Source organism: Cydia fagiglandana, chromosome 2, assembly GCF_963556715.1.
Source record: "Cydia fagiglandana chromosome 2, ilCydFagi1.1, whole genome shotgun sequence".
Taxonomy (NCBI): Eukaryota; Metazoa; Arthropoda; class Insecta; order Lepidoptera; family Tortricidae; genus Cydia; species Cydia fagiglandana.
Genome location: NC_085933.1, coordinates 7,919,141 through 8,166,149, shown reverse-complemented (window position 1 = coordinate 8,166,149; position 247,009 = coordinate 7,919,141). Strand labels below are relative to the sequence as shown.

General features: G+C 37.7%; 9 protein-coding genes across 18 annotated transcripts; 5 read left to right on the top strand and 4 right to left on the bottom strand.

Annotated features, from left to right (window-relative positions):
• Positions 1 to 6,563: 6,563 nt before the first annotated feature.
• Positions 6,564 to 8,126, bottom strand: LOC134679601 (protein N-lysine methyltransferase METTL21D-like). 2 transcript variants are annotated; one of them, XM_063538553.1, is made up of 3 exons: positions 7,910 to 8,126; positions 7,442 to 7,637; positions 6,564 to 7,204 (listed from the first exon to the last, which is right to left on the bottom strand). In XM_063538553.1, exons 1-3 carry the CDS (start codon positions 7,939 to 7,941, stop codon positions 6,974 to 6,976), a joined length of 459 nt encoding a protein of 152 aa, XP_063394623.1. In that variant the 5' UTR covers positions 7,942 to 8,126; the 3' UTR covers positions 6,564 to 6,973. The 2 variants fall into 2 exon arrangements, with proteins under 2 accessions (XP_063394623.1, XP_063394622.1); XM_063538552.1 differs by having other exon boundaries at positions 7,716 to 8,125.
• A 156-nt stretch (positions 8,127 to 8,282) lies between these two features.
• Positions 8,283 to 28,878, top strand: LOC134675101 (ATPase H(+)-transporting accessory protein 2). The gene is made up of 8 exons (XM_063533267.1): positions 8,283 to 8,419; positions 8,497 to 8,627; positions 8,847 to 8,945; positions 9,417 to 9,560; positions 14,490 to 14,624; positions 14,725 to 14,854; positions 15,258 to 15,409; positions 28,163 to 28,878. Exons 1-8 carry the CDS (start codon positions 8,368 to 8,370, stop codon positions 28,337 to 28,339), a joined length of 1,020 nt encoding a protein of 339 aa, XP_063389337.1. The 5' UTR covers positions 8,283 to 8,367; the 3' UTR covers positions 28,340 to 28,878.
• Positions 28,879 to 31,715: 2,837 nt separating this feature from the next.
• LOC134675041 (LIM and senescent cell antigen-like-containing domain protein 1) lies at positions 31,716 to 37,327 on the bottom strand. 2 transcript variants are annotated; one of them, XM_063533189.1, is made up of 9 exons: positions 37,173 to 37,327; positions 36,992 to 37,056; positions 35,477 to 35,590; positions 35,026 to 35,138; positions 34,547 to 34,739; positions 33,741 to 33,882; positions 33,179 to 33,295; positions 32,407 to 32,548; positions 31,716 to 31,941 (listed from the first exon to the last, which is right to left on the bottom strand). In XM_063533189.1, the coding sequence occupies exons 2-9, from the start codon at positions 36,997 to 36,999 to the stop codon at positions 31,751 to 31,753; spliced, it is 1,020 nt and encodes a 339-aa protein (XP_063389259.1). In that variant the 5' UTR covers positions 37,000 to 37,056; positions 37,173 to 37,327; the 3' UTR covers positions 31,716 to 31,750. The 2 variants fall into 2 exon arrangements, with proteins under 2 accessions (XP_063389259.1, XP_063389264.1); XM_063533194.1 differs by lacking the exon at positions 36,992 to 37,056.
• Positions 37,328 to 39,534: 2,207 nt separating this feature from the next.
• Positions 39,535 to 41,392, top strand: LOC134672467 (DNA polymerase delta subunit 3). The gene is made up of 2 exons (XM_063530397.1): positions 39,535 to 39,573; positions 39,791 to 41,392. Exons 1-2 carry the CDS (start codon positions 39,535 to 39,537, stop codon positions 41,321 to 41,323), a joined length of 1,572 nt encoding a protein of 523 aa, XP_063386467.1. The 3' UTR covers positions 41,324 to 41,392.
• Positions 41,393 to 42,019: 627 nt separating this feature from the next.
• LOC134675031 (TAF5-like RNA polymerase II p300/CBP-associated factor-associated factor 65 kDa subunit 5L) lies at positions 42,020 to 48,107 on the bottom strand. The gene is made up of 12 exons (XM_063533181.1): positions 47,934 to 48,107; positions 47,698 to 47,852; positions 47,230 to 47,604; positions 46,888 to 47,035; positions 46,732 to 46,801; positions 46,288 to 46,426; positions 45,734 to 45,916; positions 45,092 to 45,244; positions 44,219 to 44,366; positions 43,688 to 43,856; positions 42,691 to 42,922; positions 42,020 to 42,181 (listed from the first exon to the last, which is right to left on the bottom strand). Exons 1-12 carry the CDS (start codon positions 48,009 to 48,011, stop codon positions 42,070 to 42,072), a joined length of 1,962 nt encoding a protein of 653 aa, XP_063389251.1. The 5' UTR covers positions 48,012 to 48,107; the 3' UTR covers positions 42,020 to 42,069.
• A 772-nt stretch (positions 48,108 to 48,879) lies between these two features.
• On the top strand, positions 48,880 to 81,251 carry LOC134675021 (RING finger protein 17-like). The gene is made up of 22 exons (XM_063533174.1): positions 48,880 to 49,138; positions 51,647 to 51,888; positions 52,004 to 52,085; positions 52,164 to 52,295; positions 52,963 to 53,117; positions 53,208 to 53,288; positions 53,377 to 53,649; positions 54,081 to 54,172; positions 54,289 to 54,452; positions 59,895 to 60,074; positions 64,269 to 64,346; positions 64,547 to 64,699; positions 65,187 to 65,331; positions 65,829 to 65,963; positions 66,252 to 66,405; positions 67,120 to 67,248; positions 67,488 to 67,584; positions 70,737 to 70,933; positions 76,319 to 76,539; positions 77,303 to 78,077; positions 78,622 to 78,893; positions 79,563 to 81,251. The coding sequence occupies exons 1-22, from the start codon at positions 49,081 to 49,083 to the stop codon at positions 80,917 to 80,919; spliced, it is 5,172 nt and encodes a 1,723-aa protein (XP_063389244.1). The 5' UTR covers positions 48,880 to 49,080; the 3' UTR covers positions 80,920 to 81,251.
• Positions 81,252 to 85,167: 3,916 nt separating this feature from the next.
• On the top strand, positions 85,168 to 121,218 carry LOC134675003 (uncharacterized). Its single transcript, XM_063533152.1, has 4 exons — positions 85,168 to 85,610; positions 86,746 to 86,919; positions 116,062 to 116,172; positions 120,926 to 121,218. The coding sequence occupies exons 1-4, from the start codon at positions 85,547 to 85,549 to the stop codon at positions 121,156 to 121,158; spliced, it is 582 nt and encodes a 193-aa protein (XP_063389222.1). The 5' UTR covers positions 85,168 to 85,546; the 3' UTR covers positions 121,159 to 121,218.
• A 5,676-nt stretch (positions 121,219 to 126,894) lies between these two features.
• On the top strand, positions 126,895 to 162,164 carry LOC134675012 (uncharacterized). Its single transcript, XM_063533164.1, has 5 exons — positions 126,895 to 127,076; positions 156,378 to 157,871; positions 158,266 to 158,450; positions 159,429 to 159,643; positions 161,294 to 162,164. Exons 1-5 carry the CDS (start codon positions 127,049 to 127,051, stop codon positions 161,520 to 161,522), a joined length of 2,151 nt encoding a protein of 716 aa, XP_063389234.1. The 5' UTR covers positions 126,895 to 127,048; the 3' UTR covers positions 161,523 to 162,164.
• Positions 162,165 to 162,591: 427 nt separating this feature from the next.
• Positions 162,592 to 242,927, bottom strand: LOC134675054 (sex determination protein fruitless-like). Of its 8 annotated transcripts, none has more exons than XM_063533255.1 (10): positions 242,810 to 242,926; positions 199,794 to 199,822; positions 199,094 to 199,194; positions 180,608 to 180,756; positions 175,693 to 175,830; positions 175,502 to 175,603; positions 174,693 to 174,902; positions 173,800 to 173,991; positions 171,776 to 171,896; positions 162,592 to 164,751 (listed from the first exon to the last, which is right to left on the bottom strand). In XM_063533255.1, the coding sequence occupies exons 3-10, from the start codon at positions 199,110 to 199,112 to the stop codon at positions 164,498 to 164,500; spliced, it is 1,185 nt and encodes a 394-aa protein (XP_063389325.1). In that variant the 5' UTR covers positions 199,113 to 199,194; positions 199,794 to 199,822; positions 242,810 to 242,926; the 3' UTR covers positions 162,592 to 164,497. The 8 variants fall into 8 exon arrangements, with proteins under 8 accessions (XP_063389325.1, XP_063389292.1, XP_063389275.1 ...); XM_063533222.1 differs by lacking the exon at positions 162,592 to 164,751 and adding an exon at positions 165,525 to 169,028 and having other exon boundaries at positions 173,800 to 173,979; positions 242,810 to 242,927; XM_063533205.1 differs by lacking the exon at positions 162,592 to 164,751 and adding an exon at positions 165,525 to 169,028.
• Between the last annotated feature and the right edge of the window lie 4,082 nt (positions 242,928 to 247,009).

The window sequence follows — 247,009 nt, the reverse complement described above, 5'->3', positions numbered from 1 at the left end:
GACCGCTAAAGTGGCTTAATTTCTGTAAACTATTCATAGACATTGCTTAATTCTGAATATTCAGTGTGTAAATTATAAGGAATCAGATACTTAATTCGAAACCCTAGCTCATCGCATAGGTGCTTTTAACCGAAATACAAATTTATGTACTTATTTCGTGATTTTACATTATTTGCTGTGGGAAACCAGGGGGTTCCCGACCATTTGCCGGGCGCCTGTGGCCCCAAACCCAACAGCGCAGAGGCCCTTTAAGAGGGACCTATTTTATCCAATGCTAGAATCAACGCTTTGTCGAATCTATTAGATATTTAGGTATACTTATCCTCCTTATGAACTAAGGATAATTGTTACTTGTTTATATTTCAATAATAGCAAGATTGTAAATTATTTTATATTCTGAAATATAATATTACTTAATTTGGGCCAGTGTACTTTTGTATACTATATCTCTGGCCTACTACCTACTATATAGGTTAGTCTAATAACATCCCGCCTACTGGGAGGCAATATACAGAGTTCATGGATATATATTCACGATATCGCTAAGTGTGTGGATCTAGTTTTCCGACACTTGACTGCATGAAATTATTGTGTACATTTTTTACAGGTCTCGAGCAAGAAGGGTACCTATATATAGGTTGAGGTCCTTAACTTGTGGATTTGGTAATAGGAGCAAGACACAAACGGGGTGTAAATTAATTGATCCACCATGTTTCAAGAGATTCATGTGCATTGATGCCTTCAAGTTACACTGTACAGACAGACTATATAACTCTTTTGCAGAGTTTTGCCAACATATTATAATAAATGACTGCATTTGTTTGGGTGTACTTGTTCCACGACAAAAACATATTTATATATATTACAATGTATTTTTGAAAAGTACTCGCCTTTCAAAATAGCTTCGCCTTTTCGCAAGGCTTGCTGCTGTTTCACATTGTGCAAAGCAAACAGTATCGCAATGCTATAATTTTGTATAAATTGAGAACTAGAGGGTCATGCCCTAGACGTGTCGCCCAGAAGTTATACTAGAATCGTTCGTGCAAACCATTAAGTCACTGTTTATTAAAAACCTTATGACTGGGTACCTTACATTCCACGGTGGGTACATTTGTTAAACGTATAGTATCAAACTATGACGAATAATGATAAGTGAATTAAGTGATAACAATATTTGGTCCGTGCATAGAAGCACGTGCCTTTGAGATTAGTGCATGGGTAGTTTAAAATAAACTTAATCTGTGCATAGGAGCACTTACGATCAAGGTGGTTCGAATCCTCAAGGTTCACAAGGCAGACATAAGGATGTAAAATAAATCATTCATAAACGCCCCGTTAGGTCAGTTTTGTATATTTTTATTTCCAACATGCTTGTGCAGGACAATTTTCCTATATACCATGCCAGTCAGGGATATAATAATTAAATAGGTACCTAACCTTGGTTATGTCGTGTACCTACACAGGTAGGTACTCGTAAAAATGTTAACTGAAAGACTAGTGCTCTCGAGGCAAATATAATTTATATTAATTTCTAGTCTGTCATAGCAGGCATAGACTTCAAAGGTTTTTAGATATTCATAGGGCCGCTAAACGGAACCCTTTGTACACCTTGAGCAGGCTGTTTGTGCTCTTGTAATTTTATTTTCACACCATGAGTGATATTAAACATAGCTTATTTCAGAATTGAACCGTAAGCTATGTTGTGTCGTGAGCTTAAGTGAGCCTGATTTAATTAGAGTCCACAGATTATCTGGACCTTGGAGGATTGACCACACCTTATTCTAAATATCAATATTCTGTCTGGGCTTATGGTCGAATTTAGGTGACTAAATCTCTTAGTATTATCTATGCCACCAACGTTATGAGGCTTAGCGTCTCTAGACCACAATTTTATATTAGGGTGCAAAGATTTTTTCATCTTTAAAATAAAAATGAGTCGAGATAGGCCTGGAATCTTAGGTTATTTCATATCTATTATATTATAATTTTAGAAATGTTAATTATTCCAATTTTGAGTTTAGCCAATAGGGTGTCCGGGACCCTTAAAATAGATTGGTAAACAATAATGAAACCTCGAATAACGAAGCCTATTTCGACTGATTTTTACCCAGAACATTATTTTGTTAGAACCCTTTTCACTTGTCCTTTGTCCAAAAGGAGGTATTTACATATTCATCTTTGTTATATTTTTATGATTGTGGCCTACTCGCTCGCCTGTGTTATGACCATATCATTTAATTTCTGACATGCCTTGCGCAGGCTTATATATAGGTTGTAATATCATCATCAGTGACTTGACATCAGTTTGTGAATGAATCAAAGATTCTTTGGCACACCTTATGCAGGTGGAAACATGGCAGCCTTGCGCAGGCTTAAATAGGTACACAACATATTGGTTTCATCACAAATAACTTGACGTTAGTTTGTGACTGAATAAAAGATTCTCTTAGGCACACCTTACGCAGGTGGAACCATAACAGACATAGCTTAAGAATATCATTCAAATGAAGTTTATGTTTATGGGTAATATTCCCTTAAGTAGTTGCGAGTTCTTCGCTCGACAAGGGGAAAGGATTTACTTTAATAGGCACTTTTAGAAAGTGTCATTCACGGTGACGAGATTTGCCATAACTAAACTTTAACTCTACAGTTAGCGAATATAATTTGAAATTATGAAGCAAACCATGCGTCTTCGCCAATGAATCAATCTAAACATTCCCATATCGTTAATGCCCTTTCAAGTCACAGGCTTCCGATTTTACTTAAAACGTTTACAAGTGTAGGTACTATTTATGTAGGTAGGTAGGTAGGCTTAAAGAACCGTCTTGTATGTACCTATAGTTACATATAGAATGAATAATCAAGTTATTCAAATCCAAAATAATACAAGCACATATAGCAACTACATGCAAGAGTTCTTTTAAGCTGTTAGTACCTGTTATTTATTTAAAGAGATACCTATCTACCTACATTTTAACCTTTTTTTTTTTTTTTTTTTTCAATATCCTTAGATCTAGTTGGAGAGATATAAATTGATAGGGAGTGAAATACTTAAGGATTTCCATGTCATTCTTGCGCAGAGCCATGCTAATATCTCTCTTTATCTAGTCAGACTTAAGTTTACGTACTGCCGAAGTACTCACTTTCCACAAAAATAAATGCAATTCTTGCGATGTAGGTTTGTTCGTTACCTTGTGTCCCTCAGAGCGGAAATAGAAGCCCCGCGAAGCGGGGCTTCGTCGACTCCTAAGCGGGTATACATTATTTATCAGCAAGTTTATTACCAAAAAATTCATTTTGCAATATTATATTTATCCCGGAACGGGATAAACCGACAAGTTGCTGATAGATACTTGGACAGATAAACCCTACACGTCTATAAGCTTCTACCTTAATACGTAGGTTCTACGTAACACGTATTAACTATCCGATCCTTTCGTATTCGAAAACACAAATCACTTGAAAACTGAAGGGTATGCCTCCACACATCACCATTTAAGTGTTATACCTAATTTCAACAGTTATTATAGACACACAAAGATTTAAAGTAATAAGTAATAAGACTCAGAAGAGACTTAATGTAGGTATAATATTAATTAAATTTTAATGGTGACAAGTGCACGCTTTACCATCTCGATGTGTTTTCTACCATTATGTGTTTTAGTATTTTCATTAGCATAGCCACGGTGCGCGCAGGCAGCCTTTGAAAACTTACACATTACTATTCCGGATCGTTTTTATTTGCTAGATAGTTTAACGGACACTAAATTTAAATATTTATTTCGAACGGCAAAAGCCGTTAGAAACTGTTTTTCAATATAGTCAGCTAAACTGGGGTACAATTCAAAAACTCACCAGCAGTTTAGCTTCACGACCTTCCAGATGGAAAAACAGCAAGCCAATGAGTTGGAAATTTGTTTTTGCGACAACCGCCAAAAAGCAAACTGCTGTGTGGTGGGAGTGTGGGAGAGAGAGGGACGTATATGCTAGAAAAGGACAATACGACCGACAACAGGGTTGCCATTCTCAATATTATTATTAGGTTCCGAATAGCGGTACAGTTGTTTAATGTAATATTGCCATCTTTATAAAAAAAAAAGAAATAGTAACACATCATAGACCAATCATAGACACCAAGGGCCCAACCTTTTCTGTTCTCTTTCACGACGCAGCAACTAGTATCATTTCTCTCACCTCGCTCTTTTAAAATGCCGTTTGTCAAAAAAGGACAACCATACTGTTGACAAGACGGACTTCAAATCAAGTGTTGCCTTTCTTGATGCGCCCACCCTGTGTATGTGTGCGTAAAAGCGTATATGTGTGCTCTTTTAGGGATGTGAAAAGTCGATTTTAATCATGTTATATATCGATAAACGCTACACAGCGGAACGAAATAGCGATTAATTGAAGCTTCAATATCTTCGTTAAACATAAACATTATTGAAATGCTAATGGATAATGAATATATTATAATATAATAATATAATTCAATTATTGCGGAACACCTATTTTAGGAGGTATTTATGTATTTTAATTAAATATCTGAACTTTGCCTTGGTTCCCTGCTGGGGCGTGACTATAAAATTGTGATCTGATAACCACAATAAAGAATAAAAGCGTTTTTGGTCATTTTAGGTATCGTTAAGCCTTTGAAGTTAAATTAAAATTGCAAGAAATGTCGATAGTTTATCGATATGACTTTATCGACATGGCTACAGCAACGTGGGCCGCATTGTTAATCGTACACTAAACAAAAGTGGCAACAGTGACAGCTCGCTGAGACTACGTCTTTATATATTATAAGTCTATGATAGACACTATTATCTTTGACGAGCATGAATCTATACATAGACATAATATATATATAGACGTAGTCTCAGCGAGCTGTCACTGTTGCCACTTTTGTTTAGTGTACGATTAACAATGAGGCCCACGTTGCTGTAGCCATGTCGATAAAGTCATATCGATAAACTATCGACATTTCTTGCAATTTTAATTTTACTTCAAAGGCTTAACGATACCTAAAATGACCAAAAACGCTTTTATTCTTTAATGTGGTTATCAGATCACAATTTTATAGTCACGCCCCAGCAGGGAACCAAGGGAAAGTTCAGATATTTAATTAAAATACATAAATACCTCCTAAAATAGGTGTTCCGCAATAATTGAATTATATTATTATATTATAATATATTCATTATCCATTAGCATTTCAATAATGTTTATGTTTAACGAAGATATTGAAGCTTCAATTAATCGCTATTTCGTTCCGCTGTGTAGCGTTTATCGATATATAACATGATTAAAATCGACTTTTCACATCCCTAAAAGAGCACACATATACGCTTTTATGCACACATACACAGGGTGGGCGCATCAAGAAAGGCAACACTTGATTTGAAGTCCGCCTTGTCAACAGTATGGTTGTCCTTTTTTGACAAACGGCATTTTAAAAGAGCGAGGTGAGAGAAATGATACTAGTTGCTGCGTCGTGAAAGAGAACAGAAAAGGTTGGGCCCTTGAATCTATAGTTTGTCAAAGACCTGTCTCATTATTTAATCATAGGCAGAGAGAATCATACTATCTTTGTCTTAGACTAGTACCTAAAAGAAAAGGATGAGTGATGAATTGGTGTTCTTGCATCCGCACCTCATTTTATCGGTAATATAGGTCGTTATCGGCGAGCCAAATTGGCGTTTGCGTCCGCACGTCCTGATTCGATCGGGCAATTTAATCAGATTGGTGAAAAATTGACTAGTCTGGGTACGCCTTAATTTTCTGATCAAATCGATCGATTTGATTATCCCGTCTAGACTGGCCTTGTGATATCCATAGATGTGATATCTCGTGCGGAGTGTGTAGCGAGCTTGAGGGCCTACCGCGAACCACGTTCGACGTGTTCCCTCCCTGTCACACTTACGTACTAATTTACAAGTGCGACAGAGAGGCAAATGTCGTCACATTAAAAAACATATAATTAAAAAAAATGCTCCCAAATGCGAATACTTACTATTATAGCGTCACAAATTGGTGTTCTTGCGCTAGCGTCCATATATATAGTTGGTCAAGCAGATTTAGTCAGTAGAAAAAGGCGGCAAATTTGAAAAATGTAGGCGCGAAGGGATATCGACTCATAGAAAATTTGAATTTCGCGCCTTTTTTAACTGACAAGATTTGCTTGACCATCTATAGCTGGTCAAGCTAATCTTGTCAATAAAAAAAGGCGCGAAATTCAAATTGTCTATGGGAAGATATCCCTTCGCGCCTACATTTTTCAAATTTGCCGCCTTTTTCTACTGACAAGATCTGCTTGATCAAGTATAATTTTATTGCCGCATTCAGCGTCGGCTCTGTTTCACGAAATATCAGCACTTTTTTCTAGAAATTTTAACTATAGCCGGTCAAACAACATTGTCAGTGGATAAAGGCGTGAAATTCAAATTTTCTATGGGATTGCAACCAATCGCGCCTTCATTTTTTTAAATTTGCCGATTGTTTCTTACCGAGAGAAATGGCAGTGTGGTTAAATAAATTTTACTTATCAATTACATGAAAACAAAAAGAAGGCAACAAGGCAGAAACTTTATTAAATTTGTACATTTGAGGTAATTGATTATTAAATAGTAAACACAACACAGTCAAAATAAATATGCATTCACTAAAAACCCTAGAAAAAACTTTTTATATAAGTAATTAATAAAATAGACCTATTAAAAAGTATAATACAAAAAAAGCCTAACAATAATAATTTAAATGCATGGTAGGTAGGTAATCTACTAATAATTCCTGCTATACCTAGGTAAAGACACAATCTATGAATTTATGTAGATAGAAGTTTATTATTATTCATTTAAACTAGAAAAAGATTTGAGCTATTGGAAATGCTTCATGATACTTATATCTTAAAATAAACAAATTTATTGTCATAGACTGAATGCGCTTATTACTTATAATTATACTTACACCTAAGAAATCATTTCTTTGTAATTTTAAAGAGTAAAATATCTGGGCTTCTATAATTTTTGTGTTGTTCTTCTTCAGGTATCTGTTCCACATTAAAGATGTCATTAAGTTTTTCAAAAAACTTTTTCCATAACCTCTTTTGTATTTCAGAATCTCGAAGCTCTTGAGTCAAATACATTGTGGGTTTCTTTGTCAAGGTGTTGGTGAAGCATTGTAAGGTCTGTACCAGAGGATCTATTGCCTGTAATAAAACACAAACATTTTAAGCCTGCCATATGCAAAAAAAATGACCTGATTCAAGCAAATTATGAACATAACTGTTTTGAATGATTCACGGTTAGTTTCACAAGACTTACATCAACCGGGATACAATAGGTAATCATGGACAATATCCCGGTCCATATAAGCCTTATGAACTGTTTCACTGAATGCCGGAATGTAAAAAAACGATAATATTAAATCCAACCAACAAGTCTACCTCTTCATAATAAACACAGTCTGCGAGTACAATCATATCAAATTCTTCTTTAAGTATTTGGGATGTACTGTCACCCCACACCAAAGACTCTGCTATGGCATACCCTCCCATACTGGAAATTTTTGACTTATTTTCATTTATGTTCATTCGCAGCAACGGCAGTGCTTCAGGTAAATCTGTAAGAGTCACTTGGGCGCTAAAAACAAAATTAATTTAATTAACTAAGTAAGAGTCTAATTGGATTCCGACTAAGTTAATTATATTTGGTAATTACCCTAGAGTTGCAGCTGTTAGACCAACAACCCCTAAACCTGACCCAAGTTCTAATACTCTAATGCCACTTAAGAACTCAGGTTTATTCTGGCACATTGTTTCGAGATACTTTGCTAAAACTAAAGATGCATCCCATACAACACAATTCACATCTCCTTCAATTTTTTGATAAATTTTTAGGGTTTTTAAGCACACCTCAATATCAATTTCACGAGGAAACAGGTCATTTGATTGAAAACTTGATCTTCTGTGAGACATTTCTAAAAATATGTCCGATATTACTTTAGAATTTTGTAAATAATTTGAAAACTCTGCTTTATTTATTACCAAAATAAACAATGACGCAAAACGCACAAAATCAAACTCTCCAATAAAAAAATTGATGTAAGTAAAGACTAAAGATAAGATCAGATGACACTGATAATAATGACAATTCTTATGACAGTAATGACATGACAATTCTTATGACAGTAATGACATGACAATGACAGCTACGACGACTATTCGAGTTATAAAAAGAAAAGCTATCTCACTTTACTGTTGCACCAACATAATAAAAACAGTTGAATATAGTCACACGTTATGTGTCTGGCAAGACCTAAATCATATGACAGTCTGCCCATTGTAGAGGAAAGATTTTTCAGTCGATAAAAATGGCTGTGAAAATGGTCGTTTTCTGGTGTTCCCTTGTCCTCTTTATAGTCGGTGAGTAAAGAAAACTAAATTTTCATTTAAGGTATTTGTTGTTATATTACGTTTGTTTATAATTATTCTGATTTCAGGCTCTAATGCCGCTGGGGAATTCGACGTGATTCACAGCCCTAAATCCCTAAGCTTTTTTGGATCCAGTAAGATACCTGAAAGTCTCTTGAAAGAAGTGTTTTCCGCTGCTTTAGGACTATCGGTTGAAGAGGTAGGTAATCATCTTTACGAAACGTATAGTTAACCCACCCTAAAGGCCAACCCAAACCAAAAGGCTGTTTGGAAGAGGTCGCTCTTTAGACATAAGGGCGCCTGGTTGTTACCTAATTATATTTGTCTTTTTAATTTCTGTTAACCATTTACATTTTCCTGGTGCTAAATATGTGGTATAGTTACTTAATAAACATGAATTCCCCGTGCTCTTTTTCAGGGTACTGAATGGGATGGCATGACCATTCTTGATCCATTCACTTTACCTGAAGCTGTAGTAGAAGTGTATGTAGATGGAGTTCCCAGCCTCGGAGAGACTGTAAGTGTTTTTTTGTTATATTCTTACACTGCTAGACCTTGACCCTTAAATGCATTATGCAGGAACTACCCTACAGAACTATGTATCATATTCTCATTTTATTTTTAATGTGATCAATTGAACCATTAATCAGTTGTTATCCCTTTGGTACAGAACGCTCCAATGTGTACACCTAGATTTTATTTACCTAAAATTTATATCTGATTTATTCTGTAAATTCAAGACAGACATTGTTTTTAGTGTACTCTGGTAAATTGACATCTATGTGTACACATGTTATTTGTTATTTTCCACATGCAAAATGCAAATAAATATACAAAATTGTTAAGTAATTGAATTGTACCTTGTAAACTTTAGCATAAAATAAAGGCCATTATTAATTTGTTATTGACAATATTCATATTAGATCTAATCCAAGTCCATAGTTTACATTTGTTGTTAAGTATTAATTTTTAATTTATTAAATTCTAGATTGAGAGTAAATCAAATGCCTTCCCGTTGACTGTGGACGAATATGAACCAGATACTTTTGAAGCAGTTCGGCACAGGATTCAGCAGCGCTACAGCAATGGACGCAGTAGGCTCCTCAAGATCAAGCTTACTGATGTGAATCAGGTTTGTATCTAAACACTATCCCCCTTATTCATAAAACTTTACGGGCCTGATTTAGTTAAATTATGTTTTATCCCTTTCTTACAAATACATAAGTCAAAATGACAGATAAGGACAAACGATTATTAGCTAATTGAGGTTTATAGTGCGTTTATGAATAAGAGGGTATATATCCACAAATTTTAATCTAGTTAATTTGTGAAGTGGGTCTAATTTCATTTGTTGTATAATATTGTGATTTGTTAGAAAATTAATGCTGTTTTGTATTAGTTATTTAAGAAAGGTAATAATGATATTCTCAACTGTCGATCATATGCATGTTATAAAGCAACTTATAGAGAAATGCCAAGAATACGGAAAGGCTTTGTACATTGCATTTGTGGACTATAGCAAAGCATTCGATTCAATCAACCATGGTTCGCTTTGGAAAGCTCTAATCCGGCAAGGAGTGCCAAAAAAATACATACGCTTGATTAAAAACATATATTCGAATAGCACAGCACAAATAAAATTAGAAACACTTGGCGAAGAGTTTCCAATAGCTAGGGGGGTAAGACAAGGAGACCCATTGTCACCTAAACTATTCTCTGCCTTACTGGAGGATATATTCAGAGACCTTCAATGGATACACTTGGCATAAATATCAACGGCTGGACACTTAACCACTTGAGGTTTGCTGACGATTTAGTCCTGGTAACTGACAACGCTCAGACGCTCCAACACATGCTGCAACAGCTGACAGAGGCAAGCAGAATAGTCGGACTTACCATAAATAAATCAAAAACGAACATAATGACAAACAGAGAAGAAAGGCCCATAATCGAACGAGCGAGCGAAGCGAAGCGAAGTTCTTACATTCGACTTGGATCAAGCGGCTGGCTAGCGGCACGTCCCGGCATTTCGATGTTTTTAAGCTGAAATGTCAGAAGATAGTTTGATACTCAAGAACTTAAGTAAATTTGTTCTAATTTAAATGAAATTGGGTAAACGTGTAGTTGAGGGCATTATATTTTAGTCATTAAATTTTGAGCAGGCTCGAAAAAGAGGTTATTGAGCTAGAAGAGCTTAAAATGCTAAAAAGCCATTTGTGAGGGGTCTAGCTATTCTGGCTGGTCATTTTTATTGAAAGAAAATATGTATGGTATGGTCGAGTTTGGTAATGAAAGTGCTCGGTTTGTTACACATTTATAATATTGTCTTTTTAATTTTAGATTTTTTTCAAAAATGAAGTCTATTTTGGAATCCAAGATGGCGGCCATGCACTATGTCATAAAAGTCGTCATGGATGTCGTTTTATAGGCTTTAGGGGGCGCAGATTTCGAAAATGATAACCATTTTGGATTCCAAAATGGCGACCATATACTATGTCATAAAAGTCGTCATGGATGTCGTATTTATAGGTTTTGGGGGCGCTGATTTCGAAAACGATGACCATTTTGGAATCCAAGATGGCGGCCATGCACTATGTCATAAAAATCGTCATGGATGTCGTTTTTTAGGTTTTGGGGGGCGCAGATTTCGAAAATGATGATTATTTTGAAATCCAACATGGCGGCCATCATGCACTATGTCATAAAAATCGTCATGGGTGTCGTCTTATAGGTTTTAGGGGGCAAAGATTTCGAAAACGATGACCATTTCGAATTTCAAAATGGCGGCCATGCACTGTGTCATAAAAGTCGTAATGGATGTCGTTTTATATGTTTTTGGGGGCGCAGATTTCAGAAATGATGACCATTTTGGATTCCAAAATGGCGGCCATGCACTATGTCATAAAAGTCGTCATGGATGTCGTTTTATAGGTTTTAGGGGGCGCAGATTTCGAAAATGATGACTATTTTGGAATCCAACATGGCGGCCATGCACCATGTCATAAAAGTCGTCATGGATGTCGTTTTATAGGTTTTAGGGGGCCCCGATTTCGAAAATGATGACCATTTTGGATTCCAACTTGGCGGCCATACACTATGTCATAAAAGTCGTCATGGATGTCGTTTTATAGGTTTTGGTGGGGCGAAGATTTCGGAAATGATGTCTATTTCGGATTCCAAAATGGCGGCCATGCACTATGTTATAAAAGTCGTCATATATGTCGTTTTATAGGTTTTAGGGGGCGCAGATTTAGAAAATGATGACCATTTTGGAATCCAACATGGCGGCCATGCACTATGTCATAAAAGTCGTCATGGATGTCGTTTTATAGGTTTTAGGGGGCCCCGATTTCGAAAATGATGACCATTTTGGATTCCAACTTGGCGGCCATACACTATGTCATAAAAGTCGTCATGGATGTCGTTTTATAGGTTTTGGGGGGGCGAAGATTTCGGAAATGATGACTATTTCGGATTCCAAAATGGCGGCCATGCACTATGTTATAAAAGTCGTCATATATGTCGTTTTATAGGTTTTAGGGGGCGCAGATTTAGAAAATGATGACCATTTTGGAATCCAACATGGCGGCCATGCACTATGTCATAAAAGTCGTCTAGGATGTCGTTTTATAGGTTTTAGGGGGCCCCGATTTCGAAAATGATGACCTTGTTGAATTACAAAATGGCGGCCATGCACTATGTGATAAAAGTCGTCATGGATGTCGTTTTATAGGTTTTGGGGGGCGCAGATTTCGAAAATGATGACCATTTTGGATTGCAAAATGGCGGCCATGCACGATGTCATAAAAGTCGTTTTTTAGGTTTTAGGGGGCACAGATTTCGAAAATGATGACCATATTGGATTCCAAAATGGCGGCCATGCACTATATCATAAAAGTCGTCATGGATGTCGTTTTATAGGTTTTGGGGGGCGCAGATTTCGAAAATAATGATTACTTTGGAATCCAAGATGGCGGCCATGCACTATGTCATAAAAGTCGTCATGGATATCGTTTTATATGTTTTAGGGGGCGCAGATTTCGAAAATGATGACTATTTTGGAATCCAAGATGGCGCCCATGCACTATGTCATAAAAGTCGTCATGGATGTCGCTTTGTAGGTTGTAGGGGGCCCTGATTTCGAAAATGATGGTCATTTTGGAATCCATAATGCAGTCATCATGGATGTCGTTATATTGGTCATGATCGTCATTTTCGAAATCTGTACACCTGTTTCAAATAAGGTATAGGTAGATCCATCCTAGTAAGTCAACAACATCTATATCTACTATCGAATTGTACTTTTGATAGTAGTAGTACGAAATGTAATCTGAAAGGAGTCAAATAATATATTCCTGTAATGAGGAATCTACATTGATTCCAATTACTAGTAATTGTAGTATTCGAAAATTAATTCCTGATTCCTCAAATGGATAGTACTTCGGTATGGTAAGATTACAAAGTAATCTGGGAATCGGTAATCAGATTACAAAGTAATTTTAAGTAATCGTGGAATCAGGAATCAATTACGAAATGCCCATCTCGGACTAAGTAGCACTGCATTCAATTGATCTTTTTGGGGAACCGCGAGTTCACAGTTCGGGGCGAACTACTAGTAGTAGATAATGAAAATATCGAATATGTACAGAACTATACTTATCTAGGACAAATTATATCATTCAGAGACCAGACAACTTTAGAAATAGAGAGAAGAGTATCAAGTGCTTGGAAAAGATTCTGGTCGCTTAAGGAGATACTTAAAAGTAATCACTTTCCAATGTCAGCTAAGAAAAAAGTTTTCAACTTGTGTATCCTCCCATGTATAACCTATGGCTGCCAAACTTGGGCACTGACTCAGAAACATCTCCAAAAGCTTAGAACCTGCCAAAGAGGAATAGAAAGAAGTATGATGAACATCACATTAAAAGATCGTAAAAGAGCAGATGAAATAAGAGCAAAAACGAAAATAGAAGACGTAATCAAGAAAGTAAGAAAGTTAAAATGGCAATGGACAGGCCATATGACACGGGATAGTAAGGAAAAATGGACCAAAATAATGACAGACTGGCAACCACGAGACGGTAACAGAAAAAGAGGTAGACCAATTAAAAGATGGATGGATGACATCAAGTCGATAGGGGGCGCCACCTGGACCAGAAAAGCCATTGATAGAAAGGAATGGAAGCAGCTGGGAGAGGCCTATGTGTCAGATGACACGCTGAACACTAATCCGGTGAATACGATGTGTTAGTTTTTAAGTAAATTTGTTTATATATTTTTTGTAATACTGTTTTAGTTTTTGGCAATAAAAGGCTATTATGATTATGAATAATGATAAACAATTGTGAGAGTTTGTTTGAAAATATATTATACAAATTTATATAACATGGCTGCTATGATCATTTATTTAAAATACTATAGAAATATTTGAAATTAATGGCTATGATATTAAAGAGTTCCAGCAAATTATAAAATAAATAAAATAAAATAAAATAGCCTTTTATTTCTTGCAATTATGACATTTTAGAATAGTTTTTAAAGTTAATATTTAGCAAGAACCCCGTCTTCGCAGGTGAAGGCCTCCTCCAGAGTTTTCCACTCATCTCTATCTTGAGCTATTTGCATCCAGTTTTGACCAGCGATATTTTTTATTTCGTCTTCCCATCTAGTCACAGGTTTTCCTATACCCCGTTTTCCTAGTGGCCCTTTCCATGACGTCACATTTTTTGTCCAACGCTGGTCCGGTATCCGTGATACATGTCCCGCCCACTTCCATTTCAGTTGTTTGGCGTGTCTAAGCGCGTCTTTGGCCTTTGTTAAGTTTCTTATCTTTGTATGTCTTATTTTTTGGATTTTTTTGATGCCGACCATACTACGCCTCCACTCCAGCAAATTATAAGTAGTTAATTGTACAGTTATTATAAATGGCCAATTTGGATTGAGGAAACTGTTTTTTTTAAATGGTTTGAACTTTACTATAACATCATTAACATGTAAGTATATAATATTCATAGTCATATTTCAATGTAAGTTTTTGACTCTATCATTTTTATTTTTTCAGTTGTCATCAGGGGTGTTCGCAGACGTCAAAGTACCCAAGGTTCTCAAGCTGTCCCTGAGCCACTTGAAATACTCAGTGGAAGAAGACAGTGCTTTCCTAAATGAGCTTGCAGCATTGAAGGCTATCACTGAAAAGGTACTTTGGTACTTATACTATGGTGACCTTATATATGGGGGATTTTTGGAGTTAGAGTGTAAATCGCCTAAAACTCTTAATGAAATATTTTTATTTACAGATTAATTCCGGTATCGTCTCAGGAGACAACATCGTCGATTTTTACAACTTCCGCTTCCAATCGCTGCACGACTTGTCCGACTTCCACGGCCCCAACTCTTTACAAGTCAAGGAAGCCAAAAAGCTTTTAGGTAAGGTTTACAGCCTTTACTATGCATTTTATTTTAAGAACTACATGGGTAATACGTTTTTGGCAAAAATTTCATTTTTTTTTATCGCTGACTGTACTTTTCTTACGACAGACAACTAATACTCATCGAGACAATTCTAAAAACCCCTAACACAAATAGGTTGCGTTGTTTCATCACAGAGTTCCTATGGCCACCTCCCGTCTCCATCATCAGATCGGCTCGATGGTACCATAATATTGCATTGTCATCCGTTTTATACATGCATGCAAAATTTCAGCTCAATCGGAAACCGGGAAGCGGATCAAATTTAACTTGCAAGATTTGATTACCGAACGACAGACAACGGGACAGGTGAAACTAAATAAAAGCATGTAAAAAAGCATTTCGGTGTGTTTCTGTTAAGGGTCGGCTATCTCGGAGCTGAGCTCGGCGTTCGCGAAGGCGTACGACGGCGCGGTGCTGGTGGCGGCCGTGGCCACCGACGTCGCGCACACGCGCCGCACCGTGCGCGCCGCCGCCGCGCCCGGCGCGCCCGCGCAGCAACAGCGCTCGCTGGTATGTCCAACACTACACACGTTTAAAAAAATGGCTGTCTGTAAAGTCGGTTTACGGACGATAATTTTGCGTGATAACGTCATAAGAAAACATTACCATTACATTACGAAAATTTACGATGGAGATCCGTTCACAACGTTACCATGGAGATTTGTCCACCACGTGACACTTTTTCGTGCATGCTACCGGTGTTCATCGATTTATAAGACGTTATCACGTCAAAAAAGTTAACTAAACACAATGTACCAATAATTAAAGTTTCGCCAAACTGTAAAACTGTTTGTTAGCGTTGCGCTCCAACTAAAATAACGATAGTGCCTTGGTACCATATATCGACAATACAGCTGTTGGCCTGTCCAACAATAAACCCTATTTCGACGCAATAAGCGAGTTCGCGCTAAACGGATCGACACTTCCCATACAACCATTTCCAGTCGCCGTTACGACGCGGTGTAGACACATCTTGTGTCGACACCGTCTGTTTCGGTCACAATTCCAGTCGCAGAGTCGTCGCCGTGTCGACACAGTTACCAGAAATGGGGAAGGGTCGACACATGACACAAAGTGACATAAAGTGTGGTCGCCGTGTGCACACATTGTTACTAGTTTGCGACTACTTTATGCCAAAATCATTCGTTCATTCGTTCATTTTGTTCCTGTCAAATGGAAACTGTCAGATGGAAAAATAGTTAAATAAAAATAAGTGACATTAATACGCCATCTCTAAAACGGATTACAAGACGTAATTATATATTGTTTGCATTTATATTACAATAGGACTTAAATTATTATGGGGAATTAAACTGCTCGAGTGATTTGATAAACTAAGTGTAATATAATCAACGCGCCACCACATTGTTTTAGTTTAGCCGGAAATGAAATTGTTTACTTCTCAGTGCCTGTGTTCATAAATATATTATTATTACTTAAATAACAGAAATAACGCTTTACATACTACGAAACTTGTTAATTATGATGTATACATATGGTTTAAGGCTGAGAAATATTGCAGTCACAAAGTAGTCGCAAATGTTTCGACTTTGTGTCGACTCTGTGTAGACACATGACACGCGCTGTCAAAAGTAATAACAAAGTTACTGGATTTGCAAAATGGCTCCTTGTGTTCATTTGTTTTCAGATATTCTCAAAGTGTAAAAATGCCGTGGTCAGAGATGGGACTTAATAGATTAACAACTGTTTATTCGACTAATTAATGGAATAAAAAAAGTTAATCCTCAAATTTTAATCGCGATTAGTTTAGTCGACCTAACATAGATTTAAATTGAATTAATCTGAATATTAATCGAATAAATTATCGATTAAATCTCGGTTGGAAGTTGACAGGGGGCCATTTTTGTACGTAAAAATAATAGAAATGTCTTGCATGCAGATGGTAGCCAAACACTGTCATAAAAGTCGAGATGGGTCGGATGGGGTAGGTGGGATGGATGGGATGGGTCGGGATGGGTGGGGCTAAAAGTCGTCATGGATGTCGTTTTATAGGTTTTAGGGGGCCCCGATTTAGAAAATGATGACCATTTTGAAATCCAGAATGGCGGCCATGCACTATGTCATAAAAGTCGTCATGGGTGTCGTTTATAGGTTTTGGGGGCCGCAGATTTAGAAAATGATGACCATTTTGGATTCCAAAATGGTGGCCATGCACTATGTCATAAAAGTCGTCATGGGTGTCGTTTTATAGGTTTTAGGGGGCGCAGATTTCGAAAACGATGACCATTTTGGATTCCAAGATGGCGGCCATGCACTATGTCATAAAAGTCGTCATGGATGTCGTTTTATAGGTTTTAGGGGGCCCCGCTTTCGAAAATGATGACCATTTTGGAATCCAGAATGGCGGCCATGCACTATGTCATAAAAGTCGTCATGGGTGTCGTTTTATAGGTTTTAGGAGGCGCAGATTTCGAAAACGATGACCATTTTGGATTCCAAGATGGCGGCCATGCACTATGTCATAAAAGTCGTCATGGATGTCGTTTTATAGGTTTTAGGGGGCCCCGCTTTCGAAAATGATGACCATTTTGGAATCCAGAATGGCGGCCATGCATATGTCATAAAAGTCGTCATGGGTATCGTTTTATAGGTTTTGGGGGGCGCAGATTTAGAAAATGATGACCATTTTGGATTCCAAAATGGCGGCCATGCAATATGTCATAAAAGTCGTCATGGATGTCGTTTTATAGGTTTTAGGGGACGCAGATTTAGAAAATGATGGCCATTTTGGAATCCAAAATAGCGGCCATGCACTATGTCATAAAAGTTGTCATGGGTGTCGTTTTATAGGTTTTAGGAGGCCCTGATTTCGAAAATGATGACCATTTTGGAATCCAAAATGGCGGCCATGCACTATGTCATAAAAGTTGTCATGGGTGTCGTTTTATAGGTTTTAGGGGCCCTAATTTCGAAAATGATAACCATTTTGGAATCCAAAATGGCGGCCATGCAGTATGTCATAAAAGTCGTCATGGCTGTCGTTTTATAGGTTTTAGGGAGCGCAGATTTCGAAAATAATAACTATTTTGGAACAAATGAAGCAGTGGTGGCCGAGTAGATATGACGTCTGACTTTTAATCCGGAGGTCGGGGGTTCAAATCCTGGCTCGTACCAATGAGTTTTTCGGAACTTATGTACGAAATATCATTTGATATTTACCACTAGCTTTTCGGTGAAGGAAAACATCGTGAGGAAACCTGCATACATCTGCGAAGAAATTCAAAGGTGTATGTGAAGTCCCCAATCCGCAGTGGGCTAGCGTGGGGACTATATAGCCCAAGCCCTCTCGCGCATGAGAGGAGGCCTGTGCTCAGCAGTGGGACGTATATAGGCTGAAATGATGATGATGATGAACTATTTTGGAATCCAAGATGGCGGCCATGCACTATGTTAAAAGTCGACATGGATGTCGTTTTATTGGTCATGGTCATCATTTTCGAAATCTGCTCTTCCTAACACCTATAAATCAACATCTATGTCGGCTTATATGACAAAGTGCGCGGCAGACATCTTGGAATCCAAAATGGTCATCATTTTCGAATTCTGCACTCCCTAAAACCTATAAAACGATATCCATGACGACTTTTATGACAAAGTGCACGGCACACATCTTGGATTCCAAACTGGTCATCATTTTCGAAATCGGCATTTCCTAAAACCTATAAGACGATATTCATGATTACTTTTATGACAAAATACGTAGCCGCCATCTTGGATTATAAAATGATCATCGTTTTCGAATTCTGCACTCCCTAAAACCTATAAATGGACATCCGTGACGACGCAAGTTATCTTTATTTTCAGATCTAACAAATTGCTACAGAATACAAAGGACAAAAAAAGAAGCGAGGAGGTAATGAAACAAGCAAAAATACAGATGATTCATCGATAGACTAGACAAAAATATTCAAAATCGTTCTCCTTCTTGATGCGACTGGCAAATCATATTACTTTTTGGCAACCGGGTTTTTTAACCTAATCAGACCCTGCTGAATCCGAATTTGCCGGTTGCTCGATCGAAATCTTGACCGGAAGTGAGATATTTGACATTAAAGGTCCCTTTTTTTGGTTTTTCGTAAATAACTCTTAAACGGTGGCGCATAGCAAAAAATGTTCTATTACATAAGTAATCTACATAAAATTGCCTACAAGAAAGATTCAGTACAATTTTTCGCTAGGATCAATATTCAAAGAGATTTCAACGCGGGAAATTTAATTATAATCACTTCTAAGGTCCCGTTTTTTAGGTTTTCGTAAATAACTCATAAACGGTGACAATATCAAAAAATGTTGTGAGACTTAAATAATCTACACAAAATTTTGAATAAGAAAGATTCAGTACACTTTTCGCAGGGATCAATATTTAAAAAGATAATAAAGAGGGAAAGTTAATTATGATAAATTCTAAGGTTCCTTGTTTTTATTTTTTCGTTAATAATTTGAAAAGTATGACTCATAGCAAAAAAAATCTTATACATAAATAATAGACGTAAAATTTCCTACAAGAAACATTTAGAACACTTTTCGCTAGGATCAATATTTAAAAAGGCAAAGCAGCGGGTAAGTTAATTATAATCATATTTAAAGTCCCTTTTTAGTTTTTTGTAAATAACTCGTAAACGGTGTCCCATAGCAAAATAGGTTTTTAAGAACAAATTATCTACATAAAATTTCCTCCAAAAAACATCTAGAACACTTTTCTCTAGGATCAATATTACAAGCGATATTAAAGGAAGAAAGTTAATTACAATCAGTTCACAGGTCACTTTTTTTTAGTTTTTCGTAAATAACTCGTAAACGGTGGCCCGTTGCAAAACAATATTCTACATAAATACTAAACATAAAATTGTCCACAAAAAAGGTTCTGTACACTTTTTCGCTACGATCAATATTTAAAGAGGTATTAAAGGGGGTAAGTTAATTATATTCAATTTCCAGGTCCCTATTTTTAGGTTTTCGTCTATATAGGTAAAGAACTATTTTATTTTATTTTATTTTAAAAATGTAGACCCAGTATTTTTGGAGATAAAGGCCAGACCATCACCCCGATGGTAATTTTTTGTATTTTAATGTTTTATTTTGGGGGGAGGGGCTTTATCTCCGAAACTATTGGGTCTTAAATTTTGAAAAAATATACAGAATAGAACCTCTATATGACAGGAAAACCTATTAGAATTATGCAGTCAAGCGCGAGTCGGGCATTACTTAGTTTTTGAACCGATCCCGACGGGTTTTTTAAAGGCAATCACTCGCGTTTCACATATACAAAACACATTGTTAAAAATTGGGTAATGCACGGAACCCTTGCAACGCGAGTCCGACTCGCGCTTGGCCGGCTTATTTTCATTTTGAGGTACAGAACCCTAAAAAGAGAAAAGTGTTCCATATGTTTTTCGTAGAAAATTTTATATCGATTATTTATTTACAAGAACATTAAGAACTTATTTTGCTATGAGCCTTATTTTACGAGTCATTTACGAAAACCTAAAAATGGACCTGAAAATTGATTATAATTAACTTACCCCCTTTAATACCTCTTTGAATATTGATCGTAGCGAAAAAGTGTACAGAACCTTTTTTGTGGACAATTTTATGTTTAGTATTTATGTAGAATATTGTTTTGCAACGGGCCACCGTTTACGAGTTATTTACGAAACTCTAAAAAAAAGTGACCTGTGAACTGATTGTAATTAACTTTCTTCCTATAATATCGCTTGAAATATTGATCCTAGAGAAAAGTGTTCTAGATGTTTTTTGGAGGAAATTTTATGTAGATAATTTGTTCTTAAAAACCTATTTTGTTATGGGACACCGTTTACGAGTTATTTACAAAAAACTAAAAAGGGACTTTAAAATTGATTATAATTAACTTACCCGCTGCTTTGTCTTTTTAAATATTGATCCTAGCGAAAAGTGTTCTAAATATTTCTTGTAGGAAATTTTACGTTTATTATTTATGTATAAGATTTTTTTTGCTATGAGTCATACTTTTCAAATTATTAACGAAAAAATAAAAACAAGGAACCTTAGAATTTATTATAATTAACTTTCCCTCTTTATTATCTTTTTAAATATTGATCCCTGCGAAAAGTGTACTGAATCTTTTTTATTTACAATTTTGTGTAGATTATTAAAGTCTAACAACATTTTTTGATATTGACCACCGTTTATGAGTTATTTACGAAAACCTAAAAAACGGGACCTTAGAAGTGATTATAATTAAATTTCCCGCGTTGAAATCTCTTTGAATATTGATCCTAGCGAAAAATTGTACCGAATGTTTCTTGTAGGTAATTTTATGCAGATTACTTATGTAATAGAACATTTTTTGCTATGCGCCACCGTTTAAGAGTTATTTACGAAAAACGAAAAAAAGGGACCTTTAATGTCAAACGTTTTTATGAAAAATATGACCAGTCTACGACGCAATTGGATGCTTCTTAAATTGTGTCCTGATTTTTTTGTCATAAAAGTTTTTATTTTTCACATATTACTCTCACAAGTTCCGTGACATTTCGACCTTGTAATTTTTTAAGTAAATGTTTTTGTTTATCTATGAGGATCTCACTAGAATAATATAATCAAGGTATGTTTATATTTGATGATTGAAATAGTAATGCAAAAAATAAAATATATTTGTGTCTTATATTCCTGCCGAAGACTTTTATTTTTCCTTTTCCTTCTACACAAGTTTGGCCAAGTAATAAGAATTTAGGGCTCTCAATTTTATTTTGACTTCTACAACAGTAAAGCTACGAGGCCATGTTTGGTATCGTTTTCGTATAATTCGCAGTACCAAATTTAGTTATGGTATCACATTGACACCATTCCAAAGTAAAAACATATAAACTTATTAAACTACTTTCTTTTAAACTCCTCTTCACGCTTAAACTGCTGAACAGTTTTAATTTAAATTTAGTACACATATATTTTGAGTCCCGAGACAGGACATAATAAGCTATCTCAAAAATCATCCTTTAAAGGTGTGAAATGAGGTGTAGGGGGGAATTCAGAATTGACTTCTTGAAGTTAATACTGTTTAAGTTTAGGTTTGAAGTCATGTTTTTTTATCATTTTTAACTAAATCAAAGATGTAGACCATCCCAAATTTAATATAAATCGGTTCAGCGGTTATCGATTTCCCGTACAAATTTCCACGCCACTTTTCACACCTTCAAAAGATGATTTTGCTTATAAGATCTATCCTATGTCCTGTTCCGGGACGCAAACTATTTCTATACCAAACTTCAACGAAATCGGTTCAGCGGTTAAGCGTCAAGAGGAGTTTAAAAAAAAACCGGCCTAATGCAAGTCGGACTCGCGTATTAAGGGTTCCGTACATTAAGTCCGACTCGCGCTTGACTGCACATTTCTAATAGGTTTTCCTGTCATCTATAGGTAAAGAACTATTTTGTGTATTCAGACGGACAGACATACAGACGCACGAGTGATCCTATAAGGATTCCGTTTTTTGCTTTTGAGGTACGGAACCCTAAAAAGATTTTTTTTAATTTTGTGGAATGGTGTCAATGTGACACCTTAAATGGATTCAGCAACCCAGATTTATACGAAAACGATACCATACACGGCCTAGCACCTTCACTGATTTAGATATATCAAGATAAAATTGAGAGCCTAGCTAAATAAACTTTCAAGAGCGGATATCTCAAAAACTATTCAACATATCGAAAAAATTTACGGAATAAACTTGTAACAAATTAAATTAACTTTCATTTTGTATAAGTGGCCATGTCGCTAAGATGCATAGTTTCCGAGATATAATCGAAAAACCGGAAAATGGGACCTTCAAAGCCCCCTCTCTTCCCCCCGCTCAAGGGCTACGGCCGGGGAATTTTGATATGTTCACCTCCTAACTTGTCCAAACCAAGTTACGGAGTCAAAAATTGTGTTCCGAGCATTTCCCTCTACAACTTTTTGGAGCATATTCGTTGGTTGACCTAAGTAGCTTATTGCATTTCTTTAAAAACTTTTCTGTAAAAGGTAGGTAGGTAGGTAAAAGGTTGACGGGTGTTGGGTGTTTATCAAGGCCTGTTCACTTCCTAAGAAAGTTATGTCCCCAAATAATTGCGCATGTGTGCGCCTGAAGCTTCTATGTGTGCGTTGGCCTCTGAGAAAAAGTTGCGATTAATAAAAATAAAACCATTTTTCTACAGCAACATTGCTCCCAACTCTGATTTAAATTATCACGAATTTTATACATAATTAATCATAAAACGGGACTTAAAACGCTTAAAACTTAATTACACGCGATTAAGTTTCATAATGAATATTTGCTTCCAAAATGTCTTTATCAATGTTCATAAAATATATGGAGGGTAGGTACGTCTACCCACCATGATAAAAAAATATATTTGTCAATGACTCTGTCCAACTGCTGTGGTTAAAGTTCATAACGAACATTTTATTTATTAAATCTTTAAATAATAAATACAACGTAGCGGTACAACCACTTAAGACTGTAAGTCTGTACCTACATAGATTACAGCAATGCACAATTGCACATAGAAAATGTGCTAAATGCGGAGCAACGGCTGTTGAAGCCGCCAGAGTGAAATTTATACAGCTTTAGTGGGTTCAGAAGGAACCGAGTCATAACGCATCTGGAAAGCGTATTAATTAACCGTGAAGAAATGTATGAATACAAGTTAGAAATCTGTGTAAAATACCGTGTGTAAAGTGTAGTGTATCTGTGTGTAAAGTGTAATAGGTAGGCATGCCTAATGTTATTTGTATAATACTGAAAACTTTGTGAATGCGCTTTATTAATGTCTATTTTTATTAAGTTGTCAGGGTTTAATTTTCAGTGTATATTTCTATATGTAAAACATAATACAATGTTATAAACATAAATATGCATTTTATTTAAATCAATAGATAATACCACAAACAAGGGGTAATATTTGCATCTTTCATATATTTCGTGATATGAAGATAACAAATATGTTTATCAACATAATTACTATATACCTATAATACCAATACCCGCCAGGCTAAACCGGTTGTTAACTTTAGTTCCATTGGTACACATCGAGGGCGCCAGTAGTATAAACGTATAAACGGTTGGGGACATTTTTTTGTATGGAGTTACCGTTCTTCTCCTAGTGAGTATTATATTCTTTGGTGTTTATATAGTTTTGGTCGATTATTATCATTTGCATCGCCCATGATGACTTACTAGAATTACGAGCACACGAGACACTAATAGTAGTTTGACAAACCTTGGTTTTCAAGAGCTATTTTATACTGACCTTTGCTGTCACAAATTTGCTGTCAGATTTAGTCGCAAACCGCACGCAAAGTGCACACAAATGTGTCGACACCTTGTTACGGAAAAGTGTACACACGGCGACGACACTTTGTTTCGAAACAATTCTAGACACATTGTGTGGACTCTGTTACGACACATCTGACATTTAGTTACCACTTTGATGATTCTGCGACTGGAATGGTTATATGGGTTGTTATACCTACGATTAAATAAGATATTTGAGTCAAAGAGCTACAAGCGTCCAAACGAAGCAATCTAGATAGCTTAACTTTACTCACTCATGCACTGTTAGTGTTTGAAAATGGAGACCTAGGCTCTCCGAAACATGTCGCGCGAGTGACTAAAAAATTGAGTGAAACCGTAAAATCTTCCGGTATTATTTTTGCGCGAGGGAAACGTTTTTTTTTTTAGAGGGGAAATGCTTTACGCATACCACCCGGCGCGGGGACGGGCCAGGATGGTTATGTGGGACTCCCTGTTGTGGGCTAATGAGACCCCAGGTTTACCCACTAAAACCCCTCTGTTGCCGCCTCGCTGCTATATGGCGAGGTCCCAGGAACGCCGAAGTACTCTTCCGCAACCTCGCCAGCGTATACGTTTGGCCTAGGCCAAGCATATTAAAAAAAACAGAAACAAAATATTTAACCCGCGCGCCGCAGCTTAATAATTATTACTCTTATTAAAAGGTGGCAAATATATTTTGGTTATTGATGTGTAATAGAAACTTGCAAGACAAAAGAGAGGCATCCGTGATGGTGAAGAAGGTGCCCCTCCGGCCCCCCCTGAACCTGAAGCCGGGGTCGCCGAGGCACAAGGCGAAGGCGCAGCGCCACCGGAAGAGCCTATAAAGCCGGATGCCGCTAGTGTTAGTGAAACACCGTTTAGGCCGCGGACTTGATGCAAGTGGTACGACGCCATATTTGTCGTTTCATGTGAGAATTTCTGTTTTTAACCTCCGACGCAAAAGACGTCAATATGTTTGACGCTGTCTGTCTGTGGCATCGTAGCTCTCTTACAGAATGGCCGACTTTAATGCCGTGATTTTGCGTTAAAGCACTGGCTGTGTGTTATCCAACCTCGACACTGGCGGAATCATCAAGCCCTGATGGAGCCATAATACACAAAAATTGATTGATTTTGCGTTAAAGCTAGTTTTCTTGAAATTGTACCAGCAGTTTGAAGAGATTCAGCTCTTTTCCAAATAATGTAATGTAAGGCATTATTGGCATATGTAAACAGGATTTTGTTGCCGTAGGGTTGCCGTGGGAGTTTTTTTATTTAGTAGTTGTCCCCATGATTTTTTTACGTTGTTGACAATGACAAAGAATCTTTAAAGAGTGGGATAGTCCTGAACAGATTCCCAAGATCCTTGCTGAATCTATTACTTTTTTATTAGGACTATAAAAAGATATCGTAGAAAAACAGAAACTTCTCAAGTCCAACCACAAGTATAGCGTCGTGACACTGTGCAGCGGTCAGTTCTATAGTCGAAGTATCGTAAGAATTTATTTTTGACAGTTTGTGAATTTACCCATATAAGACTATAAGGCTATCACTTAATGGCCTCTTACGCTTAGTCGGTAGTAACCCTGCCTACGAAGCTGGAGTTTCTGGGTTCGAATCCCGGTAAGGGCACTTATATTTGTGTGTTGATTACCAACATTTCCTCCTGAGTTTATGGATGTTATCTATGGATAAGTCACCGTAAAATTGTAAACACTCGTCAGTTTATAATCTCGCTAGTTAAATTATTAGTGTCCGACCGAAGGTTCGGTTTCGGTTTCGGCCAGTTTCGGCCAAAAAATCATGTTTCGGCCGTAGTTTCGGTTTCGGCCAAAATACGGCCGAACCTTTCGGCCGGGCCGAAACTTACGAAATGGTACTTCGGACAAAGACCAAAAGTTGGGGAATAAGTAGGACAACAATATTAATATCTAGGTACATATACTAATTCATGTATAGGTGGTATAGGTACATAATTTAATTGGTTTATTATAAAACATAATTCCACTAGTGAGGGCGCCACGCCACTGGACGGTCGACTCAGTCTTAAGAGGCTGTCAATACCTATAACGCGCACACTGTCTAATTGTATCGGAGTGAATGAGATAGCACTGTCGCACGTAGCCGTTGGCCGAGTATCCGCTCGGCCCGAGTCGAACGATGTCTTTTTCGCTCTTATTCAATCACTTATTCAGTCATTTTCCTATCTACCTCTAATGACAAATTTTAAGCGAGGCTAAAGGTTACGCTCAACTAGTGCTGCAAAGTTGATTTTCTCAATAGTTAATATTTTGCGAGGTCAGACAGCTGACTATTGATTAAAACGAAGAAAAAACCCTTAAAAGTGCCCCCAGTACAGTTTTTCATACGAATGCTCAACCTTAGCCTCACTTTTTACCTCAATTTACCATTGGTTTGTGTTCCACATGTTCTCTACTTCAGCTTAGCCTTTGGCCTCGCTGCGCCATGCTCAGCCTGCGGTCTCGTTTTTTAATACAATGGACATTGGTTGGAGTCTGTGCTCAACTACTTATTTTGAAGCCTGAAGCACGGCTTTGACTTCGCCTCACTGGGGCACTTCGGACTTTTAGGCCCAGGTGAAGATCGGTACCCGGCCTTGCGATATTATTAACAAAAAATTTCGCGCTCGCTGCGCTCGCGTTTTTGGTTGACCCTGTATCTACATGTTAGCTTGACTGGTGAATGAATAGAGTTACACCAAGAAAATTCTGCAATGATTTTGATAGCACACGCAGTGCAACTAGTGCAAATGTTATTTATACGTCTTATTTCATAGAAGTTTTGACGTTTAAAATAACACTTGCATTGCGTGTGTTATCAAAATCGTTGCAGAATTATCTTGGTCTAACTCTAGTAATTTTCTTAAAAAACTGCTTAAGTAACATAAATTTCAAGGACATTGGGTGTTGAAAGCCCCATAATATGTGTGTAAAAGCGGTTTTATGACATTTTTTCAACGATTCTAACAAGTCTACAAAAGTTTCGGTTTCGGTTTCGGCCGAAACTAGAGCCAAAGCCGAACATTCGGTTTCGGTTTCGGCAAAAAAACATGTTTCGGTCGGACACTATAAATTATAAACTGTCGGCAGTTAGATTACAAACTAACCTAGTCTAAGTTAGATTATAAACTAACAGGTGCACAATCTTACGGTGTCAGATATATATCGTCGCCCAGTATCCATAGTACACCTTCGCTTAGTTTAGGGCTAGGTTGATCTGTGTAAAATTGTCCACAATATAAGGATCAATTCATAGCCATCAAAAATCTAATAAAAATCTATTCTTACGGCACTCCGACTAGGTATAGCCCGGTGTAGAGTCGCGAAATTATTAACCTAAGGAATTCGTCATAGAAATTTACTTCTTCTGTTATTGACAGAAGGTTTTAATTACATTGATGATTTTCTTGGGTTGGACTCTTTTCCCTAATTGCGTCTGGTAGTAGTTAGGATAGAGTACCTAGTTAAGTGATTCTCTTTAGATATTATATAAACATATTGGTATTTAGGATTTTATAGATTGCGATAATTTTACAGTTGGATAATAGTATGGGTGTAGTCTCCTAGAAGTAGCTATATAAATAGACTATATCTAGAATCAGTTGTTTAGGTAGGTTTATATACATGATAATAATTGATAATGGTCAAATTAATTATTGGGTTTTTATGCCGGTAAGATTTATTACAGATATTTTCTTTATTTGTGCCTAAAAATAACTGCATTCTCGTTGCGGGGAGGTTTTGGGATTATACTGAGCAACTTTTATTATGGGATGAACCCCGAAAACAGAAATGCAGTTATTTTTTAGCCACCGTGTATGTATATCATCATTAATTATCACCTAGTACCTACCCACAACACTAGCCTTATTGAGCTTACTGTGAGACTAGGTTGATGTAAAATTGTCCAATATTTATATACTATTTCAGAGTACTGAAGACAGCTACTCCGAAGACTACTCTGCCATCTTCAACATAATTCTGTGGTTCGGCCTCGTGTTCGCCTTCTCCCTGGTGGCCATCGTGTACGCCATCATGGACATGGACCCCGGCAGGGACTCCATCATCTACCGCATGACTAGCACCAGAATGAAGAAGGATAATTAGATCCTTACATACATCTTGTTGTTAGTTCGTGTATTGTGAACTTACTGTTATTAACCGCCGAAAAGAATTCATAATATTGTAACTCTGGTAATTTATTTAAAGCGTCATCTAGTGTTGAATGTCAAGGCGGTTAAAAGGTTAATGAAATCTGCCACACAAATTTTGTTACTCAACTTATATATGCAGTTCTACGATCATAAAAGGGTTAAGTTCCTACCAACACACTTGATCCTTGTTGCTGAAATGTTCTTGTTTCTTAACAAATAATTGTTATTTGTACAAAATAAGTATAACTTAGAGTTATATTAGAGTTAAAAGTAAAAACTTGAAAGGAATTTTATTTATTTGCGAATAGTTGTAAATATAAATCCTAATTGTTTTCGTGCTATATTTATTGGAATTTGACGTTGTATTTGTCGTATTATGATTTGTTAGGTACCTCTCTTAATTTTTTTTTCAAACAGTATTAAATTTACACATGAAACTTGTTGCTGCGTTTGTCCTTGTTCGTGAAATAAATATATACATTCCTCCTAAAATGGTATTTTTCTTTTCAAAACGTGGTTATTCCTTAATAGTTTTGTTAGTCTACTTAAGTGATATCCAGAATAGGCTACTTTCCTACTAGTCAAATCAGCTTCTTTTTTAGAACTGTCTAAACGATTTGCTAATATGGAATTTATATGAAAACGAATGTAGAGACGTCACGATCAACTCACGTACTTTTTATATTTCAATCCAAGTTATTAAATAGAAATTGTGCTTAAAAATAACTGACGTCTATGTTTTTCTAATAATTAACTGGTGCTTTATTTCGTTCACAATGTGAAATCATTTATTTTAAGTAGAGGAAACATCCCTATTATAATGAATGAAAATAACAGGTCACTGATGTCAAATATCCATGCATTTTACAATACTTGATTCTGGCTCAGTTAATGAATAATATCGTATTAAAATTAGCCTATGATTGGGTTAGTTATAAAATCTATGAAAAAGCAGTATTGATTAAATTTGCAGCTTGGGACCTATTATAGTATAGGGGTTTGGTTTAAGGAAGATGTATGTAAAAAATTGATTACGTAATACAAATTTGAAATGATCTGTATATATAACGCGAGTGATAACTTGATAAGAACGAACCGCCTCGCGAGGAAGATGCTGCGCAGCTCGGTCGGTGGAGACGTAAACCCCGCTTCGGAAATATGGTTTGCGGTAGGTCCTCTGACTAATTAAGTTGCTTTGTGTATTGCTTTGTTAATTAGCTACTGGCAAAAAGAACCTCTTATTATGTCCTCCTTATGGCGAAGAAATAAATAAAACAGCCTGAATTGTTAATATAAAATTTTAATTCATTGATAATACAATGATGATTAGGCACTTATTATAATAATATAAAAAATCTTAAGTAAGCAATTCATATATGTCGGATTAAACATTTGGTAGCACAAATAAATTATATTTAATATTAATAAAAACATTGCATAAAGGCACTTTTTCGTTTAGTAGTCAACTCATAATAAGAAAATTATGTGGAACACTTTTTACTACTTCTTAAGGCACATAGTTTTATTAATACTACCCCATTTAGGGGTTGAAATTAACAAGGTAGTTGGAATGGCTGTCACTGATCATGCCTTTAGCTCAATATATTACACCTAATGGGCGTTAGCATGTCAAGCACTGGTACGTACACCTTATACACAGACAAAACATCCTCCAGACTGAGCATAGTCGCGCTACCACCTCTGCCACGTATACGGTAATTTTACTCCATGTTCGAGTCGAAAGTGTCTTTGTGTGACGTCTGTGTCTTTGAACGGTCCAATCACGGCACGGGACTTCGCTCACCTCGTCCCGCGCACCCCCGCATTTTTGGCATCATCGGTTGCATGAAATAATTGCTCTAAACTCGGTCTAGAGGATTTCATGACCTTATATAAAATATTTTTTGCAATTTTGAATTTGGAACATTCTTTTATTCCTTTATAGTTCAAAACTCGATTTTAATTTGTTCTTTTTAAAGAAACTCGGGACTTAGGAGGCTAAGGGCCAGTTGCACCAACCACATTTAACGGACTGACTAACGTCAATCAGCAGTGTAGTATGAAACTTCCCATACAATAAAATTAAGTGAACGCTTTAATGGTGACAAACGGTAACGGTTTGGTGCATCCGACCCTAAAATAAATTGATTTATTAACATTTTGGTAAAATTGCCTGACAATAACTTTTCAAGATTCCCATAAGCTTATTACAATATTACATGCGACCTAGTTTTTACTTACATTACATGATGGTCCAAAAATTCCAAATTAACTTACATTAGGCTTTACTTAGCATTGACATTACAAAATTATTAATATTTAAAAATACTACCAACCATTATTTGGTTAAAGTTAAAACTATGTTGTTAATAAATAAAAAGATTCATTGTGGTTTACGAGCATAAACATCAAACATTTAGAACATGGTACGCTTAGGCACTGGTCCCACCGCGAGCTAGTAAGCTATGAGCTATCGGCTATAAACACGAACAAAAGATAAGCACTCCCGTGTAAATAAAAGAGACACGGCGATATTTATAGTTACTCGCCCAGCGGTGAGCTATAAATATCGCCGTGTCTCTTTTATTTACACGGGAGTGCTTATCTTTTGTTCGTGTTTATAGCCGATAGCTCATAGCTTACTAGCTCGCGGTGGGACCAGTGCCTTAATACAACATTACAACATTTAAAGGCGCGCCTTATTTCATGGACCGCTTTATTGATTTATACGTAGGTCACTACAGTAACTGTAAATAGATGGTGTAAACAGACACGTTTAAAACATTTATTAATACTATTTATTAACACAACTGAGAACGTGAATAAGTTACTTCATTAATGACACAAATAAAATACCTAACAATACAGAATTTTAGGTTTTAACCTTTTCACCGCCACAAAAGTATTACAGCAACAATTGAAATTTAATCTCATACACTCCCTACAGGGGTTATAGGTGTAATAAAAAAGAAGGAATAAGTGACCATTTTGTGTACAAGTGTGTCCTTCATGTGTTCAAGGATGATTAATAATTTCTGCAAATAATCTATCTAGCCCCAAACTATGTTGACACATTAGATAGACGACTGCAAACCACATGACGATAACAAATAATATCTGAAAGTCTGATCACACAAACCTCCTTACTTTGAGAACTCCTGGGATAAACTATAATTTAAAATTATACATATGTGAGTGAGGGTAGGTCAGTGTGTTTAGAGAGTGGTGACATGGGTGTCTAGCGGCGCGGCGTGTAGTTTTCGCTGCGACTATCATCTGCAAAGTTGATTGCGGCCAATGACGAAATATTATACATATGTGAGTAAGTCAGTGTGTTTACTTTAGATAGTGGTGAGATGGGTGTCTAGCGGCGCGGCGTGTAGTGGTGCGCGCGGCGCAGACGGCGGCGCAGCTCCTGCGGGAGCTTCTCGTAGCAGCGGCGGCACGCGGGCCGCTCGTCGTACTCGTAGAACTTGCTGCGCGTGCTCAGCGGCGCGTCGCACACGGCGCACGCGAAGTGGTGCACGCACCACGCCTTGTTCAGCGCCGTGAATACTGGGGACAGAGGCACTAGTGAGCCTACGCTGCACATGTACACTCAGAATCGATTTAGGGCCAGTTGCACCAACCACATTTGACAGACTGATCAACGTCAGCCGGTGCGCGCCGGCGATTTACTATGAAACTTTCCGTACATAAAATTTAGCAAACTCTTTAACGATACGAACAGTTTGGTGCAACCGACCCGTAGTGACGGCCATAATGATATGGCAGAGCCATACATACCCATGTTAACACATTTGAAAATAAGGTGACTGGTTTAGAATGCCTCAAGGTAAAGCTTAAATTAATTTTCGGTCGAACATGATTTTTGCCTATGCCGAAACTGAGACCCCGTCGAACACTAACAAAAATACAGTTTCGTCGCGGCGCGGCTGAAACGTTCAGCAATTTTTTGATTAAAACCGAACCTTCGGCTGGGCCTGAACTACGCTGATAAATAAATAATAAATGACTGACCATCTCCGGCGATGACCTGGTTGCAGACGTAGCACAGATTGCCGAACAGCTGGTGGTAGTGCTGCTCGCAGTACGCGAGGCCCTTCTTCTCGTAGTGCCGGTGCCCGTGGAACGGCTTCTCGCATTTAGCGCACACGAAATGCTGAAATCATTACGTCGGCGTCATATAACATATAATATATGTATAACATATAAGTCTGTAAGGTATTTGTAATATGGGCCTTGTTGACTGATTTAAATAAATATAAATAAAGTAGGGGGTGAATTAACTTTTTTGTGTTGTTATTCTGTCCCGTTGTCTATGGGACATTACGGTTCGTTAGAAGAAATGTTGAATCTTTTATTTTCTCTTTGTGCATTTTATTTCTTATATGTGTTAAAATTTTGTTATTGTAGAATATGTATTTCTATGAATAAATAGAACAGTATATATTCAGTTTAGTTAGTTTTTTTTTCAAAGTAGTTAGGATATAATATATGTGTGCTTAAAATCTTGTAACTTTGAACCCATTCTCGTTATCTAATTGAATTGAAATTTAGCATCTCCAATTCTGATGACAATGCAATACGCTAAGATGGATTTGATGATGCAGGCCAAAGGAACTTTGGGATAAAAAAAACGCAAAGATGTTGAGTTTAGGCTCATTAAGTCATTATAAAGGTCTCGAAGAGTAGGTACTCGATAGGCATGTAAAGGAGAGGAAGTTAAGTCAGCAATAAAAGATTGTATACCGAATAATAAACAATTTTCAGTTATTTTTTAGTAACATACCTCAACATGCCAATGTTTCCCGAGGGCGGTGACGATCCTTTCCTCGATGGGGCGGCGGCATGCGCCGCAAATCGGGATGCCCATCTTGTCGTGGCAGCGAAGGCAGAACAGGTTGTTCTGGAACAAATAGAAGTAATAATCTCACCAATTTACAGCAGGACTTGGGCCTATTGATAATATTGTCTATTACATTAATGTTTTTGTTCGGGTCGAATTAATCAGCTTGAATTAAATATTTCCAATCATCCAGTTGCCAAATGGCTTAAAAGTGCATTGTTAACCAGCCCGTTACCGGTGGACATAAAGGTGGTGCCCATTTTACACTTCGTCACTCCTGAACAAGTTTATACTGTGGCATTAGGGGCCACGTAGTTATACATGAATAGTGCCCTAGCATTAAGGTATGCAGCTTCCAAACCGGAGGTTTTGGCCTTGCTGATATCGTAAGTAAAGCGTAAAAATAACCGCGTAATAAATGTTGTTGCAAAAAGCGAATTTTGAACTTCTTTGTAATGCAACTGGGAAAACGCTAACATATTAGATAAAGTAGTGAACTACTAACCACATCGTTGGCCGCGTAGCCCGGGCGGTTCTTGACCTCGCGCGCCGTGTGGTCGAGCTCGACCCCGCACGTGGCGCACGTGAAGTGGTACCCGTGCCACACCTCGCCGCGGTAACGCAGCGGCTCGCCGTCGATCACACCACTGTTGGAATAAACGATTCTATGTTATTTTTACTAATACTAAGTGAAAGAAAGAATATAAAACACTGTGTTACATTTTGGTGCCGTGACCAGGACACTTATCTTATTTTATTGTTATCGGAGGCCCTTGGTGACACACTTCGACCCATAGGGATCTTTTGTGCAATTACCCCCTAGAGAAGATTCGTCAACTACTCAAGAGCTTTTCCATGTGTCGGATGATGGAGCTCATGGGTAGTGTTTTAAAGTCCTTGGTTCCAGATATCCTGCTCCAAAGTTCTTCATTCTTTGTCTGGCGAGGGCGTGACATTAAGTGTTTTACTGTCTCTTCTTCTTCGCCATACATACGACAATCGGTGTTGTCAGAGTGTTCCTTCTTGGCCAGAATTCCTTTGACCCCGTAATGGCCAGTAAACACCCCCATTATGATTTGGAGTTGTGACCAGGACACTTAGAGCCATAGCTACCGATTCTTACGGCTTCCGGTTCCACTATTTGAAAAATAGCCGATGGACAAGTTGTAGGTAATTTATCCTGTTTTATGTTAATAATGTAAACAAAAGTGTGTGTGTGTGTGTGTGTGCAAGTGAGAGAGGGAGAGAAACAGAGTGTGTGTGTGGTTGTAGTTGTAGTGTTTTGGGGGGATTGGTGGGTTGTCAACTTACTGGCACTTGTGGCACATGTAGTTCTGCAAGCCGTCGGCCTTGATGCGCGCGTTGCAGGCGTGGCACAGCGCGCGGCCCGCGTGCTTGATGAAGCCGGCGTCCGCCAGCTCCGTGCTGCACTCCGCGCAGCGGAAGCAGGCCGGGTGCCAGTTGGCGTTCATTGCCTTGATCACTCGTCCGATCACGAACTCGCCTGTTCAATTATTTTAAAGATTTCTTCAAAAAATTATAAATAAAATTAAATATCAGACAGATTAACCAACAGAAAATAAATGAGATATTGTTATAAATTGAAAGAGATACCTACAGAGTTCTATCGAGTAAAAAATATTATTGAGAAGGCATAGCATAGAGCTATATAAATTAAAGTAACTTTACATGATAAAAAGTATAGGTGTGATTTATACGACAATGCTGGATTTGAGTGTAATAAGGATAATTGTAGGTAATTAAAAGGCAACAAATGCCTGTTCACTTACCGCATTTGCCGCAGCACGGGGCAAAAAGCACCTGAAAGTCTTGTTCGCAGTATTTACGGCCCTCAAACTCGTAAAACACTCCATCAGGGAACATCCGGAAGCATTGGGCACATCTAAAATAATATCAACAAATAAATTGACTTCCACTACTCAACAAGTTTGCCATTTTCCACAAACATTCCTTGGAAATCCATTACGCTGTATGTATACATAAAACTTGAACACGCATAGGCTATTTAAAGATGCAACCATTATAATTTTATAAAGCTAATGCTATGCTAATGCTTTTTTTACATAATTGTAACAATGATAAATTGGCATTCTTTAACATGCGTTAGAAAGAACTCTTTAACATGGTGTTATACCACTAGAAACCCTTGGTAAACTATTATGTTTCATAACTGCTGTGTTATAGCACCTTTATTCTCAGAAGTTGGGATTAAATACATACACAAAACAGTTTGTATGCCAGAGTTCTCCATTGGAGTTGACGATCTTCTCGTTGGGCTCAAACCCATCGCCGCAACGAGTGCAGTACATATTCTCCAGTGACATAGTTGCAATTCTGTAAAAACAAATGTGTTACTAGTAAAGTACTTAGGGATACTTGTGAATAAAAATTAAGGGAACAGTAGGCCTAGCACATGATTGGCACGACAGTATCATGTGGCGAGATAGACTACCCATCTTTATCTATGTTAATTAAAGAGGGACGGGTAGTCTTATCTCGCCGCGAGATACTTTCATGCGCGATAATCATGTGCTCGCCTGGCTGTCTAAACAAAATTCGGAACATCAATTTTATGCAGTTATTCATGGTGATGAATGATGTAATGATAAAGTAGAGCTAATGTTACTTGTTGCTCAGAAATAGAGCATAAAACATTACACAAGTAGTCATTTAACAAAAAAAAAGTGTCCATAGGTAAAACTGGTTGTACATGATTAGCTATATTTTTTAGTAACTGCTAATTTTCCAGTATTAACAGCCTTAAATGTTTTCTATGCCTCCCTTTTGCGTGCACGACCACAGATAAGATATTCACTTGATTTTTGACAACCCTAAATAGCCGAAAGGGATAGAGCCATATATTAGAAAGGGCCAGCATGATTCAACCCTGAACAGCTGTCAAACTTCGTTTTTGTAGGAAGTTTCCTTTCTGTACGGTAGTACTATTAATTATTCTGTGGAACTGTGGGAAAACAATGTGTAGCTTCAATATTAGCATTAAATAAAAAATACAACAGATCATGCACAATGAACAACCACAATTGAGGAGACTCTTCTAATTTATCATTTATTATTTGAGCAGAGTTTAATATATGGAATAGCCATAATAATAATTTAATGAAAATAGCATAAATACATTGGTATCTGGGATAAAAAAGTATTAATGTTGGTTAATAGAAATATAGCATTTCCTATAATATTAACTTAAGTTTTGTTTTTTGCACAAGGTGTCTACAAGAGTTGTTTGTACAAGGTTATCAAAAAACAATAAGTTACCATGAGCTGGAAGACTAAATTATTTTAATTTTCTGGATATTAATACTTTCTGATGGATTTATTTATATGACCACCAAGATGACCTAAGACTTAAGTACAGTTACTCACATCCCCTCAAGAGGAAAACATGCTACAAAATTCCTGTATGTATGTATTAGGGAAAACCAATTAAAACATTAGGTAAGTACTCTTAATGTAGCTATATATAAATGTTAAATAGTCTAAATTGATGGATGTGGAATGTTATTTTCTTAGTTAGTTGTAGTAAGTAATGAAAGTAAAAAACAACTGAAGTTATTATCTAAATAATTAAGAACAATTCAATGGATATCTTTCTTTTTTTTAAATTAATGATCATGTGTAGGTTGTATGGCCTTACGCTAACTATTAGCAGTGCTAATGAGATGTCAGTGCTAGTTAGCATTATAAACCACTCCCACATAAGCAGGTGGTTCTTACCCTGGCATTTTAAACCTCTTATTGTTCACTAAAAACAAAATTAAAGATGTCGCTGGCTAATTTCTCTGCAGAAAAAAAGAACTGTTTTCATAATTAGGTCTCAATTAAGCATATATCATGGAAAACTAAACAAACTCCCTAAATGATGTAATGCAAACAAAAATAGAACACTTGTACTCACTGAATGAAATTGTTACAGATGAGATGAGAAGGCGGTAAACTAACACCTGATAAACGTGTTTCCAGATATACTAACTTTCAGTAAAGTTAATTGAACGTACATAAATTATAAATAACAAGAACTTATCAATAAATTCCTAAGAAACTAGTCTAGCCATACGTGTGAACAGCCCATCGACACCCCATACTTTGATAATTTAAGAACGTACTTGTTACCAACATTGAGGCATAGAAATAATCTTATCGAATTAAAATGACTGCTGTTGCATTTTGGTGGCACATACCATACTTGCTTTTAACATAGACGTATTATACTTACTTTTCTTTAGGTTGGTATGATTGGTAGTAAAGTAAAACGTCAAACGTCATTTGAATTGTCGTGAACGTGTTAATACGTGGTTATTTTTTATTGTAATTTTGGTAAAATAACTTTAGCTGTTATTTAAATGGGGGCCAAATCTTTAAGGAAATGTGAAGTTTGTAGTGGGTGTGTAAGAAGACTAACTACTGACGTATTTTTGGCCAGATTTCCACTTGATCCGAACAGGTCGGTAAACTGATGTTTGTGTGCAATATTTTAATTTTTTACTTTGAGTCGTTAACAGTTACTTATTTAATTAGTTTGAATTAGTTTTAGTCGTGTACAATCCATGATTAAAACGAAAATATTTTGTGCATAAAGTATTTTTAAATAAAAAACTAAGTAACCTATGACACGAATAGTGTACGACCAATTTATCGATAATCTCTTTATTTCAGATGTCGATTATGGGCAAAGCTGAGGAAAAGGAAATGAGGATTTGGCGTATTTATTTACCTATTCAAAAGCTGAATGGAAGCAAGTTTATTTGTGGAAATCATTCTCCATCCAGTGCCTTCAATAAAAAGGGACCAGATTAAAAAAGAAAACGCGCGAATTCAGCATATTGTAATATGCCTACTTGAATAATAAACTATGTTATTTTTATCATGTAAAATATAATTGTTTATATAATGTTCTTTTATTTTATTAATCCACGTGATTCTCAAAATGTACTGTTACAGTAGTACAGTAGGTAAATACAGCAGCACGTATCGCACATTTATCGATATCGATAAACAGTAGGTACTGGAAGTGTCGAGCCCTAGCGTTGTTTTTTTTGTGTTGGTAGTATTGTGTGTGGTATTTTTTTTAACAATTATGGACTGGATGCGAGATCTTTAAGCCTGTATTTGGTGTGTTAGCATATGTACGTTCATAATTCGGTTCAACGATTGTTCGAGAGTGCCGACTCTTAAAACGGAGTGATTATATGCTCTTTGCGTGTGAAGGCCAAGATGACACAGAATGTAGCGATTCAGAATGACACATTTCACTAATATTGCCATATAGGAAAAAAAATAATAGGACGTGAATAATAGACGGCCATCCAATACCCGGCCAAACAAAACACGGAGGGAAAAGTCCGTCCGTTCTTGTGTTTTAACCTGTCCTGTCCCACGGCTGAAATCTGAGCCACAAAAGGTTAGTGACTTTTCATACAAAAAAAATGTTGTTTGTATGAAAGGTCACTAACCTTTGTGGCTCAGATTTGAGTCGTGGGACAGGACAGGTTAAAGTTCCAGAGGACTTACTGCCAACCACCTGCCAACATTAAACATCTGCCTTACTGTCACTCTTAAGGCCCCTGTACACAATGGCCCATAGATATAAGAATATATACAGATGCCTTCCAAGCGAGCTGTCAGTGGGACCACTTTTTGTTTAGTGTACGATTAACAAAGCGACCCACTTTGCTGTAGCCATGTCGATAAAGTCATATCGATAAACTATCGACATTTCTTGCAATTTTAATTTTACTTCAAAGGTTTAACTATACCTAAAATGAACAAAAACGCTTTGTTTCTTTACTGTGGTTATCAGATCACAATTTTATAGTCACGCCCCACGAGAGAACCAAGGGAAAGTTCAGATATTTAATTAAAATACATAAATACCTACTAAAATAGGTGGTCCGCAATAATTGAATTATTTTATTACATTATAATATATTCATTATCCATTAGCATTTCAATTATGTTTATGTTTAACGAAGACATTGAAGCTTCAATTAATCGCTATTTCGTTCCGCTGTGTAGCGTTTATCGATATATAACATGATTAAAATCGACTTTTCACATCCCTAAAAGAGCACACATATACGTTTTTACGCACACATGCACAACCTGGGTCGCCTAAAAAGGGGCCACTTGGATTTGAAGTCCATCTTGTCAACAGTATAGTTGTCCTTTTTTGACAAGTGGCATTTTAAAAGAGCGAGGAGAGAGAAATGATACTAGTTGCTGCGCCGTCAAATAGAACAATAAAGGTAGGGGCCTTGACAATGGCCCAGCGCGGGCCATTCTGGGGGACGCATTTATGCGTTAGAGGGAGCAAGTGATATTGCTATCTCATTCTACCGCAAGGCTGCGTCCCTTGGACTGGCCGGCGCTGGCCCATTGTGTACAGAGGCCTTAATGTATTTGAGTGATAAAGAGGCAGATAATATTTCTGTTAGATTATTAATAAAATCGCTTTCGAAATAAAAACAAATCGTACATTCTATGGCCGTTCATTAAAAGAATATTAATTTTTGACAGTTACAGGCTGTCAGCGGTTTGACATTTCATGGCGACAACGAAGAAACGCAGAAATCGCGGGTTTTTAAGGGAAATATTGTAAAAATGGCTGATGAAAAGTACTTATCGCATTTAAGTACATTAAAAGAAATAATATTGGACGAAGAAAGGTTGGTTACATATGTATCTATTAGCAAAGAATTCTGTATACATGTGAATGAAAGCAAATCTCTGTTGAATAAAGTGGCAGCGGAAATTAGGAAAAATCACCCAGAAACGATGCTTAATATTACATATATTGTATCTGGATTAACAAATGATAACAAAGCTCAAACGAGCGTTTGTCCTGAAAATGAAGTACCAGATTATCGGAAGGGGCTGAAGTTAGTTTTCTTTGAGCACATATACAGTATTAACAAGGGTAAACCTTCTGTAGACAAAGTAGCGTTCATGGCGATAACTACATTTGAAGATTACCAATTGTGCTCGGGCTTGCTAAAGAATAATGTATGTTCCAAATTGACATTAGATGAAATAAGTAGATTGAAGTCATCCAGCCAAGTGGCAGTAGCTGAGCAAAAAGTGATTAAACCACCTCCAAAGAAAATTAAAGAGGAATACGTGAAAGACAAAGTTATGAATGGTGATGCCAAGAAAGCAGAGATAAAATCTGAACCATCTGTAAAACAAGAAAAAATGACACCACAGAAGAATGTGTCACCACAAAAAAATAATACAACAACAAGCAAGCAGAAGCCTGATGTCAAGAATACTCATAAAACTCAAAAAGGAATAGCTGGGTTCTTCAGCCGGTCTGACAGTGCTCCAGCAAAGAAATCAACAAAAGAGACCAAGAATAATGAACCTGATATTAAAATAAAATCAGAAGCAGATGCCAAGGAAAATGATGAACAAATGGATGTAGATATTGATGACAAGGTACCAGAAATAAAGACAACTGATGATAAACCTGTCATCAGTAATGGTGTAAAAACAAAGACTGAGGATATTACTGTTAAAAATAAAAATAAATCTAAGAGCAGTAACAAGTTTTTGACCCAAATAAAAAAGAATGCAAAGGTTGATAAAAAGCGTAAAAGAGTCTTACATATTTCAGACAGTGAGAGTGATGAAGAGAAAAATGATCCATTTGTTGATGATGAAGACATGCTTGATAAAAAAATTGATGTAGAATCTGAAGATGAGATACCTCCAACACCGGCTGTTAATACCATCAAAGTGGCATCCAATATGTTAAATCCTAGGAAGAAAAGAAAGATAGTTAACAAAACATACACTGATGAGGATGGATACATATTAACTAAGAAAGAGGAAGTTTATGAGAGTCTGTCGGAAAATGAGGACACAGACATGAAGGAAAATGTAGAAAAAGAAAAAGTAAATAATGAAGCAGCTAATGAAAAGAAAGCATTAGTTAAGATTGAAGTCTCTCCAACTAATAAGAAAAGTGGCCCAAAAAATAGCAAAAAGAAGATATCTCCTCCTCAGAAAGGGAAACAAGCTACACTTATGAACTTCTTCAAAAAAGCTTGATTCACATTGTAAATCATGGGTTTTGAAAATAATGTGTTATGAAAAATCTTTTGTTCTCTATACTTGAATCTGTTCCAATAAACTTTTATTTACTAAATTTTTGATCATTCTAATAAGAACTCATATCAATCCTTTATTGCCCACTGCTGAGCATAGGCCTCAGTATTTCTTCTACTTCTAGTACACCACTTGTCCCGGCCCCTAGCTAATCTCATCCATGCGATATATATAGCCTGTATAAAGCAGTTTTTAAAAATGTGGATCCATCCGAATTAGAAAATTAACAGAATCACCATTTTAAAAATGGTGCAGGCCCCACACATATTTATTGATTATAACTTGTTTACTATAGAAATAAATAAGTCAATATTTTTGGGGACTATCTTACATAAATCGACCTAGCCCTAAGCATAGCTTATATATATATATATATTTTAGTACTAGGAGACAAATAAATAAGTACATACATACAACTCAGGAAAAAATCGGGATTTTATTCAGATCCTTCAGCTTCATTGATTGTAACTATTGAGACTGTTGTTGTTGTTGTGTAATTTAAACAATTTTGTACTTGTTAGTGTAAATTAAGTGGGTGTATGCTACAGAACATTATTAAACCAGGGCTAATTGTACAACAACCAATATGATGAATATTGAATAAGATTAAAATTAAACATTATAAAATGAAACAATTCATTTTGTTTTCATAAGTAGTGTATGTTAAGTATCAGAATACAAATATATTTTTATCTTTTAGCTCCTATAGCTACCACCCATTCCGGGTGAACTTGCAAATCAACAAGATATGAACATTTAGTGTTGTATGTTGATGTTAGGACATCCTGGCTGGGGACTTGTCTGAAACAAAAAACAATAAGTAAGTATGTATATTAATGACGATATTGAACGAGGTAGCGCGGGACGTCGCGCATCGCAGCTCCGGACGGAGATGCGGAGAAAACTCGGACGTTGGTGCGTTGTCTCCGCATGCGAGTCCACTGCTCCGCGTCTCGCAACGAGACGCGGCGGCAGCGTGACAACCGCCTGACAGCGGTTCAGGGTCGAATCATGCTGTCCCTTTCTACTATATGGCTCTATCCCTTTTGGCTATTTAGAGTTGTCAAAATTCTAGCCATTATCTTATTTGTAGTCGTGCACGCAAAGGGACGTCAAGTTATGTCAACCCTAATAATTGCTCGGAGCAATGCTGAGCCGAACGGAGCCGAGTTTGCCCGAAGGGAAGAGTTTCGTACCCCTGCCGATAGCTCATATAAATTTAGTGATCGTTTAAACGGTAACTGTCGGGTCTAGTTGATCCTAAGAGCTATTTGCAAAATAAAATAAGTGGAAATAAAGTATTAACATACTTATTTTTACTGTGATTATCCCAAACAATTTTGACAACGCCATCCATTCCAGCAGAGCACAGCAGTGAGTTTTCAGCGGATGGATCGTTAGGGTCTGCGCACACCCTATGCGTCAGACTAGGCTTGCCGATCGCCGACCAATCCAGAGCCGTGACCTTTCCGTGATGGCCTCTGTATTCGTGGATGCAGGTGCATGCTGCTAAATCCCAGACTTTTATCTTCTTGTCATCTCCTGAAAATTTTACGTTGTTTTAAGTTATTTAGTTATAAAGCATAGTTACGTTTATTATAAAACTAGCTGTTCGCACGACTTTGGTCTCATGAAGCGCAAATCATAAATGTTTTAGAAAAGTACGTTATATGCGGTTTCGTTACCATCTTACAGTTATTGATTGTAGAAGATATGTGTAGACTAAGAAACAATCGAGCTCCAAATATATTTTTTAAAAGATATTTGGTGAAGATTGCGCTATAATTTGTAAGCTGTTCTAAACTCTGGTTATCAAAAGTTGACGTTTGATAATTCCCACTACACAACATATATAACTAGCAAAGCAAAAACTTATGGCGTCGCACAACGCCATCTTCCGCTGTCAAGGTTAAGGACACGATTATTCTTATATTTTACATTAAAAACTCTTTGACTGTACATCTCTACTGCAATGAATGCCATTAATTCATAAACGTTTGTCAAATCGAACAAATTGTTGATTTATCATTGTCCTTATAACATTTCTGTTTGTGAGAAAGATAAAAATTTAATAAAACTAGTGGCTAAGTCCAACATAACCGGAAATGAAGACCAGCCATGTGCGTCATCCTAACAGCCATGACCACTCTGTCAAGAGTGCACGAGTGACGAGTAGATGTTGTCAAGCGGACCCCAGGCTCCCACGATTCGTGGCAAAATGCCGGGATAACGCGAGGAAGAAGGAATAAAGAAGGAGGGTTGGTCTTTCGTTAGACTTGAAAAAATAAAATGATAGCAATTAAATACCGGCACTGGCGAGATGGGAGCCCTCTGGCGAGAAGGCGAGCGTGCGGACGACGCCGCGGTGCCCGCACAGCACCCGCATGAGGCGCGCGTCGCACACGTTCCAGAAACGCACGCTGCGGTCCGCGCCGCCCGTCGCTATGTACGCCTCGTTGGGGTGGAACTTTACACACTGAAATATTACATGTATTCAATAAAGGCTCCGTCACACAGACACAGGCGCGTTTTGCGGGCGGCGCGTGATCGGGGCGCGCCGCTTTTACATATAAAACGCTCACGCCCCGCCCGGAAAAAGCGCCTGTGTGACGGAACCTTAATTTAAAACAAACGACTCTGTGACTCTATGATTTAAGACAAAAAAATCAAATCATGGTTGCCAAAAAAACCTTGCATGATTTGTGCACAAGCCCATGATAACGACGTTATAATGACAATGTCTATCTCTTTGTATGGCGTGGTGTTAAAAAGTGACACTTATTTCACTTGGATAAAGCCATTCATAATACCCCTGCAGCATTACTCTGCATTACTCACCGTAACATCCGACATATGTCCAACAAACACTCTGACAGGGAATGTCCTATCCAGTGACCAGAGCTTAGCTGTCTTGTCTTGCGAGCCAGTGACGATGAATAGACCATTCTTCGACACGTCCATACACCAAATTGGGTAGTTGTGACCTCTGAAATAAAATTTAATTTAAATAAATAATATAGATTTTTAGGTATTTTTTTTTAGGTTTAGTTTTAGTTTTGTAGGTAGTTCTATATTTTTTTAGGTATTAGTTTTAGTTTTGTAGGTAGTTTTATTTTTAGGTTACTTTTTATTCTGTTTGTTGTTAATATTGTAAATATATTTAAATAAAGTCAACATGAATCAGTGTGGCCGGGCTTCAATCTGGGGCCTACAGGCCTACCGCGAACCAAGTTCGACGAGTTGTCTCTCTGTCGCACTTGCAAATTCGTACGTAAGTGTGACAGGGAGGCAACACGTAGAATGTGTTTCGTGGTAGGTCCTCTTTTACACATGGATTAGGCCCCCCCACATCTAGCGTCTTTCGAGCGTCGGCGTCTACAACTCTATGGCCGCTGCTCGACGTAACATCGACGCAACTGCGCATGCGCAGCGACGTCATTTTCCATAGCGCTGACCAGACGCCGACGCTCAAAAGACGCTAGATGTGGAAAAGTGAAAAAGACCCTTAGTGTTTATTGCGAGTTTATAAAATTGCCATTAAACGCAAGTAGCAAGGTGAAAATGTATGGGCTCGTAATAATTACAAATCAATGTGTAACAAGGCCCCAATGTGAAGGCCAGCCATACTTTTTTGAGTACCGTTGGAAAAAGAGTAATAATTTTGGAATAATATTGAAATGGGGTCATACACATTCATAACATACAATTTACCTGTAAATAGACGCACATGAATAATCTTGTAATCTCCACGCGCGCATGGTACAGTCGTGGGAAGCGGACATGACTAATTCTTCTCTAGAGAGAACACACACTGCTTGGACCGGACCTGAATGACCTCTTAATGGGACACCCGTTCCAATTTGGCTGAAAACAAATAATGCAGTATGTTAGACCCTTGGAATGGCACGCCTATAGTGTGCAGCGCGTTAGTTGATATTGGGCTGTATCCGGGCACGTCAGTTGACGCCTTTGGCGAATTATAATGAAGGGATACAATCATGAACCTTAATATTACGCCCTTACAGTTGATATTTCAGTGTCAATCGAATTAAAATATTGCAACACTGCATTTACAACTGTAACCATGAAAATTCTGAATAGTATGAAAAAAAAAAAAAACACTGCCGTGCCGTGGGTAGGCGCCGGCCCTGAGATTATTGTATCTAGTTTAGTTGCAAGCGGCCAACGGCGACGGTAGCTGGTACTCGCTTTTAGTTACATTACGTTATTTGATCGGTCGGCTGAACTGTTGTAACCTCAAGGTCCGCAATGTAAATAAAATCGCATGCCAGCTCGCGCGCCGTCTGACGTCTGAATGAGCCCTTAGCCACCGACATCATATTAAAAACTTACATAGTATCATCCACCACCGCTTCCGGCTCAGGGGGAACATTGCAAGCCAGCTCAAATTCTGAGATGTTCTTGTTCACATTCCGCTTCACATTATTTTGGCCGAGATCCCACAATCTTATTTCTGAGTTACTGAATCCTCCACAGAGGACATTGCAGCCGGGGTCAGTCTTTGCACATACCAAACTGAAAAAGAAATAAATTAATTGTAAAAAAGGTCTGAAGTCTAACCTTCTAAGTCCCTACGTACAATTTTTTGCACATATTCCAAAATCTATTTAAGCTTTTATTGTGTAACTATGGGTTCCAATTTCAAAAAGAAAACAATTGCTTCTGGGTCTCAGGACTCTCCTGAGCAGAAATCGCGTCGCTGGCTAATAGCGTTAATCGTAAACGCCTGTCAAGTCTAACAATCCCTTGATAATCATTTGTCCTTCGACACTTGTTTTGTTCTAGTAACAATACTATGAAAATACGGCAGAGCTAGCTGATGCAATGTGTTAGATGCTGTTGATGAAAATAAAATCCAAATTATCAATAAAAAAACGAATACTTACTAAGTATCAGGGGCAGCCACTTTGTATAGTTTGAGAGGTGCCATTGACTCTCTCACATTCTTTATCGCGTCTTGTAAATCTCTCAATTCTTTATCCACACTTGGATACTCGGTGTGACCATTACATTTTGAAAATATGTCTAGAATTAATAGAAATACAGTTAGAAAATTATTAAATAGACCAACATTTTGTATCAATATGGCTGTATGCTGTAGGAATAATGTGTGAAATATGATTTGATATTTATTCACCATCAGCATTTCTGCAAATTAAAGTAATGTGAAGGAACTGACCAGATCCTTAACTATTGAGTTTCTGGAGATATAGCTGGCTTTGTAGTAGAGCATGGTAGGCATTGCTATATCACAAGGCAGGGTGTGATGACACCAATAACTCTTAAATTTAACGTCAACATTAATAGATTAAGAAAAATACTACACATACCATTGGTGTCAGTAACTTTCTCTTCTTTAATATGAATTCCATCATTAGTGAGGTCATCATCGTCATCCTCCTGAAAGTCATAAAGTGGATTGAGTTTCCTATAACTTTGTAGTTATGTTATGTATGTCAAATTGACTACATATGAAAAAAACTTACAGAATCCTTCTTGTTAGTATCATTACTAATATCAATGTGAAACCAAGTCTGTAAAACCTGAACTAAAAGCACATGGCTGTGTTTTGCTAAGTAAGCTTTCAGCATGTTCAGTGCATCCTGCGATAGGAATATGTCATATTTACATGATCTGAAAAAAAGTAAAAATTATTAGAAAATAGGGGAAGCTTTTTGGTGGCCATTTTCCTGGCTCAATCTTTCTAATGCTAGCAAAAATAAATATTTACATCCCTGCATTGAAACATGCACAAAAGCTCAAGCAAGTTTGCATCAAATTGACTATGTTCAAATGTGTTCAAAATATTTATTTTTGTAGCTCTTTACCTGAATGCTGCAACGGATGGTTTTGTTTCCACATCCTGTAGCGTATAAATGGATCCTATATCATCTAGCAACTGGTTCAGATAATCTTTCTCAGGTGCTTCATTGTCAATTGTGCCATTTTGTAATGAGTTAAATAATTGTTCCAAGCTGTTCGGCCTGTATAGTGCTGAAGGCAAGTTACCATCAATTGGCTGGTGAAACGATAAATCCTTCTGTGGCAATGACACTGAATGTCTCTTCAAAAACATTTGGGCTGCTCCCCCATGGCCACCTCGGAGCATTTCCAAATACATGTGGCAAAGTAATGGAGTTAGTAGTGCTAGGAGCTCATTTTTTACATTTTCCACCTTAATCTCTTTTATAAAGTTTAATAACCTGTAAAGTAAAATAAAAATAGTAATATAATTTTGTGAATATGTACTAAGTAGGTAACAAGTATTTTTAGAAAAATTGTGAAAAAAATATTACCTTGCGTACTGTACGTCATATTGTCCTGGATCGTTGTTTATGCAGGAAAATAGAATGGAGTTGGCGCGACTCGCTTCACATTGTACAATGGTGGAGACAGCCATTTGTTCGACACTTTGGCTTATGGAATTGTTATTGTTGAAAATGTCTGCATCCTAAAAGTTCACAAAATAAAGATTGCCAATTTACAATACATTATAAAAAGTTTGTTGAAATTGGTTTATAGTAAAACGTACTGGGTAATTCCTGCGTTCCAAATAAGATGAGACTGCAGCTTTAACCGCATCATTTCTTGTTTTTTTAATTAATGACATCGTTTTATGTCGCGAAAGTCAATTCACATGCAACACAATAAATAAACAAATCATTACAAAATAAAATATTGTGTTTCACTGTGCGGCATTAAAATAAACTTGGCAGGCAGGAATAAACGGAATAAACAGTCTTTTGACAGTTATTTTTCTTCTATATTTAAGTCGACTATACACAACCGAACCAATTAGTTCCAAACTTGTTTGCTCTGAGGTGTGGTGCGGTAGTGTATTATATCTTTTAGCGTCAACACTTCCTGATTAGATCAGACGATCTAATCAGATTGGCGAAAAATTGTTCCGGTTTGGACTGGCCTTTAGCTTTTATCACTATATGTTGATCAAAACAAATTTGTCAGCAAATAAGAACAAAAAAACGATATTCATCCTTATCTTTTGGGTGCTAGTACAACAAGTAGTAGGATAAGGATAGTATGATTCTCTCTATCTATGTTTGAAATGAGACAGTACTTTGACAAACTATACACAACTAATACAACTATACACTACGGTCTAAAAAGTAGAGTCCAGACGGGGTTTTCAAATCGACCGATTTGATTGGAAATGAAATTGGTGTTAATTTCCAATGCAATCACCAATTTTAGATTTATAGGGATATTAATGCCACCTAAATTAAAAAAAAAATGTCCCAAAACTAAAATTATGGCGTCACAAATTTGTATTCTTGCGTCCTTTCGGCATTTGCGTCCACACTCCGCACGGCCTGATTTGATCGGACTATTTAATCAGATTACTGAAATATTGTCCCTGTCTGGACACGCCTTATATGTTCCACTTTGATATTTCTCTTCTCTTTGATACTCGTTTGCTCGTTTGTTTCTATACAATCTGTGTACAATATTTTCTTTTCTTTTCTCGTTGTTTATGAAAACGGCGTGTGCGGTTTGACGAAAATTATTCTGCAGAAAAGTAATATAATAATTATACGGTTTATGATAGCGATTAGCGTTATTATCTAAGAAAACTTATTTCTTTTCTTGACAATTCGTAATGATTAAATAGTATAATGTTAATAATAAAAGTAAACTGATACTATCGAAAATTTTACATCATGGACGTAAATATCAAAAAGTCTTGTCCGAACTGCAGTCAACTTTATAATGTAACATGTAAGTATTTTGTTTGTTTTAAATCAAATGTTGGACTTGTTTCAATATTTTTCATTAGATCTACACTTAATGGTATCCTAAAATCAGCAGTATAGGTAGTCGAATAAAGCCGGCACTTACCACATATTTTTCTGATTTTAGTTTATAAAGCTTATTAAAATATCGTAATCGATGTTTTGATCCTAGTGGAGAATTCAAATTGTGAAATTAAGTAACTATAATCTTTATTAAATACGTTTATGCTTTTCTGACCTGGATGTTTTAAGTTTGAACTAAATGTTACATGATCTAGACACGCGGCAGCGTGTCAAGCCAAGTTCAAGCAAAGGAACTGGCTAGCCAGCGCCAAGTGTAATATTACACGAACCACTTGGTGACACTTTTGACCCTTCTATAACTCAAAACATCTTTAACGTAAACACATAAAACTACGTGTGTTTAATTATATCCATAAGGACATCTAGAAGCCCAAATTTCATGAAGCTAGCTCAAACGGTTATAAAGATATGAAGGTCAAAAAGTCGTAAATTTTAAGACTGACTGACATACCTATAGTACCTAAACCTAACCTACTTCCAGATGACCTAGAAGGATGAAATTTGGAATCCAGCTCAGTTATTGTGTGAAAGCGTAGGAAAAAATCTAAAAATTAAAAAAAGTTATAAAATAGGGGGGGTCCCCATACAAAAAAAACATTTTTTATTGTGACTGACATATAAGTACCTAAACCTAACCTACTTCCAGATGACCTAGAAGGATGAAATTTGGAATCCAGCTCAGTTATGGTGTGAAAGCGTAGGAAAAAATCTAAAAATTAAAAAAAGTTATAAAATAGGGGGGGTCCCCATACAAAAAAACCATTTTTTATTGTGACTGACATATAAGTACCTAAACCTAACCTACTTCCAGATGACCTAGAAGGATGAAATTTGGAATCCAGCTCGGTTATTGTGTGTAAGCGTAGGAAAAAATCTAAAAACAAAAAAAAGTTAATAAATAGGGGGGGTTCCCATACAAATTTCTTTTTTATTGTGACTGGCATATAGTACCTAAACCTAACCTACTTCCAGATGACCTAGAAGGATGAAATTTGGTATCCAGCTCGGTAATTGTGTGTAAGCGTAGGAAAAAATCTAAAAATAAAAAAGTTAAAAAATAGGGGGGGTCCCCATACAAAAAACCTGTAATACGCGCTAAACAACCGGCCAACGGTATGTCGTTGGCGGCGCGCGGCACCACATAATTAATACAAAGAACAGAAGTAAAAAACATGCAGCGGAAACACAAGAAAAAACATTAAATCTCAATACCTGCCTAGTTTTCTTTACAAAAAGTATTGATATCCCATCAAAAACATAAATGTAAAAAAGGAGAGCCAAGTTCAATACAAAAATTATGCTTGGCTGTGGGGTTCGCCGCAAAAAGAATGGAGATTTAAATGAGTGCCAAGTTCTATGCAAAATCCAAATATGTATTTATAGGAACAAAATAACATTATAAACAAGTATTAAACTCTATTTCTTTGCTTTATTGGATACCTATAACAATTGCTGTTATTTAAAAAAAATGTGAGATCTTAAAGTAGGTTAGATTTGGCTTGGCCAGTTTTTATCAGAATTACAAAATATATATGTTGAATAACTTTATAAAATGACTGATGTAATGAAAACTGGCCAAGTCAAATCTAACCTGCTTTAAGATCTCGCATTTTTTTTAAATAACAGCAATTGTTATAGGTATCCAATAAAGCAAAGAAATAGAGTTTAATACTTGTTTATAATGTTATTTTGTTCCTATAAATACATATTTGGATTTTGCATAGAACTTGGCACTCATTTAAATCTCCATTCTTTTTGCGGCGAACCCCACAGCCAAGCATAATTTTTGTATTGAACTTGGCTCTCCTTTTTTACATTTATGTTTTTGATGGGATACATTCCTACATGAACAGTGCAAGCAACCAAAAGTGACCTGTATGGGGTTCTTATTATAGTTAGTCACTTGTCAATCTATGATGCTGACTAGACAAAGACATTTTAAATAACAACTTCATTGTTGTTTTAACTTATCAGCAACTTACTCAGTTTATCAGTACTTGAGATTTAATACCTGGAACCCAGATTTATTAGGTAATGCAATCTCAATTTCTTGAGATGCTATACATACATTTCTCAATGTAAATAAAAGTTGTAGCCAACACTAATCATAGAAGCCAAATTTACCCAGATGAAAAAGCTATTAGCTGATTCATTAACATCAGTCACAGATTACCCTAATTAGATTTTAGAAAATGCATGTATACAAATCTCACTCGTTTTTAGTGATGAAGGCCCAAAAATGCAGATTGTGTTCAAATACCTGCCATAATAATGGATGGTACAAATCATATATACTTACTCAGAAAGTAGTATGAATTTTTTTTATTTAATTGTATGGCAAAATAATTGATGCTGGATAGGTATTGCTGTGTAATTTTGTATGACTAGTAATACTATGAATCATTTACAGGTATTGGGTCACATCTAAAAGGGAACATTCCCTTGTTCTTGACATGCGGCCATACCATGTGTGAGACATGCATTCAAAGCATCATCAAATTTGCCGAGCCTATTGAGTGCAAGGTGTGCCACCAAAGCCCAGAGATGACAATAACTGATCCGGTCAAACTGGTGAAAAACAAAAGGGACTTTTACAAAATGTTTCCTGTCAACATGTCCATGTTTGGAGAAATCGCAATGGAACTTATGATGGTAAGAAATCATATTCTTCTCTATTTATTTAAACATTTGGAGTAAGTTTTGTACTAGTATGGAAAAGTACACATACACAAAAGGAACTTTTAATGAAAAATGATTTACTTTGCAGGAAGCTGATTGTAAAAATGATCACACTGAAAATTATTTTGTGGATCTCAAGTCTATTATACAGAATACTGACTACACAACAGGTATTTTTTTTAAATATTTTGAGTACAGCCTTTGCTATAATTAGGAAACATATTTTCAACCTGGTTTCCATGTTTCAGGAAAATGCATTGAGTGCCACCAATTTACCACTAAAATGTGCCAACAGTGCCAAACAATATTATGTGAAAACTGCTTCAATAAGACACACAAAAATTTTGTAGTCTTCAAGACACATGTTCTTCAAAATATAGGCAAGTATATTAGAAACAATGTAGCAATTGCATTAATATTTTATTACTAATATTTTACTATTTGTGTGCATATAGCCAATAAACTGTTCTCAAAGGTAAAGCAAAATAAACCTTATATCATTACAATTAAGTTTTTCTCATCCTGATGTTGTTTTAAGATAAGATACAGATTTTTGTTTATTGTTCTGTGCATGTAGTTTATGTACCTGGACATGTAAATTAACTCAAGATAATTTATCATCAGTAGCCGGGTCCAGACAGAGCGAGCATACGCGCGAGGCAAATTCCTCATGCACAAACTGCCAGCGTAGACATGCCAAGCCCGAGGCAATGCGGCCGAGACATTGCCTTTACATAAATGCTATTCATACATATCTTTGCAATGAGATAAGGTCTATCAATGTTCTGTTACAAGTAGAGATATGCAAGTTGTGGAATGTTTCCGCAAGTTGGAAATGCTCTCGGAAATTTAAAGAAAACTTGACCGGAAACAAAGGAAATTTTCATTTTGGATTTTTTTATTTATTTTCTAATGAAAAGAAAGGTCCGAAAAAAATTCCAAGTGGAAATTTCCTAATATTGCAAACTGTCTGATGAAACATCAATAGTTACATGTGTTGCAATTTTTGTTTATTCAACATATCATGTAATAACATATTTATTGTAGAACCCTTCATCCATGCCAACCAATGCAAAATTCACAATGACAAGACACTTGACTATTTCTGTAAGGACTGTCAGAAGTCTATTTGTATGGACTGCCTCATGGTGGGAGGTGAAAAGTCTTGTAAGAACCACAATGTAGCATCCATGCAAGAAGTGGTGAGCTATCATTTTAATTATTACAATCTGTTCTCGTTATGCTTGGTATATGAATGACTTAGTGGTAAATGTTTCTTTTTTAACTTTCAGAATGAAGGCTTTCTGGAAGAGCTCAATGGGATATTTCCAAAAGTAGATGAAACCTTTAGGAGACTTACCAAAACAGCAGTGGTAAGTTCTCAAGTTACAGCTAATTAATTAGTCGCGTAATTAAAACGAATAAGTGTTCTCAATACTAATACCTATTTGAAAATTTCAGGATGTAGGGCACCTGTTATATAACATAGAGAACGAGACTGGAACGGCTTCAGAACTGACACAAATGATTGCCACAGTTGAGCAACACTTTTCAAAACTTAATTCCATAGTACAAAAACATAAGACTGAAGTTACTGAAATTGTTACTAAGTTAAAGTGTGCGGAAAAAGAATCTCTGTATAAGGTAAAGGAAGATGTCACAAAAACAATCAAAAAAGCTAAAGAAGTGATTAATACCATGACCCTCTCACTGGATAAAAAGAAAATGAAACAGGTAAAGGCAAATAAAGTATCTAATTACATACATTTATACAAATATTCTGATGATTTAAGACAAAAAACATGAAAATGCATTTTACATTACATATGGTCCTATTTTCCCGCACTAGTGCGTAAAATAAATAGCTCTTTTCGTGCGTATGTCAAAGTTTAAAGGGTCATATGTACTGTAAAACGTTGTACGATACACGTGCGAATAGATAATTCGCAACTCGTGTCGATTTCCTCTTTTCCGCACTTGTATCGTAAATAACTATTCTAATACGATAGTTACGATCAATACTATTTTATCATACTTTCTGACAATGAACGACTGACGCGACTTTAAGACACATTTCTCGTTCGACAAGCCTGCACTTTAAATTACTTATACAGTTTCCACTTGAGTAACACGAAACATGATAGTAACATAACATTTTTTATCAGTTGAATCTGTGCGTTTTACTGGAAGATGCGAAGCAGATAGCTGAATCGCCATGGTATTTGAACAAAAGCAACCTCAAGAATGAAAGTTTGAAGTAAGCAAAACATATTTTGCCTTTATTATCAAGTATCAATATGTGCTGTTAGTGAGGATGATTATTCTACATGCAGGTTTGTTGTTCTGTTTAGTGAAATTTTGTCTGTTTTCCAGAGTGGCTGTCAATGACGATGTTTGTAATCTGATTAGTGATTACATACATTTGGAAGGGAATGTAAAATCGGGCTACAGTTTGATCTCAACGGCGGAATTGGAAGAGGGAACTGAGATACCGCCAGTGCCGGTTGCTCCAGTATATCCGCCTGAACTCCCTAAAGGTTTGCTCCTTGAATAATATAATGAAACTTCCTTGATATAATATACAAATTTTACCTTCCAATAAAATTGGTATTATGTTTCCTTCCACATCGAAGATCTTCATTGAGAGAGTAACGCGATCGTTGACCGATTGATGCCGCTAGCGTCTATGCAGTCGCTCCGCTCCACGCCGTGACGTAGTTCCGCTTCCCGTCCCTGCCAACCATTGCTCGCTTCCCGCTAATCGCCGCCGCCATGTCATTGTTGAGGAGAAGTACCGTCGGCATAAAGTAGCCTAGTAGCCTGCCAGGAAGGCATTACTCAGATCTTCGATGTGGAAGGAAACATAATACCAATTTTATTGGAAGGTAAAATTTGTATATTATGTGTTCCGTACTCCACATCGAAGATCTTCATTGAGACCTGTTTATTATCTCCTGGTGGCGAGTTAGCGGGCGCGCAAGCGATAGGGCTACACCTACTGTCATAGAACTCAGAGAAAGAATAAATATATATACACCATGTTGCAACCCATGAAATCACAGTGACTCGTTATAATGTGAATTACAGGAAATTGAGAATTGAAATTGTAATCTCAGGTTCGAATCTGACGTTAAACTGGTTTAAGAGATTTCTCATTCGAAATCGCATCCGATCCGCAGAATCTCGGCGAGTCATGTTCCCAATTAACATAAGCGAAAATATCGCTAAGTGAATAGCTTTCCAGCCAATTTAGTTATTAAGTACATCGTGGATCGAAAGCAATCGTAGGCGAGGCCGGCTTGGATGAGACTGTGGCTGAAAGAAATAAGCGAAGTGTCCCCTAACATTTTGTGTAATTCTCGCAAGGTGACGTACCCAGACTACCTACTTATACTGGGTCTATACTTTATTCCGGAGCTTCTAAGATTCCAGTCGGTAAGACACGTTCTCTGGTTTAGAGCCGAATTTCGGACACAAAATAATAGCGTTAAAGTTATCTATGTAATTGCCCGGGCTACAGTGTAGTAGAGTAAGGTCATTGACCCTGCGGCCTGATGCTAACAGCAAAAGTGCGGCAGCTGTTCTATCGTACTTCTTCTAACGTACCTAACGTTGTAGGGCTATTTAAATTAGGGCAAGTAGATGTCTTGCGTCCCAAGCTGGTGCTTTGGGAGGCGTTGGTCTCGCTATTAATGGCGTTGGATGAAGGCATAGTGTCCGATAGTGGTTCATATACAGCACTTGTGAGAGGCTTATGAACGAGTATCGTTCTGAAAGCTAACATGGATAATAGAAATAGACGTCTGAGATAGCTCGCTACTTCACTGGATAGAGGTACCTGGCAGTTGATCTTATTTTTGATGCACCATAAAGACCATTTCTACATTGTGGCCGTACATGCAGCCTAGACAAGGGGACGATCTAGGGGCTCCCGTTACTGGTTTTCTATACAAACACAGTACCGGAATCGGGAATATCCGGTTCTTCCATATTAGTGAGACAGTGACAGTTGCGTTTCGTTCGCTACGTAGCGTTAGACCTTGGCATGTTATATGCATGCGCCAGTCACGCCAGTAGCGGACTTCACTCCTGATCCCGCCAGCTCGGTGTTGGAGCGTCCTATCTGACAGGAGCTGCGCCTCATTCTTAAGGTCGTTGACTCGTAAGGGAGGGCAGTCTGACGTTGTGTTCACTAGGACCGCCAGTAAATTGCAAGCTTACCACAGCTGCTTTAAGACTCTCCTTATCACGCCGTCGCAGTACACAGACTAGGCTGGGAGGTGGAGACATCCATGCCAAGTCTCACAGGCAGCTGCCAAACGTCGTGGTAGCAGTTCAATGAGTCTGTTAAGAAATACCGTGGCACAGTGCGAGGGCTCTCGAAAGCGGAGGCCGGCCAACAAGGCGCCTGTCAGGCGAAGGCAGTCTCGGCGGCTGCTGGGCGCAGCTGCCACTCGGGCGCGCAGTGACTTCTTGATAAACCGTTGCCCTCGGGGGTTGTACCGACCTGGCAAGTAGCAAGCAACCAGCGCGACCTGTAGACGATCTGCTGGCATCAGCAGTTTTTGCGACAGCCGTACTAACGGAAGGGATGTAGTGTCGCCGTCGTTTTATGTATACTGTACCAGTGCGGTTGTATGTTTACACTTCTGCCGTCAGCGCTGCAGATGCGGCCCGTTAACGGTTACTCTTCGCTGAAAGGGCCTTACCTCGTACATTGTCTACCAATATTGGAGATTGTAACAGACTGCTTGCATAAGATGAGGAAGAAAGTGGTGCGAGGCTTTCGGCAGCTCCGTGTTGCTGGGGACTGCGAAGGCTTCACCTTCCTCCATGAACTAAAGTTTGCGAATTTGAGACTGAACAGAGGGCATTGAGTCTCATTTCTGCGAGAAACTCTGCAGCAAGGCAGGCCTGTATGTCGCGAAAAAGAAAACTTTCAATCGGGGTGTTGTGCCGCGTGTCCCACGTGATGTCTAGGAGCGTGATGGTCTAATTCGCTTTATCCGAAGAGACACCCTATATCCGTATATTGAGTTAGTATAGGGCATCGAGTTAGTAGCATGCTTTTAAGGAAATCGAACCGATGAAATCAAGTCTAAAATCGATTTTGGCGCTTTGCGTAACAAAACTGTTTCGATAAAGTCGAATACAGACATATGGAAACTGCTGGAGTCCTCCTGGCCCCTTTCTCTTAGCACCGGAAACTCAAGCTTGTTCAGGCACAGCGGGTTTATTTGTCCCATTTTGTTTATTATGGGCTTTTCGCACGAGTTCGTCTTTGTAAGACGGAACTTAAGCTGGAGAGCGCGAGCAAGCAGAGATAATTATGTGAAGTCTGCAGACCTTTTCGATGCCTTTCACCTCGGTTTCGAGCGGTCGCACAGGGCCTTGTCGCTAGCTGTTCTCCGGTTGGACCACTCCATGGCCTCGAGAAGTCGTAGGAACTTCGAAGCGACACAGCGAAGTCGATCAGCACCTTTATGAAGCCCGGGAACACGACGTATTTTCCTCTGAGTATCGACATATCTTACCGCTTTCAACTCCGGGCAGTCGAGCCGCGCTAGGACGGGGCTCTTTACGGCCTTGTCTGCCGTCGCCGGAGGATTCTTTAACCGAAACCAAGAGCTTAGCGGTCTGTTCGTGCTGTACCATACCATACCTATACCTGCACCATAGCTATAGGCGCCTGCGTACCTCAATGGAACCATGATACTGTGGCGCCCAGCGAGCAAGGGACGACATCGTCGTAGTTGCAGCATCGGAGGACAGCATCGGCGTGATTGTGGCGACCGCCGCCGCTCGGGAGGCGCCGGTGCGTGAAGCTAGGGGCACCGGTGCCTGAGGCCGGGCGGCTCATGGCGGCCGCCACTGGTTCGGGAAGCGCTGGTGCGTGAGGCGAGGACCCATCGTGGCGGCCCGCTCTAGAGGCGCTGTCGCGTGAGGCGGGCGGCTCCATCGTGGCGGCCGCCGCCACCGGCTCGGGAGGCGCCGGTGCGTGAGGCGCCATCGTGGCGGCCAGCTCGGGAGGCACCGGTGCATGAGGCGGTCGCCGTCTGGCTCGGGAGGCACTGGTGTGAGGCGAGAGGCGCCATCGTGGCGGCCAGCTCGAGAGGCGCCATCGTGGCGGCCAGCTCGAGAGGCGCCATCGTGGCGGCCAGCTCGAGAGGCGTCAGTGCGCAGGTGGTGGTGCCATCGTGGCAGGCGGCATCATCGTGGCGGGCAGCGCCATTGTGGCAGCCGCCGCCGCCGCGTCGATGCGTAATGCGAGAGGCGCCATCGTGGCGGCCAGCTCGGGGGGAGGCGGCGTCATCGAGCGGGCGGCGCCATCATGGCGGCCACCGTCGCCAGGCTCAGGTGCGTGAGGCGAGAGGCGCCGTCGTGGCGGCCAGCTCGACAGGCGCCGGTGCGCGTGACGGACGTTACCGGCACGGGAGGCGCCGATGGCTAGGCTCGTAGCTGCACGCATCATCACGGCGACGCTGTTGCCCTCGGCGGTGCCATCGTGGTGGCCACCACCGGCGCGTAGGTCACCAGCGACGCCATGACCGGCGGCAACCAACGCGCCGATCGTCGCTGTACTCGTAGCATTTCCACTGCTTACACTTCCTTACCTTACCTTCCTTCCGCTCGAGCAGTCGGGACGCAGAAGCGGTCCGCCTTCACCTTGGCGGATCCACCCGCGATGCGCCCGCAGTTGCAGGAGCGGGCGTGTGACGTCTCGCAGAGCCTCGCGGATCTCTCGGAGTCCCGCTGGACTGGAGGCGTCCGCACCGCGACTGCAGCAACAGGAGCGGGCGTGTGACGTCTCTCCGAGTCCTGCGGACTGGAGGCGTCCGCACCGCGACTGCAGCAACAGGAGCGGGCGTGTGACGTCTCTCGGAGTCCCGCGGACTGGAGGCGTCCGCACCGCGACTGCAGCAACAGGAGCGGGCGTGTGACGTCTCTCCGAGTCCTGCGGACTGGAGGCGTCCACCGTGGCCCGCAGCGTCGCGGTGTCTCGGAGTCACCTTGGACGACAGCAGAAGACGCGGCGCGCGCGGGCGGGGGTGGGCGCCGGGCCCGCGCCCCCGCGCCGGGGGACGGGGCGCCCCGGTCGCGCCGCAACTAACAACACGAGGTACTCCCAGGCTACTGCCTGAGAACCCTCCTTTAGTGTCGAAGTAACTTCTGAACGCCAATAAAATTAGAATATCTTAAACTGGCTCACCGGATGGCTCGAGACAATCCAAACCTCCTTATCAGCGAAGCGCGGCACCCGACAGCGGCGCGCGCAGGCCGTCCGCCGCCGCGCCGCCCCCGCCGCCGCAGGCACGATGACCGCACGTTCCCTCTCCGATGCGGAGCGACTTGTTACCACTTGTTAACGAAAACCACTGACGCACTTCCTACTTCGATCTCGAAAATGCGAGTTAACGGTAACGATTTTAGCAGCATGGAATGTGAAAATTAATTTAGCAAGAAAAAAGTGGGTAGAATCGAAAAGCACCGTTCGATGACTTCGATCGCGAGACCGCCAAAAGACTAATAGTGGCGATCTCTGCCATATCTCACTATTTAATCGACCGAGCTTTGGATCGGAAATGTTAAAGCACCATGCTGCAAAAATATACGCAAAAAATATTTGCGGACCATCGGTCATGACGGTCGACGAAACAATGACATGGCGGCGGCGATTAGCGGGAAGCGAGCAATGGTTGGCAGGGACGGGAAGCGGAACTACGTCACGGCGTGGAGCGGAGCGACTGCATAGACGCTAGCGGCATCAATCGGTCAACGATCGCGTTACTCTCTCAATGAAGATCTTCGATGTGGAGTACGGAACACATAATAAAAGTGAAGCCAATTAAGCCTGAATTAAGAGCTCAATAAAACTTCGCAAGGTTTTTAACCTTATATTAACGAAAATGGCACACCATTTATGAATCCGAATTAGCTCAAACTAGACTTCTTAATATGTACTATTTACTTTTTTTCAGACGTGCGTCAAAAGAAAGAGCCTAAGCAGAAACCGGAAAAGGTCAAACCGCCACCAAAGTCGATGCCTTTCTATGACTCATCCTCAATGTTCCGTACCAAGGGCGGCTCGACGTCGTCGATCAACTCCGTCGGGACGGTCGGGAGCGACTCGTCACACGTTAGCGGCGCGACTAGATTCAGTAAGTCATTGCCGTTCTACCAACAAACCCCGATGTTCAGTAGCAAGGGCGGCTAGACGTCGTCGATCAACTCCGTCGGGAGCTGTTCGTCACACGTTAGCGGCACAACTAGATTCAGTAAGTTATTGCCGTTCTACCAACAAACCCCGATGATCCATAGCAAGTGCGGCTCGACGTTGTCGGTCAACTCCGTCGGGACGGTCGGGAGCGACTCGTCGCACGTTAGCGGCGCGACTAGATTCAGTAAGTCATTGCCGTTCTACCAACAAACCCCGATGTTCAGTAGCAAGCTCGGCTCGACGTCGTCGATCAACTCCGTCGGGAGCTGTTCGTCACACGTTAGCGGCACAACTAGATTCAGTAAGTCATTGCCGTTCTACCAACAAACCCTGATGTTCAGTAGCAAGGGCGGCTCGACGTCGTCGATCAAGTCCGTCGGGAGCTGTTCCTCACACGTTAGCGGCACAACTAGATTCAGTAAGTCATTGCCGTTCTACCAACAAACCCCGATGTTCAATAGCAAGGGCGGCTCGACGTCGTCGATCAACTCCGTCGGGACGGCAGGAAGCAACTCGTCACACGTCAGCGGCGCGACTAGATTCAGTAAGTCATTGCCGTTCTACCAACAAACACCGATGTTCCGTAGCAAGAGCGGCTCGACGTCGTCGATCAACTCCGTCGGGACGGTCGGGAGCGACTCGTCACTAAGGGGTACGATTGTACGAAACACTTGACCACGCCAACCGGGTGAGGAAAACCTTAGCGCACAAGCCCACATCACAATTGGGCTCACTGCGTAAACCCGATGGCACATACACATCTAGCCCTGCAGAGACCCAACGCCTTCTCCTGGTAACTCACTTTCCAGGATGCGTAAGTCTCGCCGATGCAGATCAGCAGGACGAGGAATACAGTACAACGGACAACAACTGGCAAATGGCGCACAGAGTCGTCACGGCTGAGAAACTCAGGTGGGCCATAGACAGCTTCCATCCCTTCAAGGCGGCTGGTCCGGATGGGATCTTCCCCGCTCTCCTACAGTGGGGTCTAGGACTCATCCAGGAAACCCTGACCGACATCATGGCAGCCTGCCTAGCCTGGGGGTACGTGCCCAGGAGATGGAGAGATGTGAATGTGGTATTCATACCTAAACCAGGTAAGAACGACTACACAGCTGCCAAATCCTTTAGGCCCATCAGTCTCACATCATTCCTGCTGAAAACCTTGGAAAAACTGTGCGACAGGGACCTGAGGGACCGGGCGCTAAAGAACATACCGATGCACAACAACCAGCACGCGTACAGCTCAGGTAAATCTACGGAGTCGGCTCTTCACATGGTTGTAAGCCGCATTGAGAGAGCCATCCACGGCAAAGAAATGTGCCTCGGCACTTTCATTGACATAGAGGGCGCTTTTGACAAGACTCACTTTTCCAGTATAGGGAACGCCTTGGAAAACCACGGCGCTGAACCTGGACTAATAAAGTGGATCATGAACATGCTAAATCAAAGGACAATAAGGTATGTAGGTGAACCGCAGGCCGTAGCGGCGGTGCGGGGATGCCCTCAAGGGGGAGTTCTCTCACCTCTGTTGTGGAACCTAGTAGTCAACAACCTCATAACCAAACTGAACGAGGAACACTTCTACACAATAGGCTACGCTGATGATCTGGCAATATTAATATCAGGTAAATTTGCCAGTACAGTATGCGACCTCACCCAGGCAGCTCTTCGGATCGTAGAACGCTGGTGTAGAGATTTTGACCTATCAGTTAACCCCACCAAAACAGAAATGGTAATGTTCACCAATAAAAGGGCACTTGGCAACTTTACCAGACCAACACTCTTCCAGACTGAGCTACAGCTGACCGACGAAGTTAAGTACTTAGGGCTAACGCTCGACAGTAAACTCAACTGGAACAATCACATCAACAAACGCATAGACAAGGCGGGAGTAGTCTTCTGGCAGTGCAGAAGGATGATTGGTAAGAGGTGGGGACTCAACCCGAAAATTACCCTTTGGCTCTATAAGACTATAATCCGCCCCCTACTCTGCTACGGTGCTCTGGTTTGGTGGCCAACAACAAACCTAGGCAACGTACGAGACAAGCTACAAAGACTCCAGAGGCTCGCATGCGCGGCCACCACTGGCTGCACGAGGTCCACTCCGACTGCAGCCATGGAGGTCATGCTAAACCTTTCACCGCTGCACCTACACATACAACAAGAGGCCAGTCTCTCAGCGGTAAGGTTACGAACCCTCAATATATGGTCTAACACCACAGGAGCTCTTCACACAGCATGCCTGGAAAAAGTATACAGCGAATTTCCAGTGCTCATGGCGGGCACGGATCGAATTCACAAACAAGCCATCTTTGACAAAAGGTACAAAATACAATTATTTGAGGACGACAACTACGAAGGACTCAATCCCCGGGAGCTGAGAATCTTCACTGATGGGTCCAAAACAGACAGCGGATCAGGCTCTGGAACCTTTTCAGAAGACCTGAACATGTCAATCACCACTCCGCTAGGAGCCCATAACTCGGTATTCCAGGCTGAGTGCATGGGCATCATTAACGCGGCGGCTGCCATCACTGCAAGGAAGGTAGTAGGATCCTCCATCCGCATACTCTCCGACAGCAGAGCAGTCTTAATGGCCCTAAAAAGCCATATAGTCACATCCAAACTTATACACGAATGCCACGAACGACTAATGGAGGTATGTCAGAACAATAAGATCACCTTACAATGGATCAAAGGACACAGTGGATCCCGAGGTAACGACGCCGCGGACGAGCTCGCCAGACAAGGATCGGGTGCGGGGGCGATAGGCCCGGAACCGATCCTCCCGATACCGTTTAGTAAGGTACGCTCAATGCTGCTGGCACGTACAGGGAAACTACACACAGAACACTGGCTAAACCAAACTGGATGCAGACAGGCCAAGCAGGCCATGCCTAGCATGAACGGTAAGCTCACAAGGGCGCTCCTTCAACTAGGAAAGGTTCGACTGAGTATGGTAACCAGTGTCATAACAGGTCATGGACTTTTTAACAAACATCTTTTTATAACAGGTGTCACAGACAGTCCCCTATGCCGTGGATGCATGGAGGAAGAAGAAACAGCCTCTCACGTGGTGTTGGAATGCAGCGGATTGGCCCCATACAGGGCAAAACATCTCGGATCCCCGAGTGACCTCCCCGAGGTCCTACTCAACATCAAAGGTTTGATAGGATTCCTCGAGGAGCTGGGCTGGCAAGACTAGCCCACCCCCTATCACGCAAAATAGGCGCAAGACGTCGAGTTGCGGAAAATCGCCCGAGCTACATGTCGTTCTCCTCCCGCCCAATGAGAGATGCCATTCGACTTCTCTGTCCAAGACACGGTGGTTGTGCAGCATTTCGTGGCAGTTTTCGCTATTCTGCCACGAAATGCTGGAACAACATACCCCCTCCAATACGTAACTCAAAAACATTACACACTTTTAAACTTAAATTTAAACAATATCTTTTCAGCTTGCAACTGCCGTGTTCTTAGTGTTCCATGCATCTTAGTTAAATCATTTTCTCTTTCTCACAAATTTTATATTATAAATCTAATTCTTTGTTTATTCGAGTTCCCTATTTTATGCTCCACTATATTTAATATTATACTAACTAAATACATGCTTTGCCTGACTTCTTCTATATATTATATTTACATATTCCCAACCTTCCACTTCACTTCCATACTTCCATATCAAATTTGTTTTTTTCTTTTTTTTCTTTTTCTTCTTGTATAAGTTTCTAATTTATGTTTAATATTAAGTACTGAATCACATTTTGCACTGCCTTTACTGTTCTGAGCTATCTTCTTGCCCTGGGCTCCACGGAAGACCAGCGCTGTAGCATATATATTATGTTAGAGCATATGCTGAGTGGTGTCCATTTGTAGCCTCTATAGCAGCATCAAGACTACGACTAACTATTATTGCATGTTAGTTAAGCTACTAATAGTTTTAACTGTTTAGTGTATAAGATCCTCTTTTTTTTTAATTTATATGTGTGGTGCTGTATGTAGATGGTTTTTGCAATAAACGTTTTTCTTCTATTCTATTCTACAATACAATACAAGGGGTACGATTTTTGTCTTGTAATTAAGACTTTACAGTTTACATCTTCCACAATCAATATTGTTGCATCTTTTGTTACAGGTGAAGCTTTGAGTAGGCCTGTTGTACAACCAGTGTCCCCATTTACAGAAAGCAGAGTTCCAAAACAACTTCACGAAGGTACTGGTTTAACTACTTTAAACCTTAAATAAAACTGTAGTTAGGAAAATTCTGTAAAAGTAGGAAATAGATTTGCCGCCCTTACAGTTTACCCTCATTCTGGCATTCAACACAACTAATATTTTTGCCTTAGTCTGTTTGTTTCATTTGGCTTCATTTACGTTAAAGCTGTATCTTAGAATAATATATTTAATTTACAGGTTCTCAAGAGATGATTTACATCACGCACATTGTGGATCCTCATAATTTTTATGTCCAACGAGCTTGCCACCAAACTGTGGTCAAAGAAATGCTGCGAGAGTTCAAAAATTCTGTGTCCTCGCCTAAACCATCCATAGCGCATATTACAGAAGGCAAGTTCTATGTAATATCACTAATATCCATGACTTATCTAAAAATTATACTAAAATCACCAGACCACCACACCTATTTACAGAGAGACGACAATTTTATGTTGTCGAGAGGTAAATACACAAAATACAATCCCAATAAATGCACAGAGCCCCTAAGCCTTTAGCTATCTTTTTCTGCCGCCTAAGGGGTATATATTGTACTTAAAAGTGGTTTATACGGAGTGTTTTTACAACCAATATTTTCGGGGATATCCTTGTTGGTCTCGTGGTAAAACTTGCTTAGTATGACGTACCTGTATATTCGCAAAATGTGTCTAAGGTTTAAAAAACATCCTGATGTATATGCAAGGGAAGAATTTTATTATGCCATGAATTTAGTTTCTTATTGAGATTCCACTATAATGTTATTTAACGTTGTGCATTATTTGGTTATTTCACTTTAATGTGGTTAATCTCTGAGATTAACAGTATGTTGCAAAACGTTCAGGCAAGTTGTACCTGGCGTTCAACAAAACCGACAACATGTGGCAGCGCTGCCGCATCGTCAGCATCGACCGCAAGAACCCGGACAAGCCGATATGTACCGTGTTCTGTATCGACTTTGGAAGCACCGAAGTCGTTCCTGCCCATAAGTAAGCTCCTTATCTCAATTGGACGTAATTGAACATAAATGTATAAAACACCATTCTTGGAAATTACGACGTTTTTGTATTGGAATAAAAACCTTTTGAACCCTGTTTTAACAAGTGACGAGTTTATTGCCAAGGTACGAAGTCGGTGGAGGGAGAAGTGACGCTGATTGTCAAAAACACACGTAATCTTAAGGAAATTTATAATTTAAAATTTATAAGAATTATCGTAGAAAAGCCAACAAAATGAGGGCAGCACCAGTCGTGCATCTAGCGAATAGATGTACCTACGGGGATTATGAATGCGATTGACACGACTGGGGGATTTCTCATAATTACTGTTCGGAGCAGTCGTGGGTACCATTACATTTGTGGCTACAATACCATTGTCCTGGTGCCTTGATTAGCCAGACGTAGCTGAAGATTATAAGCGTTAGGTCTGATAAATAGATAATTAGCATGCAGTGCAAGCATCTAAGTTATGTTTTTATTGCACCCAGGCTTCGTCTGCTGCAGCCAGGCAGAGTTCAATCGCCGCCACCGTTAGCAATCAACTGCTGCTTGGCTAACTGTGAGCCCAAGTGTGGCATTTGGACCAGTGAAGACTCTTATCTCATTCAGAATATTATCAACAAGTAAGTTTCACAGTTAAAAAGAATATTAAACTCTGCTTAACCATCATGTTTGTTGTTACAGCGTATCAATATTTTATACTGTTATCCTGTCGGTGTCAGGCATATAGTAAATAGCTGTAAAATGGGTAAAATTGTTACTGAAACTGTTGTGTGGGTATTAACAAGGGCCTTTTTCCCACATACACAATGAACTACATAATAGGTATATTATTAAATTCAATAAAGAAAATTGGTGATCGAATTCTGCAGAAATTCAATAGAGCAGAGTTAACCCCTAATCGATTTCAGCAAACAAGCGGTGATATACATCCGCAACATGCAGTCGACTTCGAACTTTGCCATGCGGCTGGTGTGCGACGTGACCACGTTCGAGGACGGCGTGAATCTGGCGCACGCGCTGGCCTTCCACGAGCGCGCCAAACTCATCAACCCCAAGTTACACGTAAGTTCTTTTAGCAGGGGCGTATTTTGAAATTTCGCGCCCGGGGCCAATAGGTTTCGCCGCCCCAGAAGTCCGCTCATGGAGGAAAAATAAAATTCAATCCGCCAGGGAGTTGGCGCCCCGGGCTATGGCCCGAATGGCCCTAGGGTAAATACACCCCTGTCTTTTGTTCTCATACTCTTAAATATTGGTTAAATAAACTAATCTATTTTAACTTGCCGATAAATTAGCTGCCATCATTGCAGAGACTGGGAAATGTCAATTCGTAGTGGAGTCTCGATTTTGCTGGACGATACGAAGCAGAGTCCCGACAAAGAAGATGAATCCACGAGTTGCCATAACCAATCATAATTTAGGACCCATTTATGAGTCTCAAATGCTTGTTCACAGTCTATGGACGTCATTGGGCATATTTTAATATTTTTAATCGTTGATATTGGTATAAGGAAGTCTCTGTTGTATGGAAATGGAACAGGGTTATATTTTCAAAATGACGGGCGTTTTTCCGAGCCTTGGTCATGAATTCATGGCTCAACTCAAGCTGCGCAGAGAAAAGGTCTTCCATTCCATTTTATTTTCAACCTTTATTTTGAAAAAATAATAATTGCATTTGTCTTGGAAAATTTTTATTTGAGGACCGTTAGAAGATATACTGTTTTGTGTTATTGGATTCGTATTTATGATAATCATGATATTAATGAGTACTTTTTTCAGTACCCAAAAATATCCGGATTGAGAGAAAAACCAAAATTGTTCATGGTGAACAATAATTTAAAACTGAAATCAAAAGAAGAAGTTTACATAACACACATCTATAGCCCCGACAAGTTTTACGTGCGAGAGGTATGTTGGAGTTTCAGAATATATTTTACAGAACATAATATTATATACTCGTATATGGTGCTACTTTCTCGCACTTTACAATAAGCACTTTCCGTGCCTGTGAAAATTTTAAAGGCCCATAACTTAAGGTTTACTCGGGTAATTCCGAATGTCGAAAACTGTCGGATAATTCGGAAAAGAGACTTTTATTATGATGGAATTTAGGGTGATTTTCATGATGAAAATGATTTTGGTTTTAGCGCCACCTGCAGAGCGCTTTCGAAAAACTGACTGAGGACTTGGAGCAAGAGTACAGTTTGGCTCTTAACACTGAGAGCGTGTACCTCCCGGAAGTCGGTAAGATCTATTTTATAACATAACTCACATGATATTAATCTAAAGGGTACCTGGTGTAGCAAACCTGGTGTTTGTACTTTAGTAAAGTAAATATATAAAAAGTATTACTCAAATCGGATAACGTAGCTCGCAATAATCGATGAGCATATGTACATATAAAATATCCACCATCGAATACAGAATCTCCTCTTTCTTGAAGTTTAAGTCGGTGGGGGTAAGTTCGGGGAAGCCGGTCAAATTTTTTTTTGTATGTGATTAAAAAACGTTTATTTGTGTTATTAATAGTACATTACTACAGAGGCCGGGACGAAAGGGGTTGCCGGCCGAAGACATATAGACTAGGATAGGTCTGAGGCGGGCAACCCCATTTTCCGCCGAGGTATGTATAGTGCTTTTCTCAAACATGCAATGAAATAAATAAAATAAAAAATCCACGAAACCCAAGTTTTATTTATAAAAAAAAACTAAAAGTAAACTACACCCAAAATATAATTAACACGTACATATATCTTTATCACGCGTATGTTTTACACGAGTCGTGTATTTTTACTACCCGTATATTTTCATGTATCTTTGAATTTTTCGCCTTGTATCCGTCTGACTGTCGTTTTCGTAACATAAGTTTACATAGTCTTTCATGTTGATATCACGTTTCACATACATCGTTGCTTTATGCGTGGCACAGACCAACCCCTATAGACATAGCTTATAGGACGACTCGCGGCCTCCACTCATCGGAGCAATAGCGCTTATAAAATATTGCCCGCGCGCCGCTCCGATCAGTTGCGTCCAAATTCACGACCTGTTAACAGCGTGCGCGTGTTTACGAAAATAAATCGCAATTTATTTAACTCATTGGGAAATCATGGGATTTTGCAGTGTAAAATGGTGTGGCAAGTCATCTAAGACTTCCAGTTATAAAACAGATGGAATAACATTCCGCAATTAAGTCAAATTCACTATTTTGTTGAAAATTGTTTCTTGTCCGCGGGGTTCATTTTATACTGGTCAATATGGTTGTACTGAGCGGCAGCGAAGTAGCCCGTCCTTTTCCGTCAACTTGAAAATGCAATGTGCTATCCCTTTCACGTCAACAAGTAGTGATGTGACGGTGATGGTTTTGTCAATTGCGGTAACTTCGTGCTTTCGCTCGTAACATATTGTACCATTTTAAGAAATGTAAAAGATAATTGTGATTCTCTTTTATTTTTAACTGAGAATAAATAAAATTGATCTGTAGAATCTACAGTTTTAATTAGGTACTTGGTAGTTTATCTTAGTAGGTATATGTAGTATGTTAGTTTAGTTTTTAGTTAGTATATAGTACCATTATTGAGGTAGCATCAAAATAAGAAAATAATCATATTTTAGCAAGTTTTCAGAGCAACGCCCATGTGACATGACATGTGACACAACTAGGAGTTGCAAGCGCCATTAGTTAGTAGTATAGTTTGGGGTCATCCATTAATTACGTCACACGTTTAGGGGGGGGGGGTCAAGAAAATGTGACATGTTGTGACATGGGGGAGAGGCGATAATAATTTTCGTTCCTAAATGATTTTGTGTTATAAAATTACTAATATTTCTTTTACCAAAAATATTTTTAAATTCAAAAATAATTCCGAGTTAGTATTGCCGATTTCGTTGAAAATAAAATTGCCTAAAATACGACGTCACACCAGGTGGGGAGGGATTTGCAAAATGTGACCAAGTGTGACAAGGAGGGGTCAAAAAACCTAGAAATTCGTGTGACGTAATTAATGGATGATCGCTTTCCATAGGCTGCGTTTGCCACCAAAGTGTATTTTTGAAATTTATGATTGATTTATGAATAATAAATGAATGATGTAATTTTTTTTAAGAATCCAGGTGAGCAGTTAGGTCACGAGATGGACCTGATACCTGATGATGAACTTTGAAGAAGTGCAAGGGAACTCTTTTTATATTGTATGAATATTCTGAAGTAATAAATCTGTGGACTTTATTGATAACAAATATTTTACCACAATAGATTACGGTACCATTGTTACCAGTACCACTGCAAGTAATGAACATGTCCCATCCCTACGCTTACACGTGTCAGCGCGCCATGTCTGGAACGACCAATCGCAACGCCGGGAGCACCCCTCCCGCGCCTCACAGTTTGGTGATTTGCGTCGCGAACAAAATGGCCAATATTGGGTTTCTAGAGGCGGTGTTCTGTGATGCGTGGAGTAAATAAGTATAATTTCCATAGTGTTGACGATTTTGTAGTTACTTTCGTTTCTTTAAAATATGCCACAAAACTGTTACTAATAAACTGTAAGCCGTTTTTCTTAGTTTCTCAAATAATAAAATTGCCATAAGCAACCATATACATACTTCTTCTTTGACTTGGCGGCGGCAAGTTATTTAAAATCAATTCTGCTTACGCTGCCAATTCCAAGTCCTACGATTACAATTAATATTAATTTCATTATTTCATCGGAACTCATATTATATTAAAGTAAAAAAATCAACAACGCACCATAAATCCAATTAAACAGAAATACAGAATGAAAATTTTTAACTTTGCCTCCATAACAATTAAAAAAAAAATAACTACGCGTGTTTGTGTAGACCTTTTTACCTCTAACGTTTAGATGAAATATTTTAAATGTTTTTATTTGTCTAATTAAATTTATAATTTAAAATTATAGAATTTGGTTAATAATGTATTATTTATTATGTTCATGTTCATGCAAATTGTAGCAAAAATTGTTTTTAGTTTTTTTTTTTATAGGCGTAGTGGCAGAGTGTCATTACGAACCATAAAGCAAATACTGCCTCTAGTTTTTTTTAATGGATGAATGCCACGATGCTGTGTCACAAATATCTGTGAAATGAAAATTAAAAAAGAGGACTTTGCCGGCCTAGGCCTGCAAGATTTGTATGAAATTCCATTAACGACCCCTTGTCCTAGCCGCACCTGAAACGTCATACTTCGCAGCCTATTATAAGGAACATAACATCAATATTTCATTGCATGTTTGAGAAAATACATTTTATTTCTTCAAAAAGAATTGGCTTTCGAAAGTAAAACAAACAAAAAATACTTATATAGAGATCAGCGTTCAATGTATGATATTGAGTGTCCGCTAGCACGATTAATACAAGGGTCGTTCCCGGTGCAGGCGTGGTATACGTGGTGAACACGGAGACGGGGCAGCGCGGCGAGGCGGCGGCGGCGGCGTGGGCGCGGGCGCTGGTGCTGGAGCTGCCGGGGCGCCTGCGCGCGCGCGTGCTGCTGGTGGACACGGGCGCCGTGCAGCTCGTGCACTGGCGCGCGCTGCGCCCCGTGCGCCCGCACTTCACGCAGCTGCGCGCGCTGGTACGTAACACTGCCACACGCCACATTACCACAGAACAAGTTATAGTACTACCGTACAGAAATAGTACATTATTGTCGAGGCTCTGAAGTAGCTACTTGCAGGCTGGGGTCGTTTTAATTGAATTTAATTGAATCTGAAGCCAGCAAGTAGCCTTCTAGCCGAGTCATATATAGGGTGGTAAGATAAGTCGGGCCCTGGAGGGAAACTACCTTAAATCCTTAAGCTGGCTCATTTTACTTAAAGGAGACATTCCTTTATTTTTAAAAAGAAACAAAATTGCATTCAAAGATTTTCTAAAACTCGCTTGCCTCGCCCGGGACTCAAACCGACAAAAAAAAATTTTTATTATTTTATTCTACTAGTCGATACAGTTAATGTTAATGATAACATTTCTCCAAGAAACATTAGGTCTTACACTCGTCTGTCGTACAGAATATCCATAAAATCTAATATTTAGTATTAAAGATTTTTTTACACAAACCAAATTGAAGAAAAAAAGTAAAATATTTTGAATGCAGTTTTGTTTCTTTTTAAAAATAAAGGAATGTCTCTTTTAAGTCAAATGAGCCACCTTAAGGATTTAAAGTAGATTCCCTCCAGGGCCCGACTTATCTTTCCACCCTGTATAGTGCTTTTCTCAAAAATGGTGAAAGAAATATAAATATCATAGAAATATTTTACAAAAGCAACGTTCTTACGTATATATTTTCATAGAAATAAGCCCTTGCCGCCTTTATATTTTTTTAATAAAAAAATAAAGTGTATTTTTCTGCCGAAAATACGCCAACCTATTTGAGACAGCTAAATAGACGCGGTACTAATCATCTGTATGGCTGTTTAATGGGCCTGTGCCTTCATTTGATGTGGCCATTTAAACTTTTTTTTAAAGTTTGGAACACGACAAATAATGGAATTTGTATGCAACATTGCAGTCCCAGAATCGAGACTGCAATATTTTTAACGTTTTAATTTTTGACTGACCATAAATTACGGGCTTCGCGACCTATTTTTTAGACGACAAAGTCGACTTTGCCGTCCATTTTTGAGAAATAGTACATTATTGTCGAGGTTCGGAAGTAGCTACTTGCAGGCTGAGGATTCGTTTTAAACGGACGACCTTGGGAGTCCGTTTAATTGAATCCGAAGCCAGCAAGTAGCCTTCCAGCCGAGTCATATATAGTGCTTTTCTCAAAAATGGTGCAAGAAATATAAATATCATATAAATATTTTACAAAAGCAACGTTCTTGCGTATATATTTTCACAGAAAAAAGTAGAAACAATTGAAAAAATTAGCTTTGCCGCCTTTTTATTTTTTTAATAAAAAAATAGAAGTGTATTTTTCTGCCGAAAATACGCCAACCTATTTGAGACAGCTAAATAGTCGCGGTACTAATCATCTGTTTGGCTGTTTAATGGGCCTGTGCCTTCATTTGATATGGCCATTTCAACTTTTAAAAAGTTTGGAACTCGACAAATAATGGAATTTGTATGCAACATTGCAGTCCCAAAATCGAGACTGCAATGTTTTTATCTTTTTAATTTTATATTGACCATAAACTACGCGCTTCGCGACCTATTTTTTAGACGGCAAAGTCGACTTTGCCGTCCATTTTTGAGAAAAGAAACTTTTCTACAAAACTGAAGTTTGGCAGTGATACAGGGACGAATCGTGCTGCCCCTTTCTAATGTATCGCACTATCCCTTTCGGCTATTTAGGGTTGTCAAAATCTTATCTGCGATTGTGCACGCAGAGGGACGTCAAGTTGTGCCAACCCTAATAATTGCTCGTAGCAATGCTGAGCCGAACGGCGCCGAGAATGCCCCAAAAGAGGAGTGTTGCCCGACTGCCATTACTAGCTTAGATTCATCTCTAATTAAAGGGTAGGATGATTCGCTGGAGGCGATATCGATAGGTGACGCTTGTGAGTCTGCGCCTCATGGTGCATGGCGCTGTTAGTTTGCATCCTGAGAATTCAGATCCCGCCTGATAAGAAGAACAAACCACTGAGCACATATTATGGCGCTGCCCTCTTCACTCCTATCCTGTCCCAGCTGAGGATCTGGATGCCCTGACACCCGACGTAGTTACCTGGCTTAACAACCTCAAAGCTGTACTCTGATTGCCTAATCATGCATGCGATTAAGAGCCAACAGGAGTGTTCATTCCTCCATACAAACGTACTCCTCGTTTTCCTCCGTGGTTTTTGAAGCTAGAGCAATGATTTTTTCAACACAGATTAATATTGTCAGTATCTGTGTCGGACCGTTTTGCTTTTTGTGATATTTTTGTTTTTTAAGGCGCTAGAGCCCTTCAAAAATGGCCAAAATGGCCTAATTGACTATGCCGCAATGAGAGGCGTGGTATTCAAAACTGATATTAATTAGCCAAAAAAGCAAAACGGTCCGACACAGATAATTTCATAATCATTTAGATTTCCAAATTTGGTTACGATTGGTTAAGTTTTGGAGGAGGAAAAAGAGGAGTACGAAACCTCGATTTTTGTCATTTTTATGCAGGATTTTTCGCCTCAGCTGCAGTTGTCCCTATCGCACTAATTTTAGGGGCGGAGTCAAGTTTCTAAATACGTACACAGCCAGAAAAGTGATGGGCAATAGTCGACATTTAATGTCGATAATCTAGTGATGTAAGAAGTTATCGATAAACCGTCTTGTGTGAAAATATCTAGACCCTCCTAAGACACAAGGGGTTTTGCGTTGAGAGGGAACACATTTTTGGAGTTACATAGGTACAATCTATTTTGAACTTTTTGATTCTAATATTTCAAATTAGAAATCAAAATCAAAAATATTTCATTGCATGGTTATGGGTTTACAAAATTTTTAGGTACAGTCACGCTCCGTAATTATCGAGCAATTTAAGGTCCTAGCTAGGGAATGCAATCTCGCACCAAGATTGGCGATTCGAGATCTCGCACGAAAAATCCGAATCGAGATTGGGTGTTTCGAGATCTCGACAGTCAGATTTTCGGGATCGAGATTAATATCTCGACGTGATCGAATTTGACAAAGTAACTAAAAATGTGTTATTTTAATCAAAAATCTCTAAGAATTCCATACATATAAACCTCGTAAAATCGGGCGTATCGAGATATTCCTAGGAATATAATGAAACGCCAACATTTCATGATCTGCCTAGCGAACACCAGCCATTTTGTGCAAACCTCAAGGTGTGATATTCTGATATTCCTATAGTCTATAAGGCAAATTAAACAAAAGTCGTCTACTTCACGATTTTCGTCGACATCTCTTCTAAATACCTAAAACTGGTATGGACGTGTTCCTCGTGGTCTCCAGAATATGAATAGACCGGTTTATATTTTATGGAGGGGGGGGGGGGGGGACGTGTCGAAAAAAAGGGAAGGAAAAAGTGGGCGGCCGACCAGCATTGATATTTGTTCACGTCTTTAGTCCTATGGGACCGATCGGTTCGTGTGAGATGTCGTTTGAAAGAGTATTAAACGTGCAATTATTGTTTTATAATAACCGTAGTCATAACTGTAGTCATTTACAAAATATTTAAAATATATGATTTTTTACCGTGCATGGATGGCATAAGTACTGACAAAACATGCGTCTAACTCAATAAATTATAACTTTACCGCAATAAATGTTATAAAATATACGAAAAATTTCATTAGCTTTCCAAAAACATAAGTTTTATTGCTGTATGATATTATATAACAAAGTAATGATGAATTTTGTTCCGTCACGTAAATGGCGGGCGACCGACCTCAACTGATCATTATTTCTCGGGTTCTATTTTACTGATCAATTGGTGATGCATACCATTAGAAAGAATATTAAACATACTATAATTGGTTTCTAATAACCGTAGTCATAACTGTAGTCATTTACAAAATCATTGAAAATATATGATTTCTCGATCAATTATTTTACAATGCGCCCGCTATGAAGCTAGGAATATCAAAGAATGCATTGCTCTGATGGATCTGCATTCTGCCGTCTCTTTCATAAGGAAGATCGTGATATGCCTGGGTTAATATTAGATCAGGAAATGGTGGCGTTTCATGATACGCCTAGGATTACGATTTTACGATATGCCGCCGACATACTACTTATTTAAGGTACCTCATGTTATATTTTGAAAATAACAACAAATTAAATTGACATTTACATAAAATATAATAATATTTACAAAAAACCAATTTTAATTTTTACTTTACTTGTATGAAATGCTATCGATGTTAAACCACTATTTACCTTTACTTAGAAACTGCGTAACAATAATAGAGCTAAAGCCGGACACATAATAGCACTGCCTGAACAACATGAATCTAAGGTCATATATTACTTAAAACAAAGTATTTCACTTTCAGTCTTGTTCGAGATCTCGAAAATATTAATCGAGATCTCGACCGAGATTGCATATATCGAGATTTCCTGTCAACTAAGTTAAATTTCGAAAATACGTGCGAGATCTAGCGAGATCTCCAAATTGCGAGATCTAGATTGCATTCCCTAGTCCTAGCTGAATCGGTTGTTTCATACACTTACTCTTACTCTATAGAATGTCCAATCCTGCCTTACAAAGACGTTAATATTTATATTTGTCACGTCTATACTTCGTTTCTGAGCATTATTGAAAAAAAATACTTACTTGATACTAGTATTGACCACTAAGTACATAAATAGGGTAATTCGCCAGTAACAGGCCACTATTAGTAACTGGCCACGCCAAACCAAAAATAAATTCTATTCACCTATAAATAGAATTCATTTTAGTATAAGGTGGTCAGTTATTGAAACCTTATACCTACTAAAATGAATTCTGTATAGAGGTGAATAGAATTCATTTTTAGTTTAGGGCGGCCAGTTACTGGCGAATTACCCTATTCGATATCGAGTTCCGTAAACGTAAGCCGGGTAAGTAAAAAAGTTCAATCGCAATAGGGTAATTCGTCAGTGGCCACCCCAAACCGAAAATGAATTATATTCACCTATAAATTGAATTAATTTTAGTATAAGGTGGCCAGTTATTGAAGTTATTGAAACCTTATACTAAAATGAATTCTGTTTATAGGTGAATAGGATTCATTTCTAGTTTAGGGCGGCCAGTTATTAAAAGTGGCCAGTTACTGGCGAATTACCCTACTTAGTAGTAGCAGTAACAAAAAGTGACAATGCAAATTGCAATCAGTGAGGTGCGCGCCGGCGCGAGTACGGGCGCACCGCACGCGTCTGTGTGCGTGCATTACACACACAAATACAGTCTCTCACGCCGCGGTTACGCCCCGTCAGAGCGACGGGTATATTCAGCTTGAAATCTCAAAATTGACTTTTAGCTCAGCTCCCGTTTCGTCTTAAATAATAAATGAATTGGCATTGTTAAAATTTTTTCTAGGCGACGGAATGTCACCTCGCTGGAGTGACGCCGTTGAACAAGAAATGGAGCGCGGCCTCCGTGGCGCTCCTGCACCGCTTCGAGGAGCGCGTGCTGGAGCTGCACGTGGAGGACAACCGCAACCGCGGCTCGCTCGGCGTCACGCTCTACGACAACACCGGCGAGGACGTCGTCTGCGTCAACAACGAGATGATCAAATACAAGTTCGCCATCACCTTTGGGTAAGTATAAGTAGAGCAGCGGTTCTCAAACTTTTTTGGTGACGGAACCCTTTCGGCAAGCGAAATATTTGACGGAACCCCAAATTAAAATTTTTCGTTCATCACTGTGGACCAGATGAGCTGGTTTTTTTCTTATTATTACAAGTATATTTTCGCAGAACCCCAACAGAGGCTTTGCGGAACCCTAGGGTTCCGCGGAACACACTTTGAGAATGGCTGAAGTAGAGTATGAGTTGTCAATATTTCGTACCTAACTTTCGAAAAACTCATTAGTACTAGCCAGAATTGTAAGTCATGACACTTAGAGCATTTAGTTACTGGAGATGTCACGGCTGTCATTTTCTGTACGAAACAGTCTGCCGATTTTTGCGGGGGAGGGGACGTCAAATGTATTGCTATTTCTACATGAGTTTGCACAATTGTGCAAGTTTTTCGGCAAACGGGTAAGCTCTTAAAGGCGACTCCAGTTATTAAATGGATGGTGTTAAGCAAAAATGTGTCAACCCATATTAATTTTTCAATAAAATGTCAACTTTAAGCGTCAGTTTTTTGAGTTGACATCTTATTGAAAAATTTATGTGGGTTGACAATGTTGACACATTATTGCGTATCAGCATCCAAATGGTCTAAGGTCGAACGTCATATCCACTGGGCCACCACCACCGCTGAAATAGAATATTTTAGATAAATTAAACATATTAAATTTATATGAGATATATGATATTTTTTTGATTTGATAATTGAATACTGTATTTGTTTTCAGTCTCTTTAGATTTAACTTGAGCGACGGCGAAAGTCAAGGTGCAACACACAAGGCTCCGCAAGACGAAACAAAGAAATCAGAACCTAAGCGTAATGCTAAAAAAATAAAAATACTGAGCCACGATGACGATGACACCAAAATAGATGAAAAGAATTTGGAAGCTAAGGATAAAGGTCCACTCAGGCTCGAAGCCAAATTGCTGCAGTACCAGTCACCTTCTCTACTCTACGTGTCGCTGGTTCACCAGCAGAAGACTTTCAATCTCTTATTTGAGAAAATACAAACAGAATACTCAAAGGCAAATTCTGAAAATGACAAAAAGGATTGGAAGGAAGGAGACAGATGTTGCGCATTCTGTGAGGAATCCAAAACGTGGCGGCGAGCTGTCATCGTAGAATTAGTAGACAACAAAGCAAAGTTGTTCTATTCTGATTTCGCACTGGTCGAAACAGTACCTCTGGATAATTTAAGAGTGTTGACTCCAGATTTCGAATCGTTGGGAGACGCCGCGATCAAATGCCATTTGTCCGGAGTGATGCCGGCAGTCGGCACCGAATGGCCTTCACTCACAAAAGAGTATCTCAAAGAACTGCTGGAAGTATACAAAAGGGTGTTTATAACCAAAATCGGGAACTTCAAGGACAGGAGTATGCCTGTGGAGTTATGGGTGTACCACACCACCCAGGGCGGTGCTCTGGAGCCCGACACGTCGGAGTGGCGCTGTCTAAACCTGAAAATCATTGAACAGGGTCTGGCAATACCGGACAAATCTGAGGTAATTCATTTTTATGCTGTTACAATATTTACATTTGGGGGCACGGTACTTTCTACTTTTACCTTTTCTCGAACCGTTGTCTCATTTTCAAACACTCATAGCTTCGTCTCAGCCATGAAACGGCCAAGCTATAGTTTTTAAACCGAGGTATAGGGGTTAATAAAGTCAGGGCTTATTAGGGGCTTGGCTTTTGCTGAGATCTGATAACTTTTTTACATTAAAAGTCTTGGGCGCCAATTTTACATGAAATGTTTTTGCTGAAATTCATAATACTGTTAACTGGGAATACTGGGATTTAAATTTTGAATATAGGACCTCAGTAAGGTTAAAGGTACCTTCGTTCGCTAATACCCATCTCAGCTCGACTACCGTGCCCCACCACGCACAGCGACCGTAAGTCACATACAAAAACCAGTTTGAAGTTTGCATTTATTGCGCACGAATGCGCTAAACAATCGAATGAGCTTTCGAATGTCACTTACGATTATGTGTGATGGGTGGGTAATCAATACGTTTAAGGTTTTATAGGATATTTTATTTTTAGGCTGCCGCAGAGGAATCGAACGCTAAGGAGGACGACGACGAAATGTTGTCGTTTGGGAACTTGACGGGTTCCGTGCGCGAGTGGCTGCAGCTGGAGCCGCTGCCGACCAAGCCGCTGGCCCAGGCGGACGTCACCGGCGCCTCCACGCCCGAGGTCGACGACGTCAACGCTAACATCGACCAGGTCCAGGCCGGCTCCTCCAATACTGTGTTCATATCTGATTGGCTGCCTGCCGAGCCTTTGCCGACCAACGAGTTCATAGGGGTGCCGACGTAAGTTCACTGCAATTTCACGATAGCCATAGTCTGGAGTAAATTAAAGACTCGAGTAACAATATTCTTACCCCAGGAGTTACACATAATGTTTGTCATCACACTTGCGAATAATAAATTGAATTTTAAGCGAACTTATTCTTAAATGTGGTGACATTATATTCGTCAGCCATATTGTCATTTTTTGGTAGTGTTGACATTGAAGGCACATCAACCTCCAGCCATAATTGAAAATTGTGTAAAAATATTTTAAATGGCTATTAAATTAATGAAATTAAATATTTTTAAACATAAACAAAAAAATGTAATTTATATTCGTCCTCTATAAAAATTAAGAATAAAAAAAAATATATATAATCGTCAGTTTTTTAAAAGTAAAACTGTTTTATAAGTATTATTTATAAGTACTTAGTTCGTATAAATCAGTGACAGAATCCATAACATTTTTCCCGCGGGGAACAATATAGGCCTTTGTTCTTCAGTACACCTGCATGAAATAAGATATTTTTCGAGCAAGTGTGATGAAAAAGTAAAATACGTGTCTTCAAGAAGCTGAATATTATAGATGCTCAAACTCAATCACCTCGCTGGTGTAGCGTGCGCCGCAGTGTGCTTCTACATTCTTATGTTACAGTGACATAGTTTGTTGAATGAAATGTTGTTTTTCAGGTACATCGACAATGATGGTGTTGTCTTTCTACATCAGCTGGCGCAGGAAGAGACGCTCGAGCTTATCCGCAAGGCGCTCGAGGTCCGCTTCAAGAAGCCCGATCCTAAGGCCAAGTACGCGAAGTGGACCGTGGGCGAACCGTGCGTCGCGCTGTACTTCCTGGACAACCGTTTCTATCGGGGGCGAGTGTTGGAGGTCAATACAGACACCTCCTCCTGTTTAGTCCAGTACGTCGATTACGGCAATGAAGAAATCTGCTCGTTTGTCAACATGAGGAAGAGCATTGCCCTTCATCAGATACCCATACAGTCCCACAAGTGCATCCTGGCTCGAATTCGCCCAATAGGCAATCTGTGGGACAGAACAACGTTGGATTACATACACAAATCAGTCGTAGAGAAACACTGTTTGGTCAAATTATCTGGTGAGCGTGTCGGCGATCTCTTGCCAATAGAGCTGAAATATGACAAATTGTGGATAAACGACCACCTGGCCGACTTTGAGATGGCAGAGTATACAGACGGATCGAAAACCGTGGTTAAGAAATTCGCACCAAACCCAAATTTAAAGACACAAGGAAACGAAGACCTGAAATCTGACTCGGGGCCAGATTATATCGTGGATGAAGATGCCGATAGCGCGGAGCTCCTGTCGTCACACGATTGTTCCTTCGATGCAAAGTCTTTCGAGGCTGCTGATTGGAATTTACTCATGGAACAAGAAGGTCAGTCAAAACACGAAAAAGTGCTGGCTTACACAAAAAATGATAAAGAAGAAGTCCTATCTAATATTATACTTATAAACGATTTACATACTCTGGAATTATCTGTTGTTCATAACGATGAAGATAATTTGTTATATGATGAGATGTTCGAAAATTTGCAAAATGAAGCCGCCAATTTTCCGCCGCTGAACGGAATATATGAAGATAAACCATGCATTGGTCTGTTTCGCGACGAAACTGGACAACCAGGGTGGTACAGAGCGTCTATACAACGATACAGCAAATCAAAAGGACTCGTTAAAGTACGCTATGTTGATTATGGCAACACTGACGTCGTTTCTACATCGAATGTGAAAGAAATAAGCGAAAAGTGGTTGAAATTGCCACCTGCCAGCATACAGGCTAATTTATACGAAGTTAAAGTAAATCCCCATGTCGACATTAATATTGTGTCGACTAAATTTATTGAAACATTCCTGGACAAGGGGCCATTCCAGACTAAAATCATAGCATATGAAAATTCTATACCCCAAGTAGAACTTAGAAATGAAGACGGCCAACTTGTTTACAGCAAGCTCATAAGTAGCGGATATTTGATTGAGAAAGATTTGTGTATCAATGACAAATTTTAGTTCTTTTTATCATTTAAACAAGTCAAAGCCTTGGCCCCGAACTAATGGCAATAATCTTGTTCCTTAACCCCTGGCGGGCAATGTTTTTTTTTAATCGGATTAGGAAAGCAGAGATCCATCAAGAATTCCAAAGCAATCTGTGATTGGTTTGACTAATGTTGATTAAAGTAGAATAAGTTACAATGAAAAAAAAAAAACAAAGTGATGTTCAGAGTTAGTTGTGTTGGTCTTTTTAATTTTATTAAGTGTTCACAAAAGCATTATCTGTTACTACTTAGTTACTAGATATTACTATTAATTAATTATGATTAAGTTAGTAATCCATAAAGATGTTATCTACCCTATTGTTTTGTTATGAACGATTAAAAGTCAAATCTATAATGTGTTGTTATTAGATTGTTTCAAACTTGAGTTGTTTCCCGCTGTCTGCAAAAGGAGTCGAGAAGACAGGAGTCTTTTGAATTGTTTGAAAGAAAAACTACTTTTCGGCAAAGATTAGACAATGTCTGTGACTCTTGTCTTAGGAGGAATTATTTTTGCACTTGTTACCAGTTACCACCAAGTTGTGACCACTGGTCTATTTTTTTTTTCATATTTTATAACTGGGAATAACTGAGAATTTGTTTTTCTCAGTTACCACTGGCGAGTGGGAATAGGTGAGAAAAAACCCAGTTGTTACTACTGGCATCCGAATCCAATAAAACGTTGGGACCTGTTATATGGTGTGCTGCTCTGCAGCGGCGCCACCATAATGAATACCAATGAATTATATGGTGAAATGATGTACCTAAAAGGTACATCATGTACATATAATGCTTATGACTGTACCTGTGATACGAAACGAAATAATCGGCATTGAAAGTGGCGCCGCTGGGGAGCATACTCCCCAGCGGCGCCACACAGTACTCATAGATAGAAATGATATTAGCTATTTTTTTCTTATGTAAATTGATGTACTAATGCTGTTTATTACGTACCTATTGGAAAAAAGAATTATTTTGCATTAATTAGCGATTTTATTTACATTTTAATTCCGCGTTCCGCCTAAACGGTACGAGTTGCAAGAGAGGCGCGCGGGTGAGCGAGATGGAGATAGAAATTCTTCCCGCGGGACCGCGCTCCCGCGGCTCGCTCCGATTTTCAATAATGAATATTTTTGTTTATGCTTTCGTTATGTTTCTGTGTCTGTCCTTCTGTATCAAAAGGAAAATTATATTAAGTACGTTGTATTTTTTATATTTAAAAGTATATAATTAAATAACATTTTCTGTATGATAGAGTCAGACCACAAAAAGTATGCAGCGCTAAATAAAAAGTAGCTTTTAGAAATCAGTATGTGCCAACACCATAGAAAATGGATTAAATAGTCTTGATACTTGTGAAATTTCGACCATATTTCGTCATACGTTGTATTTTTTTATAATTAAAAGTATATCTAGACACGCGGTAGCGTGTCCAGCCAAGTTCAAAGAAAAAGGAACTGGCGACGCAGCAACCGTGTGTAATATTATACGAACCATTTCGAGCTACTTTTGACCCCTTCACAACTTGAAACCTACTTTACCTACACAAATGAAATTTGGCACATGTATTCAAACCCCTTAGCTTGTCCAAAATACAAAATTTTATAAACATAGCTCATATAGTTATTGATAAATCAACGTGTAAAAACCGGCATTTATGTGACTGACTGACATATAGACCAAAGACCTAACCCACTTCTATATGACTTAGAAACTTGATATTTGGCATGAAGGTAGACTATTAGGTGTATATAAAGGGAAAAATCAGAAAACTGGAAATTATTGATATTTCGATGGAAAAAAAAATAGTTATAGACCAAAAACCTAACCCACTTCTAGATGACTTAGAAACTTGATATTTGGCATCAAGGTAGATTATTAGGCGTATACAAAAGAAAAAATCTGAAAACTGAAACTTTTTGACAATTGACCGCGCGTTAGCGAGGGTCTTCTTTTCAGCTGAGGCAAACTGCTTTCATGATGAATAGTAGGGTGTTTCATTTTTCCGAATTTTCGATTTTCATCTGACTTTGCTCGAATTTTAACTGATAAAAAATATTATACGTTAAATAAAATAAAATCGGTCAACATTTAGAGGTTGCACAACATCAACAAAGATTTTTCAAATAACCAACGACTCTACATCGGAGGGTAGAAAATGGTTTAAGAGGCTACCATCAAAGCAGAGAGTAGTGTGATACTGAACCTTCTACATATAAATAAATTTTAAAATTAGTAGTAAACTTGGATTATGGTTACTTGATAAATGTTCTAATTAAGATTTTTCAGTTTTTCCACATGTTTCCAAAGGAAAAGTGCTTTTATCGTATTTTAGACGCCAAATTCAGTTTTCTCATTCGATTTTAGTATCAGTTCATTATATTTTGTGGTTTTAAAACATAGTTCATTTTCACGCAATGTATGGGGTTCTCACTCTACCTTTTCAACTTGTGCAATATCTAAACGTTATTCGATTCTTTTGAAAATTGAAATAGATAGTTTTTTTTTGTGTGGGGAGACTCCATTGGTGAGCAAAGTCAGGAAAAATATTACAACTTTTTTTTCTCCATACAAAAGTGAATCACCCTAATGAATAGAATACTTACTATAGTAATTTCTGTACAAAAAGTAATGATATCCCAACAAAAACATAAATGTGAAATGAGAGCCAAGTTCAATATTAAGAATATGTGTCGTTATTGACTCGCCGACAAAAGAATTGAGATCTATATGCGTGCCAAGTTCTGTGCTGTGTAAAAAATCCTGAAATTATAAAGGATTTGTCTTGGCTAGTTTATTTTATACCTAATACGTAACGTATAAGTTAACAACTCAAAATTTGCATTAAGTAATTTAATTTTCACTACACCAACCGGTAAAGCTCTCTTGATTGTTCAAAAACTGATAGCAAGGTTGCATTTTATTCACATGTGAGGCAAAGTAATCAAATGCAAAATTTGAGTTGTTTTCTTATGTTTGCTAGCAGAATTGACTTTTAAACTATCGCTCATGCTTTGAAACCATGCTTTAGCTTGAAAACGAGCGGTTAAACAACTTTGCCCCTTGTAAAACAACTATTTTTCTTTTTACAGAAACATAAACATAACGAAAGCCAGAACAAAAATATTATTGATAATAATAAGTTCAAAAACCAAAACCCCGACTACCGAAAATCGCAATGAAACAAGATAAAATTCTTATCTCAAACTCATCATTCAGGCCTTTAGCATCATGGCAGATGATTTATGCAGCGTCTGTTAGCGAGGAACAACGTCTCTCGTGGCTGTATAAGCCAATGCGGGACCGGCATTTGCGACCGCATTTATGGCAGCTGAAGCAGGGAGTCATGTCGGCAACATTAGGTGGATTGGTAACCTCTTTGCGCGTTTTCGGGCAAGGTCTTGGAACCAGGCGTTGTCGTGGATTTCGATCTGGATCGACCTGGATCTCAAACTATCATACAGAAAATATTTTTGAATTAAAATTATATACTTTTAATTATAAAAAGATACAACGTATGACGAAATATAGTCGAAATTTCACAAGTATCAAGACTATTTAATCCTTTTTCTATGGTGTTGGCACATACTGATTTCTAAAAGCTACTTTTTATTTAGCGCCGCATACTTTCTGTGGTCTGACTCTATCATACAGAAAATGTTATTTAAACATATACTTTTAAATATAAAAAAATACAACGTACTTAATATAATTTTCCTTTTGATACAGAAGTACAGACACAGAAACATAACGAAAGCATAAACAAAAATATTCATTATTGAAAATCGGAGCGAGCCGCGGGAGCGCGGTCCCGCGGGAAGAATTTCTATCTCCATCTCGCTCACCCGCGCGCCTCTCTTGCAACTCGTACCGTTTAGGCGGAACGCGGAATTAAAATGTAAATAAAATCACTAATCAATGCAAAATAATTCTTTTTTCCAATAGGTACGTAATAAACAGCATTAGTACATCAATTTACATAAGAAAAAAATAGCTAATATCATTTCTATCTATGAGTACTGTGTGGCGCCGCTGGGGAGTATGCTCCCCAGCGGCGCCACTTTCAATGCCGATTATTTCGTTTCGTATCACAGGTACAGTCATAAGCATTATATGTACATGATGTACCTTTTAGGTACATCATTTCACCATATAATTCATTGGTATTCATTATGGTGGCGCCGCTGCAGAGCAGCACACGTTATATGAGCGTGATATCTAAATTCTAAAGAAGTTGCTACAAAAACATCAATTTGATTGTCATTTAAATTCACCTAATAGCGCTTCTTCAAAGGTTGTAGTAGCGAATAGAGGGCGAAGCCGGCTCCGCGGGCATTGCGCGCTCGGCGGTCCCCGAAAGCACACGCGCGCTTCGTTACGCAATTTACGAGGCCTCGTCCCGTCCGCGCCCCGCGTAACTTATCAACCACAACATAATTCCAAGCTGCGTTACGAAATTCATCAATCCTTTACGAGACCTTCAGTTAACTTCAATGCTGTCTGAAACGGTTTTTGATCGTGACACGGTTAAATCAAATATGTGCACGCGCATGTCCCAATGGTGATTTGTTTTGATTGTTAGTAGGCAGTTTTTGGTTGCGAAGATGATTAGGATAAAAGTTTTCTTCACATTACTCGTGGTGTTGCTCTGCATAGCGGCGAAATCGGGTAAGTTTTTTTTTCAATTATCAATTTTCTGAATATTTATGTACCAAGTAGAGTCAGCAGCAGAAGTAGCAAATCGGGGAGTAGGTAAATAATCTGAACACATATTTTTTTTTATATGATTTAGTTGAAATTTTGGATTTAAGAATAGACGATTGATTTTGGATTAAGTTCTGGCCCGCTTAGCGAATTCATTTCTAACGGTGCTTGTAAACATATATTTAGCGGTTATATTTATATCTTTATTATCTTTTAAATGTGATTTACGGCGCAGTTCGGGAAATTAATTAGAGATTCACTGGATATGAAATACATAGTTAAGATATGTGACGTTACACGGCAAAAGGTAAGGTAGGTACCTTAGTGAATCTCTAATTCACTTCCCGAATCGCGCCGTTAGTCTCCCTCCCCATTCGGTATTACGTTTACAAAAGGTAATTAGGTACCGCTTACCGTTGTTATTGTTACTTCACAATTGACATATTTTATTAACTATTATTAAAATTAACTATAAATAAATAAAAATTATAACCATCTTTTTAAGTTCCCTAAATCTGTCCCCTGCGGAAGGGTGCCCATAAAGGCTGGTTACATTCCCACACTGCCAATCCTTTGGCCTATTGTTACTTAACCTTTAGGGTTAACTTCTTAATATATGGTACTAGACTGGGTAAATTACTAACCTAAATGTGCCCAATTCCCACCATACATTGACAGATTTTTCCACCAGATCTGATGGACACATCGGTACGTATATCCTTAGCTATTACCACAATAGCAAGTCTAAGAGAGAGCTAAGAGAAACGCATGGATTTCCTAGAGTTCCTAGACTAATCTTTCCGTGAGACCATTTCGCGGTACTTTCCGCAGAGCTGCTGCTGGACCACCCCAGGAGTCAAGACACGTCTGTGATCGATGCGGCAAAAAATACTACCTCCTTAAAATATCTTCTTTAGTCGCTATCTACCTGTATCTTCTTCAAAGATGGTGTGGCCAATGATGAGGTAGTGTTAAGTTAAATTTAGGTAGGTACATGTTCACAAATTGGAACGCGCCAGAAAGTTTTATCAACATTTAGATTTTTTTGACCAATATAAATTATGCTTCAAGAAATGACTGTCTACTCAAACGATTTCAGAGAGTTCGGAGACAGGACAGCGCGTGAAGCGCATCCGGGCCGACAGCGCGCCGGTGGCGCGGGACCCGGCGCAGGCGCTGGACGCGCCCGAGCCCGACACGGCGGCGCCCGCGCCCGTCGCCTTCCTCAGCCCTTCCGTCAAGGAGTATCTGGAGCTTGGCATGGCGATACCCGGTGAGTTTATGTAAAGTTCAAAAGTATGTAGAGTCAACAACAAATATGTGATAAACCCAATAGGTAAGGCATTGCAAAAATAAAAATAGCATCATCTGTATACCTACGAACCATCTGCGATAAGGTCTACCTCTTTTCCTTTTCCCGTCTTTCGGGTACCAGGTTGTAACAATTATTGACCATTTTTGTCTTAGTTCTCTAAGCATATGTCAAGCTCTTATACTTTGATATAATTATCCTACGACATAGGTTGAAGGTTTTCACCACTTGATGGAACCAAGGAAGTACGCAAGCCTTTGTTCAATTGTCTGCTGAACATCAATCAAGTTAACATGTGACGTCAACATAATACGCTTAAAGAATCGTGTTTTGTTTTTTGATATCGCGTGGGCGACTTAGTAGGATCCTCATTTGTCAAAGCTTTTTGTAAAGCAAATCATCGAAGCTTGCGTACCTACTTAAATATGTGATGTTACGAAGGTGACATCAAGATGTTCCGCATATTGTGGGTCATACCACTGACGTAATGGGTCATAGATTATATAGATAGGTAGAGAAGACTATGTCTAGAAACGGTAGGTAGGTACCTACCTGACATTGAGACATCGGGTGTTGAATATTGAGTATATTGACATTATTAGCAAAGAGGAAAGAGGAAGAAGATTTAAACGAATTAGGTACCTATATTAATTAGGTATATAAAAAAGTACCTAACCACGTAGGTATTAAGTGTGCGATTGTAGACGCATAAGAAGAACTATTATCTAATCATTAACCTACTTATTAAAAAAATAAAATAAACAATGGTCGGAACTAAATTCTTCACAGTTTTCTGTGTGGTACCAATACATATTTGTATGATATACGAACTGTGAAATGCTTGAGAAACAATAAGACACGCTTTTTTAGGGTTCCGTACCCAAAGGGTAAAACGGGACCCTATTAATAAGACTTCGCTGTCCGTCCGTCTGTCATCAGGCTGTATCTCACGAACCGTGATAGCTAGACAGTTGAAATTTTCACAGATGATGTATTTCTGTTGCCGCTATAACAACAAATACTAAAAACAGAATAAAATAAAGATTTAAATGGGGCTCCCATACAACAAACGTGATTTTTGACCAAAGTTAAGCAACGTCGGGAGGGGTCAGTACTTGGATGGGTGACCGTTTTTTTTGCTTTTTTTGTTTTTTTTTGCATTATGGTACGGAACCCTTCGTGCGCGAGTCCGACTCGCACTTGCCCGGTTTTTGCGTTTACAGATCAGATTAGTCATCAATTGTCTTGTGAAGTTTAATGTTAATGAGTCTAAAGTTACTCTTTTCTCTATTGTTTAATGGAAGTTCCGGTTCGAGCCCCATAATGTATTTTATATTGAATAGGTTGCTTGTTTGCCGGCTACGTATTTACCTATCTATCGGCCCTGACATTTAGTTATTGGAAAGATTGCATTAGGTATACGATACCTAATAAATTTTAACATTAGTAAAAAATGCAGATAAATTTTAATCTTTAATAAATTCTGTCATTTTCAGTTTCTGTAAGACCTTCATACTCGTAAATATGTGAAAAGTATCCAATAACTAAATGATGAATAAATTTAATTTAGTGGGAAATGCATTTCTGAGTATAGTTCGTTTTTTTTAGAATTAGAAAGAACTTGCAAGAAGGTAAGCGATCTTGACATGTCTTTTAATTGTAAAACGCTTTATAAAAATATAAAACTATTACTTATGAAAGCAGAAGAATATAAATGATCGTATTAGATTCATAATTGTTACATATTTGCCGTAACTTATTTTTAAAATGTGTTTTTCAATTAAAAGACACATCAAGATTGTTTACCTAATTTCTAATGCTAAAAAACCGGGCAAGTGCGAGGCGGACTCGCGCACGAAGGGTTCCGTACCATAATGCAAAAAAAAAAGCAAAAAAAAAAACGGTCACCCATCCAAGTACTGACCACTCCCGACGTTGCTTAACTTTGGTCAAAAATCACGTTTGTTGTATGGGAGCCCCATTTAAATCTTTATTTTATTCTGTTTTTAGTATTTGTTCTTATAGCGGCAACAGAAATACATCATCTGTGAAAATTTCAACTGTCTAGCTATCACGGTACGTGAGTAGGGCTTGCAATATCGGATGGTCTCCAATTCCGGAACTGATTTTCGATATTGGATTCGAATTCCGGAATTCCGGAACTGGTTCCGGAATTAGGGGTTATCGTATTTTACTTAATTTTTTTTGTAAAATCCAACAAAAAATGTGAAATTCTGATACTTTACGTTTATTAAAGTTAATATTGTTTAAGAGAAATTTAATATGAAGTACTACAGATAATTTCATCTCTTTTTTACCAACTTATTAAAATGGTTACTTTTATTCAATTCTATGATACGCGGTATTTATTCGGGGAAAATTTAGTTGCTAGCAAACCATTCAATGGATAATTTTATAAAATAGTTAAATATAACAGCTCTATAATCAGCCTACTCTTCGTAACATTAGTACGTAGTGGTGTTGTTTAAGAAGTTGAAGGTCGAAATTTGGCTTTTTCCTTCCTAGATCCTAATTATGATTCAGAATATCATATATTATATGCTTCTACAGGATCCGAAATCGTTGATAGAGAAAACCTTCTATCTAAATCGAAGATTCGCTCATGTAGGATTGAGACTATTCTGACTATTCTAAGCAAGTAAATCACTTTGCTTTTTTTTATGAGCCCATATTGTCCCACTGCTTTATCAAACCGAAAAGTAAAATATACCCATACTATAGGTCACTGAATGACTAAGAGGCACTTATTAACAACAAAAAACATCAGTATAGTGTAGTTTCTTAACAATTTTCAATAATAAACGTATTAAAACCTGAAAAAAGTACTTAAATCCAATTCCGGAATTTTCGATATTCAGTTGTATCAATTCCGGAATTGTAATATCGGAAAATTTGTCCGAGATTCCGGAATTTCGAGATTCCGGAATTCCGGAATGCAAGCCCTATACGTGAGATACAGCCTGGTGACAGACGGACGGACGGACGGACAGCGAAGTCTTAGTAATAGGGTCCCGTTTTACCCTATGGGTACGGAACCCTAAAAACGAAGTATAGGTAGGTGTAAATTTGTTAAAATATTATTTAAGTAGTAACTACTTACATAATACATTTATTGCGGTATTTCCGGACCAATACGACCCCCTTTAAGAAGTTTACTCCCATCTTAAAGGCAGGCAACGCACTTACAATCCCTCTGGTTTTGTTAGTGTCTATGGTAACGGTAATCGCTTACCATCAGGCGATTCCTCTGCTCGTTTGCCTATAACTAGGAGTTGTATCATAAAGATTAAAGAAGTTACAAAATACATTTCATTATAAACACATAGGTACCGAGCACTCGTCATAGTATACCCTGTATGTACTACATGACCCTAAGTTACCACTGAGTTTATTTTTTAAACATTATAAAGCACCTTATGATTTCTAGTTTCTTCTACGAACTTTGCAACTTCGAATACCATGAAATAATAATGAGCGTGCGCATAAAATTGAATATCGTTCCGTATCAGCCAGCAAGGCGCAATGTATCATGCCAACTACTGTTACTACTCGTACTTACGACACGACCCAACGTGTTAACTGCATCAACATATCTAGTAATGCAATTGTTCCACTATACTTGCCACTTTGTTACCGTAATATTTATGCAAACAGTGATAATGATAAGTACCTACTATAGGTACGTACGTATGAAAGAAAGTCATTGTCTTAGTGATTAATGAATGCAGATGTAGACGTGGGCAGTACCGCCCTAAAGTTTCAAGGTGAGCCCATGGTGCCGTGCCGAGCGCAGCCTTGCGATCGCAAATCCGTTGTCTTAGCTTTAGATCAGCTAGGGATTTGCTTCAGATCTTAATTGAGCTAACAATCACGCATTATGAACAAGGTCGGAGTCGTGTGCTGTGCTTCGCTTCAGGCATCCGTTGTTCAAATAACTGCTTGCACAATCCGTGCTACCGATATAGGCTTTTATTCTTCTAATCATTTTTATCATTAATAATTAGTGCTATCGATAATTCGCTTAAGAGCGCTCTTACAAGAAAAGTCGAAATAATGCAAAATTGATGATACTAGTCGACGAAATTCAGGACTTTGTGCTCATTATTAGAAACAATGAGTACTTGTTCCAGTAAAAGCGTCTTCTTATCTTTTTAAATATCGTTGTAAATATTAGAAAAAGGACTTATTAAATTAGTAATGAATTTTTTTCTGATGGTCGTTTCCGAAAAACCGCGTGAAGCACTGAACGGCAAGCTCTTATTTGGAAATGTTGAGAAGTTTACTCTGCTAAACCTGGCTATTTTGTATTACTAATACCCTGTACTTTAGGCATATCAAACGATATTTTTCCTACATACCTTTGAGAAAGAGAAAATCAAAGTAAAACGAACTCAATTTTCTCTCCGAAACAAGTGTCAATTTCTACGAAAATCTACTTAATATCGAAGTCATTTTCATACTCAAGCAATCTGCAACGTTTGCTTATACTGTTGGTATACATTAGTGTTTATGAAATTCTACTATAATTTTTTGGCAATTTTTTGAAAACTACTCTATATTACCGATGACGCGCGCTCGCCAGCTCAGTGCCGCGGCAGAGCTTGTACAGGCAGGACGTGTGTCGGTCGGCTCCGCACATTTTCAACGGCGACGACGAGGTTTTTTATCATTGTGTGCGGCGGGCGCCGTGTAAAACGCTATACTGTGTGCGTGTAAACCGCAACGAGAGACTTTGATCCTAGCACTGTTTTTATAGTATTATAATTTATAATGGTACAGTTTAATAAACTACCGGACAGGATTAAAAATATTTAAAACGACCTGACATTCTATATGTATTTATTTGACTCAAGATAGTACTCAGGGTCTGATGATGGAGCCGGAAGGTGGTCACCGGTACCAATCAACCATGCAACTAAACCACTTTGTGTTTAGGCTCGTTTTATTCATCTCAACAAGATCTTTGACACAAGATAGTACTCAGGGTCTGATGATGGAGCCGGAAGGTGGTCACCGGTACCAATCAACCATGCAACTAAACCACTTCGTGTTTGGGCACGTTTGATTCGGCTCAACAAGATCTTTGACTTAAGATAGTACTCAGGGTCTGATGATGGAGCCGGAAGGTGGTCACCAGTACCAGTCAACCATGCAACTAAACCACTTCGTGCTTGGGCTCGTTTGATTCGTCTCAACAAGATCTTTGACACAAGATAGTACTCAGGGTCTGATGATGGAGCCGGAAGGTGGTCACCGGTACTAATCAACCATGCAACTAAACCATTTCGTGTTTGGGCTCGTTTGATTCGTCTCAACAAGATCTTTGACACAAGATAGTACTCAGGGTCTGATGATGGAGCTGGAAGGTGGTCACCGGTACCAATCAACCATGCAACTAAACCACTTCGTGTTTAGGCTCGTTTTATTCGTCTCAACAAGATCTTTGACACAAGATAGTACTCAGGGTCTGATGATGGAGCCGGAAGGTGGTCACCGGTACCAATCAACCATGCAACTAAACCACTTCGTGTTTGGGCTCGTTTGATTCGTCTCAACAAGATCTTTGACACAAGATAGTACTCAGGGTCTGATGATGGAGCCGGAAGGTGGTCACGGGTACCAATCAACCATGCAACTAAACCACTTCGTGTTTAGGCTCGTTTTATTCGTCTTAACAAGATCTTTGACACAAAATAGTACTCAGGGTCTGATGATGGAGCCGAAAGGTGGTCACCGGTACCAATCAACCATGCAACTAAACCACTTCGTGTTTGGGCTCGTTTGATTCGGCCCAACAAGATCTTTGACTTAAGATAGTACTCAGGGTCTGATGATGGAGCCGGAAGGTGGTCACCAGTACCAATCAACCATGCAACTAAACCACTTCGTGTTTAGGCTCGTTTTATTCGTCTCAACAAGATCTTTGACACAAGATAGTACTCAGGGTCTGATGATGGAGCCGGAATGTGGTCACCGGTACTAAGCAACCATGCAACTAAACCATTTCGTGTTTGGGCTCGTTTGATTCATCTCAACAAGATCTTTGACACAAGATAGTACTCAGGGTCTGATGATGGAGCTGGACTGTGGCCACGGGTACCAGTCTACCATGTAACTGAACCACTTCGTGTTTGGGCTCGTTTGATTCGTCGCAACAAGATCTTTGACACAAGATACTACTCAGGGTCTGATGATGGAGCTCGAAGGTCGCGACGGGTACCAGTTTATCACATAACTGAACCACTTCTTGTTTTGGCTTCGTGTTTGGTTTATCACCTAGTGTCAAAGATCTTGTTGAGACGAATCAAACGAGCCTAAACACGAAGTGGTTTAGTTTCATGGTTGATTGGTACCGGTGACCACCTTCCGGCTCCATCATCAGACTCTGAGTATCACCTAGTGTCAAAGATCTTGTTGAGACTAATCAAACGAGCCTAAACATGAAGTGGTTTAGTTGCATGGTTGATTGGTACCGGTGACCACCTTCCGGCTCCTTCATCAGACTCTGAGTATCACCTAGTGTCAAAGATCTTGTTGAGACTAGTCAAACGAGCCTAAACATGAAGTGGTTTAGTTGCATGGTTGATTGGTACCGGTAACCAACTTCCAGCTCCATCATCAGACTCTGAGTATCACCTATATAGTGTCAAAGATCTTGTTGAGATGAATAAAACGAGCCTAAACACGATGTGGTTTAGTTGTATGGTTGATTGGTAATGGTGACCACCTTCCAGCTCCATCATCAGACCCTGAGTACTGTCTTGTGTCAAAGATCTTGTTGAGACGAATCAAACGAGCCCAAACACGAAGTGGTTTAGTTACATGATAGACTGGTACCCGTGGCCACCTTCCAGCTCCATCATCAGACCCTGTGTATCTTCAGTTTCTTGTAACTTGTTTCTTGTAAATAAGCGAGTACCTATAATTTCTTTCGAGTAATATACGTGCATAAGTACGAGTATGGGGCTATTCATAAATTACGTCGTTTCAAATGGGAGGAGGGGGGGAGGGGGTCTGGACATCGGATGATGGTAGCATGACCTAGGAGGAAACAGAGTCATCCGAAGCATGATTTTTGGATGATTTGAGGGATGGGGGGGTCAAAAATAGATGACGTAATTTATGAACAGCCCCTATGTACATTTGCACTGCATTTAGTATTTTCGTACTTACCAAATAACAGTTTTAGGACTTTATAAGTTAAGTACAGTTAGTGTTGTTATGGTTGATTTCAATATGCTTCGCGAAGGATCAAGAATGTTTAATCCATCATGGTAGTGCGAGTGTGGTAGAAGGGATCGGAATACTGAGCTCGCACGGCCTGCCGCAGCGCGTAAAATACCTAAACTCGCTCAACCCCGAAATGTAATAGCACTCTTAAAAATAATTAGGATCACAGACGTGATAGAGCGCCTACATTTTAGATATTAGTTTTTGAAAAATACATGTATTTAACCTTGTAAAAATACATGTATTTAATAACATGCTATTTATAGGTACCACCTATACACTGTTAGATCTGAGGCAAAGTAAATAGAATAAATATTATATGACTCATTAGGAACCTCGCTCGTCAGAGGCCTATTCGCGTGCGAGAAGAAAAATTGAGGTTAATTTGTACCTAAGAAGACAAAAAGAAGAAATAAGAATTTTGATTTTTTTTTGAGAAGTTTTGATAAGAAGTTCTGTAGTCTAGTGGCTTGGAAGTATACTCAGGTTTAGTTTATTAGCACATAGTAGGTATTGCAGATGCATCGTTTGCCGTGCCAGAGATTAGGAAATAGATAGTTTATTGGCAACGCATGTCTTTACGCACGTTTAAATGGGCCTCCTTGTGTCATCCGTTCTAATGCTGCATTAATATTTAGATATACTCCGTGTATAGAGTGGAGAGTAGATAATAATATTTTTCCAGATATTCATAAATCTAATTTGTTCATTTACTTTAAGTATTTAATAACTAGCGTTAGTTTATTTACTTACCTACTTACTGATCAATCCCAAGAAAATTAAAAACAAAATGATCTTCGGGTTAGAGCCACCATTCAAGGGCCTCCATAGTCGGCAGTCATAATCTGTCAAATAATATTTTCAGAAGATATATTTGAAGGTTACCTACTGTTAGTTTGTGTACATATTTTCATTAATATTGGCTGCAGTGTAGCTCATACGTAATGAGTAAGTTTAGTGTTAGTAAATGCGACTCTCCGTGACATTACATACGGGGCCTGAGGTCGCACGAAGGCAGTCATGTGTGGGCATTATCAATCTCAACTACCGTAGCAAGACCCTTTAGATAGGTACATGTCACGTCTATCGCCCCAGAAATGTGACCGCCCATGCGGGTCAATCTGACTGGTGTAACGTGAAATCTAACTGCACGCGCATTGCGGTCACTGTGCGTTGTCGGAAATAATGCACTATGACCTCTGCGGTAGAGACATAATAGATAACTTAGTCATAAGTTCATAACTCATAAATTCATTCATAGCTTAAGTTTTTAGGTCATGGTAGTTGATACTACGGTCGAAATTGCCAAGGTCGGTCGCTTGCCCTAGGCTCACTTAGAAGCGTTCAATTAAGCTTTTGCATTTTTGTGGATGCGGTTTAACAACAATTTACATGATTACACTTAATCACTTTGCAATATTTATGTAAATTTGCATTTTACTTCACAAATAGATGTATAAAACATGTCAAGCCATTGCAGTGTGCTTCACCACTAACCTATTTGCTCAACCATACGGTTGGTTAGAAAAAGATATTTGTAATTGATAGTTATGATATATTGTCTCATTGTCAAAGGAGCAGACAGGGACGATAAATCATGCAAATGTTGCTTTTATACGGTCCTCTGGAGGCAGTTTAATAAAAATGCCTGTAACAAATCTAGCTGGCAAACAGGTTTGGCTGCTGGTCTAGCAAGCCCGGTGTGGGACTAACGCGCGGAGGATGCGTTTACGAGATGTATGGGTCGTCGCCATAAGTGGTTTAAATGCGTGCCTACCTTGCCTACTTCACGACACGACCCGAACCGTTCGGAACACATTTCATGTTCATAAACATTTTTAGTTACGTCCCCTTACATTTTTTCTAAATGGTATGCCTTATCAAAATTGTGTGCTTTGCTTCGCGATCATAATTTCTCATTTCGTTAATCATTTTATAAATTTACATGAAAAACTATTTTAATTACCAAGCAAAAAAAGTTGAATCATAGAATAGAATATAATCATATTTATTTGAAAAAACCTTATAAATAGTTATATCTATTTAAAAACCGGCCAAGTGCGAGTGGGACTCGCGTTTCTAGGGTTCCGTACATAAGTTCGGCTCATGCTTGACTGCACATTTCTAGTAGGGTTTAGGTAAAGAACTGCTTTGAATATTTTTTTCATAATTTTAGACCCAGTAGTTTCGGAGATAAAAGGGGGAATGGTCATTTTTTGCCTATTTTCTTAAATAACTTCGAACCTATGTATTTTAAAATTATAAAAATATGTCCATCTTTGGGTCACTAATATACATATGTGTACCAAAATTCAACTTAATTGGTCCAGTGGTTTCCGAGAAAATAGGCTGTGACAGACGGACAGACAGACAGACGCACGAGTGATCCTATAAGGGTTCTGTTTTTTCCTTTTCAGGTACGGAACCCTAAAAATGCAATGTTGATGTATGTTTGAAGGTTCCTAGCAGTCATCTGTTCAATCTCGCTACACAATGGGCATTGGAATTATATCGCGCTATAAAAATGAATAGCCCCAAGCCCACAACGCGTAGCATCGCGCGTTGAATTCTTTTACTTAGCGCACTTCGCGCCGAATTATCAATTTGTTTTCAACGTATGAGCTTAGTTGAAAGAACCCAATTACATGATGCAACATAAACACATTGCTTAGCAATTTTATTAAAGAATGTTATTGTTAATCCGTTTATTATTAAATAGTTTTATAAGCATATCTGAAGTTAACTAATTAAGCTTTAGAAACTTTTTAAGTGTGTTTCAGTTCGACACAAGTTATCATTGAGTTCGGTTCGTGCATATAAGGATTTATTAACACGAATTATCAACGTATGGGCGTGGTGTTAACTGACAATAAGCACTGGTTTGTTTGGCTCTAAGCATGGCGTTTGGCGTTGCGAAATGTGTAGTTACGTGTTCCCCGGGCAAGGCTCCGCTGGTGACATTTAGCGCGACAATGATAATTGTTTCCTGCGATCACGTAACTTTTGACAACAAAACAATGGTATTGGTGGATAATTGCCGGCGCATGCAAGACGTGGCCCGGCCGCAAATACCTTTGCCCTGTGCCAGTACAATGCGTGAGCCAGCCACATATACAATCACATACCTACATATATGTAGGTATATAAAATATTCATTTACCTACAATCACCGTCTTCAAAAACATTTTTATTAGAAAAAAAGTTTCCTGAGAAAAATTAAGGAGTCTTTTGTTTGCAATAGGTTAACACAATATTTAACATTGACATCCTCCAACGCAACCGTTTAACATTACATATCCTACCTCAATTAAATTGCATAGGGTAAAATTAACGTATCTTCTTAACTGTTGCAAACGTCATATCCTTGACCTACTCATGTCTTAGCGATATGGAACAATACTTGCGAATTTTCTAACGCTAACGCTAAATATCTTGTTGCATGCTCTACATATGCACTTATGAAATATTGTAATCATATGATGCGCTATTAGTCAGGTGGTCATTAATAATACGTGTTGAATGGCGGAACACTCGAGTGGCACTGGTAATATAATAACTAGGGCTAAAATTGTTCTAGGTCCTATATTTATGGTGATAAAGTCTAGAATCGGTTATTATTGCATATGACGTGTCGGGTGCGGTGTCGCGGCGCGCTTGCGCCATCGGTTGCGCTTGCGCCACCCGGTCCTGTAGGTATTGTGCATGATAAAGATAACGTCAAAACAAGCTTCACTTACACCTTTTATTGCCTTATGTGCCAATAAGTCTTCAAATAACCTTCAAATTGTCGTCTGGCAGTCTTCAAATTCAATTGCTGTAAATGCTGTAGGTAATACATTTTGCGTCTGTCAATCTATAATTTATATATTATCGCTGTCTATATTTTTATAGTATTGGCCTACAAGTTCTAATAGCTATTATCAAAACAACTTCAACGTTTCCAATCCTTCTATTAGGTACTAATGAATGAACTTTCACTAAACAACTTTAAAACCGGCGTAAAAGAGGGATATAATAGATACACTATATTATATAATTATCGGCAAATCATTATGTATAATTAATTGGATATCGTTGGTGCCACATTGAAAGGCAGACGAATCTAGTCGAGCCAGTTTTCGATCGAAGATGTCAATACACATTAAACTGTGATGAGCTAGTTGTTATCACACCGAAGTTTTAGGAAACTAAAGTAAATGAGAAATGATGAGAACACAGCACCATAGATGTTGCTAAAATTGTAGGTCTATGCTCAGAAGTATGTAAGTATGTTTTGTTTTAAGAGTCCTTACTCCTACAGACGAGCGTATTTTGCAAAATGCTTCCTTTTTCATTCAAGATTACGACGTAACTATTAGTATTTATTCAAAAACTGATAACGTACTTAAATAATCATTTCTTAAACTAGGGGCTGCAAACGTTCTATTTTCATTTTCTCTTTTTGAACCTAAAATAAATGAGTTTTCTTAGAAGTCTTTTTCAAAATTTGCTGTGAGAAGGGTCGTTTCGGCTCTCAATTTTGCAGTAAACAAGAATCATTTGGTATATGAATGATTACAATTCAACTCATCATATGTTATACGAGGGGCTTACATGCTTGAAAATCGAACTTTCATTTAAAAAACATGATAAAATACCTTCCGAGTTTTCTTCATTTTTTTGGTGAAAACAGGGTTACATTACATTTTTTTATCGCTAATTGGACTTATATTTTGCCACAAAAAAAATCTTTTAACAAACTGTAACTTTATGTTTACTCATTAAAAAAAAATCATAACTATAGGACCTACCTTGCCGTAAATATATATTTTTTTAAAAGACCTATAAATCACGCTGCAGCGACGCCGCGCGCTCATTCTCCGCCGAGCGCGCTTAGGGAACGGACCTGCGCTCGATCGTCAGGCGCTCATTGCTTCGTAAACATTGAGCGAGTTCCGAGAACTGTTGTATACTATGATTAGAAAATCTTGATCCAAGGGAGAGTACATTTTTCACACCATATTAAATTTTAACAACCGACTCTTAAATGTGATAGATTTTCAGTGTTACTTGAATTCTGGTTAGGGTTTGCATTTTAATTATACCCGGACGACCTGGATGATGTCCAGGTTCTCATGATGGAGTCAGGAATTGGCCACCGAACTCCTAATCTACTCATCTTAACTCCATCGTGTTTGGGCTCCATGGATTTGCCTTGACGAACACCACGGATCTAGATGAGGTCCAGGTTCTCATGATGGACTCAGGAGTTGGTCACCAGAACTCCTAATCTACTTATTATCACTCCATCGTGTTTGGGTTCATTAGATTTGCCCTGACGAGCATCATCTGTCTAGATGAGGTCCAGGGTCATGAGACCCTTCTGGTGACCAACTCCTGACTCCATGATGAGATGGTCACCAGAAGTCCTAATCTACTCATCATAAGTCCATCGTGTTTGGGCTCAATAGATTTGCCCCGACGAGCACCATTGATCTAGATGAAGTCCAGGTTCTCATGATGGAGTCAGGAGTTGGTCACCAGAAATCCTCATCTACTCATTATAACTCCATGGTGTTTGGGCTCATTAGATTTGCCCTGACGAGCACCATCTATCTAGATGATGTCCAGAGTCACGAGCCCCTTCTGGTGACCAACTCCTGACTCCATTAATGAGATGGAGTTAGGAGTTGGTCGCCAGAAGTCCTAATCTACTCATCATAACTCCATCGTGTTTGGGATCAATAGATTTGCCCCGACAAGCACCATCGATCTAGATGAAGCCCAGGTTCTCATGATGGAGTCAGGAGTTGGTCACCAGAACTCCGAATCTACTCATCATAACTCCATCGTATTTGGGCTCAATAGATTTGCCTTGACGAGCACTATCGATCTAGATGCGGTTGATAGATTATTAATATTATTTTATTTTATATACTTACAAATAAAGCTTCATTTGCTTCCTCCCTTTTCACATCCTTAAGGGATAATTTTTGAGATTAAAAGTTTGCTATGTTATTCCTGGGACTCAAACTATCTCTGTACCTACCAAATATGAACTAAATTGAATATTTTAAACTTTCGCGTTTTGAACACATATTAACTCACATACCCGCGTTAGACCCGCCTATAATGTGGGTTTAACTAAATTGGTTCAGCAGTTTAAGTGTGAAGAGGAATTAAAAAAAGTATTTTTTTCCTTCATATTTTATGTGTTTTTACTTCGGAATGGTGACACCTGATGATGATGATGATAATGACAATGAATTCGGCACCCCCGATTTATACGAAAATGATACTAAACTTGGCCTAGTGGCTTAAATGATACAGATATCAAGATCAAGTTGTGAGCCCCCCCCCCCCTCCGCCCCCTAAAAATTTACATCAAAAATCTGGGTAGCAGAGAGTTGTTACATTGTTAGTACTCTCAAATTTATTGTTTTTATACAGGCTGGCCAAAAAATAAGTGCTTTTCCGTTGCTAGCAAGAAAATGGTTGCTAAAAAATGTACCCTCCCATAGAAAATGGACTAGCCAAAATCTATGAAACAGTAATTTTTTTTTTGCGATTTCGGTGTAGGTCCCATACTAAAAGTTGCTCAGTATAATCACTAAAGATCCCTGGCAACGGGAATGCCCTTATATTTGGGTACCCTGTATATGCATACAAGTATATATTAGGGTGTTGCTTATTTCGTCGAAATTAAAATTTTCTATGTCCCACCCCCTTAAATTGTTCTCTTTCACTAAAAAACAATTAGAATTTTTTATTTCGTTTTAGGGGTCGCTACCGAATTTAGAAAATTTGAATCCTTCATACATTATGATTTTTTTTTAATTTTTAGTTTTTAATTAGTGAGACAGTGAGTCAAAGTATATGGAAGCTATTTACATGTAATTCAATACTAGGTATAGTCAATATATTTTAATTTTTATTCCTATTTTAGGAGTGCGCACTGCTGAATGAATATTTAGAACGCCTAAAACACGCATAAAAAGCTTTAAAAAAATAGTGGTATTATTTTATGTTAAACTGCACATTAATACACCCTGATCCTGACCCGTTGATTCATATAAAAAAAAAACAAGGAAAAAGACTAAAAAAAATAATCTTGTATGGAGGGTGCAAATTTTCAAAATTCGGTAGCGACCCCTAAAACATAATTGAAAATTCTGAAAAAAATACACATTTGTTTTTTAGTGAAAGAGAACAATTTAAGGGGTTGAGACATAGAAAATTTCAATTTCGACGAAATAAGCAACACCGTATGTATATATACTACAATTTAGTATAATATTATCTTTCAAACATTTAATTATTCAACTTCCTTGGTGAACTGACTTGAATAGTTCCTTGACTTCATGGATGAACTTGTCGCAATAATTCCATTGACATAGGTAAACAATCATTATTATTTATTCGTCGTTGGTTATATATTTTCTCAACACATACACTCTATTCACTACTATCATGCTTATAAAAGAGTACCAAAATAACGTTAAAATAAATTTACTTGCAAATTAAATTGAAAAGTATCAATATTATTCTCGTCTGCGTTGAAACGCGCATAGCTTTGCCGGCGCTCGCGTATCAAGCGCCAGCGCCATCTATCGAGTGTTATTTCGCAAAATCGGCGAACGCTCTAAGGAATAAGGGCTCTTAATAATGGTACTAAGCGACCCGCCCCAGCTTCGCATGGGTTACCTTTAACAAATTATACACCTAAACATTCCTCAAGAACCACTCTATTGATACTTAAGTTAAAACCGCATGAAATCTGTTCATTAGTTTTTGAGTTTATCGCGTACATACAAACACACAAACAGACAGACGCGGTGGGGGACTTCGTTTTACAATATGTAGTGTGATCTTTAATTCTCTCCATAGCGCCCTTTGACTCGAGGCGATTAATTAACGCGCTCAAATATTTTTATTTCGATCTAATAATAATTAGGTGATTAACGATGACTTCATTAAATAAATGACGGCATGAACGGCGTAATATTTATAGTTGTTGTTGGTTACTGGCTATTTATAGTTGTACTCGTGTCTTGCTTATAAAGACTTATAACTACTTACTGTATTTATAATAGGTAGGTCTTCTTCCTCGCGTTTTCCCGGCATTTTGCCACGACTCACATTGGAGCCTGGGGTCCGCTTGACAACTAATCCCATGATTTGACGTAGGCACTAGTTTTTACGGAAGCGACTGCCATCTGACCTTCCAACCCAGAGGGGAAACTAGGCCTTATTGGGATTAGTCCGGTTTCCTCACGATGTTTTCCTTCACCGAAAAGCGACTAGTAAATATCAAATGATATTTCGTACATAAGTTCCAAAAAACTCATTGGTACGAGCCGGGGTTTGAACCCGCGACCTCCGGATTGCAAGTCGCACGCTCTTACCGCTAGGCTACCAGCGCTTCATAATAGGTAGATAGGTATAATAGGTAGGTACAGTGTAATATCTGTAAGGCCTTAAACGTAACTAGATGTAGGTAGGTACCGTAGTTTAATCCAAAACGCTTTGACTCGAAAGCACATCCTTTCTGTATGAAAACCTCCAAAACGTTTCATGCTACGCTAATAAATATTACCTAACTATGATTCAATATTTATTTCACTGTCAATGTTAAAAATATTAGCAGGTGGTATTGTGGTACCAGTTTTTTTACCACATCCTGTCGTATTACATAATATTAGTGTCCGACCGAAGGTTCGGTTTCGGTTTCGGTTTCGGCCAGTTTCGGCCAAAAAATCATGTTTCGGCTGTAGTTTCGGTTTCGGCCAAAAAACGGCCGAACCTTTCGGCCGGGCCGAAACTTACGAAATGGTACTTCGGAATAAGACCAAAAGTTGGAGAATAAGTAGGACAACAATATTAATACCTACATATTATACTGATTCATGTATAGGTACAGTAATTAATTGGTTTATTATAAAACACAATTCCACTAATGAGGGCGCCACTGGACGGTCGACGCAGTCTTAAGAGGCTGTCAATACATATAACGCGCACACTGTCTAATTGTTTCGGAGTGAATGAGTGATTTTACCTCAATTTACTATTGGTTTGTGTTCCACATGGCCTCTACTTCAGCTTAGCCTTTGGCCTCCCTGCGCCATGCTCGGCCTGCGGTCTCGCTTTTTAATACAATGGACATTGGTTGGAGTCTGTGCTCAACTACTTATCTTGAAGCCTGAAGCACGGCTTTGACTTCGCATGAAAGTTCGCCTCACTTCGGACTTCTAGACCAAGGTGAAGGTTGGTATCCGCCCTTGCGATATTGTCAACAAAAAATTTCGCGCTGGCGTTTTTGGTTGGTTTTTTGGTTGACCCTGTATCTACATGTTAACTTGACTGGTGAATGAGTGATAGAGTTAGACCAAGAAAATTCTGCAATAATTTTGATAGCATAATACGCAGTGCAACTAGTGCAAATGTTATTTATACGTCATAATTTCATAGAAGTTTTGACGTTTAAAATAACACTTGCACTGCGTGTGTTATCAAAATTCTTAAAAAACTGCTTAAGTAACATCAATTTCAAGGATATTGGGTGTTGACAGCCCCATAATATGTGTATAAAAGGGGTTTTATGACATTTTTTCAACGATTTTAACAAGTCTACAAAAGTTTCGGTTTCGGTTTCGGTTTCGGCCGAAACTAGAGCCAAAGCCGAACATTCGGTTTCGGTTTCGGTTTCGGCAAAAAAACATGTTTCGGTCGGACACTACATAATATGAACACGAATTTGACCTCGTCTCGGTGTCCTCCCTGACCTTATATGTTTATTTAGGAAACTATTTAGCGGATCGAGTAACTTAATCGACGATTCTAGAAATATCAAGGCATATTTCATATGAATAACAAACTCATCGTTAACTTCCTACTAGCGATGTCCCGGATTTTTTCCACGGCGCCCACAGCTAATGGGAGTCTGAGGTCCGGGTGACAACTAATCCTAAGAATTGGCGTAGGCACCAGATTTTAAGAAAATGACTGCCATCCTGATCTGATCTGTCATCCCATCGTGGAAACTATAGGCCTTAGGAAAATAATTACAAGTGACGACTTCATATTTCATAACTCTATATTGGAGATGCACCGGACATCCGGTTACTATCCGGTATCCGGCTTATCCAGCCATTATTTTACTATCCGGCCGGATACCGGATAGTGACCTACTCATTTCGAACCTAAAAATGAGTTCGCGCGAACGTTTACTAGGAAACAGGTCAAACCTGCAGAATGCGCACCTGAAAAACCGAAATGTAGGTATAGTTTCGCTGGCCGAATATTCGGCGGCCGGATACCGGATATTCAGCCGAAGGTCAGGCCGAATATCCGATATCCGGCCAAACAACTATCCTTTGCATCTCTACTCTATATACGTTTACGAGTAATATCCACAATAAAGAGTACATATATTATATTCTACAATAATCAAAAAAAGGTTAAAAGTTAAAGGTGCATCCCGTGCATCTTATTAATAAACAGTAAAACATAAGTATGTATCTTATACATATGTAAATAAAACCTGCTTTTGATTCAGAGCGAGATAAAATATGATTTTAATGTAAGTACCTAAGTACGTAGGGGAAGTCCGGGTTAGTGAACACCTTAAGCTTTGACTTGACGTACCAGAAAAATGTAACAAGGAAGAAATGATAAAAGTGTCAATAATAAGTCTTTATTTAATAAACTTTTAATTTAAAACAACACTAGCCTCCAATGTTTAATAATTGCTGCAATTTTTAACAAAACGTAAAAAATAGTATTTTATGCAACAGTTTTATAAGAGGGGTCAAAAAATGTGAGTGGCGTGGGTAACAATGTGAGCCGAAGGCGAACATTGTTAATAAATACGCCATGAGCATTTTTTGACTACTTATACAACGTTGCATACAATGCTTTTTCTATGACTAAGCAATATTAAATAAAATACAAAAAATTATAAACAAAATTTTATTTATGAAAATGTCAATGTAAATTTTGGATAGTAGGTATTACCTACTATATGTATGTAGCTCTTGTCTGCGACAAGCACCCATAATACCAAATAATACTGCAACCTGTAACAAGAAAAAGGAGAATTAAATAATATTCAGTTTCAATGCAAAAATATAAAATGTACATAAATATAGCTCGTTGTACTGTGTACCCTAAAAATGAGTGAGTATCAAAAAATTTTATAACATATACCAACCTTGCTTAAAAGATAGATCTGATCCGGTGCTTCCAATTAGTCTTTGAACATACACCAAAGACGTTTTCAGAGAATGACGAAGTTTTGTGCTCCAATCTCCACGCCATGCACTTCCCATAAGATTTGTCGTATAGGTGCTGAGATTTAATACTTAGGCAACAAATTTTCGGTCGCTGCTTGTGCTGCAGCGGATATTTCTTCAGGTGTAGAAACAATGTAGTCCTCTTTGTCCATTTTCAACACTTTTTATGAACGCAAAACAAATAGTAACGCAAAGTACTCAAAGAACAAGAAATTACCGGGAAACGAGAAACAAACGAATAATGTCTATGGTTATGTTTTTTTTAAAGCCGTTACACACTACCGCACCGCACCAGGGTCGTGGTGTTGTAGGGTATAAAAGTATTTTTTATTATGTTGGTAGCAATGAACTCAGTACAAATTTGTTACTTTTTTAATAAAAACCGTATTCATTCAATCGTTTGTCACGTTGGTAGCAATGTACCGGTATGTGGCACCTGCTACCCTGCACTAGCTTACCGTATCGTAATGTCTCTAAAACGACACAAGTGCTTTTTTGGGCAATAGACTATAGACTTTTAAGGAGTATTAATAATGTATGCCCTTATATGTTCGTTCGTGACTATGTAAATGACAGATAAAAGTACCCGAGTAGAAGATTTTTTCCGCCCTAGGGCGAAAATTTCAATTTCCCGCCCGCAAGCCCTACGTGTAAATACATCTTTTCCGAGCAAGTGTGATGAAAAAGATATTTTATTCGCTTTGCCCAGGGTGCCGGGCAAAGTGAAATAGGCCTCCGGGCAAAGCAAATATCACTCATAAAATCTTAGTGAACTTAATAACTAAGTGAAAATTAATCAACATAAGATCATTTCAATAATATTAATTAGAAAAAACTGTCAAAAGTAACTTTTGATATATTTTCGCTAATTTCATAAGCATAAATCTTCACGGCATCTCTGAAGACATTTTAACACAGCGAATCCACGTTTTGATAGCCATTTCCATGATGTCTGTTAGCCAGGAGCCATGATCGATCTTTTTTTGATATTTATATACCATCTGTTACAAAATATTATTATAAAAAAAATACCTAATAAATTCAAAGTGAACACGCTATCCGCTTTGCCCGATCCACTTTGCCCATCAGTCAGTTAAAGAAATTAAGAATTTTTTAAAAATAACTGTTGCATTGTTTTAAAAGAAATGCGTTCTAAATGGAAGATACTTTAATAAGCAATAGAAGCATCTTGAATTAAAATTCGAGATAATTACTATGACAAAATAACATACAATGTACTTACTTACCTTTCAAAATCGAATATTTTGCACTGAAAACCCATTTTGACTCGTCACCGACGACGCTCGCAGCGACCGCTCCCTGTGACGCTTGCCGCTCATAGAGCGAAGGATCCTGAACATCATAAAGACGCGTGGTGCGACAAAGTCGAATAGTTTAGGATTGGGCGTCCGAATTCGCTTTGCCTGGGGTGTTCGCTTTACCCGACCTTCCCCTAAGTAGGCGGTTAATTAGGTAGGTACGTTGAGTTGCGGGCACCTACATACCTACATAACCTAAGGTTTAAAGTTTTAAAGCTTACAATAAGTACTTATCAATTATGTTTTATTACAAAATTGCAGTTGTATCTTTTTAGGCAAACATATGCTCCATCCTATAGGTACTGCATCGGCACTTACGTTACGTAGCGTAGCGTAGTCATCTCTATCTATCACTCCTACACATTTAATGCGACAGAGACAGTTGCGTTTCATTTGCTACGGAGCGTAAACGATTGGCACGTTCGCTAGGTACCCAGGTGAGATTGTGGTTGTGGTCAAATGCTTATGTGATATTTCATAAGATTTCAAGAATAAATTATAATTATTTTGCGTGAGTTATGTTAAACTTATGGCATTCAGTGGGTAGTGATTAAAAATGTGATTTGTGTTTACCCGAATATTTGTTAATTAATCTGTGGGTAGTCGCGAAAATGACCCTTCTCTCCTACCCGCCAATTCTAATGAAAAAAAAGTATAAAATGTAACTTACCATGGGATGGAGGGATCATTCTCGCTTGGCGCTTGAACCAGTAACATGTAGCACGAAGGTTACGGCTTGTTAACTAAATATTGTCAAAGAGTGTTGAAGTAAGAAGTTGGAGTAAAATAAAAGTAATTGATTGTACGAAGGACTTTGATTCATCACAAGTCAGAAGCGGTGATCAACGGCGCCCATAAAAGGACTAGAACGTGTGAGTACCTAGTATACATATATGTACATATTTTATATACTCAGACGTTATGGTAGTAAGTTTTAAGTTGCAATGCTTGTAACCTCAAAACCTGATTAAGAATACATGTAGATTCGCGATCATGGTCAAGTTGAAGTAACGAATGCAGACTTATTACATAATTTAGAATTCTGCTGGTAATCAAAATCGGTACAGGTATTGAGCGAGTTAACCTTTTTTTTTTACAAGAGCCATGTTTAAGATAAGACCGTTGTTACAAGTTGTCTTAGAATTTGAATACTTACGATTAGTGTGTACAGTGTAGTAGTATGTTATTTTTTTTGTGTAATATCGATGTTTAGCCGAGCATAGGCATATACGATACGTGATCGCGATTATAGTGAAATTGGATACGATTTGGATAAATATTTAATGAATCCATTAGCAATTAAGATACAAACATGTATAATTGCACGTGTACGGTTATAGGCAAGTAGGTAAGTTTATTGTCATTAAAGGAACAATTTCATTTACCAGAGTGGTTTTAAATTTAAATAGCCCATATTGTGAAGAAACATACAGTGTGAAGTGCTCTGTTGTCATGCAGATTTTGTTTAAATACTTGCTGTCGTTAAAATGAAAGTATTTACATCACGCATATTAAATATATACGTGAGTTTCGAATACTAATCTTAATCTATTCTAATAAATAGTATGAGCTAAATGATCTAATAAGTAAAGTCATACATGATAACGCCTTTGATTGGTTTCTGAAATGAATAATGGGCTCCATTAGGTTAATGACACGTTGTCATTAACAGTGTAGTCACCATGTAGGTGGTGTACCATCATAGTCAGACGGGTCAGACCCTAATGTCTTTGTTATACAGATTTTTATTGGTAATTTTTTCATGTCATTCGATTTTTACAAATAAAATTATTATTAACTATAATAAGTGAAAATGTTATAGTAGGTAAATAAGTAATTAATAATGGGAGGTAACTGTTAGGACTTAGAACCCTATTCAATACGATGTGTTGGAATCAATGATCGTTTTGCATAGATAATATAGATTCGTCAATTGAGTAATAAGCGTGTTCTAGAAGTAATGATTTCAGTTTTTGTTGAATGTTGTGTCACTTTTTGATTCCTTTATGTCAGTCTGCACTGAATTACAAAGTGTTAGTCCATGATCTTGAAGAAAGGCTTCGTCAGCAAACATAACGCAGGTTGTGTCTGTGTTAAGTATCTTTGGCAGGTCAAAAAATAGTAGGCATCCACAAACGCTTCCCTGAAATATTGACAAAATGGAATAAACAATATGACGCGATTTTGATGTCACGGTCTTTAGTTCCTCGCGGTCCTTATCTAAGTGTTCTACTTGTACGCATTGTTTACGGTCTCAGAGGTACGATTTGATTTGAACCAAATATACAGAGTGCCGCGTAATCCCATCCCGTACAATTTACAGAGTAAGATTTCGTGTGATACTTTTTTATACGCTTTTGTCATGTCCACCAAAAATCCTAAACTATGTGTTCTGTTGTCTTTATGACCTAAGATGTTCTGTATGTATTAATAAAATGTAAATGATAAAATACTGTACTTTACGAAAAAGTTGTCTTAGACTCCATTTATTAAGATAAAATCGGGTAAGAGTGCGATAGGTCGATATTGGTTTGGATGGATTAAGTCACCGTTTGTAAATATGGGTTTAATAATGGATATTTCATGGATATTAAGTAAGTCCGGGAATATTCCTTGATTAAATGACTGGTTAATCAGTTTTGTCAGTGGCTGTGCTAACTTTACAAGAACGGGCGGGATTTCATCGACTCCAAGACTATTTTTATTTTATTTTTTGAGTTGTTTTATAATTTTTATTGTTTCGGTCACCGGCTGAATGAATATCGAGTTGATGGCGGGGTATGCACACGGCGCGCGCGGTCCGTTATCGCTCCTGCTTTATTAAATATGAGAACTCTTGATAAATTGCGCTGATTGATAAATTGTTGAACTATGGGGAAGCTATATATCGTAACATATCATATAGGCGGTACCCTATAACCAGTTTTAATGGTTAGTTACCTATGTAGGTTATGGTGTAGTTAGTTAACTTGTAAGTGCTATGTTGCTCGTGGACCCGATGTTCCATTACCTGAGTACGGGAAGAACGATCTAGTTGCCACGTTATTACCTACATATATTTAATATTATACTACGTATACAAGAGCTTGATCCTACGATTAGTGGTTTGAATATATATGTTTTTGATAGTATCATTGGGTACAGGACAAACAAACCACATGAGATCTGTTATTGAGTTCACTGCAAATGGATATTAAGACTACTATATTACGGGTACCATTTAGGTTTGTTTGGAGGTGGTATGTTATAGCTAGACCCAACGTCTAATGAGCCAGTTATGTGTGATCGCTTTGATTATTTAGTTGAATTATTTTGAGCCATGTAGGCGAGCTGTTTAGGAGTGCATCTGTTTATGAGTGCAGCCATCTATTAGGTGTGCTACCAGAAAGTCCACAGCCATGTAGATGTGCTGTTTATGAGTGCGGTTATGTAGTGCGCAGCTAGAAAGTCGATAGTCATGTAGATGTGCTGTTCATGGGCGAGGCCATGTAGGTGTGCTGCTGGAGTCTACAGCCATGTAGATGTGTTGTTTATGAGTGCGGCCATGTAGTGTGCTGCTAGAGTCTACAGCCATGTAGCTGTGTTGTTTATGAGTGTGGCCATGTAGTGTGCTGCCAGAGAGTCCATAGATGTGGTCGAAAGTCAGAGTTAGGTTCTGAAGAGTTAAAGAGTTAAAGTTGAATTAAATTAAAGAGTTGAATTGAGTTAAAAAATTGAATTGAGTTAGAGAGTTGAATTGAGTTAGAGAGTTGAATTGAGTTAGAGAGTTGAATTGAGTTAGAGAGTTGAATCGAGTTAGAGAGTTGAATCGAGTTAGAGAGTTGAATCGAGTTAGAGAGTTGAATCGAGTTAGAGAGTTGAATCGAGTTAGAGAGTTGAATCGAGTTAGAGAGTTGAATCGAGTTAGAGAGTTGAATCGAGTTAGAGAGTTGAATCGAGTTAGAGAGTTGAATCGAGTTAGAGAGTTGAATCGAGTTAGAGAGTTGAATCGAGTTAGAGAGCTGAATCGAGTTAGAGAGCTGAATCGAGTTAGAGAGCTGAATCGAGTTAGAGAGCTGAATCGAGTTAGAGAGCTGAATCGAGTTAGAGAGCTGAATCGAGTTAGAGAGCTGAATCGAGTTAGAGAGCTGAATCGAGTTAGAGAGCTGAATCGAGTTAGAGAGCTGAATCGAGTTAGAGAGCTGAATCGAGTTAAAGTTGGATAGAGTTAAAGAGTTGGAGCGAGTTAAATGTTGGATCGAGTTAAAGAGTTGGATCGAGTTAAAGAGTTGGATTGAGTTAGAGTTAGATCGAGTTAAAAGGTTTGATCGAGTTAAAAAGTTTGATCGAGTTAAAGAGTTGGATCGAGTTAAAGAGTTAGTTTTGAGTTAAAGAGTTAGTTTTGAGTTAAAGAGTTCGTTTTGAGTTAAAGAGTTCGTTTTGAGTTAAAGAGTTCGTTTTGAGTTAAAGAGTTCGTTTTAAGTTAGAGAGTTCGTTTTGAGTTAGAAAGTTCGTTTTGAGTTAGAGAGTTCGTTTTGAGCTAGAGAGTTCGTTTTGAGCTAAAGAGTTTGTTTTGAGTTAAGGAGTTTGTTTTGAGTTAAACTGTTTGTTTTGAGTTAAACAGTTTATTTTGAGTTAAACTGTTGGTATTGAGTTAAACTGTTTGTTTTGAGTTAAACTGTTTGTTTTGAGTTAAACTGTGTGTTTTGAGTTAAACGGTTTGTTTTGAGTTCAAAATCAAATCAAAATCAAAATAAACGGTTTGTTTTGACTTTTGAGTTAAACAGTATAAAGAGTTTTATTTTGAGTTAAACAGTTTAAAGAGTTTTATTTTGAGTTAAACAGTTTAAAGAGTTTTATTTTGAGTTAAACAGTTAAAAGAGTTTTATTTTGAGTTAAACAGTTTAGAGTTTTATTTTGAGTTAAACAGTTTATTTTGAGTTTAAAGAGTTTAACAACTCGCTGGCGTAGGGTGATAACAAAGTTTAACAACCAATCATGCAGCGCACTGAAATTTAATTACAGGGTAAAATGGATTCCGATATTGACACCCCGAGATCACCTAGACTGTCGTCACGAGCACGACGGATGCAGAGTCGCGAGCGGCAGACGCTGAAAGTCAGCGACGGTGAATCTACCACAGAGGACGCTGTGGACTGCGACAGCCGAGCGTGAGGGGCCTGAAGACAGATGTCGTCACCACAGTAGGCGCTGACGACGGGGGCCTCTCTCAGATAACCAGTACGAAGAAGGCGACGCTCAAGAGGGACTTACAGTGGAGGACGTCATCAAGTTTGTAACTAAAGTATTGTAATTTGAAAAAAAAAAATCTGATTTCAGAGAAAAAAATCATTAGATAATTGCATCTGTTAATTACAAACCTGATTAAGCCGTTAATGTAATCACGTAGCTTCCCCAAAATATTATTTCCATAAACAGTTCCTACATTTACTATGGAAGGTCTTAAAATTCGATTATTAATGTCAATTATTATCGCTCATGCTGTGGAAGTTGTTTCTTTCTTCTTATATCAGGCAAAATTTTATTGCTCATGTTTGTTATAAGTAGAACTTAATTGAAAATATGTATGTTACAGTACTAAAATCAATGCAATGAAATTTGGGCTTATATTCTATAAGCACGTGCCGATAATAATGTGTCTATAACCCTGCGTGTAATTAGGTAAAATATCTTATCGTATGGGGATGTAAATTTTAGTAAAAGTAAAGGGTTTGACAGTGTGGACGATGTATTTCGTGAACCTTTACATGATTAGTAGTATAAGTAGGTATTTAAATATCCCTTTTTATGTAACAATAATACTAGTCTGAAGAATAAATACCGTTTACTTTCTGCAATACCTGCTACCATGAGTAAATTAAATAATTTGTAGTTTACCTCTACTTAAGTTGCTGTAATTCTTTGTATTATTTTATTGTATTCTGGTGTACAATGAAGAGTATTGGTATTGTATAAACAGACTTCTTTTAACTAAAATAGGATTGAAAAGGCAATAGGCAACACGGCCGAGTGTGATATTATTGTTGATCGTGCACCGGAGGTAGCACGCAGTCGGATGGCCGAGTGTGATATTTCATAAGATTTCAAGAATAAATTATAATTATTTTGCGTGAGTTATGTTAAACTTATGGCATTCAGTGGGTAGTGATTAAAAATGTGATTTGTGTTTACCCGAATATTTGTTAATTAATCTGTGGGTAGTCGCGAAAATGACCCTTCTCTCCTACCCGCCAATTCTAATGAAAAAAAAGTATAAAATGTAACTTACCATGGGATGGAGGGATCATTCTCGCTTGGCGCTTGAACCAGTAACATGTAGCACGAAGGTTACGGCTTGTTAACTAAATATTGTCAAAGAGTGTTGAAGTAAGAAGTTGGAGTAAAATAAAAGTAATTGATTGTACGAAGGACTTTGATTCATCACACTTATTTTAAGAAAAAAAAACATATTGTCGAGAATATTAAAATGAACTTCAATTAGAGATTAATGGTTAACACTCTCTAAACGTCTCTGTGAGTACTCAGCTAATTGCAACTTGCAACATTATGCAAGATAGAAGTTCGCATTACGTAAAAGTTGGATCACTGCGGGTCATATCGCACGATCAATTACTTAGTTGATAACTAGAGTTCGCACCGCAAAATAGTACCCGTAAAAAACGCATTAAATTATAGGTACCTACGCTATGCCACTCCTGCCGGCCTATTATGGATGGTTTTATCCATCTTTATCCACGTGATAAAATAACTGTCACTTTTTAACACCGTGGGATAGAAAGTGACGGACACCGTTTTATCACGCTGTCACGTAGACAAGAACGACCATCATATCCGTAGTGTTCTTGATCCCATTTAAGTTCAGAAAATAAGAAAAATGCTGCTGAAATGAAAAGTGCTGTCGTTATTCACAGATTTAATCACAAAACAGCTGGCGCCGAATATGTAGGTATGAAAATATAAAAAATTACACGAGATTCTTATAAATGGACTAGTTCTCGGTTATTACAAAGTATAAGAATAGCAAATCAAGTGTCTATCAGATCAATTTCAAAGGAATTATATTTCATTTACAATGGGTGCAGCAGCCGTTGCATTATGATTCAAAAGGGGCTAAAGGTGACTGCATTGCCGGCAGCAACTGACCGGCTTACCGCCGCTTCGGTACCAACTACCATAGTTACTCGAATGAACACTAGATAATATAAAAGCTCAATTTTTAGCTATAAAGGCGCCGTGTTGTTATTTATTTATAATATATGTATGTTAGTTTTAACAAAAAAGTAATCGACGAGTTCAATCAAAAAATTAATTACGCATTTTTAGAAGCAATTTTAATGTTCATAGCTTTTGTGCAAAAATAGTAAAAAAAAATTATGGTGCGTTTTTAGAATAGTAAAAAAAAGTAATGGGTGTTCTTGTTATTATGAGCGGGGGGTTTTATAGTTAAGTTAATTATTAAGTTATTTTAGTTGTAATAAAATATAGTTTTGACTGTAATTTGTAAGTTTTATGTGGTATGTGTAGTTTTAATTTTATTTTATATCGATTTTAATGTTTTTTTTTCAAATTTTGTGTCTATTAAATTATGGACATAATTGAAATTATAATGGATAATAATTAATGTAAATATTGTAAATAATTGTATATATGTACCTTGTACCTGTAAAACTGTATTTGCATGTACAATGTACTTAACGCAAATAAATAAATACAATACAAGACCTACGTTCATGTTTTTTTCTATAGCGAAATTTGTTTAATCAGGTTTCTAATCGATGAAGTGACTAGAGAAAGGCTTCAAGATTGCTATTCATATTATTTGGCAACCGTATTATGATTTAAAAAAGCACAACTACTTTTCAAAAACTCTGAACTTCTGAACCCACTGCACCTTAATTACCAGACGGATTTTGATGGCTTTATAAAAGTGACATTCCATTTGCAACTGCAGCTGCAATACTGTTCATTTTCTATGGAAATTGACAATGACAGCGACGCGTTTCCATAGTAAAATGAACTGTATTGCAGCTGCAGTTAGAAATGGAATGTCACTCTAACGATCGACAATCGGTAGTAGCCGCGGTGCGAGTGAGGGAAAGCGCCTATTGCAATGCAAGCGAACTTTCGTTATCTTTAGATAAACAGGTAGAGCTATTGTGCCTAAGATCGTGCTGATGGCAGACGATCCATTTTGACTTAACGATTTAATGAATGGGCTTCGAGACCGGGAAATTAGGTAACTTTGCAAAGGTTAACTGTGACCCGTTCCATTTACAATCGTGATGGGAAGATAGATAAGTACAAGATAGTCATACTAACAAGAACAATTATTTATTTATACCTATATCTGTAGGTACTAGGTACTTGTATATTGTAGAAATTCTTGTATACTATAAAATACATTATTTTACAAGATTTCAAGATGTTAAAGATTGTAGCCTTGTGATTATGTTAGAAGATTCTTTCTAACATAATCACACCTTAGTCACTTATGCAATGAGTAGGTAAGTGAGGCAGTCTTGTTGCAATATAAATTAAAATAAACAATTCACACTATCATATGCCTATCGAATCAAAAAGATTACATTTGATATAGTTGGTACTTTGAGTATAGTCACGAGAAAATAAGTACCTATTTAAGTATTTAGTTCGTGAAATAATAAAACAATAGGAAATTAGTAACATGATGATTTGCTGGCTTTTTCCTTATAGAAGTATTTCAAAGGAACTCGTGATTATCTGTGGGAATTTCGGTTGAACCTACCTACATTTAGGCTGATTACAGAGCTCCTGGAAAATAAATAAAATAACAACTATTTTTATTCCATGACATGGAGGTTGGGCGCAGTGTAAAAAACGTTTGAAAAAGACAAACTATATAAAGTCTATTTTTTTATTCGGTATACTAAAATGACATTTCATAGTATGAAAAGTTATTTAATGTTCATACTTTAAAATGTAATTTTAGTCTACCGAATAAGAAAAAAATTCTTTAGGTATATAGTTACTTATAGGATCACACAAAAAACAATCACTTCAAATAAGGAGCACAGCAATCAGTACTACCTAACGCTTTATCCTCTAGCCGCCCATACGTCAAACCTTGCCAAGCATAATGAAATTTTATTATGTTCACACAAAGTTCAAATTAGAATGGAACAGGAGACCTTTTTATAGGTCTCTGGGCGGCTTGAGGTTATGTACCTAAAAATATTATTTTTGTTTTTATCTCATAATAAAGTTTGCAATCGCATGGTTTTCAGGTAAACCCGGCACGGACTACCCGGTGCTGGGCGCGGTGCCGTACACCAACTTCTACTGCGACGACCAGCCCTACCCCGGCTTCTTCGCGGACATGGAGACGCGCTGCCAAGGTAACTACCAATTATGCCTAGTTACACAGGTACTTCCAGATGCACATAAACACAGACACACACTACCTGCACAGACACACACGCACAGATATAGACACACACCAGCTAGGCACAGACTAGTGTAAGAGTAAAAACACCAGAGCACCACTTAATAGTACATTATTGTCGAGGCTCGGAAGTAGCTACTTGCAGGCTGAGGATTCGTTTTAAACGGACGACCTTGGGAGTCCGTTTAATTGAATCCGAAGCCAGCAAGTAGCCTTCCAGCCGAGTCATATATAGTGCTTTTCTCAAAAATGGTGCAAGAAATATAAATATTATAGAAATATTTTACAAAAGCAACGTTCTTACGTATATATTTTGACAGAAAAAAGCCCTTGCCGCCTTTTTTTTTTTTTTTATAAAAAAATAGAAGTGTATTTTTCTGCCAAAAATACGCCAACCTATTTGAGACATCTAAATAGTCGCGGTACTAATCATCTGTTTGGCTGTTTAATGGGCCTGTGCCTTCATTTGATATGGTCATTTCAACTTTTAAAAAGTTTGGAACTCGACAAATAATGGAATTTGTATGCAACATTGCAGTCCCAAAATCGAGACGGCAATGTTTTTAACTTTTTAATTTCTGACTGACCATAAACTACGCGCTTTGCGACCTATTTTTTAGACGGCAAAGTCTACTTTGCCGTCCATTTTTGAGAAAAACAATATTTTTTCTCAAAAATGGACGGCAGTTGAAATGACCATATCAAATGAAGGCACAGGCCCATTAAACAGCCAAACAGATGATTAGTACCGCGACTATTTAGATGTCTCAAATAGGTTGGCGTATTTTTGGCAGAAAAATACACTTCTATTTTTTTATAAAAAAAAATAAAAAGGCGGCAAGGGCTTTTTTCTGTCAAAATATATACGTAAGAACGTTGCTTTTGTAAAATATTTCTATAATATTTATATTTCTTGCACCATTTTTGAGAAAAGCACTATATATGACTCGGCTGGAAGGCTACTTGCTGGCTTCGGATTCAATTAAACGGACTCCCAAGGTCGTCCGTTTAAAACGAATCCTCAGCCTGCAAGTAGCTACTTCCGAGCCTCGACAATAATGTACTATTATTAGGGAATCACAAAATATGAGTGTATAGGTCTGAAAATAATATCCGACGACGCTCTCGCGGAAAACCAATCTATGATGGACGACCTCTAGTGATGTGTCCTTGCCGGTTATCGTAGGGATGTCAAACACCGCTGAATCGTCATTCCGCCGTTTACTAGCTAGGCACAGACTAGCTCAACGGTTCTCAAACTTTTTTGGTGACGGAACCCTTTCGGCAAGCGAAATATTTGACGGAATCCCAAATTAAAATTTTTCGTTCATCACTGTGGACCAGATATAGCTATAGAAGAGCTGGTTTTTTCTTATTATTACAAGTATATTTTTGCGGAACCCCAACAGAGGCTTTGCGGAACCCTAGGGTTCCGCAGAACACACTTTGAGAATGGCTGGACTAGCTGGTTGCACACTAGGTACAGACTAGCTGGTAGCTGGTCCAACCTATCTAATCAAGATGAATCGTGGGCAATGCTAAGACTGGCGCCGACTCTCATAAACGATAGACGATCTTCATAATATAACATTTGACGAGAATTATTTAACAGACACCTTTTACGTAATCAGCATGTTCCATCCTAGACTGCATCGGCATTTACCATTAGGTAAGATTGTGGGCAAATGCTAACCTTTTTGAAATAAAAAACACATTTTTTACGTGAACAACATTTCCTTAACGTTTATACTTTATTCAACGGACCAATGAGGAAGTTGCTTTTACCAACTTAGAACAGTTCTTAATACCTAATCGGTCGTATCAAATAATAAAACAATGGGTGCTTTAAACTTCATAGAGTACTCATGGGAAATATTATGTAAACCCGCTTTAAATTTCTCAAGTGCACATAATATACCTATGCTACCAACAATAATGTCCTAAGCTCAAGCCACTAAAACGACAATATTCTCCCACTATAATCAGCAGTTAATTGAAAGCCGTTTCTATTTCACATAGGTAATTATCTATTCGTACATTAATTAAGGGTAATTATAAAAAGTTATAGGGGACAGTTTTAGGTATTTGACATAATCCAAATATTTTAAAAATTGTTATATTGGGAAATGACCTCATGTTTGGTTTTAAATTAATTTGTGTTTGTCAAAAACCGTATAATACTGCATATAGAGTTTCTAGCAGCCTCGTATCGAGATGAGTAACATAAACATAAAGGCAAGTGACCTTATGGTTCACATAGTCTGAGGTCAGCTAATTATAACAAAAACCGACCCGGAAGGCGACCGCGTCAATTGGTAGGTCAATATCGTGAGATCCGGAAAAAACTAACACGAATTTTGATTTATTTTCGTTCAGATATAGAACGTAATATGGTCGTTATATTTTATATCATAATACTTATACATTGGCATACGGAGGCGTACCTGCCGGGCTATCATGAAACATGGGTGCAGAGGGTGATAAATCAGTCGATACATTTGCTAGCGTCATATCTGCACCGAAAGCGTGATAGTCGAAACGGTTATGAGACTTCTATACCTATTGGTATACAATTAAAGTTGGAAGTTGCACGATTTTAGTATTGATACGATAGGAGTCTGATGATTGTGTATAAATTGTGCTTGTAGCCACATCAGATACATCAAGGTAGGGTCAACTAGGTAACTAATGATTAATCCTTTAAACTTAAAAGTTCGTATTAGGTAGGTACCTAAATGGTAGGGTAAACTATCTAATGATAAGCCGTAGGTTACCTAAGCTAAGGGTGAGGCGGTGTTGCTACGAGCTTATAAACTATTATAAGCTACACACTACACACACTTACACATGGGAATGAAATGGGACCTAGCACTAAGCAATACGTAGGTAAGTAAAGTATATTAAAATATTTACCTTGGTAAAATAAGATTATTAGTAGATTGTTAATCAAGGGATCAAAGGCGCCCATTACTGTCGTGATAGTTCCGAGACTGAAATAATATCTTTCACCTTCACCCTATTTTTCCTTTCGACTACGAGGAAAGTAAAATACATGAGAATAAAAGAAAAACACAGCTAAATAGGTATAAATTCAGTAGTATTTCTTAAGGGTACTGTTAATTAACAATTTAGGTAAACATCGTTATTTATGGAATGGGGAGTTAATTAGAAGGGTAATTGTATCGGTACATAACAAAAAGAAAAAAAGGTACCTAGCGCAGAGCTACGCAGCGCAGAAACATATCATTTTCTGCACATTTTTTAGAACAAGAATGACCCACTTTCAGAGCATGAGAAACTTTATTTGATCATTTAAATTTAAGTTAATTACATTAATGAATATAGTTATAATTTAGTAATAAGCCATTAAAACAATTATTAGGAAGAAAACTGGCGTTTTGATTGTATTTTAAGTACGTTGTCAATTTCAATTCGAAATACAATACAAAAGTGTGCCATCATCGAGAGCGCCATCTACATTTAGTTTTTACCGGCTTTCCACATAAAAATCATTTTAATTATTGGCGCAATTCATAAACGCCTGTCAAGTCTAACAAAGCCCTTGTTAATTGTTTGTCCTTATCTGTTATTTTGACATTTGTGTTTGTTAGATAATGACAAAATTTAACAGATTTTGGCAGTTTATGTATAACAGGAGAGTCACTAAGTACATGAGCGGGATCTCCCGATAGTCCCGGTAAAGGAAACCCACTGGGAAGATGGACAGAAGACCTAAAAAAGTTTGCCAGCGACGACTGGGTAACAATAGCCCAAGACAGGGAAATGTGGAGTAAAATGGAGTAGGCCTTTATTAGGTACTCGTCAAGAGGTCCTTAATATTAAAAATAACTAAAATTATTGTATAGAATTATTACCGATTTAAACTTGCTTGTGCATTAGTTTTATAATATTTAATTTAATAATGTATGTAATTTAATAATGAATATTTATTTATTAAGGAAATAAATAGCTTAAATAAAAATAATGTATAACTGGTGGATAAATATAAACTAAAACAAATACGATTCCCTATAAACAACGCTTATCAGAGGCTCGACTTGGTAATCAACACTCTATGATGGGTATTTCTTGCCTGCGCCCATAACCAACTGAGCTGCCAAAGCCTTGCTGTAATAGGGCTAAATAGACCATATTGCTCGGTTTTTAGGGTTCCGTACCCAAAGGGTAAAACGGGACCCTATTACTAAGACTCTGCTGTCCGTCCGTTCGTCCGTCTGTCACCAGGCTGTATCTCACGAAGCGTGATAGCTAGACAGTTGAAATTTTCACAGATGATGTATTTCTGTTGCCGCTATAATAACAAATACTAAAAACAGAATAAAATAAAGATTTAAGTGGGGCTCCCATACAACAAACGTGATTTTTGACCGAATTTAAGCAACGTCAGGCGGGGTCAGTACTTGGATGGGTGATCGTTTTTTTTTGCCTTTTTTTGCATTATGGCACGGAACCCTTCGTGCGCGAGTCTGACTCGCACTTGCCCGTTTTTTTTATTTATCATCTCTCATCATGCCTCTCACGTTCCAACAAGTATATAAGTGCGAAAGTGACGCATGACATGACAAGTGATAAAAACGTCACCATGATACCGCCGCTGGAGTTTTTTTTTCTTTTCACACCTTGGTTAGGTCGACAACAGTGTTTCTTTTGAACAATTATAGAATGAAAAACGTCTCTGGTTTCAGCCTGGCACTACTGCGACATCGACGGGCGGCAGGCGTCGTTCCTGTGCCCCAACGGCACGGTGTTCTCGCAGGGCGTGGCGTCCTGCGACTGGTGGTTCAACGTGCGCTGCGCGCTCTCGCCCGCGCTCTACCCGCTCAACGCGCGCCTCTACCGGCGGAAGTCGCGGAAGCAGGCCAGGCCCGAACCGCACCGAGTCATTGACAAGCAGTTGCTTGATGAGATCTTTCTGTAGACAAGTACGCTTTAAGTAAAGGGAGAAGACGCTTGCGCTTTTATCGTCTACATACTTGTTAGAATGATAAAGCCGTAACAGACTACCGCACCGCGACCTTGGTCCGGTGCGGCGCACGTATCGATAGTGTGTTAGGTGGTCGCTATACGTGCGTTAAGGATGCAGTTATAAGTTAGAGCGAGAAAGAGATATTTTGGCCGCACCAAGGTCGTGGTGCGGTGCGGTATTAGTCTGTTACGGCTTTAAGGGCTACGATGAGTCGATGACATCCGATAAAAACGCGACGATCTTGTCCAGCTAGTGGTTCATTATTGGAAGCATAAAATTAAAACGGTAATTACTAAAATAACAGTCAAATAATGTCGGAGCCGGACCTTATTTTACAACTGGGTACCTACTATACAGAGTGAATCATAAGTCGTGAATAGAAATTTGTTTTTCTAACTCCATAAACAACGTGCAATTTAATGTCCCTACTCTTACTAAAATCAGACAAGTTGTTTTTTTTATGTTTATTTTTTGTCATTTATTTTACTTTTACAAGTGGCAATGTGGTATTTAAACAGCTTTTTTCTGATTTTAGTAAGAGTAGGGGCAAATTGGTCGTTGTTTATGGAGTTAGAAAAACATATTTCTATTCACGACTTATGATTCACCCTGTATTTAATTTTTTCCTTAAGTTCAGGTCACGATTAACCGGTCTTTTTAATATTTTTTGTTATGTATATTTAGTATATTTTTCTTTATTATCACACCGAGCTTGAGGTTTGTGCCTATGTACAATAACAAGAAAAAATACGTTTCTTGTATAGGAGCCCCCCCTTCACATGAAAAAAATTATGGTTGTGTTATCATAATGCCAGTAAAATACAAACTGCGAAATATTGGAGGTAATTTCAAATTTATTGGATACCCAATAAAGTAACGTTTAAGTTATTAATAATGTGTAAAAATCGTATAATTTTGTTTTGACAAAGGGTTACAAACATACAAATAATGTAACATTGTGCGATTATTTTATTTATCTCTTTAATTTATAAAGCTATTTCTTAATAATTAATCAATTCCATATAATACCTACTTAATACAATATTTAAATGTGACACAAAGGCATCTTAAAAAAATGCTTTTTTTAGGAGAATGTTCTGTTCGTTTCTAGTTGTTATTTGTATAACTTTTTATTCGGCTACTTCGTAAGCCTTTGTTAATAAAAAAAGCTCATGTTGGGTTACACTTACCCTAAATAATATGTACTAAAATGTAAGATAAAACACTGCCATTTTATTGTGTGTCTAGAATTAAGTTAAGGATTAATTTAAGAAATCGATTAAGTAAGTTGTAATACCGGATGCGGGGTAAGTAGGTACTTTATTGTACTCCAACATTGCGTGTAGGTATTAATAACAAACAAACAAAATTACCTAAAAAGCGTGCCTGTCCATAGTTCCATACTGTAGTGTTTCGAATTGTTCACAGTGCTTATATCGCCCAGTGTAATACCACCTGCGGGCGTAGCATAGTTCCGTTTTTATCGCCCTGTCACTATGCCCGTCACTTTCACACTAACATACGAGTACTTGTTAAAACTTGACAGGCATGGTGACAAGCGATAAAAATGCGACCGTCTCTAATAAAATTGTTCTGTTATAAGCGGTTAATTTACCACAACGACTAGTGACTTAAATTGCGCTATGTCAGCTGACCAAGTGGGTGAGTTAGCCTCTACAGACGTTTCGTGTCACGCTTAATTTGCCGGAAACTATCTAAAATCTCAGGCAATTATCGGTGAAATTTCCTTACCGCCCTGTCCCACCGTACCTTCAAGTAAGCGGATTGCGCAGCTTTGAGTTCCGTTTGGCTGCATCTGCAGTGGAAAGGTTGCCCTTTTATAGCCGTGGCAGGTGTGACGGATAAGATCCGACACTTGTTACGCCGGAGATTGCATTAAGAATTCTTTCTCTGACGCAGCTCAGTCAGACAGACAGGCACGTACATATTCCTGCAATTTACATGTTTCTTCCTGTTCTAGTGGGAAGAAACATATAATTATGTATATTGAAAAACAGCACACAGGCTCTGTTTTTCCAGTGGTTTTTCATGACGGAATATGTATCGAATTCGGCGCACTAAGTAGGTAGGTAGTATCTCGCCAGACCTTCCAACTAGATTTTGTCTGGACTTGGGACGCTTCTTACACTAGGACCTAGGTACATAGTTTTACCTATAGATAATATCATCAGTAAAAAACTAAAAGGACAATAGTGGCTCGATTGGCGATATGTTGCAGTGAATACCCGTTTTTAGCTAGAATGTATTTATTTTACTAGTTAAGTAAACCTAGAAGGACGCCTTATACGAACAGAATAGCTCAAAAACGTATTTTCACTATAACATTCCTAATTCCTGCCTATGCTGTAAATTTCTACGAGTAGGTATTAAGTACTTACAAAGATTGTGGTGCTTGTCTTTTAGTCGGAAAGGAAACCTAGTAAGTAATTATATGGATAAGGGCGATAACAATATCGATGGTGGAATGGAATAAAATGTGATACATAATGTTTTTTTTTATTGATGTTTCCTACCTTGACATATTTAAGTAAACCTTCACCGCGACTCAAAAAATGTATTCGATCCCGATACGAAGTTTCTACCCCCTTTTTACCATCTCGGGGGACGAATTTTCAAAAATGCTGAAAGCACTTGTCTTCTTTCCTAATATTGCACACATGTAAGAAATTTCAAGTTATTTACTTCAACAAAAATGTTCATCCCGATGCAAACTTTCAAGCCTTGAAGAATTAAAAAAAACCCTAAAATTACTATTCTTGTATTATAATATAATATTATGTTTTTCCAACACTTGCTCCCTAAAGTACCTGTTTGTAATTAATACAAACTTTCAACCCCTCTGGGGTTATTATAATTTATTCAGAACTTTTATATCGTGATCTTTTAAGCATGTATATGAGAAGAGCTCTAGAAAAAGACAAAATTTTACAATAGTTATTTATACATTATTTTTCGTTTTTAAATAATAAAGGTACGTAATTCGAGATAATTTTGTTAGTTTTTAAAATTGTCTAAATTGTTGAAAACCTAACTTAAAGATACATTTTTGCAAGTTTGTTGACATGTTTTAAATACACCATTTTATTTTTTATTTTTTTAAGGAATATTTAATAGTATTGAAAATATATTTAATGTTACGTACTCGTTTTTTCACGCTTCGCGCGTTTCTCGAAAATGAGGCGCGGATGGCTGTGTTCAGCGTTGAATAAAAAGTATAAATAATGGAGATACAGTTCTGCAAGTATGGAATGGTTTATTGGAAATAATAAATAAATAAATAAAAGAGCCTCTTTATTTCCTTAAATATCAGTTAAGTAATTACAAACTTGGTAACGTTTAGGTAGTACATACTATTATTTCTTAATTTATTTAATCTATTTTCTGTTTTCATTTTGTTTTCTTAATATTTAAACTTAATTTTTATATTTGTGTATTAAACTAAAACTTGATAGTTAGGAACCCCATATTGGGTAAAGGCCTCCTCCAATTTCTTTCATTCATGTCTGTCTTTACATACTGTTTCTTTAATTGGAGGGTTGTGGTCGCAGTCCCCACGGTGACCAGCCGGGGTTATTGGAAATATCCTCCCCTTTTATAAAATTAATTTTGGTTTCTTAAATATTAATACTTTTTGAGATATTGGGGAAATACAAAATGTCTAATTTTTTCCCCCTTTTATTGTACGCTTCGAATACATTTTTCTAGGCTTCATGACGAATTTAATGAGGTATCACACGTATTTTTAGTAGTACATAGTAAGTATCTCTAGTTTTCACCGTTTCCAGGATCTCGAACAGACTAATTTGTAATACTTAACTTATGGTTTACAAATTCTTGTTCGCTCAGAAAATATATTCGTCGATTATGTGAACCGCCCCAACCACAATAACGTGAAGCGACCAATTATAAATGAGTACTTATAATGCAACTGTTACGGGAGCCACAGTTAAGAGTATGCACCTAATTAGGTAACATTATAATGCGGGAAAATTGTTCATCGCTCGGACGGCTGCCTTATTTATCTGATACAATCAATATTCGTAGTTTACTAGAAAGTGGGTATGTAAATCCGAGAAGGCCGTTTTCTGCATATTTATATCGAAAATAATCGAGCCCATTAAAATTTATTTAATATATATACAAATATGCTTTATTTCTTCAACCTAACTATGCAAAATGCAAAAAATTACTTATATCAAGGTCTTCCCTAATTTAAATTCTGCATATTATAAGTTTCGCCTTAAAACTTCGGTAATACCTACTACCAGTGGAACAAGTTAATGAATGGCGCAACGCTTAACATGATGATAGAGTTTGTCAATCATTTTCTGCTAGTTCTGCTACCATACCGCAAACTGAAGTAAGTATAATTAATTAATTACTCATCAAATACAAAGTGTTCGCCATTTTCGTCATTGGTGTAACATATTTTGATTATTTTTTCAGAAGTCGCTGCCTGAAGCAAATTTAGTATTTTGATTGCCTAGGCAAAATCACATGTGCTGATGGTAAAAATTAAATAGGTTCAAAATACAACCATTTCATTAGATGCACAGAGGAAAGTGCTCGTTTTCCTCTTAAATATTCATGTACAGTGGGCGTCAAAGATATGTTTAAATTTTTCGCCTTATTACAAAGGAGTGAGGTGTAAAAGTGTAAACATATCTTTGACGTCGACTGTACATAACTGTTTGTTTACAACTTTATTACTGTCCAGAACATTATTTACCTCTCAATTATTTAGAAAGGTGGACATAACAAAGGTGGATTTTTATGGTCTGTTTTATGACGTTATGATCTAGACTGATATTAAAGTTGTTTAATTTCATACCAATTTGACGTGAAATGGTGTAATTATACACATTCAGGCAATAAATAAAGCCGTTACGATCACTTGAGAGTTGTTAATATATTATGATCATCAAAACTAATTGCGGAAAATCAACATTATGATAATTTAATAGTTTATCTTGTCTATGTGTTTTAGAAATTACTTGCAGCATCGAAATGTAGAGAATTAGACTACGTGATAAAAGTGTCTATCCTTTTCAAACAGCTTATTAACCCTTTAATGCATGATTTTTAAAAAAGAACGAAAATATAATTATCATGCATTATTAAAATATACGATACAGATCTACATCATAATGCATTTAAGAGATATAAAATATGTCTATATCTACATGTCTAATTGGAAAAGCATTTAAGGGTGGCAGATACTTTTGGCGCGTTGTTTGATCTGTTACTATATAATATTGAAGCTGATTGTACCTAACTACCTATGTATAGATAATTACTTAACAAATTTTAAGTCAAACCATCACTGGAGAGTCCTTAGATTAAATTGATTAAAACGTATTTGATATAAGTATACAATCAAGCTGGTTGGGCCTGGTGCTAGTATATACCTACGAATGCAATTTTCTTAGAATTCAGGGGCGCCATCCTTTGTTGTTATAACAATGACGATTCATAAGCATTTAAAAAGTAAGGGTCGTCGAAATGAATTACCCACTGTGCTAAGTGTGCCAGCCGTGAGAAACGTTAACTAGCCCTGATTGTGTTTTTCACGTATGGTAGATTGTTAGCGCACAGCGTAGCTCGGAAACGCGTTGGGCTTTTCCTGTCCAGTGTCCAAATCTGTACTGGTTGTATGCACGCTCTCGAGCCTTCATTTGTTTCGCGAAGCGCGCCAAACGCACGCGCGAGTTCGGCTACGGCGCATGCGTGCGAAACCGCGGGAAAATTCGACCAGTGTTTACTGTTTCCGTGATATTTTAGGACTTTGCAGTACTGGATATTTTGATGATAATTAGACACTATGGGGACTTTTATGCTTGTCTTATGCGGTAAGCTATCTGCTCTAACTTTTGGTTTATAATTTCTAGCTTTTTGTTTGTTATTTTTGTTTATATAGATAATTTTATCAATGAAAACATTTATTTACATACAATATATGTACAGCGGTACAACTAAACGAAATTAATAACTAGCTTAAATCTAATAATAATTTTATTGACATGATAAAATATGCTAGATAAACAAACTATTTAGTCACAAAACATGATAGCCGTAAATATAAATAATTGTTTATTCATTTAAATTCTGACAAAAAGTTGTCATAAAGAGAAATATCGGTATCAACCGGAAATGCTTTCAGGGACGAAACAATCATTCAGTCCCTTATACCGTCGTTATGTAGGTACATAGATATCTGAGCAAGATAAGTTACTCTGACGTATGTTAAAATAATTTGTGGTGATATATGTTATTTTATTAAATGCATATGGGTATACGATCAAGATCAACCTTCACACAAATAGCTCAGAGAACCACAATGTAAAAGTAATTAAAGCCTGTCCTTTAATTTAAACACTACGATAAAATGGAATGTGCCTGCGGTGATGCCATCTAGATCCGGAGATACGCGCGAGGTGGCAGCAATTGCAGCAGTTAATTACTCGCCTTATTATCCCTCCAGTATTTACTTAGGAGCTGATTTTTTAGTTAGGTATATTAATTAAAATCACTGGGTTCCTAGGCACCCAAGTCAAACTCTTCATCACAACTTAAGTGTAGGTATAATTACGAAAATAGGAATGACCCTAATATAAAAAGGAGAGCAAAGAGCGATAATCAATGATTATTTTTAATGCAACAGACAGCTTGCATTCAGCAACTCAAACTCTAATGAAATTCAAATTGTTTCACATTTTTAGTGCTCGAAAGCATTACTATCCCTTAAACACAATCTACATCGACACAGGAGTTAGAACATGAGTACGACTTAGCTTTATAAATCGGTGGTATTATTTAATGATGACCTAAATAGAGATGAACCTAAATATCAACATGACACCCTGGAAACTTTCAGGCTACAGGATGTCCCTCTCTTCAGCATTAAGATTACAAAATAAGTAAATGTACTTAATTTATGCAGCGTTTTTATAATAAAACGGTATAAAATAATGTCGAAAAAGGTGCGTAGTGAACGAGGTTGAACTCAATGCCAATGTCTCGCAAGAAAAACCGGCAGCAGCATAATTGTAGTGGAATTGCTACCTGTTGTACAATTGCTGTGACAGGGACACGAGGGACATTTGCCAGACCTTTGTCTTTTTATACGTAGATATTTTATAGGTACAGTCGACGTCAAAGATATGTTTACACCTTTGCACCTTATGCCTTTGTAATAAGGAGAAAAATGTAAACATATCTTTATACATATTTTTCTACATAAATCTTTTATATCTTTGACGTCGACTAGTGTCAGTGCGCTACTCTGACTCGCCGATATTCGATTTTCGATATTCGCCTAAGCCCTTTACTAGAGTGATTGCCCACTTACTATGTACTTATATATATTACTAATAACCAATCATAAGATAAATTATACCAGACTTTTATGCTAAATAAATAGGCTGCGGAGTATTGATGTAGGAAAAACAAAGATATTTATTTACTGGAACGTTACATTTTACAAACTCAGGAGCAAATATTGTAACATTTTTTTTCCCTCGTTGTTATTTGACCCAGAACCAAACTATACATGTTAGATAATACATACCTGCATTGATAATTGCTGGAGAAGTAAAAAAAACCAACAACGAAATGTGCCTGGAAAAATGAAATCAAAACAGGAATAGGCAAATACGGTTTACTAACGAATGGGCCAAAATCGTTTCCCAAAGTATCACATCCCAAACTATGTTTCCCAAATTATCATTTCCCAAAAAAATGTTTGGCAAAACAACTTATCGCAAATTTTCAGTTAGCAATAGTCTTTTTTGGCAAGTTATTGTTTAGCAAATAATTACTTGGACAAGTTTCATTTTACCAAATATTATTTAGTCAAATGTATCATTAAGCATAACTTACATGTCCCAAAATATTGCATGGCATACAATTTACATACCAATAAAGTGGAGGCTGCAGAATTTTATTTGTCTAGTATTTAACTGATCATTACATATACATAGTAAAATGTAACGTCAAAAAAAAACATTCTTACTGCCAAAAATATGTAGTAAATGATCACTAAAATTAAAAAATTAAAATGGATTTTTATATATGATATAAAATGACAACCAAATTTGTTACATCTTGCTATTCTATTAAAGCAAATAACACCAAAGTAATCATTATAACCCAAAAATAGTAAAAAAAACACCAATATTTAAACCACATTTTAGTTTAAAATGTCAAGCAAATTTTTTACATCTCGTTATTCTATTAAATTAATTATTCCACTTCGCTGACCTTTTTCTAGTACATAGTATTTCGTTTTTATAAGGATCGCAGTTCTAACCTAACCTAACCCACTTTTCTAATAGCATTTCGATTCTGTGAGGGTCACAGTTCTAACCTAACCTAACCCACTTTTCTGATAGCGGTTCCGTTTTGTGAGGATCGCAGTTCAAACCTAACCCAACCCACCCAAATTACGTAGAATTTAACGTACCTACCTATATAAACATAACAAAAAGTACAAATTTAAATAGAGATGCCTATTTGTCAAATTTGCGAAGTGACAATTTTGACCAAACATCTTTTTGGAATATAATATTATACAATAAAAAACGTTTGCTAAATAAGTTTTTGTCCTAATAACATTTGACAAAGTAAAATCATGCCAAATGATAATTTGACCAAATAAATTATATGCGAAGTGTAACTTTGCTAAAGGTTCCTTTGGGAAATGAAACTATTGCGATAAGTTTGTTGGGAAGTGAAATTTGGCGAAATGTATTTGGCCGAAACGAAAGTACACCGGCAAATACACCTAGGTTTTCTGTTCGAGAATTCTCGAAGCGAGAATTAGGTAACTTATTAACTAAATCTTGGTTAAGTTTTCTCATGCCTCGAGAAATAAAGACATCAAAAACCAGAAACCCTAAATACCTAGAACCCATCACAGGGTTGATGGAACCTCTCTTATTGAACTATTGGCAGGCTAATCATATAAATGTACCTAAATATTCGGTATTTGCAATAAGAAGTATCGTATAATAAGTCATAAAACCAAACATGCATTGCAACAGTAATTCGTCAGGGATGTAGTGACAAATATAAATAGTGATGATAATTGATAATATTGTTTATTTGACAAAATCCAATTTTTAACTTGATAATTACCTACGGCTTGATTAACGGCCTCCTACCCTAGTCGGTAGTGACCCTGCCTAAGAAGCAGGAGGTCCCAGGTTCGAATCCTGGCAAGGGCATTTATTTGTGTGTCCATCATCAATATTTGTTCCTGAGTTATGGATGTTTACTGTGTATAGAAGTATATATATATATGTATATTAGGTATATATATCGTCATCTACCTATAGTACCCACAACACAAGCCTTATTGAGCTTACTGTGGGACTAGGTCGATCTGTGTAAAATTGTCCTATAATATTTACTTATTTATTTATAATTGATAAATAAATTTCTTGACTATTGTATATCCGCCTACATTTTGTATCACATACCTACATAATCCTACTTAGCTTCTTCTGTTAAGAATAAGGACAATATTAAATGAATGAACAAAATTTCGTTATTTTAGTTAGTAGGTGTACCTATATTTAAATGGCAAAATAATATAAATAATCTAACGAATTAACACAACTTACGAAGTTAATTTAATAACCCACTATTGAAGTGTTAGGTAATATAAATAACAAATAAATGTTATTCTAATGTACCTACTTTAACGGGCTATATACAAATGCCCGATATTACGAACGATTAGCTTTTAAGCTTATGGTGATAGAGAGTATAAGAGATGTTTTTTTACGCATATATATTAGTTAATTGCCTCATTATTAAAATATTGCGATCATGAAAATAATTCTAGCTTCCCACTGTAGTAGGTAGGTACTTACATATATTTAAACATACTTACAATTAAAGAAACCATCTACGGTTTGGATGAAGTGAACCATAACTTTTAAACATATTACGATAACCCAGCGTAAATTTGCTCGTCACGCATTACGTTACAATGATAGGTACATTTTCCACATGAATCGTGTAAGTAGTTGCTTGCAAACATTAGAAATCATTTGAAAACGTAGTGGTAAACCAAGATTTAAAAATGACTTCAAGGTTTCGTAACACTATTAAAATATCTGGAACATTATAAATCAAACAACGCGCGTCATTATAACGAAACAACCAAACCGCAACGATCTGCCTAGTAGAGTAGAGTAGGTACATTTTGGTCAATACTTATAAGGTGTCAATATATTGAAAGTAAATTGAAATTTTACATTTTAAAGTGGATTGGTAAAAAAATTGTTAGAATTATAATACACAATATTCATTAAGAGAATTTATCATTATCATGACATGACGCAGACATTCGTTGAAGGCAACAATATATTTATCAATGAGTGTATGTTACGAAATTTTTAATAAATTCAGCTTTTGCCAACCTTACGGCTCGTCAGAGGTCGTGAACTTTCGTTTTATTTAAGAGAAATTTTCGACTAGCCGGTAATGCGAGATGCGAGTCATGGAGCGGTGCGTGTCTGGCCAGCCCGGCACTGTCCTGAGAATAGAATAGATGCAGGCCGATTAGAGCTTGATGGACAGTTCTAAAATAAGGAAATCTTTTTGCTTTGTCCATTGATACGTACGGGGCTTTCTCTATCCGCGTTCTGATGCCGTTTCCGCAATTAAAATACATCCGTCGTTGCGGCGGCAACGTAGAGCGGACGCATTCTTTTGTTTTACCAATAACTTATGCATTTACTCTAAATAGAACTTGCATCATTCCGAATGAATTTCTTTTGAAAATCGTCGTATCTCATCAAAACAACATTGCTGCCGATTACAGCACAAAAATTCTTGAGCATTAATGCAAACGATACACAACAACGATAAAAGCGAATTGTCATTTCGTAATAATTCGCCGGGTGTAATTGTATCATGATTGCCATCTTTTACGTACTTATTACCTACCTGCTTACGTATTCGCAAGAAGTCATCTTGATTTCCCAGTTATGAATCGTATTTTATAATCGGTCATTGCGCGTGTTGCAATGAGTTTGTACGACCGACGTGACGCGATGTAACACCAGCACCACACCATCACCATAGTTATTACCTAGTTATACCAAACTCGTACATCTGGAAAACATTAGTGATCTTGTTCATTCTTGGTTACCCTTAAAAATTTGGAGTATGATTTGCGTTGTTGAGTACCTGTACCTACCTATAGGAAATGGGTAGGTTTATTAACTTACTAGCCGTTGCCCGCGACTTCGTCCGCGTGGAATCTTATCTTCAACATTTTACATCTTTAGTACCTATAATTTTCATATTAACTCACATTATAGACGGGTCTAACGCGAATTATATTCAATTACCTTTATAAATAAAGGAAATTTATTTATAAAGGTAATTGAATATAATTCGCGTTAGACCCGTCTATAATGTGAGTTAATATGTATTTAAAACGCGAAAGTTTAAAATATTATATAATATTCATATCCAAGCAATGTTGAAATTAAGTACTTTTCTTTTCTAGCAAGTTGTATGAAGTTTTAAGTCAAGTGGATTTTGATGTTGGGTGCTGAAATTACTTTTCTTGTATTCTCATAATAGGTACTTATGCCCGTATACAAAGATTCAAGTTCCGCACTCACTAAATATCTGATCTCCATACAAACTTTCAACCCCTTTCTCACCACCTTGGGGGATGATTTTCAAAAATGCTTGAATTAGTTTTCATGTTTTTTTAATTTAATACCTTTTTTTTGCAAAAAGAGCAAGTTCCTGGCTTAAAATTAAATTTACACCCCAAGACGAACTTCCATCCCCTTTTTAACCCCCTTAGGAGTTGAATTTCCAAAAACGTTGCAATTACTTTTTTTTGTAATCGGCTATTATGTCTTTCTGAAAAGTTTCAAAGCATTTATAATGGATTCAAACTTTGAACCCCCTTTTAACCCTGTTAGGGGATGAATTTTACAAAACGCTGAAATTACTTTTATTGCCTTCCAACAATATCCCCACATACAAAGATTCAAGTCCCGAGCTCGAAAAAAATTTTGATATCCATACAAACTTTCAACCCCTTTTTCACCACCTTAGGGGATGAATTTTCAAAAACGCTGAAATTATTTTTCTTGTATTTTAATAATACATCTTTTAACGAAGTTTCAAATTCCTAGCTCAAAAGAAAACTTCAACCCCATACAAACTTTCATCCCCTTTTTAACCCTGTTAGGAGATGAATTTTACAAAACGCTGAAATTACTTTTATTGTCTTCTAATAATATCCCCAAATACAAAGATTCAAGTCCCGCGCTCGAAAAAATTTTTGATATCCATACAAACTTTCAACCCCTTTTTCACCACCTTGGGGGATGAATTTTCTAAAACGCTGAAATTAGTTTACTTGTATTTAAATTTGATACATTTTTACAAAGTTTCAAGTTCCTAGCTTAAAATAAAATTTGCACCCGAAGACGAACTTTCATCCCCTTTTTAACCCCCTTAGGGGTTGAATTTCCAAAAACGTTGCAATCACTTTTTTTTTGTAATCGGCTATTATGCCTTTCTAAGAAGTTTCAAAGCATTTGTAATGGATTACAATTTTCAACCCCTTTTTAACCCTGTTAGGGGATGAATTTTACAAAACGCTGAAATTACTTTTCCTGTCTTCTAATAATATCCCTAAATACAAAGATTCAAGTCCACCACTCGAAAAAAATTTTGATTTCCATACAACCTTTCAACCCCTTTTTCACCACCTTAGGGGATGAATTTTCAAAAACGCTGAAATTAGTTTTCTTGTATTTTAATAACATATCTTTTTACGAAGTTTCAAATTCCTAGCTTAAAAGAAAACTTTAACCCCATACAAACTTTCATCCCCTTTTTAACCCCCTTAGGGGTTGAATTTCTCAAAATCGCTTCTTATCTCTTGTACACTTTATAAATGCAATCTGGTGTGCAAATTTCAACTTTTTATCTTTTGTAGTTTCGGCTCTGCGTTGATGAATCAGTCAGTCAGTCAGGACACTTGCATTTATATATATAGATTAATACTCATAAGTCATAACCCATCTGACCTTATTTGTCAATTTTCATGACACCAATATTTAGTTATGATTATTATACAGATCCCCAATTAACCTACAATTACATAATTAGACATGACATGATAATTACCGTGAGAAATGGGTAAGTATAAGTAAGTACCTGCCTACTCTATAATACCCGGTCAGATCTATCTATCACAGCACCTGGCTAAATAAAGCACGCTGTATCTAGAAATCACAAGAATGTGTTGCGGTGTACCTAGTTGCCGAGAAAGTGTTATAATACTTCCAACCATCTGAAAATTATCTCCTGCCCTGGGAATGTTACTACTAAGTGGTTTCCAATTAGGTACTCAGTTGGGTTAGTGAGAACTGTTCCGCGTTGCTTTTGGTACCGTCCGGTGTCCTTATGTCACTGGGCGTAAAGTAGATGTGAAATGACGGGGTGGACCTCGGTTAGTTACGGATGCGGCGCTTTCACCGTTTATGGTTCGCCGCGACCTGAGGTGACCGCGCATAGCCGTGCGTGGCAACACAATATAATGACAGCTCTTCTAGATGATCAATGTGATAAAGAATCCCACTGCCATAAACTTAGTACTAAACGTCGATTTAAGTTATGATACTCAATTAAGTTTCTGCTATGATTTAATCATTACTATATAATAACACGTGTATCTACCTAACCTGTATAGTCTATTACTTTCATAGATTTATTTGATTCACCTACAGATTTAAGCGCAAGTAGGTTAGAATTAATTAAGATACTTGTATATTATACGTATACATCACATGAACGTTGGAAAATAGGTATGTGTAATTCACGATAATATGCATCATTACTCATTGATCCACCGTTGAATGCAATTTGAGCCAATCGATTCTATTAGGTACAATCGAAAATTGATATTATTTTGCATGCTTTAAATGACTTCCGCGTTTTCCATGGGTTAATAGTGTTTTGTAATAAGTAGTTCAATGTAGTTTATTACGATTATGTCCTAGGTATACATATTGGGTAATTTCTTTTTACTATTAGTCAACCCATTAGCAAACTCGCCCGCTTAGTTAGCGTCAGCAATACGGGTTGATAGTGAGGTGTTTATTTGTTGACTTCTTTTGTTTGCCGTACGTAATGAATGACTTAAAAGTCTGACCAAAAGGGTAAAGCCTGACCGCGATTTCGCAAGTTGCTTGACACGCCACGAATCATGCCCACTTCAATCTGCAACTGTTCTACATAAAAAGCGGCGATCCGATGATTATAGTAATTTTAACACCTTGCGAAGAGCCGCAGTAAAAGACAGTCTGTACTGTGTATAGCGTTCGCAGAGCATACAGTAATGTCTTGAGATAGTTGAGATACGAGTAGTGTCTTTAGCTTAGATCCAAATCTAAACTACTTTCTGCTTGAAGGCATTCGTACATTAAAGTCTGTGCATCTCGTTATCACCAATATAGTAAGTGTGAGCAGGATAGTAGAGATTATATATCTATATTTATTAACTCACATTATAGACGGGTCTAACGCGAATTATATTCAATTACCTTGATTTACCGACGTTTCGACACAGGTTTCACTGGTCGTGGTCGCGGCTGACTGATTTCAATTGCTTCTCGCACAATTGAAATCAAGAAACACCCCAGGAATTTTAATAGGGAGGATGGTTTCAACTTATCGCCAACTTGGGAACCAGTGATACAGAAGTTAAAGCCAAAGGATCTATCTTCGGACGGGTGCGTGGATATTGTGAGTGTTTCGTGTCGGACAAACAAATAATTTATGATTTATGATTATGATTATGACTAATGACAATAATTAACATTATGTGTGGTGGGTGGTTTGAAAATGTGATGTCTACCCCAAACTTTTCCATACACTTTTCGTCGGGTAGATGCACAAATCTCTGTTTTGACATTTTGCTGGGACATCAGTCAGCCGCGACCACGACCAGTGAAACCTGTGTCGAAACGTCGGTAAATCAAGGTAATTGAATATAATTCGCGTTAGACCCGTCTATAATGTGAGTTAACATGTATTCAAAACGCGAAAGTTTAAAATATTATATATCTAACTATATTATATCAAAATCAGATTTTTTAAGTTTTAATGCGGCTCCTGCTCTCGCTGTAGACATAGGTACCTGTAAGGGCAGGTTGATTGCATTATGGAAGTAGGCTGCATTAAATTACAAGTTGGTAATAAAAATCTATGTAGAGATTGGTAGAGGCACAAGATCTTTTCCTCTGCCTAGTTTCTATTAAAAGCCTAGCAATGGCGATAATTAAGTATGTAGTAGGTATATTAACACAACCAATGTTCAACGCATTAACTTTCTTAAATTACCACATTAATCAAAGCCAATAGCATAAATTTAACCATAGCGAGATTAAGTAATAATATGTAAATGGTGTAGAACTGCCTATAAGCTATGTAGCTTAAACGTTTTGCTTTCGTGTGCTGTGTGTGTTTGTGTGTGTGTGTCGTGTGCGGTATGCCGCACGAGTACCAACAACACAACCTAACTACTATAGCTAGGTACCTACTTGTAGTTACTTATTTAAAGTTTATTATAGTTTTATCTTCACCTTTTCACTACTAGTACTTTAGACCATGTACATAAACATAGAGATACTAAATACATAGTGGTGAGGTACTTTCGACCTTAGTACCAGCTGATTACTAGACAGGAACCAAATTAGAATCGTGACAAGGCAACGTGCCTACCATTACGGTACGGCTCTCATACTACTCTCCCATATCCATTTTTACTTATGTAATTAATTAAATGGGTATGTCAACGCCAAAAACAGGTTAATAAATTTTCACAGTTTGACCGTAACATCAAAACTTGCTTCAAAAATTATACCACTACCCTATATTTGATTTTAGGGTCTTCATGCAGGCTGGCAGGGAATTAAAATGAGATGTTGCATCTTGCGTCACTCATGCTCCAAGTAGAACTAATCAGTCACAGGTGTAGGTATTAAGTTACGTTACAATTATGTATTCCACTTTTAATTTTTAGCATTTGTCTGTACTCTCTTTTCGCATATTTTCTAATGACACCATGTCAAAGATCATACGTAATCTCACATTAAAGCAGCGATGTGCTATAATTAATGTTACAAGTATGACGGGGAAAAGTCAATAAATATAATGGCTTTTAGTCTTTGGAATTGCTAGTAAATCGCACAAGCCTTCAAGCGCACCTTCAGGTGATTCTGATTAGTAAACAATTAGTTGTTCTTGTGTTGCTACTACCTTGACGATCGTCTCGGCAATTGGTGCACCGACTTTCATTTGCACCAATCAGCGTGAGCCATCTTCAAGGTCGTTCAAAATCAAGACCCAAACTATAACGAATTGTTGTATCAGAATCGGCCTCGTGGTGCTCGTCGCAGGATCTTCGCTTTTACAACCAGTTTTGATACGAGCGCGGTTGATCTACGCGACACTAGTTTCTACATGATTGGTCTCCTTAGAGAAATTATGTGAGACGACGTTACTAAATACTAAAGCAACAATGATTTATACCTACTTTGCCCAATTGAATGTTTTAGGATAATTCCGAAGCATTTGTCATCTGACAGTCTGTCTGTGCTCACTGCTCAATTGTTAGAAAGCTGCAATTTTATACCGACGGATATTTTAAAACAAAGCCCCTCACATCTGTAAGTATGTTCGCGATAAACTCAAAACTAAACCTACTGAACAGATTTTCATGCGGTTTTCGCCACTCGATAGAGTGATTCTTGAGGAAGGTTTAGGTGTATAATTTGTCAAGGTTCTGTGAAGTATAAATTAATTAGGTACGCCTCCAAAGTGGTAATGAGGTTTTTACTAATACAAGTAGGGACAGGAAGAATTAAAAACTATGCACTTGTAAAAAAGAAAGTTAAATTTGTACGGAACCCTCGGTGCGCGAGTCCGACTCGCATTTGTCCCTATGCGTTTGTTGGGTACCTATTGGGGCTAAAAATAGGAACGCCATAACTGAATATTAGTGATGTACCGACTATTGATTTGGCCGACTAGCCGACTAATCGGCACTCCAATGGCCGATTAGTCGGCCGACTAGTCGGCTAGTCAGCCAGATCATTAGTTTCGTATAATTTCAGGTTAAAAACAATACTTTTGCTCGTTTGGTTGCGCTATTCATCATATTAGCTTGGCTAAAAGGTGTTCCCTACAGGTTCATAGAACTATCACAAGACTGAGCAGACCGTCAGTACAACTTGTAGAAGGTATTTCCAAGGCTCTATTTCCCGTACGTAGTCGCCAGTTAAGAACCTATCCCCCGTGGTCAGCGTCTTTACGAGCAACGTGCCCTGTTTATAAGTCTCTAAATTTTGCAATACCATTAACATTTCCCTATGGCTCCACCATTAAAAAAAAACCAAAACTGAATAATAATAAAATCATTTAACTATAGAACTTGGCCATGAAATTACACGCGAATCAGTTGAGATCGACCTGTAGAGGAAAGCACCAGCCCACTATCATACGATATCGATCAAACGGTCAATTACCTATATGAACAAAAGTTTTCGTCTGCACCCTGAATAGGTATTTTGGTAGAATAGACATAAAACATATGGCAAATATTGACTGTTGATTTCTTTTATTTCTATTTTCTTTCACTAATAAAGTGCCGACTAATCGGCCATTTTTGCCGACTAGTCGCCGACTAATCGCCGACTACAAATGTGGCCGGATAGTCGGCTTTCCCGACTAGTCGGCGACTAGTCGGTACATCCCTACTGAATATTGAACCAAAGTCCAAATAAATGTGTGTAAATTGATCGTGAGTGGTAAATTATAAGATGGATTTTAGTTGGAGAGTTTCGCGTGGTATGATACAGGTACCTACCAAGTTCATTTGCTTAATGCCATTGCAAAATCTCTGCAGGCTGCGGAAACCACTTTTCGTTTGGTTGACCGACGAAGTGATTTTCCTCGTGTCTCTAAAGTTTTTGTCTGGGCTACCTAATAAAAATAATTAGTGTAGTGATATGCATTTTTTTAATATTTAAAAAGGCAATGTTTATACGCCTTGGCAAGTGTCGATTTTGGCAAAGAGCATTATCTACATTAACAATTATATGAAGCATTGTATTTCCTGTAATTTCGCAAACTTTTACGCGGCAACTAGTTCTATATTAAGCAGATAATTTCCGTCCAGACACACGCACCTAACGGATGTTTCATACAACGTGAAAGCCAATCAATGGTTTTATGTCTTACCCACGCCACGTCTCACCGGTAAGAGAATATCCGGTGTCGAATCCTGAATAATTAATGTCTTGTTTTATCTTATTTATAAGTAGGTACCAGTGGTTTGCCATACGTCAACTTATATCCTATTGCATAAACTACTTAAAAGGCATATAATGTAGTCACGTATTATGTCATATAGCATAACGACAAATATGAGCAATCGATGCAAAAAAATTATCTCATTTATCATTTATATAAGTAGGTACGTTATTTAGAGATATAATGTGTGTTGGACTTAGTTCATATCTCTGCATTTATTACATTTAGGTAGGTACTGTTTTCTGTGAACTATGATTTTCTTTCACCTCATTCGGTTCTTGTTTATTTTTAGGACTTCAATTCTTGCAAAACCTATACAATATAAAGATAATTTGATGGAATTTTAGATTTTTTAATATTGGTTTGTTATTTTCGTTTTAATTATAGTGTTTTGTGTAATTCCACTATTAGACACATAACATAATAAATATCTAAGTAACTAATTATAATATTTTATTGAGTGGATATTTGCAATGACATTTTGTAATTGTTGATTTTATCGGACTTGGCCACCACCCTTGTATTGAGTTCACCAACGGTCGTTACTATAATCTCAGTAGGTACCTATCGGAAAAATACGAAAGAAAGTATATTTTTTTAAGAATTTGTCCTGGGCATTTTTCAGTTCCAAAATACGTTAATCTATTATCTATATAGATAATGTCGTGTTATATTATAATGTAGTAATGACTGCACAACTCTGCCGTACTCTAATAGACATAAATCAGTACCATAACTCATATCACAGAGCTTAGTAACAAAGCTATAAACAACATTGACTTATTACTGTGACATAACCGTAACCACGCATGTAGTTCTTAGTTTATTTAGACTATGAGGTTTTAATTATTACACTTAGGTAATAGTAGCCTTGCTTAGGTAAGGCCTTGAATAGGTACTTGGTAAGGGTAGGTACCCTTCCCACCTAACTGTCATCCACATGTGTATCAGGTAATTTTTAATGTTTACCTTCAATAATGTTGTTGCGTTTATGGTATTCGAATGGTCGTACAAAATGGAAACTGGAATGGAAGAGCCATATTTGTCCGTAAAGATTGTTAATGGTAGCTGTAGTTAACGCGTGGTTCATGTCAAATTATGAGGAGTATGTACCCTTGGTTTTACATTGGCCGTATTTAGCTTAACCTCGAAAGTAACCGTTTTAGTCCTGTTTCGTCAAGTTACATAAAAAAAGATTCAATTTTTATTGGACTTTTACGTAACCAACACTTATCATTGCAAGTTACGCAAGGAAAGTGTCCACCTTGAACCATAGCGACATGTGACACACAAAGCTTCGTAATTAATCCATACCACTTAATTATGGCGCTAAATAATAAAGTGAGTAAATATAGGTATGTACTGGAAGAAAAATAGCGTGAAATATGTAATAACAATAGCACGCCATTGAGATCATTCCCACGCTGTTAGCGGTCAAATGTCAACAGTAAGATATCGTAGTAACGGCGGAATTTACAATATGACTATTGTACTATGGGTCTGCGGCCAGCGGGATTCAAGGACTTTCCGACTTCAATCAATCAAACTAATAGGTGATGTATAATTAAATAATTATGAACGGATTCGCTAGCCATCACCATTACCTAAGTATATCGATGTATTTTAAAAGCATTTCGTAAGAGAACTTTGAAAGGTTTACTTGGTTAATTAGAGCACAATATATTATAGGTAGGCAGTTAGTACGAGTAGGTACTTTAATTAGTGCTTACTCGAGTACTCAAGCTTCAATTTAAGTGGCGGTGCTTAGATAACGTAGCAGATAGCTTATTAAGAGTCCTTACTCCTACAGACGAGCGTATTTTGCAAAATGCTTCCTTTTTCATTCAAGATTACGACGTAACTATTAGTATTTATTCAAAAACTGATAACGTACTTAAATAATCATTTCTTAAACTAGGGGCTGCAAACGTTCTATTTTCATTTTCTCTTTTTGAACCTAAAATAAATGAGTTTTCTTAGAAGTCTTTTTCAAAATTTGCTGTGAGAAGGGTCGTTTCGGCTCTCAATTTTGCAGTAAACAAGAATCATTTGGTATATGAATGATTACAATTCAACTCATCATATGTTATACGAGGGGCTTACATGCTTGAAAATCGAACTTTCATTTAAAAAACATGATAAAATACCTTCCGAGTTTTCTTCATTTTTTTGGTGAAAACAGGGTTACATTACATTTTTTTATCGCTAATTGGACTTATATTTTGCCACAAAAAAAATCTTTTAACAAACTGTAACTTTATGTTTACTCATTAAAAAAAAATCATAACTATAGGACCTACCTTGCCGTAAATATATATTTTTTTAAAAGACCTATAAATCACGCTGCAGCGACGCCGCGCGCTCATTCTCCGCCGAGCGCGCTTAGGGAACGGACCTGCGCTCGATCGTCAGGCGCTCATTGCTTCGTAAACATTGAGCGAGTTCCGAGAACTGTTGTATACTATGATTAGAAAATCTTGATCCAAGGGAGAGTACATTTTTCACACCATATTAAATTTTAACAACCGACTCTTAAATGTGATAGATTTTCAGTGTTACTTGAATTCTGGTTAGGGTTTGCATTTTAATTATACCCGGACGACCTGGATGATGTCCAGGTTCTCATGATGGAGTCAGGAATTGGCCACCGAACTCCTAATCTACTCATCTTAACTCCATCGTGTTTGGGCTCCATGGATTTGCCTTGACGAACACCACGGATCTAGATGAGGTCCAGGTTCTCATGATGGACTCAGGAGTTGGTCACCAGAACTCCTAATCTACTTATTATCACTCCATCGTGTTTGGGTTCATTAGATTTGCCCTGACGAGCATCATCTGTCTAGATGAGGTCCAGGGTCATGAGACCCTTCTGGTGACCAACTCCTGACTCCATGATGAGATGGTCACCAGAAGTCCTAATCTACTCATCATAAGTCCATCGTGTTTGGGCTCAATAGATTTGCCCCGACGAGCACCATTGATCTAGATGAAGTCCAGGTTCTCATGATGGAGTCAGGAGTTGGTCACCAGAAATCCTCATCTACTCATTATAACTCCATGGTGTTTGGGCTCATTAGATTTGCCCTGACGAGCACCATCTATCTAGATGATGTCCAGAGTCACGAGCCCCTTCTGGTGACCAACTCCTGACTCCATTAATGAGATGGAGTTAGGAGTTGGTCGCCAGAAGTCCTAATCTACTCATCATAACTCCATCGTGTTTGGGATCAATAGATTTGCCCCGACAAGCACCATCGATCTAGATGAAGCCCAGGTTCTCATGATGGAGTCAGGAGTTGGTCACCAGAACTCCGAATCTACTCATCATAACTCCATCGTATTTGGGCTCAATAGATTTGCCTTGACGAGCACTATCGATCTAGATGCGGTTGATAGATTATTAATATTATTTTATTTTATATACTTACAAATAAAGCTTCATTTGCTTCCTCCCTTTTCACATCCTTAAGGGATAATTTTTGAGATTAAAAGTTTGCTATGTTATTCCTGGGACTCAAACTATCTCTGTACCTACCAAATATGAACTAAATTGAATATTTTAAACTTTCGCGTTTTGAACACATATTAACTCACATACCCGCGTTAGACCCGCCTATAATGTGGGTTTAACTAAATTGGTTCAGCAGTTTAAGTGTGAAGAGGAATTAAAAAAAGTATTTTTTTCCTTCATATTTTATGTGTTTTTACTTCGGAATGGTGACACCTGATGATGATGATGATAATGACAATGAATTCGGCACCCCCGATTTATACGAAAATGATACTAAACTTGGCCTAGTGGCTTAAATGATACAGATATCAAGATCAAGTTGTGAGCCCCCCCCCCCCTCCGCCCCCTAAAAATTTACATCAAAAATCTGGGTAGCAGAGAGTTGTTACATTGTTAGTACTCTCAAATTTATTGTTTTTATACAGGCTGGCCAAAAAATAAGTGCTTTTCCGTTGCTAGCAAGAAAATGGTTGCTAAAAAATGTACCCTCCCATAGAAAATGGACTAGCCAAAATCTATGAAACAGTAATTTTTTTTTTGCGATTTCGGTGTAGGTCCCATACTAAAAGTTGCTCAGTATAATCACTAAAGATCCCTGGCAACGGGAATGCCCTTATATTTGGGTACCCTGTATATGCATACAAGTATATATTAGGGTGTTGCTTATTTCGTCGAAATTAAAATTTTCTATGTCCCACCCCCTTAAATTGTTCTCTTTCACTAAAAAACAATTAGAATTTTTTATTTCGTTTTAGGGGTCGCTACCGAATTTAGAAAATTTGAATCCTTCATACATTATGATTTTTTTTTAATTTTTAGTTTTTAATTAGTGAGACAGTGAGTCAAAGTATATGGAAGCTATTTACATGTAATTCAATACTAGGTATAGTCAATATATTTTAATTTTTATTCCTATTTTAGGAGTGCGCACTGCTGAATGAATATTTAGAACGCCTAAAACACGCATAAAAGCTTTAAAAAAATAGTGGTATTATTTTATGTTAAACTGCACATTAATACACCCTGATCCTGACCCGTTGATTCATATAAAAAAAAAACAAGGAAAAAGACTAAAAAAAATAATCTTGTATGGAGGGTGCAAATTTTCAAAATTCGGTAGCGACCCCTAAAACATAATTGAAAATTCTGAAAAAAATACACATTTGTTTTTTAGTGAAAGAGAACAATTTAAGGGGTTGAGACATAGAAAATTTCAATTTCGACGAAATAAGCAACACCGTATGTATATATACTACAATTTAGTATAATATTATCTTTCAAACATTTAATTATTCAACTTCCTTGGTGAACTGACTTGAATAGTTCCTTGACTTCATGGATGAACTTGTCGCAATAATTCCATTGACATAGGTAAACAATCATTATTATTTATTCGTCGTTGGTTATATATTTTCTCAACACATACACTCTATTCACTACTATCATGCTTATAAAAGAGTACCAAAATAACGTTAAAATAAATTTACTTGCAAATTAAATTGAAAAGTATCAATATTATTCTCGTCTGCGTTGAAACGCGCATAGCTTTGCCGGCGCTCGCGTATCAAGCGCCAGCGCCATCTATCGAGTGTTATTTCGCAAAATCGGCGAACGCTCTAAGGAATAAGGGCTCTTAATTAATGAATGGAAGCCGAGCCGACTCGATCTCCTTGTGAGTTGTACGAACTTAACTTCCTTAGTTTATTTCACCGATCCTTAAGAAGGTAGCGTGAAATGATGCTACGAAATGATGTTTCAAGAAAAAGTTGTCTAACAAGGACGTATAAGGAAATCGCGTTTGCGCCTACAAGTTGGAGACTATCCCTTACAAGGCGCCGGATGAATGAGAGGCGACTAGTATTCTGAGATCTTTAATTCAATCCGATTTTCTCGACATCGGCGCCGCGATTTTCCTTTTAAAGCAATGTTTCTGCGAAATCTGTGAATAGATATCTAATTCTGCATGTGTGTAGCTGTAACGCTGATGTTTAATCGATGACTAACGTCTCCATTTACTTAAGTACGTACGTAAATACGTATTTCAATATCAGCTGGAACTGTAATGTTTTGAGTAGGTATCTAATTACACTGAACAAATGAAAGCTACAAAATGGGAAATTATTTTTATCCTATCAACTTAGAGAAATATAAACATAGGTACCTAATAAAACGTGCGTTTGAAATGACGTTTTACAACTGGAATAAAGAAACTGCAGACATAAACGCTCGAAGCATGTAGATTCTGGGATAAACGGACAGAAGGCAATTCTGAAACCATAACGGCAAGTCGTGTTGGCCCACATCGTGCCAGTAGATAATTGCAACAGCAGCACCCACGGCCGGCGACAGATCGCGGCTGTTTTCCCTATTTTAAAATAACATTTTTGTTTTAGGCTCGCTGTGAATGTTGTGCGTGCATAAACAAGACAAATTAAACAAAATTCTAGGTCTCACATATAACATTACCCTGACAATACATATACCTAATACACGATTCGCACGTAAGGTCCCGGTGATAACGTAATGTTTGCCTACTTGAGTTAATCTTTTTAAGGCGACGTCAATGTTTCCAGTTATGGCACATTTTACTTCATTTTTTTTTAGTTGTTTATACATATGTAATATCTCGTAGGCACCTTGCAATCAGTTTCTCGTAGTTTATGTAAAGCAAATGTAACAGCTAGTTACCTAAATATCTGCTTATTCTAACAAAGCTTCGCGGTTCAGCGGCGCCGCGTGTCTTATTAACAATGATGAATCTTTCACTCAATTGATTATTTCACGCTTCGGCTCCACCGAAACAAATCTTTCTGCATTGTAGAATACCTATGCTGTTGTTGTTACTATGTGTCAGCAGGTTGAACCCCAAATGGACTATTGTGTTGTGTAAATAAAGTGAGTTGAATGCTAGCTATATATTGCATATTAATAGCTATTAATGGACGCCGTAAGTGATATTCTGATCTTACAGACGTATGTTCAAAGAACGGAGGTTTCATCACGCGTTCACAACAATGGCAACCTAGATGAATAATGTGGAAACAGGGATCTGTTCATTGTGCCGGAGCCGGACCTCCATTTTTACAATTAAAAGCCTCGCATAAGGTCGCTTTCGTGTATAAATTATTAGGTGGGTTTGGTCGGCGTCTCAAAAAGGAGCCGACTAGAGTGTGCAAAGATCTGATAAGGTCGCCCTTACCTTACCACAGGCAGCGTTATCTATTTTAATAATGTAAGATACTGTCTTGAATAACAGCGTAGACATGTGAGATATGCAATATACATTATCATTGTTGTGTTGTCTCATGGAATACCACAACGAAATTTAGATCATTCATTGAAGATGGTAATGTTTATCGCCTTGACCTGGTTCATTCGGACCATATCATTACGTTGCAATAACGTAAACGTTCGATCACATGAGAATGCAAATAATGTACCGACGATTGCAATGTATTGATAGAAATGCGAGTAGTAAGAAACATTAATTACGGGTGTAACAGGTACTACAGATGTTTCGACACCCTATAATTAACTACTGCCGAATAATGGGCAATAGGTGCAAGTGTGGTACTTTATTTTCATAACGTACCTACTTATTTAGCTGTAAACTTATTATAACTTATAATAAACATATGGACATAGCTATTCACGGCTAGGTAAATTATGAAATAGAAATTGATGATGTTTGTCGTAAAAAGGGACGGAGACCAGGCTTTGTTGAAATTCAAATCCTGGGACTATGTACCACGTATTACGAGTACCTACTACGAGTAGTAGGTAAGTATAGTACGCCTATGTATGTTCGGCGTATACGAGTTTAGATATTTAGATACTGCTTAGGTTTACGTATTTAATCTTTTCACCGCCATGTCAATGAAGTAATGTAATGTCAATTTATACGCAGACAACCCGTATAACATAATAAAGTTGTGGCGTGTGGGACACGAAATGTACTGTCTTTATGTATATAAAGTCAATGACGATGACGGCGAAAAGATTAAGAGATAGAGAATACTATGTTAGTTACGTCAGTAAGTAAGAATACTTAATACAAAAACATTTAGTGTAGATCAGTTATAGATAGGTAGGTATTTATTCTTGGGTTTCGTAACACTACCTAAGTAAAATTTAAGTCACGGAGAATTTTATCACAAGCTACCCAGCGGAATTCCAAAGCAATGTGACTATTGATTTTGAATTTTATGAGCTAATAAAATGTCGTTTTTATTCGAGGTATCTTAGATGTATATGTAAGAACAAAACGCAAGGCAGGCGAACGATGTGATTGCGTAGTCAGACGCTTAATAGTATCTTTCGATAGATTTAACGTTAACACCTAGGTACGAGAACATCGGATAAAACCGACCTAGGTATATGTAATTATTACCTACTTATAAAGTGGTCTGTTATCCCATCAAAAACATAAATGTAAAAAAGGAGAGCCAAGTTCAATACAAAAATTATGCTTGGCTGTGGGGTTCGCCGCAAAAAGAATGGAGATTTAAATGAGTGCCAAGTTCTATGCAAAATCCAAATATGTATTTATAGGAACAAAATAACATTATAAACAAGTATTAAACTCTATTTCTTTGCTTTATTGGATACCTATAACAATTGCTGTTATTTAAAAAAAATGCGAGATCTTAAAGCAGGTTAGATTTGACTTGGCCAGTTTTCATTACATCAATCATTTTATAAAGTTATTCAACATATATATTCTGTAATTCTGATAAAAACTGGCCAAGCCAAATCTAACCTACTTTAAGATCTCACATTTTTTTTAAATAACAGCAATTGTTATAGGTATCCAATAAAGCAAAGAAATAGAGTTTAATACTTGTTTATAATGTTATTTTGTTCCTATAAATACATATTTGGATTTTGCATAGAACTTGGCACTCATTTAAATCTCCATTCTTTTTGCGGCGAACCCCACAGCCAAGCATAATTTTTGTATTGAACTTGGCTCTCCTTTTTTACATTTATGTTTTTGATGGGATATCAATACTTTTTGTAAAGAAAACTAGGCAGGTATTGAGATTTAATGTTTTTTCTTGTGTTTCCGCTGCATGTTTTTTACTTCTGTTCTTTGTATTAATTATGTGGTGCCGCGCGCCGCCAACGACACACCGTTGGCCGGTTGTTTAGCGCGTATTACAGGTTTTTTGTATGGGGACCCCCCCTATTTTTTAACTTTTTTTATTTTTAGATTTTTTCCTACGCTTACACACAATTACCGAGCTGGATTCCAAATTTCATCCTTCTAGGTCATCTGGAAGTAGGTTAGGTTTAGGTACTATATGCCAGTCACAATAAAAAAGAAATTTGTATGGGAACCCCCCCTATTTATTAACTTTTTTTTGTTTTTAGATTTTTTCCTACGCTTACACACAATAACCGAGCTGGATTCCAAATTTCATCCTTCTAGGTCATCTGGAAGTAGGTTAGGTTTAGGTCCTTATATGTCAGTCACAATAAAAAATGGTTTTTTTGTATGGGGACCCCCCCTATTTTATAACTTTTTTTAATTTTTAGATTTTTTCCTACGCTTTCACACCATAACTGAGCTGGATTCCAAATTTCATCCTTCTAGGTCATCTGGAAGTAGGTTAGGTTTAGGTACTTATATGTCAGTCACAATAAAAAATGGTTTTTTTGTATGGGGACCCCCCCTATTTTATAACTTTTTTTAATTTATAGATTTTTTCCTACGCTTTCACACAATAACTGAGCTGGATTCCAAATTTCATCCTTCTAGGTCATCTGGAAGTAGGTTAGGTTTAGGTACTATAGGTATGTCAGTCAGTCTTAAAATTTACGACTTTTTGACCTTCATATCTTTATAACCGTTTGAGCTAGCTTCATGAAATTTGGGCTTCTAGATGTCCTTATGGATATAATTAAACACACGTAGTTTTATGTGTTTACGTTAAAGATGTTTTGAGTTATAGAAGGGTCAAAAGTGGCACCAAGTGGTTCGTGTAATATTACACTTGGCGCTGGCTAGCCAGTTCCTTTGCTTGAACTTGGCTTGACACGCTGCCGCATGTCTAGATCGTGGCCCGAGTCACTCTCGCGCTTAAATGCCTGTTAAAAACTATGGTTAGAATGACACGATAAAAACGCTACCATCTTTGGCGAAACCCAGGCATAGGTTAACATGATTATTTCATATATATTAATATATTCGGCATTAAGTCCGCCTGTTGTACTTTTTGTATGTGCAATAAAGTTAAAAAAAATATACATGTATATAGATAGACCAAAATTAGTTCTACCGTACTCACCTATATATCAAGCACATTAATCTGAAGAAAGGCCAAATTTCCATGTTTACTTTTTTTATTCTACAGTAGGTACCTTCACTTACTACATCCCTAGTCATTATGAAATGTAGGAAGGTATGGACATAAAATAGTTTACAATATGTTACAGTAACTGTCTCTACAAATAACCTACGCAACAGCGACATGCCATCCAAATCGTGAAGTAGTAGCGAGGCAGGTAAGTATGCAAGTTGCGTTGGTCAGTGACTTCACACCGTCAAACAGCGCGTAATATCATCTAATCGGTAAATGCGATGGTTTATGTAATAAGTTTTGGCGGCGGACTCCAGCACTTGGTCGCGTTTCGCTTTCACTGTAGGCCATGTAGTGTAGGCAAAGCAAACACACTTTCTCAGTTTGGGTCCACTTGTAGAAAGACGCTTAATATTTATTTATAGTTCGTTTTTTTTAGCATTAGAAAGAACTTCGCAGAAGTAGCCTTGTGGTTCCAAATCCGGCACCTTTAGCGGTAATAATTTGAAGTAAATTATATGTATTGACCGTGCTACATTAGATGATTCAATAATTATTAACAATTAAAGAGCCTGATAAAAACTGTGCGCTTACTTCTGTGGAGTTCTTTCTAATGCTAAAAAAACGAACTATATAATGTTCAAAAGGATTGCTAGTGATGTAAAATTTCTACATATCATTGGATATGAATAATTTGTTGATTTATAATAATTATAATATTTAGGCTCGGTTGCAGTCTATCGATAACCTGTTTGGGATAATCAATAATTTGCATTTATTTGTAATATTTGTATGTGATCTAGCGGTCAAGAGCTATGACCGGCGACAGAACACTTTCACCAACTAAGTAGGTATATACCTACATAGAATAATAGTGTGTTTGGTTGTAAAATAAAGGGATATATTTAAAGCATTTGAAGACATTGTATTTCGTTAGAAATCATTAAAATAAAATTTGTGTATATTATTCTAAGTCATCCACTTCATGCTATTAGATATGGTAGCATGAGCAGTCTCAATAAAGTGGGTCAATAGGTACATAATTATATTTGTACCAATAATGTACAGTTTTACTTTGTAGGAATGAGGAGACTCGTTTAAGAATGCGGTAGGTTCAGTAACGTAGTTTTACAGATACCGCACATTATTGTTAATTTCCCAGTTAGGTACAATAGGTACATGCTTACTTTGGCAACTGACCGGATACCGAACATCCGTTTGAAATCATGTAACAGTGGCGGCGCGTCCATAAAAGCCGATTCCCACCGGCTTGCCTGTTTTTGGACGTTGGAGCAGAGTTGTAAAGGAAATATGTAAGCCAAATTAGCCCCGGCTTGCCTATGGATATGTTTGACGCGCCACCACTGATATGTAATCAGAAGTAATCAATCACCAAATACCTATAAAACATATTACATACATAAACATATCATAACATTCATAATATGCATTCTAATTATTTCTTTGAAACCTTTTTGCAATTGCTATTATATCAGTCGGTAGTAGGTACCTACATACCTATTTCACTACGTTACTTGGATATATAAACAGATTATGGTATTTGTATGCTCTTAGCTTAAAGATGTACTTTGTAAATATCTAAGTTGGTACTAAGTCCCCCAGTAAAAATACATTTCTAACAGTGATGTTAAATCTTAATGGTATGAATTATAGATCTAATCTAAGGTTTATTCGGGTTGCTGTCTGGAAAATTCCTTATAAAATTTAATTACATTGCTCTTGATGTTATATGCAATGCAATACACTCTATGCCTTTTTGAGCAACATGGTTTCAATTAAATTTTTCTATTTGCGGCTCACATCATGGAATACCTTTTATAAGTAGATAGTGATTCCTACTAAATAGCCATTGCAATGGAGACATTAATTCCCAGTCCCAGGTCACGAATTGATGGGATCAGAGCAGCGCGTGCGCGCAGACCCCATAAGTTGTGAGGCGTGAGCATTGTGCACGGTCCGCTGAGCGAGCGTGCGCGTGCGTCGCCCGCGCTGCGGAACTTGCCGTGTTCTTAGATTCCCATCACTGCCCGAGCACTCTTCTAGCAAGCCACTCCAAGTCTGACCACTGTCTTCGCATGAATCTTTAGTCTTGAGATCACTCTTACACTAGTTGGCGGGAAACGATGCGTTTATTTAGATGACGCTGCGAATAAAATTACTGTCCTTATCTCGAGATGACATTCTCGCATTGTTCAAATGACCCAATTCTGGGTTAATTGCAGACACTTTTTTGTTGTTATATAATAGTACCGAATGCGGTATAGAAGTACTTAAATCAATGGTCGTTGCCAAAGAGAACAGAGTGTATAGAGGGTTATTATAATAGTAAATTTTCGTTTACTTTGGCTTAAATTAACATGTAAATTCTTGTCAAAATCTTTGAACGGTCTTAACTAGTACGTATTCTTCAGACAATCAAAATCACCAACACTATCTTTACGATTGGCCGGATTGACCTCGTTTTCCACCATGAGGTGAGGTAGATTAACTTCAAATAGCAAACAGTACTTGAATGTGCCATTAAATTAAAACTTCTGATTGTACCTACTGTAGATTAAGAATGAGATGCGCGTTTAGAAACAATAACTAAACAATATAGTCAATATACATTATATAATTTATATACAATGTATAAATAAAGATTTATCTTTTGCAAATGTTCATTTAATTACATCCAACCCTTAGTTTTGCTCATCACGGACCATTGTATTTACATAGACTGCTTAGTTGGATACTTAAAGCATAACCGTCCCGAAGACAGGTACAAAATAGGTGTGCAACTAAGTATGTACCTTCTGGAAGTCTTTCACTGAAACCTGATTTGATTTCATAATTTAGGATCTAGGATTAAACGTTAAAACTACATTGTTTATGTGATTAATACTGATTAAAAACTTTACTCTTGGTTGATTGACACTCCACCAGACCAATCACGGAAGTAAGTACTTACTTAGGTAGTACATATTGCTAAAATAAGAAACGTAAGTAGGTGTGGTAATAACTGGCCGGCTCGAATATTTTTGTTTTATAAAAACAAAGTAATATTGACCTTGTCCGCACTAAATCAGCGAGAAGTAAATGCTCTCAATTCCGCCATTCACAAGACGAAGTTTCAGTAGGCAACACAATAAGTAGGCTAGTAGAAGTATAATAATCAGTACCTAGACAACAGAATTTCTAACTAATAATTCCTCCAATCTTCCTATCACTTGCATCGGCAAAAATGATGGAGCATATAATTATAAATTAGGCTAGGTTATGATAGGTATGTGGAAATATAATATTGCCAGTGTTTAATTTAAAAATTATAATAGATAGGTAAATTAGTATTTCAGTTAGCATTGTACTAATAAGTGTCAGTACAAGTACGGAAGCCTAAAAAGATTAATGCATCAAGTCCAAGCACTGTAAACTAGATTGTATGTAAAAGCTTAACACTTTAACTACCGTCATGTTTTGGCGGTTAATAAAGCAGTTGTAATTAAATATTGGCTCTCACAGTCCCAAGGTTGACTGTGACGTTGCAATGTCAGTGTTACGTTGATTGTTTAATATTTTTGTATTCATTAATTACTATTGAATTGTTATGTAGGTAATTTAGATAAAAACGTGATTTTACAAATAGCAATTTTGTAACAATAAAAATATGTGTTATTTTGAAGTAAGAAATATTCACATCGTAGAAAAGCTTCTTTAAAAAGTATTAGGTATGTATGTTCTGTTGTTGTTAATGTTTGTAGGGTGTAGTTAATGAATTAATGTTATACCTAACTCGTAATAGAACTCGATAGCTGGTAGTGAAAGTATCGTGTTTAGAGTCGAAAGATTTAGATTTTAGAAGAGAGTACTTTGGAGACGTAAAGTACCTATATACCTACTCACATTCGGCAAAAAGTGTGTCATGATTATTATACATAATTTCATTCATGACAGAAAACTTTTTTTTTCCCAAAAAGTAGACCGTTATTTTATAACCACCACCAACTTTGATTTGCTTACTGACAGTAAATTATTTGCAACCTTTGTTTTATTACAATCAAATCTTAGACCGCAACACAAATAAAATAGAGGGCTGCGGCCGTTTGGCGGTCTACAAATTATCTTTTGGAGGGCAGTACTATGCAATTGAACTTTGAAATCGTGTGGCAGGGGCAGTTATTCCTACGGCTGTCATGACGTTGGAGCACGAAAGGACCTATAAGTAATTATATTACGTGAATAACCTTATTGTAAAGGGCAAATTGTTCTTATCACGTATATTAACCACAATTAAGCTAATGTGAGTTTTTTTTTGGTTTTATAATGTGATATGACTTACTACTCGCTGATGAGATTACTAATGAATTCACTTCACTAGAGGGTGTTATATCCCCAGCGCCTGCTCCTCTCAGGTTTTTGTGCAAATTTTAATTATTTTATTTTTAAATAGATCGTAAAAGCCGTTTTAATACTTACAATTCTCATATTATTACTTATGGCTGCTTATGGGTTCCCATCCAGTGACCTCTCTCACTCCGATTTGATTTTTTATAATTATATTTATTGAATTAAATAATTATGCTAAAAAAAAATAAACACTACAGCTAGTCTCATTAAAATATTTTTATAATATTAATTGGTAATTTCTTGCTATTTTAAAATTTAACAAGTATCTTCAGTTTCAACCTACCTGCTAGCCTGAATAAAAAAAAAACAATTTAATCTGCCGTCAGTTTATTATAAAAGTAGAGCAGTTTTTCGCGACCCCGCTTGAAATGATGCCTAGTTCCAGCGACCCCTTTGCTATGTGTTGTTGTAGGTATTACCAATGCACTGCCACATCGTGTTTAGTAGAGATTAGAAGTTTATTTATTATTTATTTGCTTCCGGAATACTGAGTCGTGCTTTCAGCATATCGCCTAATTAAATAAATTATTCGTATTCAATTATTCAATATTACATTGAACGGTTTGCGATTAATCATTACCGATATGAACGATATGAACCAATGTAGCCAGGATGCGGATCTCGTTGAGCCAGTCACTTCTCCAAGGCTTTACCTACCCGCGTACGACACACGATCCTGCCTTTCTAAATACCTACTCATTATTTTGTAGCTGCTTGCTGTGACGACAGCATTTGCATTTCATGATTCATGACCATGATTTAGTTTAATAATTTTTATGACGCGTTACGAAAGTTAAAGTAAGTAGTCCTTAAAATAGGTAAGTACATACCTACCATATATTATTTTCTTGACTCTACTGATATTGTAAATGCTAAAGTAACTCTGTCTGCCTGTTACCTCTAGGTAGTCTCGGGAAAGTACAAAGGATGGTTTTTATCACAGAGATCAACCCCTAAGAGATTGAAAAGGGGGTGAAATTTCCTATGGCAGTGGGATATGGAAGTACTATTTTTAAGCAGACGAAGTCACAAACAGAAGCTAGTATTTTAAATATTAACACAGAAATTAATTTTTGAATAGGTTAAAACTATAGATAAAAGTTCAGCTATCAGAATCTTCACACATTTAAATTAATAAAGATCTTTATTTACAACCATTTTGCATAGTAGGCACAATAATGCTATAAAACCAGTATAAAACACAGTGCAATCTATTTACTATAACGTTAAGACACTGTCCGTGGTTGTGACACTTTTGGAGTGAAAGTTGTGAAGTTAACGAATCTACTCATATATTAAGAACTAGAACTGTATTTATGGTCCAAGCGTAGCTGATTCAACTACCATTCAATTTCACAACTGTTGTTTAATGAACATTTAAGATTTATCTCGCGTCTTCACCCACGAATTAAGAGATGGAATTTAGACCATGAAAGTAAAATGTGTTGCGATGTTATTGAACCGATTAAATTTATTACTTAACTGGGACCTCGACGGTTAAGTAGAATACCGAAGATAATGATTGATGTTCTAAATAGTTTGATTTTATTAACTTAAGTATTATGAAACCGATGAGACGGGCATTCACCGAGAGCAAAGTAGAACAAAACAGGTGTTACCCCAGCAAAACGAGTGAGATGTTTAATATATGATGCTACATTGTAATAATAATTATGTCAGTGATATGCATGATATATCGTATTGCGCGACAATTACCTACGCAATAGTGAAGTGCCCCGGTTCGTACTTTAAGATAAGTTTTTGTTTGAAGAAATAACGTATCATTTGACACTGACATATCTAATCCGTTCTAATATCGTTTTTAGGTAGGTATACGTACCTATGATATTCTTAAGAATAGGTATTACAATTTGGTAGGTACGACTCTGAGCTTTTGATTGCTCAACTTTACAGGTGACTGCAGTTGTTCCCAGATATTCTTGGCATTGCCAGTTTTCTAACGTATACCTACAAATTAATCATAAGTAGGGTGATTGTTAATTATTATAATTTATATATATTCGTGATGAAAACAGATACAATCTAAGTACTTGAGCACTCGTTTACTTTATTGTGAAGTCCAAGGCAACCACATGCTGGAGCCGTATCGTTAACTTCGTTAAGGTCATTCTTTAAACAATATGGGTTCGTTAATTGTTTTTATCAAGACTAGGTCTATTCATAATTATGTAACATTTAGACAATTAGAGATTATTGCCTACCTATTGTGCTTCACTGTGCACACCAACTATCTACACAGTATTCATTTTGTGTCATTTATCCTTCGGTGGATTTCGAAGTTTAGTCTCGACAGGTAACAGATAAAGTTACATTCTCAAATTTACACGGATCCGCGCTTCAGCTAGGTTTTGCAATTCGGATCCTAATTCTGGTAGTTAACCGGATTCGACGATCTTATCCAGATAATTGCATACAATTTCGATCCCGACTTTAAACTCTGGTCCCGGCATATGAGAGATTTAAATTCTAATGTAGGTTTTAAGATAACTCCATTGTAGAAACTTAAAGTTGTCTGAATTAAATTAATGTATCTTTTGTTTCAGTAATACCGTCTATAGTAACATCAATTACGGTGTCATCAAATGGAAACAGTCCGGAAGTTAAAATGTTTGGCGGAATGATGGTCGACATGCAAAAAGGCTTTGTACCAATGACGCCTCGCTCAGAAATGACCACAGCCGCAACCACTAATTACGCTAAAAGTAGGAAAATCAATCAAATTAATTCTACAAAGCTTTCCATAAACGAGAGGTACAGGAGATTGATACCTTACATGACTTTCTACTATGCTAATGATTTAGTTACACCTACCCCAGAAACATACAAAAACGTTGAAGTCGAAAAAGCGCATATAATTGAGGGCAGTACCGTTGGTCAATTGCCGGATCGGCAGCCTAAGAAAATAGTTTATTCAACTTATAGAAACATACCTAGATACCAAGGCAACAGGCTCACCCATTACAATATAGCGTCAGCAAATCCGACTAAAATTTATAAGGAAGTAACTTACAACCAAGCACCGAAAGTATCAAATTACAATCCTTTTATATCTGAGCATAGTCATTTAGAAAATCAGGACTTTGGAAGATTAACTCAGAAACCCAACTTCAAACCAATAAATATTCCTGTCGTAGCTACCACTCACAAACCGTATTTAAATCTACAGCAAAATGAGGATCCTGTTAACATACAGTATTATTTTTCGGAAAAAGACCACGCGCCTAAGTACAAATTAGTGCCTTACGACCAAACTCCTCCAGTAAAAGTATTAACGCACAATGATCAGGTTTATGACGCTCCTAAAAGACCAATCGTGGTGCCTGTGATGGTATCCAAGGCACCAGTTTATATAAAGCCTAGACCAAGACCGCAATATGTGTATGAAGATGAAGTCCAGCAGCAAATCGCGAGGAAACAACCATCGATAGTCTCGGAGAATTATTACGAAAAGCGGCCTAGCATCGATATATCAAAGCCCGATATCCTCGGCGGGTTTAAACCTATTGTCAGTTACACTCAGACTACGGAAGCTCCAGCTTACACGACGTTGCCTGAGCAACCACTGCCCCATTTTGAAAGTCAGAAACAGCATCCAGTTCAAGTAATTGAAACGACATCCGTTCCTGAAGTTAACGATTACAGGCCTAACTACTACGAATACGTAGTTGAACAACCCACTTACAAACCTGTACATGTTAGCCCTGCTATCCCAGCAAGCACAATGACGATAGGAGATCTGTTGAACTCATTGCAATTGAATAAATCAATTCCTAAACCTGTAACGAGAGAAAATGTCGCATCTTCAATACGGACGTTATTGCAAGTGCTGAACGCATTAAAAGCGATGCCACAGCAGAATGAAGTAGAAGTGCCGGTATTAAGTACACCGAAGCCATTCGTTGCACCTGCGGCAGTTGAAGTGACAGTGGAACCAGTGATAAAAGTTACTCCAGCTCCCGTGGCAAGTGTAGAGGACCTCCATGAAGAGCAATATCTAGCGCCTGTTAACCAGCCCTCCCAACATATCGATAGTGACGGTAAGTATCTACTTCTAAATAAACATTTTTACAAAACAATTATTTGTTTACTTATCGATACGCGTGAATCAAGAAGTCTAAGACTCACACTAACCAGTCTTAAAAAAACCGCTCCCATACAATCGAAGTTACACTCTCAATTTACAATTAAAAAACCACATGTACTTATTAATTATATGAACCTTGGCATGAACAATTACGTAACATATATCTAGGTCTGGTACTACATTTCGTTGCTAAAAATTGCTAAACAAAGTACCTAAATAGAGACAGTAGAAGTTTTATAAGTATGCAAAACGCTACGCGTTCTAATTTGTTTGATTTATTATTGTAGAGACCTACAGATATCTATTATCTAGAAACCACAAATAATTTATATCGGCGCTAATTTCAGATTATCGGGGAGTGGTGACGAGTTCCCAGTCGTTCCCGCTACGACCGCATTCGGACGACGAGGGCGGTACGCCAGGCCGGCCGGGAGTGGACTACCCCGTGCTGACAGTCATCCCTGCCACCGCATTCAACTGCAAGACGCAGCGCTACAAGGGCTTCTTCGCGGACCCGGAGACTCGCTGCCAGGCAAGTTGAAACTTTGGTTTATCTGTAGTCAGTTCAAAGATGGTTAAAACATACTGGACCCCATAGGTGTGCACTAACTACTCCGAGCTCACCGCCATCCCCGGCAACGCCTACGATTGCGAAATGTTGATCCACAAAGGCTTCTTCTGGACCAATGACTTTCTTCAGAAAGTGTACCTAATTACTTTTAAGTTATTTCGCTTTTACTGCACTGTGACGCGGTCGGCAAAGTTATGTTAAAGGGCAAACAAAGTTTTATAGTTTTACGGTACATTCGACATGTTATCGGTTTCGCATTTGATAAATACAGCACCGTAAGATTCGAAAACGATGTAGGTAAGTATCGTAACGCATGCAATCGCTAAACGAAGAAACGAATTTAATTGTGAGGGCTCGTTTATTACCTACTTCAAACAGCTGTAATTTATTTATTTAGCTTATATCACCGGAAAATTGGCCATAAAACTCAATGAAAAAGTAGATTGCCAGTGTTGAAATTTAAAGCAACTCATATTCTTTAAATTGCGGATAGCTGACTTTATGATACCTAATGTTGAATATTAATATAAGTTATATAATATAGTAAAACCGAGACGGATGGAGATCGAGGGGGGAGGCCTTCGCCCAGTACTGGGACACCATATAGGCTAGTAATATTTAATAATAAGATAGCAAAATTTTCTTGCTGCTGACTGTACTAGGTAGCAAGGTATATTCAGGTAATTACGAATGTGGAAAACCGTTGGATTCCGAAAACGGACTCTTATTATGATGGATTTTTGGGTCATTCTCGGAATTATACGACATACGAAATTACCCGAATACACCTTACCTATAGATATTAGGTACGTCGAATTTACAAGATGTGCTCGACTAAATATAATGTTTTTTAGTGTTCCGTACAAAACTTTGTTTACGGAACACTTATGGGATCACTTCGGTCTTGCAAATCAGTTATTTTTATTTAAATATTTCCAGGTGTGGCATTATTGCGACCTGAACGGCGGGCAGGCGTCGTTCCTGTGCCCCAATGGCACGATCTTCTCTCAGGCTGCGCTCACGTGCGACTGGTGGTTCAACGTGCGCTGCGCGTCCACGGCGCAGCTCTACGTGCTCAACGAGAGCCTCTACAAGTACATCCTGCCGCACTCGCCCAAGTTCCCCGAGGACTACAGCGGGCCCCTAGTCGACAAGTAAGATGTCACACCGTAGACTGTGCTTCTAAAGTCGCGCTCACGTGCGACTGGTAGTTCAACGTGCGCTGCGCGTCCACGGCGCAGCGCTACGTGCTCAACGAGAGCCTCTACAAGTACATCCTGCCGCACTCGCCCAAGTTCCCCGAGGACTACAGCGGGCCCCTAGTCGACAAGTAAGATGTCACACCGTAGACTGTGCTTCTAAAGTCGCGCTCACGTGCGACTGGTAGTTCAACGTGCGCTGCGCGTCCACGGCGCAGCTCTACGTGCTCAACGAGAGCCTCTACAAGTACATCCTGCCGCACTCGCCCAAGTTCCCCGAGGACTACAGCGGGCCCCTAGTCGACAAGTAAGATGTCACACCGTAGACTGTGCTTCTAAAGTCGCGCTCACGTGCGACTGGTAGTTCAACGTGCGCTGCGCGTCCACGGCGCAGCTCTACGTGCTCAACGAGAGCCTCTACAAGTACATCCTGCCGCACTCACCCAAGTTCCCCGAGGACTACAGCGGGCCCCTAGTCGACAAGTAAGATGTCACACCGTAGACTGTGCTTCTAAAGTCGCGCTCACGTGCGACTGGTAGTTCAACGTGCGCTGCGCGTCCACGGCGCAGCTCTACGTGCTCAACGAGAGCCTCTACAAGTACATCCTGCCGCACTCGCCCAAGTTCCCCGAGGACTACAGCGGGCCCCTAGTCGACAAGTAAGATGTCACACCGTAGACTGTGCTTCTAAAGTCGCGCTCACGTGCGACTGGTAGTTCAACGTGCGCTGCGCGTCCACGGCGCAGCTCTACGTGCTCAACGAGAGCCTCTACAAGTACATCCTGCCGCACTCGCCCAAGTTCCCCGAGGACTACAGCGGGCCCCTAGTTGACAAGTAAGATATGACACCACACCGTATAGTTCGTTTTTTTTTAGCATTAGAAATTAGGTAAACAATCTTGATGTGTCTTTTAATTGAAAACCACATTTTAAAAATAATAAGTTACGGCAAATATGTAACAATTATGAATCTAATACGATCATTTATATTCTTCTGCTTTCATAAGTAATAGTTTTTGAATTCAAAAAAGCGTTTTTCAATTAAAAGACATGTCAAGATCGCTTACCTTCTTGCAAGTTCTTTCTAATGCTAAAAAAAACGAACTATAGACTGTGCTTCTAAAGTCGCGCTCACGTGTGACTCTTGTAGCGACAAGTACACCTGCCTTTTTGATTTTTCAATAATTGTTGCGATATATATGTATAGGTAGTAGTAGGCAGGTACCTAATGTGTACCGAAGTAGTCACAGTGTCTTGTATTGTATCTACCTATAACCTAACCGCGACTTTAAACTTTTGAACAATTAACAAATTACTTATTATTAAATTAAATATATTTAAGCTTTGATAGTAGTAGTCACTTTTATGTTGATTGTCACTTGTGACAAGGTACGAAATATTGGTATTTAAATTAAATATTCTAGGTAGGTACTTTATTTGACAAGAATATTTGCGCCTTTACCTTTGTCGGTTTGACTCTAGAAATCATAATTCAATGGACTAATATATATTACAGTATACCTACCTACATTTTGCATGACACTATATTTACACCCGATTGGCAGATTTGAAAATTAGACTTATAACGGTTTGTCCCTATTTCAGATACCTTACACTAAAGTTTAAAGAAATGGAAGAGCAGTTCAAGAAAAACAAAAACAAGAGTGCAGCATCCGAGAAAATCGATTCCGACGAGAACGTGTCCACCGAGGAATCGAGCGAGAAAAGTTCAGGCGAGAGCGAGGAGCAAACTGACAAGAGTGAAGTTAGCGAGCCAAGCGTCATCGTGGCGTCGCCGGGCAGCAGCGGCCATGTCCAGAGGCTAGAGGAATAGTTAGTACTATAAAACAGTAACCGACTCACTAAATTTTGCAGCATTTTTATCCAAGGTCCGAACAATGACCTTGCGCCGAATATTAATAGACGCGATAGGGTAGGCTAGGCGTCATAGACTGTGATAGAGCTAGACTCATCAGTTTTACTAATATCTATACATGTATTGCGTAAATAATTTTAGCATTGTAGTCAAATATGCTTGAAGGTCAATAATTAGACATTATGATTTGCCATTTGACTAAGTTAATATTTATATTTGAATAAGTTTGCGGTGACAATAATTTAAGGAATTAAACTTGCCATATTTTGCCATGTTTAATTCGGATATTCAGAGCTAAATGTCATTAGGAAATTGACTGCGTATGTGTTGTGCGTGTATGTGAATGACGAGTTAAATTATGTGGTAATTTTTGTATAGCTAGGTAAATATTTAATTGTATTTTATTTAGTTACTGATTATAATTAGCGCTCTATATTACACCTGCCCTTGTTAATAAAATAAAAAGATCTTAATAATTGTGATTAGGGTACATACCTACCTAATACATAATGCCGGGAGAGGCAGAGAACTCCTAAGCTATTATTTAGCGCTCCTAAGATATTTTACTTTATATTTTGTGCAATAAATTGTGTTATTAAATGTTATGACTTTTTCACCTATATAAACAAGTAGTTCGCCCCGAACTAAGAACTCGTGGTTCCCCAAGAACTCTATTAAGTATAGAGTAGATTCATAGACATCGATTTAACTTTCGACACGATTGAATAAATGTGGATATTCTATAGTAAAATAAGGAGAAATCAATGTAGGCGAACTTTGTCCATGAAGGTTTATCGTCCCGTAGAAAATTTAAATTTCGCGCATTTTTCCACTGGCAAAGTTGTTTGACCGGGTATATATTGATACATAACATAAATTATGAAGTTATTACTTGCAATAGGTACCTCAAGACGTGGTTAATGTTTGTCGGGTTATTAATATAAATTTATATAAATTTTGATAAGGCAAAATAAAAAAAAAATGTTATTGCTAAAGTTACCCAGGTAAACAAATTGAAACAACAACGTAAGTAATGAATGAAAGATGAGTTTATTTACATGTATGTACCAAATTCTTGCGCACTTTAAGTATTATGCCAAGATAAAACGAGCATAACATCACATTCTGAGTCAAAGTTTATGTAAAAGAAATTCGACACAGCTATTACAATTACCTATTTGATAACAAAATTAAACATACCGAATACAGCCAGATAAACCGTTAATTTCTTCCTATCACATTCAGTGCACGGCAACTTCTATGTCACCGTTGGCGGGTAACGTAATAATTTCAGAGGGCCCTTTTAAGTAGGTACATGATGCCAATCGTTTACCCCGTAGCGAACGAGATGGTAATCTAACTCTATCACTCTTTCAAATTAGTGCGACAGAGATATATTAACGTATGTTTCGCTACGGCGCAAACTATTGGCATCTTGACTAGACGCCCTGAACAGATTACTTACAGTATTAATGGTATTACTATTGACAGTGTAATGTAGTGATTGGAATAAATCAATATGAAATTTTGGAATGGAATGGAGGAATAACAACCTACCATTGTTAATGTTATTCTTACTTAATGTCTGGTCTGTATATGGATTCTGCGTAGTTATTATTCTTAGTTTAAACATTTACTTAACTACTCGATACTTATTGTAAATTACGATGACTGATAAGTAATTAAATTAAAATTACATAGATATAAATGCGTTTATACACGAAAACTGATGTTGGACACGTTTGTCATACAATCAAACATTACAACCATTACAGCTAGTGTAAACGTTTACTTTAAATACATTGCGTCACTTGCTCACAATGCTTATACAAAAATATCTTTTGGGACGAAAATTCTTAAGACAGAGATTCATTTAATTTTCGAAGCAAGCGGCCTTCGGCCGATTTAGGTACTTTCGAATTTAGACGCGCATTTCATGAACATTTTCTATCTAAATACCTAAATCATTCCTACGAAAAGTACAATTTTGTATATTTATTTACAGTCACATCACGCTTCATAACATTTACTTCAATCACAAGTTGTTTCCGTTTCAGTCTTAAGGTGTTAAGCTTCGCTTTCCCTTACATTACATCTTATTGTACTGATTTCCTAGATACTGTTGATCATTACCTGTTTGATACTGATTTTATTTAATATTACTACAACATGTAAACTGCAGAAATTTTCAAATTTCTATACTGTGCCTAATTATATAATCGTAAAACATCATCGTTCTAGAGGTTCATTACGAGTAGCACATGGAACCTGTTCTTGTTGCACTCAGCTACGCTACGCCGCGCCGGGACTGTGGACAGTAAGTAAAATGGCGCTCCATCTGATAAAATATCTCTAAATGCGATAGGTTTGATAAATTACTTCTTGAAGTTTACATCTCACAGATAGTTGAAGATAACATAATACAGTAACGGTAATAAACGTACGATTGATTTGAATTCTAATACCTATCCAGTGCAGACTCGCTATCGCATCATGAATGTTACAATCGGAATACAATACTTCAGATTGGTTGGGTAGCATGAAACCTACCTAAACCTAAGCATCTGTCCCACGATAGATAATTATAATTATGTGCACAAACTAGTGCAACTTAGTTTTACAATCTAAAGTTTCATCAGGACAACCCACGTAATGTATAATTTACCCTGTTTATAAAAGCATATTAAAACGAAACCTTACCTAGTACATAGAGCAATAAAACGCACAAAACGTGCGGTATATGTATTACCTACTTACGTTACAATGCAAAATGCATGTTCAACATCAATACTATCTACGAAAGTATAACGATAAAACGAGCCATCACATCAACATCGATGGTATACGCCTTAAATTCGTGGTCACGTATGGAGCAAAGCAGGGGTCGGGTCGCGTTCGTGTAGGTGACGGTCCACCTCGGTCGAATGACAGATTTAGTGTTTGAGCAGCAAAGCGGCATGCTTGAGACGTAGATGAGAGCGCAGCGTATCGATGCGGCTGTAGGTGGCCGGGCAGTAGGGGCAGAGCGAGCGTTGCGCGGTGTGCGAGTGGAAGTGGTGCCAGCGGTTGGAGACCTCCTTGCCGCAGGACTTGCAGCGCCAGAGCGCGGCGCTCTCGGCCGCCGCCACGAACATGCTGTGGTACGAGTACTGCGGCGCCGGCGCAGACACCGCAGCGTGCAGCCGCTCTGCAACAACCCGCCTCCATCTCACTACCATACCCTGGCGTTTTAGTATGACGCCAACTTTTTAACTTACATTTGTAACCTACGTAAATCCTAGGGACGTGTTGTATGTACAACGATAAAAAATGTGACACCAGCAGCTCAAATTTTTATTACGTTAAAATGGAAACAATCGGTCCCAAAGGACATGCCAGATTTCTAGGCCATTAAGTACAATCGGAGTCATCGAAATGTGTACAAGTTTTGGGTTGCTGAATATTTTAAACGCCGTAGGTATCCAGTAAAAGAATGAGTTGATTCTTATGTTTATGCTGCCAAACGTTGATCACCTTTCTAGGCGCAAAACGCGACATCATAAGTCATAAAACAGGCGTTTAAAAGCTCAAATCAATTTTTCTCTTCATTAATATTGCCTATAATGGTGATAAAGGCGCCATCTTGCGCTGGGGAAATTCCCATGAGGCACTTTGCAAAAGTACCTATTGTCTCTGGTGGCAAGCGATTGTCGGGTTATAACTTTCGGGCCTTGGTCTTCGGTTGACGCCAAATGCTGCATACAGCGTCAAGTTCTAATGTTGCTGTCTTCTAATACAATGCGACGCTATAGATAGGCAGCATACGGTGTCAAATGGAGACCAAGCCTTGGCGACCCTTCATCACAGCGAACCAGTTTAAACGAGTAGTGAATAAAAGTAGAAACAGGCTGTGGATCACATGGCATGGCTGTACGAACTGACCAGTGGGGGGAATGTGTCAACATACTGAAACTACACGGATTGTAACATACCACAATTTAATGTAAAAATTAGTAATAAATACAACAGATAAATGCAGGAGTTTGCAACATGTTAAAATTGCATTACATAACATCAAACAATGTGAAAAATAATAATTTGCATTAACTGCTTGCATAAAACAAAATAATTTAAATTAAACTGTAAATGGAGGCATCAAACCAAGACATCAAACAAAATATTCATAAACAACAAATCGTTCATAAAATCTCATGTAAAAATATAACAAGTCTGACGAATCAGCTGTTAGGATACGATTTGACGCCCCCGGCCTATTCGAATTACACTATTGTGATATACGACACTATAACAAATTTGCTAATGTTATAAAGAACAAAATAAACATAACTAGACCATTGCTATCCTGACAATAACCGTATAGCTCATCCTGCACTCCATTGAATTTTAAATGATAAGATCACGTCCTTGTGATAATAATGTGTAAATTTTTATTTTAATATACAATAAATTGGAATATTCAATTGGCCAAATAAGTGACTAGGTCCACAAGACCTTCATTTTCATAAGACTAATTTTAGTAATTCGTTAACCTTATGTATAAATTCCATATGGCATAATTTAGCTTTCATTAAGTCCGATTACGTGGTCTCCATAAGTAGTATTTAAGTTGCACACTTTCTGAAAGCTGAAAAGAGATCAAAGGTAGATATTTTCTGAGCCAAACGATGTGATACTCCGAAATGTTCGGGCCAGACACTATCATAGTATCCTAACCTAATTCATCTAAAATATCTACGTTACCACTCGACCGTTTGCTACAGCAAGGTCGTTTATAAAATTGGTCTCGATAGTAATTATATAAAAGGCATTCGCGAGTACCTATTGCAGCGAACGCAGAGTCGAATGCAAAGGGAGATCAGACACGCATGGACGCGATGGACCCCGCCGGATAGCTATGATCTGTTCAACCAACCAACAATACACTAACTTGCGCGAATAAATTATTAACAGTACGTAACTATTACGATTGGCAGAGGTAAACAAGCTAATTCTTAATATTACCAGCTATAAAACCTGTACATCACCGTAACCCAAACTGTTTCGTCAGGTAGAAATAGAAATTAGGAGTTCACTTATGTAAATATACAAATAGGTAGTAACTCTCTTTTGAAGACATTAATTACATTTTAAAATATCCTTTAGTTTGGTTACGTAATTAAATAACTAGTAATATTGCACTGAGTATGAAATGCTATCAAATAATAAGCGCCCACGGTATAAAATATAATCAGAGGTAAAATATAATAAACTTTAAACAACAAACTCTTAAAATGAGAAATAAATCTTTGAGGAAGAAATATTTGGTGAGTAACTTACAATGAGTAATGTCATCATGGAAGATGGGGAGCTTAGTACTTATAATTCAAGTGGGCCCCTTATATTCAATAGACAATTGTATATCTAGCTATGAATTATGACTATTTTAAAAAATTGCACAAGTGAAATTGCATGTTCACAGCTACTTAACAGCGTCGCCACCTCATAGTTATGGGATACGATCACGGATTTCATTTGGATGCGGATATTACATACACCGTTTGAAATTTTGATGACATTATAATCAGAATTTTTAAAACCGGTGTCTTATCATTCTAATTTTATATTAATAAATTTTAAGATATCTGAAAACTTAGGTGAAAATGACGAGTGATACTGTAATCTCTAGGGCCGGCGCGCGCGCCCTGCCCGTCTGCTGACGGATGCGACCTCTACCGGATGCTAGATGCCTTACGTTACGTTAATTAATGCAAAATAACTAATCATTAAAACGTTAATCATAGGTTCTATAATAGGAGTCGAATCGTAGCGTGTTAACACTCTTGGTTCTAGCACCATTCCTTTTTATCACATTTCAGTTACCGTACCACTCTAAGTGTTTAGCTAAAAATGTAACAATCTTAAATCTTAATTGAAAATACATACATACATGCTAGGTTAGTCCCAATCGTAGAATGCCAATATTAGTTACTAAATGCGCAACCTCGAAACGTTCCTATCTTAAAGTAATTGAAAGAGGTCTTTGACCCCAAGCACCGATCAGGCGATCACACGTGAGCGGGCCGCGGCCCGCCCGTTACATCAACTAAACTGTAACTCCTACCGACGATAAAATAATCAATACGTTAACATCATCAATTTATTACACTACGTCTCTACGTCCGTCAAGTCAATATACTTAAACGAAATCCATCTTGTTACATGTTCAATCAATAAAAACAAACAACACCAATAAATCAAAATAATATTATATATATATGGTATATAAATGTAAATATAAAAGTATATTAAATCAGACAATACGATATATCTAAGTATAAAAAACAATCTCCGTAAATAGATCAACTATAGTCTAGTATAAAAATCTTTTCGTATGTTTCCTTAGGCGCTATCCGTTAATACATCACAAATCCTTAATAATATCCATCTTGCAAAGGCCTCATAGAGTTACAAATGCATCTACACTGAGATTCAGTCATTATTTATATGTCGTTGACCAACGACGGATCACAATCTCTTGCCAGTCCTCGCATCCCGTTTAGTTGTCGTTCACTCCGCGCGTAGGATGTATAACACAAATACAATTAGCTACGGGGCTGAGAGCCCTTCTAACGAATAAATATAACAAGAAGAGCGGCCCGAGGGGGCCCGTTACGGCTCACGGCCAGCATCACTCGCGGTCGCACCGCTACCCGATATAATAGCTTAAGATTCCTATCGATACAATATAAAAAATAATATGGTAATAAAATTAACATCATATTATTATTGCTTTTGCCCGTTCCCGTATAGCAATTGGTATAGAAATATTAGCTTACCTACTTATATACCTACACTTCGAGTGATCAACTCTCAGTTATATAGACCGATAGGTACGCTCCTCACGCGGAACGCGTAAGGTCACACTGGGGCAAGTCAAATGCACAACCGAGACAATACTAAACGAATCGCTCGCCACGAACGAGCTACAATAAGAACTCAACATTAAGGCCCGCTTAAGTAATAGCACTTCAGCTTAATCCTAAATAGGAAATAGTTTCAACTCGAGACGGTCCGTTAAAATTTTGACACATCAACAACGGTAAAGTCTGGACTGGCGGCGGGCTCGCGCTCACAGAGCGTCGAGGCCGAGCCAGTACATGGACAATCAGTCGAAGCCCGCGTCCAGGTGGTTGGCGAACAGCGGCGGCTGCGGCGCCGGCAGCCCCGGCGGCAGCGGCGCGGCCGGCGGCTCGAACTTGCGCGTGTCCGGGTTGTACGCCGGGTGCTTGAACTTGCAGTGCGTGCGCAGGTTGTCCGAGCGCGTGTACGTGGCGCGGCACAGCGGGCACTCGAAGCGGCCCGGGAAGTGCACGTGGTAGTGGTTGCGGATGTGCGTCACCACCTTGCCGCACAGCTTGCAGCGGTGCAGGTTGAGCGCGCCCGCCACGCGCTCGAACGTCAGCCGCATGTGCCAGCCCTTCGAGCCTGCAACCAGCGAGCCGTCACTCCAGCCCGAGACACGGTCCCGAGGCCCGCCCCGCCCCGCCCCGTCTCGTCCTTCGCACCACACCGCGATATGCCACAGTGCCAACTGCCCGTCTAAACATTGCGACGTGACCGCCGATCTCTAGTTTCGAATGCTGCTGTTCTCGCATATGAAACGGAATCTAATAATACTATGTTGGTGCTGCAGCATTCGGCGTGTAATGCGAATGAATTTCAGACAAATATTTACTTCATATATTAGAACAGTAAAATAGCAACTTTAAAACAACGCAAACAAGGGTCGACTGAAACAATATTTATAGTAGTTTAGCACTATTCAAGCTTGGTTATTGACTGTTAACGCTGTACTATGCTTTTCCTATTACTATTAAAAAAGCATTAATAACGGATACAAAAGACTAAAAAGAGTTATTGAAACCAAAGTGTCAAGTCATTTACATATTTTTTTTAACAAAGTAATCGTATTATCCAATGGAGATTCATGCATAAATGAATCAATGATACTGAAGAAACGGTGTCTGTTAGAGTCAGTTATATGTATTCAGTTGCATGAGATGTTAATTGCTGACGAGATCCCAATGTTCCGCAGAAGATTCCAGACAGAAAGGAAGATTGGTTAGCCAGAATGGATAGATAAAAAGCATGGAGTGGGAGTGAAAAGAAAAGAAATGGTATAAATAAAGGAATATATTTGCAACAAACATACACGGTAACGACAGACTTACAATAAACTAAGTCATTTCATTTGGAATCAATTCATTATTGTATAAAGGCGAATAAATTAAAATTAAGAGGTATGTTCCAACATTACATAATAAAATCAGTCTTCGTCGCCAACTGACCAGTGAGTTGAGTAGGTTAGACGGCTTCTTTTACGAGGAACAACAAGAGATCATAATGTTCGATTTGTACAAGATCTTTAGTTAAAATGGCAGCGTACGCTGGTATGTAACATTATTATGTACATAAGTATATTATAGACACTAGACATAATTAATACAAATGATCAGTCGAAAACATTTTGATAACACGAATGTATTATATTATAAGTAAGGTAAATATCAAACCAGTACTTTTGCGAAGCGAAAATCGGACTTAATTGAATCCTTCAGAGCGTTGGGTCGCACAAATTAAATTAAATGACAAGTTATAATAATTACTTATAAGTAAGTATGAAATTATATTCGGTCATGCTCACGTTTTATAATATTTGCCAGATTTTCGCTTTTATATGATTTATTATTAGAAGAATCGAATTAAAACACCACACCTTAAGACTAAGTTACAAATTGTTAGAACCAATGAGTAAATGCATTTTAGATGAACCCGGAAATTCTAGTTAGAGATTTCGACAGATCTAGGTTTAGTATAAAGCTTTAAGACGCTATAAAACCCGAGTAATAAATAACACCTACGCGAAAATCTTTCGCCACATAAAGTCACAGCCTAACAATATCCATATACCTATCGCTAAATCAAATCAGTTATTTTAACACTCGTTTTAATAAAATAAAAACTATAAAAACTGGGTTCTAAGGAAGTTCACATTTGGTTTGCATATTGGCCCAATTACTAGGTCCTAATACCGAGCAATGTTTCATGCGCAGATGCCTTTTAAGATTATCGGCGCGCGTCAGTACTATGGGACACAACGGACATTTGTGTTGAGCGGGATTATGCGACTTCATATGTTTCTTTATATTCGTAACGAGTTTACCGCACACAGAACACGGCACAGGAACAGAGTAAGGTCTGTAATTGAGCGCTGATTTAATAGACATATCTATGTAATCGACATTTCGCTGAGACTCTGGAGGCATACTATTTTCGTCAACGCCGTGGTTGTCACCTGTAAGATTATGGCATATCTTCACTGTACGTCAGTCGTTGGGCATGCTAGATCTTACATCACACCAAACTCCTTTCAAATTGTTCTACGTCAAATATGCTTTTACCACACATTGTACAAAACATAACCTTTGCATTTTTTTTTTCAATTTCCTGACCATGCAATTTTGACCTAACATTGTTAATGTATATATTGCGATATATAAGGTTGATAATTCCAGATCTATACTTAAAAATAGTAACCCACGATTTAATTCAAAGGCCTATTGCGAAAACAGGTCCCTAAGCCCACGGCAGGGGCGTCAAATCACCATTAGAAATATTTTACCACACCGATTTCTTCATCATAGTGTTAGAAAATCTAAAAATAATTAAAGAAAAGATACCCAAAAGCTAACTATATGGTTGGTGCAAATTAAAGTGAAATGATAAGCGTTCATGTGAAGCATGCGAGGGTTGATAACATGCGTCGCCAGTATACATTCAATAATATCTAGGATTTTAAGTACATAATATTATGTACTTGTGTAACTAATACTTGGGACACCTAGATATTTTTGACTATCCCTGGAAAGTGGAAGCGTTAAAATGTTATTAGCAAGCATTGAAACCGTAGCTTATATTTTCAGTCCATAAGAATATGTAAGTTATTCAAGTTTACATTTTTTTGTCAATTAGAGTAAGAACATGAAAATTATGGCTATGATTTCGTTTTGAACGTCTATGCAACATGATGAAAACGACCACAAACTATGCGGATTCTGACTTATAATGAAAAACAGAATACATATATTAACGTGTGTATTGGTCGTAACTCGTACGTCATGAGAGTATATTAGTTGGTCGCATGGTTTGTAGTGGTGAAGTAAGAGACTCACCGTCGATGGTGTCGGTCTGGTCGGGGTGCGGCGGCAGCAGCGGCTCGCCGTCGCCGCCCTCGTTGTTGAGCGGGTGCTGCTGCGATAGCATGGCTGCCATTTCGGGCGGGACACCCATACCCTGGAAAAAAACGCGGTGCAATGAATAAGCATGAAATATTCACTGATTTGTACAACGATATATGAAATACCCACCTATTTGTGAATAAACCACATGTTTTTTTTACAACAAAACATTATTTGAGATCATAATCACTATTTTAATATTATATCGAAGTTTCCATTGATTATTAATAACTTAAATGATTTCGGTTTGTTGCTAATGGCACTTTCCAAAATAACGTCAATATTGTTCACATCAAGGCAGAAACATCACAGCGTTCTAAATGTTCTAATTATAGTCCCTAATATATTTCTCACGGTCACCGGTTATATAAACCTAGAGATGCACTAACTAACGGCATCGTTCCTATGTGGCAGACTTTGCGTATGTTCACGTTCTTGACAAAATTTATGCGCTTTACACTTGTCGTGATGGTTCACTATTTCCAATCTGAAGTTCGCGTTTCCTTCAATGAACGAAGTCCTAGTGACGCTGAGTTCGTGCGCCCATTTCCGGCAAACGTTACAGTACATGATGTTTTGTATTTGGTCATATTGTAGCCAAGGGTAGAGCGAGAGCCAGTTGGAGCGGAACCGTCCTCCCTTCCGGGCGGGCGCGAGGTTCGGTTTGGGTTTGGGTGGCGCGGTAATGGGTTGAGGCGGGACGGCGAGGACGGACGCGAGCATAGCGGAGCTAGGCGGGGCCGTGCGGAGGTCCACGGGAGCGGGCTTGCCGGCCGAGCGCGGCCGTGCGGTCGAGCGCCGCTCCGCCCTCTGCCAACAGACAAGGAAAGGATTGCCCTGCTTTACTCTAACAATTTTGTGATTTATGCCAATTGTAATTTTCGAATATGAGGCTGATCCCTTCCTTTCTGTTGACGAATATGACCAATTACCAATATTTACAAAAATAAACGTTCAGAATTCAGTTCAGTTATTAGTTTCGTTATAAAAGCAGAAGAAAAAGATCTTCCTAGTAACAGTAGCTGTACCTACAAAGCAACTTCAAGCAGAGTAAACAGATTTGCAAGAGCAACTACTGCTTTTATGTGAATTAATAAGTTTTTTTTTAAATAGGAACCTTGAAATGGTGTGTAAATAAAACCGGGCAAGTGCGACTCGGCCTCGCCCACCGAGGGCTCCGTACTTTTTAGTATTTATTTATTGTTTATAGCGACGACAGATATACATCTGTGAAAATTTCAGCTGTCTAGCTATCACGGTTCATGAGCCTGGAGACAGACAGACAGACGGATGGACAGACGGACAGTGGAGTCTTAGTAATAGGGTCCGGTATGGTTTTTACCGTTTGGGTACGGAACCCTAAAAAGTTGTTCCATAGTGCGTTAGTATTTAAATTAACAAGGTCACCTGATAAATAAAATATAAGAAACTAGTAGTAAAGTGGAAATAAGTATTTCGTCTTTTCAAGCCTACAATCGAAGCAAAATTTTACAGTTAGGTACAGTTTAAGGGTGTTGACTTTTAGGGCCAATATTATTTCAAATTGATCAAGGCACTTTCACATTCGGTTCACAGCCGTCTAACGGTGCCCAATAGGTACCTATCGTCAGTTAGCAGTATTATTTGGAATAGGGCGTTTGCATATACGGCAGATAGTATGTCGCAGATTGTGTGCCGAATATCGGCGCGCCTTGAGCCTAGGCCGTGTAGTGGTTAATTACGGGTCGGCGTCTCAGATCTACCTAAGCGCTAGTTAAGTTAGAGTTAAGTACAGCGGGGAAAGAATCAAATCGCCGGGTGACAAGCAAAAGTCACTATATACTATCAAAAAATTAAAGTAACGATGCACTTTATAACACTTGTAACACGGTTTATTGTCCAATAATTTCAATGGTGTTAGTTAGTGACTCGCTTGTCACCCGACGAAATATTTGATCACTCTAGTAGTGAGTAGTTACCGGCAGATGTGTCTGGTCGTAGTGCGGCGGGGGCATGTCGCGGGGGTGCGGGTAGGGCGAGTCGGGCTCCTGCTTGACGAGCGGCGCGGGCGCGGGCGAGCGCAGCGCGCGCGCCGGCGTGTGCGCCGGCGGCGGCGTCGACGGCTCCGACCCCGACCCCGTCGACCCGCCTTTCGACCCCTTCAGGTGGCTCTGTGTAATACGAAGGACCTTTTCATTTGCACACTGTCGAGGCCCGGGGCCATTTTTGAAGTAATAATTTGAAGCAGAGACTAAGGGCCAGTTGCACCAACCACATTTGACAGACTGATCAACGTCAGCCGGCGCGCCCCGGCGTTTTATTATGAAACTTTCCATACATATAAATTTAGCGAACTCTTTAACGGTATGTCAGTTTGGTGCAACCGACCCTAAACCGAGCCAACTTCGAGTAAATAAAGCGAATCCAGTAATTTAAATAACCGTTAACCGTGTTATCAACTATTTTTTATTGTAGATGTGGGTGTGAAGACCGCTTAGCTTCAGTACGACTGGACTGGGCATATCTGTCGCATGTGTCGGTAAAGTGAGCCAAAATGGCTATACAGTTAGTGGAACAGAAATACCACAGATGGCCACCAGGGCAAAGATAGACCAAAAGAGATCGGAACGAGTTGGACGCATTCTACACGGAATGGTGGGAAAAGATAACCGACAGGACCGAATAACAAAAGAAGCGGATGCCTTTAGCATCTGACCAGCAGTGGTACTAAAATGGGCTAACAAAATATTTAAGAGGCTTCAATCCACCGCTGAGCAAAATTATTTTCCTTCTGAGCAAAGACCTCCCTCTCTCATTATTTCAAATTAAGTACCAGCTATTTCACAAAACAAAGCTTAAAAAGAAATATTACCTCATAATGCCTATAGGACAGGTCGACTTCGTCTCTGTTTATGTTGGAGTTCTTCCGGCGCCGTTTCTCGGGCGGCGCGTGCGCGGCGAGCGGCGGCGCGGGCGGCAGCGGCGTGACGGGCGCGGGCGCGTGCGCCGCGGGCGGCGTCGCGAACTCGCCGCGCGACGACAGGTTCTCTGCGCTCACTAGTGGCGTCGACCGCCCTTCGCTCTGCAAACCAATTATCTCGTTACGCGATATACTACCACTAGCGGCTTTCGATATCATAGATTTAATTTTCAGCTAAACCTCTTGTGTAACAATTATGACATGCGTCTTTATATACAGTCAGCAGCAGAAGTTGCTAAGCAAGCCAGGTGTTCAAAATTATCTTGACGCGACTTTAATGTTAAGAGAATAAGAGCCTGTCAAGGTAAGTTTGAACACCTCTACAAATTACAATGGTTGCTCCTTCTTCTGGACATAGTTGATGGCGATGCATGTATAACGATCAAAGATTTGAAAAACCTTAGCCTCTTTACTATTAATATTTATGGTTGAGTTTAGATGTTGTCAAGTTTTACTTTAGGTCAACGACTCAATAAAGACTGAATAAAGACCTGTGCTCACCGCCTTGCGTTTGCGTGACGTGCGCGTGCGCTAAAATGTTGTAGCCGCACACTCACACGTCACGCAAGCGGTGTGTCGTTTTTCATAAGGATCAGTATAATACAACGCCGTATGCGCACTTGCACGTCACGCACGCAGCCGATGTGCACAGGCCTTAATAGTAATCAAATGTGTATCAAACAGGTGAGTACTATATTTACCTTAGGATTTAATGTATTGTTTTCTGTCAGACCTCTGACTTGTAAGCTTTCAGCTGTTTTTAGGAACATCGGTAGCATATTTTGCCCTACGTTTACTTCTCCCTGAAACACAAAGTATTATTAAGTTATTAAACTAATCACATTAATTTCAAGTTAACATCATACACCCAAGCAAGATAACTTATAATTACCTTATACATGAAGTCCAGTAATGACTTCATCTCTGAATACCGCACATCTTTGAGAAATATTATCGGATGTGGATGTGTGTTCTGTAGGAATATAGTCTCAAAATACGGCGAGCACGCAGAGAGTATCGTCTGATGTGCCTAAAACAAAACAATTTCATTGCCACCTCATTGCAGAGTTTTAGGCATACCATGTGTGCACTTGAAGGTAACACACACAAAAGACATGCCAGGCTGTGTGAAGGTCTTCGCAATCCTGTATTGAAAAGTGAATATTACCATTTTGGCATAGCTATTCTTATTTTAATTAGGTAGTAGTTTATCTTCAGTGAGCTAGGTTTCTAGTCGTTAAGAACAATATTTGCGAATAAAAGAATGCTTTAAAATCTAATTGTCGAGTTATTTAGTAGGTATACCTAAAGTTTTACTGGTCCAAACCCTAGAAACTTGTCTGGTAACTTTTATGAAGACTAAATTAGAAAGTTAAAATGGATGCCTTCTGCAGACTGTTATCTATTCGCTTTTGACCTAAAAATAATGCATTTTAATGGCATCTAAACTGTTATTAGTTGAATCTATCTTCTAAAAAAACTTTGCGAAAACTATAAAAACTAACGACTAAGGTACAGACGATATGTTAATTTACATTTTTGATACTGGTTCTAAAGGTTGTAAGTTACAATAGTGATTTAACGCGATACCTTTAAATTTGAATGCGGCCTTGAAAGCCTGCATATTATTGTAGATAATAGTATGCATTAAAATTTACGTATTTTGTATGTATATGTGTATATAAGATAAATAAGAAAAACTTGTCATGTCTCGGCATGTTTACGTCACTACTTTAAACCTATGGTTATATAAGATTTAAATATAACAAGCAGGTTTTTTTAACGGTAGTCATAAGGAAACCCCGTTACGAATGTTGCAGTTCGTTGAAAATAAGGGTTATCATTGGCAAAAATACATTAATTTCGCCTTAAGTAATTCCGCTTGTATTCCGCGTGCTTCAATATTTCTATATATATTTTTATTTTTTTACAATTTTGAATTTTTCAGATTTTCCCTGTATTCATAGTTCTAGGTCAACAGGAAGTGTCCTATCAATTTTGATTCCCTTGATAGTGTCGAAATATATGTTTTTGCGGCATAAACGGCCGCATCTTTTTAACGTTAACTTATGATGAGGCGAAATTAATACCTTCAACCTACAAGGTGAATGTTGCAGTTCATGTAAAATAAGGGTTGGCAACAATGATAAGGCGAAGTTAATACCTACCTCAGGCGTCCCGGTAGCGAACATAGGTTATTATAGATTTTTTTTTCTTAGCTCGCAGCTCTTATAGTGTGAATTCAATCGATATCAATATTTTGGTATAATTATTTTAATACTTTATTTAGGCGAAGTTGGGCTTGGGCACTAACGGTGAAGTTAGGGTACCCTACGGCAAATTCTTTTGCCAACCCAGATATTCAATGAATTGCAACATTTATAACGGGGTTTGGTCATAAGCAGAGTTTATTGTTAGTACGAGTAATAAATAAGTATGTGTCGCAACATTGTCTATCAACCTGACTTACTGTGTGGCTGACGGAATAAAATTAAAATTAAAATCAGCGGTTAAAATAGCTGACTGTGATTAGAGGCTGGATTTTATTAAAATAAATAAAGTGTAACTTAAAAAAAGTGACGATGTTCTTGTCTTTTAAAACATACTGAGTTACCCCCTTATTCATAAACGTTTAACTAAAGTTAACAAGCCGTTAATAATCGTTTGTCCCGTTCCATTATAGCAATACGTCGGAAAGGGAAGATTATTATCGGCTTGTCAACTTCAGTAAACGTTTATGAATAAGGGGGTTAGTGTCCAGTACATGAGTACAGTTTGAATGACTATCCTATCCTTATACCCTTGGCTTAACACATTCACTGCCCCCGACGCACATGTGCGTTCACCGTCATACATGTTCCTAGGCCACGCCCCCTGGCAGTGAATGCGTTAAGATGACATTTTTAGATTTTTTTAAGTGCTTATGAGTTACAAAAAAATACGAACTTATTTTTGGAAGCCCCTAATTCTTTGCTCTGGAATCAAATAATTAAATTTGACTCACTAGCTTTTTAGGTTCCATACCGCAGACCGTACTCTAGGTACTAGGTACAGTAACTCTCTAATTTGGGACCCATTTCCGTTAAATATTGTTATAACATTCATAATGCAATAAGGTTGAAACTTCATGTTCGATGGTGTTGAAATGTCAAATTAAAACGTTTAAAAGTCATAGCGAATCGACCCTTGAAATGATAACCTCTTTGCAAAAAGTGATCACTCACTTTTCAAAAATATTATTTCAAAAATTGACGTAATCGAGTGGTTGCCCTTAGAAACGTAAACGTAAGTAAATGTCGATGGTAAACATTATGTCACTGAATTATGACATGACACTGCGTTAAAATATTAGCCCTAAATAGTGTCAGTTTGCTACACGATATTCAACCTTAGGTTTAATTTGACATTTCAACACCATCGAACTGAAGTTTCAACCTTATTGCATTATGAATGTTCTAACAAAATTTAATGGAAATGGGTCTCAAATTAAAGCTCGTGACTGTACCTACGGATGCCTAAAAATTACATGATCACATACGCAAGCAACCAATGCGTTATTTTACCTTAGGCCAATAGGTACCAATACCAATATTACCAATGCTCTGCCTAATTGCTATTGGTCGTCGTAAATCATTTGTGACTATCGTTGGCGGGAAAACTTGAACTAACATTGGGTCTTTCGTGAAGGGCGTTCGGTGTTTTCGGCACTTATTGTTTTCTCAAATATTTCGGCAACCTATCAACGACATGGTTTATTTGGTTCTATAAAAAGCCGCTAGGTGGCAGGAGGCTATAACGGTTACGCATGTAAACCTCAAAATAGGTGTGATAATAAAGAAAAACCGTTTAGTGCGAGTCGGACTTGCCTACCCAGGGTTCCGCTCTGTACAAATATATTTTATTTATTTATTAATTATTAATTTCAACTCAGTACCTCCACGCATCCCGTATAAACGGTCTCGACAGACAGACGGATGGAAGGACGGACAACAAAGTGATCCTATAAGGGTTTCGTTTTTACTTTTGAGATACAGAACCTTAAAATTACTGCATAACAACGGAAAATAAACTATCTAGCGAGAATTGGCCGTATGGAAACAAAGAGAAACAGAATATTGTGAAAAAATTGAAATTAGCTTAAAAAGTAATCTAAATTCACCTTCAGTACGTAATTAGGTAGATCCATAACTTCGCCTTAACTCCTTTGCCTAATAAATAGTCAAAATCAAAATACATGCAATCACACCTATAAAATTTAAATAAATTGTGTAAGGCTAATTTAAAATAATTTTTATTGAGCAGACGAAGCTGGTCAATAAAACCGAAGTTAGGGCATTCTAACTTTTATCTATTTGTATTAAAAATATATTTTTAATAGTTATATCGATTAAAATAGTGATTACAATATTTTATTAAGTCGACATTGGGTATGAATATCATATTCTATCAATTGTGTGTCGTATCCATGCTTTAAGGGTTCTTTGAAGTCTTTGGGTACAATCACTATTTTAGAAATTTTGAATTTTTTCCATTAACTCATGCAGTCCTGAACTCCTGATCCATCTTCTATGATTTTCTTGTAATTCAATATATTATATCCTGTTGTCAGACCGAGTTTGAAGTTTGTTTAGTTATTAGACAAAACAAATACAAAAACTACATTTGATTATGCGCCACCCTTTTAATAACTCTAACTAATAAATCCTCAAACGCTATAAATCCTGTAGTTGTGATTATTTAAGGTCTCCAAATCTTATGTAAGTTCTCTTCCTACAATTCGGATATGTTAAAAATTCTAATAATACCTGTTTGTCTTTTTAAAGCCTTCCTGGTCCTTTTTAATTAATTTAAAATTTCTGATTGTAGTTATAGCCACAATAAAATGGCAAACTCTGTTTGCAAAATGACAAAAACTTAAATTGTGAATATGGTTTGTGACATACAGCAGTTGAGCTGACAGATAGACAAACAGAGGATTAGTTAAAGGGTTTGGCACCCTTTGGGTATGTAGCCCTACGTTACTGCAAAATCTTAAAATTGAAATAATTTCAAGTAAAAAAGATAAAAAATACTACATTTATACCTATTTTGCCTACAATTATTTTATAGGTACCTACTGCATAGTTAGTATTCAATTTTTTTTGATATCAATGTAAGAAACATTAATATTTCTGCAAAATATCTATTGATACATTGGATAATGTTCACAGCCAAATTGTAATATAATGTGTATTTAATTGTAACAAAGCATTACACAAGCATGTAATACTACTGTTTACTCTCAGCAGATGCAATGGTAAACAATTGTCACAACACTAACATGTCAATATTATGATTTGATGTGTAAACTCAAATATAACACAATATATTTCATAACTGAAGATTGGGCTTCATTAAGATTATAAACTGACAAAATTAAATTTTAAGTATCAATGTTATAAGGAATACTGTGTATAAATTTAAATAGGTCTCTTACCTACCTGTTTGTTCTACTAACTGAATACAATAAAGACCAGTTAATTAAATATTTTTTATACAATGCTATTAGCTACTTCGTTACGTAGGTATGTTTGAGTATTTTGACCTAAAATATTAAGCTGTAAAACCAAACAATCTATTTGATTTCAAGTAGCAACTCAATTGGTGTCAATTGATGAGTTCAGTTTGTTTTGTAAATAAACCTGAAATAACTGGCATATTACAATAAAATTTTAGATTTACTCAATATAAGGTCTACTTATTGTAGTTAGCAAACCTGTCATAATATATAAAGATTAGTAAATATTTATTAGTTAGATATTGGTTACCTTAACTGTTTCTCCATCGCAGGCAAGTGTGACATCACAGAGGGCTTCCCTCTGCAGCAGGCTGGCGAGCACATCAGTCAGGTTGTTTGGGTGGTTGTTCCAGCGCAAGCAGAATTGCTGGTCCATTGCTGCTAGTGTCAGTGACCGTGCTGAAAATAACAGTTAACATCATTCCACTCATTCTACACAGTTCAGAGCCAAGTTTTCAATTTAAAATACTATACCAGTTCATTGCAAAAATTATAATGAACATAAAATTTTATATAGACAGTTATTCACTCACAAGAACCCTAAATTTGCGTTACATTATTTAAACAGCCGGTAATTAGAGACGTGCGCCGGTTATCAAATTTGCATTAAGATACTAAGTATGTGTAAAAAATTGGCGGCCATAGGGCCTAGATAGGAGAGCGCAGAGATAAGTGACATCAGCGGCTCGAATTAATGGGGGCCGCGGGCTTACTGTACACCACATTGACAGTTAGCCGCCGACACATGTCTACTTGTTGCACGCTCCAAACAAGAACCATACATTATGTAATTTAACTCCAGAAGGCAGACAGCGGGGCCAGCGACCCTACGGGACGCGGAAGCCTCTAGCCGCTTCTATAAACGAGTTTAAAAAGTAGTACCGCTGGCCAAAAAAATCGCAACATGCTGACACCGTTATAATCGCCAAGCTGGATGTCCCAGTTGCTAACACCAAACGCGTGATTTCAGGAATTCGAGGATGCACCACTATTTGTTTCTTTTCACAGACCATCCCGCGTGTCTAAAACTAGGTGACCTGAGGACGTACGGGATTTCTAAACGCGTAGTTGTGTCAACTTTGGCAAATCGTAGCGCCATTTGCCGATCCCTATCTTAGAATCTGGGTAAAAACTATCAATCAGCACTATTTTTTTTTCTAACACCAAACTAATTCACAATCACAAACCGAATTCGATTCCAGGACGCACAATAAGTCAATAATTCCTAACTCACCATTTGCAAAATTTTTGCCATCACAAACGCCACCCGACCCCTACCTTGCACTGTCTTTTTGACCACACACACATCTCGATTTCCGCAATGTTCACGGCCTTCGGAATATCTTTCACATCAATCGGCCAGTATTCGTATTTCGCAATGCGAACTTCATGCCTTAGAAGTTTAGCGCCAAATTTAAATTGTCAAGCAATATTTCACGTTTACATACGTATATTTTGCATTCATCCCGGAAGTGTTTAAATTTTATCATTCAGGATTCACCATTTAACAATTTCAAATCGTGAAAATGCATTTTTATGGATTTATAAGTTCATATTTTGAAAATTCCCACGCCCATAGAAACAGAATTGAGGTTATAACGCGATCAACAACATTGAGAATGAAGTACGAAATTTACGTTTTTAAGAGAAATTTCGGATAATATTTACACTGAAAATTTATTTTCTAATGATTAAAACCAAAAATTTGATTGAATATCACTGTGATTCCATGGTTATCACTTTATTAGCATTGGCCTTGACATTCTCTCAGTTCATCGCAAATTTGCACATCCGTGCATTGCGCGTACATGTAGCGCCATCTATACAAACTTTTTAGACGTAGATAACAGGCCACCGTCCTTCTCATATTGCTAATATGGACACAGATGGCGTTATGTGTCTTGCCTGAAATCTCCCTGATGATGCTTTGGTTGTTTGCATGTTTGCATGTTTTTATTTACTTTATCATTACATCTGCTATATGTAAATAACTACGCTGAACATGTTTTATTTTAATATGCATGTAAATATAGTACCTAATACTTTATAAAGTAAACAAATATAATAAACAAGTAGGTAAGTATTTTGTTATATTGTTATAATAGGTACCTAAAATAAATAGATTTTTACTTTTAAAACTACCTAGCATTTTTTACTAAATTATATAATCTACATATTAGGTATGTAGTTTCATAAAACCTTATTTTGATGCTGCAGTAGCGATACCTAAGCACCATTTGCCCCTTCGGCGTAGGTTCAGTTATTCATTGGTCATTGAACTCTAGTTGCCATATGAGATCATACCTAAAAGGTCGTTATGTACCTACCACTTATATTTACCTACTTGTTTGATTACTGGTTTTAGGAAGTAAAGGTATAACGGGTATAAGGTATGAGGTAAGGTAACGGGTGTAAAAGCCAATACTACGGACGATATACGTTACGTGAGGAGACATTTCGGCATCTTTACCGCCTTTGTTTTATCGCCACTCGTTGCGAATTTCCTACTTATCTCACTTGTATCGTAATATACTATTTTCTACCTTTTTTTATACGTTGGCCTTTTGTTACGCACCTAATACCATTATGAAACGGATACTTTTTACGGATCGGTTTTTTTCGGAACTAAAAGAGATTCTTAGCTAATAATATATTTTTAGGTGTACCTAACTATGAGCACGGGTGCTCTAACGGTACTTCTAGAGGTAGGTAGTGTAGTACTACGTACCTATACTACTGTATACTGTATAACGGTAAAGTCCTATGGGCAACAATCTGTTCATTACCGCAAGATGAGAGTGGCTGTCCGTGTCGGTTGGTAATGTAATGCAGTGCAAATGAGTCAATCTCCCTGTGCTGGACTGTCGAGTGCCGACCGGACTCGGCGCCATTTAGGAAATCGGTTCGCTCTTAAACGGCAATCCAAGTTCGATTTATTTAGTAAATTCCTTAAGCAACGCCCCGTATAATTGAATACCTGAATTAAAGGATTGTCTTGATGCACTGATACAATGCGGTTTTATAGGTAGGTAGTAACTTTACTTTTCGTTTCAACTAAGTTTAACAGTAGGTATACGAGTATTTAGTCAGTTCCCTACTGCCGTTTTAATTTAACTACTATTATGACCTATAATATTTAAAAAAGCCTTTCACGTTGCTATGCTATGTTACAGAATAAATAATAGTACTAGGTACAGAAGACTCACTCTCTAACAAAACGCGTCTGTTGCGATCAGGACAGATATGGCCGCTAGGTGGCGATAGCGCCACGCGCGGCTTATGGCTAGCCACCAAAATTGGTGTGGAACGGATGTACTTTTAGCTACCCGTAGCAAAGCGACGAAATCGCGGAGTGAGTCACGCCTGGCTATGTCTAGGTCTAAAGTCTAGACCTACACGGTACACGCAGGAAAATCCTACACTTGATCCACCATACCTATAGGTGGGTATGTATATACCTATTACCAGAGATATATATAACTCCGTATAAGATAAATAAAGTCTAAGAAAAAAACGTGCCTCGGACGGCCAAGGAAAAGTCGTTCTCGAATAGATGGCGCCATTACCTTTTTACTATCCTCGGCTAGATGGCGTTACCGACACCGTTTAGTATTTAACAATTTTAACACATATCAGTGAAAGAACTGTGACGTTTATAGACCCGGTTTATACAGAACATGGGTCAGTAGGGAACAATAAAAATTAAGAATCATTTATCCGTAAACATATTTTGATTATTTTATACATTTTCAATTTTATTTTAAGTTTTAATCGTGTGTCGATAGATGGCAGTAAATGTACCGTAACTACAAAATTGACAATGACAGGACCCCTCTATTCTATCTATTCTTTTTGCTATTACAAACCGAAATTACACATGTCAAACAACCGCTTTAAGAGAGTTGTTAAACTTGTTAAAGACACCACATTATACAATATTTATATTGTCTACCTGTTAAAAATAATAATAATAAGTGACATGACATTAAAGCTCTCCAAAGGGCCTCTACGTGTTGGATCTGTATCCCCACGCAAGCCTATCAAAAGACCGGGATGTATAGGCCCGTGAAATCCAGAAAGGAGATACAAATAATAATAATATTTAATTTGAATCATTATTAATAGATACTCGTATATCGTGTTACACACATAGTTACAGCATTTCACAGTCATCTACCTACTTTAGCACTTGATATGTTAAAGCGGCACCGTCGTGGCAGACTTACAGTTTTGGAAATAAATAACAAAGATAAGGAGCATGTGCGCAACATAAATCGTAAGCAGGTACCGTTACCAACCTACTCGCATATAAATTTGATTGCGTCTTATTGCGGACGAAAGCGTTAAAATAAAAGTACGGTTCGTAAAATCTGATGTCGATTTCCGTCAGGTGAGAATACGTGGTGACGCTGTTGCAAACTAATCATTATCAAGGAAGGAAAGTCGAGCGCGTTGGCGCTACATTTTCCAATCTAACAATAGAAATTCAACGGATGCACGACCCTCGGGACGTTAATCCATCTGTATGTAAATTGTCCATGAAATACCGCCTTGAGTTCTTCAGCTGCGGGCACGTGACAGGTACGTCAGTGCCTAATAAGACGAAAAACAATCTCGTTAAGTTCCTAAACTATGCTGCCGTTTCTTCCTCTAATAACTTCTTCATATATAGAGACATAAGTATACAGGCTGACATTTAAGTCGTGAACCGTAATATGTTTTTCTAACTCCATAAACAACGAGCAATTTAATGCCCCTACTCTTACTAAAATCAGACAAGATTTTTTAAATTTTTTTGTTTATTTTTTGTCATTTATTTTACTTTTGCATACATAGTAATGTAGCTAGAGTGAGCTAGAGGCTTAGTAGTGGAGGTTAGGGTAAGGGCATTGACGGGCTAATAGTTTAATTACCACTTACTTTTAGGTAGGTAATTAGGTAGACTAAGTAAATATACGCAGTACGCAGCAGTTGTCTAAATCTAAAAGAGATATTTTCAAACCTCTGCTGTGTACTGGACCATTTTATTAGCTCACCCTGACCATGTGTGAGGGTGCCACGTTGCTACGCTACTAAGAGCTTTGATTAAATTTGGCGTTCGAAATGGACGCTAGACGCGACTGCCACTTGACGCGGCCCATTTTTTACGTTACACCTAATGAAACCTAATAGGACATTATGACAACAAACAATTCTAGTTGCGTCTGGCTGAGTAATTAAGATCGATATTTGAGAGGACGTTGACTGATTTTAAAATTCGGAGACGTCTCCCAGCCATTACTAGGTCTATTTATAACAGAGAATGGCGATCTTTTATTGCAGAACGAATCAGATTTTCTAAAAAAGTTGTTACCTGACCGTGTCCGTACAGTTGAGTACAATACCTATTATATAATAGATACGTGGTTTGCTATCCCGATTATACTGTTAGTAACTGATTGGTCGTAGAACGATATTTAACTTATTGCAAGAATTAACATCACTAGGTACACCTATAAAACAATGTCCCCCGCCGCATCTGTCTGCTTGTATGTTCGAGATAAACTTAAAAACTAATGAACGGATATTCATGCGGTTTTCACTTATCAATAGAGTGATTCTTGAGAAAGGTTTAGGTGTATAATTTGTTAACCCGTGCGAAGCCAGAACGCGGGTCGCTAGTTAGGTATATTACTGAGAACGGTGTCAACATGTTACCAACGTAATATTACCATGATTTATATCTCGAAACTAGGTAGGCTATGATATGAAATATTGCGTCACAGTGACGATGTGGATCATATATGTAATAGGAATTGGAAAAATGCACATGCATTTTTAAATTTCAATTATTAACGATTAACACTCCAGCAATGTGACGCATGAGATACACTCCAGCAATGAGAGACTTCACACTGTTAGGTACTGTTAGATACGTATCTAATAGGTAAACCGACTTTTGATTGTGCTGTACGTAGCCTATTTTTATCTGGTACCAGATAAAAATAGGCTACGTACAGCACAATCAAAAGTCGGTTTACCTATTTATTAAAAAAATGTTATGTAAGCGAAACTATGTAGATAACGACGCAAGATAAAGGATGACGCACGTTACACCGTGCCGAGTTCGAGTCCGTAAAAGTAAGATATAATATATTATCATAATAGACCAAATAAAATACACACCTATATGAATTTCCAGTAGGTACAGCTTGGCAAAAAAAAGTAGAAATTAAAAAGTGGCCACACTGTAGTGTCGTCCCTTTCAAACTAATCCATATAAGGAAACGGGACGACACTACAGTGTTGCCACTTTTTAATTTCTACTCTTTTTTGCCAAGCTGTACCTACTCAGCATTAACGTATTTTTCAACTCAATATTTGTCTTAGGTCCTCGTCACTGTCACAGAGTGCATGTCATTTTTTTACTTATATACACCGTGTTTTTTTTGATTTCCGTTAATTTCAAGGGTGCATTCCTGAGCTTAAATTAAGTAACTTTCTCAAAGACACCGATGTTCTAATTAACTCCATTTCGGAGATAATCAATAATTTTTTTTTTATAAGGCCTCTACAAGCGTGTACACTTGCCTTAGGGCTGGTTTACATATTGGTTAGTGTTAAGAATGAGTTCATACATTTGCTACTTAAAACTTAAGTACAATCTCGGTTGATCGATATTCGAAATGACATTGATATGTCACAGATTTCAATTGTTTGGTTGAGTTAAATGTAATGCCCGTGTTACAACAACGCTATATGCTACATTTAATTACTTTTTAAACTTAATTTTTTCTTTAAAAAAAAGCAAAAAAAATTTTTTTTTTGAAAATTAACTATGCCAATTAGTTCACTTAAACGTTCTTAACCATACCCCGAAGTTAACGGAATTCAATAAAAACACGGTGTATAAAGGGGCCCACAGATGACCAGTTCGCCGGACGATATCAGCCTGTCAGTTGTTCGGAACTGTCATATTTTGCGTTTAACTGACAGGCTGATACCGTCCGGCGAACTGGTAAATCAGTGGGCCCCTTAAGGTGCAATGGGTTCAGCCAGCAGAGTTCCGAGTCCGCTCAGTGCTCAGCGAGCTGCGTTCGCAGAAGGATCTGAACTCACTGCATCTTAAGTCATTGTTAAGAGGTAACAGTTGGTAATTGCTTTTATTGATATTTTTTTACAGAAAATTGACTATATAAGTACTTAATATGTATAACATATTGAATATAAAATAACTTATTAAAATAAACTAAAACTACAAAGAAATTAAAATTAATACTAAAATAAAAGAAACTTACCTATAAAATAAAAACCTAATTATAAAAAGAATACCCCCTCTAGCAGGTCCACCTGTGGCATGGTACCCATTACGCTGGCGGCGTTTCCTCGCTGAACCGCCAGGGCGATTCGTTGCGAGAAATACGCGCCAGCTCTGGGATCCCCTGTGGCGTCAATCAGCCGTCCCGACAGGGCCCTCACAAAGGCCTGCATGTCGGCTGACCAAGGGCCCAGTGTCTCTACCGCGAGCGCCGCAAACTCGTAGTCCTTAAGTAAGGACGAATATTTGCGGCGCTTGAGAACCTGGGCCTGGTCAGCCGCGCCGCCGGCCTGGGTGCGGGTCGCCTGGATATGGGACTGTGCGAAGGTATCTACGCACGTTGCGTCCCACACCAGGGCCCTACCTAGTTTCCACGGCACCAATGTGGCCCCGTCGGGGCGCTTATTGCCATCGTCCCTCGCCATGCCCGCGGGTTCGAGAATCGCAGGCACAGAGGCGGTGGCAAGCGACCGACGGACCAAATCATTGATGGTACCGTGGCGAAATAGGCGGCCGGCGCTTTTGTGGCATGAAAGGCCATGTCGGCCCAGCTGATCGACGTTTTTGCCACAGGCGCAAGTGTGAGGGACACATATTTTGGACCCAAGCCTTAAGCATATAGCTATTCTCAAGCTACTTGGGTCCAAAACGGTGCCTATTTGACGGGAAGGGAGTGCTCGTAGCCAATGGCCCGACTCGGGGGCTGATACGGCTAGAATTCGGGCACGTTCGAAGTCGTCCGGACTATCCTGAAGAAGTGTGGTATGAGCTGCTTTTAAGGGAGGGGAGTCCCAAGCCCGCTGAATGTGACGGGCGACTGGGATATCAAGAGGTAACATCACTTGGACGTTTACCTTACTTACTAGAAATTAGTTGAGCGCCCAAACTCGTGAGCCCGACATGGTGTAACATGAGTTATACTCATACTTTAATATGGGTTGTATAATATTAAATATATAATTATGCTTACCATTTGATTGAAGTAAAGTAGCATTCGCATAGGCCAACTACACACTCCTTCATTGTCATCTTGAGGTAACGCAGCACAGGTAGCTCGAATCCCCTCAAACTATGGTTAAAAATAATCATTCGCTTAGCATGTGTGACTGTTGTGAGTGAAGTGTATGACGTGATTAAATGTGAGTTGTTCATTCAATTGTTTGCTATATTCTCGCGCTATAAATTCCAAATTCAAAATGGTTGTTACGGCCGTTGGGTCTGGTGGGTTAGATCATGGTATAATAATATACTCGGTTAGTTATACATTTCCGACATCTTAGGTAGGTATTTTTGGGTACCTACACCTACCTAATAAGTTATGCACAGGTACCTATTTAATTTAATTACTTCCAGCAAAGTAACATGACTGTCATGGTCCGAAACTATGAATTTATTCCAATTAAGTATAAGGTGCTCTCGTGCTTGAGAGGAGGCCTGTGCCCAGCAGTGAGACGTATATAGGCTAAATTATTTAATTTTATTTATTTTATTTAAGTATAAGTTAATTAATGATGGTTCTACATTCTAATGCCGATATTATCTGACCGTACTTATGATGAAATTGGAAAGTAGGTACCATTAGCACATCAGTACCAATGTATATTTTATATCATGGACGTATAGCATTAAAGTTTTCACGCACTTGCACAGAAAATAAAAATATCAGTTAGCATTTGGATAACTGTCGTGAATCCAAAATAGTGTTAACGTAAAAGATATATGTAGGTAGGTATGTATATGTATATCTGTCATCATAACAATGCTAATAATTTGTCATTATGTGTGAAGAACAGTTTTATTTCATTTTCCTTTGGCATATTTAGGCCCCGCCCCCACATCTGGCGTCTTTCGAGCGTCGGCGTCTGTCGGCGTCGGTCCAGTGCTATGGAAAATGACGTCGTTGCGCAGTGGCGTCGACGCCGCGTCGACGTTGCGTCGACGTCGGCCATAGAATTGTAGACGCCGACGCTCGAAAGACGCCAGAAGTGGAGGGGGGGGGGCTTATAGTGTGTTTCTTTAGGTATTTCATAAAAAAAGAACCGAATTCGAGACGTATTCTTTAGCCATTTGAGGGTAATAGAAAACATTACACGAATTATTGAAATAGGACCTATTTCAACGATAAAGAACATTACAGATCCGGACAGTTTTGTATTTGGTTGGTTAACTAACAAATGTTTACATGAAGGTAGGTGAATATTAACTACCTAATAGGTACAATATAAGATCAGCCTATGACAAACCAAGGTTCGGAAACCGTTTACGTTTCACCCGGAAAGGATTGCGGTTACCGATTAAAGAATTGTTTATTCTATTGAGATATCAGTTTATGCCAAATTCGTCTTTTGTTTTTATGGAACGAAATTAACCGGTTAAATTTATTTACACGATAAAGAACATTACAGATCCAGACAGTTTTGTATTTGGTTGGTTAACTAACAAATGTTTACATGAAGGTAGGTGAATATTAACTACCTAATAGGTACAATATAAGATCAGCCTATGACAAACCAAGGTTCGGAAACCGTTTACGTTTCACCCGGAAAGGATTGCGGTTACCGATTAAAGAATTGTTTATTCTATTGAGATATCAGTTTATGCCAAATTCGTCTTTTGTTTTTATGGAACGAAATTAACCGGTTAAATTTATAGTACTTATCGAAGCCAGATATAACGAGTAAGTACTGTTATCTTTTTCACGAATGAAATAAACTTATCCGAGATTCTGAGTTTAACCGGTAGGTATTATTAACGTTCCCGCAAGCCACAGAAAATCCCCTCTTCTTACCGGTGAGGAGAAAATTCAATATTTTTTTTAGTTTGCGTTCCATCAAAACCGGTTTTTGAATGAACAAAATTATATACCGACTTTAGACTGATGCTGACAGGTATTTAAATCGTAAACTTAATTAATATTCAGTAAACACCTCGGTAGGTCGTACAAGTTCAGATTAGCTACCTACTAAAAATAGGGTATTTGATTACTAGTCAAATCAGTTTCTTTTTTCGACCTGTCAAAACGATTTGCTACTATAAAATTTATAAGACATATCACCAAAAATGATGCCATCGTCAATTTACCTACTCTTTCTCTAGTTCTATATACGATTTATAGGGGTATCACATTTATTACGTTAAATAATACAATTTTAAACGTATTTAAAAAACAGTTGTGCGGTAGAAAGAATCTAATCTTCAAGGATGGGTATTCCACAGCCGTCTTCAGATCCAAATCTTTCTATCCTTCTTCTCGTTCCTCTAATTCTTAGAGAGACCGCTCTGATGATTGATATTTGTATTTTGATTTTGATACCGTTGATTATTTGTTTCTCTAAATATTAATTTTATGGTGCTTTATTTCATGCATGGCGTGAAATTATTTATTTTAAATACAGTCAACATCCCTATTGTCAATACAGTAAAACGTATCCAAATAATTGGAACACCTCCTAACGTTACGATGTGTATGTTTAATAGTGATATACTTAGTAGTGTGTTCGTGTGTGGTAAATGAACAGCGCAGCATCTTCAACATTCGCAAGGGCATCCTGGAAACAAAAATACATGTTTAATTAATATTTATGATTCATAATAGCCGCTCTACATTTAGTGCGCGAACGGGCGTTTCTCGCGCATCATGCATAATTATTTCATCATAAATGTTCGCCCCATGTTTGCCACGTGACAAAAAACAACAAAAATCAGGAAACAAGAAGCAAGTAGAAAAGTCGAACAACATTGGAATCGACTTTATACTCTTTTGTGTTTCGGGGCGGGCGTAAACAATGAACAATATCTACCTGATGCAAGAAGATCGAGGAGACAAAGCTTACATTTTTTAAAGGGTCTGAAATGTAGGAAGATAGATATGTTAAGAAGCATTCGGAGTTCGGAGAAATTCAAAAATTCCAATGTAACAAAAATTTGTTTTAAAGGATTTTGCCATATGAAAAATGGTCTCGGTGCCTACTCTATTCCATTAGGAATTTAGGAGTTAGAACCTTAAAATACTATGTATAAAACTGGCCATATCTCGGGCCATGTTTAGTGTTAAGGATTCCATAGTTACCCATCCGTCAAAATACGCTGCTTTGAACGGTGGCTATCAGTGGCTATCTCGTTACATAACAACAAGCAAAAGGAGTACCAAGTAAGCAAAAGTTGTAGCACATTAACTATGAAGGCAAGACTTTTTGCGAAAACTGAAAAAAAGAGGTCAGAGAAAAAAGAGAATTTATGCCGCTTCGTAATCGTCAGCCGCTGGTCCGTGTGAGTGGCAGGCGTAACCACACTTGTACATAGAAAAATATACTTCCAATATGTTGCGAAGCAAAATGTCGGGGATATATCAAATAGAAAAAAATAACTATTTATTTTATTTTTAACAAATAAACAAATTGTTAGCTGCTCGACAGATGATCCCGTTTGGTTTCTACGTCACACTTCTCCACCAAGATACACCCGCCACCTAACATTTTATTTATTTACAATAGCATGCGCCACCGCTGGCCCACCCACGTAGCTACTATTGAGGGCCTACCGCGAAAACCGAAATTCGCAAATCGGGGGAATCTTTTTCTTTTACTCCAATGAAGTCGTAGGCGTAATTAGAGAGACAAAGAAAGATGCCTGCAATTTGCGTATTTCGGTTTTCGCAATAATTCGTAATAATTGGTTGGTGCTCTGAGTAATGGCCCGATTCGAACTTTAATATATGTCAGTTAACAGATCTAGAAACGATATGGATTAGATAAGTCAGTGTCAAATCTAACGTTTCTTCAAACAAAAACGTTACTTCTGACACTGTCACATCTAATCCATATCGTTTCTTGATATATTAATTGACGTATCTTAAAGTTCGAATCGGGCAGTAAAAATCTAAAGCATTGTTTTGAAGATTTTGAGAAAGATGCACGTAATCTCAGAGAGTTAGATATGGAATATGGATTATGTTATACGGGTGACGTAATTTTGTGGATTTTTTTATAGAAGTGACAGAAGATTTAGATTGCGGCTCCACCTCCACCATAGGTCATAAAGCTAAAGGTCCATGACATACCTAGCTAATATTTAATGTATAGGGGCGTAGTGTCTTATGGTTGATAACCCTCAGTCGAGTATGTAATTATGCAGTGTACGCACTGTGGATCCGTTGTTTAATATTTAACGTTCTAAAATTTACCCCGTAGCAGGGGTGCGAAACTCCTGAGATCGGTCAAACTCGGCTCCGCTCGGCTCAGCATTGCTCCGAGCAATTATTAGGGTTGGCACCACTTGACTACCTTCTGCGTGCACGACCACAGATAAGATAATCACTTGAATTTTGACAACCCTAAATAGCCGAAAGGGATAGTGTCATATATTAGAAAGGGATAGCATGATTCGACCCTGAACCGCTGTCAAACTTCGGTTTTGTAGGAAGCTTCCTTTCTGTACGGTAGTACTATTATTTATTATGTGCCCGTAGTACATCATATTATGTAATAACTATAATTTTTAAGAAAAAAAAAACCGACTTCCATGGGGCCCGGTGAAGGATTATGGTAGATGGTGCACTATGTAGAAAAGGAGGTAAAAACAGTACTTTCTAGTAGCATTTCGTTTCGGTAAGGGTCGTAGTTCTAGCCTAACCTAACCCACTTCTCTGTTTGCAGTTCGGTTCTGTGAGGATCGCAGTTCGAGCCTAATCAAACCCACTTTTCTAGTAGCATTTCGTTTCTGTAAGGCTCGCAGTTCTAACCAAACCTAACCCACTTTTGTTCGGTTCTGTGAGGATCGCAGTTCAAACCTAACCTAACCCACTTAACGGCGCATGCGGTGCGGTGTACGGGGGTTTGAGCGGGAGGGGTTTGGCATCATCATACTTTATACCTACATTTTATGGTAGGTAATCATAGCGGTTTATTTAGTTTAGGTATCATAGGGGTTTTCCGGGTCAAGGTCCGGGTCTCTGAGTCCGAGTCCGGGTCCGAGTCCCGGTCCGAGTCCGGGTCCGGGTCCGAGTCTGGGTCCGGGTCCGAGTCCGGGTCCGAGTCCGGGTCCGGATCCGAGTCCGGGTCCGAGTCCGAGTCCGAGTCCAGGTCTGGGTCCGAACCGGATCCGGGTACGAGTCCAAGTCAAAATCGAAATTCGAAATCACCAAACGTGTACTATGCGTCGTTGAAGAGTTCTGTTCTGATCATCATCAGCAGTTCCACTTCATCAAATGCGACAGTTTTTAATGTAAATGCTTGATTTTATGATGAAAACACAGAAAATTCTATACGTATGTCTTTAAGATTTGAGGAGTTCCCTCGATTCCTTATGGATCACATCATCAGAACTCGAGCTTGACAGAAATGTGGCTTAAAAACTAAACTTGCTTAACAAACATAACTAAGAGGACAAATCGCCAAACGTGAACTATGCGTCGTTGAAGAGTTCCATTCAGATCATCATCAGCAGTTCCACTTCATCAAATGCGACAGTTTTTAATGAAAATGCTTGATTTTCTGATGAAAATATAAAAATCTCTATACGCATGCCTTTAAAATTTGAGGAGTTCCCTCGATTTCTCGCGGATCCTATCATGAGCACTCAAGCTTGACAAAAATGTGGCTTAAAAACTTAACTTGCTTAAGAAACATAACGAAGAGGACAAATCGCCAAAGGTGAACTATGCGTCGTTGAAGAGTTCCGTTCTGATCATCATCAGCAGTTCCACTTCATCAAATGTCACGTTTTTGAATGTATATGCTTGATTTGTCGATAAAAACACAAAAATCACAAAAATCACTGTAACGTTGTACGTACATGTTTTAATTATAAGCTTAGATTTTACTATTTTTACATATAAAATTAATCAAATTTAAATAAAAATAACTTATTTATAATAGATTTTAATTTATTAACGCATGAATTATAATTTTACTTATATTTTAATCAATTATTATTTATGGAAATGAACTAATTATTTATTTATACAATTTTATTAATCAATTTTATATTTACAGTAATCGTCTTATTCTACTTTACTATTGTAAAGTAAGACAAAAATATCATAATTAATATATTCAATACATAGATAGTTTTTACATTGCATGACATTTTATTCTTACGGACTGTACTCGCGACCGGTCCATTGGTTGACGTCATGGAAGGATCGAGAAGCGGCTGCGCGCGCGCTTGTCCCCTCCCGTTGACCTCTGGCCATCCAGTCCGCGCCACCTCGCCGTCGTATACGGTTGTGCCGTTGCGCACACGGGGGAACCCGTGTCGTCTAGCGCGCGGTACAAATATTTAATTATGGTGAGCGCGGACACCTTTCCTTATAAAACCCTATTTGCGACGTTTTCGCGCTATAAGTGTTATTCCCGCACCCACGTATTGGTAAGTGCAAAGTGTTGAACGTTATATTATTAGGATAAGTAGTTTAAGTTTGTGTTAAAGTAGCTCCTTTGTTATTCGCTCTTTAATTAGCGTAATACATTTTTAAATCATACATTTCACTTGTTGCTAAATGCCATGTAGAATGATACTGCAATTTCCTTTGTTCTCGTAGTGCCGGGTACGAGTAAGTATGTGTGCGTACCCTCCTACTGATTTAAATTCACTTCTTTGTTCTTCTTTCCTTCTTTACTCTGTGCTTTTCCTTCGCTTTTGTATAGTTCGTTTTTTTTAGCATTAGAAAGAACTTGCAAGAAGGTAAGCGATCTTGACATGTCTTTTAATTGAAAAACACTTTTTAAAAATCAATAACTATTACTTATGAAAGCAGTAGAATATAAATGATCGTATTAGATTCATAATTGTTACATATTTGCCGTAACTTATTTTAATAATGTGTTTTCTAATTAAAAGACACATCAAGATTGTTTACCTAATTTCTAATGCTAAAAGAAACGAAGTATAACTCCGCTCTGCTTGTGAACACAAACACGCTTTCTGCTTGGTGCACCGGCTTTCCCATGGTCATCATCATCATATCACAGGGTGTTCACGAATGCAGAGCGAGCAGGAACACCTTACTAAGACGTTCTGGAAATCCACAGGGTGCGTCGTCATCTTTTGCGTCGTCATCTTTTGCGTCGTAATATTTCAAAAATCGCCGTCGGCCGACGTAGCAACAACGCACCATCACCACCACCTCGACGGCAGGGTTGGAGCCATAGCCGTTCGCCCGCCGTCGCCCCTGCTCCTCTTCAGTGCTGGCGAGAGTCACCCACCTGCTGCGGACCCTCGATCTGGCCAAGGCAGTACCGGTTCCCGGTTGCAAATCTAGACGGGCCTTGACCACCCACGACCCTATTTTGAATTCGTAGTTTTTTTAAATAAATAATTATTCTGTTAACGAGTTGGTAGTACTTCATTTACTTACCCTACCAACTAGGACGTACTCTCCTCATAACGTTATATTGGCGCCCTTAAACGTGGTCTGGTCTAGATTTGCCCCGCAGAATTTATGTGTGTTTGTTGTTTTTTTATTTTTGTGAAACGTTGTTTTTTTTTGGTTGCATGTAACTAAGGTGTACCCCGTTAATAATAATAATTTTAATTATTCATTAATCAAATTGTAATTTTAATATTTATAATAATTCATTTTTGTGTGTCATAATTTATGCAGAATTTTATATCATCCTGTACTAGTGCAGTGTAGACTAGTACAGTCAGTCAAATATTTTATGAATATTTTTTTTGTGCAATATTTTATTTTGTAGTTTTGTGGTACACACTAGTTGCGATAATTTTATGCTTTTTCTGTTTTTATTTTTGTGCTTGTCTATTTTATTTTTGATTTTTGCTTGATTTTTTTTTGCCAACCAAAACGTTAAGTAGTTTATTATTGTAACAGGCGGAGTAGTGTAAGTTAGTTTCAAGCGTTCAACACTTTCCACGGTCGCCATTTTGCACGTTATTTTTATTAGATTAATTATTATTATTTTGGAATTTTAGAAATGCATATATGGAGTTTCCTGTCGAATTTTTGTCTCGTCAAAAGATCGGAAACTCTGGGTCTTACTGTCTAGGACTTGCGGAAACAAGGTTCTACATTTTAGGATTTTTGTTTCTTTCCGAGGACATTTAGAGAGTATTCTTTTTGTTTATGTCGTCTAAATTGTTACATTAATTGCCCGGTTCGCGCTTAACATCTATAATTTAGTGCACATTATTTGTATTTGGTTTCCAGTTGAACGATAGCTGGTAACCTGCAAATGTTTGGTCGCATTAGCATCTGCAGTTATAAAACTAGATGCTAATGTTTTTTTATGATTGCGTGATGTATAAGAGATAGTATGAAATAGTAAATACAAATACGCAAACGTATATTGCACGGATTTTATTCTAAGGAAAAAATCCTTTTCCGGCGCGAGGGGGTAATGTAACGTTGTACGTACATGTTTTAATTATAAGCTTAGATTTTACTATTTTTACATATAAAATTAATCAAATTTAAATAAAAATAACTTATTTATAATAGATTTTAATTTATTAACGCATGAATTATAATTTTACTTATATTTTAATCAATTATTATTTATGGAAATGAACTAATTATTTATTTATACAATTTTATTAATCAATTTTATATTTACAGTAATCGTCTTATTCTACTTTACTATTGTAAAGTAAGACAAAAATATCATAATTAATATATTCAATACATAGATAGTTTTTACATTGCATGACATTTTATTCTTACGGACTGTACTCGCGACCGGTCCATTGGTTGACGTCATGGAAGGATCGAGAAGCGGCTGCGCGCGCGCTTGTCCCCTCCCGTTGACCTCTGGCCATCCAGTCCGCGCCACCTCGCCGTCGTATACGGTTGTGCCGTTGCGCACACGGGGGAACCCGTGTCGTCTAGCGCGCGGTACAAATATTTAATTATGGTGAGCGCGGACACCTTTCCTTATAAAACCCTATTTGCGACGTTTTCGCGCTATAAGTGTTATTCCCGCACCCACGTATTGGTAAGTGCAAAGTGTTGAACGTTATACTATTAGGATAAGTAGTTTAAGTTTGTGTTAAAGTAGCTCCTTTGTTATTCGCTCTTTAATTAGCGTAATACATTTTTAAATCATACATTTCACTTGTTGCTAAATGCCATGTAGAATGATACTGCAATTTCCTTTGTTCTCGTAGTGCCGGGTACGAGTAAGTATGTGTGCGTACCCTCCTACTGATTTAAATTCACTTCTTTGTTCTTCTTTCCTTCTTTACTCTGTGCTTTTCCTTCGCTTTTGTAACTCCGCTCTGCTTGTGAACACAAACACGCTTTCTGCTTGGTGCACCGGCTTTCCCATGGTCATCATCATCATATCACAGGGTGTTCACGAATGCAGAGCGAGCAGGAACACCTTACTAAGACGTTCTGGAAATCCACAGGGTGCGTCGTCATCTTTTGCGTCGTCATCTTTTGCGTCGTAATATTTCAAAAATCGCCGTCGGCCGACGTAGCAACAACGCACCATCACCACCACCTCGACGGCAGGGTTGGAGCTAGGGTTGCCAGATGGTCGGGATTTGGCGGAATTCTCCCGATTTTTAGCATGTGTTCCCGATTCCCGACAAAGTGTAAACTGTCCCGAAAAACAGCCTCACGTTATAAAACAATAATTTCAAGTTCCGAACTGGCGTCGAGCGAGCGAGTTGACGTAGTGCCAATAATGTAAAATATCGTTGTTTTTCGTACAATTACTTTAATTTGAATGTATTTTTTTTCCCCCGACTTAAGTCCCAAAATCCCGAAAAATTTACGTTGTTTCCCGATAATAGCGCCTTTCGATCTGGCAACCCTAGTTGGAGCCATAGCCGTTCGCCCGCCGTCGCCCCTGCTCCTCTTCAGTGCTGGCGAGAGTCACCCACCTGCTGCGGACCCTCGATCTGGCCAGGGCAGTACCGGTTCCCGGTTGCAAATCTAGACGGGCCTTGACCACCCACGACCCTATTTTAAATTCGTAGTTTTTTTAAATAAATAATTATTTTGTTAACGAGTTGGTAGTACTTCATTTACTTACCCTACCAACTAGGACGTACTTTCCTCTTAACGTTACAGTATGCCTTTAAGATTTGAGGAGTTCCCTCGATTCCTCATGGATCCCATCATCAGAACTGGATTTTGACAAAAACGGGACCAATCTGTATGCATATACATACAATCAAAAAAAGAATTTTCAAAATCGGTCCAATAATGACGGAGATATGGAGTAACAAACATAAAAAAAAAAATAAAAAAATAAAAAATAAAAAAAAAAACATACAACCGAATTGATAACCTCCTCCTTTGGGATTTGGAAGTCGGTTAAAAATAAAAGTTGACCATTACAGATTTGTAATCTTCTTGCATTGTTGGGTGGCTTGGTTGTACGGACATAATGAATCATATATAAATCGAGTGCTTCCTTTCAATAAACATTAACATTTCGCTTAGTCCAGAGAAGTGTATCTTGTTTAACTTACCCTTAGTAGTTAAATTCATCCGGACCTCTTCAGCGCTTGCAACCAATCAGCGCCGATTTATGCAGGCTTATTAATAATGGTCGGTATGCCGGCTAATTATCCTGCGAATTTCCGAAGTACTCAATCAAGTGTCATGAATTAGGCTATACCTATACATATGCATATCTACTTCTAACGTGTATGAGAGCTACTCGGCGCTGTTGAGCGACCGCTTCGTTACAATCAGTACCAGGAGAGCATACTTCACAGGGTGACTACACCACAGTTGCAATTTAGCTTGTGTGAAACAGAACTTTGATGTCAGAGATGTAAGTGTAAGCATGATTGCTATTGCACAACGTATTTGTGTGCGAGATAAATACTCCTATCAGTTTAACGTACATTTGAAACTGAAGTGTTTGTGGGTACTTATAAGCTTATAAACAGTTTGTGGGTAAGTAGTATGTGTCTGGTTTTAGGGAGGTACTCTGATACTCAGAACGAGAAAAGTGAATAGAAAACTTGTACGATTCTGGCATTTCACTTTCAGGCATATTTACTCATATTTATTTATTATTCTGTGTGTGTGTGTGTTTATTGTGTTGGTAATTAGGTACCCCGAAGATAATTTATCCGAAACTTTACATTATGTGATATTTTCAAGTTTATTTAATCAAATAATCAGTGTAGATATATATAGAAGCTAGGAATTTGTTCTTACATTTGTTGCGATGATCTCTTGTAGACAATCTGTAAAAAAGAAAAAAATATGTTAAATAGGTATATTATTAAACTTCATATCATTATTTGATTAGGTATTAAGCGAAATCAGAGTTCCTGTAAAATGTCTTTAAAAGGATATTGATCAGACTAACTTACAGGCAGACCTAGAGTAGATTTACCTTCGCACAATCATCATCAACACATAGCTACCCCAAGTGGCAAGTATAGGTAGCTGATTAAAGGATGAGTCAAGCTAGACCGGACCGAGCCCGGGCCGAGGCATCCGACAAGTCATTTTCTATGACGACTATTAGGTGATCACGTGGTGCTTAGTGCTTACCATAGAAAACAAAACACCGGAAGTTCTGGCCCGGCCTCGGCCCGGTCTAACGTAAGGCACCTTAACCCCTCGTGCGGCAAGAAGCCCCGAAATGGACATTTAAACTTATTATTCAACAAATCGGTTTCTTTACCAAATCGGTTTAGAAATATCGGTATCTGACGTTGCATAGGTACTAACATACAAAAATAAAACGCGTGGATTGATACCTAACCTTCTCCATTTTTAAGCCCGTAAAGACTGATTATTATGGTGGACTTTTATCATTATCAAATAATAACTATACTAGAATACAAACGTAGTTCTTTATCATATTAAGTCACAATATAAAATGTTATTTTATGCGAGTGTATCGGGGCTTGAAATAAGTACATATTACAAAAGCAACTAAGTAAGTAAGTAGACAAGGATGACACTTTTAACAATGGGACAAAGGATTCTATAAAATACTAAATAGAATTTTTTACTCCAATGCCGATGTTTTAAAGTAGATAGATATATATAGCTTACACAATGAAGTTCCCACACTTCAATATAGGTATGACACACTCTGATGGGCTTGTAAAAAAGGTTTATTTTATGTCAGATATTAGAGGAAAGGGGACCACTGCTTCTCCATAAAAACGTTTCCTATTTTCCTCTCTGGATATTAAAATTTAAGAAAATATGTTTACATATGAATAGTGAGCAGGGGCCGCAGGACTCATCTCTGACTTGCCTACCGCCCTGTCATGGTTGTAGTCGTAGGGTAGCAGTGAAATAATATTATGCATAAAGGGGCCCACTGATTAACAGTCCGCCGGACGGTATCGGCCTGTCATTTTTCGGAATTGTCAAAATTTTGTTCTGACAGGCCGATACCGTCCGGCGGACTGTTAATCAAGGTGCCCCTTAAGCCACTCGCGCAATGTTGTCTTCTGTCGACCTAATGAGCTACTTAGGCGGCATGAAAATTGAAAAAGTATTCTAGGCAACTTTTTAATCTGGCAAACTCATATGTGAATCCTTATCTGCAAAACAAAAATCTGTGAAATGAAATTCGACAGGGAAAAGGTACAAACGAGAATTGACCCGCTGATTTTGGTCCGCTGGTTCCAATCAGTGATAAGCAATAAAAGAATCCAGTATTCGATTACCAAACAGGCACGCACAAGCCGCGGGATGGTTACACCGATTGACAAGCTTCGGGATACTCACACTGCTATCGGATTTAATACTATCACCAAGATTTGCATGTCACAGGACACACCGGGATACGGACCCGAGGCAAATATCGTTATGCATGTGAGGACTGCATTGTGCACTGGAGTGATACCTGGATAAATTAATTTGCTTGCACGTGGCCCACGGCCGATTATTAATACGTGTCTGACTGAAATTCAGATAAACAAATCAATCAAAAGCAATGTAGGTATGTATACTAGCCAAATCAAGCCTTTGTTTTATTTAAGTAGAGACAACTATTAGTTTGTAATAGAGAGTAACGCCACATTTTAATATTTATACTGGTAGAGAATGCCTTAAAGCGTTAAGCCTGCCATTTGTAGGTACTCTTTTATTAATTTATTATATTAAATTTTGCAACAAAGTTAGCAATAAAATAAGTAATGAAATAATTTATTTTACTTTCTATGGCCAAGTATTATGGAGATCATCGCTCCGTAGGTGTTACCTTTAAAAGAGACAACTTTATTGTCACAATTTAAATTTTATATGCTTATAAACTAAAAATAGTAAAAAAAATTGGGCCATGAAGTTAAATTTTATGTAACATTTTTTTATTTCGCCACCGGGCATTTAGCTATGTATCAATAAAATTTCCGACATGTTTTATGCTTATTTTTATCAAAGAGCCTTTTGTCGGATTAACAAAAGAGTGTCCCTTTGTGCTAATTAAACTACATCAGGTACACTGTACTATTTTGTACTGTTTGAATATCTATATAATTATACAGATACCAAAATTCGATACAATATAAAAATTTGCCACGCTGTTATATTCTATGCATCGAATAAATAAATTATTTACATTTTACAATCATGATTTTCATTAACATTGATTTGAATGATGGTATGTTATGTTATGAGACAATATTAATAAGTAAGTACATAAATAAATAATCCCATGTACTAATATTTGTCTGTCTGGAACATCATCTCCTCTCAACTAAAAACAGTTATTTATTAGGCTCTTCTCAAAATAGCTAATTCGATTTGTTTGGTGAAATAATAAATTAAAAACATAAATAATTATAATAATATACTGGTTATGTACCTATATATGTATATGTTAAAGTACGGCTTCGTTGCTTCAAATATGGTCCCTTACAATAATACAACAGAACGCAATGAACTTGGCACGCATGTAAGCTTTTAGTGAAAAAATACAAATAAAAATTGGAAATAAGTTGTAATTTACGACTTTCTTATTCGTCGTAAAGTGGTTTTACCGTCCTTCTCCATTTGAGCTTTAGATTCTTATTTTACTATCTACAAGAATCGTAAGAACTAGGTACCTACAACTAACAGTAGTCATGATGAAATCGGTCAGTAGCAGTACATTATGTGGATTTTTCATTTTATTTTGTAATAATTTGTAAGCAGTTAATTTCTATAGTGATCTGTAGATAATTTTCTTTACAATTAAATACACTCGTATTTAATACAAAAGGGTGAATTAGAGTTTTCGCGTTTTATATTACATCTCTTATGAGTCTTATGACACATTTTGAACAGTGTCTTTTGAAGGAAATTATAAGGTATTTCGTTTTTTCTAAAAGTTTGATAAGCGAATTAATACATTATTAAATTATTTTTCGTTCTGTATAAAACTTTTTTTATTTCACTTCACTTTGAGGTAGTTTCAGGGAATTTCTACTTTTGTATATTTGCCATCTTTACAGAGGTTTGCCTTCCATAGAAAAAAAAACCTCTGTCATAAGTAGGTTAGATTGGAGAGACTTCCTAACTACCCAAGAAAAATTCCAGTTTATTGTAATAGCTTATTCGTTAGATAAAGTTCTCAAAAGCATAAAAAAAGTTATGAAACTGGAACTTCATTTGTGGCATTGTAGAAAACAGCCAACAAATATTATCAAATTGTACTGTTCAAAAAGTTACAAAGTACATTACAATAAAAATGAGAAAACTCGAACAATCTCATATTTATCGATATATTTTATTTTATAGTAGGAGCCTATATTAACTAAATTACAAAAAAAATAACTGCTACATAATTAGCAAAAAAAAATATACCATATAATTCACAGCTCCTTTTTTACTGGACCAGTCCTTATATTATTAAAGCTTTCAACTTTTAGCGTTTCTCAAATTGTTTTAAATTTTAAGACAATAGTGGCTATTTGTTAAGGGATGTCATACGGAGCGGCTACCACGTGTGCTCATACATTAAGTAGGTATTTACTTTAATGGAGCGATATAGGTACTGTAAAATTAGGTAATTTATGACTTCATTAATCTTACATTGTACCTACCCCTATTGGGCTATTACATTGTAACTACCTATATGTTTCTTCAACCATAAATGTTACTTTTTATAAGTGAGATCATATCCAAAGTAAATCTAGATGAAATCCATAACCTTTTTACACTTAGAATAAGCCTCCAGTTTTTAGTGTAAGTACACTCGCACATTTATTTAAACTGCCAATGCCATTGGAACGTTCATACAAAACCATACAAACAAGTGTCGCTGGGTCGCTGCGGCCAACCGCAAAGCTATAGTTCGAATTTAGGTATCCTTTAATGTTATTGACGGTTGATACCAAAATCGTAAATCCAGCCAGTAACATTCTAATATTAATATCTACTTATCATTATTTCATGCATACCCGTAATGTTATCTTTAATTTAATTAGGTACAGGTACGAAATGTGATGCAGTGGTGAACTAGTATTTAGGAAAATTAGGCCACATTAAACTTAAGACTAGAGTTCATTAAAAGTACCTCAGAGGGCCTAGCCAAGATGGTCTACGACAATGAAACGCTGTCTCTCTATTACTCTTACGCATTAGTGCGAATATAACTGAAGCATATTGTAAATCTGTAGTTAGCTGAGGCCACATTGATAATCGTATAAAATTGTAACACGTAAAAATTTTTGGGTCAAAATTAGAATTTAACGCTCGACATACAATTTTCAATTTGCTAGCTAATCCTGAAATACAAATGGCAACCGAATGCTATATGTAGGTACAGGTACATCAAAAAAATACATATAAAGAGCATAATACATAAAAAGGTATACCTCTTTATGTTACATGATCTCTAAATGGGTCTTTCTAAGAACTTTCAGTGTTGCCTATGTATTTAGAAGCGTTAGCATTATATTTTTGCAGCCGACTGTACAATTCAATCAGACTCTGTGCAAGTCTAGGTTGTATTTAGATCGGGATTGTACAAGCATGATGGGGTTAGGCGTATAATTGGGCAGTTAGCTTGTAGCGGGTTACAGGTAACTCGGACATAGCCTTCAGCGGTGCGACAGAGCTCGTCAACCGATGGACATACGCCAGTATTAGCATACCTAACAAAGACATACAATGGACACCACATATTCGCTTTGTGTTAAGATATAGCTATTTGCCTAACGGGTTAATCTCATTATTTGTTTCGATAATTGCCGTGAAACTGGCGATCAGTGGATTAACTAGGTATATATTTAAGAGTCCATTATCTCGATTAATAGTGTAATACAAATTAGGGGTTTTAATCACTTACAGTGTGATTATCTGATTATAATTAAAACTTAGAGCAGGGATCGGGAATATAAAAAAATATTTAGTTTTATTTATGTTATAGGTACCATAACATGTTTTTTACAAGCTTTTACAAGCAGTACCTAGTGTTGAATAAAGTATAAAAATCAGCGGGATTAACTCTTTTAAATATTTCGTTCTAAAACTGTCAACGACATTACTCATTCTGCCAATTAAACTATTTTAGAGAAATAAAATATTAAATAACAATTGGCTCAGTAAAAAGGGTGTCGCCGTCCCGTCAGTTAGGTACCTACACGGCTCAATTACAAAGAATTACATTTGAGCCGCGGTTGGAATGACGTAGCGGTCGGGTTATAACGTTGTTAATTAAAACCGCGGCCGAACTCGACATCCCCAACAATAACAGTTTTACGTTTCTCAAATCGTTATTACTGTCACGTACCAACAATGTACGGGGTGTTTTTTCGACCCTTTGATTTACGTGTAGTTCATACTTAATAACTTTAACTATTGGACCAAATCTGAAATCAGATAAAAATTGGCTCCTAGGTATACACAACACCAAACAATTAATTTGATATGCCCAAATGTAGATATGAGATCTGTTTTTTTTTTATTTAGCTACCTAAATATTCACCTCGGAGAGTATTACAGTAGCTATTTTAAGGGTTATAAAAACAGCTTTCATTAAACTTTTTCTGGCAAAAAATATCTTCTCTTGATCTCTAGTTCTCTTTTGCAGCGCAATTCGGGCAACCAATGTCACTTTTACGTTAGATAGAGTAAGATATATATTAGATGTGAATTGGATCTCTGAGTCATATCCTGTGGAAATCGTTCAAGAGTATCTCCAGAATCGCGCAAATGTCAAATTTGACAGGTTAGAACTTAAACATATCGTTATCGTATCTTGGTGATGTCTAATAGATGTATATTTCAAAATCCGAATCGGACCCAATTAAATTCCTTGACTGTGCTGATTTTACTGCAATGTTCCGGATGGAACTGTAATTAACATATTACACGCCGCCCCGAATGTAATTATATACCTCACTTTGACTAAACTTGACCGAATCTTAGTTTAATTGGCAACGAGGATATTGTGTTTGAGTTTAATCCTAGTTATTCACGGCTAAAGTTATTTTAAATGTCGCTTATCCTATTATACCTTAATTTGCTGTGGTGGTCACCATTTAAACATTTTTTACATAAAGAAAGGAACAATGTGTAACAAATATCATGCCTGTCACAACACTAAAATGGAAATTACTACGTAACTCGTAGTCCGCGTATGACGCGTGATAGTCGTGATATGTAATTTACTACCTTTTTACAACGTTATATACATTTAATGTATTATGCGATCGACAACACAAACGCAATTCTTCCTATTCGCGATTCTACACAATATTTTTTTGACGCAACCGCAGTTTACTACATTCGTGATTCCATACAGGCGTTATTTTAACGCAATCGGGATTCTTCCTATTCGTGATTCTACACAATATTTTTTCGACGCAACCGCAGTATGGTGGGCGTATTCAAAGAATTAAAAAACGTTACAAATTAACGCAATGGAGATTAACGGGCTGTTAACATTCGATACAGATTAATGACATGATTTCCTTAAATTAAAAAGAATAATTTAAAAATACCATATTGTAATACCTTTTTTATTCGTACACAACCTTCTCATTTTTAAAATTCGATTAAAAATGTGGATTTTATCAAAAATAACAAAAAAAACGGGGTTGCACTTCTGGAGTTCCAGCAGAAGTGAAAACGTGTCCGTCTTACGTCTTACGAATCTTACGGTCAGGTGACCTGTCGCAAGTTTAACATTTTTTCCCATCACAAAACGTGCACAGCGCCGCTAAAGAAGTTTTCACTTCAAAAAAATACTATTTAATAAAATTGGATCATTACATTAATTTCGACGTTTGGGTGAAACAACGATATAAACATGCATACATTTTACATATATGTGGGCATGTTTATATAAATGTAACATGTATGTATTGTATAGGATACCTATATGGCTAAAAAGACAACCCTTCCCGTAGTTGAGTAAAAAGTTACAGACCGATGAGTTACAGTGGTTGTAGGTGCTACATGATTTGTAACAATGGGTGCAATTGTTGGAACGCATCGCGTTTGAAACAATGGTACAATCATGAATCCGCGTCACTACAACATGCGGTATAGGATCATAATAGTTTTAGCTTATATAAAAGCCGCGTCCAGTTAATAAGACTATTGTTGTTCGAACGCGTCTGATTGACCCAAAAGTCACAAAACTCCCAAAATAATGTTTTTCTCTAGCTATTACAGTCACCATCAGATATATCGGAGCGGCCAAGGTGTTCACAATATCTGAACACGCGCTCTAACGCCTTGACAATAGAGGCGTGTTCAGATATATGTGAGATCCCTAGCCGCTCCGATATATCTGATGGCGACTGTACAAATTTTCCTTTTCAACTTTTTCATTCGCTAAGAACTAGTTATCGCTTATCGCTGATTTGTGAGTCGCTACGGCGTAGCAAACAATTAAATGGGTGTAGCCAAGTCGTGTAAAGTTGTCTTGACGGCTGTGAGCTGTGAGGCGTATTGCAAATTAAAATATTTTCATATTGATTCAATTCAATAAATTCAATTCAGATCGTACATGTAAACGTAGGTACATGTCAAAAACATTGACATTGATTTGTTTTTAATTTAAGTACCTACACTTACATCAAGCTAGTAATAAGAAAGAGATCATTTCATTATAATTATTACCTATGTTAGGAATGTTCAGACACAAAAAAAAACATTATATGTACTTAGGTATATGGTTTTTAGGGTTCCGTACCTCAAAAGGAAAAAACAGAACCCTTATAGGATCACTCGTGCGTCTGTTTGTCTGTCCGTCTGTCACAGGCTATTTTCTCGGAAACTACTGGACTAATTAAGTTGAAATTTAGTACACATATTATATGTAAATTAGTGACCCAAAGATGGACATGTTTTTTAATAATTTTAAAATACATAGGTTCGGAGTTATTTAAGAAAATAGCCAAAAGATGACCAAAGGGAGGGGGGAATGACCGAAACTGCTTCTTTACCTATAGATGACAAGAAAACCTATTACAAATGTGCAGTCAAGCTTGAGTCGGACTTATGTACGGAACCCTAGAAACGCGAATCCGACTCGCACTTGACCGGTTTTTACCACATCATACCACACCCCTACACCACATCTGTGGTGCAAACACACGTTAGGTCGTGTGGTGTAATGTGTAGTGGTGTGGTGTAGGGGTGTGGTATGATGTGATAGTATGACCGCAAGGAAGGGTGTAGTGTGGTGGTGTGGTAGAACGGGCAAATTACGCAACCAATATAATTGTCATATCATTTTGTGCCATCATATTCACATTCGAGAATAAGGTCCCCATGAATTAATTCGCACATAATTTAATTAATTAGATTTTTCTTAATTTGAAGCTGATATTTAAACCATTCTCAGAACACGAGAACACGCGTCTGAGTGTTCTCGAGAACACGCGTAGCTGCAGCAGACTTTAGATACCACAATAACTTGTTAGATTTACGTCTGGAGTTGACGACAGACGGCCGAGTTAAAACTGTCTGAAAATTTATGATTCGTGTAAGACAAAATATAGCGGACTTCCGGCGCGATTCGGAAAATGAATTAGACATTCACTAGATATGAAATAGTAACGATCGCTTATGCTATTATTAACGCCGCTCTATTAATATTATTGCGGCCATAAGGTACCTTTTGCCGTGGAACGTCACATATCGTTACTATTTCATATCTAGTGAATGTCTAATTCATTTCCTGAATCGCGCCGTTCGGGTCTGCGGCGAAGTACAATCGACTTCCAACTATCGCATTGTACTGGAAAAACAGGAAGCAGCAGGCTAATACGAGCTGCAAAAATATCATCATCATGATAAATTTATGTGCTTTTTGATACACTATCTGTGAATTACGCCAACACGTAAGTGCTTAAATACAATCAGATAATAAGCGCGACGAGTTCTTACACATTTTGTTTTCAAGTATAAAGATAGCTCAACACGATGTTCATAAGCGCATTGTAATATGTCTACTTGAAAAATAAATTATGTTTTCATATCTCATGCTCTGAAAGTTGGTCGTTGTTGTTCTAAAAGGTGCGCAGAAAGTGATACGTTTATGCTCTAGTGCAGAAAAGTGGTGTACTCCTCTGCGTCCCCGACCCACGAACAACTGGGTGGAAACAAAATGGGAAAAATAGTGTCTTTATTTCCTCGCCTGAAACAATTGGTACTTAATTGTTTAATTTTACTAATACCACGTTGATCCTTTTTTTATAAAAAAATATGTAAGTGAATTGTTAAAAACAAATTATTCTTGATTCCTTTCGTTGAATTCTATTTACTCGATTTCATTTAAGGCGGGAACCAAAAGGAATACACCAAAAATATTTTTTAAACCTTACACTTGCGTAAATGAGCAAAGGCAGAATCTTATACAGCCACAGTTAATAGTTTGTACGATATTAAATTGATTTTTAAAGTTATTTAGCACTATATTCATGACAATAAAATAAAATACAAGATAAAAATTACTTATATTGTTAATTAAATTGTTATTAAATTTAACATTTAAAATACTTTTATTATGTTATTACGTGGTGCGGCGCACCAAGGTCGCGATGCGGTCCGGTAGTCTGTTGCGGCTTTTAGAACGAAAAAGTATAAAATTAAAAAGTAAGAGGCAATCCCGCTGATTTTCATACTATAATGAACAAATCATTTAAAAATTACTGCAGTTTGTTAAAAATGTGTGTTTTCGTAAATATTGCAATCTAAATGATTTTCGCTAGGGGTTATTACTTATTCTTCACACATATAAAGTCTCCGATTGCAAGTAAGTCTTAAGGAAAATAAATTATGGCCGTAGATCTATTAGGTACTTCCATTACTGATTTTGTGAAATTGCCTTGTCTTGTTTGGTTTCCTCGCATTCGATATGAAAAGTAGAGTGTTTAACTCGGGTGAAAGACACCATTTCTGTCTCGGACTATTGGCGCTCTCACTGCGTTCGAGCGCCAAACTACCTCGACAGAAATGGGTGCCTTTCAACCCTTGGTTAACAATCTACTATTTCAATCAAATCTAGCTCAATTTAAACCTAATACGTCAAAATGTCATACTAAATTGACTCGGTTTCAGATAAAAATGCGTTTCCACACAGACCGGTCATGGTTCTAACTGTGTTTATTCGACACAGACAAGACATCCACCAGACTGAGCATAGTCGCGCTACCCCCACTGCCACGCAAACGGTAATTCTACTCCATGTTCGAATCGAAAGATTCTAAAGTGTCTTTGTGTGACGTCCGTCTTTGAACGGAACAATCACGGCACGGAACTTCGCTCACCTCGTTCCGTACACCCCCGCATTTTTGGCATCATCGGTTGTATGAAATAATTGCTTTAAACTCGGTTTAGAGGATTTCTAGTCTATGTTATTCGACTATTGGATACCAAACCGCATGTTACAGGTAAGTGCCGTCTCCATACCGGGACCGGCGCGATTCAAAGCAGTTACAAAGCGTTTAACTCCGGTGCACCAGTAAAACTGACCTCTAGTTCTACAAAATCTTACGGAACTGCAGGCGACTTATACTGGTGGCAATAGAAGTGACCACTCTGGATCTATCAATCTATTACCAAGCAAGGGCGATTCAAAGGTAAAGATAAACTAGATCACGGCGAACGCCCTTGTTACATATAGTCACAGACGGGTCTAGTGGTCAGGATACAATAGTATGTTTGAGAACCTAACTCGCCTGCACTCGTGCAGGTGACGTATCGCACGACCTGAGGTGATTATTGGGAGCCTCCGATTGCACTTGAAAGTGTTCTTGTGTAATCGTAGAGCAGAAACAATAGTCTCTAGCATTACAGCCTCACTAGTGCTTGGGTTCCGACATCTTGAGAAACTGTTTGTGACTCTGCAAGAGAGGGGTGTTGCATATATGGACAATCTCATTTGTAGTGTCACCACCTATTTATAAACTGGTATAACATTTGCTATGATTTACCTACGTTATGCCGCAACATCGTTTGATTATATCACTATCCTTGATCTTCCGTGGCCGGAACAATAGTGCGGTCGTTTGGGCGTGCGCGGAGCTAAAAAATATAGACCATTTTAAAAATGTAACGAGTTTTAAGGGGCGAGTTAGAAGACCCGCCAAGTAAAAAAGATGAAGAAAATAATTATAGTGACTTGTCCTCCGTGTAGACTGTGTATATGTGTACCTACAGCGAGCTGCAAAATTGTGATTTTTATGAATGGAATTCATTCATATATATGTACCCATAGTCCCATAGCCAACTCGCCCCTGAACGGTTTATACCGTCTACCGGCTACATATGACGATCAACTGAAGCATTTCTAGGTAGGTAGCTAGAACTTTCTATCTCACCCACACAACGGACGACAGGTCTCCCCCAAAAGCACTCACGTAAGTTGAGTGGCTTCTGCTGATCGGTTCGTCACAAGCTGTCCTGCTTTGACTGATTGTACCTACTGATGAAAACCAGTACGGGATGGGGTTGTCACATCCATAATTCCATAGGTATTTTTGTTATTAGGTTTTCGATTTATGAATTCATCGTTTAGTTCAACGAAAATCCATTTTTGATGGGTTTCTATCTTTCTATTGTGCGGATGGGAGGTCAATAAACTTTTTCTCATTAAGTAACAGCCGTATTCGAACAATGAGATACGACAAATACTAGATATTGAAACGATATTGATTAGATATGTCAGTGTCAAACAAGTGTCAAAATTGACATTTCTTCAAACAAAAACGTCAGATTTTTGACACTGACATATCTATTCCATATCTTTTCAATATCTAGTATTTGACGTATCTCATTGTTCGAATACGGCTGTTAATTATAAAGAATCTAAAGGTTAGAATAGCTTCTTGCGATCTTTATATGTAGAAACCAACTTTCTTCATTGTTGAATCGAACTTATATTTCGTAACATTCCCATGTAAAACCATGGTTTCATTCAAAATATATGTTGTAAAGTAACATAGTTTGGCTGCAAGTCAGTTGGCGCAGAGTCAAGAAATCAGCCGGAGGTCCGCTGGCTTTTCTGTTTAGGGAAAGAATTATACCGACTGAATACCAATGTAAAATAACTGAATCTTATTAAATTACATTATGTCGAATATTTACTTTGATACCATGGCAGTTTCGCATTATTGTCTTAAATATGTATTGGTATATGTACTTATGGTGTGATACGTTTAGTCGATAAAATCTTTAAATCCTTCTATTTAAATTCAATAATATACCCTAACGCGGTGGCGCGTATAAGCTAAATATAGATACTAATTATATGTATATATATGTAGGTAAACAAGTCTCGCGCCCTCTCAACCCTTTAGTTGGCATGTAAGAACCGCTTAAACGCTGCTGGACCCATTGGATGTTGCCAATAGGTAATGCCTTAATAAATACTGCTTAACACAATAATTATCTTAGCAGCCAACATATCTTATGATTCCCTCATTAACAGCATCCGATGGGATCCCCCACCTTAAAGCCCCATTAAATTGCACTTAGCATACCAAACGTAGCGTAGCAAATGTACTGATTAAAGTAAATCTAGTTCATCTAAAAGTAAACATATAATAAATCATTAAAATATATTTCTAAAAATAAACGTTTGAAACAAATATCATAAGCTTAATTTTTGTGGAGATTACGAGGCACGCGTCCAGCGGGTCGCCAGTGATAAAATATACAGAGGCTGAGGCTAGACTGTTGACTGGCGGCGTTATAACAAGCGCTCATCGAGACTCGAGCGGACCAATATACCTAAACTATAGAGCTTTAGCAAATACGTTTAATCAGAGATCACACTTAAGCTGGATCGCTATTGAAGAGTGATAGGTAAGCGATTAAAATTAGAGCTGGCGGCGCAGAGCGACGCTGTAAGTGCACGTTGCGTCCGATGTGACATCAATACTCGTTCCCGTGCCACATTGTGTATTCACAAAGCTTACAGAAAACACTGCCTCGCCACCCATAAACGGAAAAAATGTATAAAGTATACTTTATTGCAAGAAAATACGATTTTATCAATGGAACCTAGGGTTGACAAGCGTGGTGGGACAGAACATTGGCAAAACAGTCACAATATCTGACCTAAGATTTTGCGATATTGTCACGAGCCTTGCGATCAAATTATACTGGGAACTAGCCAGCAGTCGAGATATAAAATGTATACTGAATGATAGGACTGCGTTTGACGCCAAGCTACGGAACTAAAGTCACACCACTTAAGTATTTACAATCCAAGAGTGAGCCAAGTATCGGTGTCCTGTACATCGTACATATAGTTACAATCTCGGGTTACGCATTGGATTGATTATAATAGTAAGAGCACTCATAGATCGGTAATAAAGGTTATTAATATTACCAATTTAAGTTAGCTCTGAGAAAGTACATGTCACTATATGTTTGGTCCTATAGTTAAAAACACATGACACATTTATTAAATCAGCCATTTATTTTAAGGGTAATTGTTGACGATGCTATTGTTGAAGTTTCTAAATTAATTTATGAAACTAACTGATAGGTTATTAAATTTAGGTACTGATTACGTTAATTTAATATGTTACCTTAATTATATGTAGACTAGCATTATTTAATAGAATAGAACTGTACTATTGTGTGCCCTTACAGGGTGTCATGAACTGGCTATATGTAATGTAACACCTCATTATGTAAGTACATGATACTTAATGCAATATTATAGTACTGTGTACCTAGGCATCAAAACTCTCTTGACAATTAAGTACGTCTTATACCTACCGGCTTTCGTTTATTACCGTATGTAGGTTACACTTGAATGAGGTTTCGCGAAATTTAGTGCGTGCTGATAGTTTGACCTACTCCGATTAAATGTGCAGTACGTAGTATTCACGGCGAGACAGATGGCGGTGTTCGTGAACTTGCATGGCACTGATATGAAATTTGCGGTCACCATGATGTAGCTATCTGTTCAAGACATATACGTGCATCATATATATTGCAGATGCATTAAGGAATAGTGTTTATTGGTTGCAAGATAAAGGAATCCAGAGGGCTTACCGCGATCATGGAAATTCGTACCTTAGTTTTGTAAACATATAGGTACTTAATTTGTATTAAAATAATGTCAGTAAATATAATTTTATCTCTAATACAAAAACTACTTTTTAATTGAGTTAAGCTTTCCAGGTATTTGAGAATTTTGGTTATTCTGCGACTTGTACAAATAAAGTTATGTAAGTAGGTATCTCGTTGACTTATCTTTGTTGAAGCATAACTTTCTACGAGATAATTGTGTGTATTTGCGTTAACTTCAGTGACTGTGCCAGATGAATTTTCCGCTTCAAAGTTCCCGCAAACTAGATCGTTTACAGCGTCGGGCGCGAGGTACCAGGAGTGCAGCGGGCGACAGAAGCCCGCGTTACACGTGGAGCACCCACACTTGCGCGCCGCCGCGACAACCCAAACACGAAAGAACGTAACTCCCAACTTCAGCATACTGGTTATAATCACTTTAATTTCCAGAACTCGAGATATATCTACATCTACCCAGGCTTAGTTCCACCGTTTCACAATTACAGACTTGGTGGACTGGAAAACGCATTTAGTTGGAAAAGATGGAACTGATCAATACATGAAGATTAAATAATAGCTGACATACGTTAGTGATACTTTTTGAAAAGTCTTTTGTAAGGTGATACAAAAGCACTGCTGTGAGTCAAATCTAATATTTTATTTATTTATGCTACTGGTCCACGAGCTATTTCCTTCGATCGTGTCTTAGGTTGGTTCGGACAGTTGTGTCATAAATAAAACGCCATATTCGGTTCCGTGCGTGGTGTGGGTAGTGGTGGCCTCCACAAAACTGTAATGGCTCCTCTACACGATGGGCCAGCGCCGGCCACTCCAAGGGACACAGCCATGTGGTAGAATGAGATGGCAATATCACTTGCTCCCTCTAACGCATACATGCGTCCCTTGGAGTGGCCGGCGTTGGCCCATCGTGTAGAGGAGCCCTAACTGACGTTCACAAGGCTTCATGATGGAACTCTCTGAAACGTTTTACAAGTTATTGCCTGAGAGAAACTTGGTCTTGAAAGTCTGTTGGTCTATATTCTCTGGCAGTATGCAAGGGCATTTCCGCTTAACGGGCAGCGAAACTGATCTCAGGTTGTGGAATATTTATTTATTTATTGAAAACACGTTTACATGACATTACAGTGTATAACTAATGCGCCATGAAAGTAGTAACATTTAAATTACAGTATACATACATAAGTACAGTATACCACTCTTATTTCTCATTTATATAAATGATTTCCCATTAGCTATCGAGGAACCCATGATTCTCTTTGCTGATGATAGTACCGTCATATTCACAGGAGAAGACTTAAGGCCCATTTACATGGTGCGAGTTTCTCGCACGTTTTGGGGCGAGAAATCGTATGACATTATCGTATGCAATAATCGTCAGGCGATTATCGAATAAAAATGTTTACACTCATGCGAGAAATAAAAACTCGCCTACGATTATGTCATGCGATACTCGAATGGCGATTATCGCCAGGCGAAATAGTTTACACGGGGAGCTGCGTTCTAGGGAAATATTTGCATACGATTTCTCGACTCGTCTAAACTGGTTCTCGTATGACATTTTTTCACGTACGTGCGAGTATCGCACGAATCGGTGCGAACCGATTTTCGTACGAGTTTTACCTGTCAACTTACGTGATTAGTTACTAATCTTTTCACTATACTGTCAATATTCTTAGTAAATATTTCTTGTTTCTCTCATTATTTTGAATTTTAATATATTTTAAGTTGCATTTACGAGTATTTTAATATTGGCTCTTGGCTGAAGTAACGTGACGTTGCTTTTAAGAAAAAATAATTTGCCGGGAAACGACAACATTACTCTGAGGGGTGAATACATAATTACATAATGTAGTTCATACAAAAGAACTTTTACCTACTCCATAGTAGGTTGTCATAAATTTCAAAGAGTCATAATTCGTCAATGTTTTCTATGGAACAAGCAGATTTGTTTTCCGCGATTTCGGGGTTGGCTCCACACTCCACAGTAAAAGCTGTTCAGTATGACCTACATAATTCACCCCCCAGAGTACCTATGGTCAAACATCACAAAATACACTAGGTATGAAAAGAAAAATATTGTTGTGCGTTTTGGCTATTAATAAAACATTTTAAATGTCCCAAAAACGCATAAAATTGGGACACCAACAAATATGAACTCGAAAATCTCGAAATGCGATTCTCGCATTAAAATTTTGTTTACACAGAGACATCCAATCAGCAAAGGCGAGGCGATTATCGCTCCTTCTAGTACCATATCGTATGTTTAGTTTACATGATACTATATTTTTTCTCGTGCTACGATAATCGAGCGTTCGAGGCGAGAAAATCGCACCATGTAAATGGGCCTTAACAGACTTACGAGACAAAAATAAACAATTGCTTAAAATCGCTTATTGAATGGCTCAACAGTAACAACCTTCGTATTAATTTAGACAAAACCAAAATAATGCATTTCAAACAAAGAGTAGACAGAGTGACGGATTTAAATGTATCATATAACGGACATATAATTGATGAAACTGACATAACAAAATTTTTAGGATTAAGCTTAGATAATCAATTAACATGGAAATATCAAATTGACCATATATGTAAGAAACTTAGTACATTTTCATATGCGCTACGTCATCTGAGGAAAGTAGTTAACCAATCCGCTGTCATAACTTCCTATCATGCTTACGTCACGTCAACTTTAAGATACGGAGTAATTATCTGGGGGAACTCAACAGACAGAGATTTAGTATTTAAAAGCCAAAAAAAATGTATACGATCCGTATGTGGTTTAAACATAACCGATTCATGTAAAGCTTTATTTACTGAATTAAGAATATTAACTCTTCCATCCCTTTATATATACGAAACAGCATTGTATGTGAAAAGTAATATAGGTCAATACACAAAATTTAACAGTGCACGTAAAATTGACAACATAAAAAATAAACTATATAAAACAGCTCTTCTCTCAAAAAGTATATTCGGAATGGAACCCCGAATTTATAATAATTTACCAGAAAGCATACGAAAACTACAGGACCTACACATATTCAAAAAAGAACTTTTCAAATTTCTAGTAAATAAAGCATATTACTCCATAAAAGAATATCTAGATGACTATGACATATGACATAAACATTAATTATAACCATGACTAATGATAGATTTTAATTTTATTTGAATTATATTTTATTGGATTTAAATGTAATGTACTTAATAATAATTTTAACTGTATTAATTTATTTTATAAGTTATGACATTTGCAATATTAATTTAGATTTTCGCTCTCTTTGACATTTGTATGCCAACCGGCAAAACATAGCGCTCAATGTACCTATACAGGGCGTCCCACAGCTATGCCACATGGAGGGAAAGTACCCTGAATATTGTAGATGGAACATTTTACTGAAAGAAGACATTATTTTAATTTTAAAAACAATTTAAACTGCATTCATGATTTTTAAATAATTACATGGTTGAACCGGGAATCGAACCCGCTACACGAGAAAAAAAAACACCCTGTAGCTTTTTCATCCCGATCGAAAGGCTTCATCATAAGGATTATTTTTTGCTAAATAACATAGTGTCAGAAACTAAAGGAAGACCATGAATTTTAACATTTGATGTGAAATTTAGCGAAATAATCAAAAGAGAGCGGCTTTGTATTCAACAGAATGACACTCATTTTGAGCATTTGATAAATTAAATTGGTTAATTTGAATTAAAAATGTTAAAATTCATGGGTTTCTTTTTATTACCGACACTATGTTATTTAGCAAAAAATAATCCTTATGATGAAGCCTTTCGATCGGTATGAAAAAGCTACAGGATGTTTTTTTTTCCGTGTAGCGGGTTCGATTCCCGGTTCAACCATGTAATTATTTAAAAATCTATGAATGCAGTTTAAATTGTTTTTTAAATTAAAATAATGTCTTCTTTCAGCAAAATGTTCTATCTACAATATTCAGGGCACTTACCCTCCATGTGGCATAGCTGTGGGACGCCCTGTATACCTAAGACCATGTATACCTATGTTTCACAAATAAAGCATTCTGATTCTGATTCTGATTCTAAGATTGACTAAGTTATTACAGTTGAACAACGACTATCATCCATCCTCTCGCAATACCTCAAACATTCACTGCACACAGCCGTCCATCGCCACGCAAACATATCGCAGTCAGTAGCTGATGTCAGGAGCGCATTCAACAATGTGAGAGCACGAAGAAGTGGCGAGTTCTTACGCGACACAGTGCGAGCCGCAGGCACTGCCAATAAGTCACGTCGGCGGGGCCTGAGAGCTATCCTGGGAACGCCGGGGACAAACAGACGTACCAGACGGCAGACCAGCTCTGGGCAGTCTGACTCGCCGCGCAGGACCCGCAAAGCCGTAGTCAATAAAGAAAAGTTTCGCCTGACCTCTAACGAGTTATAACCGAGGCGAGGGTCCCTAACAAGTATTTGGTTGGGTACAGAAATGGGTATTTGGGTAATACCCGTACAATTTCTTGTACAAGAATCTTAAAAAAGCTTTTTGAACCTTTTCAAGTAACACGACCGACGATGCCTCCAACTTACTTCTAACCAAGGCGTTATAAACCAGTTTCAGTGTTAATGGCTCTTTAAAGCCGCGCATGTTGCGAATTAGAAAGCCTAGTCTTCGATAGCAGTTCGTAGCAAGTGATGACAGGTGCTCGTGAAACGTGAGGCGCATATCGAAGACAACTCCAAGATCCTTAACCGTGGAGACCCGAGTTATGGGCTCGGGTCCCAGCACGTAATTCGCAATTATAGGAGAACGCGTACGGCTGAAACTACAAACACAGCACTTGGCAGAGTTAAAAAGGAGTTTGTTTTTCACACTCCATCGGTAGACCAAGTTGATATCATTTTGCAATGCAAATATATATGCTGATATAATTTTTTCTACTCAGTTTGGAGTTTGTAAGCATTTAAATATGACTATTGTAATTGTTAAGTAAATAAGAAGCGGCCTTCTGTAGTTATATTTCGTCAGCGCCAACCAACATCATCTTCGTCGCATTATCCCGGCTTGATGCCACGGCTCATAGGACCCTGAGGTCCGCTTGGCAACTAATCTCGAGAATTGGCGTAGGCACTAGTTTTTACAGTCAGTACCAATCAACGTGAGCCGCTAACTCTGATTTTATTAAAACTGAATTGGCCCAATACGCTAATCATTTTCAAGTGTTATTATTTTATGTGTGATTGATTACTCCCATAAATAAAATTATCGTCGCTCTTACAGCATCTTTCAATTACCTACCTTCCGATATTATATAAGTGGGTACCATGTAAATGGTATTTCATAACTCAATCCCTTTAATAACCGTAACAGCCAGCTTACATGACCATCGTGTCTTTTAATTTAATAGACGACTCAACAAGTGGTGCACCAAGGAAAGTCAAAGTTACTTGAATTTTTTTCGCAAAGCTTTACACGTCACGTTGGACGTCGTCGAGTGAGCTTTTTACACTCCATTATTAATGGTAACCAACTGTTTTTGATTTATTCTAAAATATATTTTTATATCCTTAAATATAAACTGAATTTGGGTAAATTATACTAATTCGTCACTATACTTTGAAAAAATCTCGTATCTCGCACTGCTACTCAAAGTTAAAACTCAGTAACTCTGTATGCATACCATGAGACCAACAAGATATGAGTTTTTTTCAAAGTATATAATAATCACGAATTCCGGTTAGCCTTATTTCAAATAAGCGTCAGCGACTTTTATAAAAAATGGGGACCAATGACTAATTTACAGAGCCAATTATTGAGTAGTTTACCCTATTTCTGAGAAGTCCCGCGTAATATTACGCGAACGCCGACGAGCGAACGATTAATCTGTACCCCGTCTCCTCAAGATCTCGTTTCTGCTTGATCCACTCCATTTTGCTGTAATGAATTTTAATTTTCTTTCTGGCTGCGAACTGAAAAGATATCAGGGAAATAAATGATTTGCGTACTAGTAAAGTTGGTCACGTATAATTATTATTAGATTATCTTTACTATTTCGTATCTAGTGAATCTCTAATTCATTTCCCGAATTGCGCCGTGAGACTCTGGGAGGGTCTTGTTATATCTGCAGTAACGCTACGTCTTACGTAGGCGAACAACGCGCGAACGCGGCGCGGCGCGGCGCGGCGAAAGCGGCCGCCGCCGCGCCGCGCCGCGCCGCGCCGCCTGACATTCGCGTGCAAATCGCGCCGCACCGCGTTCGCAACGAGATCGCTTACGTAGGACACTTCTATGGGCATCAAAGGATTGATTTCGCCGCGCCGCGCCGCGCCGCGTTCGCGCGTTGTTCGCCTACGTAAGACGTAGCGTAAGAGTAGTTAGAAAACTTTACTTAAGCTAAGACTTTTATAAGACTTTTCAATAAAATAATTGAAAAATAATTTGAATGATGCATTTTTTATAATGTTCACTAGGTAATACTCAAAAAAGTAAAAGAAAATTCTTAGTACTTATTGAAGTAATCATTAATATGCTATAATTTAAGGGATAGTAAAACTTTGCTGCAAAATCTGTCAGGTGTCGATTGTAGACTGTTATAGAAAAAAAATTGCAAACGAATCTAGACACGCGGCAGCGTGTCAAGCCAAGTTCAAGCAAAGGAACTGGCTAGCCAGCGCCGAGTGTAATATTACACGAACCACTTGGTGCCACTTTTGACCCTTCTATAACTCAAAACATCTTTGACGTAAACTCATAAAACTACGTGTGTTTATTTATATCCATAAGGATATCTAGAAGCCCAAATTTCATGAAGCTAGCTCAAACGGTTATAAAGGTATGAAGGTCAAAAAGTCGTAAATTTTAAGACTGACTTATGACTTATAGTACCTAAACCTAACCTACTTCCAGATGACCTAGAAGGATGAAATTTGGAATCCAGCTTGGTTATTGTGTGTAACCGTAGGAAAAAATCTAAAAATAAAATAAAGTTAAAAAATAGGGGGGGTCCCCATACAAAAAAACCACTTTTTATTGGGACTGACATATAAGTACCTAAACCTAACCTACTTCCAGATGACCTAGAAGGATGAAATTTGGAATCCAGCTCGGTTATTGTGTGTAACCGTAGGAAAAAATCTAAAAATAAAATAAAGTTTAAAAATAGGGGGGGTCCCCATACAAAAAAAACCATTTTTTATTGGGACTGACATATAAGTACCTAAACCTAACCTACTTCCAGATGACCTAGAAGGATGAAATTTGGAATCCAGCTCGGTTATTGTGTGTAAGCGTAGGAAAAAATCTAAAAATAAAAAAAAGTTAAAAAATAGGGGGGGTCCCCATACAAAAAAATATTTTTTTATTGTAGCGTTGGAACCGTTACAAGCAGATATTTGAAACTACCCCAATATATGTATTATTATATTTGCTATATTAAAATAAAGTTTAGTCAAAAAATAAGTGGTGTCCCCATATAAAAAACTTGTAATACGCTCTAAACAACCGGCCAACGGTGTGTCGTCGGCGGCGCGCGGCACCACATAATTATACAAAGAACAGAAGTAAAAACCATACAGCGGAAACACAAGAAAAAACATTAAATCTCAATACCTGCCTAGTTTTCTTTACAAAAAGTATTGATATCCCACCAAAAACATAAATGTAAAAAAGGAGAGCCAAGTTCAATACAAAAATTATGCTTGGCTGTGGGGCTCGCCGCAAAAAGAATGGAGATCTAAATGAGTGCCACTGCCAAGTTCTATGCAAAATCCAAATATGTATTTATAGGAACAAAATAACATTATAAACAAGTATTAAACTCTATTTCTTTGCTTTATTGGATACCTATAACAATTGCTGTTATTTAAAAAAATGTGAGATCTTAAAGTAGGTTAGATTTGGCTTGGCCAGGTTTTATCAGAATTACAATATAAATAAAATGATTGATATAATGAAAACTGGCCAAGTCAAATCTAACTTACTTTAAGATGTCACATTTTTTTAAATAACAGCAATTGTTATAGGTATCCAATAAAGCAAAGAAATAGAGTTTAATACTTGTTTATAATGTTATTTTGTTCCTATAAATACATATTTGGATTTTGCATAGAACTTGGCAGTGGCACTCATTTAGATCTCCATTCTTTTTGCGGCGAGCCCCACAGCCAAGCATAATTTTTGTATTGAACTTGGCTCTCCTTTTTTACATTTATGTTTTTGGTGGGATTAATAATTAATTGATACTCCAAACTTCTATCGAATAATATTCGGTAGGTAACTACTCTACGATGTTGCATTGTTTTATCAATTTTATTATCTAGTTCAAAAGAATAAAGTTTCCACGACCTATATATTTCTTAGTATAGATTAGCTCTTAACATACAATATTGGGTATTTTGCTTTAAAAGATTATCTAGATTTTGTCAGACATTCTTAGCTTTAATCTTTCAAAGACGCGTTAGTACCTAAATTTATCAAAATGAATTACATTTCGTTACATTAGATAAGAAAAACATCATTGAGGGCTCATGAATACTTAAACAAGTAATCAAAATCTTATCAAAAACATTACATGTAAAAAAGTTCTACTACAAAAACGTTTTGAGATATAATGTGAAACTAACGCTACGTCTTACGTAGGCGAACAACGCGCGAACGCGGCGCGGCGCGGCGCGGCGAAATCAATCCTTTGATGCCCATAGAAGTGTCCTACGTAAGCGATCTCGTTGCGAACGCGGTGCGGCGCGATTTGCACGCGAATGTCAGGCGGCGCGGCGCGGCGCGGCGCGGCGGCGGCCGCTTTCGCCGCGCCGCGCCGCGCCGCGTTCGCGCGTTGTTCGCCTACGTAAGACGTAGCGTAAGTCGGTTATTTAGGTCAGTCAGTGCCAGGGGGTGTACCGTATCAATATTAGATATTTTTAATGAATAATCATAATGTGCTATAATAAGCACATTTAATAACTACTTAAATCGGAAATTTAAATTGCCTATGTACTGTAAAACGTTGTAAGATACACGTAGGAATAGGTAATTCGCAACTCGTATCGATTTTTAAAAAAACTTCGGTCGTGTCTAAATTCGCCACTCGTTGCGAATTTTGCACTCTTATCGTTATTTATAACTAATGTATTAGTATTAGTATGGTAACTTGTGTCATACTAATAATCTAATGGTTAATAGTGAAAAGCGCCATTACCTAATAATTTCGGTACACGCATGAACAAAAGTAACCAAATAAAATTACTGGAATACCAGCCGTACCCAGATGTACTGCAAGTGTCTAATTTGCTCAATAAACACAATATCGAGTTGTCCAAGTAAGCTATAAGACGGGAAGGTAGTTTACAAACATGGCCCATAAGTGCGCGTCATGAGGAATCCAGAAGTGAGAATTGTTGGGATTCGCAGTGTTGTCACGTCTCGTCTAGTGATACAAATATCTGAAGTTGCGGCCGGCGCGGGCCTGGCGTCGCTCGGGGTAAGTAGTCGGTCTTGCCATTCGGGCTTCATACTTTGCACACGTCAACTTCTGCATATTCTCGCTTACGCCGCCGCGCCGTGGTCTCATGCACACTTTACATAGTTACGAAGATCTCTTTGTTTGTGTCAGCTTAGTTTTGTGGTTTTAGCACCAATCAATCATCATCATCATCCTGGCGTCAATCCCGGCTGTACCAATCAATTCATAATTCTAATTTACATACATAGATACATAATATTTAAATCACTCCTATTTACTTGTTATTATCCTGGCGTAGGTTTTTTGCTTCGTGCACTTTCTTTAGGATTTCCCCTATTTGATGCGAGAAATTTGCCGAGGACTTCCCCTGTCAACTGCCGCATCCATTTTACCCTCATAATACCTACAGTCTGTTTGCTAGCTTTCTTTCATTTATTTTCTCAAGTTATCTTATCAAATTTTTACTCTAAATGCATCTTCGTCCACTGGACACTATTCTCTTAACTATTCCACTGTTCTCATTTTCACAACTCAAATAACCTATGTTAGTCAAACTCAAAAGCCTATTACTTTTCCTGATACAAAACAATGAATCCCATACGTGTAAAAACCCTGAATAGCATAAAAGCCAGAAAAACAGGAGAGTGTATACACACAACGTTAAAATACGTAATCCGAGAGCCTGCTAAATGTAACGAATCTAGTCTCTAAAAAAATAATCTCTTACACAATACCCCGACCCAGGACGTTCATTTGAACTTACGAATTCATAACAGTTTGATTTAATTTCCCTACTCATATAATGGTCAAGTAATGGTATAACATGAGGGACGTCATAATCCCATTTGACCAATCAGTCGAGTCGAGTCGAGTTTAACTGGCGAGCTGTAGATCAGAGGCTTATATTTATTTATAAGGTAGATACAAATATTAAAAATGAAAATAAACTAACTTATCTATAAAATAAAACTAAAAACTAATACTAAATAAAATAAAATAAAATAAAAATATATCTAAGAAATTGGACCTCTTTGGCATGGTGCCGAGGACGCTGGCAGCATTTCCCCGCAGTATTGCTAAGCTAATACGTTGAGCGAGAAAGCTGCCAGCTCTTCGGTCACCAGTGAAGTCTACAATCCTTTTCGAAAGCGCCTTAAAAAGTTTTACAGCATTAGGACCCCACGGGCCAAGGGTCTCAACTCAACCCCAAATGGCATAAAAATATAAGAAGAAGAAAATAGAAGTAAAAACTTACATAGGTATTTGACTATTGGTAATGTACATTGCACTTTCAAAGCCGCCACGAAAAACTTTAATGTCGTACATATTAACGCGCAGAGCATACCGGCCCACTATCCAGACCTTCTGGCTACTTTCGACAGTAAAAATATTCACGCCATTTTGATCTCCGAGACGTGGTTAAAACCGTCACTTCCATCTACCCTCTATCCTTTGCCCGGTTTTCGTTTGATTCGGAATGACAGAACGGGTAGTAGGGATGGCGGAAACAGCATTGTACGTGGCGGTGGGGTTGCCATTTACTTAAAAAGTGAAATTTCTTGCCAGATCGCAGCTCAGTCTCCCACAGTTTATTCCAATTCTCCTGAGTATTTATTTCTCGATGTCTCACTACATCACACTAAAGTCCTTCTGGGTGTGTTTTATAGCCCTTCTTCTAACGTTAACTACTTTGATACTTTCGAAAACACTTTGTTTAATCTTGCCCCGCAGTTTGAGCATCTTATAATAATGGGTGATTTTAACACTTGCCTTGTTAAAAATGACCATCGGTCAATAAGGCTTCAGTCCCTTGCTTCCTCTCTCAATATTCATATCCTACCACTTAGTCCTACACATTTTCCGCATAATGGCCCCCCGTCTCTACTAGATTTAATTCTTACTTCTTCTCCTGGGCATGTATCACATCACGGTCAATTCAATGCATCTGCTTTCTCGAACCATGACTTAATTTTCGCCTCCTTCAAAATTCGCTCCCCCAAAAGACGTCATAAAATTATTATGAGACGTAACCTTGCAGATATTGATAAACAAGCGCTCATTGCCGACTTAAGCAGTGTGTGTTGGAGGGACTTGTTAGATTCTGAACCTGATGTTGACCAGAAGTTAGAGACTTTCAACAGCGTATTGCTTGCGGTTTTTGACAGGCATGCTCCTTTAAAACCGACACGTGTCAAACACTTTCCTGCCCCGTGGCTTACCTCAGACATTAGGGACCTAATGAAGAAAAGGAACAGAGCTCGTATAAGACTAAGACATGATCCCTCGGAACGTAATCACCGAGCTTACACATCGCTTCGTAACCGCTGTAATAGGGCTTGCAGGGACGCTAGGCGGAAATACATACATCGTTCTATTGACGAATGTCCTCCCACTAAACCTTGGAGTTTTTTAAAATCACTCGGTGTTGGCAAGCCCAAACCTAATGCTATCGGTACTCTAGATCTTAACGCTCTTAATCAATATTTCAGCGCCTCCCCTGTTTGCCTTGATCCGACCGTCAAGCAAAGTTCTTTGGCCCTTTTAGCCAATTCTCCACTCCCAGATATTTCTCTTTTTGATTTTAGTCCCATTACCTCACAAGAAGTTATCTCAATTCTCAAGTCTATTAAAACTAAAGCCGTCGGTGATGATAATCTGAGCTTGGATATGCTTATGCTCGTGGCGGACTCAATTGCTCCTGTACTGTCGCATATAATAAATTTTTCTTTCTCCTCTGGTGTCTTTCCCTCGTGCTGGAAAAATGCTCACATAATTCCACTTCCTAAAGTATCTAATCCTTCCTCGTTTTCCCAATATCGACCTATTTCCATCTTACCAGTCCTTTCCAAGATAATTGAACACTTTGCTAATAGACGTCTCTCTTCTCATCTCAATAGACATAACCTTTTTAACCCTTTCCAATCTGGGTTCCGCCCCGGGCATAGCACCACCACTGCTCTTGTTAAAGTCACCGACAATATTCGCCTTAATATAGAAAATAAAATGATCACAGTTTTGGTTCTCTTGGACTTTAGCAGCGCGTTCAATACAGTGGATTTCGACATTCTTCTAGCCTTTTTAAATCTTTTAAATGTTGCACCCACTTCATTGTCCTGGTTTCGCAGCTACCTCTTTGGGAGGCGTCAGAGGGTTCGAGTTGATGATAATCTTTCTGATTGGTGTGAACTCTCCTCTGGCGTCCCTCAGGGGGGTATTCTCTCTCCATTGCTTTTCTCCATTTTTATAAATAACATTACAAAGTCATTAAAATCTTCTTACCACCTTTACGCAGACGATCTGCAAATTTATTCAGCTGCCAACCTTGATGATTTCGATTCCCTCGTAAGCCAAATTAACGCCGATTTAGATTCCGTCTGTTTATGGGCTTCATCTTTCGGTTTAAAAGTCAACGCCATGAAGTCGCAAGCGATCGTTTTGGGAAGTCCTCATTACATCTCCATATTGTCTGAGCAGGTGGCACCTAGAATTTTCTTTGATGGTACACCAATTCCTTTCTCACCCACTGTTAAAAATCTAGGGGTCACCATGGATCAGACACTTTCCTGGGCTCCTCATGTCACTGAAGTAAGCAAAAAGTTGTTTGGTTCTCTCCATTCTTTAAGGCGCCTTCAGAACTTTCTTCCACTTGATACCAAAGCCATGCTGGCCCGGTCTCTGTTACTGCCTTTACTAGACTACGGTGACGTCGTAAATCTTGACATGACAGAAGAACTCCTAGACAAGTTAGAGCGCTTACAGAATGTCTGTATAAGATTCATTTTCGGACTACGGAAGTACGACCATGTGTCTTACTACCGTCAAAAACTCAATTTGCTTCCAATCCGCCGCCGTAGAGATCTTCACACTCTTTCTCTTCTCTTTAATGTTCTTTTTACACCTTCTTCTCCGCTATACCTCTCTCAAAAATTTCAATTTCTGGCTGAAGGCAGTGGCCACCGTCTGCGTTCGAGCGCGAATTTATCACTTGCCATCCCTCCTCACAAATCTCGAGGATACAACAAGTCCTTCGCAGTGCGTCCAGTGAAGCTGTGGAATGAGCTGCCTGTGTCGCTCAGGCAGGCACAATCGGTTGCGTCGTTCAAGGAGAGGTTAAAGAAGCTATGGTTATCTGATTTGACTGATTAATTTGTCTATATTTCTATTGTATAGTTGCTTTATATCGTTCTAATTCTTTCCAATTTTTAGTGTATTTTCCCCTTTCCTTTTTGTGTAATATATGTATGTTTATCCTATAAATTTTGTATGTATTTATATCCTTTATCTTTCTGGTACCTTGTTGTACATTTTGCTGCATTTGTCACCCTCTTTTCACTCTCTCCTCTCATCTACTCGAAGGTTAACTGGAAGAGATCCCTCAAAGGGATAAGTTCGCCTTTGTACTTCTTGCTAATTGTATGTTATTTTTAATATGTCTTTTTGTACAATAAAGAGTTTACTACTACTACTACTACTACTACTATTATTAATATTTTAATAAATTGATGTACTTTATAAAAAAACCGTTTTTCTTATACAAAATACGTCAAATTTCAAAAATTTTACGTATTAAATCAATAACAGATTTTTTAAAGTTCGAATGGCACCCAAGTACTTATCGAAGTCCTGTGAATACTCGTACCTACATGAGAAAAATGAACTAAAGAACCATAATGGACGGATTTGCCAGTACTTATTACTAGTTAGTATTGTGTTAGTATTGGTGCTAAGTATCTATCTGTGTAAACTTTTGCGTGATATACACGCAAAAGTTTTTGGCATTATTATTTTAACAAGTAGTTCGCCCCGAACTGAGAACTCGTAGTTAGCCAAAAACTATGGACTAGATTCCGCTGATATTCTCTCTGCCAATTTAAAAAGCCGGATTAGCCCATACTTGCCCTTTCAAAAATAAATAACATAAATTAAGAAAACTCCAAAAAAGGCTTGATGTTTACTGCCGGATTACTGCCGCACTTACTGCCCACTTATTACGTAGGTATATTCAGTCACTAATTTTATCAAGGGGTTGCCAGTCTTCTTTATTTACTTAGATATCTCTGAAAATATGAAATATTGTATTTGTAGCCTGCAAATGTAACTTTTACCTACCTTTAGGTAATCTAATATTTAATGCAAATATTTTTCAATTTACTAACTCATTATTTTTACGCTTACAGGTCCATCACTAATTTATGTTTTTAACGTTCCGCAGTCAACTAGGAACCCTTATAGTTCGTTTTTTTTAGCATTAGAAAGAACTCCACAGAAGCAAGCGTGCAGTTTTTATCAGGCTCTTTAACTGTTAATAATTATTGAATTATCTAATGTAGCATGGTCAATACATATAATTTACTTCAAATTATTACCGCTAAACGTGCCGGATTTGGAACAACAAGCTTACTTCTGCGAAGTTCTTTCTAATGCTAAAAAAAACGGACTGTATAATTTCGCCGGACATGCTTGTCTGTCTTTCTGTCTGTCCGTACGCTTTGCTAATTGATCGTTAGTGCTAGAAAGCTGCAATTTATCACGGGTACAAATCAATCACGTCAACAAACAGGCCAATTCGAACGTACACTGATATCGGAATGATATTTGAACCTATTATTATTTAATTCGCCCACGACAATACATGTACGGACAAGTACGAGTGAAATGCTCGATAGATGTTCAGATCAGTTAGATGTCATTCTGATATCAGGGTAAGATCGTGATGCTTTCCATAGAAAACTAAGCGCTGGAAGCTCCGGCCCGGCCCCGGCCCGGTCTAGCATGAGTCATCCTAATAGCCTGAAATTGGTAAAATAAAAAGTAGCCAATTTTTTTTCAAGATATTTACTTATCCTTCTAAAACTGATGAGAAAGATGTATTTTATTTTAACCACAAAACTGGCAAAGTAAGATGATGCAAATTTTGATGTGTTCCTCCTGTTGGCTGGTAGAATTATTAACAATCTTCCGCAATTCTTTCGATAGATTGTCATTTTTAGTTGTATGTTGTCAGGATCCGTAAGGGGCAAGGGCGTACGCATGTGGTAATTCTATAGTACAGGTACTTGCTTTGAGTGTTTATATTAGGTGTTAACGAATTGCGAAGTCTTGCCAAGTACTGGATAAATGATTGTAACTACATTGAGAACTCCTGAACCGTTTCCTGCTTTTACAAACTTCGTTGTTGCATTGTTTTTGCCGTGTGTAACTGTGTAGTAACTATGTTCATTCGGTTGTCGGTTTTTCACAAATGGAAGATTTCTACAAGCTTTTATTTAGTTTCACCTGACCGTTGTCTGTAATCAAATCTTGCAAGTTAAATTTGATCTACTTCCCGGTTTTCGATTGAGCTGAAATTTTGCATACATACGTAGGTAAGTCGGGTGACAATGCAATATTATGATATCATCGAGCTGATCTGATGATGGAGACCAGCGGTGGCCATAGGAACTCTGTGAAACTTAATTGTGTTTGGGGTTTTTAGAATTGTCTCGATGAGTATTAATTGCCTGTGGAAAGAAAAGTACAGTCAGCGATGAAAGCTTGTACCAAAAATGAATTTTTTGCCAAAAACTTATTTTTGTAGATTTTTTAGTTTGAAAAAATAAATCGTGTTTCTAAAGGTTTATATTGCTATAGTAGGGTACTTATTTACTAGCTCAGTCATCTTAATCCTGAAACTGGAATTAGCCTCGGTATGAAAGATAATAAACTGGAAGTCCGTAAGTATACACCTTCAATGGCGCTTTAAAGTCACAGTTCAGAATCGTGTTATTCAAAGACAAAGTTCACAAAAATTCAAGTGAATATAAAGATTTTTTTTGACATGGTTAGTCGCGCAACACATCATTCTCTTCTGAAACTCCTTATAGCTTAAAAGCCCTGAAAGCTTATTTTTCGAGATGTTTTAACTATCCCAAGCTGTTATCCCAAGCTGTTATCCCAAGCTGTTATCCCAAGCTGTTATGCTCAACTATCCCGTTGTTATCCTTTACATACGTACTGTACCTATAATCTCTAATTTACCTTTTGCTTACTAGTCAGAAATAGTAGAAATCCCGATAGTATTGTACACATATTGCCTCAGTTCGTGGACTTCAAAAACCTTCCGTGTTTGTAGAATTGTTTTCCCCGTCGGTACGTGCTCGTTAGAGTGGGAGGTTAATTGTGTGCGCGCGAGTCGGTCGACATTATCACGTCCGCACCAACTAGCCTCTGTAAATACAGTGCGGTTCTTTAAATAGGTACAAAGCCATTCGCTGCGTAAGGATAAGTATTTAATAACTGTATATGCTGCCAAACTCGTTTGCCGGAAAAATTTCGTTTTTAGGGTTCCGTACATCCAAAGGCAAAAACGGAACCCTTATCCCTCCACCCTTTATCTGCGAAACCACTACGATTAGATCTAAAATTTTGGAAAAAAATACACAAAATAATTCTTTATCTATAGATGTCAGGAAAACCTATTAGGAATGTTCAAGCGTGAGTCGGACTTAATTACTTAGTTTTTAATCCGACACCTATGAGTTTTTTAAAGACATTTCATTCGCGTTCCACATAAAAAAATACATTGTTAAAAATGTACGGAACCCTTGGAACGCGAGTCAGACTCGCACTTGTTTTTAGGGCTCCGTACCTCAAAAGAAAAAAACGGAACCCTTATAGGATCACTCGTGCGTCTGTCTGTCCGACCGTCCCCCCCGCCCCCTTTGTCTCAGAAACTACTGGGCTTAAAATTTTGAAAAATAATACTTTACCTATAGATAACAGGAAAACCTATTAGAAATGTGCAGTCAAGCGTGAGTCGGACTTATGTACGGAACCCTTGGAACGCGAGTCCGACTCGCACTTGACCGGTTTTTTGATATACAGTATTATAGCAAATGTATCAGAGGCACGCGAAATATTTAAAATTAGCTCAATATTAAGCAGCAATTATGTGTTCAAACTTATTTTGCAGCTTCGAAAACATATTACAGCTTACCGCATTTGAAGAGGGTACTACAGCGTAATTAAAAAAGGTTAATTTCTGCATTTTCTAAAGGGAATACAAGTAGAGCTAACCAAATTTCCCATTCAGGTCAGGCATGTAAGTTTAAAAACGATGGTGTGTAAAGCAAACTGTGCTCGCAGCGGCAGAGCGACGTATCGCCCGGTTAGTTAGCAGTTTACACAGACGGGTGCCTCGTTAACTGTAAGTTAACTTGTTAATTTATTGCGGTCGGTTGTTTGTCACAATTGTACTAGTTACGTAGACTGATACTCCAAAGAGCGCTCGCCTATTTTGCGAAAAGTTATAATGCTGGAACCGAAATGCAATCTAATAGAATTAGTTGTTTCTATGAGGTGCATAACAAGCACTGAACATTCTAATTAAGGGGCCCACTGATTAACAGTCGGCCGGAAGGCATCGGCCTGTCAGTTGTTCGGAGCTGTCAAAATTTTGTTCTAACTGACAGGCCGTTACCGTCCGGCGGACTGTTAATCAGTGGGCCCCTTAACTGGGCTTTAGTAGAGCTTGAATGAATAAATGAATGAAATCGTTTATACACAATGAACATATGGTAATATAAGATCTTAAATTACAAGCATTCCGTCCCATGATACATTCAGTCTAGGCAGACGTGTGAAAACAGTTGTCAGTGATTAGATCACTCTGTCACTTGACTCTCATTGATCACATTGCTGAGAGATGAGTAGCGTAGGATAAAAATGCATATGACAGATGTGCCTCCTTCGCCGGGGTGTAAACCGGGGTCAGTAAGACCGCTTGTATATTACCGAATGGTAATTACCAAGTTGTTAATAGTCCACATCCCCTGTCAAAGTCGTTTTTAAAATCTGTGGTTAGACTGAGAATAACGGTTAACTAGGGAACAAATTAAGTTATACATATTTGATAAAGATTTTGATTTACGTATGTAAATGAGTATATTATTTTAAGTAAATGATCAGGATGTTTATGCCACTTTGAGGGCTTGAAAACTTTTTATTTATATGACATATATTTCAGTTTAAGGTTAAATAGCACATTTATGCTATTTCCGGATGTAAAAGATAGTTCAGAAGATCCGTTTAAAAATCGTGTTGTAACAATTAATTAATACAATACATACACACACTTGGAACACGGACTGAGTATAATCGCTGGCAACCCTCTATTGGATAGTTGCCCAATGTACTAAAAATACATACCTATGTATTGTATAGGAGGTGTCCATTGTATTAAACATTCACTGTAATCAATACGTTACATGGTTACACATGTACTGCTACTTTTGCCAACAAGGTCGGCTTCATAATCAGCCACTTGCGAGCACACCAGCAACAGCTACAGCAACGGAGTTGACAGCAGTCGCCGTGGCCGAAGACAGCTGTATAGTTAAATATTACATGGTTACAAGAAACTACAATTTAGACACATAGTTTTTTAAATAAGTAGTAGATTCGTTATCTGCGTGCAGTATTGCAGTGTGCAGGCGAGGCATAAGTAATCCGATATTTACGATAAAAAAATGATTGGAAATATTTTACTGTAATAATATTAATATATTGTATTAGTGCGAGCCTTATATATCATGATGCTATCTATAATAATTCCTCACTGCACATACGCCTTTAGTACCTACTTCGTGAGCCACATTGTCTGTGTAAGGGCAATTACCTAAGCTAAAACGGGACGGACGGGGTAAATTTTACATTCGAACGGTTGAAAATCAAATGACATGGGTATTGTTAGTGAGCGAATCGACATCGTCAAGTTGTCACGATATCATTGACGCTTCAGAAAAGAATACGCGCAGCCGGTATTTTGCAAGTATGTTACAAATTTGGAATGAGTGTTTAACGCATTCACTGCCAGGGGGCGTGGCCTAGGAACAAACTTGTATGACGGTAGACGCACATGTGCGTCGGAGGCAGTGAATGTGTTAACTTGTTACGGCGCGGCGGGTGGTTGATGTCTAGCGCAACCAAAGGGTGACATAATGTCCCATTTGGCATCTTAATAATAGATATATTATTGATTGGTTTAGTTTGGCAACTAAACCAAACCATTCATATCATCATGCCTAAACGTTAATTGAGTAAATACTACGAGCCCTAATCATGTAATGATTGTATATCAAGAATGCTATTAACTAGCATAATACGAACCTAAACCAATGGGTCTTATAGGTAGAAAACTAATGACATATTTCCTATACGTAATAACCAACAAGAGCCCTGTCATAATACTTCTTCAAGTAAATACGACTTAATATGAAAAACGATGTTCTGTCATCATCTAGCTCATATACATCAGTCCACTCGGCAGACCTCAATTATGTTGTTGGAATAGACATTTCCGTTTTCCCCTGTAGATTGCTAATGCCTTGTGATTATTTACTTCATTGAACTTTAATGGCTGTAACGCGCATATTACCGCACGGGCGAATCAAATTTTAAATAAATAAGCTGAAGTCTTCGCGCCCAAAGTAATAATAGTTTTTGTTCAATATGACCATTGTGATCTCAAGCTATTTTAAAAATGATTACATTATAAGAGACGATTTAGATCTAACAAGAATGAATTAGTATTCTGATTGTACCGTTTTTGGATGAGATTTATTTCAAGTGAAAAATTTACTTTTTTGCTATGATATTATTATACGTATATATATAAATCTAAAAAAAAGTGTAACAATATTAATGTTTGTATAAAGACAGATTCTATTATGCTTTAATCCATTTGCTTCAACACTTTGCAAAAAATATAAGTAGTGATTATTTAATTTTAAGCGTAACTTTGCATACCTACCCATATTTAAGTGAATGTAATATTGTAGGTATCTTTAATTAAATAAGAAGAAGAAGACTAATTTGTATCGTCTGTTAACAAGCGTGAAACATTTATTGAATTTAAGTGAGGAAAATTGATATAAACGTTAGTGGAGACGAGAGCAAAGTTACCTGGAGTTTATAAAGTTATAGTAAATGCAGCAAAGTGAGTTCTCCCGACGCGGCGCCGCGCGCCGCTCGCTAACCACCAATAATTACAATTTTCCGACCATTCTTACACAATCTTGTTTCTCTATATAACTTAGAATAGACAAATGCTAGGGCCTCATAAATTCAACAGTTTTTTTTATGTTTATACTTGTAGATATTTAAAATTTAAATATTGCAAATGCCTGGACTGGATTTATTGTTTTAGATATTATACAGACATCTACAAACCACAGATCACAACAGTATTTATTTAAAAAAAACCTTGTCTTCTGGCATCACATTCGCATCGTCAGTCGTTATCCACAGCATTTATGTGTTTTGGACCGCAATCTGATGCATAAAATACTAGTTATTAACATTCAACATTTTCGATATGTTTGATAATTCTTAAACGTCTTAAATATGCCTACTTATGCATGTTGTCACCATAGAGATAGTAAACTAGGCAACAGTTAAACAAAAGTCAAATGGAAAACGGAGTATTTTTAGGTGTAATTAAAATCCATTTAATTTTGGAATTAAAGCACAGTATAATTGAGCGCTTTACTGACAAGTGTTAAATGAGATCGATCAACTCTTAAAGTGGGGTCTGAATGTCTGATCGAATGAAAACGTTGCAGTAATAAAACCCTAAAATAACTTTTACGTTGCCTCGATAACGGTTTTTTGGTCGGCTTGTATTTATCAAAAAACATATTCCCGAGTTTTTACTTTTTTGACGTTCGTTTGATTTAAATTCAACAAATAACCCAACAGTCAAAACCACTCCGTTTTGCCGCATTAAAAATCAGGAAATCAAAATATCCCCGCTTACAGAAACTGAAGTTGTAGGTCCTCGATTCAATTGAGCTGCTAATAAAGTTAAGCTTCCGACTTCTAAACCATAAAGGCCGCACACATGCAAGTACGTCCGTGTAACGCGCAGCCTTCATCGGTGCAACGCAATGTAACTATGCAGCGCGTATATCGCGTTGGCGGCACGTGTAAAATCAGGGCCACCCGCTCCTAGCTCACCGCCACGCTATTTCTGGCCGCCTGGTAGCGTGGCAGCTTTTATAAACTATCTCCAAACTTTGATTTCCCAGCACGCTGCTTCCAACTACAATCAAATTAAAGATGCACTTAGGCACTACGCAATTAAAATTATATAAATTTCCATTTAATTTTAATTATGATATGACCAATGTCATATTTTTTTGTATGCTCTATCTGAATTAGCAAAAAACAGAGCAAATACTGACATTACATATTTGAGATTACCCAATTACACAGAATTCTGTGAAAGAAACCTTTAATTATTAAAGTATGACGATCACCATGTTTTCACGATAATTAAATCAAACAACTACTGCCCGATTCAAACTTTAAGATACGTCAATTAATAGATCTAGAAACGATATGGATTAAATATGTCAGTGTCAAAAGTGACGTTTTTGTTTGAAGTTTTGACACTGACATATCTAATCCATATCGTTTCTAGATCTATTAATTGACGTATCTTAAAGTTCAAATCAGGCCGATGATATGATTAGAATTGAATGCATACAAGCGTAGACACAGCTACGGCGCTACGAGCTACGACGTAGCACTAACTTGCTTTACAACTGTTTCCGCCTAAGGTTTTTTTTTATTATAACATACCCATACCCACGTTTAATATACATTTTTTATATTACCTTATAGAATAATTCGCCAGTAACTGGCCACCGGTCAATAACTGGCCACCCTAAACTGAAAATGAATTCTGTTCACCTATAAACAGAATTCATTTTAGTATAATAACTGGCCAGTTTTCAATAACAAGGCACCTTATAATGAAATTAATTCTGTTTGTAGGTGAATAGAATTCATTTTTAGTTTAGGGTGGCCGGTTACTGGCGAATTACCCTACCAACCAATTAACCATATTTTTATATTAAAGACACATACCTGTGCTGAATTTATTAAGTATTTAGAACATGATTGAACAAGGATTATCAAAAAATTGTTATTTTTTTATTTGGATGAAACGACAGCTTACATTTCCACTTAAATACAAAAACAACGAGGCTTTGACTGAGTCATCTCGAGTGCGAATAAAGCGGCTTACACACGGACTTACAGTTGTGGAGTATTTCGCACTATTGTTAGGGTACAAACTGTACCGCACAATATTTCAACTAAACAGCAACCAATTCTATCTTCTTGAAGCTTTTACGTGAATGACGGACGATGCATGTGTGTATTGTGTGTGTGTGTGAGTGTGTGTGTGTGTGTGTATGTGTGTTGGCATAAAATATGGGCATTCACTTACAAGTTATTGCTGTTTATTGTGAGCCTACATTTACCAAATGCTAGGTATTTTTTTAGGTACCATATTTTTATTTGGAATGAATACAAATACGAATATGCCTTGTTTTGGAAACTGAGGTAACAAGCGAACCGAGGCGAGGAAACCTAAACAGGATAGAATTGGGTTTTGCCAGAAAATTACAGTTTAGGTTAACACCCTTATTAATATAATCACAAATAGGGACACACGATTATCAACAGCATTTAAATTTGACAAACGTTTAATGACTTATAATATAAATAATATCATAAGAACGTAAGTTTGCTTTTTAATTAAAAAAGGTCTTGAAATTCTAGGTCCATGGGGTCCCAGCGCGCATAAGTTGTTCGCAGAAGTCGCGAAGCGTCTGGTTGACGTAACTGGTGACCGAAGAGCTGGCGTCTACCTCGCACAACGTATCAGTATTGCGATACAGCGGGGAAATGCCGCCAGCATCCTTGGTACAATGCCTCAGGGGCCTATTTTAGATTTAAGCTAGTTATTAATTTCGTTTAGTTGTACCACTGTACATATGTATTGTATGTAAATAAATGTAAAAAAAAATTAAAACATAATTTACCTAACATACTTACAGACAAGGCATACAATAGCTCATAAATAACCAAAGATCACAAGGCTCTTATTTAATTACACAAACGGGTCTACCGCGAAATAATTTCATTGTTTTTACCTTAAATTCCGACGTTTCAGCTGAGTTGCATCGGCTATGGTCATGAAAAGACTGACGTCCCAGCAAATGTCAACGGAGATATAAATAAAACAACACTAAACTACCCGAAATTAGTATAATTAAAAATGTTCGGCGTAGACAAAGAAATTGCAGCTAAAGTTTAATGTTATAGACCCGTTTGTGTAACTAAATATTCTTTAGTTATTAGACCTTATATATTGTTTAATCATGTCTTAATTGTTATTATTTTATTTCTATGACATGTTTCCCTTAAATCAATTATATTTTAGTAATATCTTAAATTAAACTAGTTTGTATTTATATTTAAATTTTTATGTGACACAGCCCTATGAGCCATGTTGCTTGAATTATATATATTAATAATAATAATATGTGTACAAAACTCGAGATTTTAAAATGTTATATTTATTAGTTATTTGTTATATTTAGTTATTGTTACAAGGCTCGATCGCGCAAAGCTAAGTCAATATCTATACACGGTGTAACATGAGGAAACCGAAAAATGTAATATGAGTTTAGGTCAATTTCGCCAAAAAAAAATTCTTTTTTGTTTTGTTTTTTAAATTTTTGAATGTGTACATGAAAAATAAATGTTATCGGTAAACTTGTCGCTTAAAATTGATTTTAACGTTTTTTTTCGTAAAACCTACTTTTAGCAAAGTGTTACTTATCACTTTTTGACATCAATCAATAAGCATATTTAGACTACGTCCCATAGTAGCAACGTCGCCATCAAAAAGGTGTTTTGCACTACGTAACAATAAAAACTTGATTTTTTTGAAATTGATATTAACTCTGAAACTAGACGAATTTCAAAAAAGTTTATAGGACATTTTTGTCTCTAAATATGACCAGGAATACGCTGTTAAAATTAATTGGTTTCCTCATGTTAAATAACACCGATAAATAAATCGCCAGTCAAGATTCTGGTATGATTTTTATGATTAAAACCGTAACCGTCTGCTCAGTCAGGCGAGGCGGGTAAACGCTCCAATGCGACAAGACGCCCGCCACACGTGGCAACGTGCTTGACGTGATCATCATAATAACGCACACCATACATTTTACACGCTTCATGTGGCTTTGGGCCCGATTCGGATTTTGAAATTATATTAGATATCTTTTAGACATCACCAAGATACGATAACGATATGTTTAAGATCTAGATCCTGTCAAATTTGACATTTGCGCGATTCTGGAGATACTCTTGAACGATTTCCACAGGATACGACTTAGAGATCCAATTCACATCTAATAGATATCTTACTCTATCTAACGTAAAAGTGACATTGGTTGCCCGAATTGCGCTGCAAAAGAGAACTAGTTGATATCTAAACTGTAACGTATCTAGAATGGATCTAGTACGTGTCGTCTCTTGTGAATATCTTAAAGTTCGAATACGGCAGTTTGACTTTATTAGAGGGAATAGCTGGGGTAAAGTAAATCGCGGTGATGTGTCCTACATTCAAGAGCTACCTATGCAAACTATTAAGTACGTTTTTGAAACTGAAAAATGTAATATAAACGCCGAGTCGTGAATGAATGTCGTCATAAAAGACTGGAGTCAAATGTATGACCTCAATTACAACTAGCCTTTTTAAGGATTTTGCTTGTGCGATATTAATAATATAATGTAATTCGTAGGTTCTATTAGCCTGATTTTTCTACATATTATGATATAAATTACCTCCTCATTTGGTACAATTGTTATAGTAAGTAAAATATGAGACTCTTATTTCAAATAAACCTACTTGTGGTCAATTTTGTTGTCATTATGTTTACTTATTTAATGTATGATTTACTACCTGTGGAGACAATTATCCTTTATTCCTAAATCTATTACAGCCTCATCTACATTAATTTTCATCATCATCATCGTCATCTCAGCCATAAGATGTCCACTGCTGAACATAGGCATCCCCCTTGGACCTCCACTCGTACCGGTTGGAAGCGATCCGCATCCAGCGTCTTTCGGCGGCCTTAACAAGGTCGTCCGTCCATCTTGTGGGTGGACGTCCTACGCTGCGTTTGCTGGTCCGTGGTCTCCACTTAGACTTAATTTTCATGTTTTAGCTATTATTCTTCTTTATAATAAAAAACCAACGGACTCATGCAAGAAGGGCTCCGTACCATTACGCAAAAACGCCGAAAAAATCACGTTTGTTATATGGGAGCCCCAATTAAATATTTATCTTATTCTGTTTTTAGTATTTGTTGTTATAGCGGCAACCGAAATACATTATATGTGAAAATTTTAACTGCCTAGCTATAAGATACAGCCTGGTGACAGACAGACAGATAGACAGCGGAGTTTAGTAAACAGGACCCGTTTTTACCCTTTTGGGTACGGAACTCTAAAAAGTATGTAGGTAATGCCCTAACTAACCAATAGATTAGGTATATAATATTTTGTTGAGATATACATATTCTGGTGGAAATAATTAACGCCAATTTTAATAGTGTACTTAATATAAAACTCCTGTAAATAATAGTTCATACATTGCGCTCTTAAAAACCAATTTTACTTCCAAGCCGAGGTTGACAAGGTTGAATAGATTTTTTTGTAAATCAAACTGCAGATGAGTAAGTTCTTGTTTTGAAAGTTAAAAATGATCTTATCTTATATTAAATATAAACACGGGCGTACCATCAAATTCAGGGCTCTTACATTTCTTGCCGTTGGCATAAAAATGACGTAACTCAAGCAGAGGTGTCATTAATTTAATAGCTCCTATATGTCGGTAACATCGGCACTCCACAATGAACTGATGTAACACGTTTTTTGATCAAACGAAGTGCATGTGTTTACCTTACATTGCTGTCATCTGCACACCTATAGTGATATCAAAAGTTCACTGGGAACGAAAGCTAGAAATGCCCTGGCAATGGGCAAAGCGTACACGATAAATAAATAAAGCGTAGAAGGTAGAAAAGATTTTAACCATGATTTTGAAATGAGAACAAGTTGAATATTATTGTTTAAGCCAAAGGCCGAGAGTAGTTCAGGGTAGTGTGCCGTCGGCACACTCTGTGCATTGATGTGAGCGACATGAAAGTTTTTATATTGAGGGTTTTAAACGTACAGCTCTGCGCATAGTATGTATATTATGTATATAGTATGTGTATTAGTGCTGCAGTCAAACAGAAAATTCAAATCATTGTTCTGGATTATTTAGTTAACAGTAGTAATTTAAGTTAAGTAAAAATTAATAAATGAAACTATAAACTTAACTGAAATATTATTGACAGTAAAAAAAAGTACTCATCATGAAAACCGGCTCCTTTACTTCCTAGCAGCAATTCTTATAAAATGGGAAAGTCCAATAAAAATATAATACCTAACTGTGCGCATTCATTTCAATTTATTCTCATTGCTCATTATTTTCAATCGAAGTTTTACATACTATACTAAACTCAATATACTCATCTCCTCTCATACAGAAAATAAAACACTTTTTAATAATGCTGTTACTGATTTTTGGCTGAGTCGAGTCGGTACTTAGTCTGCTTGCTTGATAGGCTTAGGCTCTGATGATAGGGGCCGCTCACGACAAACCAAGAGTGGCTATAACATATTTTTAAATTATGTTAAGTATTTGTAACTGACAGCGTCAGTCACAAAATTAAGTGCGAACCGCAACGTAAAACATTTAATTTCAAACTATTGACTGCCGCGAGAAATTCTTTTCCTGATTGGAGGTCATCGGTGTTTGTGGTTACAAAGCTGTGGCGTTAAAAAGACGAACTTCAAGTGATAACGAGAGGTGTTTAAGCCCTTTTAGGATATGGTGTTTGGGATTGAGAGTGGAACGGGGTGGGAGCAAGTAACAGGGCCCTTCTCGCAACCCCTGTGATCCTGGTACTAGTTGGCATTGACTTCAGGGAGGCATCCGACGACAAGTTGCCGGATCGCAGACATCGGCCAACTTGCCGTCGGCTATTGTTTGGCAACAAGTCCTTTGACGGCAGAGATTGTTGCCATATTGCCGGGGCTTTATTTATACTTGTAATAGACATTCAGTGGGTTTGGTTTTGTTGAATGAAGAGATTTTAATGAAGTGCACCTTATTGCTCTAACATAGTAATACAATATCTGAACAAAAACTATTATTAGATTTAGCAATTGGGGAAAAAGTATGTTATAATTAATTCTTTTGGAACTTCAATTATTTTCGATTAACAACCTTATTAAGTACTTCCATATCCCACTTCCATAGTAAATTTCTCTCCCCTTTTCAGCGTCTGGAGGGATGATTTGCGAGATAAAAGCTAACCTATCCCGGACCTCGAACTATCTCCATACGACATCTAAATTAGCGGTTTAAAAGTGAAAAGGTAACAGACAGACAGACGTTTTTTAAGCACAGACAGACAGAGAACGTTTTTTTAAGCCAAGTGTAATATTTTGGTAAGTTTTTTATCCTTTTCTCTAAATTATCCCTTAACACGTTTTAAGAGTTGCATTTGTTAATCAAAATAATTATTAATTTATTATCTAATGAAGTTTAATATGGTACTACATACTTTAACATCCGACTTAATTGTCAATTCCTTAAGAAAAAAAAAACGTTTTAATTTTATTTCACTAAATACCAGGAATTAAGTAGGACAAATATTAAAAAAAAACTGGACAAGTGCGAGTTGGACTCGCCCACCAAGGGTTCCGTACTTTTTAGTATTTGTTGTTATAGCGGCAACAGAAATCGATAATCTGTGAAAATTTCAACTGTCTATCATGAGATACAGCCTGGTGACAGACAGACAGACAGGCGGACAGACGGGCAGTGGAGTCTTAGTAATAGGTTCCGGGTATACCCTTTGTGTACGGAACCCTAAAAAATGAGATTTTATACAGCCCTTGGATATAAAATCTTCTACATTTAAAAATGGCAGGTAAATGCTGTTTTTTAAACATAAAACTTTCAATAGAAAATATCCAGCCCTTGATTCAAAGTTTGGCTTTGATGGAAAGTTTGATTTAGTGATATTGATATACAGCTTTTACTCGTAAGTTAATCTAATGAGCTTTTTGTCGTAAAAATGCGAAGTTCTATCGGAAGACTTCCGATACTTGCTTGCCTATTAATGCTAATTATGCTTTTGAATTCAAACAACACAAGTGCAAGTCGTTACAAATTGAAAGAGAGAGTTGGGATACATACCCGCTTTCCCACATTCCGGCGATAAAAGGGAAAACTGTTTCTGCTCGAGGGCGGGACGGAGCGCGGTTAACGCTGTCGGCGGGAGCGAGCTAGGTTATTTTGTAAGGGCTTACCTCCTGGCGCTTGCTGCTCGCCTGGTAGCTCGTTACAGGTCGCGTAACGTCGCGGCGGGCCGAGGGCGCAGCGAGCGAGCGGTCGCGTCGGTTCAGCGACGGCAACTGCAATCGTATCGTGCTCACAGGGGGTGGTGCATTTTGTGCAAGCGAGACTGCAACGCCCGCCCATTCGCCTCGTGCCTCACTTTCCCGCCCTAGTGTTCTTATTAAAAATGTCACGACAGTTCATTAAAACAAACGTGGGGCTGATGGTGTCGACGGATCACCTTATCCTGCAATCGATTACTTCACACAATTTTTATTTTTAAATAAAGTTGTAAAGTTCTGGAATTCAGTAACAAATTAAAACGTGGGTGCGTCTGGGAGGTTAAAGTTTGACTGATAAAATATTTTACTTAAGAGATGATAAGCCATAGTGTAGGTCGGGACAAAAACGACATAAGGGTTGTCACATTTTTTCATGTAACATAATCCTATTTATATCTAAAATCAAAATCAGTGTTACACACCTATGTAATTGTAATGTGTGATGTAAATATTTACATTTGCAGAAGAAGGAAGATTTTCAATGTTGAAATTGATTTTCAAAAACAGACGGCGAGCACTTGAATTGTATAGACATATGATATGATATGACTGTTACGGATGACTCACGTTAGACCGGGCCGTGTCCGACCCGGAGCTTCCGGCGCTTCGTTTTCTATGGAAGGCATCACGTGATCACCTGTCTGTCATAGAAAAGTAAGCGCTGGAAACTCCGGCCCGGACACGGCCTGGTCTAACGTAAGTCATCCTTTATAATGAGCCAGAGCCATTAGGAAAAAGAGCCAGAGAAAATTATAAATCATCAAGTTGAAGAACATTTTTGTTCATCCAGTAACGTGAAAAAACAATATTATCAAAAATTTATTGAATGATTGACAATGTAAGACTAATTCTGTCACTACATAGCATGACATCAATTTTATTGTTCTTCTTTGCTTCTTTATTCAGTTTTTGTGGTGTAAGATTGCGACAGAGTGAGTGAGTAATCTACATATAAGAATTTATCGTTGTTTCATGTAAAGTGGGAGCCCTACATCTACCGATTACCGAATCAACAATCATTATCCCGACTTCAAGCTTCCCTAGATACGAGTATAACGCGACCTAGGGATCCGTAACAGCTTTGGTAAATCGAAAATTCTTCTTATACTGGTTTTGTCAGTTATACGCCCGGAGAGGTTTGTGAGTTACATTTTACTGGGGCGGGTCTGCCCACGCACATCTCCTAGGTGACCGCCGGCCGCGACGCTGCGACGCTCACTAAATCTAAAAGTCTTAAATCTTCAATGATGTAATCTTGATATCCAACGGGAGGAACTTTACATGTCTCGGAGAAAAAGTTTGTAACTTTTTATAAAACTTATTGGACTTAATGTAACAAAACTTTGATTTATTCTAGACGGAGTAGGTATCATTGTCTAACGAAATTTCAGTTTACAGAATGAATTTACTTTTAACTCACAACCGTATTCGAACGCTGAGATACGTCAAATACTAGATATTGAAAGGATATAGATTGGATATGTCAGTGTCAAGTCACTTTTGACACATTTTGACACTGACATATCCAATCCATATCGTTTCAATATCTAGTATTTGACTTATCTCATTGTTCGAATACGGCTGTCGTCACTGCCAGCGAGAGCTACGCGCTACGTGCGTAGCTAATAACACGTATTTTCCGTTTTCCAGCGAAAACTCCTACACTCCAAGAACAGACACCCATCACCCATCTAGCAGGTGGCTAGTAATGAATAATGTTGATTCATTAAATAATAAAAAGAAAACGAAGGTTGTGTCTAACGAATATTATAAGTATTCAGATTATTTTATTATATACAATTTTGCATGATATTTGTATTTTATGAAGGCAAATAAAAAACAATACAATACAATTGACTTGGTAAATACTAGCTTAGAAATTAAATTATGAACGTTGGGATAAAAAATTCGAGACAGGTGGCAAGAAAGCATTTTCTTGCAGAAAACGTAAGTACAAACTTTTCTTCACATAATTACTTTTAAAATGATTCGATAAATTAAATTAAATTAAAAATGTATGCTACAATGCCCCAAGGCACAAGGGCCTATGTCAGATTGAAGCTAGTTATTAATTTAGTTTAGTATTTGTATTTATTGTAGTACCTCTGTATATTTAGTTATGTACGAGTAAATAAATGGTTGTTAATTAAATATATAATTATGTAATTCTAATAAAAACGATTTCCTTTTCAAAGCAGATACCTAGTAACGTTAAAATTAAATTAATCGAAAAAGTCAATTAAAAACAAACAAGATTAATTCAAAGCTTCCAATACAACATACTAAAAGTAAACTATAGTTCACTTTAAGTAAACTCTCAATATAGGTAGGTATTCATTTAACCTAGTTTGATATGCGACCAAAATAAATCACTCGCTGAATCTGATGACACGGTGAGCCGGTGACATGCTTCGGAATGTGGCAGCTGCATTAACTAAAACATACGGTGTTTGAATTTTAATTACAAAGGTTCCATATTCATGTGTTCTAAAACTTCTAAATTAATGGCAAAATAGCAAAAAAAAAATGTTGTTCAGATGTCGGGAATACAAACAAATACAAATAGGAATTGTTTGTTTGGTGGGAAAAATGAAACATAACCTAGTAAATAAAAATAATTAATAATCTTATTATTAAATACGTCATCAAATCTCGACGCCCCCGTTGCCCGCTGGTTGGCGACCTGTTGGGGAGAACCCTGGCGTACCCGAGTGTTCTTGAGAAATGGGTGGGTGGGACAGGATTTTCTGCCTCTGGTATGCCTTGGCTGGCCAGCGTGGACTCGTTAGAACTATATTCTCCAGGGGTGGAAGTGAAAGATGCTTAAGACGCGAGTTGGCACAGTGGCTGTTAACAAAGACATAAACAAGTAGAACAGATTAAGAAGTGAGAAGTGAAAGCTCTTTTTAAAATCAAACTATTAATTTACTCGTAGCATGCTTATGACTCTTTGTGAAAGATATTAAATATTACCTATAAGCAGATTCTAAGACATATTCGTAAATAAGACACTATTTGCCTCAGATTGTCGGTAGCTAGTTCTGCTGCAAAGTAGATAACTTGAAAACATTCTTAATGTAATTAACTCACCAATACTATGTTACATATTGCTGCCCTGCACTTAACTGCCGCCAACTAACTAGTAACATGTTTAGTAGTATTTAAAACTTGAATCACGATGGAGTTTAAGGCTGCCATTGACAAGCGTTTCCTAGCTTATTCTATTTTCTAATAATGTTTTTGATACCTATCTCATTTCGTTAAGGCTACATAATAATATAGCAAACGTAAATTCGCGATAAGAGTGAAACATTGCACACATCAAATTTAGTTTATTTACATACTTAATATATACATACAGCAAGTAACATACATAATGATATCTAACGAACTACCTGTACATACAAAACAATATGAAAAATGCATCAAAATCACAGTTCTGACTTTTACAATGTTCAAGTATCTTCCAATACCAAAGAGTACGCGTAAAATCTAATAAAAACTCCAACTTTCAAGGTTGAGAAAATTGTAAGAGTCCTAATGCCATAACTATTCATTCCTTCGGCTAGAGCAGGTATGGTTGCCCGTAGGTAACGGTGTTCGGAAAGTTTCTTTTCAGTTCTGCCTCGCTATCCCAACGATGGTTTATGTCACATGTTAAAAAGTAACTTTATTCCATCTTTTTATTTCTAGTTTCTTCTTAAGAGTGCTTATACTCGTACATACATGACAAGTGTGATTTTTCCATTCAATAGAATACGAGGTAGGATGTAGTTGAAAATCTCAAGAACAGTGCTGAATGTTGAAATGTGGGTTAGGTTCTTTTTTCATGTGTAGACCATTTCTCGTTTGGGGATCTGGAGATCTCGGGGATGCCGTTATTTTGAACAATGTGGTTAATCCCGGAGAAATTTGCCTTATACTCTGAAGTAACGAAATGTATAAATAGAGCAAGATATAAGACATAAACGTCTTCAAAGAAAGAGTGTACCTGTACAGGTTTTTTAAAGGGTTGCAGTTGCTAAATATATAGTGTCCATAGGTAACCTCTTACCACCAAGCAGGCTGTATGCTTGTTTGCCACTGCCATGGTATAGTATAGATAGGTAT

Bases quoted from the DNA above. Each gene is read 5' to 3' on its own strand.
- LOC134679601 (XM_063538552.1), bottom strand. From the start codon at position 7,972: ATGTCTCACAGAAGATCAAGTTTTCAATCAAATGACCTGTTTCCTCGT. The intron at 7,638-7,715 runs GTAATTACCAAA...TTTTGTTTTTAG, and splicing joins CTAACAGCTGCAACTCTAGG to CGCCCAAGTGACTCTTACAG. The intron at 7,205-7,441 runs GTAGACTTGTTG...GTTTTATTACAG, and splicing joins ACTGTGTTTATTATGAAGAG to GCAATAGATCCTCTGGTACA.
- LOC134675101 (XM_063533267.1), top strand. From the start codon at position 8,368: ATGGCTGTGAAAATGGTCGTTTTCTGGTGTTCCCTTGTCCTCTTTATA. The intron at 8,420-8,496 runs GTGAGTAAAGAA...TTCTGATTTCAG, and splicing joins CCTTGTCCTCTTTATAGTCG to GCTCTAATGCCGCTGGGGAA. The intron at 14,855-15,257 runs GTAAGGTTTACA...GTTTCTGTTAAG, and splicing joins GGAAGCCAAAAAGCTTTTAG to GGTCGGCTATCTCGGAGCTG.
- LOC134675041 (XM_063533189.1), bottom strand. The intron at 35,139-35,476 runs GTATGTATTTAA...ATATTATTTTAG, and splicing joins TGGCATACAAACTGTTTTGT to ATGTGCCCAATGCTTCCGGA. The intron at 33,883-34,546 runs GTAAGTTGACAA...TTATTCCAACAG, and splicing joins TACATGTGCCACAAGTGCCA to TGGTGTGATCGACGGCGAGC.
- LOC134672467 (XM_063530397.1), top strand. From the start codon at position 39,535: ATGGCCCAGCGCGGGCCATTCTGGGGGACGCATTTATGC. The intron at 39,574-39,790 runs GTTAGAGGGAGC...AATTTTTGACAG, and splicing joins TCTGGGGGACGCATTTATGC to TTACAGGCTGTCAGCGGTTT.
- LOC134675031 (XM_063533181.1), bottom strand. From the start codon at position 48,011: ATGTCATTAATTAAAAAAACAAGAAATGATGCGGTTAAAGCTGCAGTC. The intron at 47,036-47,229 runs GTAAAGAGCTAC...ACTTTTTTTCAG, and splicing joins CCATCCGTTGCAGCATTCAG to ATCATGTAAATATGACATAT. The intron at 43,857-44,218 runs GTGAGTAATGCA...GTAATATTTCAG, and splicing joins GACATATGTCGGATGTTACG to TGTGTAAAGTTCCACCCCAA.
- LOC134675021 (XM_063533174.1), top strand. From the start codon at position 49,081: ATGGACGTAAATATCAAAAAGTCTTGTCCGAACTGCAGTCAACTTTAT. The intron at 53,650-54,080 runs GTAAAGGCAAAT...ATTTTTTATCAG, and splicing joins ATAAAAAGAAAATGAAACAG to TTGAATCTGTGCGTTTTACT. The intron at 66,406-67,119 runs GTAAGTTCTTTT...TACTTTTTTCAG, and splicing joins TCATCAACCCCAAGTTACAC to TACCCAAAAATATCCGGATT.
- LOC134675003 (XM_063533152.1), top strand. From the start codon at position 85,547: ATGATTAGGATAAAAGTTTTCTTCACATTACTCGTGGTGTTGCTCTGC. The intron at 85,611-86,745 runs GTAAGTTTTTTT...AAACGATTTCAG, and splicing joins CTGCATAGCGGCGAAATCGG to AGAGTTCGGAGACAGGACAG. The intron at 116,173-120,925 runs GTAACTACCAAT...CTCTGGTTTCAG, and splicing joins CATGGAGACGCGCTGCCAAG to CCTGGCACTACTGCGACATC.
- LOC134675012 (XM_063533164.1), top strand. From the start codon at position 127,049: ATGGGGACTTTTATGCTTGTCTTATGCG. The intron at 157,872-158,265 runs GTAAGTATCTAC...CGCTAATTTCAG, and splicing joins CCAACATATCGATAGTGACG to ATTATCGGGGAGTGGTGACG. The intron at 159,644-161,293 runs GTAAGATGTCAC...TCCCTATTTCAG, and splicing joins AGCGGGCCCCTAGTCGACAA to ATACCTTACACTAAAGTTTA.
- LOC134675054 (XM_063533205.1), bottom strand. The intron at 175,604-175,692 runs GTAATTATAAGT...TTTGTGTTTCAG, and splicing joins TACTGGACTTCATGTATAAG to GGAGAAGTAAACGTAGGGCA. The intron at 169,029-171,775 runs GTGAGTCTCTTA...CGCTGGTTGCAG, and splicing joins CCAGACCGACACCATCGACG to GCTCGAAGGGCTGGCACATG.